General features: G+C 50.6%; 11 protein-coding genes, 4 long non-coding RNA genes and 3 other non-coding genes across 52 annotated transcripts; 5 read left to right on the forward strand and 13 right to left on the reverse strand.

The window, feature by feature from the left end:
* Positions 1–1003: 1003 nt before the first annotated feature.
* LOC113895766 lies at positions 1004–9403 on the reverse strand. The gene is made up of 3 exons (XR_003511925.1): positions 9104–9403; positions 6011–6122; positions 1004–5484 (listed from the first exon to the last, which is right to left on the reverse strand). It is a non-coding gene; the product is annotated as an uncharacterized LOC113895766 (long non-coding RNA).
* Positions 9404–30833: 21430 nt separating this feature from the next.
* On the reverse strand, positions 30834–59734 carry SAFB2 (scaffold attachment factor B2). The gene is made up of 21 exons (XM_027547368.1): positions 59436–59734; positions 58244–58328; positions 54212–54276; positions 53920–54123; positions 51624–51686; positions 50877–50904; positions 49449–49959; positions 48972–49021; positions 48365–48465; positions 45635–45784; positions 45434–45546; positions 41810–41940; positions 40431–40522; positions 37661–37797; positions 36364–36654; positions 35311–35451; positions 34168–34210; positions 33167–33297; positions 31637–31749; positions 31449–31515; positions 30834–31219 (listed from the first exon to the last, which is right to left on the reverse strand). Exons 1-21 carry the CDS (start codon positions 59619–59621, stop codon positions 31075–31077), a joined length of 2847 nt encoding a protein of 948 aa, XP_027403169.1. The 5' UTR covers positions 59622–59734; the 3' UTR covers positions 30834–31074.
* Positions 59735–59985: 251 nt separating this feature from the next.
* On the forward strand, positions 59986–121052 carry SAFB (scaffold attachment factor B). Of its 5 annotated transcripts, none has more exons than XM_027547363.1 (37): positions 59986–60294; positions 63380–63464; positions 72758–72822; positions 72903–73103; positions 76570–76632; positions 79116–79143; positions 80095–80605; positions 81030–81079; positions 81858–81952; positions 83683–83832; positions 83955–84037; positions 84343–84482; positions 84639–84727; positions 86838–86944; positions 88633–88863; positions 89956–90093; positions 90511–90553; positions 94881–94965; positions 104688–104752; positions 104833–105039; positions 105862–105924; positions 108370–108397; positions 109348–109858; positions 110283–110332; positions 111111–111205; positions 112852–113001; positions 113081–113163; positions 113469–113608; positions 113765–113853; positions 115446–115552; positions 116558–116845; positions 117604–117741; positions 118217–118259; positions 119663–119781; positions 120064–120170; positions 120531–120582; positions 120763–121052. In XM_027547363.1, exons 1-37 carry the CDS (start codon positions 60106–60108, stop codon positions 120863–120865), a joined length of 4791 nt encoding a protein of 1596 aa, XP_027403164.1. In that variant the 5' UTR covers positions 59986–60105; the 3' UTR covers positions 120866–121052. The 5 variants fall into 5 exon arrangements, with proteins under 5 accessions (XP_027403164.1, XP_027403165.1, XP_027403166.1 ...); XM_027547364.1 differs by having other exon boundaries at positions 120070–120170; XM_027547365.1 differs by lacking the exons at positions 59986–60294; positions 63380–63464 and adding an exon at positions 66703–66871.
* Positions 65869–65941, reverse strand: TRNAK-UUU. Its single transcript has one exon. It is a non-coding gene; the product is annotated as a tRNA-Lys (tRNA).
* LOC113895774 lies at positions 84936–85738 on the reverse strand. The gene is made up of 2 exons (XR_003511927.1): positions 85572–85738; positions 84936–85138 (listed from the first exon to the last, which is right to left on the reverse strand). It is a non-coding gene; the product is annotated as an uncharacterized LOC113895774 (long non-coding RNA).
* On the reverse strand, positions 88991–91207 carry LOC113895773. Its single transcript, XR_003511926.1, has 2 exons — positions 90793–91207; positions 88991–90501 (listed from the first exon to the last, which is right to left on the reverse strand). It is a non-coding gene; the product is annotated as an uncharacterized LOC113895773 (long non-coding RNA).
* Positions 121053–123958: 2906 nt separating the features above from the next.
* On the reverse strand, positions 123959–125966 carry MICOS13 (mitochondrial contact site and cristae organizing system subunit 13). 2 transcript variants are annotated; one of them, XM_027547385.1, is made up of 4 exons: positions 125486–125966; positions 124657–124834; positions 124442–124493; positions 123959–124182 (listed from the first exon to the last, which is right to left on the reverse strand). In XM_027547385.1, exons 1-4 carry the CDS (start codon positions 125512–125514, stop codon positions 124085–124087), a joined length of 357 nt encoding a protein of 118 aa, XP_027403186.1. In that variant the 5' UTR covers positions 125515–125966; the 3' UTR covers positions 123959–124084. The 2 variants fall into 2 exon arrangements, with proteins under 2 accessions (XP_027403186.1, XP_027403185.1); XM_027547384.1 differs by lacking the exon at positions 125486–125966 and adding an exon at positions 125170–125350.
* Positions 125967–126114: 148 nt separating this feature from the next.
* On the forward strand, positions 126115–131032 carry HSD11B1L (hydroxysteroid 11-beta dehydrogenase 1 like). Of its 14 annotated transcripts, none has more exons than XM_027547369.1 (8): positions 126115–126272; positions 127917–128035; positions 128119–128249; positions 128880–128991; positions 129392–129483; positions 129619–129880; positions 129991–130156; positions 130259–131032. In XM_027547369.1, the coding sequence occupies exons 2-8, from the start codon at positions 127963–127965 to the stop codon at positions 130452–130454; spliced, it is 1032 nt and encodes a 343-aa protein (XP_027403170.1). In that variant the 5' UTR covers positions 126115–126272; positions 127917–127962; the 3' UTR covers positions 130455–131032. The 14 variants fall into 14 exon arrangements, with proteins under 14 accessions (XP_027403170.1, XP_027403176.1, XP_027403180.1 ...); XM_027547375.1 differs by having other exon boundaries at positions 130385–131032; XM_027547379.1 differs by having other exon boundaries at positions 130422–131032.
* Positions 131033–132360: 1328 nt separating this feature from the next.
* Positions 132361–136902, forward strand: RPL36 (ribosomal protein L36). 2 transcript variants are annotated; one of them, XM_027547389.1, is made up of 4 exons: positions 132361–132470; positions 132648–132742; positions 133373–133748; positions 136853–136902. In XM_027547389.1, the coding sequence occupies exons 2-4, from the start codon at positions 132650–132652 to the stop codon at positions 136885–136887; spliced, it is 504 nt and encodes a 167-aa protein (XP_027403190.1). In that variant the 5' UTR covers positions 132361–132470; positions 132648–132649; the 3' UTR covers positions 136888–136902. The 2 variants fall into 2 exon arrangements, with proteins under 2 accessions (XP_027403190.1, XP_027403191.1); XM_027547390.1 differs by lacking the exon at positions 136853–136902 and having other exon boundaries at positions 132362–132470; positions 133373–133507; positions 133581–133718.
* On the reverse strand, positions 133842–152161 carry LONP1 (lon peptidase 1, mitochondrial). Of its 2 annotated transcripts, none has more exons than XM_027547386.1 (18): positions 151706–152161; positions 147602–147690; positions 146930–147049; positions 145318–145549; positions 145060–145121; positions 144744–144873; positions 144284–144367; positions 143296–143516; positions 141661–141799; positions 140952–141130; positions 139726–139813; positions 139213–139335; positions 139017–139133; positions 136832–136972; positions 136293–136458; positions 135400–135620; positions 135155–135319; positions 133842–134177 (listed from the first exon to the last, which is right to left on the reverse strand). In XM_027547386.1, exons 1-18 carry the CDS (start codon positions 152135–152137, stop codon positions 134001–134003), a joined length of 2886 nt encoding a protein of 961 aa, XP_027403187.1. In that variant the 5' UTR covers positions 152138–152161; the 3' UTR covers positions 133842–134000. The 2 variants fall into 2 exon arrangements, with proteins under 2 accessions (XP_027403187.1, XP_027403188.1); XM_027547387.1 differs by lacking the exon at positions 133842–134177 and adding an exon at positions 134246–134378.
* Positions 152162–152659: 498 nt separating this feature from the next.
* CATSPERD (cation channel sperm associated auxiliary subunit delta) lies at positions 152660–189959 on the forward strand. 9 transcript variants are annotated; one of them, XM_027547392.1, is made up of 22 exons: positions 152660–152958; positions 155466–155520; positions 157375–157451; positions 158252–158324; positions 160036–160150; positions 163079–163146; positions 164575–164688; positions 167263–167346; positions 168425–168575; positions 169299–169394; positions 171072–171154; positions 171550–171726; positions 174066–174179; positions 175000–175089; positions 175780–175838; positions 176525–176603; positions 177075–177127; positions 180102–180176; positions 181901–182029; positions 183375–183558; positions 188175–188332; positions 189641–189959. In XM_027547392.1, the coding sequence occupies exons 1-22, from the start codon at positions 152915–152917 to the stop codon at positions 189876–189878; spliced, it is 2316 nt and encodes a 771-aa protein (XP_027403193.1). In that variant the 5' UTR covers positions 152660–152914; the 3' UTR covers positions 189879–189959. The 9 variants fall into 9 exon arrangements, with proteins under 9 accessions (XP_027403193.1, XP_027403199.1, XP_027403196.1 ...); XM_027547398.1 differs by lacking the exons at positions 188175–188332; positions 189641–189959 and adding an exon at positions 184112–184213; XM_027547395.1 differs by lacking the exons at positions 155466–155520; positions 188175–188332; positions 189641–189959 and adding an exon at positions 155308–155442 and having other exon boundaries at positions 183375–184105.
* A 1842-nt stretch (positions 189960–191801) lies between these two features.
* On the reverse strand, positions 191802–191871 carry LOC113896737. The gene has a single exon (XR_003512109.1). It is a non-coding gene; the product is annotated as a small nucleolar RNA U2-30 (small nucleolar RNA).
* A 190-nt stretch (positions 191872–192061) lies between these two features.
* Positions 192062–192141, reverse strand: LOC113896738. The gene has a single exon (XR_003512110.1). It is a non-coding gene; the product is annotated as a small nucleolar RNA U2-19 (small nucleolar RNA).
* Positions 192142–194008: 1867 nt separating this feature from the next.
* Positions 194009–196222, reverse strand: PRR22 (proline rich 22). Its single transcript, XM_027547401.1, has 3 exons — positions 195674–196222; positions 195513–195575; positions 194009–195126 (listed from the first exon to the last, which is right to left on the reverse strand). The coding sequence occupies exons 1-3, from the start codon at positions 195801–195803 to the stop codon at positions 194027–194029; spliced, it is 1293 nt and encodes a 430-aa protein (XP_027403202.1). The 5' UTR covers positions 195804–196222; the 3' UTR covers positions 194009–194026.
* A 95-nt stretch (positions 196223–196317) lies between these two features.
* On the reverse strand, positions 196318–201688 carry DUS3L (dihydrouridine synthase 3 like). 2 transcript variants are annotated; one of them, XM_027547400.1, is made up of 13 exons: positions 201136–201686; positions 200138–200426; positions 199368–199880; positions 198967–199008; positions 198673–198825; positions 198349–198465; positions 198114–198179; positions 197926–198036; positions 197581–197677; positions 197357–197432; positions 196811–196999; positions 196592–196720; positions 196318–196470 (listed from the first exon to the last, which is right to left on the reverse strand). In XM_027547400.1, the coding sequence occupies exons 1-13, from the start codon at positions 201231–201233 to the stop codon at positions 196398–196400; spliced, it is 1953 nt and encodes a 650-aa protein (XP_027403201.1). In that variant the 5' UTR covers positions 201234–201686; the 3' UTR covers positions 196318–196397. The 2 variants fall into 2 exon arrangements, 1 of the variants encoding a protein (XP_027403201.1); XR_003511928.1 differs by lacking the exon at positions 196318–196470 and having other exon boundaries at positions 196673–196720; positions 197581–197778; positions 201136–201688.
* A 174-nt stretch (positions 201689–201862) lies between these two features.
* Positions 201863–208944, reverse strand: LOC113895781. The gene is made up of 2 exons (XR_003511929.1): positions 208508–208944; positions 201863–203408 (listed from the first exon to the last, which is right to left on the reverse strand). It is a non-coding gene; the product is annotated as an uncharacterized LOC113895781 (long non-coding RNA).
* Positions 208945–210310: 1366 nt separating this feature from the next.
* On the forward strand, positions 210311–224096 carry NRTN (neurturin). Of its 5 annotated transcripts, XM_027547406.1 has the most exons (4): positions 210313–210403; positions 210745–210947; positions 220382–220600; positions 223507–224096. In XM_027547406.1, exons 3-4 carry the CDS (start codon positions 220432–220434, stop codon positions 223929–223931), a joined length of 594 nt encoding a protein of 197 aa, XP_027403207.1. In that variant the 5' UTR covers positions 210313–210403; positions 210745–210947; positions 220382–220431; the 3' UTR covers positions 223932–224096. The 5 variants fall into 5 exon arrangements, with proteins under 5 accessions (XP_027403205.1, XP_027403207.1, XP_027403206.1 ...); XM_027547404.1 differs by lacking the exon at positions 210745–210947 and having other exon boundaries at positions 210311–210403; XM_027547405.1 differs by lacking the exon at positions 210313–210403 and having other exon boundaries at positions 210412–210947.
* Positions 224097–226214: 2118 nt separating this feature from the next.
* LOC113895783 (galactoside 3(4)-L-fucosyltransferase) lies at positions 226215–232422 on the reverse strand. 2 transcript variants are annotated; one of them, XM_027547408.1, is made up of 3 exons: positions 232274–232422; positions 229012–229152; positions 226215–227645 (listed from the first exon to the last, which is right to left on the reverse strand). In XM_027547408.1, the coding sequence occupies exon 3, from the start codon at positions 227631–227633 to the stop codon at positions 226536–226538; it is 1098 nt and encodes a 365-aa protein (XP_027403209.1). In that variant the 5' UTR covers positions 227634–227645; positions 229012–229152; positions 232274–232422; the 3' UTR covers positions 226215–226535. The 2 variants fall into 2 exon arrangements, with proteins under 2 accessions (XP_027403209.1, XP_027403210.1); XM_027547409.1 differs by having other exon boundaries at positions 229012–229200.
* Positions 232423–254528: the final 22106 nt, after the last annotated feature.

The raw sequence follows: 254528 nt of genomic DNA on the forward strand, positions 1-254528 counted from the left end.
CCGCCTCCCTCAGTGTAAAAGCCCAAGTTCTCCCCTCCGCCCCGGCTTCTACTCGACCTCCCCAAAGGGCAATGAGATCCGCGGACCGCTGTGGCCTTCCGAAGTGGCCTGGCCGAGCCAGGCTTTGCAAACCAGCTCCATCTGGCTCCATGCATTCTGGGCTTCTCCCCCTTGGCCAGCCGCCTCCCAACCTCTAATAAACTCCGAGAAGTGCTGGGTAGCCGCGACAGTGAGGACACTCTTTATCTGTCCAGATCAGGCCGGCTCGGTGCAGCAGTCAATAATTAATTCTGAATTTCCCCCATTTATCAAAGTGGCAGGAGCCAGAGTGCGTGGAATCCCAATCCCCAGGCTCTGTGCCCTGCAGCCACCTGGAGCTAGACCCAGTGGTGGCAGAAACCAGGGCGGGGGACCCTTATGGAGCCTGAGAAGGGAGGGTGTCCTTGGCTCCCACTCCCTTACTCTGGGTTATTAAATGCTGCACAATCAAGCAGTGACCAGACCAGACCTCATCCCAGCCTTCTTGGTGCCCAGAGGCTAGTGGGGAAAATAACACATTGAATGAATAATAATATAAATAATTAATGCTACAAAGGAAGAGAACAGGATACTTTGTGAATGCAAAACCAAGGGGACGTGGTTGTTCAGAGCTTCCCCAAGGAAGTGATATTGAACCCGCAAAGCGGAGAGTGAAAGGTGAGAGGTGGGGAGAGGGTCTTCCAAATGCAGAAACAGCGCATGCAAAGGTCCTGTGGCCAGAAAGAGTTTCTCCCACTCAGAGGTCAGCAAGGTGGTTAAGTGGGACTGGAGCCCACAGCACAAGCGTGAGGTCAGTGCCAGGTCTGGAGCCATCACGGTGAGGCCAACAGCAGCCAGGGGCCATCAGGGGAAGAGGTGGGAAGTTTCTCAGATGTTCCAGGGGATGGCAGTGAGGCTGCTTCCACCCCAGGTGAGTCAGACAGCAGCCTGGGCAGGTGACTGTGACTTTTTGTTTTCTTTTTTCTTAGAACTGTTTTTCCATTAGAGGATCTTTCAAACCCTTTTTGGCTTGGGGATGAGTCAGGATCTCTCTGCCTACAGATAGCCCAGACCGTGCAAGCAGTCTGGCCCAGCCACCTTAAACACCTCCCTCCCTCCTTGGGCAGGTTTGGAGACTGAGGCCCACAGAGGAACAAGGATCACCTGAGGTCATTCAGAAGAGGACTGGGGGGAAGCTCAGAGGAGGGGTTTCCAGGGTCCCAGGAGCACCGCCCTGTGGCTTCTGTCTCCTCTGCTGGATCTATAACTCCAAGACGGCCAACAGCTGGGTGTCCCGGTCACCATGCTGTCCTCAGTGCCTGCAAACAGGAGGTGCTTCATCCACAATTACAGAATGGGCAGTCCCAGCAGCTTTTGGAAACACCCCAGAGGTTGCGCTCAGAGGATCGGCAGGAAAGGGTATCCTTTCTGAGAGTGGATACGAGAGACAGATACAGGAATATGGAGAGAGAAAGAGACAGAGAAACTGCCAGAGACATGGAGAGAGAGAGAGACAGCAATGGAGACAGATAGACTCGGAATGAGACAGTGGAGAAGCAGAGATCAAGAGACACAGAGAAAGAAGTGATAAATGGGAGGCAGATACGTGCAGAAGAGACTGAGTGGATGGACACACAGGTTGGGGGCAGGCAGGGAGGCAGCAGGGTCAGGACCACCACTCAGTGGTATAGGACACTTTGTGTGAATTTCAAAAAGAGTCCCCTTCCTGAGGCCCTCTGACCCCAGCTGGATGTTTTTGTGCAGTGAACAGCCTGCCCCGCCATCTAAGGCAGCCAAAGCAAGCTCTGTGTTGGTATCTCCAGCAGCCAGCACCAGACCAGGCACACAGAGCATGCTCAACATATGCCCGTTGAAGTAATGGACAAAGTTAGATAATGCCAGAATCCAGTCTGGAGTCCCAGAGAGAGAAGGGAAGGGAGGAAGGCAGAGCAAAACCGAAGTGGGAAGTCCGGGCACCTGAAGTTTCTGGCTGAGCCACAGATGCCTCCTCTGGGAACCACCTGGGTTTACCTGCCACCCAGGAAAATTCCCCTCCAACTTCTGGGAGCACAAAGTGAGTGGGCAGCCAAGGCGGGAGGTGGCCCCTCCCCAGGACGCCGCGGGCCCCAGCGAGAGATGGTAACTGCCAAGTCTCACCCGAAACTCCTCACAGCCCAGACTTGCTTCTGGGGTGGAGCCAGGAACCTGAGAGGCCCTGAGGCGGGGACCAGGCTTCCCCTATTTTCACAGCCCAGAGATGGGAGGGGGCTGGCTTGGGGTCACCCAGAATAGGAGTCAAGGGAAAAGCATTCCTGGAGATGAGTAAAGAGGGAAGAGGAAAGGACGTGCTTGGGGCTGAACTGTCAATGGAAGGTGAAGCTCAAGGCCAAGTTAGGGAGATTGAACTTGGCCGTGTGTCCAAACACTTAATCTGTTATTCTATACACACTCAATTCGGTCCCTCTGTACCTAGTCCCAGCCTGAGTGATCCTGGGTGACTTAGAGGTGACTCCTAAGACTGGGAGGACAAACAGACCTCCCTGTTCTGTGGGTCAGGAGTGAGCCAGGCGGGCTGGAGGCTTAGGACCCAGAGGCCAACTGGGAGAGGGCTGCTGAACCCAATGGAGATTGGGCGTTAGTGCCAGGACCTTGAAAATGTAGGACTACGTCAGGTGAAAAAGACCCGAAAGCACTTCCTGGGCAGAAAATACAAGTCTGGAGGTGTGTATAAATCAGACAAGTGTTCGACTTCCCTGGTGGTACAGTGGATAAGAATCCACCTGGCAATGCAGGCGATATGGGTTCGATCCCTGGGCCAGGAAGATTCCACATGCTGCAGAGCAACTGTGCTCCACAGCGAGAGAAGCCACTGCAGTAAGAAGCCTGTGAACCGCAACAAAGAGTGGTGTCCATTCACCACAACTGGAGAAAGCCTGAGCACAGCCATTAAGACCCAGTGCAACCAAAAACAAAAAATAATCATCAGAAAAGTGCTGGGAACAATCCAGAGTGTACAATAATGCTGCTGTACGCAAAAGGGTCAGGTTGGACCAGAGAGAAAGATCAGACCTCAGACGGATCAGAAACGGCTGCATGATGAAGGGGGCATGAGAGCTGGGACTTTGAAGGATGAAGAGGAGTTTGCAAATAGAAACAGTAAGGCATGCAAACTGAGCAGAGAGGCTGTGGCCCGAATTCAAAGAACACGATGATGGCATAGCAGGAGAAATGACTTGAGGAGTAAGATCAGTAGATGTCAGATTTCTCCAGATCCAAGCAGACTGCCACTCAAGGCCAAGAAACCCAAGGAGAATTCCCCCTGGCTCCTCCAAGCTGTATTAGGCCTGCTCCAACCACTGTTATCTCTCCTCCGTGGGTCACAGGTACTGTCCACTTTGGTCTATGGCAGCACTTGGTGGGGATGCTTTCCACAAGTGGTGCTGGGGTCTCAGGCCAGGCTTGGCCCTCTCTGTGCCTCAGTTTTCCCATCTGGAAAATGGGAATGTCAGAAGCCACTTTTGCTGTTTGTGTTCATCTCAGCACTGGGAGGGCTCCAACAAACACTGGGAAGGGAGTAAAGAGATAACAGGAAGAAAGAGAGAGAGAGAACAATGGAAGGGAAAAAGACTTGCACCCCCCCTCCAGGCCAATACCAGAGACAGGTCCAACATTATTATTTTAGAACGCGGTGGAGCTGTCGAGGATTAAGAAATGAGTGGTGATTTGCATGTGATTTGCATGCAATTTGCATACTGTTTGTGAAATGTCAAAAAAGGCCTGAAAATGCTTTCTCCCACCCCCACCTCAGCCAAGAAGCAGGAAACTCTCCCCCTTCTTCTATCAGGGACCTGTGCATGGGCTGGGGACCCTTCAGTTCAAGGATGGCCAGGGCAGCAGACCCGAGGAGAATGGGGTGACCTTGGATGCTCCATCTGTAAAATGGGTCATAATCCTCACCACCACTGACAATCCTTTCAGTTGGCAGACTAGAGTAAGTGGAGGCCAGGCACAGACCTTGGGACATAGTGAGAACCAAAGAATGGAGCTGGGATGACTATTAGAAGCCCCACTTTCCTGCTGGGTCCTGGGGGTGGGGGTGGGGGATGGGGAGTGGGCATGTCCCTCACGTTTGCGTGACCCACTGAGGCTGAAAGCAGGCAGGAGCAGGGGCCTGAACTGCCTGGCCCCAGCAGGAGGAATGCCAGTCCCGGAGAGGCTTGTCTGAGGGGAGCCTAGTGGAGCCCCGCAGGCCTGGTGCTGTCCCCAACCAGTGGAAGACAAAGTCCGATCTGAGCGCTACTCTCCCCTTGGCCATGATTTATTATCCATCTGTCCCTACTCTCGGCCCTGCAGCCAACAAAACTCTTAATTAAAACATTATTTCTTCCCAGACTCCTGAGCCTCTGCCCTGTGATGCCAGCATCCAGGGCGTGAATGCAGCCCCCTAGGGTGCATGTGAATGGGCTACCCCAGGCGGTGGGTGGACTGCATAGAGGACCCGATGCCCTGTGGCCAAAGATCAGAAATACAATTGAGTTGCCGAGTTCTACTTGAAGGGCCTTTTTTCTGTCCCCACACTGCAGCTTGCGGGATCTTAATTCCCCAACCAGGGATTGAACCCTGGCTGGAAGCACAGCAGAAGCAGAGTCCTAACCACTGGACCACAGGGAGTTCCCTACCCAGAGGGTCTTGTACCCAGAATTCCTACAACGCACTGCCTGGAATAGTCCGGATCACCCCCCATGATTATCATCAATGTCTCAGCACTCTGCCAGGCACAGACCCCCACCCCCAACCCCCACCCATTCAACCGGAAGACCCTGTGCTGCAAGTGAAGGACGCCGACAGGGGAAGGGCCTGGGTACAACATGCAGAGAGGTTTGGGGGAGGGGCACAGTGCGACACTGGAGTGCTGAGAGAGGGCTGGGGTACTCCACCTTCAGTCATTTGAGATTTCGTGAGTAACCAGCCACACCCACCAGCTGAGGCTGTTCACAGTAGAGGGGGATTGTGGGGGCCCCAAAGAAGACAAGGTGCTCACTGTCTGGGAAGAAGGAAATCCTTCCTGGAGGAGGCTGCAATCCCCGGTGGACTGGAGCTGAAGACAGGGGTGTGAAAAGTGCTTCCAGCAAGGGGCACAGCTTGGGCAGAGGCATGCCTGAGAGAATGTCCAAGGCAGGAGCTGGTGATGCCCACAAGCTCCCCTCCTCTCCGCTCTACGCTTTTCCATGTGTGACATCCTCCGGCTGCCTCCCAAGATGACACTGTGGATCCCCCTGGGCACTTGAAGCTCCAAGGTGGGAGCCATGGCCTCAGGATCACACAGCATAACTGGAAGGCTGGCTGCCCTGGAGCAGCAATGTCCTCAGTCGGTGTCAAGGACTAGGGCTCCGTCAGAAAGGTCCCAGGTGGTGGGCAGCAGCTGGGCAGGCCAGTGTTTCAGCATCTATCCTGGGAGCCCAGAACCTTGGAACAGCAGGAGGGAGGGAATAAGAGAATTTCAATCCAGGCCCCAATAAAAGGATGAAAGACCAGCTCTCTGACCAGTCTTCCTTCTTACCTTTCCCCTAATACCTGCCACCAGCTCCTCCCCTTCCATCACCCTGGTAGCCAGGGTAGCTTGGCACTTGGAGCCACCTGGTGGCAGTCACAGGAATTGCAGGCAAAGAGTGCAACTACACCAAACATGCCAACCAAAGCCCACTCTTTCAATGGTAGGAGAAGGAGTAACAGAACCCAGAGCACGTGAGCAATTTGCCCAAGGACACACAGCAAGTCAGGGCAGCATTACTCAGGGCCACGTGTTAGTTCAAAGGGAAGTGAGAATGAGGCCAGTGACCCTACCCCAGGGTCTAGAAGTGTAGGAATATGGAGAGGGGTGATGGTCATCAGAGAGAAGAGTTCCTTTTCGTCTCTGGGCCTCAGTTTACCTATCTATGGTCTCCATTATCTCCAGGGTCCCTTCCATGTCCCAAGTACTAGAGAGGCTTACCCTGAGTGAGGTCAAGGCTCCCAGGAGATTCCCCTCCCCATCCCAGCCTGCTCCTTCAGCCAGCACCCTTGATCCCCTCGGCCATGGCTCCACATCCTCCAACCCAGGTTACCTGCAGGAGGGATACAGAAGGACATAGGTTACAGGCCAATGTAGCCCTCACCTTGGCACTTAAGGCCTCCTGGTTTGCTTGGTATCCAGCCAGTGCATCTTTCTGCATCTGCCATGACGTGCTTCCACCCTAGAGATCCTCTCTCTTGCTTCCAGGAGCCACTAGGACTCCAGGAAGATGTTCTGAGCATCCTATTCCTCACCTCCAGAAATCATACAGTCAATAAACATTTGTTGAGCACCTACTGTGTGCCAGGCACTGAACTGGGGAGACAGCAGTGAATAGGATGGATAACAATGCCCTCACAGAGTTTACAGTCTAGTGGGGGAGATGGGGTGAAAAGAATTAGTAAAATATTAGCAAAAATAATCAGTGAAATATAGACAAGTTAGTTCCAGGGAGAAAGATAAAGCAGGTGTTGGTGGGATGCAGTTTTAAACAGGTGGTCAGGGAAAATTACACTGAGGATAAGTGTACAGGATAAGATTACACTGAGGATATTCTACACTGAACCAAGCCCTGAAGGAGCTGAGGGAGGGAAGCGGAAAGCATTCCAGGTAGAGGGAACGGCAGTGCAAAGGTCCTGAGGTAGGACCACACCTAGAGAGTTGGAGGAGCAGCAAGTTGACTGTCTTAGTTCAGCTGCCACCATCATTCTCCATCACCAGACCTCCCCCCTCCACCAGTCTATCCTTCCTGCAGAGGGCGCCTGTGAGCACCTGAGTCAGGCCACACCCCTCCTCTGCCCATAGCCCTCCAGGGCTCCCATCTCCCTGGGGGGGTCAAAGCCCAAGTCCTCCCCATGGCCCACAAGGTCCTGCATGACCTGCCCCAGCCCCTCCTTGCCCTCCCCTCCTCCCTCTCTTCCCCTCGCTCACTTTGCCCCAGACACAGGGGCCTCCTCAATGTTCCTCCAACATACTAGGTCTTGCCCTAGGGCATTTGCATATGTGGTGCCCTCTGCCTCCTGCTTACTCTTGTTCTCTGTTTAATCACCTCCTTCACATGGTACTCTGAAATGTCACCTTCTCTGAGACACCTCCCCTGGCCACTGTTGATAAGGCAGCAGCACCTCCATCACTCTTGACCTTCCTGCAACTTTCCACAGCACTTATTACAGCCTGATGTTTTAATCACATATTTATTTGGTTCCTTGTCTGTCTCTCCCACTAGACTGACTGTGCTCCATGAGGGCAAGCCTAGTCTGGGTCCCTGCTGAATGCCAGTGCCCAGCACATGACCTGGCATACAGTAGGCAATTAATGAATGCTTATTGTATATTGAACATTGATTGTGCGGGCATTTGTGCATCATTCAGCTGCTAGGCTTTGTCTGGCCACTGCCAGGAACATCCTCTCCCAGCGCACCTCCATCTCCTCCTACCCCGAGACCCTCCCTCGAGAGGTCCTGGAGAGGCAAGCCCTCCTACGGCATCTTGAGCCTTCAGGACTGTCATCTGAGACTACTGCTCTCAAAATATATCCCCCAGGGACTTTCCTGATGGTCCAGTGGCTAAGACTCTGAGCTCCCAATGCAGGGGACCTAGGTTCGATCCCTGGTCAGGGAACTTGATTCCACATGCTGCAACTAAGAGTCTGCATGCTGCAACTGAAAGATCACGCATGTCACAGTGAAAATCAAAGATCTCAAGTGCTGCAACCAAGACCCAGTGCGGTCAAATAAATATTTTAAAAAAGCCACCCTGGGCTTGGTGGATCAAGCCTCTAGGGGCCCAGCAAGCATCACCCCCATAAACTCCAAGATAACACAGAAAGTTCCAGTTCCTCCCCCATCCAGCATGTCTATCCTGGGCTCTGGGGCCAGCCCCTGCCCATCTCCTCCATCTCATTGTCCATCTAGCCAAGCATCAGCCTTCACCATTTCCCAAAGCTGCCCCAGGGCTCTGCGTGTGCTGTTCCCATGGCCCTTCTGCCCAACCCCCACCCTCCTTGAATTGGGAGACCCACTCGTGTCAGGTCACCTTGGCCAGGGGACCTCTCTGGATATCCCCAGATGGCCAGATCACAGCATGGGCAGCAAGGGCAGCAGGAGTTTGTGGGGAAGACAGGAGTAGTGGGGGAAATGGATGAACAGAGAAGGAAGAGAGACATACATACATACATAGAGAAAAACAGCAGAGACAGAAATGAATAGAGACACAGAGAAACAGAGACAGGAAGAAGGAAAGGAAATGAAATTTAACAGGGACAGCATCCCCCAGAGAGAGACTGACGGAAAACAGAAAGATCAAGAGAAATGCAGGGGAGGCTTCAGAGAGGCAGAGTGATAAAAGAAAGCCCGCAGGGGGATCGAGCAGCCCTCCTGACCTTTCTTGGCACCTGGCTCCCTCCATCTTTCCTTCCCAGCGGGTTCCCACAATAGCCAGTGCTTGGAGGGGAGAATGGGGGCGGCAAACACAGGGGTGAGAAGGGCCCCTAGTCACCCTCCCCAGCAACCACCATCCCACTCCTCCCTATCCCAGCCAAGCTCTCTCCTCGCCTCCCCCCAGCTTGACCCACTTCCCAACTTCCCACCGCACTGGCGATGCCAGCCAGGCCCTGGGGTGCCCTGCTATCTTCCTCTAGCACCCCCAGCCAGGCCCCCAGCCAGGCCCAGCAGTGCCCCCTCAGGTCCCATCCATCCTGACCCACCTCCCACCCAACCCGGGATGCCAGCCAGGCTCTCAGTTCCTTGCCATCTCCCCCATAGGCCTGAGTCACCCGTCGCCTGGGCCCCAGCCAGGCCCCCTGTTCCCTCCCCAGCCCTGACCCACCACCTCCCATCTTCCACCCCAACCAGGCCCACCAGTGCCCCCCAGGCCCCATCAATCCTGACCCACCTCCCAACCCATCACTCCAGTTCCCCGTCGTCTCCCCGGAGCCCTGACTCACCCCTCACCCGGAACTCCTGCCAGGGCCACCTGACCCCCGCCCCCAGGCCCCCGCCCCAGTTCCCAGGTCGCCGCCCCAGCCCCCGGCCACCTGGGGTCGCTGACGAGCAGCAGCACCGAGCCGTCCTGTAGGCGCACGTCGCGCACCGTCTGGTGGTCGTCCAGCCGCCGCGCGTTGTAGTAGAAGGTGCGCTTCCAGGAGCTCACTCCCTGGCCCACGAGCTGGGCGCGCAGGTCGCTGAGCGTGTCCCGCGGCCGCACAGTGAGCGGCAGCAGCAGCGCCTCGTCCGCCAGGTGCACCTTGATGTGGTAGCGCTTCCAGCGAGACAGGCCCCGCCGCAGCCCCTCCATGGCCCGCACCGGGCGCTCGGACCCGGCTCAGGGCCCCGCGCGCGCGCGCGCCCGCCCTCCGCACCCACCCGACCGGCCAGGCCGCCCGCCCCCGCCGCGGCCACGCCCCGCCCCGCCCTCCTGGGCACGCCCGGCGCGCAGGCTGGAGGCTCCGCGAGGGCGGGGAGCGGCGGGAGACTCGCCGGCCCCGAACCCTCACCCGCAGACCCTCACCCTCACCCTCGGTTTACGCCGAGATGTATTAAGTGCCTACTGCGCGCCAGGCAGATGGAGGCGCCCAGGGAACCAGGGAATGAAATGTACAGAAAACAGCCGCATCATAAAGATCACTGTGTAAATGCACACTGCATCCGATCGTGGGAAGTGCCAGGCAGGGACCAGAGCTCCAGACTGGCCGGCTATTTCAGAGATCAAGGTCAAGGGAGGCCCCTCTGTGGAGGTGGCATTTGAATGGAGATCTGACGGAGGAGTGAGCCAGCCACGCAAAAGGTCACAATCAAGAGTGCTTACTGCATGCTGAGCTGGGGAACAGCCCGTGCAAAAGCCCTGGGGCAAGACCCTGCCTAGTGTCTTGGAGGAACAATGAGGAGGCCAGTGGGGCTGGAGCAGAGTGAGCTAAGGGGGCGGGGGGACGGTGGGGGCGGAATGCAGCAGGTCGTGCAGGGCCTTGAGGGTCCACAAGGAGGACTTGGGCTTTTACCCCAAGGGAGATGGGAGCCCTGGAGGGAAGTGACTGAGGTTTGTATTTATATCTGACTCTCATTTAGTCCTTATTTCCTTGATGATACATTCAACCAGTATTTATTCTGTGTCCAGGCTGGGTGAGTGATGCTGTGCACCAGAGAAATCTCAATTTAGGGCTATGCCTTAAAGGGTCACCCAACTGAAGGTCAGAGACACAGAGCTGGACACACAGATTCCCAGTGCTATGCGGTCAGGGTTTGAGTGGTAGAAGAGACCCCAAGCTGGAAAAGGCCAGTAGGGATAGATGGCTTTCCAAATGGGTGGGCATGGAGCACTAGGGCTTTGGCATATGAGTAGGAGTTCAACACTCCTGACAAGGAGTTACCTGTCCATGATCAACAACTATTTAGTTGTGTGCCTAGTGGGGAGAAGCAAGAGTCAAGGCTTGTGGCCAGTGACGGTCAGGGGAGGCTTGTAAGCAGGAAATCACCTACTCCCAGTTCCATACAGTTCCCCCACCCTGGCAACCCCTTTCTCAGGCTCCACCAGCCTCTCCAGTCTTATCCAAGTGCCGTCTTCCTGAAAGCCTTCCTTGATTGCTGCTTGCCCCCATCCATCGCCATACCTGCCAGGACAGGACTGACCAGTTCTGGGTGTCCAGAATGTTGACTTGACCTCAGAGAGGCTGTCTGTACTTAGAAGCCAGTTACTGTGGAGCCCCTTGGGGGCTCCTCTTTCAGCAGTGACCAAAAGCCGGGGAGGGAGGCTGAAATTAGAACAGGGCAGTGGACAGATGGAGAGTTCTGAGCCCGACCCTGACCCTTGTATGTTTCTTAGGAAGGAACTTAACCTGTCTGGGCCTCAATGTTGCCATCTGTCCAATGGGATTGTTACAAGGAATGAATTACTGCACGTAAGCACTTTGAAATGTTCCTGAAACATAGTCACTGGCTAATTGGCTATGCGGAAAGAATCGTCAAGTGCAATTAAACTCCTCAAGGAAAAGCAAATAAAAACAAAAATAGCAAACAGGAAAGAGAGAGGGAAAAAAAAAAAAAAACCCTGCTCAGTGACAGATGGCCTTCTAAATACTTGATTTTAAAAAAGAAAAGAAAGCTTCCCTTAATTCTCACATGGCACTATTATCTCCCATTATACAGATCAGTAAAGTGAGGCTTGGGCTTCCCAGGTGAAGGTAGTGGTAAAGAACCCGTCTGCTAATGCAGGAGATGTGGGAGACACGAGTTCAATCCCTGAGTCGGAAAGATCCCCTGAAGAAGGAAATTGCTACTCACTCCAGTGTTCTTGCCTGGAAAACCCCATGGACAGAGGAGCCTGAGCTCTACAGTCCATGGGGTTGTAAAAAGTCAGACATGACTCAGTGACTGAACAACAACAGCAACAAAGTGAGACTCAGAGAGGGTAATTTCCTTGAGGATACACAGAGGAAAATGGCAGAGCCAGGATTTGAACCCTAGCCACCTGGCTTCAGCCATCCTGCTATTGTCCGCTTTCTATGCAGCTTCTTAGACAACCATCAGATTTCAGATGGCGATTTTAAAGGTGGCTAAGAGCAAATTTAATTGGATGGGGCAAGCAGCAGTGGCCACAGGACAGGTCAATCCTCATCCCAATTCCCAAGAAGGGCAGTACTAAAGAATGTGCTAACCATTGGACAATTGCACTCATCTCCCACGCTAGGAAGGACATGCTTAAAATCTTGCATGCTAGGCTTCAGCATTATGTGAACCAAGAACTTCCAGATGTCCAAGCTGGGTTTAGAAAAAGAAGAGGAACCAGAGATAAAATTGCCAGCAATAGAGAAAGCTAGGAAATTCCAGGAAAACATCTACCTCTGTTTCATGCACCATGCTAAAGCCTTTGACTGTGTGTGTTAACAAACTGTGGAAAGCTCTTAAAGAGATGGGACTACCAGAGCATCTTACCTGTCTCCTGAGAAACCTGTATGGGGGTAAGAAGCAACAGTCAGAACCCTGTATGGAACAACTGATTGGTTCAAGATTGATAAAGGAGTACGACAGGGCTGTCTGCTGTCACCCTGTTTGTTTAACCTATACGCTGAGCACATCATGAAAAATGCTGGGCTGGATGAGTTATAAGCTGGAATCGAGATAAGTGGGAGAAACATCAACAACCTCAGATATGCGAATGATACCACTCTAATGGCAGAAGGTGAAGAGGAACTAAAGAGCCTCTTGATGAGGGTGAAGGAGGAGCGTGAAAGAACTGGCTTAAAACTAAATATTAAAAAAAGTAAGATCATGGCATCCAGCCCTGTTACTTCGTGGCAAACAGAAGGGGAAAAGGTGGAAGTAGTGACAGATTAAATAAGTTAAATAAGCAGGGTGACAATATACAGCCTTGACCTAATCCTTTTCCTATTTGGAACCAGTCTGTTGTTCCATGTCCAGTTCTAACTGTTGCTTCCTGACCTGCATATAGGTTTCTCAAGAGGCAGGTCAGGTGGTCTTGTATTCCCATCTCTTTCAGAAATTAAAAGATGCTTACTCCTTGGAAGGAAAGTTATGACCAACCTAGATAGCATATTCAAAAGCAGAGACATTACTTTGCCAACAAAGGTCTGTCTAGTCAAGGCTATGGTTTTTCCTGTGGTCATGTATGGATGTGAGAGTTGGACTGTGAAGAAGGCTGAGTGCCGAAGAATCGATGCCTTTGAACTGTGGTGTTGGAGAAGACTCTTGAGAGTCCCTTGGACTGCAAGGAGATCCAACCAGTCCATTCTGAAGGAGATCAGCCCTGGGATTTCTTTGGAAGGAATGATGCTAAAGCTGAAACTCCAGTACTTTGGCCACCTCATGCAAAGAGTTGACTCGTTGGAAAAGACTCTGATGCTGGGAGGGATTGGGGGCAGGAGGAGAAGGGGACCACAGAGAATGAGATGGCTGGATGGCATCACTGACTCCATGGACGTGAGTCTGAGTGAACTCTGGGAGTTGGTGATGGACAGGGAGGCCTGGTGTGCTGCGATTCATGGGGTTGAAAAGAGTCGGACATGACTGAACGACTGAACTGAACTGAACTGAGTGACAGATTTCCTCTTCTTGGGCTCTAAAATCACTGTGGATGGTGACCACAGCCATGAAATCAGAAGACGATTGCTTCGCGGCAGGAAATCTATGACAGACCTAGACAGTGTGTTGAAAAGCAGCAGTGTGTTGTGTCAGCATCTGCTGACAAAGGTGCGTATAATCAAGGCTATGGTTTTCCCAGTGGTCATGTATGGTTGTGAGAGCTGGACCGTAAAGAAGGCAGAATGCCAAGGAATTGATGCTTTTGAACTGTGGTGCTGCAGAAGACTCCTGAAAGTCCCTTGGACAGGAAGGAGATCAAATCAGTCAATCTTAAGGGAAATCAACCCTGAATACTCAGGGCTGGAAGGGCTGAAGCTGAAGCTCCGGTATTTCGGTCATCTGATGTGAACAGCCGACTCATTGGGAAAGTCCCTAATGCTAGGAGAGATTGAGGGCAAGAGGAGAAGAGGGTGTTAGAGGATGAGATGGGAAGATGGCATCACTGGGAGACAGGGAAAGTCGGGGAAGCCTAGCATGCTGCGGTCCATGGGGTCGCAAAGAGTTGTACACAACTGGGCAACTGAACAACAACAAGAAGAGGAAATTTAATTCCAGATGGATCATCCCCCACCCAGCAAAAAATGAGAGAGAGAGACAAAGAAACTATTAAACTATTAGAAGAAAACATGGAAGGTTAATAATAATCGTAGTGTGTTGAAGCACGACATTACACCTTTAATGATTTAAAAGATTAGTAACTGACTACATACAAATATAGAATTCCTATACACACACACAAATACTAGAAGGGTCAATAGATTAAGTCAGAGAAACTTTTCCAAGACATGATAGACAACAGAACGATTTCCTTAATATGTAAAGAGCTTTCAGAAGTCAATGAGGACCAAAAATCCAATAAAAGAGGTAAATGATATGAACAGTTTCTGAAAAGGGAATACAAATGTCTTCTAAGCATATAAAAGGGAGTTCATTCTCACTTGTCATAAGCTAAATATAAAATAAAACTACCACAAAATACTTTAAAAAAAAATCTATCAGGTTGCTAATGATGAAAAAGTTTGATAATTCACCATGTTGCTGGGGTTTGGGGAAAAGAGCAGTCTCATGCACTGGGGGTGCATGTTCTAATCTCTCTCATTATATGTGTGAAATGTTCTAATCTCTCTGATAATAGCTATTAAAATGAGAAACTGCTGTATCCCTTCTGGGAATCTATCCAGGTGCCCAAGGACAGATTATAGCACAGCACACAGGCTGAGCAATTTACATGTAATCCACAAAGAATCCTGAGGCTGGTCTCACTGAGCAAAGGAGGGAAACTGAGGCCCAGAGGAGGGAGAGAATGAGGGTCCAGAATGCTGGTCGCACTGTCTCAGGCAGGGGTGGGGTGGGGTTCACTTCACCTGTGGTGCTGGCCACCACAGCCCCAGCCACCTTCCTTGTCAGGCCAGCCTCCAAGTTTCAGGCAACACACCTGTCGGTGTGCAGAACAGGTCAGAGCAGAACCAGAGACGCTCAGCTTCAACATATGGAGGCCGAGCCGGCCAGGCCGAGCCCTGCAAGTGCTGGGTGCCAGTTCCAATTAATTCTGACTTTCTCATTAAGCCGTTAGGAAAAGCCAGGTGGCCTCAGGCGGTAGGCCCTCGGCCTCGGCCGCTGGATTAGAGGGATCATGGTTTCTGCCTCGAGACACTGTATTATCTGTCACGGGCAATTATGGGAGACCCGGGCAGGCAGTGCCAAGCCTGGTGAATCCCTGAGTTCTAGAACCTGGGCAGATCTGAATTGTGGAATCTCTGAAATCGTGGACACCCAGAATCTAAGAGTGCCCGGCATTCTAGATCTTCAGAATAATCTCCCCTCTTCCTGAACGTTCTAGAATCCTAGTGGGAATTCTCTGGTGGTCCAGTGGTTAGAATTCCACATTTTTTTTCACTCCCAGAGCCTGGGTTCAATCCCTGGTCAGGGAACTAAGATCTCCCAAGCTGCACCATGTGGACAAAAAAATAGAATCCTAGAGCCAGGATCCTGAGTGGCAATCAACACATCACTCTGGCTGTCTTGGCAGGGAGAGGAATACGTGGGCAGTCAGAGGCAGAAGGCCTGAGTATAGGTGGAGGCCTGCACCCCACCAGTTCTGCAGGCAGATAGGGAGGGAGAATGCTGTGCTAGCTTGCCCCAGCCTGTGACATAGTCACTGAACTTGGCATGGCCAACTTATGGAATCACAAATCCTTGGCCTCTAGTGACACAGATTTCTTGGTGAAACTTTTCCCCTGGGTCAGAGGGTCTCTCAAACTGGAAGCCCAGGGGCTGAATCTGTTTTTTCTGCTGTTTCTGTTGTTGTTTGGTTATTTTGGCCCACATAATGTTTACAAGAACTGGTGAATTAATTTTTTCCATATAAGAGCTTCAGTGCATACAGCGGAATACTACTCAGCCATAAAAGGAATGAAATTATGCCATTTTGCAGCAACAATGGATGGACCTAGAGATGATTATATACTAAGTGGTGATGTAAGTCAAAGACAAATACCACATGGTTTCACTTATATGTGGAATCTAAACTATGCCACAAGTGAACCTATCTATAAAATAGAAAGAGACTCACAGACATAGAGCACAGATCTATGGCTGCCAAGGGGGAGAGGGGATACAGGAGGGATGGAATGGGAGTTTGGGATTCAGTTCAGTTCAGTCGCTCAGTCGTGTCCAACTCTTTGCGACCCCATGAATCGCAGCACGCCAGGCCTCCCTGTCCATCACCAACTCCCGGAGTTCACCCAGACTCACGTCCATGGAGTCAGTGATGCCATCCAGCCATCTCATCCTCTGTCTTCCCCTTCTCCTCCTGCCCCCAATTCCTCCCAGCATCAGAGTCTTTTCCAATGAGTCAACTCTTCACATGAGGTAGCCAAAGTACTGGAGTTTTAGCTTTAACATCATTCCTCCCAAAGAAATTCCAGGGCTGATCTCCTTTAGAATGGACTGGTTGGATCTCCTTGCAGTCCAAGGGACTCTCAAGAGTCTTCTCCAATACCACAGTTCAAAAGCATCGATTCTTCGGCGCTCAGCCTTCTTCACAGTCCAACTCTCACATCCATACATGACCACAGGAAAAACCATAGCCTGGACTAGACGGACCTTTGTTGGCAAAGTAATGTCTCTGCTTTTGAATATGCTATCTAGGTTGGTCATAACTTTCCTTCCAAGGAGTAAGCATCTTTTAATTTCATGGCTGCAATCACCATCTGCAGTGATTTTGGAGCCCAGAAAAATAAAGTCTGACACTGTTTCCACTGTTTCCCCATCTATTTCCCCTGTTTCCCCATCTATTTCCCATGAAGTGATGGGACCGGATGCCATGATCTTCGTTTTCTGAATGTTGAGCTTTAAGCCAACTTTTTCACTCTCCACTTTCACTTTCATCAAGAGGCTTTTTAATTCCTCTTCACTTTCTGCTATAAGGGTGGTGTCATCTGCATATCTGAGGTTATTGATCAGATGCAAGTTATTATAGAGAATGGATAAATGACAAGGCTCTACTGAACAGCACAGGGAACCATATTCAACTATGCATGAACATGCTCAGTTGCGAAGTCATGTCTGACTCTTTGGGACTCCATGGACTGTAGCCTCCCAGGCGCCTCTGTCCATGGGATTTTCCAGGCAAGAATACTGGAGTGGGTTGCCATTTCCTCCTCTAGGAGATCTTCCCACTCCAGGAAACAAATCCATGTGTCCTGCATCTCCTCTCATTGGGCAGGCAGATTCTTTACCTCTGAGTCACCTGGGAAGCCCATATTCAACTATATCCTGCGATAAACCATAATGGAAAAGAATATTAAAAAGAAACATGTATAACTGAGTCACTTCGCTGTACTGCAGAAATTAACACAACATTATAAATCAACTATACTTTGATTAAAAATGAAAAAAAAAAAAAAAGACACTCTAAGGACTTCCCAGGTGGTCCAGTGGCTGAGACTCCTTTCTCCCAATGCCAAGGGCTGGGGTTTGATCCCTGGTCAGGGAACTAGATCCCACATGCTACAACAGAAGATTCCACATGATGCAACAAAGATTGAAGATCCCAAAGATCTTCATGTGCTGCAGTAAGAGCCAACGCAGCTTTATTTGAGTCTTTAAGATGACCCTCAGATCCCTAGTGGTGAGTGGAGAATTCTCAGAGGATCCCACTGACCCACAGGTTAATGGATGTGCTTGTAGTTATAAGGATCAAAGAGATGGTTTCTGAAACTTACTGAGTCCTTAGGCTGTGTGCCAGGCAGGGTTCAAAGAGCCTTACAAACCGTAACTCACTTAATCACTGAACAACAAATCTATGAGGCTGCTATCATATCAGACCCATTATACAGATGAGGAGACCGGGTCCACAGCATGAAAAGCAGCACCAAGTAAGTGCTTGGGTTTAGCAGAACCTAAAATTTGCTCAGTCCCCTCTGTGGACACCCATTCTTGTCTCTCCAGAGAGCATTGCCTCTGGCATTCCAGGAAATTTTCCTGAATGTTTTGGTTCTCCAGTTTCTTGGGTGACTCCATGCAGAACTGCTGGGAAAGGTGAGGGGAGAGGAGAGTGTGGCAAGTTTCTGGGTTCCTGGAAATATCAGACACACAGAGACACCGCCCCCCAGCCTCTGACACATACACATACACACACACACCACATACCTTGAGACAAAATGAGACCGAGACTGGCTGGATACACACTCCCAAGATAAAACCAGACACACCCATTTCAAAACACTTGTGCACACACACACACCCAGACCAATGAAAACACACCCCGGGACAAGCAGTGCTATGCACAGGAGATATGCTCAGGGCCTTGGCACAGGGGTGGCAAGGTTACAGGGATTCTGGACATCCTTGATTCCTGCGAAACTCTGCTGCAGCCTTCATCTCCATCTCCATCTCCCTGCTGGGGTCGGGCCTCCCGCTAACGTGCCAGTGGACCAGTAGGGGAACCGCAGGCGGAGAGAAAAGGACTGGGGCTTGCCAAGAGGCCAGGTAGGGACAACCGTGGGGCAGAGTGTGGCTCTCTGGCACCATCCAGTGGCTATGTGGTGGGGGCGCAGGGGTCGCAGCAGCCCCTGAGGTTCAATATCTTTGCGTCTCCGAGTCCCTCTGCGTCTGCTTTTGTCTCTGTCTGGATCTGTGTCTCTCTCTGCATCTCAGTCTCTCTGTCTTCTCTATGCGTTGCTGTCTCTTTTTCCTTCTGAGTCTGTCTGTCTCTGTTTCTCTGAAGCTCTGTTCCTTCTTCATCTCTCCATCTTTTTTTCTCTCTCCCATTCTTCCCGCTCCCCCCTCCCCCAACTGCTCTTCCATGAATTAGCCGCCTCTCTCATTAGCCTGCAGCTGTGACTCAGTCCAGGTTGGGCATGAACTACCAACCTTATCAGCTCTGCTAGCCAGCGTGCTCCTACCACCTACGTTCAGGTCTTTGGAGTGGGGGTGGGGGACCTCATGCCTGGAGTCTGCAGGAGGCTCCCCCTGCTGTTACCTTTGTCCAGATAACTTGGCCATGAGCCTACCTTGGCTTGTCCCTTCCCCAGGACTGGCTGCTGCCAGTTCCCTAGAGACAGAAAGTGCTGGTTGCCTTTCTGGGATAACAGACACCTTTATCCCTACTAGGAGCCTGAGGATCCCTTCAACTGCTAAAGCCTGCCATCCCCACCCCCAGTGCCCTCAAATTGCCTGTGTCTGCTGGCCTGATCCCTGACCCCACTGGGACCTCACAGGTCACTCTGAACCCAACTCACACACATTCCTGCTTGCTAGGTTCCTCCCAGATTGCCACACCCATTCCTTCCCAGGGGCTCCTGCACATTCTGTTCCCTCTCCTGGGATATCCTTCCAGTCAGCTCCTTCAGGAAGCCAGGCTCACTCCACCTCCTGCTTAAAACACTCCCCATGGGCTCCACAGAGCAAATCTGTCTCGGTCATGGTCACTGCTGTGTCCCTAGCACAGAGCCTGGCACACAGGAAATGCCCTGGAAGCTGCTGCTAAACAGAAGAGCTCTCTCCGGCTTCCCTGGTGGCTCGGTGGTAAAGAATCTGCCTACCAATGCCAGGAGACCTAGGTTCCATCCCTGTGTCCAGAAGATCCCCTGGAGAAGGAAATAGCAACCCACTCCAATATTTTTGCCTAGGAAATCCCATGGACAGAGGAGCCTGGCAGGCTACAGTCCTTGGAGTTGCAGAGAGTCAGACACGACTGAGCAACTATGTCAAGCCCAGGTCACATCTTGTCTTGCTGAGGGTGTGGGCCTTGACCTAACAGACTACATTTCACCCTATGTCCTGTTTTCCCAGGGACAGGGGGCGAGGAGACTTTTTCTGGGCTGCCTGTGAAATTTGCCCTGCTGGGTCTCATTTCAGCCAAGTCTGTAAATATTCGGTCTGCCGGGGCCGGCAGGGGAAGCTTCAGTGTGTTTTACGAGCCTCCCCATGGGGCCCAGCGCGAAGTTTCTGTGGCTGGCTATGTGGGGCGCCCGGCAGTTTCACGGCTGGCTGGCACGAGGTGGGTCTGACTGTGAGATTGGAGGCAGCCGTGAGGCATCATCAGCGGCTCCTGGCACTTAACCCCTCAGCGTGCAGCTTTCAGATACCCGAACAGGGCCCCTTCTTTGAAAAACTGCAAACACAGGGTTATAGATCACAGCTGTGGTGGGCGTGGGGGCAGATCGAACCCCCTCCCCAAGACTGCAAGGAGGCGGAAGGCCCCAGTTTAGACCTGTCTCTTCTAGAAGAATTGACTGCAACCACAATCACTGGCTAAGCACCCACAGATGCTGGGTCCTGTGCAAAGCCCTTTATTTTTGACTCTTTAAAAAAATACTTTTATTTTAGAGACTTCCCTCGTGGTTCAGTCACTAAGACTCCATGCTGCCAATGCAGGGGGCCCGGGTTCAACCCCCTGGTCAGGGAACCAGATCCCGCATGCCGCAGCTAAGAGTTTGCATATACCAAGACCTGGTACAACCTAATAAAAGAAAATAATAATAATTTTATTTATTTTTGACTGCTGGGCCTTTGTTGGTTGACGCACAGGCTTTCCGCTAGTTGCGGCGAGCGGGGGCTACTCCTTACTTGTGACGCACGGGCTTCTCGTTGCGGGGGCTTCTCTTGTTGTGGAGCACAGACTCTAGAGTGCTGGCTTCTGTAGTTTCTTCTCCTGGGCTCTAGAGCACGGGCTCAACAGTTGTAGCGCGAGGGCTTAGTTGCTCCGCAGCATGTGGGATCTTCCCAGGTCAAGGATCAAACCCATGTCTCCTGCACTGGCAGGCAGATTCTGTACCACTGAGCCACCAGGGAAGCCTGTAAAGCACTTTAAATGCATCAGCTCCTTGCATCCTCAGAAATCCCCCAGCCCGTTTTACAAAGAGAAGACTCAGGGACTTCCCTGGAGATCCAGTAGTTAAGACTCTGTGCTCCCAAAGCAGGGGGCACATGTTCGATCTCTGGTTGGGGAGGATCTTATATGCTGCGGGGCATGGCCAAAAAAAAAGACAGCAAGAAAAAACTCAGGCGTTCAAGGTAACTGGTTCCAGGTCATCCAGGTGGTAAAGGGTAGAGCTGGGATAACATTCTCCAGCCTGGCTTGGTCTCACATAAGTCACCCAGCCCTCACGGGGGCCTCCCTGACAGGACCATGGTGAGGAGCCCCTGGAAGCCACTTCTCAACAGTCAGCTTCCCAGGGGTCAATGGGTCAGTTGGGGCTGGGAACCTGCATTTTAAAGAAGCCCCTCCCTGGGAATTCCCTGGAGGTCCAGTGGTTAGAACTCAGCGCTTTTTCTGCCATGGCCCAGGTTCTCCCTGGTCAGGGAACTAAGATCCCACAAGCCACCGTGGTGGTGTGACTAAAAAATAAATAAGCCCATCCCTCCACCGCCAGGTAACTCTTACTAGAGGTGTTCCTTGGACCTTCCTCAGGAATAGCAGCAGCCTTACTACTGCACGTGTCCGAACATGCCAGGTTCCCTCCCAATCTCAGTGGAGATGGTCTGCCACCTGGTGTTGACTGAAGACACTACAAGGCTTGGTGTCCCCGTCAGACACTCTAAGCTAGCATTCTGCCGGGCCCCAGAAGACCCAAAAGGCCAGACCAGGAATGAAAACATGAAGACAGAGGATTTTAAGGATTTTTTTTAATGTAGACCATTTTTGGAGAAGGCAATGGCAACCCACTCCAGTACTCTTGCCTGGGAAATCCCATGGACGGAGGAGCCTGGTAGGCTACAGTCCATGGGGTCGCGAAGAGTCAGACATGACTGAGCGACTTCACTTTCACTTTTCACTTTCATTCACTGGAGAAGGAAATGGCAACCCACTCTGGTGTTCTTGCCTGGAGAATCCCAGGGATGGGGGAGCCTGCTGGGCTGCCATCTATGGGGTCGCACACAGTTGGACACGACTGACGTGACTTAGCAGCAGCAGCAGACCATTTTTTAAGTCTTTATTGAATTTGTTACAATATTGCTTTGTTTTATGTTTTGGTTTCTTGCCTGTGAGGCATGTGGGATCTCAGCTCCCTAACCAGGGATCGCACCCACACCCCCTGCATTGGAAGGCAGAGTCTTAACCACTGGACTACCAGGGAAGTCCATAAGATACAGGATTATTGTGTCCTTTCTCTCTTTCTCCTCTGCATAGATTCGATAAGAATTTACTCTGTGTCTACCATGCTGGCTCCTTGGAAGAAAAGTTATGACAAACCTAGACAACGTATTAAAAAAGAGAGACATCACTGTGATGACAAAGATCTATATAGTCAAAGCTATGGTTTTCCCAGTAGTCACGTATGGATGTGAGAGTTCGACCATGAAGAAGGCTAAGGACCGAAGAATGAATACTTTCAAACTATGATGCTGGAGAAGACTCGGGAGTCCCTTAGACAGTAAGGAGATCAAACTAGCCAATCCTAAAGAAAATCAACCCTGATTATTCATTGGAAGGACTGATGCTGAAGCTGAAGCGCCAATACTTTGACCACCTGACGTGAAGAGCTGACTCATTTGAAAGGACCCTGAAGCTGGGGAAGATTGAAGGCAGGAGGAAAGGGGGACGACAGAGAATGAGTTGGTTGGATGGCATAATTGACTCAATGAACATGAGTTTGAGCAAACTCTGGGAGACAGTGATGGACAGGGAAGCCTGGTATGCTGCAGTCCATGGGGTCACAGAGAGTCGGACACGACTTAGAACAACAACCGCGTTCTGGGTGTATTAGTTAGACATGGATGTGTTACCCATGTCTTTATTTTCTTGTTTCTGATGCTTTGACATCTGGGGCTTCAGCCCCTCCCAGGACCAGCTAATTCCCAGAGACAGCAAACAAGTTGCCCTAGGGTGCCTTTCACATGCAAACCAGTCGACTCAGAGCTCACATCCCAATTGGCTCCTCTCACACTCGGTGTCACTATCCCCCTGCCCTAATCACCCCAGGGTCAGTGCCAGGCAGCTTTTTCTCGCGTCTGTCATGTCCCTTTGTGACCCTAGGCCACAGCCTACCAGACTCTTCTCTTCATGGGGTTCTCCAGGTAAGAATACTGGAGTGGGTTTCCTCTGTCAAGGGATCTTCCCGAAACAGGAATCAAACCTGGGTCTCCCACATCACTGGCAGATTCTTCACCATCTGAGTCATCAGGCCACAAGCCTGAGGCCACAGGTAGCCACTGTCTCACTTCCTTGGTCAGTACTCACGCCTGTGAACCTCCGCCCCCAACACAGATTCCCATCCCAGTGGGAAAGGCAAAATAACGCCCCCTCCCCCTACCCAAAGAAGTCCACATCAGAGATCCCTTCCTGACTGTGATCATGTACCAGGAAGGGAGGGAGACCCTACCAGGGCCCGAGAGTGGGCTCTTGTCTAACATTCAGAAGTGAATTGTCTGAGGAGACACACGGGCTGACAAAGCAAGAGACTTTGTTGGGAAGGGGGCGCCGGGTGGGGGTAGAAAATAGCAAATAAAGGAACCCAGGAGAACTGCTCTGCTACGTGGCTCGAAGGCTCAGGGTTTATGGTAATGAGGTTGGTTTCTGAGTTGCCTCTGGCCAGTCATCTTGTTTGGCCCACATTTAGTCTGAGTCACCAGGCTTAGGGCTTCTTTGGTAGCTTGGTGGTAAAGAATCCACCTGCCAATTCAGGAGATGAAAGAGACTTGGGTTCGATTCCCTAAATTGGGAAGATCCCCTGGAGGACGAATTGGCATCTCACACCAGTATTCTTGCCTGGAAAATTCTCTTAACAGAGGGGCCTGGTGGGCTACAGTCCAGGGGGTCACAAAGAGTTGGACACAACTGAGTGACTGAGCACACACACATGCACACACATACACACACCCCTGGTTCTTCCAGGTGGTGTGTGCATCTCTTGTTCAAGATGGATTCAAGCATGAAGGATTCTGGGAGGTTGGTAGGACATATTATGGGCTGGTATCTCCTCCCTCCTTTTGGCCCCTCTCAAATTCTTCTGGTTAGTTTTCAGAGGCAGCACCACTTTGCTTTTCAGGACCTACTGTTGCGAGGCAATTCAGGCAAGCAGGCCTGGCCAAGGCTCATGATTTCAGAAATTGTCCCCTAATAGTCAGAGGGAGATGTGACTGTGGAAAAAGGATGAAAAATATGCTGCATTCCTGGCTCTGAAGCTGGAGGAAGGGGCCAGGATGCAAGGAGTGTGGGTGGCTTGGAGAAGCTGGAAAAGGCAGGGAATCAGATCGCTCTCCTAGTGCCTTGGAAAGAAACAGCTCTGCAGGCACCTTGAATTGGAGGACTTCAGGCCTCCAGACTTTGAGGTGAGAGGTTTATGTCAATTTGTTATGACAGCCAGAGGAAACACACACCTAATTCTCTTGCAGGTATTGTGTGAAACTCTCAAATCATAAAATCAGTGCAATACTAGGAATTCCCTGGTAATGAGTGTTTAGAACTCAGCACACTCATTGCTGAGGCCCCAGGTTTGATCCCTGATCAGGGAACTAAGATTCCCACAAACTGCATGCCAAGCACCGCCCCCCCCCCCCGCCCCCCTTAAAAAAAAAAAATCAGCGCTACTCTGGGGAGAGGAGATGCTGAGAAACTGGCATCTTGCTGAGCCAATGAGGCCTCTGGCTCATAAGGTTGGACCTGACATAGTCACCCACCAGAATCTGCCCAGCGACCTGGGGTGGAGGCATCATGCCCATTTGAGAAATGACAACTCTGAGAGCTCCAGAGAGGGTAAGTCACTTTTCCAAGGACACACAGTTGACAAAAGAAGGAGAGTCTGAGATGTGAACCCACTGGCCTCACCATCCTGTGATCTTGTGACTAACGAGGGAGGGATGGGCTAACCTCTGGAGGGTTGGGGAGGGGCAGCACTGGGAGGTCTCAGTGGAGACCCTGCCCCTCGATCTGCAAACCAGTGAAAAAGCACCATATCCCCAGGAACCGACAACTCTATGCCTGTGTTTTTAAAAACTCAAAAGTCCTTTTTAGAGCACTGCATGTGAAAATATTTAACGAAGAGGAATGCGTGCAATTTGAGACTGGCAATCATTGTGCAGGCTGGGGAATTCCTGCAAAGTGAGAAAATTTAACCTAGGAGCTGTTTTGAAATGTAATGAAATCTTTATGAATACAGAATTTAGCGGTTGATGGAGTTGACACATTTTTGTAAATGTGGAGACATGTGATAAGGTATTCATTCTGATTTTGCAGTTTTCTCTTTGCATTTTCGGAGCTGATCATTTCTGCCCTCTTTCTCTCTGGGCCTCAGAAAACATTTTATGGGTCTCCCGGAGAACATGAGTACCTTAGGCCCTATTCCTGTAGGCCTCCCAGTGCCTGTTAACATTTATTGAACACTTAACATTTTCTAGGAGCTTTTTACATCTATTAACTAATTTAATCTTGGCAAAGACCCTCTATGACAAATACTGTCCTATTCTCAGTTAACAAAGCCAAAACAGAGAGGAACTAGTAACTCCTATGGGCAGACAGGTAGGTTGGATTCCAAGTCTGTCTCCCAAGCCTACTGCCGTGGTTCTCATTCCTATGACACCCAACCGCCCCTACCCTGACCTTTAAAACATTTTTAAAAAATCGTGGCAAAATATATGTAACACAAAAATTTGCCTTCGTATGGACAGGTGCACAGTGTTATATTTAAAGTGGATAACCAACAAAGACCTACTGTATAGCACAGGGAACTCTGCTCAATGTTATATGGCAGCCTGAATATGAGGGGAGTTTGGGGGAGAATGGAGGAGGGCATGGCAACCCACTCCAGTATTCTTGCCTGGAAAATCCCATGGACAGAGGAGCCTGGTGGGCAACGGTCCATAGAATCACAGAGTCAGACACAATTGAAGTGACTTAGCACGCATGCATGGTTACCATTAAATACATATGGCTGCGTCCTTTTGCTGTTCACCTGAAACTATCAAAAACACTGTTACTCAGCTATACCCCAGTAAAAAATAGACAGTTTAATTAAAAACTCTTGCCATCCTATACATGTACCTGTGTTCATAGCAACACTATTTACAGTATCTATGACACAGAATCAATCTAAAAGTCCATCGACAGGAATGGATAAAGATGTGGTACATATATACAATGGAATATTACTCAGCCGTAAAAAGAATGAAATAATGCCATTTGCAGCAATATAGGTTGATTATTATGGAGAAGGCAATGGCACCCCACTCCAGTACTCTTGCTTGGAAAATCCCATGGGCGGAGGAGCCTGGTGGGCTGCAGTCCATTAAGTCGCTAAGAGTCGGACACGACTGAGCAACTTCACTTTCACTTTTCACTTTCATGCATTGGAGAAGGAAATGGCAACCCACTCCGGTGTTCTTGCCTGGAGAATCCCAGGAACTGGGGACCCTGGAGGGCTGCCATCTATGGGGTTGCACAGAGTCGGACACGACTGAAGCGACTTAGCAGCAGCAGAAGAAGAAATTATTATACTAAGTCAGACAAAAAATGAAAATATCATATCACTTATATATGGAATCTAAAATATGACATGAATGTATCTATATAACAGAAATAGATTCACAGAAGTAGAGAGCAGACTTATGGTTGCCAAGGGGGAGGGGGATGAGGGAGGGAAGGACTGGGAATCTGGCATTAGCAAACTAGCATATATATATATATAAGATGGATAAACTACAAGGTCCTACTCTATAGCACAGGGAACTACACTCAATATCCTGTGATAAACCACAATGGAAAAGAATATAACTGAGCGACTAAACAACAAGCAACAACAACATTCCACTGTATGGCTGGACCACCATTTGCTTATCCACACTACTAACACACTCATTGGTGGTGGGGGTCAGTCACTTCAGTTGTGTCCAACTCTTTGCTACCCACTGGACTGTAGCCTGCCAGGCTCCTCTGTCCACGGAATTCTCCAGGCAAGAATACTGGAGTGGGTTCCCATTTCCTTCTCCAGGGGATCTTCCCCACCCAGGGATCGAATTCCCATCTTCTGTGGCTCCTGCATTGGCAGGCAGATACTTTACCACTAAAGATAAAGATACTTTACCACTAAGCCACCAAGGAAGGCCTAACACACCCAACAGAATGGCTATTATTTAAAACAAGAAACGCACTCAGAAAACAAGTGGTGAAGATGGGAGACACACTCGGAACTCCCGTGCAGGGCTGGTGGGAATGTTAAGATGGGGCAGCCGCGATGGAAAACAACCTGGCAGTTCCTCAAAAGTTAAATGTCTAAAATTACCATAGGAGCCAGGAATTTCACTCCCAGGTATACATTCAGGAGAGTAGAAAACAGGTGTGCAGAGACATCCAGGCACACTCATCTTCACAGCAGCACGACTGACAGCAGCCAAAAGGTGGACACAGCCTAAGTGTCCCAGGTTCTATTTTTTTTTTTGCCACACTGCATATCATGCTGGATCTTAGTTCCCCACCCAGGGTTAGAATGTGCAGCCCCTCCATTTGAAGCATGGGATCTTAACCACTGGACTGCCAGGGAAGTCCCTGCAGGTTCTTTTTATAACAAGTCTTTTCTTCCACCTCCCTTTTGTCTCCAGAAATAAAAATCAGAGCTAATATGACTTGTGCGCTCCATCGCTTCAGTGGTGTCTGACTCTTTGCAACCCCATGGACTGTAGCCTGCCAGGCTCCTCTGTCCAAGGGATTTTCCAGGCAAGAATACCATGGGTTGCCATTTCCTTCTCCAGGGGCTCTTCCTGACCAAGGAATCGAACCCGTGTGTCTTGCGTCTGTCCCCTGCATTGGCAGGCAGGTTCTTTACCACTAGTGCCCCCTGGGAAGCCCATTATGACTTAACCACATACAGTTAAAAAAACAACAACAAAACAGCAGCCCAACCATATGATGCTCTATCAGATATAAACAGAAGAAATAAAAAGAAAATAATGTCTGATAAATACTAATTCAGCCTGTGAATGCTGGGTACCAGTCCTGGTTACACTGAGCACAGGATGAAGTGCTCAGACACGTGGGCCTATTGAGACAGCTCATCTGAGGCAGAAGCAGCAGGGGGGGTGTTTAGACCCTGCAGGTCTGTTCACAGAAACGGTGAACAACTCTTTGTAAGGTTCTGGACTAAATGACAAGCCATTTTCCTCAATTTTCCCAGAAGTTGTGCTTCTGAAAAATCTGTGTATCTTTGAAAACTGTGACCTCTTTTCCCTGCCAAATTCACATGTTGATGTCCTGGCCCCTAGGACCTCAGGAAGTGACTGTACTTGAAGACAAGACCTGCACAGAGGTTGCTGTTGTTCAGTTGCTCAGTAGTGTCTGACCCCACGCACTGCAGCATGCCAGACTTTCTTGTCCTTCACTATCTCCTGGAGTTTGCTCAAATTCATGTCCACAGAGGTAATCAAGTTAAAATGAGGTCATTTGGGTGGGTGCTAATCCAACATGACTGTGACCTTATAAAAAGGGGAATTTGGACACATAAGCACGCATACAACACACACACACACACACACACACACACACACACACACAGCGAGAAGGCTGCGTGAAGGAGGCAGAGAGACATTTACAAGTCAAGAGATGCCAAAGATTACAGACTTCCCTGGTGGTCCAGTGGTTAAGACTTTGCCTCCCAATGCAGAGGGTGTGGGTTCCATCCCTGGTTGGGGAGCTAAGATCCCACATACCTCTTTGGACAAAAAAATAAAACATAAAAAAAAGTATTGTTTTTTTTTTTTCCTCCCTGGCTGCTTGAAGATCAGCTGCCATTGTGAATGACATAGTAACTATCTGGACCAGGAAGTTCATGACCAACCAATTACTTCGGCAGAAACAAATGGTCATAGATGTTCTTCACCCTGGAAAGGCAACAGTACTTGAAACAGAAATTTGGGGAAAACTGGCCAAAATGTGCCAGACCACACCAGATGTCATCTTTGTATTTGGATTGTGAATCCATTTTGGTGGTGGCAAGACAACTGGCTTTGGAATGATTTATGATTCCTTGGATTACACGAAGAGTGAGCCCAAACACAGGCTGACAAAATATGGCCTAAATGAGAAGAAAAAGACCTCAAGAAAACAGCCAAAGGAACTCAAGAACAGAATGAAGAAAGTCAGGGGGACTACAAAGGCTGATGTTGGTGCTGGCAAAAAAAAGGAGTTAAGATTCTGCAGTGGCTGTATCTGTGGTGACTGTGCAGATGTTTCTTGAGAGAATAAACTAAGACCTTTTACAAAAAAAAAACACAAAACAGTAATCAATTCAATAAAGACTTAAAAAAAAAGATGCCAAAGATTGCCAGCAACCGTCAAAGTCTGATGACCACCAGAGTCAGGGGGATTCCCAGCTGGCACTAACGGTAAAGAACCTGTCTGCCAATTCAGAAAACATGAGACACAGGTTTGATCCTTCGGTCAGGAAGATCCCCTAGAGAAGGGAATGGTTACACATTCCAGTACTGCCTGGAGAATTCCAAGGACAGAGGAGGCTGGTGGGCTACAGTCGATGGGGACACTGTATTGCCAAGACTCACACGTGACTGAGTGACTAAAGCTTTCACTTTCACTGGACTGGATTGGAGTCTGGGAAAGGGCCTGTAACAGAACCCCCTCAACAGCCTTAGAAGAAACCAGCTGCGCTGACACCTTGACTTTGGACTCCTGACCTCTACAACTGGAAGAGAATAAATGATTACATTACCTATCCTGTAGGGTATCCAAGTACCATGGAGCCTGGTGTTAGGCCTGGGTAATGAGGAAGGGGCCTGTCTTTCCTCACAGGCTGTGGGGTGATACAGGCCCACACTCTCCACACTTCCTGGGGCCCCCTCAGGAGCACCAGTTCTGAACTTTAGGACTTGCTCCTACCTTGTAACAAGATCTGTGAACAGGTGACACCTCCAGGTCCCAATCCCAATCTGGCTTCTCCCAGCCAACTCTGAACCCCCTGGACCCTGGTTTCCAGACTAGTTTGGGGGGTGCAATGAGGCTGTCCGTGCAGGAGGAAATATGCCACACTGGGCCCCAGTGCATGGAGATGGCATCCTGTCAACTTGTCATTGGAAAACGACTCTAAAAGCCCCCGTGGTGAGGGAGGTGTTTATTTGGGCAATTCAGACAGACAGGGACCACCAGATGCAGGCTTCAAGGCAAGCTGGGTCGGGTTTTCAGATTGCTCTTTTAAACCCTTGCTTCACCAACCCAGCAGGAACACAGGGGACTCCAGGAGAATTGGCAATTGTTCTGGGGCCAGTGGGTGGCTGTCCTAGTTACAGAGAAAGGGGAGGGGAAGGAGGGAATCATGTTCCCAGCAGGCTGCACACAGGTTAACTCATCACTCGCCAGTCCAGACCACACAGGTCCAGGGCTGGGACTCAGGGAGGCAGCTCTCCCTCTCGCCCCCAAGCCCTGCACAGGCCCCCCAGGGTCAGCCTTATGGCCACCAGGTCATCTCATCCCTGAGAAGGGCAGGGCCAGCGATCCTTCCAGAGACACGCCTCACTGTGGTGTCACACCGCAGGGGCCTAGATGGAGCTGGGAGAAGCTCGTGAACAACCCCTTTGGCGTCAGGGGTTTTCAATGAAGGTTGCTGCTGTGAGTGTGCTATGTCATGTCCAATTCTTTGAGACCCCATGGACTGTAGCCCGCCAGACTCCTCTGTCCATGGGATTTCCCACGCAAGAATACTGTAGTGGGTTGCCATTTCCTTCTCCAGGGGATCTTCCCAACCCAGGGATCGAACCTGTGTCTCCTGAATTCCAGGCAGATTCTTTATCACTGCGTTGCCAGGGAAGCCCTTAATTAAGATCACTGCTATTTATAATCACAAATGAGATTTCACCTATGAACTTGCATTTCCAGGAAAACGGGTGGATCCAGTACCGCTGAGCTTGTGCCAAGCAAGGGTTGCCCAACCCCGCCGCTCAGCCAGACCCACAAATCGCACAGAACTGTCAGGTAAAGTGACTGGTCCCAGGGGTCCCGGATGAACACTCCCTCCCCATTGGTGAAGAATTCCTAATTCCTTCCCAGCTCTGCCACCTAAGGGCTCTAGGACTCTCGTGAGCAGTCTGACCCCTGCACCCATTTCCTTCTCTGTAAGATGGGGACAGGAGCTGTGAGAATTCAGGAATGTGAGCCGGCCTCTGCTTTCCGAACAGTGATGCCGCTGAGGGCTGACCCTGTTCTCTGCTCTGTAATCACCGATACATATACACGGGTGAGAACCATAAACTTTTATTAATGGAAAATGGAATGCCTCATTAACAGAAACCTTGTCTTAAAAATGGCAGAACACATTTATTAAAAAAAAAAGTGAATTCACATTGGATTGAGCTACAACACGGTGGCAGGATTTGCTTTTGCTTCTTAAAAGATTCCACAAGTTCAAGGTAACTCCGCTAAGAGTTCAACAGTACGTCTGTCCGCCTACCAGGACGCGTGGATGGGTGGGGTCTAGTAGCTGCGGGTGAAGTGGGGGTACTGGTGGGGGTGGGGGTCTCTGTCGCCCCGGTCCTGGCCAGCCAGTCCGTCGCTGTCGAGGCCTCCGGCAGGCACCACATCACCTTGGGTGTGCCCGCCGTGTGCAAAGCCGCCTCGCCTAGGAACAAAGGCACGCGTGTGTTCTCACCGTGTCACCTCGCAACAGCAGGCTCAGAGCCCCCTGGCTTTTTCCAGAGGAGAAAATTCATAACCACAGGTTGCCTTCTGGGGAGGGCTGCTATGGGAGTGTTTTCAAAACACTCAACCAGAAAGCTGATCAAGGATGCAGAAAGTGAGAGGAACTGAGGAGCGAGAAGAAATCAGCTTTATGGGCAGATAAAACTTACCCCGATATTCCGCCCCGATCTGCCATGTGCCCGGGGCCCGAGGGTCCAGACAGGCCCCTCTCACCACCTGGAAGAGAAGGAAGAGTCTGCTAACACTCCCTTCTCAGAAACCCTAGGAAAGCTGGCGGAACCCTGGCCGCCCCTGCCCAGAAGCCCTACCAGACCTGCAGGCGGGGGTCAGCCAATACCTTGCCACCGAGAGTGCTCCCGGCCTGCTGTGTCCGTGTCCACTGTGCCCGGCCAGGTGCGCTCCTGATGTTCCTCCAGCCTCTGGCTGTGCTCCGACCAGTCACGGCCACCTCTTTGCCAAAACAAAAGGCAGACACACAAAGGTCCCACTATGCTTCCAGGGAGAGGTTGTGGCTGTGGCTGGGCGATTGTGCCCTCCTGTCAAGAGTTTCTGAGAGAAGTGGGCAAAGAACAGGAAGCGACACTTCCCCAGAGAAACACATGTGGCCAGTAAGCACATGAGTAGGTCTTCAGCACAGCTAATGTCACAACCACCTCACCCGTCAGGATGGCTACTATCAAAAAGACAGACGACGGTGTCAAGTGCAGGTGAGGACGTGCAGACACAGGGATCCTCACACCGGGCTGCTGGCAATGTGAAACAGTACAGCCCCATTGGAAAATAGCACAGTGGTCCCTTGAAACGTTAAATGTAGAACGGCCATGTGACCCAGCGATTCCACTCCAAGGTGTATGAGACCGGTAAACCTGCATTTACACAAAAACTTGTACACCAACCACCCCAAAGTGGAGACCACCAAAGTGTCCATCAACTAACTCATGAACAGATACAAAAAATGTGGTCCCTCCATAAACTGTGAGATTCATCAGCCTGGAAAAGGAGAAAAGCCCTGACATTCTCTCCAACACGGATGCACCTTGAGGACATGATGCTCACTGAGAGAAGCAGACACAGACAGACAGTGTGTGATTCTACTGATGGGAAACATCTAGAACAGACCAATCCAGAGAGAGAGAAAGTGGGTTAGTGGTTGCCAGGGAGATGGGGAGGGTCTGCTGATGGGGGCTTCTTTGGGGGGTGATGTAAATGCTCTGAAATGGGTCGTAGGGATGGACGCATGGCTCCATGGATCAACTGAAAGCCATCCAACTGCGCTGTCGACAACGAACTGCACAGTGCACCTTCAAACAGCTGTTTCAGACAGAAACCCTGGGAACTGACGATCCAAACCCAGTCCCCATGTGCAGGTGCAGCCACCTGGCCCCAGGCTGTGTGATGGCCGCCCAGTCCCACGGTGACGCGGCTCCACACAGCCTGCTGCCAGAGCACGAACTCACCCCTTTACACTGAAGACTGTGGCTGAACAGCCTAAGAGAACTCGGTGTTAAGCAGGTCACTATCTATCCAACTGGCACCCTAGTCTCTGATCAACATCCGAAACACCCCTAGAGATGTGGCAGAGACTTCTGGTGATTGTGACACCAGCCTGACAAGACACCTAGACAACTCTGGAGCACAGGGCCGAGTGAAGCTTCTCTACTGTTGACAGGGGACAAGCCTTAGACAGCCTCAGGGCTACCTGCTTCAGCAGCCAGGGCCTGCGATAGGGACCTTCACACCTAGGGCTGACACTGTTCCGGGTGACCTGGCGGGCACATACACCTGGATCCCTTGCACAGAAGCCAAGCTGGGACCAAGTGAGGGCAGTGATGCCCCCAGGGAGGCTTGGCATGGCCTGCCCGCTAACCTGGGTGGAGGTGGCGGCCCCCGGCCCTCGCTCATCCTCTTGTCGGAGCCGTAGCCGCCCCAGCCGTCTCGGGAGTCGCGGGCGTGGCGCTCTGGTGGTCCTCCATGGCTGTGGCGCTCGTCTGAGTAGTGCTGGAAGGCCAAGAGGGACAGGGCGACTCCAGCCTCACGGTTCCTGGATAGGCCTGTGGCAGGCCCACCCTCTGGGTCTGGTCAACCTGCAGACCCTGCCACCCAAGAGGACATGCCCAGGCCCTTTGTGACACTTCTTGATCCCTTCCTCACTTGAGAACCCTGAGGACCCCTAACGCTCTATCACTGATGCACATGAAGGACCAGCAGAGGGCCCCTGACCCTGTGAGCATGGAGAGTCCCAGGCTCTGGGTCCACCAAGGCATCACTCAGACCTGTCTTCCCTGAAGACGACAAACACCTGCACCTTGCTGGTGACAGGAAGCTCCCCCTACACCACTAGGGCAGGCCAGCGCCCTCAGACCCCTAGCTCAGTACTGTGGAGGCCTGGAAGCCAGCAATGCTGCTGGGAGTGGTTCAATGCCCCTGGCCAACCAAGTCAGTGCTCTGGAAGCAAGAGATCTTGGGAGCAAGAGACGCTATGTATTCTTTCACCACCCCCTCTGCCCCCTGACCCCATTTAAACAGCCACAACTCTGACACTGCCACCACCTTTCTCATGGGGGTGGCATCAGCTCTCCTCTGAGCTGACACCCTAGGGTACCTGCAGGCCCTCAGACAGAGGCACCCACCCCAGTACCTGACAGGGATGCCCTAAAACACAGGCTTAATGACCCCGGCAGGCTGCTAAGCCCCTGTTTGGGACATCCCATGTGTCTAGACTGGAAGGCATTCTACACAAGCAGACAATCAATCCTCTTTATTCACTTCCCATTGAATAAGATGAACAACCCTATGTATTTAATGTCCATGTCTGCCCACTGCACAGAAGCAGCCATGCTCCCAGCCTGAGGTCTGGCTTTTACTCACCTGCCCATCTCGCTCTCCCATCACTGATCTTGAACCTTCCCTCCTGCAAAACACAAGTATCTCATTCCAGTGGCAGCTGACAGTTCTCTCTGATACCGCTGCAGACCACACGGAAGAGTCCAACAACTGGGGTACTTATCCTCTTTCACCACATGAGAACAGTTAATTGACTGACAGGCCTGAAAAAAGAGCTGGCTGGCAGCTCCCTGGGGGTAGGAGTGAAGTCGGAGCCTAAGAAAGTGGGGAGGAAGGTTTTACTGAACTAAAGTCCCTCACAGGGGTCTCAAAAGTAGAGATCCAACCCACGAAGCCAATGCCAAATTAATCTGTGGCCTGGTGACAAACTGGGTAATAAGAAAGCCTTGGTGGTCTTAACCTCTGGTATGATCTGACCCATGTGACTAACACATCGGAAACCAAGTCCGGCCATGATTAAATAAATGAGTGGTGTCTCAGCCTGTCTTCACCCCCATCTCCCTTCGCTCATGGAGGAGCTAATGAGCAGTGAAATGGCTCAAGGATATGCAGCCTGGGCAAGCGCAATGAGAAACTTAAAGAAAGAATGCTTAAACTGGAAAACCAAGGGCTGCCTTTCTAATAAATGAGATAGTCTTCATTAAAGAGGCACTGGCAAAAAAAATTACACCCCCAGACCCTTAAAACACAAAGCAGGCCTGAGAGGGCCACTGCCACACCCTGCAGTCAGCCCCCTTGGTGCCCGCTGGCTCGGGCCCCATGTAGGTCAGTGACCCCTGCAGATGGCTCCAGTGGGTCACGGCCTTTCTCTAAACCACTTCCTCATCCTTAAGAACAAGGAGGCTGGGCCATGCCCTCCCCTCCTCAAAGACCTGTGCTCCAGTGCAACTCCTGCTGGGGGAGGGACAAGAAGGAAGAGTGGCCACGGAGACCCCAGGGAGCTTTGCAACCCAGAGCCTGGGACCCGCCCATTGTAAGAGGACAGTGCACGAAACATACACCATGAGGCCTTCCCCAGAGTCAAAGAGAAAATGCCCTAAGGGACCACTGATTCCCACATCCCGATCAAGGGTCTGTCTCTAAATCCCACGTGTGGCGGTCACTAGGAACCTCCAGTATGAGAAGAGATGGAGACCCACCCCTGCTGGAGAGGGGTGGGGCACTGACCTGTCAGCTACATGCTCCTGGTACCGGCCCCGGTCACGGTAGTCGAAGTGGTGGAAACGGTGATCAGGCCGAGGGAAGTCCGGGCGGTACCTGTCCTCCATGGCCATGCGCTTTCCTTCTGGCCAATAGGCGTCATCTCGCCTGTTTTTCATTTTTAAAAAGATGCAAATTTCACTTATGAGAGAATGAGCAGAAAAAAAAAGAGGGTGGAGGTGGAAGGCTCTCTCCAGACACAGTATCGTTTAAAATGTCCTGCAGGGCTAATCTCTAAACATTCAGTCATTATCGCTTTGACTTGATATATTAAAAACCCCAAACTACCAAAAGGCACCCTGGCATTCTCATTTGACAGTCCTGAAAGAAGAACCACTGTGAACTAATTGTATCACAAGGATGTTAATACCTTGATCCCAAGGTATTGAGCTCCCACAAGAGCTCAAATGCAAGTGAAATGAAATATTTGATTCTCCAGAAACAACATTCTGAGTTACCACATTTCCAACTCGTTGTCTATGGTAACCCGAACTTCCCTCCGCGCTTTTCAGAAGCAAAGGGAATTAGATCGGGTGACAGCGAACTACACACAATTTGGGATGGTCTCCAATTATCTTCTTCCTGATTTTTACTAAAAAATTAGGCTCAAAGGTGGTGGGGTGATGGGAGACCGTCAGTTAAGCAGCTCAGAGAAGGCGGAGAGAGAGAAACCTCCTTTCTTAGAGGAAGGCAACCTACTTTTCCACAGCACCGACTCTGTGCCTCCCACTCCAGGAGGACATGTGAGCCCGAAGGAGATGGCAGGGAACACAGCCTAACACTTGCCTGCCTGTCTCCTCCCCACTAGACAGTGTCAAGCTCCCCCAGGAACCACAGCGCCAACGAAAGGACTGCCAAGGCAAGAGCATCACCAAGCCTCCAGCAAGTGGCAGCTCTGGAGATACTCTACTAGCTGCGGAGGCGGCAGCTACGAGCTCTGCCCAGGTGTCCATCTTCAGCATTCCCGACTCCCCACACCAAGGTGGCCGCAGCCACTCCCCACTCTGACTGCGGCCTTACCGCCCAATGTCGTAGGGCCTCCTAACCACCGACCGCCGCTCCTGCTCATAGCGTAGCTGCTCCTGCTGGTGCCGCAGCTCCTCACGCTCCCGCTGGATACGTTCCTGCTCACGCCGGCGCTCCCGCTCCACGCGCTCCCGCTCCCGCTCCAGCCGTTCGCGCTCCAGGCGCTCCCGCTCGAGGCGCTGCCACTGGCGGTCAAGCTGCTCGCGTTCCCGCTCCAGCCGCGCCTTCTCCTTGCCCTCGTGGAAGGCCTCCAGGCGCTGCTCCCGCTCCCGCTGCTCACGCTCTCTGCAGACACAGGAAGGCCACCCTGACTTTCCCACATGGTGGCGCCCAGTCCACATGGTGGCACTGAGGTCCTCGGAGGGAGCCTGGACACATCAAGCTCCTGGATGTGACCTGGCTACCCCCTCACAGGCTCCAACCTGCCCCTTGAACGGCTCTGATTGTCCAGAAACCCCAAACTCCATCCTTTCCCCTTCTCCAACTAGCAAAACCAGGGTGAGCTGGGAGGGAGGGATGATGGCGAGTGGACACAGAGCCTCAGGTCCAGACCAGTAGGACCTGCTCAAAGAGCACCAGAATGAAACCACAGGTAAACAAGGGCAGAAAAGTAAAAAAAAGCAAAGGATAACCACTACCCTGAAGTTCCTGAGCAGATAAAACCCTGGAGACACGGATGACAGCCACTCTCCCTGAGACGCAACTCATGCTCCTTTTTGTCACCCCTTCCCTCTCCGAGGGTGTACGTTTAACATATGGCATTTTGAAAGGGACCTAAGACGGTGTGGGGACAGGAGAAAGCCAGGCACCAGTGAAAGAATCACAGGTCTTGCCCCTTGGCCACCACACATAGGAGCTGGTGAGGGAGCTGGATATGCCCCCCTGCTCTCCTCACTCGCTCCCAGGGCGCCAGGGAAGGCTCTACACCAAGGGCAAGCCAGCTGGAAGTGAAACATCTTCAAATGGGTCAAGAAACTCTGACTTTCTAAAGCCCACATGCAGAAGCTAAAGTCACACTATTTTAGAAAAGCAAACTGGAGAAGCTGGTGATCTTCGACCCCAGAGACCCTCCTCTGTCAAAGCCACAGGTGGCCTGGGTATGCGTGCTACCTGGGCCAGGGCACAACTTCAGCCAGAGGAGATGCTGCTGAGCAGAAACAGCCTTGGATGACTATGCTGGGACGACTACGTCACGGGATGGGCGGGTGCAGCACGGACAGCAGGAGGCCAGCAAGCCCAGGCGGCTGGCTCGGGAGGAAGGGCAATCCCCCCGAGAAGAGACCCCACTCACCGCCGCCTCTCTGTCTCTCGGATCTCCCGCTCCCGCTGCCTCTGGCGCTCTCGCTCCCTCTGTTCTTTGATTTTATCAAACGACAGGATGTCTCTCTTCTCTTTGCTTTCCGACTTGCGATCCTGACTCTTTGAGCTCTGTTGACCAAAACTGGCTTATGAATGTCAGGGAACTGATGATGACAAATATACGAGGCAAGTGAAATTAGCATGTCTGGACTAGACTAAGAACCTTGGGTCCCCTGGGGTTTACAGGGAGGCCCCAGCACGGGTTGCCTCACACTGCCTGAGTTTGGGTGCTACAGCCTTGCTTTCAAATCTTGCAAAGGGCATTAATGAAAGAGAAGGAGTAGGGTAAAACCTCAGCAAGCAGTTTCTCTGGAATCGCAGAGCCAAGCTCTCTGCATTATCTGCAACAAAACCAGGCTCCCCAAAGGCATAGGGCAGGCGCACAAGCCAGGGCAGCAATCACTCTGCTCGGTGGGGTCACCCTTCGACTGCTGGTTCAGGGCTCAGGCAGGAGGCCTCCATACAGAGCAAGCCAAAGGCCCACAAGTGTAAACCAGCACAGTAAAGCAGAGTACTGTGGGCACTTCTGTGCTCTTCCATTTCTGGGAGAAGGCAGGAAACACTGACAAATGACTTCCATTCTGAGGCTCTCCAAGGCTTGGGCTCCCACACTGGCCACAAGCCAGCCTCTCCTGGAGGGTTTCGTGTAACTCAGAACCCAGGGCCTCCTGTGGACCCACTGCCTCACAATTCCCAGGGAAGGAGCCTGGGACACATTTTTTAAAAAGGTCCTCAGCAGTCTTAACTGGCTCACAGAGGGGCAAAATATCAATGAAAAACAAAGCAATCCAAAAGAAAGTCAAAGGTCATAACCAAACATTTTACTGAAGAGGGAAAAAAAAGGAGGGGACAGAGACCTGTCCACGCTCATTACAAGGACAGGTTCACAACCCCAAACACAGCAATGATCTGCAAGGAGGGCAGAACTGGGAGTCTGAGCACACACTGCAGGCTGGAGGAGGGAAGGACAGACGGCCTGCATCCTGAGGTACAGACGTCATCTGCTGGGGAGGGTGGCATGGCAGTGGCGGGGGGAGAGGTCTGTGTCTCACATTGGGTTCCCGGGTCCACAGCCTGCCCTAGTCACTTCTTAGTGGCCTGGCACATGCCAGTGTCCTCCATAACCTTTCTGAAGGGCACTCAATGAGCATCTACCACAACAAACAATGTGTCTGCAGCTCTGGACCTGCCCTGACAAATAGTATACCCACAAATGCTGCATCCAGAGGGGACGTGGAGACAGCCAGTGTCCGCCAGCAGAGGACTTGGTCAAAATGACCGCGGTACATCCACAGCTCAGTAAGAAAGCTTTATGCGGAAAAGGACACCCCTGCACACACACCTGGATGGATTTCAGGGATACTATGCTGAGGGCAAAGACCAATCTCAAGGTCATGGTTGTATGATTTCATTCACACACATTCTCAGGACACCATGCTGGTGACAAAAAACCGCTTACAGGCTTCCAGCATTGGGGATGGACTGGTGGAGTGGGGCAACGTTACAGGGGTGTCCAGGAGGACATCTTTGTGCTGAGGGACCAGGTATGCGTGTGGACTGAAGTGGCAGGACTCAGGTCTACACTGGTGACAAAGTATCCTGGTGCTGCCCCACCTCCACACAGTTAACTGGGACAGAACCACCGGGCAGGTTCTTGGGACCTCTGTACTATCTCTGACAACTTCCTAACAATCTATAATCACTTCGAAACTTGAACTTTAAAGCCGACCTTTTTGTCCCATACATACAGCTCCACAAGACAGCACCGATGTGCACAGCTCCAAGTCCCAGGAGCCCAGGCCCCATGGTGTTGTGCGTGTAGATATGTGAGTGGCGGGTGCACTGGCCGCTGAGAGGGGCCCATGCAGAGTGGAGGCTTCCGCTTTGCTTACCTCATCTCTTTCTGTACTAGTTGTATTTCTCATCAAGTTTACATTTTTGTTTAACATCAGAGTTATCTGGCTGGTGAGATTATTGGCCTTCCTTGATTTTTCTCTGTATTTTATGGTTCTCCTCAGGGGAACACAGCATTGGGAACTGCCGCTTTATGGACCCCAAGTGCTCATTTCAAAATTAAGTCTCAACATCATAAAGTGCTCTTGGGTGAACACTGCTAGCTCTATACTCACTAAAAGGGAACTGCTCTCCTCGCTCATGTTTTAGTTAGAACCTTCAGCTGGGAAGCAAAGGGTTCAGTTTGCCAGAGTAGAAAAAGTAAAACAAGAAGCAATAAGCTTGTCCTGTGGTGCAGGACACATAGGCAACGGAGCTCACTCTGATCGTGGAAGAGAGGCAGGTGGGCTCAACTTGTCTTTTTGGTTAATCTAATAAAAAACTAGGAAAAACAGCTACAGAAAATGAGCAGAACCTGCCTTCCAGCCTGACAAGCCCTAGGCCTTGCCCATTCTATCCAGTTCATAAATCAACTCTCCTGGAAGATTAGGTATAGAGTAATAGGATTGGCAAAGGGTCAACACGTTTATGGGCTACAAACACAGTTAAGGATTGTTTCAGACTAAGTTTCAGAACTTAATCCGTGTCTGTGCACAGTCTAGTTATTAATAGCAACATGTCTCCTAAGTATTTCAAAGAACCTTAACATTTCAAGGGTGAAACAACGCTGTTCTCCTAACACAAATCAATGTGGTTGTTAAACCGTCACTGGAACCGGCTGGACTCGAGAGGGCAAGGGCAATACTCACTCTCTCCTTTGACCTGCTTGTGGTTTTCACGCTGATGACAGGCTCCCCTTTGGATTTATCCATCACAACAGTTCGTTCCATTCCTCTGCTTCCTTCAGGAAAAACACACCGTCTATGAACGCATGTCGACACCCTCCCTCCCCGACCACAGGTGGGCCCCAGGCTGACTGGGGGCTCTGGACACACCTTCCACAGACTGCTGCTAAGCTCTGGAGCCTTGGTGCCCCCACTCGCCTCTCCGATGTGATAAAAAGCGCTGCTGACATGGCAACATTAGGTGTGAGGTGGCTAGTGTCCCCCGACTGGCCTTTACTCATCTGGGGTGATCTGTTCGATTCTTACGGCATAAATGAGGATCAAAGTGCATTCTGCAATATGGGTGCAAACATTTGCCACCTGTGGGCTTCCTTCACCCCCACACTAAACCCCAGCAGCTTCAAGGTGAACCCACTTAGACGTGTGTTCCGCCCACACATCTTGGGAAGCTCTGCACAACCCAGGGCCCCATATTCCAAGTCAGACGCTGCCTGCGGGCTCATGCGCCCTGCCAGATGGGTGAGCTCCCTTTATTCATCTCCCACAATGAAGGCTTCCAAACTGATTTTCCCTCAACGACACAATTAGCAGGCTCTAACCACCCCAACAATGACTGATTTAGGGATTTACAATACTTGAGGAACATCTTAAAAAACATGCCTGTCTTGAAACTGCTGGCAAAGTATCCCAAACACTTGAGATGTAACTTGTAATGTGCTGTACCAAATTCCTAGGCTCCAGCTGGCTGGGTTTTGTTTATTTGGGGCGGGGGGGGGGAGGGTGCACACGTTGGTTTTATTTTTTCAACAAAGTGCTCTGTGGACTCATGCAAACCCAAAGGTCAGAGCACAATCAACTTTAATAAAATGACAACTGAGGTGAAGTGCCCCAAGTGTGGCTGCTGCAATGGTGCAATGGATGTACATCCTCTGAGGTTTCCGTTTCCTGGTTTTTTTCTTCTTTTTTTTTTTAAACTATATCTAGTGTTAACATAAATGCAGGAAAAACTTGATGACAGAAGAGCAGAATCTCACGGAATCAGTCACAGGAACCCAGGACACCTGGCTCTTGCAAATCCCACACTTTATTCTGCCAGAGACTCAGGGAAAGCAAATACCCAGGTCACTGAGCCACCAACAAACACAGACCCTGACCAGGAAAGCTCCGGATCTCTGATCTGCAAACTCCCTTCAGCCACTTCATCACCGAGGCTCTGGTGCTCTCACCGCTTCCTGTACACAGCTCAGCTCAGCAAAGGGCACCTGCTGGGCCCTCGCTCCACACGCCTACTCGCCGCCCTTGCCATCTCTTCCCGTCCTGTCAACACATAACAGACTCATCACCTGATTTCGTGACTCTGGACCGATTTTCAGGTCCTGATTTCAGCTCGTTTTCATCTTTCTCTTCCTTTTTAATGTCTTCAGGCTCTTTTTCCTCCTTTTTCTCCATCTTCTCTTCCTTCTTAATGATGGTTCTGTGTACAAAGAAACAAAGTTACCATACCTGAGCTCCTGAGAGTCCCTCAGGGGCAGGTCATACTTCCACACACAGCAAATCTGCCCGCTGGCAGTCAAAGGGATAGAATTATTTGAAAACCATGGGAAAGATAATACCCTCTTCAGATACAGCCCCTTCCCACTGAAATTCCCTGCTACACCTAGAAACCTGCTGCATGACACTGAAGGCTCACAGGGTGTTTTTCCCAAAGGCTAAACGCACCAGTACATCAACAGACCCACAAGCAGACACAAGAAACATTCCAACTGTATTAAAAAGCCTGTTAAAGACTAATTTCAAATGCTTCCTTTTGTTTTTGTGGAATATTATTTTTATCTTTTGTAGGAAAAAAACACTTTTCCCAGTAAGTAGAGTGTAAAACCGAATGGAGGTTCAGCACAAGGATGGGTGGTGCCTGCCGCATGGAGCAGTGGTTCCCACCCAGACCACCTGCATACCACACTCTGGGGGAGGGACAATGCCATGTGATGTGCCAGCAAACATGAAAACCATTAGTGCTATTTCAGCTGAAGGCAATTTCCCGCTAAGAAGTCAAACACATCACGGCTGCCATTCAAACATGTCTCCCATATCCTCTACTGGTGTTCGTCTCAGTCCATGCTTACTGAGTGCCCGCTGCATGCTAGGGTCCAGGCTGGGAAAACCAGGCCCCATGAGACCTGCTAACAGGCACCCCCTGCCCTCTCTTCCCACCAACCAGGCAGAGTATGGGAGGCCCAAGGAGTCCTCTCCCGGGTGCCCCGCAGCGCACCCTTCCCTCCTCCTAAACTTCACACATGAAGCTGTCATCTTTAATTGGAACCATTCACTCTAAATGCTTGTAATGTACAACACAAAACACTATAGATACAGCTCAAGTCTGCACCCTGAGACAGCCACCACGGATGCCTTTATTGTCAATCATGTGGCTCCGCCTCTGCTGGCTTTACATGCATGTCCCTATAACCATGACGCCCTCCAGCGATGCTCTAGGTTTCTTAAGACTGACACAGCAGAATGGTCCTTGTGCTGCTCTATCACACCTTCCAACCCACGCTCTGCCCGTCAAGCTGTGTAGACACACTGCACAGATGTGGGTCTTTTCACCTGCTGCACCCCAGTCCTCTGTTATTCACCTGGTTCTCCTCTGACAGACCAGAGATTGCTTCCTGGTCACTATGTGACTGCAAGAGAAGTCCCCAGGAAGCGCCTTTGACATGCTTCTTCCACTCTTGGTGTGGGAACCCTCTCCCTCCCAGCAGACCTAAGAAACATCTTGAAAGGAGATGGCTCCTACTTCTTCCAAACTCACATGCCACCTCCTAGACACAAAGGGACTTCTCAGTATCACAAAGTTAAGGGATTTCTTTTCTTCTATTTTTTTTTGGTTGCGCTGTGTGTCTTGTGGGATCTTAGTTCCCCGGCCAGGGACTAAACCTGGGCCATTGGCAGTAAAACCACAAGAGTCCTACCCACTGGACCAAGGAATTTCCTAAAAAGCAATTTCTAAAACACTAGATGCATATATACACCAAAAGTGTCAGCCCTGGGTAGTGGGGTTATACTTGACATCTGAGTGCACTTTCGAAATGGCAATTTCATAAAAACTCATCCAAGACCAGCCCCCTCTTCAGGAAAAGCTTCTCTATGTCCCTTAGGCTGATTACCAAACCTAGAAATTTTCAAAACGAGAGGTCAACAAGGGTGTCCACTGAAGAAAGAGTAAGATTAAAATCAAATTATAAAATGCTCCTACATCACCTATGAGAGAGCAGTTTGGTTTCAAACAACTTAAGTTTGTCACCCAGTTAAGTGCCCCTATATAGGGGGAAGAGCCCCTGCTTGCCACAGGCCCATTCCACTCCTTTCCCAGCTGCGCCTCCTTCCACGCAGAGCACAGGGCTCACAGCATCATTCCACTGGTTGTGGAATCCACCTGACAAGGGCTCACTAAGGGGGCTTGCACTCCCTTCCTTGCCCCCGTGGCTTCCCGTGTTCTACCAGAATTGGTTTTCAGCACCACTGACGGGATGTGTCTCTTAGGAGAAGTTGCCGATAAAATTACCATCTCACCTCTAATACAAAAAGGCTCACCTGACATGCATTTCTCCAGGGTTTATGAATTCCAATTTGGCTATTTCATTTCCAATGAAGATCAACAAGAACATCTTTAAAAACTAAGTTTAACTTATGAATATAATTTTGCCCCTAAGCATGTTTACTTAACCATAAATTTTCTTACATGAAAAAAAAAAGGAGAAGAAAAGAATTACAGAAGACTAACATTCTCAGCAAAGGATTCAACTTTTAGAGTGTAAGTGGACCTAGAAATGAACATAAATTGTGCTGCCAATACAAACTCATGGCAGATACTCTACCTTCTGAGAAAGGCACCCTGTCAGGCACATCAACAGTCTACCTCCTCAAAAGACATAAACCTACTGTTTTGATAAAAGTATCAACAGGGAATGCCTGCTTTGAAAGATCTGTCCTTGTTTTCATCTTGATTAAAGATGCAGATCACCTCCTTTATAAAAATAGTACCTCAGACCTGCAGTTCCCAAACTATAGTTCAAGGCACACCAGGATGGGTCAACTCACAAGTGCCCTGGGATATTTTAAATTTTGAAGACAAATATTCGCTTTATGTCAGATGCTAGGTGAACTAGGAGCTTTTGGTTACTCATCTCAATATGAAATCAGGCTATACTCCTTTGGGTAACACTGGCTTTGGAAAGCTGGGCTTCTGCAGTTACTGTGATAAAATATAAGAACTGCACAAAAATCAATGTGGATCAGGAAAGATTTCAAGGTTTGCAAGGCCGTGCAACAGCTCAGAATGTCAAGAATGAAGTAAAAATATAGCTGACTCTTAAACAATGTGGGGTTTGGGGTGCTGATCCATCACATAGTCAAGAGTCAACTTTTAACTTCATAATCAGCCCTTCCTATCCACATGGTTCCACATTTGCAGTTTCAATCAACTCCGGCTCCCCAGTGCTGTCGTTATTTACTCCTGAAAAGGCTCCCCGTGTAAGTGGACCCACTCAGTTCAAATCTGCCTTGCCAAAAGGTCTTTCAGTCTGTTATTTGTTTCAACAGATAAATAACTTGTTTGAACATAAATCTCTATGCTGTGCTCAATCGTGTCTGACTCTTTGCGACCTCATGAACTGCATGCAGCCTGCCAGCCTCCTGCGTCCATGGGAATTTCCAAGCAAGAATACTGGAGTGGTTTGTTACTTCGTGGTTTGCTACTTCCTCCTCCAGAGGATCTTCCTGACCCAGGGATCAAACCCTCATCTCCTGCATTGGCAGGCGGATTCTTTATCACAGCAAATCACTGGCTCAGTGATTTGAACATGAATATTAAGATGCAAGAACCACCTGAGATTTAAATGAGGAGCTGATGACCCTGTGGCTGCCACTTGGCATCCTCCCAAAAGAAAGGTTTTTAAAAAGCACCTTACTTTTCAACTTTGATCTCCACTGAATGATGTCTGTCAACACTAGACAATTTTTCCTTCTTCACTTCGCACTCTTTTCTGTCAGACAGCTTTTTCCCAGAAGGTTCGTTTTTGGCCTAAAACACAACATAGACAGAAATGGCTCAGGGACCAGGTCTTCTGGCCTGTGAATCCTGCAAGTTCCAGAGGCAAGGACGGCCTTACCTTCTCAACAGAGATCATCCTTCCATGAAGCTCAGTTCTGTGGAGATGGCTGATACACTTTGTGGCCTCGTCAGATGTTGACATGGTGACAAACCCATAGCACCGAGCCCCAGGACTGCGGGCATTGGTCACCACTTTGGCTCCAACAACCTTCATGAGAAAGGGTACTCTAATTTTCTCATAAAAATAACCACACTATGTGTCAAAAATTACCTGCAATTAATTGATCATCAGAATTATTTCTACTTGTTTGCACTTTTCTGAAATTGTTGTTCCTTGCAAGGATTTATTAAAGTACTTCTAATTAATCCTGACCTGTCAAAATACAATTGCTTTTGATACAAAATCAACTCTCACAGTGACAATATAAATAAGAAAAGCTAAAGACAGACGTCAGTAACCACAACTTCAGTAACCTTGAGACAAATGAAACTAGAAATACAACAAGATGCAGCAAAAGAAGTTCTAAGGGGAAAGTTCATTGCAATGAATGCCCACATCAAGACACAAGAAAAAACTCTAATAATGAAAGGAATCAGAATGCAAACTAGTCACATATACCAGATACAGCTAATTAGCCATATATCATCAAAAACACATAATGCAAAGTCAAGCAGATAAAACAAGTATAAGCCACCCCCCCACCAAAAAAAAAAACAGGGCACAAAGCAAGACGACAGACTTAAAGCCCACTATACCAATGCTCCTGTCAAATGTAAATATTCCCAAAGGACATTCGAAATGAGGGTTGGGACACACAGAGAGCCTGAGACACGTGAGCCTGGGCTTTGGCTCTGACCTTCTCTGACTCAGCTGGTCAATGAGAACAAGTTCGCTCCTCTCTGGACCTCCTGTATCCAGCTGTAAGACGGTGAGGGGACCCATGCTTCCTAGGGTCCCAGCAGACCCTGACATTCATGGTTTTCCACATAGGGATAGAGAACCACTGCCCAGCCTGCAAAGGGAAGCCCCGATATATCCAAAGCACCCCATATAGGGCCAAAAGGGAAAGAGCCTTTGCTGAGAGGGACACAGATGTCAGTTCTCACATCAGAGATGAAGTTCTGCCTTCTCCCCTCTCCTCAAAGTGAGGGGTTGGGTCATTTGAGCATTCCATCCAACTAATTAGCCATGCCAAGGCATCACTTCTGACGGCAGGTAAGCCCAAGTGAAAAAAGACAGCACAGAAAGCGCCCAGTTCCCTGTCGGCGCCCCTTCCCCGATTCCACCCCCAGCCATCAAGCTTCTTGAAGATCAAGCCTCTGTCTGCACACCCAGTTCCAGGGCCCAGTTCCACTGCAGGGCCTTCCTGAGTCCTGCTGCCCTGGTCCAACGGCCAGGCACATTCAACACTCAGGTCTTGGCCTAAACATCACATCCTCAGTGATAATCACTGAGTCCACCTTCCAAGTCTAAATTAGGTCCTTCTACCATACAATGATGGCAGACAGTAATCTTCAATATACTTAAAAATGCATACATATGACATGTTGCAGTAAGTTATTTTCCAGCAGATGTTAAGACCTAGAACAATGCCTTGTTATCTGTTTCAGCTTTACAATCAGTGAAAGTCGTTCAGTCATGTCTCTTTGAGACCCCATGCAATTTTCCAGGACAGAATACTGGAGTGGGTAGCCTTTCCCTTCTCCAGGGCATCTTCCCAGCACAGGGATTGAACCCAGGTCTCCCTCATTGCAGACGGATTCTTTACCAGCTAAGCCACAAAGGAAGCCCAAGAACACTGGAATGGGTAGCCTATCCTTTCTCCAGCGGATCTTCCCAACCCAGGAATCAAATCGAGAGTCTCCTGTATTGCAGGTGGATTCTTTACCAACTGAATCCTCAAGAGAAGCCCAGTGCCTGACTGTAAGTAAGTGAATAAATAGGTTTTGGCATAGTAGCATTCTACGTCCTTCCAAATGCTTCTTCAGGGTCTTGTCCGCTTCAGTCCCTAATTTCTCATCAAGGAACAAAGCCCTGAGCAAAGGAATGATGACCGGGCAGCCAAGATGGCACAGCGACCTGGAAGCCCTGCCACTTCCTGCTGCTGAGTGGTACTCTGCTGACTTCTCCCACCCACCACGGACCCCCAGGAGACCAGGAGACTGCTTCATTAGCTAATTCCATGACAACAGAATCATTCTTGAATGTTTCTCAGAAGTTTTTGAATTGTAATATTTTCCTCCTGCCACCGTGACCAGGAGTTGATTTATTTTTAAGCCACCATCCTGTTCAAATTCTCCAACTATGTACTTAAGATGCTAGAAGATATATGGAGACCAACTCTTCACTTACTGTTAAGGGGAAGAAACTCAGCATGCCAGCTGCCAGTGTTTTTTTCTAGTTGCTCCACAGCACGTGGAATCTTCCCAGATCAGGGATCGAACCTGTGTCCCCTGCATTGGCAGGAAGATTCCTAACCACTAGACCACCAGGGAAGTCCCAGTTTCCAGTTTGGTGTTGGCTAAAAGACAGTTTGTTCAAGAGAAGCTGGAAAGCACAGCAGGGACACGGAGACTGTAGTTTTACACACCTTCTCTGAGCAGCACCTACAAGCTGTCTGCTCCGCCTGTCATCCACTCTCAACCAGGAGACAAGGTTTACTACCCACAACTGGTTAGGTTCCACTCACCTCCAAGTTTTTGTTCTTGTCTATTTCTTTTCCCCCAACTGGAAATGAGAACCTATATGCCAAGCCCAGGTGGGTGGCAGCACATTAGGGGAGCGTACCTTTCCATATTTGCTGAAGAGGTTCTTCAGATCTGTTGCCCGAGTTGTGGAAGACAGTCCACTGACCCACAGATTCCTTCCAGAGCTATTGCTGATTCGACCTGCAGGAGGGAGATGATTATGCTTGGCCTCCTGAGACTGCAGCCCTCTCTTAAACCCTAACGCAATCCAACCTTGATTCCTCTGACTCAAGAATTTAATTACTGCCAACACATGGGACAGAAAATGAAAAATCTAGATCACAAAACTGAATTTTCTTACTCGAGGATTAATCACACCTATGTCAGTTACAAACTGAAATGGCATTCAATGATCAGCTCATGACCAAGATAACAGTTTCTAAAATTCTATCATTTTACAGGTAGAAAAATACCTGTCCTATAAAAGGACTTTCACCATTCCATAAATGAGTCTCAACAAAAACATACATTCAGAAGCTCACCAACATTTAAAAATTAGTCTCTCAAGATACAATTAGCTAGCTGATTAATTTCCGTAATCCATAAAAAAACCAAGTACTGGATCCAAATTGTGGATTCCTGCAGACCCCTCCCTCCCAAAATAAGAGATCCGAAGGTGACTCCCTGACATGTAAGTTGAATCATACCTTTTTCATCTTTAACGATTGGCTTTATATCTTTTTCTTCCTTAAAAGAGCTAGAGATAAAAGTTAGTATTACTCGTACAGAAAAAATAAAAGAGAACTAAATCAAAAGTATGGTATGTGCTAAGACTGAATACCTACCAGAAAATTAGTCAGAAATAAAATTTTAACAGGAACCTTTGCAAGCTTATATTGGAAATCTCACCTCCCCCCAATACAATGTCAGATTCTTAAAAATCAATTCTATTTAGCTGACGATAACACTTAACAATTTAAGAGCACAACCATAGCAGGTTGAGGAAAACAAAAGGAACTGAAATCACCCATTAAAAATACACAAAGAGAAATCAAACATTCTTTAGAGGTAAACTACAATTGCATCAGTCTGGCTGGCCAATTGCAGAAAAACAGCTCATGTGTGTCATTAAACGACCAATGAAAAGGAGATAGCGTCTGGTCTAAAACTGAGAAAAAACAAACCTCATTTTCTGATCAGCGCCCTCACTGGCTGAGGACTCTTTAGGAGCCGGAGGGACTTCATTACAAGCTTCAAAAGCAAACTTCTTCACGTCTTCTTTGCTATCCCCGGGGTCCGGGCTTGAGGCTTCCGGGGGCGCTTCCGCGGCCTCCTCGCTACAGGCTTCCGTGTGCTCTGAGGCTTTACTACTCTGCTCAATTGGCTTCTCTAGCCCTACAGGCTCACAGTCCGTCCTCTCGTCATCGCCTGTCTGCTCCACGGGCTCCCTTTTCACTACCGCTAACAGGGTGTCTGCCTTGCTCGACTGAGCGTGTGCTGTTGACTCGTTGGCCAAATCTAAATCACCCTCCTCCGGATGGGCGCTGTCAAAAAGGTCCTCTTCCTCCGCAAGTTTTCTGTCTGGCCCCACGCTACTTGTTTCCTGTGCAAATGGCTGCTCCAGCTCGGAACCTTCTTCTTTTACTGGCTCAGATTTACAAGTTTCCCCCAAAATGTCGAGTATTTTCTCATTTTCTACGGATTTAACAGGAATAGAATGGCACAAGGTTTAATTACCAGGGAAATAAAGCAATCACAAATGCGGAACTGGCACGGCGGCCACACTAACACGAAGAGAACTGCTAGCTACACAGAGATTGGAAAACCCGCGGGTACACACACTCAACACTGGTTACACTACCTGTACTCCGACTATAGAGTAAGCCTCTATGCTACATGGAAGAGAAAAGGCCCCCACAGATTTAAACACCTACAACAGTGTGACAGCTTCTCGACAGTCTCGTTCATGTTTTTGTTCAAGTATGGGTCTTCTCCTTATTTTTCCAGTGTCCAAGGTGCTGAATTGAACGCGATCACCATTCAAGGACAGCTCGACCTTCAAATTTCTTTGAATTTCTTTTAACAGAACAGTCCAATAGGAAAACCAGAAATTTCCGCCGGAGGAGACAAATGCAGTCCAGAAGGGGACCAACACGTTGGGAATTTTCGTGGAGAAACTCTGGTTCCTCTTCTGGAATTCAGTCACTTCTCAGGCAATCAGTGCCCTGACCATCGCTTTGTCCTACCTTCACTGCATTAATCTAAACGACTGCAGGAAATAATACAAGATCTGCTTCATGTGTAGAAACACATGGAAGAATCACCGGGGAAGGTGGGGCAGGGGAAGTACTTAAATGCCACTCTACATGGTTAGAGAGATGAAAGTCATCACTACATCTCACTTAACATATCTGACCTCCAGAAACCAGAACAGCACTTCCATAGATCTGGTGATACGAATGGGTTTCCAATCTCTGATCCTTGTACGATCTGGATTGTCCACCATTAAAATAATTCATAAGACCATAAAAAAGCTTAATATATATAAACAGCTTTAAAAGAAAAGTGGGAAGACTTTCAAACCATAACTGTTGTGTTTCTCTTATCAGTACCTGGCTCCAACAGAGGTTCTTCAATATCCTATTGAGAAAAAGAAAAGACAAAACTCACAGAGCACTTTAATGTTAGCCCGTCCAATCCCCCCTTGTAGTTAGGCCTCTGCAATTGGCAACAACTTCCCAGTCCAGGCAGAGATCACACAGATGACTGCTTTAGACATCACACCAGATCTGAGAAAAATCTCTCTCCCAACATGGAACTTTATGTGTAACTGGAACGTGTCAACAAAACCATTTCTCCACCCTGCTGGACAGCTCTCCCTAACTCCACCCTGGACTGAAGACACTAGCTCCGGCGCTTTGGGAGTCCAGCCCACCTATTTCTGCAGCCCTCCACCTCGCTTCCACCTTGTTTTGTCCATCCTTGCAACAGGCCCCAAAGTCTTCTTTACCCTTTCAACTGGCTAATTTGAATGGCTCGCCAGACCTCAACTCTGACAGAGAAACTCCTCTGGGAAGCCCTCTAGTGTTTGTGTAACCCAATCACTTGCACTTCTTCCTTCTGGTTACATTCTCGTTGGTCATTAACACCACGCCCACTAGGCTGCAAACCCTGACCCTGACAATTTAGCTCACCTGCTTATGCTAAGCATCCCTCAGGACCAAAGTACAATGGGTTGTTTACACACACACACACACACACACAGACACACACACACACACACACTCATTCTTTTTCACTGTGGAAAATTCACCACTCATGTCAGGTTTCTAGCCATGCAGAACCAGAGAGTAACCTACCGGAGGCACTTTGAAGTCCAATGATGAAGCATCCAAAGTGTTCTCGAAGCCTTCGCCATCAACCTGAAAGAAAAAACGCCAAGACCTCTTTGCAGAGACAGAATTATGAGTGCCAAGGCCCACACCTCACCACTCTCCAGGCCACCTACAGATCTGTTTTCTTCACGATGCCAAACGCCATCTGCAAACCCACTGTTGGATCCCAGTGGCTGCCCCTTAGCCATAGGGGATATGTCCCCAAAGTCCAGTGGCTATCTAAAACTTCAGACAGCATCAGGCCTTAAACACCATGTTTTTCCATACCAACAGACAGGGAGTACACACACCATGGATACATTGGACAAAAGCATGATTTCTGTCCCGGTGAGGATGGCGCAAGGTTTCATCATGCTACTCCAAATGGCGTGTAATTCAGAACTAAGAATTGTTTATTTCATCTAATATTTTTAGACCCCAGTTGACCACAGGTAACTGAAACCTCAGAAAGCAAAACCGTGGGTAAAGGGGGGGACGATGTTACTCTGTTGATCACCTGCCTCCCTGTTTCTAGGCCCGCTCCAGGATTAGGCAGCCCCAGCATCTCTGACAGCACTCTGGCAGCACCAACTGAACGAATGAGCAGATTCATTCTCCAGGCAGTTTCCCCACACTGGTGGTCAGTATACACTACCCAGCCTCAGATTTCTAAAGCTGACTCAAAGGGAAAGTGAACTCCACATTCCTGATTTTACTTGGTAGCAATTATTTTAAAATAACAATAACCTGGCACTTTCGCCTAGTGTACTTTAAAACAAATATTTAACTTGTTTTCTTTTTATCATCTACTACACTAAACAAAGGGTTTCCCTGGTAGTTCAACTGGTATAGAATCCTCCTGCAACGCAGGAGACCCTGGTTCAATTCCTGGGTCAGGAAGATACCGTGGAGAAGAGACAGGCTACCCACTCCAGTATTCTTAGGCTTCTCTGGTGGCTTAGATGATAAAGAATCCACCTGCAATGTGGGAGACCTGGGTTCAATCCCTGGGTTGGGAAGATCCCCTGGAAGAGGGCATGGCAACCTACTCTAGTATTCTTGTCTAGAGAATCCCCATGGACAGGGGAGCCTGGCGGGCTACAGTCCATGGGGTCACAAAGATACGACTGGGTGACTAAGCACAGCACAGCATGCTAAAGGAAAACTAGTATCTTAAAGGTTATTAAATCTGAAAGCTTTCTAACTTTTTAAGTGAAATACAAAAATATCCCTCCCTAAAGATTTTTTCTTAGGTTTGAAACTTTTTTGGGGGCAGGGTGGGAAAGGCAGGTCATGCAGCATGCGGGATCTTAGTTCCCCAATCACATACTGAACCCATGCCCCCTGCTCTAGGAGTACAGGGTCCTAACCAATGGACCGCCAGGAAAACCCCAGGTTTGAAACTTATGACCAGGATGTTTCCATTAACCAAGAAGTCAAGTCTATGCTATGGAAATAATTAACACACAATAGGATCACACAGAGAGAATAAACCAAAGCTCCATGCTAGCCTATGTAAAGCTGTGGCAATGTGTGGAATCTGTGACTTTTGACCTTAAAGGTTTAAAGCTCAGTCCTTTAAGGGTACTTCTTTTCCAGTTTAAAGCTAGAATGCCTTAAATAAAACCAAACTAAGACAGCTGGGCATGCCAAAGTGGTGAGGTTAAACTGGCAACCAGTTCCAGGAGGACCACCACGAAATTTTATGCCAAAAACACAAAGTGAAAAGCTGGCACTATGATGTTGCTTAAGAGAATTGAAGTCTTCCCTCATACACAGGAAGTTTAACAGTGGATCCCTTTAACTGGAGGGATTCTTCTAGGCGACAAAGACTTTTCTTCACTGTAGTTCACATCCTTTAATTAACAACTGTCAACTCATACATGGAATACATATTTAAACTATCAACAGGATTATCTGCATGGTGAGATTATGAACTGTTTCTGTTTTCTTATCTTTCTATAGTTTTTTTAAACTTCTTTTCTTTTCAAAGAAAATACTTTTAACAACAGTGTCAGACTTTTGACTTATGCTAAGAATGTATCCCCTACCCAATTACAGAAATATTCTCCAGCATTACAGAGAAGTTATCCATTAGTTAACATCTGATCTGTGTTGAGTTTAAATGGATGCAATTTAACGCCAAGATTTAGACACCAAATGGTGATTTAGCTGCGTGTTATTTAACCAACCATCAGCGTGTTCCGTCTTGGCTGAAGCGCACACAAACAGTGAGGAGCCCCAGGGCTGTAGCGTGCTGCACCGCAACTGCGTTACCTACAGCGTGTCCTGTGAACTGAGCCGGGAGCTCCCTCAGCTGCGTGGCCACGTAGTCTTTGCTCTCACAAAGGGATTCCAGGATGCTGTCAGTGCCATCCTCCCCGAAGTCTGGAGCAGCGCTGTTCTCAACTTCGGTTTCTTCTAACACATTAACGTCCATCATGTCAATACTCTGCAAACCCTCCAAACTTGCTTCCATATCCTCCTGTAACGAGGGACGACGAAAGGCATCAACTACCAGGTGGATCGGGACGCAGAGCTCCTGCCGCCCCCTCTGTTGTCATGGCATCTACCTGCCCATCTCTGGAATCTTCTTCTAGGCCATTGTCTTCAGCGCCTTCCTCTTCTGCCTTTTGTTCTAATAACAGAAAAATTGTTCAGTCAGAGAGCACTTGGGTTCTGGCCTTGTAATTAGCTTCTGCAGGACGACGCAGCTCAGTCTTGGTGAGAACATGATACAAGGAAGCTGAATGTGACTGTTCGTCTATCACGTACAGTTTTGTCTCAACTGGAACGTAAGATCTAGAATTTCTGTAATACCATCAAAGTATTTTGATTCTGAACAAAATAGCCAAAGCTTCAAAAGGTTTCCAAACCACTTCACACTAACACAAACATCCTCAAACAAAAATGAGCAAAGGATAAAAACAGGCATTTCCCAATGATTAAATTAAAAAAGTCATGTCCATACAGCACCCAAAGAACTACACCCTAAGAGTGTGTGCTGGACAACAGACCTGTGAGTTCCCCTTTGCTCCACCCCATTGCATCAAGCCTCTGGCTTTCTGACATTCTTCAGCCCAGAAGCTTTTTTCCACTCAAGGCAAAAAGGCAAAGGCTACCATAAAGTCTATTTTCACCCTGGGCTCTGCGAATGCAAAAGGACTATTGAGAGCGATGCCAGGTATTCCCAATGGGGCTGGAAGGAAAAGAAAGTGGAAACTCTTAGAAGGAAAGTAAAATCTTTGGGCTCCCTGTTATCAACAGCTTTAAAAATGTACATACCTATATTCTAGAATTCCCCTTAGGACGTGCAAAACAAAGGTGACCTGTTCTAAAGGGCGTATACAGACTAATATCCCCAAGAATCGCAAACCATGGCACGTATGTTTACATGTGGGAGGCCAGTATGGGGGGGTCAGTGGGGATGTGGGCTGCAACAGGGTGATGCCTGGAGACATTTTTAGTGTTACGACGGGCAGTGCTACAGGCATGTAGTGGGCAGCGGCAAAGGATGCTGCCCAGCACACAGTAACACGAAGGACAGCACCCTACCACAAAGTTCAACTATCAACATTGCTGAGTCTGCAAAATGCTGTGGCATGCCAGTTTTGCAACTTAAGAAGCCTCAGTCTTTATTTTATATATGTTTAGTTGATTTACAATGTTGTGCTAATTTCTGCTGTAAAATAATTCAGTTATACACACACATATATATATTCTTTTTCACATCCTTTCCATTATGGCTTATTACAGGATACTGAATACAGCTGCCTGTACTACGCAGTACGACCTTGTTGATCCAACCTATACATGGTAGTTTGCATCCGCTGATCCCAAACCACCACTCCATCGCTCTCCCTACACACCCCACCCTCCACAACCATAACTCTATGTTTGTTGAGTCTGAAGAAACCTCAATCATTTATTAAAGATGCCAACTGCAATATCCTAAGTATTTCATTTCCCATTATTATCAATGATTACTCAAGAAATGTGGTTTTATTACACACTGCGCTCTTCACATTATTTAATACCCCTCACAATGCCAGCAGGTTTATTATCTGCATTTGACAGGAGAATTTGGTTCTGCTCCAAAGCTGGGACTCAAAAACTGAGCTGTCCCACCTCCCATTATATCTGAACTGGGCATATCCTTTTGAAACACACTATTTAAAATGCTTGATAACCGCACCCAATTTCTCAAGCCTCAAACAGTAGCTTGAAGTGCCCATGAAGAAGGTAAACAGGAGAGAGGCAGACCAAAAAAACCTCACCAGAAAGCACCCTAAGTGGGAGCGACAAAGATAAACGCTGGGCACACAGGCTGCACCCCAATCCCAAGGGATGGGTCTTGACTAAAAACTGAAGGGTGGGGGAACAGAACAGGGGAATGGCACAGACTATCCAATTTTAATCCCAAATGTAACCTAATTTAGAATGATCTTTTCAAAACACACCCAGTTTTCAGCAATTCTGCCCATTTAGATGAGTTGGGGAAAAGGACTCAAGTTCTGACTTGCAATGAAACTTTCAAAGTTCAGCTTCCTTTCACTTTTGAAAGGCAGTGGTTACTCACGAATTCCCAGAATCAGTCCAACTTTGTGGCGGACTTTGGAAATCCATTGGCTGATGCCTAGTAACCTTGAGGACCTAATTTTCAACCAGGACACCATGAGGACCTAGCACTTCGTATAACTAACCACATGCCCAGACCCCTCTGGAAAACACACTAGCTCTACAACCTGGAGGAGCTGTTCTCTGCCCCAGGATCTTGGGCTTTGGGGACTTCTGTGAAAAAGAAAGGTACCAGTGCCTTTCTAACCCCAACCTGTACTGGTACACTCACTTTACACCAAAAGTAATTATTATCAAGGCTTCCCTGACACAATGCTAACTCCAAGTAGCTTTGAGCTGACCTATGCTTTAACCCATTCAGACATGTATTGGAAGCAGTCAACTAAGTTTTTCTAACGATTCAAAGATTCCTTATAGGAGCCAAAATCATTCTGATGAATAAGCCTAACCTCACAGTTTAAAATGAGCATCTACACACAAAAAAGTTTAAACTTTCAGCTATTCAAAACCAAATTTTCAGATATGGGTAACTTAACAGAAAAGTACAAACAGGCTATCTGTATGTTTCCTGCTGTAGACCCATCCCTCATGATTGGTTTGTTTCAACGGTCCATGTCTTCTGCTGAAATACAGGCAGTTTCACGAGCACTGAAAAGATACCAGTGTTTTAAATGTAAACCCCTTTAAATGTAACCTAACTCAAAAATTTAACCTTTCAAAATATGTGCATAAGATTTAAACAGTTCACTGAGTTGTGGAAAAGTCATCCTGTTAGAAAAAGCTGTGAAAAATATAAATAGAAGTTGCAGAAAAGACAAAGTCTTTTCTTTCTACTTTCTGAGCAGCTGTATCCCACTGCCTGAAATTAGCACTTTTTTAGGTGAATGGGACATGGACAGCTGTAAAAACTTTCGTGCAGCACCCTTCAAGACAACGAGCCCATCGTATGGGAGTTGCAAATTATACCATCCTTATCACAGTAAACTCTGAAAATGAGAACCACTGTTAGTGAGGTTCCCAAGCTTTTGCTGTCAACCATAAAAAGGAAAGGAGCACTGATACATGTTATACCATGGATAAACCTTAAAAACACGATGCTCCGTGAAGGATGCCAGACATGAAAGGTCACATGCTGTATGATTCTACTTACATGAAATGTTTAGAATGCGCAAATCCTTAGAGACAAAACCTCAATTAGATACTGCTGGGGGCAGGGGGATGTGGGAGCTGACTGCTAATGGGGGATAGGTGATTCTTCTTGAGATGATGAAAATGTTCGAGAACTAAGAGTAGTGATGACCTCATAATCTTGTGAGTATACTAAAAAGCACAGCATTATACACTTTAAATGTGAATTTTACATGAATTATATTTAGATTTGAAAACAAAATATCACACTAGTAAAACATGCAAATGTTCCAACAACCTATTTTGGACCCTAAAGAAGTTGGGTTCTATTGGGTCTCTGCCTGCTGTCATTTTCCTTGGTTTAAGTCCTATTTTTTGAACCAGGAAGACAAGTAGGTGCATCTGGTTGCTCAGGTCAGCCGGGGCAGCTTTTAAGACTGTGCCTTACGCTAGTTCTTTTTTAATCCTAGAAACGAAAGCTGTAATGTTTTTAATTGTTGTTCAGTCATGAAGACAAGTTCGATTCTTGAGATCCCATGGAATGCAGCCTGCCAGGCTCCTCTGTCCATGGGATTTTCCAGGCAAGAATACTGGAGTGGGTTGACATTTCCCTCTGCCAAAGGATCTTCCTGAGTCAGGGGTCGAACCCACATCTCCTGCCTGGGCAGGCAGGTTCTTTACCGATGAGCCACGGGTCTTTTACTTGGCACCTACAAATCCTCCGCAGCACACTGACATTTACACGTTAGCTGGTGGAAAAGCAACCTGTTAGATGGAGGACAGTGAGGGCCAAAGGAGCTCTCCTGACTTGAAGGGCTAGAAGAAGGCTAAAAAAACAGTTCTCTATATAAGCTCTCTTGCTGTAGCTACCCCAAGCAGCAGAAAGTTAAAGTGGATACCTTTCACGAATCTCTTTGTCTTCTTGCTTGTGGCTTCCAAGGCAATGCCAATTTCATCAGGATCCTGCCCTTCTTCCTTAACCGCCTGTTGGGAAGAGACAAAGTTGACAACACTGTTAAGAGCTGTGGGGCACACACTGCTCTTCCTCTGTAACAATTTCCCAGCAACAAAGGCAACACTTCCCTGCAAAGAGCAACTCTGTTTCTGCCACCTGGGCTGTCAGGTCCCCAGGCAGTAGGTGAACCCAGTACCACTTGGTTCTCTCTGGGCCCTTCACCCAAAAGAGCCTGGGGCTCACAGTCAGGGTTGATGAAGTTCCAAAATGGTCCCTAACCTCCACACTGTCTCAACTTTAAGTCAACAATGTAACAAACAGGTTACACTTGGTCTGGCAGTGGGCAAAGGGCTGAGCACTGCTCAAAAAGGCCACCTTTGACCCAGGGCAGGGAAGAACAAAGAACATCCTGGGTAGTGGGGGAAGTTGGTGGTTCACGGCAACAGTGTCTTCTTACCCGTGCTTCGGGACTCCCCGGTGAATTCACCAGGTTCCTACCCTCAACAGCCTGATTCCATGAGAGATGACCACCCGCCATACTCAATTCTGTGTTTAATGCTGAGAAATGGGACAATGAACACAGGATGGTGCGATACAGGAAGTCATGGACTTGGAGCAAGTCTTCACTTGGGGGGGGAGGGGGCAACGAGACATCTCAAGACAGACCCCAAAATGACAACAAAGCGCCAGCCAGATGGAGACCTGGGAGAGAAGCCGCCAGGTGCAGGGCACGGTGAACGCAAACGTCCTGGGGCAAAAACTGGCACATCTCCCCTTCCCGGGCAATGTCAAAGGTTCTTCAATCATCCGTTCCGTAGGGGAGAAAACTGAGGCGCTGGTAGGGAACAGCACCTGTCCAAGGTCACACAACCCTGGGAAAAACCCAGGGGCTACCCTAAGACTAAGACGGGCTTTCCCAACACTGAGATGACTGAATGGAAGGAGGCGACAAGGCACAGAGAGGGGCGGTGTCGGGCCAAGGTCACACAGCCGACCCGAGGTTCCTGACAGTTCGGACCGGAGTTCGCAACGAGATGCAGGCCGGGGGCGCCTCGCAGTAGGGAGTCGCAGTGACAGGCCCGCGCGGGGGCGTTACTCGGTCTCTGGAGGCACCCCAGGGCCCCGGGCCGCCTCACCTTCTTGAGCCGCTCCATCAGGACGCTCTTGTTGCCGCCCGTGTCCAGGTTCCGCTTCTTCAGCTCCGCCCGCAGGTCGATCACCCGCAGGTCGCTGAGTCGCCGCGTCCCGACCTCTGAGACGCCCGAGACGACAGCGGCCGTGCCAGAACCCGAGTCGCTGGACCCTGCTAGAGTCTCCGCCATCCCGGGTATGCTGTCCGCGCCAACTACTTCCCACACCGCCGGCGGCTGTAGCGGCTCTGAGCACAAAATGGCGCCGCCAGAGAGGAAAACGCACTGGCTTCCTCCCGCCCCCTTTTCCGGCCGCGCACGCGCGCCGCCCGAATAGGCGTTCTTGGCCGCAGTCGGACGCTCGCGCATCGACCAACCGCAGGCCCTCGGCAACAGTGCGCAGGCGCTGTAATTGCTGTATGTCAGCGTCTTGGCAGTTCGCGGCGGGAGGCCGGCGAGACGTAAGGCGCCTTGTACCTCACTCACAGGGCTCTCACTGCGCATGAGCAGAAGCGGCCCCGGGCGTTGAACCCGCGCCGGGTACGCCTGCGCAGAAGAGAGGAGCGCCGTAGCGGTCGGAACGGTTCTCTTACTGGCGGCGCAAGTTCGTCCTGGGAGCTGCGGTTAACCCGGCCCAGTTCTGTGTGAAGTGGTAGGCAGAGCCAGGGCCCCTAGAATGGCGGAGTCTCTGTCCGGATTAGGCGATTCTGGTGCGGCGGGCGCAGCGGCTCTGAGCTCCGCCTCGTCGGAGACCGGGACGCGGCGCCTCACTGACCTTAGGGTGATCGATTTGCGGGCGGAGCTGAAGAAACGGAACCTGGATTCGAGCGGCAACAAGAGCGCTTTGATGGAACGGCTTAGAAAGGTAGAGCTGGGACCCTGGGGTGTGTGGGAGGTGGGCCGGGGAACCCCGGCGGCCGCGACGAGGGGCCTCCTGGCCTCGAGGTCCCGCCCCCCACCCCCGCCCCGGTCCCGTTCGCGGCCTGCCGGGGGCCTGGCGCTCCGGGCCTCTTCACGCTTCTCTCAGGCCCGAGCGGGATCGCCGAGCCCCGGCGGGCCCAAGTTCAAAGCCCAGCGCTGCATCGGAGCGAGAACAAGAAAATCTCGACGCGAACGGGGGAAGTTCGAGGTAGCGGGTGACATCGACCGAGGGCTTGTGTTATCCGCATCAGCCCCTGCTTTTTAGGGCTTCCTTCGGCTGCTTTCATCCCGATCTCTGAAAGTGGACTCGGAACCTGAAATCCTCGCTCCGCCCGGGGAGTCAGGGGATTCGGCCAAGGTCCCTCGGCCGGGGAGGGGAGGTCGAGATTTGAACCCAGGCCGGGCGATTTTCTGAGCGTGTGCTGGTTGCGGGGACCTCCTCTGGGGCGAGAGATGCTGCTTGATCCGTTAGGGCCTAGAAGTCTAGAATAGGGGGGTACTTTACGAAGTAACCTTATTAAGAGGGTATTGGGAGCGGGGTTGAGGGAGAATGGCTCGGCGACTCAGCCTGGCAGGAAAAGTGCTGCTTGTAATAAAGACCAGAAATGAAACCTACGGTTAGACTTGAAGAAAACCTAAGGGCTCTGCCAGTCTCTTGACCCGATCTTGAGCGTGAACGACATTTATTTTAACCCTCTCTAGAGGGTCTGTTTCTCTTTGTGTCCAAAAGAGAAAAATATTAATTCTTAATCGTTAGAGTTAAGGAAGATGGCCCAAAATGTGCTTGGCATGCTACCTATAGCATATAAACATTCAAAGTGCAATTGCTGTCACAATTAACTTTTCTCTCTGTATACACTGTGTGGTATTTGCAGTCTGGGTGTTACTGATCCCTGCCTTGCGGGGTTCTTAGGGATGCGTTGGAAAAGCAGAGAGTTAGTTGTGCTTTTCTGCACTCCCTGTTCTATGTGATTCTGGTGGCTTCTTTCTTTCACTGACTCTTGTCTTGGGACTTCTCTGTGATCTCTAACTATGCCTTGTCACCTATTCCCCCCCGCCCCCACTCCCCCAAGCAGTGCAGTTTGTGACTCATTCTACCCTCTCCTGCCTCCCAAACAACAGAGGATCGGGTTTTTGTTTGTTAGTTGCTGTTTAGAGGAAGTGGGGATTATTTCCTGTTACCCAGATAAGGAAACTCAGGCTGGAGAGTGGTGAGTTATTTGCCCTAAGTCAGCAGTGCCTTTGTAACTCGAGTGTGTGTGTCTTTCGCTATGGACGCTAACTCCCTCTAAGCAAACAGGGCAGGCAGTTCACCCATAGAAGTGTTACCGGAAGAAGATGCAAGGAGGGGAGAGTTGGCACCCAGGGACCTGTGATCCATGGTATTACTAGCCATAGGGCCTCCTGTCAGTAAAGGAAAATTGGTGGGGGGGTGGGGGTGGGAGTGGGAGGCTTTAGCCATTGTTCCCCCAGATAGTCCACAAGCCTTGGATGCTGATAGGGTGGCATTGAACCTTCCTGTCAGGCTGTTGGTTGAAGCTGGTATGATCTTCCACCAGCATCTCTGAGGGGAAAAACCCGTTCCTTATTCCTCTCCTCTTCAGTTTCTTAGGGATGTGCTCAAAAATGCACAAACACCACTGGCGTATATACCCATCTGCCATCTTACGCGAGCAAGTCTGGAAGTACTGGCGCTCTTCTCTTCTACTTCTGTCACCTGTTGTTTTGTCCCTTCTTTGGTTTGTGTATTTATTTATTCTTTTAGGAAGAACAAAAGAGGGAAAGGTGGAGGTAACAACACACAAAGAGTAGTTTGGCCAGGCCTGCAAGGATGACTCATAGCCTGTAGTCCCCCAGGGACCACCCTGTAAACACTGCACCTGGACGAGATGACCTGAGGGGTGGACTGGGCCGCCTGTCTGGGGTAGTTGTTGCATTCTCCTGCTGGTGGTCCAGAATCTTTTGTTTCTATAAAGAGGGTAGGGACTTTCTGTTTGAACCCTTCTTCAGGCCAGGACATAACTCCAAATCTTCTTTCTGGCTGTAACTTCAGAGAGAAGGGAGAGGTTTTTTTTTTTTTTCTTAGTACAGTTTAGGTGTGGAGCCCCCAAGCCTCATTCTGAACTTTACCAAGCTAGAATACTCCTGAGAATCTTTGAGACTTCTGAAACTACAAATAGAGCTCCATTTGAAATGGATTTAAACAGAATGTGGGCTCCCAGGACTATGCAGTAGAGAAAGGGTTTTCAAAAATCTGATTTTGAAGCCTGGTGTCTGGGGATATCAGCATTGACAGGGTTGGTCGGTGTTCCTTTGATTGATTGTTTTGTGGCATTTTTTTTTTTCTCCCTCCTCTGAGTGCCTCCTTGGTGGCCTACACAGTGCTGAACATAAGTGGGAGCTAGTCAAGTGAAGGACAGGCTCTTGGGATGAGAAGCGGGACTTGCCAAGAGATCCTTATAATTTTCTGTTCAATGAAGCAGGTTCCCTGGTGGTTGACAGCAAGACCTCAGGAATCCGACAGAGAGATGAGCGAGGGATGTTGTAGTCCGTGTCCCATCCCGTGCCATGTCCCATATTCTGTCCAGATGGTGCTAGTGCGGGTGTTGAAAAGGGATCAGGGAGAGAGATGAACAGTACAGTGTTGAATAATGTCATAGGTAGTTTGGCCCAGGAATAGGGTCAATCAGATTGTGGTGATAATTCTAAAAATAAGCTGACTGTTCGATGAGTGCTTGCTTTTCATGGCTAATAGGAATTCTCCTGACAGCTTTCCAGGGTAAGAACTTTAATTAGTCCCTCATGCCAGAGTGAAAAAACAAACTCGGAACAATTAAATAAGCCTGCCTGAGACCAGGCAGCCAAGGTACGGTAGAATCAGTCTACCTCTGGGGCCCTTGCTGCAACAGAAAGAAGGACGAATGAATGAGTAGGGAGAGGCCCTTTCCAGATCAGTCCCTGAAGCTTCTGTGGAAGTCAAGTCTGTGTGCTGCCTTTTTGGGTGAACTTTTCTTTTCCCTTCCCTTTAGGCAATTGAAGATGAGGGAGGTAATCCTGATGAAATTGAAATTACCTCTGAAGGAAATAAGAAGACATCAAAGAGATCCAGCAAAGGTATGGAGGGTGATGCTAGGAACTTCTTTCAATCTGGCTTCCTCTGCTAATGTGCCTGTGGACTGCCCTGTGTATCTTTGATGTACCTTGAATGAAGGTGTGCATTTTCTTTCAAGATCTCTCCAGTGTATTTTTGTTTCCATGGGATTTGGGAAGTCTCAGCATGGAAGAGGTACTGACACCTTTACTTATTTTTTTCTGTAGGTTTCTCGGCAGCTGTTGCTTATCCAGAGTCTTAACCTTCTTGAGATAGAGAGGGTTTAGGATTACTTGAGTCTCAGACCTATTGCTCTGACTTGTGGAAAATAACTTGCCTTTTAAATACCGCCTGGCCAAAACAGAGTTGTCACTTTTACAGATGCTGCTTTCGAAACTGCCTACCGCATAAAAGCCAGATTCCACATGGCATTAATGACCCTCACCATTGCCCCAGATGGTCCCTTCCCGCTTCCGCCCCTACCACCTTTCCTCTATTACATCCACCTGCAATCAGGTCCCAGACGTGTGGTTTACTCCACCCACTCCTCTTCCCCATCTGTCTGCATTTGAGTCCTAGTTCATCAAGAGGCAACTTCTGATCTCACCAGTAGCAAGTCTTCTCTCCTTAGGTCCTCTGTACTGCCCTGGCCTGAGTTTCAGGTTGTTGAGGACAGAAGCTGTGTCTTCCTTGTTTTCCTACTTAGTATTTGCTCATGAATTACTTCCTAATTGAATTCAATGACATCCAACTACTGTTTTAGGAAAGAATCAGCTAAAACTGGGCATTTGGGCTATCCTGAAAGTTCTCTAGGTAATTGGAGGTTTTGTTGCTCAGGCCCCAAAACAAAATGAAATTCTTTCACCTGGCCAGTGGTGAAGACCTGGGTGTGAAATGTCTAAGAGGCAGGCACCAGTGTCGACCAGGTTGTGTGGTGTATTAGCTCTGGGAGAAGAGCAGTCAGTGACCTCACTTTGAAATGAAGTCACTGTGTGGTCCACAGTTAATCATGCATTTTTCAATTTGCCCAAGTCAATGTTTTTTCCAAAGCAGAGTACTTAAAAAATCAACAGAGAGCACAATATTATAATTATCCTTCAATTAAAAATAAATAAATTAAGGGAAAAAAATTCAACAGATAGACTATTATGGGGCAGGGGAGAAATAGAGCCTGTGGAGCTCCTTTTTTGCTTTCTTTTTCTCTAACAAAAAAAGAAATCCTTGTGTTAAAAGTTTTTAGGAACACAGATAAGCATTAAATAAAGGAGGCAATCCATTATTAAGATTATGGCATATTTTCCCAGACTTCTGTGTGTCTAAAGTCACCTAAAAACAAAATACAGAAGGATTTTCACACACCTGTGTACCTTTGTCTTTCCTTAAAAAACTGTTCCTACTCCCCACAGTATTCTTTACTTTTTTTACTTAGCCTGTAAATGGCATTTTCAATAGTGCTGAAAATAAAAACCTCATTTATTTAACAGTGAATAATCATTCTTCGTATGACTGTACCACAGTTGAGCTCCTCAGTCTTATTATTAGACTATTTGTTCCAGTTTTCAGCATGGCCGTGAACCAGAATTACCTCTGCTGAAGGAATATGTTTTTGTTAACTAGAGAAGTAGAATTCTTGGGTCAAAAAATATGTGCATTTTATTTTAAAAATAGTTCTTAACAAATAGTTCTCCAACAGGCTATACTGGTTAATAACTAGCAACATCAGGGAATGGCAGAGGGTGCCTGTTTCTCTAAATTCTCACTTAATGCTGAATATTATGTCTTTTTAATGTTGCCTCATATATAGAAGAAAAATATCTCATTGTATGAATTTCTCCACAGCTAAAGTTTTTATTTATATTTCTTCACAGGTTAAACAGTTTCTGATAATCGACTGCCTTTATTTTCTGAATTGCTTTTTCATGCCTGTTGCCTATTTTTCTGCTGGGTTGTTAGTCTTACTGACTTTTGATAGTGCTTTCTCTCTATAAAATGTTACAATTGTTTTTTCCCAGTTTGTTATTTGACTTAACTACTTTGTGGTGTTTTGGTCTTTAGAATTTTAATCTTTAATACAGGCAATGCAGTCAACCTATATGGTTTCTAAATTTTATGAAGGTCGCTCAGTCATGTCTGACTCTTTGCGACTCCATACAGTCCATGGAATTCTCTAGGCCAGGATACTGGAGTGGGTAGCCTTTCCCTTCTCCAGGGCATCTTCCCAACCCAGGGATCAAACCCAGGTCTCCCTCATTGCAGGTGATTCTTTACCAGCTGAGCCACAAGGGAAACCCAAGAATACTGGAATGGGTAGCCTATCCCTTCTCCAGTGGATCTTCCCAACCCAGAAATTGAACTGGGGTCTCCTGCATTGCAGGTGGATTCTTTACCAATTGAGCTATTGGGGAAGCCCCACAATAGAGGACAGCGTGCCTGAACAGGGACTTGAACCCTGGACCCTCAGATTAAAAGTCTGATACTCTACCTACTGAGCTATCCAGGCTCCTATTTTAGGAGCTGTCCAGGCACCTAGATTTTTTCTTGTATATTGAAAGACTGTCCTTTGCTTTAAAATTGCTTTTTAAAAAGTTTGCATTATGGAGTAGTATTTACCGTTTTATTTTGAGTTCATTCGGAATTTATTTTTGCATGTGATGTGAAGTAAGTAGGGATCAAAACATGGATTTTTAAAAGTATATATATTATTTATTTATTTGGCTGTACCGGTCTTAGTTGTAGCATGTTGGATCTAGTTATCTGACCAACAATTGAACCTGCATTGGGAGCGTGGCGTGTTAGCCCCTGGACCACCAGAGAAGTTCCAATATGGGATTTCTATTAAATTTCTTGTGCCCTTGCCCAATCAGTCATACTTCCTACCTGTCCCTCGGGAAAAAAAAATGATTACTTTGACCATAGATGATTAGTTTTGCCTGTTTTAAAACTTCATCTAGAACCATTCAATATGAAGTTGGGCAGGTGCATGCCACTTGTGGGAATCTTAGTTTCCTGACCAAGGATTGAACCCAAGCCCTCAGTAGTGAGAACATGTAATTCTAATCACAGGACTGCCAGAGAATTTTCAGTACAAACTCTTTTGTGTCTGGTGTCTTAGCTTGGAGTAATTATATTTTGTAGTTAAGATTTTAGCTGAAAATAGAGGTGTTTTTTTTTTCCTGCCCTGTTTGAACAAATTCAAAATTGTTTGAAATCTGGTTGTTTTAATCAGAATCCTGGAAAGCATGAAAAGTGGAAGTGTTAGTTGATCGGTGCAACCCCATGGACTGTGGCTGGCCAGGCTTCTCTGTCCATGGGATTTCCCAGGCAAGAATACTGGAGTGGGTAGCCATTCTCTTCTCCAGGGGATCTTCCCCACCCAGGGATCAAACGCCAGTCTCCTGCACTATCAGGCAGACTAGAAAGCATACCTCAGGTAATTTCAGCATTCCTCCAAAGTAGTTTTACACCAGTACTTTGTTTAGTTCTTTTAGAGCTTTTAAAATAATTAGCAACAAAGTAATTTAACTAGAAGAGCAAAGTCAACATGTTTGCTTTTTAAACTATTGCCTGATTGTGTGTTGCAAGCTTGCATGCCAAGTCATTTCACTTGTGTTCGACTCTTTGTGATCCTGTGGACTGCAGCCTGCCAAGCTCCTCTGTCCATGGGATTCTGCAGGCGGGATTACTGAAGTGGGTTGCCATGCCCTCCTCCAAGGTGTCTTCCTGACTCAGGGATCAAACCCACATCTCTTACATCTCTTGCATTGCAGGTGGACTCTTTACCTCTAAGCCACTGGGTTATTGGGTTGTTTTGTTTCTTTTGACATGATATCCCTTCTTTCTTTTTTAAAAATGACTATCAAATACATTTTAATAATTGGCAAAATTTTGAATAGATTCTTTATAAGAAAATATAAATAAATGGCCAATGACCACATCAAAAATTGCTTATCATTAGCTAACAAAGAAATGAAAATTAAAGTGATTTGAAATACTAGAAAACAACTGTTTAAAAGATATAGAAAAACAAACTTCCATACCTACTTCCCCCTACTGCTGTAGAATATGTAAAATGATACAGCTATTTTGGGAGAAAAATTGGCACATCCAAAATTAAAAATTCATCTAAAATGTTAATACAACCCAAATTATTCAGCTCCTGTATCATTAGCTAAAATAAATGAAGTGTAGATCCACAAAATAATTTGAACATGAATGTACAGTATATCTTTTTTTAGGAGACATAATTTCATGCTTAGAAATGATGTAAGAATAATACAAGAAATTCTCATAAATCCTCACCCAGATTCCCCAGATGTTGTCATTTTTACATTTGTTTTAACCTTTTCTTTCTCAACGGAGAGAGGGAGGACAGAAGAGCGAGATGGAGGGAGGAAGAAAAGGATAAAACAAGTGTAATATATATATTTTTCCTTTTCTGCTGAACTACTTGAGAATAAGTTACAAGTACATGTGCCCCTTTGTCCCTACATTCTATAGTATTTTCTAAAAACAAGAAAATTGCATAACTATATATGTAGTTATCAAAATCAAGAAATTAATATTGATAAAATACTGTTTTCTAGTCTTATTTAGATTTGGTCATTTAGGGTCTTGCATTGTCTTCAGTTATCTTGTCCTCTTGATCTCCTTTAATCTGCAGCACTTCCCAAGACTTTCTTTGTGTTTGTAACAGTACTATTTTTTTTTAAGTACAGACCACCTATTTTGAAACCTGTTTTTCAATTTGGGTTTTATTGGGAGGTTTTGTTGGCGGGGGGGGGGGGGGGGGGTTTCCTCTCATGATTAGGTTCAAATTATATTCTTTTGTCAGAAATACCACCGGAAGTGTGGTTTTTCTGTTTCCCTCCTAGGGGCACATCCTGACAATTTGCACAAGTGACTTAAGGGTATTTGTTGGGTTTCTCCACAGAAAAGTTTGTAATTGTGTCTGCGGGGACAGTACCATATTCTGTGCAGTGCAACCAAATTTTTTTTTTTAAAAGAAACTGTAAAGAAAAATAAATTTAGCTACTTGAAAGTTTTAAAGTTTTAAGTCTTTCCTAATAAAACATACCATAAATAGATACAATTGGGAGAAAATACTGCAATGCACTAATACCTAGAAAGCATGAAATATTCCTACAAATTAATAAAGAAAATAGACAGTCCAGTAGAGAAAGGACAGAGATGATGAATAGGCAGGTCACAGATGAAAGGAAAACAAACAAGGCCTATGTTCAAAAAAAATTTCCTTAAAGGAAAGCAAATAAAAAGAGATAATAATTTTTGCCTATTACACTGGTAAAAATTTACATAATTCTCAATATCCCACATTGACCAGGGGGTGAGGAAATGGGAAGTCATTGGAAATGGTAAATTAACAAAGCTGCTTTCGGGACAGGGGTGACTAAACTAAGGAACTCCATAGCATGAAATAAATGATGGGGCTGAATCAATGTATAAGGGCAAGACTTTTCCAAGGCCTTTATTGAGTAACAGACTGTATACACAATATGATTCCATACATAACAAGTTCATTTCCTTTTGAATGTTATGTGTGTAAATCTGAAAGAAAATGGTTTCAAGGACCACCAAACTGCTATCAATGGTTACCTCTTAGAAGTGCAACGGAGAGAAGGGAGAATAACTTTGTCATGTATTTATTTAGGAGGGTAGATCTTTTATTAGTAAACTAAAATTTACCATGAAGTGGTATGAATCTTTTAATGAGTTCAGTTGAGTTCAATCGCTCAGTCGTGTCCGACTCTTTGCGACCCCATGGACTGCAGCATGCCAGGCCTCCCTGTCCATCACCAACTCCCGGAGTTTACTCAAACTCATGTCCATTGAGTTGGTGATGCCATCCAACTGTGTCATCCTCTGTTGACCCCTTCTCCTACCTTCAGTTTTTCCCAGCATCAGGGTCTTTTCAAATGAGTCAGCTCTTTGCATCAGGTGGCCAAAGTATTGGAGTTTCAGCTTCAACATCAGTCCTGAACATTCACACATTGAACATTCAGGACTGATCTTCAGAATGGACTGGTTGGATCTCCTTGCAGTCCAAGGGACTCTCAAGAGTCTTCTCCAACACCACAGTTCAAATGCATTGATTCTTCAGCGCTCAGCTTTCTTGATCTGCCAACTCTCACATCCATACATGACTACTGGAAAAACCATAGCCTTGACTAGATGGACCTTTGTTGGCAAAGTAATGTCTCTGCTTTTTAATATGCTGTCTTCGTTAGTCATAACTTTTCTTCCAAGGAGTAAGCGTCTTTTTATTTCATGGCTGCAGTCAACATCTGCAGTGATTTTGGAGCCCCAAAAAATAAAGTCTGCCACTGTTTCCCCTGTTTCACCATCTGTTTGCCATGAAGTGATGGGACCGGATGCCATGATCTTAGATTTCTAAATGTTAAGTTGGCTTTAAGCCAACTTTTTCACTCTTCTCTTTCACTTTGATCAAGAGGCTCTTTAGTTCTTCTTCACTTTCTGCCATAAGGACGGTGTCATCTTCATATCTGAGGTTATTGGTATTTCTCCCAGCAATCTTGATTCCAGCTTGTGCTTCCTCCAGCCCAGAGTTTCTCATTATGTACTCTGCATATAAGTTAAATAAGCAGGGTGACAATATACAGCCTTGATGTACTCCTTTTCCTATTTAGAACCAGTGTGTTGTTCCATGTCCAGTTCTAACTGTTGCTTCCTGACCTGCATACAGATTTCTCAAGAAGTAGGTCAGGTGGTCTGGTATTCCCCATCTCTTGAAGAATTTTTCACAGTTTATTGTGATCCACACAGTCAAAGGCTTTGGCATAATCAATAAAGCAGAAATAGATGTTTTCCTGGAATTCTCCTGCTTTTTCTATGATCCAGCAGATGTTGGCAATTTGATCTCTGGTTCCTCTGCCTTTTCTAAAACTTGAACATCTGGAAGTTCACAGTTAACGTATTATTGAAGCCAGGCTTGGAGAATTTTGAGCATTACTTTGCTAGCATGTGAAGTGAGTGCAATTGTATGGTAGTTTGGGCCTTCTTTGGCGTTGCCTTTCTTTGGAATTGGAATGAAAACTGACCTTTTCCAGTCCTGTGGCCACTGCTGAGTTGTGTGTATGAATGTATTTGTGTAATCAAACAAATTTTGAAAAATATTCACCTGCTCACATCCAGCCAGTCACACAGGGTACTGGGGGTTAATCCCAGCAGAAGAGAAGGTTGTGGATGAGAGAAGGTTATGGAGACAAAAACCATGCAGTCCTTTGGTTTGGAGATTGCGAATGTGGGAGGCGTTTTTACTCTTTGGAGGAAGAATTTGAGGGGTGCCTTTTCTCTTAGTAGTACCAAAAACAGTTGCTTTAGTTTTTGCCACAGTGGTATTTCTCATTCACATTAATTTTGGATTCATTGAGACACATTGTTTTTCATCTTTGGAAAGCAGGGTATCTTTGCCAAATAGTGGTTGTTGGTTAGCATCCTGATGGGGGTGTGCTTTCCATAGTGAAGACTGGATGTTCTTAGGACTGCACATCCTCTTGACATTGCTTGTTAGGGCATTTCTTACCTGGGAGAATTCTCCCCTGGGAGGGCTTCAGGCTGCATTGTACCTGTGTGTACTAGTTGAAGTGAGATCTGGATCTGCCTGATGAAAACCTGCTGCCTTTCTTGTGAAAGGGAGAAAGACAGTAGAAAGGGTGGCAAGTTTCTGGTAGTCTACTTAGATTTTTCCTACTAACTCAATGGAATTGGGCAAAAGCCAATGTGCATATTCTAGAATGGTACGAGTCTGTGGAAATGTTGCTGGTGTATCTTCCTAGCATATTTATAAAGACCACTGGGTTGAGTTCCAGATATTTTTGAAAGTTTAAGGTGCATTTTGCCATAGGAATGTTATACAGTGGTACTGAGATTCCCAGACAGCCACCGAGACTATTTACACATAATGTATTGTATACTAGTATTAGTGTCACAATTCCTTGTGTTCCTAAATAAAATATGTCTGAAAACATGAGTGAAATATAGAATATGGAAAAATCAAGTACATACAGTGTAAGAAAATTCTCAAGTGTAAATTTTGGTATAAATGATTTAGGGTTGAGCTTTTTCTCTCCCTCTATCCCCCCCGCCACATTTTACACATTCTATGTACACTTAAGATTAATCATTAAATATAGGTGGATTAATGTCTAGTAGTTTTATATTACTTGAAAAATACTTAGTGACCTTAAAAAATTTATCTTCACTTTGCGGGGAAATGATGATATCTCCATATAATGCTATGAAAGAATATAGAAACATGTTCACAAAATACTAAGTGCAAAGATTATAAAATGGCAGTACCATTTTCAAAACCAGCGTATGTGTATGTACGTAGCACAGTATGGGAAGATATCCATCCCCCACTGTATGACAGCTCCACTGCTCACTCTAGATGGTAAAATGCTGAAAGGCTTCTACTTCCTTTTTGCTTTTCTGTGTTTTCCTTTTATGTGATTGTCTCTGGGAAAACACATTTCACATTCCTTAACCAAAAAGCAGCACTTTGTGGTTTTGTTTTTTTCTTTGTTTTGATTTTTGTGTGTTTTTTGTTTGTTTTGGTTTTGTTTGTTTTTTGCCATGCAGCTTGTGGGATCTTAATTCCCTGACCAGGTTTTCAACCTGAGCCATAGGCAGTGAAAGCACAGAATGCTAACCACTGGAGTGCTGGGGAATTCCCCACAGCAGCACATTTGTATGAGATACTCTTCTCCCCATAACCAAAGCCACTTAACAAGAAGGGCAGGCCTGGAAAAGGTCTGGTTGCCTTCACCTTATTAAGAAGCCATTTCCATCTCCTCAAACTTCCAGTTGATAAGAACAGAACCACTTCTAATAGCTCCAGTGCCACTCTAATATTTGGCCACCTGATGAGCTGAGCCAACTCATTGGAAATGACTGATTTGGGAAAGATTGAGGTCAAGAGGAAAAGAGGGTGGCAGAGGATGAGATGGTTAGATAGCATCACTGACTCAGTGGATGTGAGTTTGAACAGACTCCAGGAGATAGTGAAGGACAGGGGAGACTGGCATGCTGTAGTCCACGGGGTGCTAAAGAGTCAGACACGACTTAGCAACTAAGCAACAACTTCTACTAGGGGGTAGATTGGCCCTACCATTCCTGGATTACTGTGTTTCTAAATGGAGAAGAGCCATTTAGAAGGCCATGGAGAAGGGTGTTTTAGGTTGTCATCTTTCTTCAGTGCTTAAAGCATATAAAAATGAAAGTTGTCACTTCTGGAAAATGCATATCATTGATCTCATGCCATAAATTATTCCTTCAGGCCGCAAACCAGAAGAAGAAGGTTTGGAAGATAACGGGATAGAGGAAAATTCTGGGGATGGACAGGTATGTGAACTTCGTCAGTGATCAGCTCCGTGCATGGACCAGTGACTATCATCCGATGCTTGTATTTTTCTTTGTCACAGGAGGATGTTGAGACCAGTTTGGAGAACTTACAGGTCATCGACATGATGGATATAAATGTGTTGGATGAAGCAGAGATTGATAATGGGAGCATTGCAGACTATGTGGAAGATGACGATAACCTCCAGGAGTCCCTGTCTGACAGTAGAGAGCTAGTAGAGGGGGACATGCAAGAGCTTCCGGAGCAACTTCAAGAACACGCTGTAGGTACCTTGGCAGGGTCTCCAGGATGTATCCTAGGTGTGATAATTCCTCAAATAGCCTAAGAGATGATAAGCTTTATATTTGGAATTATGTTCTTTTAATGCCATTTCAGTACATTTGACTTATCCATTCACATGTAAAAAATTAGATGAGTTTGAAAAGCACACTTTGCTTCATTGAAAAATGGTGTCTTGTGAGGAGTAATTGTATCTGCTCTCCATCTGAATAGTGTAGCATTAAGCTACATATACAATTCATACACCACATTAAGTCAGACCTGTTAATTTAGTGGATTATGTTATTTCTGTGAGGATGAATATTTCTCAGGTAGACAGAAAAGACAATTGAAAATAGAAACTAGGAGACTTCTTTGTAGGAATTTCTAGGGGTCGGTCCTAGGCGGCACCTCATTTTCATAGCTGCCTCAGTTCTTTTATGGAATGTTTCATGAGTGCTATGGGAGAAATGAGACCATGTGCTCCGCCAGTCCATCCATCCACGTATCGGATTCCTTGAAATGTGTTTGCATTTCTTTTGGAACTGATCTCAGTACCCTTCACAGTAGCAGGTTGTCATCTTTGAATGGCTGTGGCAGGGGTGCGGTGGTGTAGGTTATTTGGACACAGATAGGGAGGGTATGCAGTTGTTTATCTTTTGATGAGTCTCATTCACTAGCTTCCTAAGAAGGAACACCAAAAACATGAAACTGTGAAACCCTTCCTAGTGACTGCTTATTTAAGGCTGTTTTATTCCCTGTGATTAGAAAACAATATATTCAGTAACAAAAGCCTGAAAACTCCTAAATGTCTGTCAGTAAAGGTTAAATTTTAGAAAAGGCAGAGGAACGAGAGATCAAATTCCCAACATCCACTGGATCATCAAAAAAGCAAGAGAGTTCCAGAAAAACATCTATTTCTGCTTTATTGATTATGCCAAAGCCTTTGACTGTGGGGATCACAATAAACTGTGAAAAATTCTTCAAGAGATGGGAATACCAGACCACCTGACCTGCCTCTTGAGAAACCTATATGCAGGTCAGGAAGCAACAGTTAGAACTGGACATGGAACAACAGACTGGTTGCAAATAGGAAAAGGAGTACGTCAAGGCTGTATATTGTCACCCTGCTTATTTAACTTATATGCAGAGTACATCATGAGAAACGCTGGGCTGGAAGAGGCACAAGCTGGAATCAAGATTGCTGGGAGAAATATCAATAACCTCAGATATGCAGATGACACCACCCTTATGGCAGAAAGTGAAGAGGAACTCAAAAACCTCTTGATGAAAATGAAAGTGGAGAGTGAAAAAGTTGGCTTAAAGCTCAACATTCAGAAAATGAAGATCATGGCATCTGGTCCCATCACTTCATGGGAAATAGATGGGGAAACAGTGGAAACAGTGTCAGACTTTATTTTTTGGGCTCCAAAATCACTGCAGATGGTGATTGCAGCCATGAAATTAAAAGCCGCTTACTCCTTGGAGGGAAGATGACCAACCTAGATAGCATATTAAAAAGCATAGACATTACTTTGCCAACAAAGGTCCGTCTAGTCAAGGCTATGGTTTTTCCTGTGGTCATGTAGGGATGTGAGAGTTGGACTGTGAAGAAGGCTGAGTGCTGAAGAATTGATGCTTTTGAACTGTGGTGTTGGAGAAGACTCTTGAGAGTCCCTTGGACTGCAAGGAGATCCAACCAGTCCATTCTGAAGGAGATCAGCCCTGGGATTTCTTTGGAAGGACTGATGCTAAAGCTGAAACTCCAGTACTTTGGCCACCTCATGTGAAGAGTTGACTTGTTGGAAAAGACCCTGATGCTGGGAGGAATTGGGGGCAGGAGGAGAAGGGGACGACAGAGGATGAGATGGCTGGATGGCATCACTGACTCGATGGACATGAGTCTGAGTGAACTCTGGGAGTTGGTGATGGACAGGGAGGCCTGGCGTGCTGCAGTTCATGGGGTCGCAAAGAGTTGGACACGACTGAGCGACTGAACTGAACTGAAAGGTTAAATAACTATGGTTTAGTGGACCCAGTTGTTTAAGCGGTAACAGCATTGACTAGAGGTTGGTCACTTAACTTGCTATGTGACCTTGGATAATTCACTTAACCTCTCTGAGCCTCATTTGCAAAAATAGGTTTGAGGAAGTCTAATTAGATGAATGTTTATTGCTAACTTAAAGCAGAAGTCATCAAGCTGGCCAAAGAGTTATTGGAACACAGCCACACTTATTTGTGACAGTTGTCTATGGCTGACTTCTGACAACAGTAGCAGAGTAGAGTAGTTATGACAGAGACTGTCTGGCTTACAAAACCTAAAATATTTACTATCTGGCCCTTGACCTCGGTTTAGAGCAGTGTCTAGTGTATAGCAAACACAGTAGGGTTTTTGCTACTATTTCTAAGATATTTATTATGACTTCCAGTAATACAGTGACTACTCCTGTATACCATATCAGTGAACTAAGCTTCTTTGTGTGAACTAAAATGATAATCTCTAAGATGGATGCAAAAGTAAGGCAGGAACCAGAATAATGTGCTATCAATCAGGTAGACAGAAGAAGGGGAGATGGTCTTTGACACGAGTGTGTGTCCATGCCCTTAGGAGCATGCATAGAATGTCCTGAGATGATTGTGTCAGGGGAAGGAAGGAGTGGTGCAAAATCTTAGTCATGTAAAGGTAATAACAGTACATGCTCATAAAATATTTGAAAAATATCCTCCCCCCCCCCCCAAAATAAACTAACATTCTGGACTTAATAGTAAACAGTCTAATTTATTGAGTCACACAACAATGATTTTATGAACCCCCTTTCTGTGTTGAGGAATCCCTCACCTCACTGGACAGAGCCCAGTTCATACCAGTGATTCTTCCCCTGCAGGTGGGGCAGTGATGGGTCACCTGGGCTTTGCCAGTCCTGTGCTCCTGTCCCCTACATTCAGTTTGAAAGTTGATGATGCTAGGAGGCAGTGGTCCCAGAGATGCCATTCCCATGCAGGCCATAGCCGCCCCAGGGGCAGCAGTCCCAGCAGTGGAGGCATTCTGGCTTTGGGAAGTCATGTTGGCCATGAAGTCCAAGAACACCCTCTGCAATGTGATTCTAGACATTGTTCCTGGAAGAGCAGCCCCAACCCTGGTGTTCTGTTCTACTGGGAGAACGTATGTACTACCCAGCTGTACTTTTTTCCTTGACTTAGACTTTTGTTTTTCTTTGTTTGACTTGTGTCTTGAGAACCCCCACTGATACCATTTAAGTGGGTCTCCTAGACTGTCTGCAGGTATATGTTTATGTACAACATTTCTCTCAGTTGAGGTGGAATCACAATGTAATGCTGTTTTGATTCGTGCTCTGTGTTTAGAATGTCACTTTAAGTGACTTTTCACGGCTGTAACTGTTCATTGTATATATGTAGTTACGTTACCATATTATTGATGTCCTGAGTTTTGTTCTCCATTTGTTTTACAGGTAGAGGACAAAGAAAGTATAAACAATTTAGACACTTTATCACCTGACTTCACTGTATTACAGGTAAATTGTATGTCTCAATGGTTTTAGAATCAAAGGTTAGACTACAGTTTTTGGAGACTACTTGTGATATCTTATGGCAATCCCAACTAAAAGTCACTAGAAGGTCTGTTTCCTTTTTTGGCCTCTGAAGAGGGGGCTTTGCTTTCAACTTTCCCCGAATAAAATGTGTTAGTGAAAGGGGCTTGTCGTCTCGGCTCCCACCAGCACTGTGGACCCATGCAGCTAAGACCCAGGCCATTTGGGAGACTCTTGTTAATATGATGGCTAGGAGGACAGCCTGTGGGATCTGTCCTGGAGGGCCTCCTCTGCAGCAGAAATACTCTTAGGTGAGAAATGAGACTGCAGGGTGGGGCACCCCCTCCCCAGGAGAGATGAATGGGGCACAGATGAGGGTGCAGGAGGGTGAGGAAGGCCTGACACTGACATCGCAGCTGGGAAAGGTGGATTCTCAGGGTGTCTGGTTCTCCATTTGGGAACTTCTCAGAAAGTACACAGATTTCTCTTGATGACTATGGCGTCTTGGCTGTTTGACTGCCACCTATGTAAAAGTTAAATGTTAGATGAGAACAAATGAGATGTGCACTGACTTTCAGGTGTAGTTTGCATAAATGTGGATCTTGAGTTTCCTTTTACTTTTTCTGTCAGCCTTTGTAGGTATAAATTGTTGGAATAAACCTGAGTATCTGATTTCCAGGAGAAGGTTTTGTGAGGAAATGAAAATACAGTCAGCTTATTCCAGTCCTTGTTTTTTGTTTAAATAATGTCACCTGTGCTGATTAATTGGAAACTACCTTTCAGACAAGATATTTATTCACTTCTTCCAGGCGGGGGCCAGGTGTGTTATTAGTGAGCCAGAAGTCAGACTCAAGGAGGGTGCAAATGCCAAGAAATCTTGGTAAAACCCAGTTGATGTCTCTCCAGAGTTGATGTCTCCTCAGGTGACACAACCTGTTCCTGACATAGGAAGGAAAGGAGGAGTGGTGCTTGTCATTTTCTTGAGTGTCTCCTCAGTTCAGAGACTCCTGTGTATATTGTCTGGTCAGGACAGTACACACAGCCCCTCTCAGAGACAATGGGAATGTATACATTTCCGTCTAGGGAAAGTTAAGAGAATCATTCTGCCTAAAATGGTTGTTTCCTTCAGTGTAGAATCTTTAATTCCCAGCATGAAATGAAAAAAAAAATTTGATTACAAATGAAACTATTAGGAAAATGACCCGTTTCCTAGGGCTCTCAAGACTGGCAGGTCAGTGCCCAACGGACTGTGCAAACCATTCATGTGCATGTAGCTTGTGTTGTCTCAGGCATGAGGAGAAAGCTTGGTTGCCATCCTCCCTGTGTAAACAGAGCGGTGGGTAGATGCAGACTGATAGACTCAGTTCTCACACTCATTGCTCAGATCTTGGCTCTGCTGTGTGTCCTTGAGCGAATTTGTCAACCACAGTGTGCCTGTCTCCTAATCTGGGAAAAGAAGGATGGTACTAATAGAACCATCCTGCTAGGGCTGTGTGATGATTGGTTAATGTATGTGTATGTAAGGTGGAATTTCTGCCTGGAACCTAGACAGTGCTTAGCAATATGTGCTAGAGTTCCAGAATATTGTCACTTATGCAGAGGGTATGTAGGTTCCAGGAACCACATTCCACACTGAGAGAAAATCCCTTCCTGTAGTTGGGCAGCCTCTCTGTGAGGAAGTGGTCCATGCACTAAATGCTTAGGCATGTGTAGGACTTGGCCTGCTTTGGAAAGAGGTTCAGATGAGCCTGTTTAGCAGGGAGGTGGAATAGGGGTAGTAAAATCAAACTCTGTTGTTGGTGAGGAGTAGCAATGGTGTGACTTCACAGGGGTTCCTGGGGGTTGTTGAGGAATTCGAGCTGGTCTGGTGGGTGGGTGGTTGGAAGAGATAAGGAGGCATGTGTGATACTGTAGGGCTCTGATTGACCAAGTGGGCAGGGACAGTAAGACCACTGGGCAAAGTAAGAACAGGGGTCAAGCCACCCATGCCTTCTTTCCCTCCATCTTTTGAGTTTTTGGAAACAAATGCTATGTTGATTATGTGAAAAACAATTTCCTAATATATGTTAGGCATTCTTTTAGAAACTCAATGTAGAAAAATGAAAGCACTGATCTCCAGGCATATGACAGTTTAGAAGGACAGATAAGCATGTGACGGGTTCATCACCATTAAACATGATACTGTTGCCAGGCACTGGGAACTGCAGAAGCAGACGAGAGTAATGATGGACAGCAATCCCCCTGAGATCAGCCTGGGACATGGGGCCTGGAGCTAAGGTGGATGAAGTGGGGTGGCAGCTCTCCTGCAGGCTTTTGCCTGGTAAAAGCAGGTTCCTCCACCTGTTGCATTTGTGAGGCTCCTTGTTTGTGTTTTTAAAAATTCCCTTCTTAGTTACTACACTTTAGGGTGTGAATAAACTCTAGGTTTCATCCATCTGGCACAATTTTATTTATGTTTTTTGTTTCAGGAAATCGAAGAGCCATCCACGGAGCCAGGTACTGTTAAATGAAAAACTTAGCATCTTGGGGTTTGGAGTCATTCTAATTTTCCACCTTCTCTAATTTGGAATCTTTAATTTTACAAAGTTACCTTACTGTAGTATACAATGTTTTAAAGGTTTACGATCCAGAACATACCAGGATCATAGAGATTGGAAACCCAGCCGTATCACCAGATCTGCGAAAGTGGCTGATTTCTCATTTGTAAAGTATATTGGGTGAGATGAGATTATCTCATGCCTTTTTAAAGGAACACAGCACTTAAACAGATATAGAGAGTTTGGATGCCTCTCAAAAGCCAATACCTCTGTACCCCACAAAGCAGATCTTGTGATACTGGGCAGTGTGTTAATTTTGTGGTTTTTAATTCAGGCAGTGCAGGCAGTGGTATGGAGATACCTTTTAAAACATTAAGACATAACTGGATTCCAGAAGAAGAAAAGGTTTCTTCATGAGAATTCCAAACAAACACTATTCACTTTCTGGACTACAAATATCTCAGAGCACCGATGGAAGAGATTCTGGTTTTCATGTCGGACTGTTCTGTTAAAAGAAATTCAAAGAAATTTGGAAATTGAGCTCTGTTCAGTGAATGGTGATACACTGAGTTAAGCAACTTGGACTTTGGAAGCTAAATTTGGAAGAGTCATATATACACGCCGACAGAATGAAGACTGTCAAGAATCAGCCAGAAGGTGTTGGGGGTTAAATAAGTCTCTGGGATGCATTCATTTCTCTTCCATGTAGCATAGAGGCTTACTCTATAGTCGGTCGGAGTGCAGGTAGTGTAACCAGTGTTGAGTGTGTGTACCCGCGGGTTTTCCAATCTCTGTGTAGCTAGCAGTTCTCTTCGTGTTAGTGTGGCCGCCGTGCCAGTTCCGCATTTGTGATTGCTTTATTTCCCTGGTAATTAAACCTTGTGCCATTCTATTCCTGTTAAATCCGTAGAAAATGAGAAAATACTCGACATTTTGGGGGAAACTTGTAAATCTGAGCCAGTAAAAGAAGAAGGTTCCGAGCTGGAGCAGCCATTTGCACAGGAAACAAGTAGCGTGGGGCCAGACAGAAAACTTGCGGAGGAAGAGGACCTTTTTGACAGCGCCCATCCGGAGGAGGGTGATTTAGATTTGGCCAACGAGTCAACAGCACACGCTCAGTCGAGCAAGGCAGACACCCTGTTAGCGGTAGTGAAAAGGGAGCCCGTGGAGCAGACAGGCGATGACGAGAGGACGGACTGTGAGCCTGTAGGGCTAGAGAAGCCAATTGAGCAGAGTAGTAAAGCCTCAGAGCACACGGAAGCCTGTAGCGAGGAGGCCGCGGAAGCGCCCCCGGAAGCCTCAAGCCCGGACCCCGGGGATAGCAAAGAAGACGTGAAGAAGTTTGCTTTTGAAGCTTGTAATGAAGTCCCTCCGGCTCCTAAAGAGTCCTCAGCCAGTGAGGGCGCTGATCAGAAAATGAGGTTTGTTTTTTCTCAGTTTTAGACCAGACGCTATCTCCTTTTCATTGGTCGTTTAATGACACACATGAGCTGTTTTTCTGCAATTGGCCAGCCAGACTGATGCAATTGTAGTTTACCTCTAAAGAATGTTTGATTTCTCTTTGTGTATTTTAAGCTGATTACATAATCTTTTTTTCTTTTCTCAACCTATCATGGTTGTTTTCTCTAATTCTTCCTAATTATCTTTAGCCCAGCAGAATTAATTAACTCCTGTGGGTCTGAAATCTTATGGTTAGGTCAGATTTCCCATACACGTTTGTAGGGGTATCATTTTTTTCAGAACTAAATTTCGGGTAGGTATGCAACCTCAGCACATATTTTATAATTTTGAGTTAGTTTCCTCTCTGCTTCTTCCTTCTGGAGTGACATTGTCTTTTGTCTCTAGTTCTGTCGAAGATGACTCGGATACAAAAAAGCTTTCCAAAGAGGAGAAGGGTAAGTCAGCAGGGTGGCACCCCCGGGAGCGATGGTTCTAGTCGGCTCTAGCCGTCACACACCCATTTACACCTCACAGGCCTGTGAGCCTGTCTCAAAGCCTTTCTCCACTCTGGCCACCTGCTTCCTCACTGTGCGGGTTCTGGGTTGCAGGGCGGAATTGTCACTTCGATTTGATTTGGACACTTGATTTTGCCAGAGTCCTTTGAGCTCCTCCATCCTGACTTTCTCTCTGATTTGTGAACTTCTTGGACACAGTGACACATGCAGATGGAGAAAATGCTTTGAGTTTTCAGATACTGGGGTTTGGTGGGTCCCTGGTGTGGCAGATTTATCGACACCAGAGCCCTTTATTAATTTGCTGATTGAGAAGTAGTTTTGCTGGCTGCCCCAGACTCATCCTTAATCGGTGTTCAAAGAAGGCCAGAAGCTGGGGAGAGGATGTATCTCAGGCTCCACAGTGACAGCTCCTGTCTTACATTCCAAAGTCACCTCACTGGGATGGGTGGTGCCATCTGGTAGCTGATGGCTACCCCAGCCACGGGCCCAGTGGGCCCTGACCAGTCATTAAGGGACATTGCCACTGGTTCTATCCACCCTGTGTGCAGCCCTAGAACTCATGTCAGGACGGCAGGCTGGCCTCCAGCCCCAGCCTTCTCTGTACTGCTGGCCTCTAGAGCAAGCAGGGAGAGTGTCTGGTTGGGAATGATTCTAAGATACATAAGACTCAGGATTTTGTCTGTATCTTGTTTTTGACCGGAACTTTCTTTTAAAATAGGTCGTAGCAGTTGTGGAAGGTATTTCTGGGTTAGTGGACTTTCTTCTACCACCAGAGCTGCAGATTTGAAGAATCTTTTCAGCAAATATGGGAAGGTAAGACCAGGGGAGGAGACTTGTGAGCTCATGCAGTATGGCCTCTATGTGGCAAATCATTGTCCCTGGCAGTGAGAGCTTGGAACACCTTGCAGTTCTTTGAACTCGCAGGTGTGTAGGCCTGTGCTGGGTACTCCCCCACTCAAAGAGATGTGAGGCCAGCGGGAGTTCCCAGAGCCCACATCCACTTTGTGTTTCTCGTGCTTCCCTGGCCTCCAAGCCACCAAGTCATTTGATAGTTTCCTGAGTCTGTTTCTCTGGCTTCCAGCCTTAAACCTAGGGAGGGAAGACTGTGGCATGGGGAGTTCTGAGCAAAGGTACAGTCTGCCTTCTTCTGAGATGGTGGTGATTACAGAACACCATGAAGCTGTAGAGAAATTTTACGAACAAGGCCTGTGGACCTGACCCCTATGGGCAGCCTTAGGCCCCAGCTCTGCCACACCAGGACAAGTTGCTGGTCCCATGGGAGCCTTGTTTCCATACGTGGGGCTCACAGAGTTGCAGGAGCCCTGTCTTTGCTCCCTGTTTTCACCCCGTCCTGACTACCTCTGCCTGTGTCTATTCTGCCACACCTGCTTGTTTCCCTCTGTCCCTTGGCATGAAAAGGTGGGCATGATGCCCAGGTGGACAGCCCCCCCGCCCCAACACACACACACACACACACACACACACACATTGAGTGCTGCCTTTCCTTACTCCTTTTTCCACCTCCTCCTTCCAGTGCTTCTTGGACTCTTCTCCAGATAAGCTGCCGCACCCTTACCTCAATCAGTTTTTGACAAGTCAGACTTAGCACAGGCCTTGGGCCTTCATTTCCAGGATTAAAAAATGATAATGGAGAAAACCAACATCGTTTACCTTGGCTGTTTATGTTGAGGAACTAACAAGGAAAACTAAACTTGACTTGACTTAAAATTAAACTTGCTTCTCATAGACACTCATGAAACCCTGGCCTGTGTAACTCCGTAGGGCCCATGTCTTGATTCTGCAGTGGCCATTGGAGCAGACATCTGCTCCCTGCAGGGAAGTTTCTGTCTGGAACCTGCAGTGTCTTGGGTATACTGCAGGCTTATTGCAGCTTGAATAGGGCACCAGGCCCCTTGGAAGCCTTCCTTTGGGGCTAAGACTCCATGTGGCAAAATGAAGACAAATACCAGCCACTGCTCCTGGCTTCAGTGGCACCTCTTCTGAGCTGTGGGCCTTCTGCCATTAAAGGGTGTCCCTAGCATCAGCTTGCTGCTGTGGTTGGGCTAGTTAACTAGCATCTAGCGTGTACATCTAGCATCTAGGATGTATCTGTAGCACCTTAAACATCTCCTTAAATTTTGTTTTGTGAGTAGGGTGGGCTCTGCATTCCAGAGTGCTCTTTGTAAACCTGTCCTGTGTCCCTCTCCTTCTGTAGGTGTGTCTTCCTACTTCACTGTCCGTCTGACTGACTGCATATTCAGAAACATTCCTTTCAAGGTTTACATTATTAACGGAATTCTGACAGGACACTGCCTTCAGCTTCACTCCTCTCTCCACCTTGCTGTCATCCTAGTCCTCTGAGAAACAGTCAGGATGGAGTAGGAGCAGTCAGGCCACAGCATTACCGTCCCCAGCCTTTATGTACCACTTGTTGTCAACCTGTTCTCAGTGTCTCTGAAGAGTGGGGTGAACTAGCATGAACCACAATTGGGGTCTGTGTGGGGTCTTCATGTCTGAGCTATACTTGTGTGTTTTCCTTCAAGGTGGTGGGCGCCAAAGTTGTGACCAATGCCCGGAGTCCTGGAGCACGCTGCTACGGCTTCGTTACCATGTCCACAGTGGAAGAGGCCACAAAATGCATCAACCACCTGCACAAAACAGAGCTCCATGGGAAGATGATCTCAGTGGAAAAAGTAAGGGGCCATTTTCTTCCCGGGATAAAAAGTAAGGGGCCATTTTCTTCCTGGGATGTGACCATGTTACAAAATCAGTTAATACTCCCAACTGATTTTTTTCACCTGATTCTCTTTCCCAGGTGATAAATGAACCTGCTGGGAAGAAAACTTCTGAGAGAAGAGAAGGGGAGAGGAAAAAAGAGAAGTCTAGCAGTGCTGACAGGTATGAGTCTTCTCGAGGGGATTATGGCCAAGATGACCTTTCTCTTGATGTCTTGTTCCTCACTTTTCCATGGGTGGGAAAGGCTGTGAGGCTTTTACCCCCTTGCCTTCTGTGCACTTGTTGGAGGATTTTCCCGCCAGTCCTCAGAGGTGTCTCGAGTTCCTCTCCTAGGCTGCATGTTCTCCGTCCTGTGGTTGCCTCCAAGGCAGCCCCATCCTCACTCGGTGCTCATTGCAGGAGTCTTGGCTGGGTTGTTCCCTCAGTGTTTCATCTCACACATATCTGTATCTGCATGCCATTTACAGATCTGCCAACCTCAAGAGGGAAGAGAAAGCTGACAGAAAAGATGACGCTAAAAAGGGTGAAGACGGGAGTGGAGAGAAGAGTGAAGACCAGGATGATCAGAAACCTGGCTCTTCAGAGCGCTCTCGAGCCACAAAGTCAGGTAGCTGACCAGTGGGTGTGAGAGACTGCACCCTGGCTTCTGTTCCTGGCTGGTGTGGTTAATGGGCAACACAAACTACATTTGTTTTCCTTGAAGTTGAGTACTTTTCTCTCAATACGAGGTGTCCCGTCTTACCTGACTCCTTTCTTCCTATAGGAAGCCGAGGAACTGAGCGGACAGTGGTGATGGATAAATCTAAAGGTGTGCCTGTTATCAGTGTCAAAACCTTGGGATCCAAAGAGCGAGTGAGTATTCTTTTCCTGCCTGGGTTATTTATTTCCTTTGACAGTTCTCTGTGTGTTTTAGGGGATTCTTGAGTGTAATTTGAGAAAAGCTTGTCAGTCTTCTGAAAATGGAGGGTTTTTTTGAACTTTAAAATTGAGAAGGTTTAAAGGCTTTCCTTTATAGTTTTGGTAAGAATTACTGCCCTTTAAAAAAAAAAAAAAAAAAAACTATTTTGAAATTCATTTTATGGATGTGATTGGCTTTATTTGCCTGCATCTGGGCACAGCAGTCCACGATCATTGCCGGTCTCAGGTTTCAGCAGCTCTCCATCGTGCATTCGTAACCCACACTTGCCAGAGCCGGCCCTCCGGCTGCCTCTGCGCCCAATCTCCATCTTACTCATTCCGTGCATTGTCTCCGTGTAGACGCTGCTGCATAGAGCCACAGAATCCACAGAGTCCCCATCTCAGGTTCTTACCATTTCACTCTGCCTGCTGTTTTAGGGTCACGGGCAGCTCTGGATGTTCATAATTCAACTCTTGACAGCCTTACAACTAGGATGGATGTGGGCCCAGGTCCCCCAGACTACCCACATTTCCAGAGCCACTCAGGGTCCACTGGGCTCAGCACATAGTTGTAGTTACGCCTAAGGTTGGCTGCGGTGATGCAGGGAGGTCACACAGCCAGGTAGGTGGGGAAAGCCTCAAAGTCTGGAGGGCACTCTGATGGCTCCCTGTGGTCTCCTTCCCAAGATGGCTCCCCAAGCAGGGACAGTGCAGCAGCACAAGGGTCATGCTTCTGCCCAGGGAGCCCCATTACAGCCTCAGTTCCCAGGCTTTTTACTGAGGCTGGTCACATACGTACCTTCTCCTGACTCCCAGAAGGAAAGCAGTTGTTCAGCATAAACCATCGTTTGCATGGTGAGGGCACAGTGAGCCATCTTTGCCAGTTAACTGTTGGCTGCTGCTGCTGCTAAGTCGCTTCAGTCGTGTCTGACTCTGTGCGACCCCATAGACGGCAGCCCACCAGGCTCCCCGGTCCCTGGGATTCTCCAGGCAAGAAACTGGAGTGGGTTGCCATTTCCTTCTCCAGTGCATGCAAGTGAAAAGTGAAAGTGATGTTGCTCAGTTGTGTCCGACTCTTAGCAACCCCCTGGACTGCAGCCCACCAGGCTCCTCCATCCATGGGATTTTCCAGGCAAGAGTACTGGATGGGGTGCCATTGCCTTCAGGTACTCTAAATACCAAGGTTCCCACCACTAGCCTCAGGCCTGCCATGTTAACCTGTGCTGGCCAGATGACCAGCCATTTAATTTAAGCTCATGAATGTTGTGGACCAGTTACAAGCTGAGAGTTCTGTTACGGCATTTCATTATTGCACTGTGTTTCTACCACTGTTTTACTGTGTCAGAGTGTTTCCCCTTTGTTGTTCTTTAGTTTCTAAGTCATGTCTGGCTGTTTGGGATACCATGGGTTGTAGCCCACCAGGCTCCTCTGTCCTTGGGATTCTCCAGGCAGGAGTACTGGAGTGGGTTGCCATTTCCTTTCCAGGGGATCTTCCCGACCCAGGGATGGAATCTGCATCCACTGCATTGGCAGGCAGTTTACCACTGAGACACCTGGGAAGCTGGATTTCCACCCAGGTCTCCTGAATTGCAGGCAAATTCTTTAACTACTTTATAGTAAATGATGTAAAATGGCAAAATAGAAATGGACATTCAGGGGCTAAGAAGAACCTCAAAAATGAAGGCACTCAGCAATCCTTAGACATGACAGTAGCGGCCTCCTCAGTTGGGTATCACTGCGTGTTTAATATTGAAGAATGTGTTTTGAATGGAAAAGAGAAAGTGAAAGGAAGTTTGCTTGTTTCTAATATATGGATTGTTTCTGAGAAAATCCTGTTTTGCGTGTTGACTACTGAAAGTACTCGATGGGTCCCACTTTAGAATTAAATGGTAATGAGTCTGTGACTCTGGATTTTAGTGAGCCAAGGTGACGTTCTCTGGAGAGAAACAGTGTTAACCTGATTGTTTCATTCACTCTTCAGCTTCATTTTTGATCTTGTATGCTTAGGCCAGGACACATTTGATTTCTTCCTACCTTAACTATTCAATGCTTCTTGGTAAACCAGGTATCCAAGAGTCAGGATCGAAAATCGGGCAGCATAGAAAAGCAGTCTGTTGGTTCCTTTGATAAAGTCAAAGAATCCAAGAAGTCCAGAGAATCAGAGTCATGCAGGTGAGTCAGGATCTAGGAATGATGGCTGGTTTGGGTGTTGCCCTAGACTGGTGATAACTCTATCCTGGGAGGATTTTTTTCATGTCCCGGAGGGCGGAATGTTGCTTTAAACCTTTGCTCCTTGGCTTTATCTTCACAGATGTCCTGTGTACAGGCTTTCTTCTTGTGACTTTTTTTCAAACTATCTTCTCAGGTAGATATTCTCAAGATTCTGGGAGGTAGCAATGACAAGGAGATGGAATGCCTCCCTGGAGCTAGTTAACACAACATACCAAGTTTGCTGCAGAACCCGTCAATAGGGAAAAAACAGTGGCACAGACCCCGTCAGAAAACTGAGAGGTCCCACCCTTCAATAAGCCCAATACAATATCCTCATAATTTTAAAAAACTAAACACATCGTATCAATTATATTGAGCAACAGTTAATGTTTTTTGTAAAAAAAAAAATTAAAACCATTAGTAAAAATTCTAGTAGAAGAGTGAGAAAGGGGGCATGATACAGAATTTTCTCCTGAACAAGCAAAGGCAACAAGCAAAGAAAAAATGCTGTTTTGGTAAAGAAACTGACAAATAGTTCACTAGAAATGATGTAATTGGCAAATAGATCATGTGCATGTGGGGACTTAACATGATAAAAGTGACATTTCCCATAGTGAGACAAGGACAGTCTCTCCCCAAAATGGCTTCAGGTCATGTGGCTGGCTTACATCACTGACACAGTGTCAACATAAACTGCTGGCTGCACATAAAATTAAAAATTAAAGCTATCCTCATGATGCAAAAGTAAGTGAATTTATGAACTTGAGCTTTTGAAAGGACTGACAATTTATAATGGTGAAGTAGACTAAATTTAAATTTCACTTCAGTGCACTGAGAGACCAAAGAGAAGGTCCAGAGATGTGTGACAGATGGGAGTAAAGATGATTTGAAATAAATAAGCAAAAATTATTCTGATAGCAAGAATGACAGAAGGGGCTTTTCAGCCTTACCAGGGATCAGGAACATGCAGATGAAAAGTGCGGTGAGACTGGTTTTCCATCTGTGGGTTGGATGGGAATTACAGTAGGGGAGATGGTGCTTGTGGTGGTGGGAGAGGCGTGTTCAGGGGCAAGTCAGCCTGGAGAGTGTTCCAGACCCAGTAACACCACAGCCCCCTACCTGAACCTGTGTGGATGATAATGGGGGCGGGGCAGCCATGTCCCTGAGGCTGGGAACAGCCAGAAGGCTGACATCTGCAAGTGGTCATGTGGACCCCCACCTCCCCACTCAACGGGCTCCTTCCCAAAAGCATAGTGCACCTGAACAAATGGTGATGTATGGGGTTCAGGCCATGGTACCTGAAGCAAGGCAGCCACATAATAAAGAGAAGATTAGACATTCCTGCTGGTACAATTCTGTGTCTATAAACACAAAGATGAACAGATGACCTGGCAGCTGTGCAGAGTCAGGAGGAGACTGTGATAGGCACCATCAGTGTCACCTGCAAAAGGCCTGTCAAGTGTCCCTCGCTTGAAGCGGGGTCCTGCACAGCCTGCCTCCACCAGCGGTTGGCCCTTACTTGTTACCAAGTGTACCTTCAGGGCTAGGCTGCCCCCCCCCGCCCCCCAACCGCGTCCTGATCCCACTCCAGGGCTTGCCCGCACTGCTGCAGCTCATGAGCCCTTGCAGCCTGTACTCTTCGCCTGCAGGGTGCGAGAGCTCGGTGATCGAGAGCAGTACGCACAGGCAGAGCTGGAGCGGCAGGAGCACGAGGAGCTCCTATTCGCCCGTGAGAGGCTGGCCTTCCAGAGACGCCTCCTGGAGAGGGAGCGCATGGAGCGGGAGCGGCTGGAGCGCAAGCGCATGCGCGTGGAGCTCCTGCGGCGGCGCCAGCAAGACCTACACTATGAGCAGGAGCGGAGGCCCTATGACGACGGGCGGTAAGCCACACCGCACCTCGCTGCCGCCTCTTTGGTGTCCCGTGGAATTTAGAACTGTGCCTTGCTCTCCAGAGCCTTGTTAACACGGGCTTTTTATTTAAAAAGAAGCACGAGTATTTGCTACAGCTCAACTTGATACTCTGTACTTTATTTGGAAACCTGAGATGGTTTGATGTTGATGGAGAAACAGTGAAAGTTGTGCTTATTAAATCATTAGGTTGGAGTCCCAGTACAGGCTGTCCCCCCAGCCCCCCGAGGAAGTTCAGACCCCCACAGCAGCACATAACACAGGGTGCTGGTCAGGTGATCAGGGACCAAAATGTACCTCCTGGGAACCTTCCATGCTTTGAAATCATTGTAGTGATTTGTGTTGGTTCATTCTATTAATGAGGTTTATTTTAATTTCTCAGACATACTGTTGTGACATACAAATACTAAAATAGAAAGGCCTGTTTCAGACCTTGCTGTGAGGAGTCTGGGGCAATAATCCTAGGGCTGATCCTATGAGAGCTTTTCCACATGGTGACTTGGGGGAGGCTGCATGGTGTGCGTTTGTTCATTTTAATCTGTCCCTGTGTAATATAACATTGAGACTTCTGTAAAGGGTTTTTAAGATGTCTTAGGATTTTTGTGCATTTTACAAAATATTGATGGGAGAGTTCGTGAAGATCATAGAATGTTTTTGAACAGTTATATCTCAAGTGCTACTAGTCCTCTGCACTGGGTGTTTCCTGGGTCAAGTCTGCATGGGGCAACTGTCCTAGTAGACTGGCTGACCCTTGTGGCTGTGAGCGGTTCTCAGAGGGGATCTGACACCCACTTCTCTGATCCCCTTCTGTAAGGAGACCTAACTTCTCTGTGGGGGACTTGGGCATGTGGGTAAGGGAATTGAGCCCTTCAGTCACATCCCTTATCACCCTTCCAGGCACTCGCAACTCAAGTGGCAGAGAATGGCCTCTATGGACACAGTTAGTTCTCGTTTTGTGAAGTGATGGGGCAATTGGACAGTTGAGGGTTTAGTTTACCAGCTCCCACAGAGGTCGTCCATTAGGAGGGGGAAATGTACATCCTCCTTTCTTGCTTCTCCTCTAGGCGAGATGATGTTTACTGGCCAGAAGCTAAGCGGACAGCCCTGGATGAGCGCTACCATTCTGACTTCGACCACCAGGACTGCTTCCACAACTTTGATCACAGGGACCAGAGCTGCTACCCTGATCACTTAGTTGACAGGTCAGCCACTGACCCTGCCCACCTGATGCATGTCTTTGTCCTCGTTCATTCTCTCTCTCTTTTAACCTGGACCATTTTCAAAGTCTTTATTGAATTTTTACAATATTTACCTTTTGGGTTTTTGGGGTGGGTGTTAGCTTCCCAACCAAGGAACCCCCAACCCTTCATTAGAAGGTTAAGCCTTGACTACCCGACTACAGAGACATTCCAGTCCTGGCTCATTCTTTTTTTGGTCCAAGCTCAATCTTAATGACGAAAAGCTCCAGCGGCCCTTCTGGGTTCTAGGTTTCTAAGTTGCAAGCCCACTCGAACCAGCAGTTTGTGAATTACCTGGGTTCAACTCGGGAAATGTCTATCATTCGGGAATCTGACTCCTTGTCTTTCTCCTTATGCTTCCATTTGAATTCCCTTTTTCAGGAGAGAAGGTTCAAGGTCAATCATGGAAGAAAGAGAAGAACAGGTAAGTTAGGGGCTGTGATTGTAGCCAGTACAGTCAATTCTTCAATTCTGTGTATGCCTCTATCTGTCATACGGCCCTGGGAGCAGCGCTCTGAGGCCCCCGGCTGGAGAGAGGCGCCGGCCACAGCGAGGGGCGGTGTCAGTCCTGCGTCTCACAGCCCGGCCCCGCAGTCCCTGGCAGTTAGGGCCGGGGAAGTTCCTCAGCCTCTGGCGCCACCCCGGGCCCCCGGGCCGCCTCACCTTACAGCCATTCTATCAGGACACTCCTGTTGCCGCCCGTGTCCAGGTTCCGCTTCAGCTCCGCCCGCAGGTCGCCAAGCCGTCGCGTCCCGATTTCCGAGACGAAAGCGGCCATTCCAAAGTCGGCGGCCCCTTCGAGAGTACTATCCTAGGTGTCTTGTCTCCACCAACTACTCCCCACCGCCAGCAGCTGTAGCGGCTCTAGCACAAAATGGCGCCGCCTGAGAGGAAAAGGCACTCCATTCCTCCCGCCCCCCTTTTTCCGGCCGCGCCTGCGCGACGGGCCTGATCAAGCTGAACAGCTCTGGCCCCAGGCCACAGCCGGCAGGCGGTGTGACCGCGGTACGCATGCGCCTCGGCCGTTCTCGGCGGGAGGCCGGCGAGAAGTAGTGCGCCGGCGTGCGTCCCTCCCAGGGCTGCCACCGCGCATGGGCAGACGCGGCCGGGAGCGTCGAACCCGCGCCGGATACGCCTGCGCAGAAGCGAGTCGCACAGGGGCGGCCGGAGCGGTTCTCTCGCAGGCGGCGCCATTTTGTGCTGAAAGCCGAGGTAAACCCGGCCGGGTTCTCTGTGAAGTAGTCGGTGGAGCCAGGGTCCCTGGAATGGCGGAGTCTCTGTCCGGCTTAGGCGATTCTGGTGCGGCGGGCGCAGCGGCTCTGAGCTCCGCCTCGTCGGAGACCGGGACGCGGCGCCTCACCGACCTTAGGGTGATCGATCTGCGGGCGGAGCTGAAAAAACGGAACCTGGATTCGAGCGGCAACAAGAGCGCTTTGATGGAACGGCTTAGAAAGGTAGAGCTGGGACCCTGGGGTGTGTGGGAGGTGGCCCGGAGAACCCCGGCGGCAGCTTCGGGGGGCCTCCTGGCCTCGGGGTCCGTTTGCGGCCTGCCCCGGGCCTGTCCCCGCTTCTCTGAGGCCCGAGCGAGATCGCCGACCCCGGCGGGCCCAAGTTCAAAGCCCAGCGCTGCATCGGAGCGAGAACAAGAAAATCTCGACGCGAACGGGGGAAGTTCGAGGTGGCGGGTGACATGGGCCGAGGGCTTGTGTTATCCGCATCAGCCCCTGCTTTTTAGGGTTTCCTTTGGCTGCTTTTATCCCAGTGTCTAAAAGTGGACGCGGAACCTGAAATCCTCGCTCCGCCCGGGTAGTCAGGGGACTCGGCCAAGGTCACTTGGCCGGGGAGGGGAGGTCGAGATTTGAACCCAGGCCGGGCGATTTTCTGAGCGTGTGCTGGTTGCGGGGCCTCCTCTGGAGCTAGAGATGCTGCCTAATCCATTAGGGCCTAGAAGCCGAGAATAGGGGGGTACTTTACGAAGTAACCGTATTAAAAGGGTATTTTATTGGGAGCGGGGTTGGGGGGAATGGCTTAAGGATTTGCCAGCACGGGCTCGGGGGCTCCGCCTGGCAGGGAAAGTGCTGTTTGTAATAAAGACTAGAAATGAAACCTACAGTTAGACTTCTAGTTAGTCCTTAGAACCTAAGGACTCTGCCTGTCTCCGTGACTCGATCTTGAGCGTGGAAGACATTTTAACTCTCTCTAGGCCTGTTTCTCCTTGTGTCCAAAAGAAAGAATTCTTTCGCGTTCGGCTTAAGTAAGATGGCATGAAATGGGCTTGGCGCGCTGCCTGATACATGTGAACGCTTGAGGGGCAATCGCTGCCACAATTGACTGTTCTCTCTGTATCACTGTTTGGTGGGGGTGGTTTAGTCGGTAAATCGTGTCCGACTCTTGCGATCCCATGGACTGTGCCCGCCAAGCTCTTATGTCCATGGGATTCTCCAGGCAAGAATATTGGAGTGGGTTGCCATTTCCTTCTCCAGGGGATCTTCCCTACCCAGGAATGGAACCTGGGACTCCTGCATTGCAGGCACATGATTTAACAACTGAGCTATGAGGAAAGCCCTAAACTCTTATAACAACCGGAGGTACCACTGTTTGGTATTTGCAAACTGGGGATTCTGACGCCTTCTTGCCAGGTGGGATTCTGAGGGATGCGTTTGAAAAGTAGGGAGTTAAGAATTTGTGCTCTTCCGCTTGCCTTGTGCTGTCTGATTCTGGTGAATTCTTTGTTTCACCGTCTCTCAACTCTTGTTCCAGGACTTCTCCTCTGTGATCTCTAAGCCTTGTCACCTATCCTCCCCCCACCTTACTTCCCCAAGCAGTACAGTTTGTGACTCATTGCACCCTCTCTTGCCTCACAAACAGAGGATCCGGGTTTTATTTATTAATTTCTGTTTAGAGGAAGTGAGGGTAATTTTCTATTATCCGGTTGAGGAAGTTCAGGCTTGAGAGTGATGAGTTATTATTGCCCCGAGTCAGTGGGGCATTTGTAACTCTAGTGTATATTTCTTTAACTATGGATACTGACTCCCGTCTAAGACGACAGTGCAGGCAGTTCACCACTGAAGTGTTTACCTGGAGAGTATGCAAGGAGGGGATGGTTGGCACCCAGGGACCTGTGATCCGTGTTACTGGCTTCAGGGCCTCCTGTCAACAAAGCCAAATTGGAGGGCTTTAGCCATTATTCCCCCAGATAATCCACAGGCCTTTGATGTTGATAGAGCATTGAACCTCCCTGTCAGGTTGGTGGTTGACGCTCGTATGATCTCCACTAGGATCTCTGAGAGGAGAAATCCATCCCTTCTTGCTCTTCTATTAGGGATGTGCTCAAAATACACAAACACCATCAGTGTATACACCCATCTGCCACTCTGCCCGAGCAAGTCTGGAAGTAACTGGAATTCTTCTATTCTACTTCTGTCACAGAGTGTTTTGTCTCTTTTCTGTTTTATTTATTTTTGTAGAAAAGCAAAACAGGGAAAGGTGGAGACAACAGTCTAATTTGGCAAGGCCTATAACGATGACTCATAGCCTGCGGTCCCCCCCTGGGGACGACCCTGTAAACACTACACCTAGAGACCATCTGAGAGGCAGACTGGTCCACTTTCTGTCCGAGGTAGTTGTTTTCTGCTGCTGGTGGTCCGGAATCTTTTGTCTCCAGGCAGAGGGTAAGGCACTTTCTGTTTGAGCCCTTCTTCATGCCAGGGCATAACTCCAAATCTTTCTTCTGGCTCTGGCTTCAGAGAAGAGGTTTTCTTTGTTCCTGGTACAGGTTAGTTGTGGAGCCCCCAAGCTTCATTCTGAACTTAGACTTTACCAAGCTAGAATATTCCTGAGAATCTTTGAGACTTCTGAAACTACTTACAAACAAAACAGCATTTGAAACTGATTTAAAAATAGAACATGGGTTCCCAAGACTATTCAGAAAAGGTTTCCAAAAGTTAAAATCTGAGGCCTGGTGTCTGGGGATATCAGCATTGACAGGCTCAGTACATCTTCTTTTGTTTGTTTGTTTTGTGGGGGTTGGGGGTTTTTTGTTTCTTTTCCTCCTGAGTGCCTCCTTAGTGGCCTTCACGGTGCTGAGCGAGCCTGGGAGCTGCTTAACTGAGCAACACAGTCTTGGGATGGGAGGCGGCACTCACTCAAAAATCCTTAGGGTTCTGTGTCCAATGAAGCAGGTCCCCTAGTGGTTGAGAGAAAGACCTTAGGAGTCAGATTTGTGAGGGATGAGGTAGTGCAATGTCCCATCCATTGCACATCCCATATTCTGTCCAGATGGTGCTAATTCAGGCGTGGAATTGAGAGGGGATCAGGGAGGGTCTAATAACACATTGCTGAGTGACGTCATAGGTAATTAGTGAGTTTGCTTCTCCCTTTCTGAGTTCTTTTGGACCCAGGATTAGGATTTGTCAGATTGTGGTGATAATATTAAAAATAAGTCAGATGTCTGATAAGTGCTTGCTTTATGTGACTAACAAGAATTTTCATGACAGCTTTCCAGGGTAAGAACTTTAATTAGTCCCTCATGCCAGAGTGAAAAACAAACTCGGAACAATTAAGTAAGCCTGCCTGAGACCAGGCAGCCAAAGTACGGTAGAATCGGTCTACCTCTGGGGCCCTTGCTGCAGCAGAAAGATGGAATGAATAGGTGGGGAGAGACCCTTTCCAGATCAGCCCCTGAAGCTTCTGTGGAAGTCAAGTCTGTGTGCTGCCTTTTTGGGTGAACTTTTCTTTTCCCTTCCCTTTAGGCAATTGAAGATGAGGGAGGTAATCCTGATGAAATTGAAATTACCTCTGAAGGAAATAAGAAGACATCAAAGAGATCCAGCAAAGGTATGGAGGGTGATGCTAGGAACTTCTTTCAATCTGGCTTCCTCTGCTAATGTGCCTGTGGACTGCCCTGTGTATCTTTGATGTACCTTGAATGAAGGTGTTTCCATGGGATTTGGGAAGTCTCAGCATGGAAGAAGTACTGACACCTTTACTTATTTTCTTCTGTAGGTTTCTCGGCAGCTGTTGCTTATCCAGAGTCTTAACCTTCTTGAGGTAGAGAGTGTTTAGGATTACTTGAGTCTCAGACCTATTGCTCTGACTTGTGGAAAATAACTTGCCTTTTAAATACCGCCTGGCCAAAACAGAGTTGTCACTTTTACAGATGCTGCTTTCGAAACTGCCTACCGCATAAAAGCCAGATTCCACATGGTATTAATGACCCTCACCATTGCCCCAGATGGTCCCTTCCCGCTTCCGCCCCTACCACCTTTCCTCTATTACATCCACCTGCAATCAGGTCCCAGACGTGTGGTTTACTCCACCCACTCCTCTTCCCCATCTGTCTGCATTTGAGTCCTAGTTCATCAAGAGGCAACTTCTGATCTCACCAGTAGCAAGTCTTCTCTCCTTAGGTCCTCTGTACTGCCCTGGCCTGAGTTTCAATGCTGACATCATCCTGCCTTGTGTCCTTATTAGGTTGTTGAGGACAGGGTTTGCTTCTTCTTTGTCTTCTTTCCTGCTAGTATTTACTCAATAAATTGAATTCCTAATTGAATTCAGTGACATTCAACTATGGTTTAAGAAAGAATCAGCTAAAACCGGCCAGTTGGGCCATCCTGAAAGTTCTCTGGGTAATTGAAAGTTTTATTGCTCAGGCCCCGAAATGAAATATTTTTACCTGGCCAGTGGTGAAGACCTGGGTGTGAAATGTCTGAGAGGCAGGCACCAATATGGACCACGCTTTGGTATATTAGTTCTGGGAGAATAGCAGTCAGTGTCATCACTTGGATGACGTCACTTGTGTGACCCACGGTTTGTTGTACATTTTGACTTTGTCTAAGTCGATGTTTTTGCCAGGGCAGAGTACTGAAAAATCAGAGAAAAACGTTTATTGGGGCAGAGGATATAGCCTGTGGAGTTTGTTTTTGTTTTTAAGAAAAAGAAATCCTTATGTTAGGGTTTTTAGGAACATAAATGTGCGTTAAATAAAGGAGACGATCCATTATTAAAAGTAGGCATGTTTTCCCAGACTTTTCTGTGTGTCTACCGTTACCTAAAAACAAATGCAGAAAGATGTAACCAGAAACCCAGTGTGGTTTTATCTTTCCATTAAAAAAAAAATCCATACTACACACAACATCCTTTAATTTACTTTTTTCAATAATGCAGAAAATAAAAAGACCTCATTCTTTTAATGGCTTAAGTATTCGTCCTTTGTATTACAGTTGAGCTCCTCAGTTTTATCACTAGACTATTTGTTCCGGTTTTCAGCATGTCCATGTGCCAGTTACCTCTGCTGAAGCAATATGTTTTTGTTAACTGAGAGAAGTAGAATTCTGGTGTCAAAAGATATGTACATTTATTTTTAAAATAGTTATTAGCAAGTGGCTTTCCAAAAGGCTCTACTGGTTAATAACTAGCAACATGGGCAGGTACCTGTTACTTTAAATTCTTGCTTAATGCTAAATATTATTTTCCTTGTATCTGTCTGAATTTCTCCACAGGTAAAGTGTCCATTTACATTTCTTCACAGATTAGAAAATTTCTGATAATTGGCCATCTGTATTTTCTCAATTGTCTCTTCATGCCCTTTGCTCATTTTGATGCTTGTCTCACTTTTGAGAGTGCTCTCTCTGTAAAATGTTGATTGTTTTTTCCCCAGGCTTTCATTTGACTTAACTAGTTTGTTTTGACTTAACTAATTTGTGATGTTTTTGTCTTTCAAGTTTTAATCTTTAATACAGGCAATGCCATTAACCTGTTTTATTTGGGTTTAGATTTTATGTTGTATTTTAAAAAGCAGTTCTCTGCTTTAAAATTACTTTTTTAAGAAATCTGCACTGCAGAGTAGTATTTAATAGTTTTATTTTGAGTTCATTTGGAATTTATTTTTGTATATGATGTGACGTTAAATAGTGATTAGAATAATGGGATTTTTAAAATATTTATTACTTATTTATTTGGATGTACCAGGTCTTTATTGCAGCATGTGGGATCTAGTTCCCTGAACAGGGATCGAACCTGGGTCCCCTACATTGAGAGTGTGGAGTCTTAGCCACTGGACCACCAGGGAAGTCCCAGTGTGATACATTTCTGCTAAATTCCTAGTGCTCTTGCCCAGTCATAATCCCTGCTTGTCCCTCAGGCGGGGAGCGGGGGGAGAATAGTTACTTTGACCGTAGATGATTAGTTTTGCCTGTTCTGAAACTTCACGGGAAGTAGAACCATTCAAAGCAAAAAAACTGGGCGTGAGTTTCTGCACTGTGTGGCTTCTGGAATCTTAGTTCTCTGACCAGGGATTGAGCCTAGGCCCTAGCTTACAGAGTCCTAACCACTGGACTGCCAGGAATTCCCAATACAAACTCTTTTCTGTCTGGTTTCTTAGATGCTTGCAGTCATTCTATTCTGAAGTTTTACAGTACTTTTTCATATTCAATAGGACTACTTTATAAGTTCTCTTGAATTATTTTACAACTGCCTTATTAAATTTTATTAAGATTTTTACTGAAAATAAGAGTTTTTTCTTCTGTTCAGTTTGAACAAACTCAAAATACTTTGAAATCTTATGGTTTTAATCAGAATCCTAGAAAGCTTCCAAACTAGTTTTACACCAAAACTTTGTTTAATAGATCACTTAAAGTAATTTAACTAGAAAAGCAAAGCAATGGCACCCCACTCCAGTACTCTTGCCTGGAAAATCCCATGGACAGAGGAGCCTGGTAGGCTGCAGTCCATGGGGTTGCTAAGAGTCGGACATGACTGAGTGACTTCACTTTCACTTTTCACTTTCCTGCATTGGAGAAGGAAATGGCAGCCCACTCCAGTGTTCTTGCCTGGAGAATCCCAGGGAAAGGGGAGCCTGGTGGGCTGCCGTCTCTGGGGTCGCACAGAGTCGGACACGACTGAAGCGACTTAGCAGTAGCAGCAGCATGTTTTTAAGCAATCAAATACTTTTTAATAATTGGCAAAATTTTGACTAGATGCTTCACAAGAGAATATAAGTAAATGGCCAGTGACCACATCAAAAATTGTTACGTTTAGCTATCAAGGAAATGAAAATTAAAATGATGAGAAATACTAGAAAACAACTATTAAAATGGCAAAGACATAGAAAAACAAACTTCCCATACACTGCTGTGGAGTATATAAAATGATACAATTATTTTGGGAGAAAAATTGGCACATAAAAGTTTTTAAAAATTCAACTGAAATATTAATACATCCCAAATTATTCCGTTCCTGTGTCTTTAGCCAAGATAAATGAAAGCATGGATCCATAAAAACTTTGAATATGAATGTACAGTGTATCTTTTTTTGGGAGACATAATTTCATGCCTAGAAAAGATACAAGAAAAATACAAGACATTTTCATATATTCTCACTCAGATTCCCGAAATGCTATCATTTTAATACATTTGTTTTATCCTTTTCTTTCTTGAGAGAGGGAGGGGAGGGGAGGAGGGAGAAAGAAAAGGATAAAACAAATGTAATACATATATATTTTTCCCTTTTCCCCTGAACTGTTTCAGAATAAGTTGCAAGTATGTGCCTCTTTGCTCCTACATACTACAGTATTTTCTAAAAGCAAGGATATTACATAACTATGTACGTAGTTACCAAAATCAGGAAATTAGTATTGGAATAATGCTGTTATCTAAGCTTAGACCTTATTTAATCATTTATTCCAGTAATGTTTCATAACTCAGAAGAAAGAAATTCTAGGGTCTTTTGCCTTCAGTTGTCATGGCACATCTTTTTGCTCTCCTTTAATTTACAACAGTTCCCAAGCCTTTGTTTGTATTTGTGACATTAGCATTTTCTGAAGAGCACGGGCCACTTATTTTGAAGCCTGTTTTTCAGTTTGGGTTTATTGGGGGGTATTTCTGGTGTTGTTTTTCCTCCCCTCATGATTAGGTTCAAATCACACACACTTGTCAGAAATACCACTGGAAGTGTTATTTTTCCTCTGTTGTTATGTGTCCTCCTTAGAGGCACATCCTGACAATTTGGGCAGGTAACTCGAGGTGGTGTTGGTTGGATGTTTCTCCACAGGAGAGTTTGAAATTGTATCTATGGGGAGGATACTCAGAGACTTAAAAATACCACCTTTCACCCTGCACTAGTGTCAGCATTCCACTGAGTTGTCCAGTGGTGATTTTCTAACTTCATCATTCCATCTCTAGTGCTGGATTTCTGCCATAAGAGGTAGTAACTTGCACTTCTCCCCCACTTATCAGTGTGAATTTAGAGATTCCTATTCAGTAGGTGATAAGCCTTTGTGATTATTATTTATTTTGATGTTCAAATTCTGGCTGTGAGACTCCTGCAAGCTGGCCCCAGTATCTTCTTAACATGTTCACATCACTCTTTGAACGCTTTGTGGCACAAAAGGGTGCTCAGTGTCTTGTTTGCTTTCCCTGCCCTGCACTGGGAATCAACCATCTCTTCCAGGTGCCCTTCTTCGTTTTTGCAGAGTGCTAGTGCACTCTTTGCTGCACTCTTTCACTCTTTGCTGAAGTGAAAGTTGCTCAGTCGTGTTCAGCTCTTTGCAGTCCCATGGACTGTAGCCTGCCAGGCTCCTCCGTCCATGGAATTCTCCAGGCCAGAATACTTGGTCTGGGTGGCTGTTCCCTTCTCCAGGGATCTTCCCAACCCAGGGATGGAACCCAAGTCTTCTGTGTTGCAGGCGGATTCTTTACCATCTGAGCCACCAGGGAATTCCACAGAAGAGAGTGGGTTGCCATGCCCTCCTCCAGGGGATCTTCCCAACCCTGGGCTTGAACCCAGGTCTCCCACATTGCAGGCAGATTCTTTACCGACTGAGCCACCAGGGAACCCCAAGACTACTGGATTGGGTAACGTATCCCTTCTCCAGGGGATCTTCCCAACCCAGGAAATGAACTGGGGTCTCCTGAATTGCAGGCGAATTCTTTACCATGGAAGTCCTACTCTTTGCTGCTCCTACTGCTAAGTCGCTTCAGTTGTGTCCGATGCTGTTCGACCCCATAGACGGGAGCCCACCAGGCTCCCCCGTCCCTGGGATTCTCCAGGCAAGAACACTGGAGTGGGTTGCCATGTCCTTCTCCAATGCGTGAAAGTGAAGTTGCTCAGTCGTGTCCGACTCCTAGCAACCCCCTGGACTGCAGCCCACCAGGCCCCTCCGTCCATGGGATTTTCCAGGCAAGAGTACTGGAGTGGGGTGCTGTTGCATTGACTTTGCTGCAGGTGTCAAATTCTTGGCCACTGCTGGGTCTCTAAGGTCCTTTAGTCTTCATGTACCTCATGAAATTAAATACTAGTGAAGCAATCCAAAATGAGCCAATGACAGCTTAAGAAATGTTGGGGGGTGGGAATGGCTAATATGAACAGTGCACTTGCAAAACTTGCTAACTGGTTTTAATTGTCTGCTTTGTTTTTGATGTGGCAATGAAACATCATTTTCAAGTCAAAGACTTAAGGTATTGCCAGAGGACATTAAAAATAGATACTGTATTTTCAAGTAATAGGTAAAGCTACAAGGAAATATTTAAGTAGTGTAACATAACTAATTTTGAGAAAGTTTTCCTAGATATGATGACTTGATAGCATAAGGTTCTCAATTCCCCTCAAAGTAACCTAAAAGACCTTTGAGATTTGTCTGTTCTAATATTCATCAAAAAGAAAATACAGAAGTATAACTCAAATTGAAAAACTATTGCATTCTTGCTCTCATTTTAATGGTAGAATATTAAGATTTTCTTAATGAAAGATACCATAAATAGATATAATTGGGAGAAAATGTTACAGCATATAAACATCCAGAAAGCATTCAATATTCCTACAAATTAATAAGAAAATAGCCAATTGAGTTCAGAAAAGAGACCTCCTGGGTGGCTCAGACGGTAATGAATCTGCCTGCAATGCAGGAGACCTGGGTTCAATCCCTGGGTCAGGAAGATCCTTGGAGAAGGAAATGGCAACCCACTCCAGTATTCTTTGCTGGGAAATCCCATGGACAGAGGAGCCTGGCAGTCTACAGTCCGCGAGGTCACAACAGTCAGACACAACTAAGCAACTAACACTTCCCCTTCATTTTCATGAATAGACAGGTCACAGATAAAAGAAAAAACAAACAAGGCCTATATACAAAAAAGAAAAATTCTTGAAGGAAAGCAAATAAAAATAATAATGACTATCATTTTTGCCAATTACACTGGTAAATAGGTACATAATTCTCAATATTCCACATTGACAAGGGTGTGAGGAAGTGAGTAGTTACTGGAGATGGTAAATTAATAAAGCTGCTTTCTGGACAGGGGTGACCAAACTGTGAAACTAACCATGGAGGTGAGTCAACGTATAGGGCAAGACAATTTTCCAAGGCCTTTATTAACAGAAGCAAGTTACAGAATATGTATATATACACAGTGTGATTCCTTTACATAACAAGTTCATTTCCATTTGAATGGTATTTGTGTAAATCCACAAGATGTTTTCAAGGGCCACCAAGCTGACAACAATGGTTACCTCTTAGAAGTGCAACGGGGAGAAAGGAAAAGAACTTTTTACATGAAATACATGAAAAAGAACTTTTTCATGTATTTATGAGGTTGGATCTTTTACTGCTGCTGCTGCTAAGTCACTTCAATCGTGTCTGACTCTGCAACCCCCTAGACTGAAGCTTTCCAGGCTCCTCCGTCCATGGAATTTTCCAGGCAAGAGGACTGGAGTGGTGTGCCATTGCCTTCTCTGGATCTTTTACTAGTAAAGTGAAATTTACTATGAAGTGGTGAGAATCTTTTAATGAGTATACTTGTGTGAATGTATTTGTGTAATCAGATTTTTTAAAATACCTGCCCACATGCAGCCAGCCACACTGGGGCCTGGGGGAGTTCCCAGCAGGAGTCTGCAGAGAGGTCTAACAGTTGAATTGGACATTCTCCCTGAAGTAGAAGCTTAATGGGGGAAAGTTACAGAGACAAGAACTGTGAGGCTGCATGGGCCTGTGGTTTGGAGATTGCGAATGTGGGAGGCGTTTTTACTCTTTGGAGGAAGAATTTGAGGGGTGCCTTTTCTCTTAGTAGTACCAAAAACAGTTGCTTTAGTTTTTGCCACAGTGGTAATTCTCATTCACATTAATTTTGGATTCATTGAGACACATTGTTTTTCATCTTTGGAAAGCAGGGTATCTTTGCCAAATAGTGGTTGTTGGTTAGCATCCCGATGGGGGTGTGCTTTCCATAGTGAAGACTGGATGTTCTTAGGACTGCACATCCTCTTGACATTGCTTGTTAGGGCATTTCTTACCTGGGAGAATTCTCCCCTGGGAGGGCTTCAGGCTGCATTGTACCTGTGTGTACTAGTTGAAGTGAGATCTGGATCTGCCTGATGAAAACCTGCTGCCTTTCTTGTGAAAGGGAGAAAGACAGTAGAAAGGGTGGCAAGTTTCTGGTAGTCTACTTAGATTTTTCCTACTAACTCAATGGAATTGGGCAAAAGCCAATGTGCATATTCTAGAATGGTACAAGTCTGTGGAAGTGTTGCTGGTATATCTTCCTAGCATATTTATAAAGACCACTAGGTTGAGTTCCAGACATTTCTGAAGCTTGAGGCATGTTTTGCCATAGGATACTGAGGTTCCCAGCCAACTACCAAGGCTATTTGCAATTAAAATATTTCTGGGGGGGGGGGGGGGAAATTCAGAAAACATGAGTGAAGTTAGAATATGGAAAAATCAAGTAACACATGGTATAAGAAAATTCTAAAGTCTGAATTATGGTACAAATGATTGTTGTTAATCGTTAAGTCATCCTGACTCTTTGCAACCCCATAGAATGCACCAAGTCAGGCTTCCTTGTCCTTCACTATCTCCCAGAGTTTGCTGAAGTCCATGTCCAGTGAGTCAGTGATGCTGTCTAACGATCTCATGCTCTGCCACCCTCTTCTCCTTTTACCCTCAATCTTTACCAGCTTTTCCAATGAGTTGGCTCTTCACATCAGGTAGCCAAGGTATTGGAGCTTTAGCATCAGTCCTTCCAGTGATTATTCAGGCTTGATTCCCTTTAGGATTGACTGGTTTGATCTCCTTGCAGTCCAAGGACATCTCAAGAGTCTTCTTCAGCACCACAGTTCAAAAGCATCATTTTTTCGGCCCTCAGTCTGCTTTATGGTGCAACTCTCAGTTCTGTACATGACTACTGGAAAAACCATAGCTTTTACTAATTGGACCTTCGTGTGCAAAGTGATGTCTTACTAGATAAACACTTAGTACCTAAGAAATTCATCTTTAATTTGGAGAAAAATGGTGCTTCCCAGGTGGCTCAGTGGTAAAGAATCCACTTGCCAATAGACACAGACATAGAGGGTAAAGGAGAAGAGGAAAACAGTGAGATGAAGGGAGAGAGTAGCATGGAAGCATATACACTAATGTATGTAAATAGATTGCCACTGCGAATTTGCTGTATGACTCAAGGAACTCAAACTGAGGCTCTGTAATAACCTAGACGGGAGGGGACATATGTACACCTGTGGTTAATTCATGTTAATGTATGATAGAAATCAAACCAAAATTGTAAAGCAATCATCAGTCAATTAAAAATAAATATTAAAAAAAAAAAAGAATCCACCTGCCAGTGCAGGAAATGCGGGTTCAATCTCAGTTGGGAAGATCCCCTGAAGTAGGAAATGGCAACCCACTCAAGTATCCTTCCCTGAAGATCACATGGATAGAGAGGCTTGGTGGCCTCAGTCCATAGTGTCGCACACGACTGTGCACATACTCACACAAACCGTATAATGCTATGAAAGAATATAGAAAGCTATTCACAAGGTAGTAAGTGAAAGGATTGTAAAATGGCAGCACAATTTTTAAAAGGAGAGTATTTGTATGTTCGTAGCACAGTATGGAAGGATATCCCTGGCCCACTGTATGATAGCTCCAGGACTAACTTTTAGATGGTAAAATTCTGAAAGGCATTTACTTTCTTTTTGCTTTTCTGTGTTTTCCTTTTATGTGGTTGTCTCTGGGTAAAGATGTTCCACATTCCTTAACCAAAAAGCAGCAAATATGATCTTTTTTGATTGTTTTGGTTTGTATGGCTTTTTGTTAGTTTGGGTTTTGTTTGGTTTTTGTAATGCCAGGCTTGTGGGATCTTAGTTCACCTACCAAGTTTTGAACCTGAAACATCTGTAGTAAAACACAGATGCTAACGACTGGAGTTGCAGGGAATTCCCCACAGCAGCACATTTGTATGTGATACTCTTCTCCCCATAACCAAAGCCACTTAACATGACGGGCAGGCCTGGAAAAGGTGTGGCTGCTTCCACCTTATTAAGAATCCATTTCTAGTGCCTCGTACTTGCACAGCTAGTTAATAAAAACAGAACCACTTCTACTAGGGGTCATAGGTAACTCCCTTATCCAGATTGGATATAACTATTCCTGGATTACTGTGTTCTTAAACGGAGAAGTCCCACAGGTGTTTTAGGTTGTCTTTCTGTAGTGCTTAGGGTGTATAAAAGTGAAAGTTGTCACTTCTGAAAAATACATATCTTTGATCTCACACTATAAATTATTCCTCCAGGACGCAAACCAGAAGAAGAGGGTGTGGAAGATAATGGGCTAGAGGAAAATTCTGGGGATGGACAGGTATGTGAACCTCGTCAGTGATCAGCTCCGTACATGGACCAGGGCTTGTCATCTGATGCTTGTATTTTTCTTTGTCACAGGAGGATGTTGAGACCAGTTTGGAGAACTTACAGGACATCGACATGATGGATATCAGTGTGTTGGATGAAGCAGAGATTGATAACGGGAGTGTTGCAGACTGTGTGGAAGATGATGATGCTGAAAACCTCCAGGAGTCCCTGTCTGACAGTAGAGAGCTTGTGGAGGGGGAGATGAAAGAGCTTCCAGAGCAGCTTCAAGAACATGCTGTAGGTACCTCAGCAGGGTCTCTAGGATGTACCCTAAATGTAAAAATTCCTCAAACAGCATAACAGATAGTAACTAAATTTGGAATTATGTTCTTTTAATGCCATTTCAGTACAATGTTTGGCTGATCCATTCACATCACAGATGAGTCTGAAAAGGCACACTTTGCTTCATTGAAAAATGGTGTCTTGTGAGGAATAATTGTATCTGCTCTCCATTTGAATAGTGCGGCATTAAGCATCTTGAGGACACTATTCTAGCCTTCTTGTTATAGGAGATTACTCTGTGATGTAATAGCTGTGATGTCTGAAATACCAAAACAGGTGGAAAGTTGGTCTTTTGCTGTCATTGGATTGGTACCCCGCCTAGTCAGTCTTCGAATACTGTGGCCTTGTTTTTAAAGCCTTAGCTTTAATTGTGTTAGGATGAAATCCAGGGCACAATACAATTATGGTGAGTATTAGTTACTGAATTCTGTCTGCCAGACATTAGGCATTAGTTCCTTTCATCCTGTTAACCACAGATATATAGATGCTATTATGCCCATTTTTCAGTTGGGAAAATAGGAGGGTAAAAAGGTACAGGGTAAATATCTCCAGGCAGTAGCTCATGAGAATAAGAATGAAAGCCAAGGTAATTCCAGATTCTATGCACTTAACTCATACCCTGCGTTTTCTCGTGCCATTAATTCAGTGGATTGTTATTTCCAAAAGGATGAATGTTTCTCAGACAGAAAAGGCGATTAAAAAATAGAAGCCGTGAGACATCTTTGAAGGCATTTCTGTTATTGGTATTGGAAATTTTATTCTCCGTTTATTTTACAGGTAGAGGATAAAGAAAGTATAAACAATTTAGATACTTCATCATCTGACTTCACTATATTACAGGTAAATTGTTGTATGGCTCAATATTTTTAAAATGAAAGGTTAGACTACAGTTTCTGGAATCCACTTCTGATACAGTCCCCACTAAAAGTCACTGCAAGGTCTGTTTCCTTTTTTGGCCTCCTAGAGGGAGTTTTGCTTTCAACTTTCCTGAATAGAATGTGCCTGTTGAGAATTGCTCATTGTTTCGGCTCGGGACTTTTGGGGGGCTCTTGTTAGTTTGATCAGTAACAGGTCAAACCATGGGGGTCTGTCCCGGAGGACCTCCTCTGCAGCAGAAGTACTCCTAGGTGAGACATGAGACTGCAAGGGCAGCGCCCCCTCCCCAGGACAGAAGAATGGGGCTCGGACAACAGTGCAGGAGGGTGCGGTGGAGTGGCCAGAGCACTGACGTCATAGCTGGGAAAGATGGGTTCTGATTTTCCCTTTGGGAAGTTTGTCCTCAAAAAGTACAGAGTTCTTTTGATGATTGTAGCATATTGGCTATTACACACAGGTTAAACTACCACCTGTGTTAAAAGTTAAATAACAAATAAGATGTGGGTAAACTTCTAAGTATAGTTGGCACTAATATGGATCTTAAGTTTCCTTGTACTTTTTCTGTCAGCCGATGTTGGTTTAAACGGTTGAAATAAACCTGAGTATCTGATTTTCAGAACGTTTTTGAGGAAATGAAAAAAAGGCTTATGCCAGTCCTTGTTTTTTTACTGTTTTAATAATGTAACTTATGCTGATTAATTGGAAACCACCTTTCAGAAACCACCTTCATTTCTCTCTGCCAGACAGGCCGGGTGTGTTACTAGTGAGCCACAAGCCAGCCTCCAGGAGGGTACAGATCGCAAGAAAACTTGGTGAAACTTGGTTCACCATTCAGATTGATGTCTCTCCAGCTGCAGAGACAAAGCCTGTTCCTGACTCAGAAAGGAAAGGAGGAGCAGGCTTATTTTCTTGAGTGTCTCCTCAGGTTTAACAGTTCTGTGTACATTATCTGGTCAGGACAGTACATACAAGCCCCTTTCAGAGACAAATAGGAATGTATATGTTTTTGTCTAGGGAAAGTTAAGAGAGAATCGTTCTGCCTAAAATGATTGTTTCCTTCCGTGTAGAATCTTTAATTCCCAGCATGAAATGGAGAAAAAAACAAACTTGATTACCAGTAAATGAAATTGTTATAAAAGTGACCCGTTTTCTAGGGCTCCCCAGGATGGCAGGTCACTGCCCAGTGGACTGTGCCAGCCATTCATGTGCATGTAACTTACACGCTAAGCACCTGTGGTGTCTCATGCACGAGGAGAGAGGTTGGTTGCAATCCTCCCTGTGTATAAACAGAACGATGCGTGGGCCTGACTGATAAATGGACTCAAGTCACACAGCCATGGCTCAGATCTTAGCTCTGCTGTATGTCCTCGAGCAAGTTTGTGAACCACAGTGTGCCTGACTCCTGATCTTTGAAAAGAAGGATGATACTAATAGAACCAACTTGCTAGGGCTGTGTGATGATTGGTTAATATATGTTTATGTAAAGTGCTTAAATTTCTGCCTGGAACCTAGATTGCTTATCAGAATTGGCTGGAATTCTAGAATGTTGTCCCTTGAACAGAGAGAACACAGGGGCCAGTGACCACACGTTGCAAGTCCCTTCCTTTAGTTGGGCGGGCTCTCTGTGAGCACATAGTCCCTGCAGTAAATGTGTAGGACTTGGCCTGATGTGGGGTGAGGTACAGATGAGCCCGTTGCGGAGGAGGTAGGAATGGGGGTAGTAAAATCAAGCGCTGATGTTGGTGAGGAGTAACAGTGGTATGACTTGACAACAGCTTCCTGGGAAGGGCTTGAAAGTTGTTGAAGAATTAGATCTGGCTTGCTGGATTGTTGATTGGAAGAGATAAGGAAGAAGGTACACGGGATACTGTAGGGACTCGATTGACCAGGTAGGTGGGCATGTGTGTGTTGTGAGTCCACCGTGCGCATGTAGAACATGGGTCAAGCCACCCATGCCTTCTTCCCTTTGATCTTTGGAATTTTTGGAAACTAATAGTGCATTAGTGAGAAATGATTATCTGGTATAATGTGTCTGGTATTCTGCTAGACAATAAAAGTATAAAACTAAAAGCACAGCTATCCAGGCATTTAAGACAGTTGAAAAAGACAGCCATGTGATGGGTTCCTCACCATTAAAAGTGATAATGTTGCCAGGCGCTGGGAAATGCAGCAAAGCACAGGACTACATTAAACACGGAAACAGTTCCCTGGGTCCGAGGTGGATGAAGTGCGGTACCAACGCCCCTGCAGGCTCTTGCCTGAAACAAGCAGGTTTCTTCGCCTGTTGCATTTGTGAGGTTCCTTGTCTGTGTTTTTAAAAATTCCCTTCTTAGTTGTTATACTTTGGGGTATAAATAAATTCTGAGTTTCATCCATCTGGCACAATTTTATTTATGTTTTTTGTTGCAGGAAATTGAAGAACCGTCCTTGGAGCCAGGTACTGTTAAATGAAAAACTTAGCAATGGGGTTTGGAATCATTCTAGTTTTCCGCCTTCTCTGTTTGAATTCTTTAATATTAAAGTTATCTTACTATAGTATACATTGTTTTAAAGGTTTACGATCCAAAATATACCAGGATCATAGAGATTGGAAACCCAGCCATATCACCAGATCTGTGAAAGTGGCTGATTTCTCATTTTGTAAAACGTATTGGTGAGATGAGACTATCTCATGCCTTTTTAAATGAACACGGCACTGACACAGATACAGAGAGAGTTTGGATGCCTCTCAAAAGATAATACCTCTGTACCCCACAAAACAGATCTTGTGATATTGGGCAGTGTGTTAATTTTGTGGTCTTTTAATTCAGGCAGTGCAGGCAGTGGTAGGGAGATAACATTTTAAAGCATTGAGACATAACTGGATTCCAGAAGAAGGAAAAGTTTCTTCATAAGAATTCCAAACAAATACTATTCACTTTCTGGACTACAAATATCTCAGAGCACCGATGGAAGAGATTCTGGTTTTCATGTCGGACTGTTCTGTTAAAAGAAATTCAAAGAAATTTGGAAATTGAGCTCTGTTCAGTGAATGGTGATACACTGAGTTAAGCAACTTGGACTTTGGAAGCTAAATTTGGAAGAGTCATATATACACGCCGACAGAATGAAGACTGTCAAGAATCAGCCAGAAGGTGTTGGGGGTTAAATAAGTCTCTGGGATGCATTCATTTCTCTTCCATGTAGCATAGAGGCTTACTCTATAGTCGGTCGGAGTGCAGGTAGTGTAACCAGTGTTGAGTGTGTGTACCCGCGGGTTTTCCAATCTCTGTGTAGCTAGCAGTTCTCTTCGTGTTAGTGTGGCCGCCGTGCCAGTTCCGCATTTGTGATTGCTTTATTTCCCTGGTAATTAAACCTTGTGCCATTCTATTCCTGTTAAATCCGTAGAAAATGAGAAAATACTCGACATTTTGGGGGAAACTTGTAAATCTGAGCCAGTAAAAGAAGAAGGTTCCGAGCTGGAGCAGCCATTTGCACAGGAAACAAGTAGCGTGGGGCCAGACAGAAAACTTGCGGAGGAAGAGGACCTTTTTGACAGCGCCCATCCGGAGGAGGGTGATTTAGATTTGGCCAACGAGTCAACAGCACACGCTCAGTCGAGCAAGGCAGACACCCTGTTAGCGGTAGTGAAAAGGGAGCCCGTGGAGCAGACAGGCGATGACGAGAGGACGGACTGTGAGCCTGTAGGGCTAGAGAAGCCAATTGAGCAGAGTAGTAAAGCCTCAGAGCACACGGAAGCCTGTAGCGAGGAGGCCGCGGAAGCGCCCCCGGAAGCCTCAAGCCCGGACCCCGGGGATAGCAAAGAAGACGTGAAGAAGTTTGCTTTTGAAGCTTGTAATGAAGTCCCTCCGGCTCCTAAAGAGTCCTCAGCCAGTGAGGGCGCTGATCAGAAAATGAGGTTTGTTTTTTCTCAGTTTTAGACCAGACGCTATCTCCTTTTCATTGGTCGTTTAATGACACACATGAGCTGTTTTTCTGCAATTGGCCAGCCAGACTGATGCAATTGTAGTTTACCTCTAAAGAATGTTTGATTTCTCTTTGTGTATTTTAAGCTGATTACATAATCTTTTTTTCTTTTCTCAACCTATCATGGTTGTTTTCTCTAATTCTTCCTAATTATCTTTAGCCCAGCAGAATTAATTAACTCCTGTGGGTCTGAAATCTTATGGTTAGGTCAGATTTCCCATACACGTTTGTAGGGGTATCATTTTTTTCAGAACTAAATTTCGGGTAGGTATGCAACCTCAGCACATATTTTATAATTTTGAGTTAGTTTCCTCTCTGCTTCTTCCTTCTGGAGTGACATTGTCTTTTGTCTCTAGTTCTATCGAAGATGACTCGGATACAAAAAAGCTTTCCAAAGAGGAGAAGGGTAAGTCAGCAGGGTGGCACCCCCGGGAGCGATGGTTCTAGTCGGCTCTAGCCGTCACACACCCATTTACACCTCACAGGCCTGTGAGCCTGTCTCAAAGCCTTTCTCCACTCTGGCCACCTGCTTCCTCACTGTGCGGGTTCTGGGTTGCAGGGCGGAATTGTCACTTCGATTTGATTTGGACACTTGATTTTGCCAGAGTCCTTTGAGCTCCTCCATCCTGACTTTCTCTCTGATTTGTGAACTTCTTGGACACAGTGACACATGCAGATGGAGAAAATGCTTTGAGTTTTCAGATACTGGGGTTTGGTGGGTCCCTGGTGTGGCAGATTTATCGACACCAGAGCCCTTTATTAATTTGCTGATTGAGAAGTAGTTTTGCTGGCTGCCCCAGACTCATCCTTAATCGGTGTTCAAAGAAGGCCAGAAGCTGGGGAGAGGATGTATCTCAGGCTCCACAGTGACAGCTCCTGTCTTACATTCCAAAGTCACCTCACTGGGATGGGTGGTGCCATCTGGTAGCTGATGGCTACCCCAGCCATGGGCCCAGTGGGCCCTGACCAGTCATTAAGGGACATTGCCACTGGTTCTATCCACCCTGTGTGCAGCCCTAGAACTCATGTCAGGACAGCAGGCTGGCCTCCAGCCCCAGCCTTCTCTGTACTGCTGGCCTCTAGAGCAAGCAGGGAGAGTGTCTGGTTGGGAATGATTCTAAGATACTTAAGACTCAGGATTTTGTCTGTATCTTGTTTTTGACCGGAACTTTCTTTTAAAATAGGTCGTAGCAGTTGTGGAAGGAATTTCTGGGTTAGTGGACTTTCTTCTACCACCAGAGCTACAGATTTGAAGAATCTTTTCAGCAAGTACGGGAAGGTAAGAGCCGACAAAGCTGCTTGTGAGCTCATGTGACATGGCCTCTACGTGTAGATCATTGTCTCCTGCAATGAGGACTTTGACACCGTGTGGTTCTTTGAACTCACAGGTTTGAAGGCCTGTGGCCGGTCCACCCTCACTGAAAGAGATGTGAGGCCAGCGGGAGTTTCCAGAGCCCACATCCACTTTGTATATCTTGTGCTTCCTTGGCTCCAATCCACCGTATCATTTAATAACTTAATGCGTCCATATCTGGCCTTAAACCTATTGGGGGATTGCTGTTAGGTGGGGAGGACAGGGCAGCCCATTGTTGTGAGTCATAGTGTTTAGAGAAGCGGTAGATATGTGTTGTGAACAAAAGATCTTTCAACTAGACCCCTGTGAGCAGCTGTAGGCCTCAGCTGTGCAGCACAGAGTGGTGTGCCTGGGGCATGTTGCCAGTCCCCTGTGAGTCTTGTCTCTACACTTGGGGCTCTCAGAGCTGTGGCAGCTCCGCCTCTGCTCCCTGTTTTCCCCGATAGGCAGAGTAACTGTAGCCACCTCTGCCACACCTGCCTGTCTCCCTCTCTCCCTCCTCCGCCCAGAAAAGGTGGACATGATGCCCAGGTGGGGCCCCCACACATACACATTGAGTGCTGCCTCTTCTTCCTTTCTCCCCCAGCCCCTTCCAGTGCTTCCTGGACTCACCTCCAGATAAGCTGCCATGCCCACACCTCCTTGTCGTCAGTCTGCTTTGCCAAGTAAGATTTAGCACAGGCCCTCATTCACAGTTAGGATTCAGAAATGATAACGGAGAAAACCAACATCTTTGATCTTGGCTGTTGATGTTCAGGAACTAACAAGGAAAACAAAGCTTGACATGTTCCTCACAGTAACTCAAAACTTCCTGGATATCTGCATTACGGAGTGGGACCCTTCTCTTGATTCTCCAGTGGCCCTCAGAGCAGATGTCTGCTCTGCAGGGAAGTGTCCATCTGGAGCCTACAGTGTCTTGGGTACACTGCAGGCTTAATGTGGATTGAATAGGGGCAGACTCCTGGGAATCCGTACTTCGGGGCTCAGATTTCATGTGGCACAATAAAGATGAATACCAGTGATGGCCCCTGACACACTGGGACTTCTCCTGAGCCATGGGCCTTCTCTCGTAAATGGGCGTACCCAGCCTTAGTTTGCTGCTGCTGTTGGGTCAATTAACTACCATCTAGCACGTGAGGATGTATCTGTAGCACCTGAAACATACCCGTGAATTTTGTTTTGTGAGTAATAGGGTGGGCTCTGCGTTCCAGAGTGCTCTTTGTAAACCCGTCCTATGTCCCTCTCCTTCTATAGGTATGTCTTCTTACTGGCTGGCTGCATATTTAGAAACATTTCCCTTCAAGGTTTGCATAGTATTAATGGAATTCTGGCAGGACGCTGCCTTCAGCTTCACTCTCCTCTCTCCACCTCACTGTCATCCTGGTCCCCTAGAGAAACAGCCATGATGGAGTAGGAGCAGCCAGATTGGATGTGGATTGCCCTCCACATCCTTTACCTGCCACTTGTTGTCCACCTGTTCTTGGCATCTCTTGAAAGTTGGCATGAACCACAATGTAGGGGTCTATGTGGGGGCTTCGTGTCTGAGATGTACATATGTGTTTTCCTTCAAGGTGGTGGGCGCCAAAGTTGTGACCAATGCCCGGAGTCCCGGAGCACGCTGTTACGGCTTCGTTACCATGTCCACGGCAGAAGAGGCCACAAAATGCATCAACCACCTGCACAAAACAGAGCTCCATGGGAAGATGATCTCAGTGGAAAAAGTAAGGGGCCATTTTCCTCCTGGGATCTAGCCACGTTAGGAAATAAGGTAATACTTCTACCTGATTCTCTTTTTTTTAGGCGAAAAATGAACCTGCTGGGAAGAAAAGCTCTGAGAGAAGAGAAGGGGAGGGGAAAAAAGAAAAATCCAGCAATACTGACAGGTATGAGTCTTCTCGAGGGGATTATGGCCAAGATGACCTTTCTCTTGATGTCTTGTTCCTCACTTTTCCATGGGTGGGAAAGGCTGTGAGGCTTTTACCCCCTTGCCTTCTGTGCACTTGTTGGAGGATTTTCCCGCCAGTCCTCAGAGGTGTCTCGAGTTCCTCTCCTAGGCTGCATGTTCTCCGTCCTGTGGTTGCCTCCAAGGCAGCCCCATCCTCACTCGGTGCTCATTGCAGGAGTCTTGGCTGGGTTGTTCCCTCAGTGTTTCATCTCACACATATCTGTATCTGCATGCCATTTACAGATCTGCCAACCTCAAGAGGGAAGAGAAAGCTGACAGAAAAGATGACGCTAAAAAGGGTGAAGACGGGAGTGGAGAGAAGAGTGAAGACCAGGATGATCAGAAACCTGGCTCTTCAGAGCGCTCTCGAGCCACAAAGTCAGGTAGCTGACCAGTGGGTGTGAGAGACTGCACCCTGGCTTCTGTTCCTGGCTGGTGTGGTTAATGGGCAACACAAACTACATTTGTTTCCCTTGAAGTTGAGTACTTTTCTCTCAATACGAGGTGTCCCGTCTTACCTGACTCCTTTCTTCCTATAGGAAGCCGAGGAACTGAGCGGACAGTGGTGATGGATAAATCTAAAGGTGTGCCTGTTATCAGTGTCAAAACCTTGGGATCCAAAGAGCGAGTGAGTATTCTTTTCCTGCCTGGGTTATTTATTTCCTTTGACAGTTCTCTGTGTGTTTTAGGGGATTCTTGAGTGTAATTTGAGAAAAGCTTGTCAGTCTTCTGAAAATGGAGGGTTTTTTTGAACTTTAAAATTGAGAAGGTTTAAAGGCTTTCCTTTATAGTTTTGGTAAGAATTACTGCCCTTTAAGAAAAAAAAAAACTATTTTGAAATTCATTTTATGGATGTGATTGGCTTTATTTGCCTGCATCTGGGCACAGCAGTCCACGATCATTGCCGGTCTCAGGTTTCAGCAGCTCTCCATCGTGCATTCGTAACCCACACTTGCAGAGCCGGCCCTCCGGCTGCCTCTGCGCCCAATCTCCATCTTACTCATTCCGTGCATTGTCTCCATGTAGACGCTGCTGCATAGAGCCACAGAATCCACAGAGTCCCCATCTCAGGTTCTTACCATTTCACTCTGCCTGCTGTTTTAGGGTCACGGGCAGCTCTGGATGTTCATAATTCAACTCTTGACAGCCTTACAACTAGGATGGATGTGGGCCCAGGTCCCCCAGACTACCCACATTTCCAGAGCCACTCAGGGTCCACTGGGCTCAGCACATAGTTGTAGTTACGCCTAAGGTTGGCTGCGATGATGCAGGGAGGTCACACAGCCAGGCAGGTGGGGAAAGCCCCAGAGTCTGGAGGGCACTCTGATGGCTCCCTGTGGTCTCCTTCCCAAGATGGCTCCCCAAGCAGGGACAGTGCAGCAGCACAAGGGTCATGCTTCTGCCCAGGGAGCCCCGTTACAGCCTCAGTTCCCAGGCTTTTTACTGAGGCTGGTCACATACGTACCTTCTCCTGACTCCCAGAAGGAAAGCAGTTGTTCAGCATAAACCATCGTTTGCATGGTCAGGGCACAGTGATCCATCTTTGCCAGTTAACTGTTGGCGAGGGTACTCTGAATTCCAAAGTTCCCACCACTAGCCTCAGGCCTGCCATGTTAACCTGTGCTGGCCAGATGACCAGCCATTTAATTTAAGCTCATGAATGTTGTGGACCAATTACAAGCTGCGAGTTCTGTGTATGGCATTTCATATCTGCACTGTGTTCAAATATTTTAGTGTATCAGATCATTTCTCCCTTCTTTCTAACAAAAGATGTCAAATGGAAAAATCGAAGTGTGGATTCAAGGGCTAAGATGAATAGATATCAAAAATTAATGCCCTCGGCGCAAATAAGGAATCCTCAGACATGGCAGAAGTGGCCTTGATTAGGCACCACTGGGTGTTTAATATTAAAGAATGTGTTTTGGATGCACTTGACAAAATGAAAAAAAGTTTGTGTTTTTTTTTTTATCTTAAATGAAGTTTCTGAGAAAATCCTCTTTTCAATGTTGACTACTGAAATTAGGCAATGGATTCCAGTTTAGCTTGGTAGTGAGTCTATGACTGGATTTTGGTGAGCCAAGATCAGATTTCTCCAGAGAGAATACAGTGTTACTTGATTATTTCATTTGCTGTTCAGCTTCATTTCTGATCTTGGATGCTTAGACCTGGACACAGTTGATTCTTCCTGCTTTAACTTGTCAATGCTTCTTGGTGAACCAGGTATCTAAGAGCCAGGATCGCAAATCGGCCAGCAGAGAGAAGCGGTCTGTTGTTTCCTTTGATGAAGTCAAAGAGTCGAGGAAGTCGAGAGACTCGGAGTCTCGCAGGTGAGTTGGGATCCAGGGATGTTGACTGATTTGGGCGACACACATATCAGCCAGAAGTACAGTTTTGGTGAAGTAACTGGCAAATAGATGAATGAAACCGACCCTCATGCATGTTTACTTTAACATGATAAAAATATTTATCATGACATTTTCCAGTATTGAGAGAAGGACAGGCTCTCTCCTCAGTGGCTTCAGGTCACTGGTCTGTGCCTTCGGAGCATCATTTGGGTCTCTGGCTCACATTACTGACGCCCACGTCAACATAAACTGCTGGCTGCACAGAAACATAAAAGTTAAATTCATCTGTGTGATGCAAAAGTAGATCTATTTGAGTTGACCTTTTGAAATGACTAAAAATTTATAAAGGAGTTGACTAAATTAAAATTTCCCTTCTGAGCACTGAAAGACCAAAGATATGTGACAGATAGGAATAAAGGTGATTTGACATAAATAAACAAAAATTAGCCTGATAGCCAGGTTGACAGAAGTGGCTCAGCAGGGTCATAAAACATCATTGAGTCTTACCAAGGATCAGGACCATGCAGATGAATGCACTGGAAGAGGTGATCCCGGCCTTTCCACTTCATGGGCTCCTTCCCAAAAGCCTGGTGTTATTCTATTTTGGATGGGGATGCGCAGGGTCCAAGACATGGTCCCTGAAGCAAGGAAATCACAGAAATATTTGTCCTTGACACAAACAGAAAACAAGACTAGATAAGGCATTTCTGCTGGTACTATTCCCTGTCAGTAAACAGAGCAGAGAATGGACAGGAGATTGGAGGGAAGTAGATGGTGGGCATCATCAGTATCTCTGCAAAAGTTGGGCTGTCAGTGTCTCAGCCTAGTGCCGGGAGGGAGGGTGGGTCCTGTACAACCTTCTGACTCCACCATCCTCTGGCACTTGCTTGTTACTAAGTTTATCTGCAGTTCAAGGGCACCCCCAATCCCACCAGGGGGCACTGCTGCAGCTCAGGGATCCCTGCAGCCTCTACTCTTTGCTTGCAGGTTGCGTGAGCATAGCGAGCGTGAGCAGTCCATGCAGGCAGAGCTGGAGCGGCAGGAACGTAAGAAGCTGCTCATTGCCCGCGAGAGGCTGGCCTTCCACAGACACCGCCTAGAGAGGGAGCGCATGGAGCGGGAGCGGCTGGAGCGGGAGCGCCGGCGGGTGGAGCATGAGCGCCGTCGTGAGCAGGAGCGCATCCACCACGAGCGTGAGGAGCTGCGGCGCCAGCAGGAGCTGCGTTATGAGCAGGAGCGGCGGCCCGCCGTCCGCAGGCCCTATGACTATGGGCGGTAAGCCATGCCACAGCACACTGCCACCCCTAAGGTGGCCCGTGGCGTTTAGAACTCTGCCATGTTCCCCAGAACCCTGTTAATGAGTGATTTTTGTTTAAAAAGAAGCACAAGGAAAAAAAAAAGCATATGAGTATTTGCTATAGTTTAACTTGATATTCTGTACTTTATATGGAAACCTGAGGTGGTTTGAGATTGTTTGAGAAACAGTGGGTGAAAGTGGTTCTTATTAAATCATTAGGTTTGAGTACCAGCACAGATAGACACACACACACACTTTCCAGGCTTTGAAATCATTGCAGTGATATAAATGGTTTTGAACCGCTACACTGCAAGTGCTCCTAATAGTCCTCTGCACTGAGTGTCTCCTGAGTCAAATCTGCACGGGGCAGGACAATTAGTGCACTAACTGTCCTAATAGACTTGCCAACCCTTGTGACCATGAGCGGTTCCCAGAAGGGATCTGACATCCACTTCACTGATCCCCTCCTGTAAGGAGACCTGAGCTTTCTCTTTGGGGGATTCAGGTATGTTGGATAAGAGAATGGAGCTTTTCAGTCACATTCCACATCACCCCTCCAGGCACTGTCCCCTCTAGTAGCAGAGAATAGACTCGATGGATAAAGTTAGTTCTCATTCTTGGAAGTGATGGGGCAGTTGGACTGTTGAGGGTTTAGTTTACCAGCTTCCACAGAGGTCATCCATTAAGGAGGAGAAATGTATGCCCACCTTTCTTGCTTCCCGCCCCCCTACCCCAGGCGAGATGATGTTTACTGGCCGGAAGCTAAGCGGGCAGCCCTGGATGAGCGCTACCACTCTGACTTCAATCGTCAGGACCGCTTCCACGACTTTGACCACAGGGACCGGGGCCGCTACCCTGACCACTCCGTTGACAGGTCAGCCACTCACCCTGGCCACCTGGCCACTTAATTCATGGGGTTTTGTTGTTTGTTTTTTGCCCTGGTTCATTCTGTTCTGTGTGTGGACCATTTTTAAAGTCTTGAATTTGTTAAAATGGTGTATCTGTTTTATGTTTTGGTTTTATTGCTCCATGGCATGTGGGATCTTAGCTCCTCAACCAAAGATGGAACCCCCATCCTCTTGATTGAAAGCCCAAGTCTTAACCACTGGACCACAGGGACATTCCCTGTCCTGTTTTTGTTTTTTTGGTCCATTCATAATGAAGAGCTCAAGTGGCACTTCTAAGTCTCAAGCCCAGTTGAACCAGCAGTGTGTGTGTGTGTGTGTGTGTGTGTGTGTGTGTGTGTGTGTGTGTGAATTACCTGAGTTCAACTTGGGAAATGTTTTCCATTTGGGGATCTGTCCAACCTATATTCCGCCTCATGATTTCATTTGAATTGCCTTTTTCAGGAGAGAAGGTTCAAGGTCAATCATGGGAGAAAGAGAAGGACAGGTAAGGCAGAAGCTGTGATTTTAGCCTATTTTCCCTGTACAGTTGATTCTCCCTTTTTTGACATGCCTGCTTCCTCCTCCACCCAAGTTAGAGTGATGAGGAGTAAGGGAGTGTGGCATCTGCAGCCTGTGGAACAACAGCGTGAAGGAATAGCTTGTACTTTGTGCTGGCCCAGAATTCAAGCAGGTATTCTGAAGCCTCGTATAGCCTTGACCCTGAGGTTCTATACATCTTTGTGACTACATGGGTACTAAAGTGCTGGAGAGCTTTGCGTGAGCCTGCCAGGGTCTGTTGGAACATTGGTGTGACCCACGGTGCTAGCCAGATGTGACGCCTCATGTGGGCTCCAGGTGCACCTGGAGTGTCAGTGGTTGCCCACTCATTTTTTCTTTAGCAGCGTTAACGCATTAGAAAACAAGTGCGGTTTTTTCCTTTTTTTTTTTTTCCTCTTATATTTAGCTTGAGAAACTTTCTCCAAAGAGCCTTGACTTTTTAGTGGGTTCCTTGGAGAATGGAAAAGATGAGGGAAGGTATGGTCAAGGCGTTACTAGGCAGACAGAGTCGCCACCCTGGGGGTTGGTGCTGTCTGACCACAGCATCTTGCTTTACTGTCCACCTCCCTCCGAGCCTGAGAATGTGGCTGGGAGTGGCCAAGCTCCTGAGGCCTTTCCTGCCGCCTCAGGAGCAGTTCATGACCCTCTCCCGATTCCTGTTTCTCTCCTCCCAGAGGTACATCTCACACACAGCTGAATGTGCCCCTGGTGTCCTGGGTTTCCTGTGATGGACACGTTGAGCAGCAGCATGGTAGTTACATGTCCCTCTCTGGGATCCAGAGCAGGGTCACGTCCTGGTGCTCCCACTCCTCCTGAACCTGTTTCTCCAGCTGTGTAAGGGAGCAGGGGGTGTTAAATAAGATGACTTGCGTGTGTCTATCCAGTCCTGCCATGCTGCTCTTGAACATGGATGGCTTCTGTCATCTGATTAGACAGTGCCCTCCTGAAATCAAAAGGCTGTTTATCCCTGGTGACTCCATGATTATGTTCTGCATGCAGGCACCTGGCACATCGTGATCATTTCCTGCTGTGGGTCAGCCACTTGACCCCTCCACCCTTTGGTCCATGGGTGCCTGAATCTCTGCCTGCTGGTTAGGGAGCATCTAATTCAGTCTTGGGCTCCACGAGCACTTCTGCCCAGGATGTGAGCAGATTTCCAGGGTGCAGCTGTGTCATGCCAGCTGAAGGCCTCTAGACCCCAGAAGGTGTATACAGTGCCTGTTCGCACTGTCTCAGACCCACAGGGGCTTCTGTCTGAGTTACCGTCCTTGTTATTATTAACTTGTTGCCCAGAGGCCGTGGGATCCAGGGTTGTACTAAAATCTTTCCTCTTGGCCCATTCACATCCAGCATTACCCTGAACGCCACGGAGGACCAGAGCGGCATGGTCGCGACTCCCGTGATGGCTGGGGCGGCTACGGCTCCGACAAGAGGATGAGTGAAGGCCGGGGGCTCCCTCCTCCACCCAGGTTTGTGACCCATGTCCCATGGTCCCCACCAGGGCCTCACATTCAGCTGGCCTAATTGATGTGTCCAGCTGAGGACTCCTGGTCTTGGAGATAAGCTGAGTGTAGGCTCTGCAGCCCAGGCTGTTTCCAGTCTCTGGAGAGCCTTGGACCAAGTGCCAGTTCCATTCCCTGCAGCCCTCCATTGCTCAGAGGGCTGGGATCACAAAATGCCAAACTTAGTGTTGTTGCTGACCTGGAAGGCCAAGGTGGGGGCAATCCAAATCAGAGGTGTCTTTCTCCAAGGGGCAGACGAGAGTGGGGGGACCACGGCCGCAGAATAGAGGAGGACCGTGCGTGGCAGGGCGCTGCTGACGGAGGCCTGATGGACAGGGACCACAGGAGGTGGCAAGGTGAGGGCCGGTTCTCAGCAGTTGCAGCGTCTGTGCAGAAGCACCAGGCAGCTAGAGGCACCCCTGCTCCTGAGGGTGGGAGCAGCACTGTTTTTCCCACCTCTTTCTGCACTGGGTGGGTGGGTGGGCGGGCCTGGGGGCTCCTGAGTGGGTGGGAGGGGTGCTGTGGGTGCCGTAGCGCCTCTCTCTCTGCCTCGACTTAGCGAGGACCGTGGGTATGTGTGACCCATGTGCTCACTTATGCACCAGGAACCTGGGTCTTAAGACAGGGACTGGAGCCCTGAGTCTGAGCCCTGTGTCCTCTGATCTCTCTGTCCTGTGCCCCAGGGCACTGTGTGAAGAGTGTTTCTTGTTTTGTAGGTGGTGAGAGGAGTATGTCTGGTCACATGATGAACCGGGGAGGCATGTCCGGGTAAGGATTGTCATCATTGGTCTCGTTTTTGCCTGTAGGCTCTGGCGGGTGTCACTGCTGCTCAAAGGGTATACCTTTGACCCTTGGTGGTGCCACCCTGGAGGGAAGAAAGCCCCAAAGAGACTGGGCACAGGGCAGAGCCCACTGAGGGGAAACAAACACAATCTGCCTTTGTTCCAGGCGCGGCAGCTTTGCCCCTGGGGGGGCCTCTCGGGGCCACGTGATCCCGCGAGGTGGCTTTGGGAGCAGACCCACCGACGCCCACTTCACTCGCCGCTATTAAGTGCTTGGGCTCCTGTGTTACACGTCACGTGGCAACAAGAATATGTTCTGTTAAGAGTTCCCTTAAACTGTGTACAATAATTTTTTTTTAATCTCCTGCCATATTGTAGCTCAATACAATGTGAAATTGTTTGTTTTTTTTTTTTTGGTTTTTTGTAATAAATGTGTTTCTGTTCCAGTACCCTTTATTTAAAGCATTGTGTGTTTTTCTTTTACCTCAAGTAAAATGAAATTGCACTCATCGATGTTAAGCCACAGCTCTTCTTTCAGGGAAAGTGGCTGGAAGGGGGCAGCTTTCAGGGACTGTTGGATTTTCCAGAAGCACTTTGCCAGCAGCACACCCAACATGAGCCCAGGCCCAGAGTTCAGAGGACTGTCTGGGCTGTGCATCTCAGCCATCTGTCTCTCCTTGGGGGCCTAGTGTTTATCCCATTGCCCACATTCTGCCTCCATATATGAGATGCTTGCCCCATGTGGGTTTTGTGTGGTAAAAATACACATGAAATTTACTATTTTAACTACTTAAGGATATAATTCAGTGGCATTGTGTATATTCTCTGTGTCATACATCTGTTCCCACTGTCTATCTCTAGAACTTCCTCTTCCCAAACTACAACTCTGTCCCCATCAAGCACTTACTCCCCAGCACCCTGGCTCCCACCACCTACTTTTTGTCTCTGAAATCTGACTCCTCTAGTGAGATTGTGTCCTACTGTGAACGACAGATGACCATATGTTCTGTGACAGGAGCAGAAGGGTTCTTGGACACCAGGTGATAAAAGTAGGCCTGGGCGGGCTGGGCAGGGCCCAAGTGGAAGGGGAGTTGTCAGGATGGAGGAGTGGGGAGGGGGTCTCACTCCACGCAAGGTACAGGTATGTTCAGGGATCAGGGGCTGCCTGGACTCCAGGGGTGGCCAGGTTTACTGCAGAACGCAGTGTGTAATGGGGCAGTGCCACCTCCCTAGGTCAACTATGTGCCTTGTCTCCAGGGGCCCTGGGTCTGTGTGGATGGGGCTGGGGCCACCCCACTCCACTTTCCTAGGGGAATAGTGGTCAGAGCCCTGCTTCTTGGTTCTATCTCTCACACTCAGGTAGAGTCTGGCCTGGCCCTCTCTGGAGGCTGAGATGTACCAACAACCAAAGCTGACTAGGCCCATCCCCCCAGGCCCACAGTCAAGGGAAGACAGACACGGGACAGGCCTTTTCACCTGTTGGCTGAATACACCTCCACCAGGCCAGGCACATCCCTGTCATAATTCTTCCATATTGACTGGGCAAGAGGGACCTGGCAGACAGGACTCAGTTAAGCTTCACACGAGAGCACCTGGAGTCACCCAGGTGGGTCCTCTTATTGGAAGTGTCCTTACAAGGGAAATGGAGGCAGAGGGACAAGCTGGAGACATGACAGAGGAAGACAACCCTGCTGGCTGTGAGGGTGGGTAAGGGGCAATGGCCTCTAGAAGTTGGTAAAGACAGAAAACAGACCCCACGCCCCACAGTCTGCCAAAGGAAGGATTATATACTTGGCTTCCAGCCTGCTAAGACCCACGCTGGACTTCCAGCCACATAGGGCAGTTGTGTCCCCTGAAGACAGCTGGCAACACCAGAAGACATTGGTGGGTAAGGCGCCACTGGTATTTTGGGGGTTGGAGGCAGGGACACTGCTGGACACCATGCCTAGGGTGACCCCAACACAGACTCATCCTTCCTGGATGTCGGTGATGCCGAGTTGAGGAAATGTGCCCCGAGGTGATGGACACTGTGACAGGGCACTGAGGAGCACTGGAAGAAGGGGGCAGGGGAGGCTTCCTGGAGAAGGCGTCTAAGCCAGGGGAGAAGGCCTAGTGAGGGGCCGCACAACAGGGGAAAGGCAGCTGTGTTCTGGGAACTGAGGGCTTCCGGTGTGTCCCAGAAGGACAGAGGGGAGGTGGGGCCCCTCTGAGGAGTCTTAAGGGGTGGGGGAGCCACAGGTGTGTGAGCAAGGTCCATAATGTCATCAGACATGGTCTATGGGGAGCAGATGGAGGGAGTGGCCCCACAGTTGGGGCCAGCAGGGAGCTGGTCACTGGCAACAAATACAAGTCGAAGGAGAGGAATCTGGGTCTGACAACGACGGCACAGAGAGGTTAAGAGCAGCACCAGTCTCCAGGTTGTCAGATAATGACCAGGTGGCACAGGTCATCCCTTTCCCAAGTACACAAGTCCTCCCCACCCATTACTGGCTGAGTGCACGGACAGACGTGCAGTTTCCTCCGCTCAGGTAAGCCTAGGAGACACCCTGGCCTCTGAGCTCTGCCTCCCGCATCTGTAACACTGCTCTGCCATCCTGGCTTACAGTCCTGAGTGAGCTCCGTCCCCTAGAGTGACATGAACCCAAGAACTCTTGGGGACAGACAATCCTGTGCCAGCTCAGGGCACCAGTCGTTACCCAGGCCTGCTCCCTGCTGCCAGGGTAGCTTCACAGGCCGGCAGCTGGCTCCCACCCACATCCACCTCCTACCCTGTCAGGGGCAGAGGTCTTCTGCTGCCATCATGGTGGGATGCCTTCTGTGGCTGGGTGCTGGGGACCTCACAGGGAGCATCTCAAGGGTTCACCCTCCCCAGAACTCCGGCTGGATGGGGAGACATGTGGGTCACCAGGCAGCTGACCCAGAGTAGGCATGGGATGTCAGAGGCGGCTTCCCAGGGGCGCAGAATGTGCTCTCCAGCAATCCTCAGATTGTGGGGAAAGGGGGGAATGGGAGTGGACACAGGGTGAAGGGCAGGGACTTGACTAGACATGCAGATCAGGGAGCTGAGCAGGGAGGAGAACCAGTAGCTGTGGAGACTGCCGGCCGTGTGGATCAGCCCTTGCCCCCAGACTGCCCCACCCTGTGCTCAGCCCTCCAGAAACCAAGGAGACCCCAGACCCAGATGGGCCCTCAGCATGTTCTGAACCCTGAGCCCAAGGGCTATTGTCTGTTCCCACTCCCCATACCAGGTCGAGGGTCCACTGGTGGGCAGGGTCCAGATACAAAGGAGTGGACCTTGGCCTTCGATCAAGGTCAGGCCCCCAGGAGCCAGAAGCCCATTTCCCAGGGGTCCAGCACATGGATTGAGAAACACTTCCAAGTCCTTTATTGGGCCAGCAAGGCCAGGAGCTGACCAGTTGGGTCCCAGTCTGGTGTTCGTGGCGCCCCTGTTCCTGTTCCCACCTGGGGCAGACAGCTTCTCTGACAGGCTACTTGGTTTGCTCCTTCAGGTATTCCCAGCCCTGCTTGGAGTACTCCCAGGCCTTGGAGGGGGCCACGGACAGGGCTGACATCATGGTGATGATGCCTGTGAGGAGGAAGGGCCAGGCACTTTGAGCAGAGACTTTTAGAGGTACCACTACCAGCTGTCAGTTCCACACAGGGAAACAGATGGAGGTCACACTTGCTCCCCACTCCCTGGAATCTCCACCCCCTTGTCTCTTTTAGCTCTTGGGGAGGGGGGTTGTACAAAGAGCAGGAAAGCTAGTGATGAAAAGGAATGGCCAGGAAGGGATATGGGAGGTATCTGGGGCCCCTCCCCTGCCTGCAGATGGACCAGGGCCTACCTGAATTCCAAGAGTCGCGGATGTGAAAGTTAAACTTTGGAGGGGCTGGGAGCTGGGGAGAGAAGGGGAGAAGGGGCTGGTGAAAGAAGACCTGGCAGGCCCAGCCTCCCTCACAGGCCAGGAGAGCAGCATCCAGTGCCGAGGATGTCAAGCAGGGCTGAAGGACCCGAGATTACATCCCTCCCAGGCACAGCCTCAATACCAGCTCAGGGTACCTGTGGTAACTTCAGGCCTGTCTGCTCACACACATACTGGCTGAACTGGTACACGGCATTGGGGACCACCTCCTCGGCTTTCTGAAGGACCGCCTGACTCTTGTCACTGGACCCCAGCAGCTCTTGGTCGTACACGAGGTAGACAGCACCCCCAGCCACACTGCCCTTGATGAGGAACCTGCAGGCAGAGAAAGGAACCACAGTAGCTCAACAAACACTGCTGGCCACCTCCCAGGTCTAGGCCCGCAAAGGTGAGGGTGGGATTAGACTACTAGGGGAAGGGTGCCCACAGTCCAAAGAGGGACACACCTGAAGCCAGACAGCTAATGGGGGAAGCGCGGGGCATCTTGGGAGCCCAGAGGCGGGACTGACACACAGCACTTAATTTAGAGCGTGCAGGAATATTCAGCGCCATTTAACTGGTACACTGAAGCATGGAGAGGGACGGGGTCACTTGAGATCCTGCAGAGGCCAGGGAAAAGTTAAGGCTTAAGACGTCTGACCACCTTCTACCTTCCAGTTCCCGTGGAATGCTCCGAGAGGAACCCGCGGGAGGTTTCTAAGTGTCCATTTAACCTCTCAACAAATGCGTGCGGCACTCCCATATTATAGAGCCGGCAACTGAGACTCCGAGGACTCTAGCATACAGAGTGCGAAGGCAAGGACTCGCTAGGAAGCAGGAAGTGGAGAAGCTCCACCCTGTCTGAACAGACATGGGAGACCTGACACAACGGGCAGCAAAGAGGCGATCGGGAGCAAACCAGATGTCGGGTGCCCGCAGAAGGGAACATCTTCGGGGGCTTGAGGCCCGCCCGGTGACCCCACGAACCTCATCAGCGACCAAACTCGGGGTACCATGATCGCTCGGCTCCGCGCGCAAGGACACTCGGTTCGCCCGCCGCTTCCGGTTGCGGCACCGCAGGGGCCTTTGGGACGCGTAGTCTCTTGTCAGCCGCAAAGGTTTCTGGGAGTCGGAGTCTCGGCTCCGAGAAACCAAAGATGGGCTGCGGTCCGACTGCAAAAAACGTCTCCGCGAAGATTAGTCCGCAAGGGCCGGCCACCGCAAGGCTGTCTGGGAAAAGTAGTCGGCACTTCCCGTGAGGCGCGTCTAGCTGCCAAGCCTCCTGGGAAATGCAGTCGGGCGCAGCACGGCCCTGGTGACGTGAGGGAAATAGAAGTCAGGTGTCTTGAGTGAGGCCTGAGAGAGAGCCACAACCCAGGAGATCCACCCGCGCGAGGGACTAAGGGTTCAGGCCTAGGAAGAGAGTGTCTGCCGCCCGGTTGTCACGGCAACACGAGGGCGGAATTGTCTGATAGGCGGGGCTTTGGTCACGTGATCCGGTCGGGGTTGGGGCTTCCTTAAGGGGTGGGGTCAGGGAAAGAGCTAGGCCGGAGGCTGTTGCCTGGCAACGCCTGGAGCTGAGTTCCCCCCAGCAACACACAGTCTAGCCCCTCCCCCCGAGGAGGGCGGTTCGGAGTCACGTGACTCAGACCCTACGCAGGGGGGCGCGGTCCGAGCCCCGGGGACACGGACGTAAAGTGAGGGTGGAGGGGCGCGCGCGTGGCTCCTAAGCCCGGCCCCCGGCCCCTCTGGACGTTGGGAGAAACAAACCTGAGTGAGTGAATGCGCGGTTGGGAACGTGCAAGTGGGTCGCACGCCCCCTTTGTCTAGAGGAGAAACTGAGGCCCAGCGATGTCAGGAAGCCAGTGGGTTCTGCGAGGATCTGGGTTCTCCCTTTTCTCCCCCATCACATCCTAGCTATTTCATCCACCCATTCATCCATTCACCCCCGCCCCCCCGCCCACCCAGCTTGCCAGATAACCCCTGCGGGGCTGCTGTGATCAGGGCCTGGTTAAGGAGAGGGTTGAGCTGAGGGGCTTCAAGGCTTTCCCTGGAAGTGGGGAGAGGTGGGAGAGCATTCTTTGCTGAGGGGATGCTGGCATAACTGGGTTAAGGCGAGGAGTTCACTTCTCTGAGAATTGATAGATTTATGGATGGGACGTGGGGGAGATGAGCATGGACAGGGAGGCAGGGGCCAGACCTGCTGGGTCTCAATTCGGGGAAGTGGTGAACCCTGGAAGGGTTTGAAGCAGCAAGAGACATGCCAAATTTTTTTGGACAGAGATCCCTATGCCCTGTAATCTTTGCCCCATGCAATTCAGAGGATAGAAACCCCAAGATGGAATGGCCCTGTGCCCTTTTCAGGGGAAACCCATGACCACCTGCACTTTAATTAGCTGGCTTTTCTCTCTTATGCCTTCTACCTGAGATACAAGTAAATCGACTCCCACAGATGAAGTCACATCTTAACCCTGATGACATGGACACCTCCATCTCCAAGCCAGTCCTGAGTGTCCACTTCCTTCTGGGTGTCTCCAGATAGAGCTGTCTTTCTGGGCTCCCCAACTTCTCACCTCCCAACATTCCTCATATCACTCTGGATCAGTCTATCTATTGAGCACCTGCTACAAGTCTGGCGGTTTGGGGCACTGAAGATCAAAAGTGAGCAAAACAGGGACTTCCCTAGTGGTCTAGGGTTTAAGACTCTGCGCTTCCACTGCAGGGGGCTTGGATTCTATCCCTGGTTGGGGAGCTAAAATCCCACATGCGGCATGACACGTGGCCAAAACATTAAAAAAAAAAAAGTGAGCAAAACAGAAACAGGTTTCCTTTTCCTTTCTGCCCTCATGGAAGTGAGTCTAAGGGGAAAGAGGGAGCTGAACAGGTAATAAATCATCATTTCAGGGGATGACAAGTGCTGAGAAGGAGATGAATGTTGTACAGGTAAGGAACAGAGGAGGATCAGGAAGAGAGGTGCTGTAGAGAAGGAGGCCAGGCAAGCACCCTCTGAGGAGGTGGTGGTTGCCGCGAGACTTGAAACAGAGAGCCACTGGGTTGTACTTGGGAAGAGCATCCTCGCAGAGGGAACAGCCGGTGCAGAGGCCCTGAGGCAGGATGGTGACTGGCTGGTTCATGTGATCAGTGACGAGGCTAGTATGGCCAAGCAGAGTGAATGAGAGGGGCTGATCCAAGCAGGGTCTTTTTGGTCACCCACCTTTTGTCCTAAGTGAAACAGGCAGGGTTTTCAGCTGGTAAGAAGATTGCTGCAGTGGCTCAGGTGAGCTGGATGATGACCTGGACCAGGTTGTGGCTATGGGGACAGAAAAAAAGGGGCCAGGGCTGGGGGCATCATCACTTGCTTTTCGAACAAAGACACCATTGGGGAAATGGGTGTGACTGAGGTTTAACTCTGGGCCAGGCCTGTGTGGGCTGCCCTCTCTCCCACTGCAGACCCAGGGAGGGCCATGAAGGTGCTGCTCCTTACCGGGCTGGGAGCCCTGTTCTTTGCCTATTACTGGGATGACAACTTTGACCCAGGTAAGTGCCCGGGTGTGGGGAAGGGAGGGATGGTCTGGCTATCCTGTCCATCCCCCAAGCTGACCAGCCCTGCTCACCGCCAGCCAGCCTCCACGGAGCCCGTGTGCTACTGACCGGAGTCAGTGCCGGCATAGGGGAAGAGCTGGCGTATCACTACGCGCGCCTGGGCTCCCACCTCGTGCTCACTGCCCACACCGAAGCTCTGCTGCAGCAGGTGAGACACTCCATCTCAAGTAGGGGTGGGGAGTGGAGAACAGGGATTGAGTTTGAACCCCTGCAATCATCCGGGCTTCCTGTGTGACCTTGGGCAAGTCACCTAATGTCTCTGAGCCTTAGTTTCCTTATTTGCAACTCAGACAAGAAAAGTACCTTCTCCTGAGTTCTGGTGTGGGACTGAAGCAGTAAGATAGTTGTAAAGCGAGGAGTTTTTCTCACTGAAGGAGGGTAATGATAGTGAACAAAGGCTGTGCTGACAGCTCAGGTTCTCAAGGACAAAAGTGAGGTGGGTAGACATTTCTTAGCAACAGCCCAGTATTGCTTCAAGGAAATATACATCTCCTGGGGACAAACCTTCCAAAACTTCAAGAGGCCAGCAATCTCAAGATTTATTTTAAATCTCCTGAGTTTTAAATTTTGATGGTTGAACAATCAAAAATGTCCCCCATTCTGGCCCATGAGCTGCCAGATTGCTATCCCAGTGTTAAAGCTTTGGGGATGATGTTAAATGGAACCCGAGGCTCACTGAAGGGGAGGGGAGGCTTCAGGCTGGGGCCCTCATGGAGCCGACAGGTGGAGGGGGACCAGCTGGGGTGGAGGGGCCCACGGGCAGCTCTGGCCCCCCTAGGTGGTAGGGAACTGCCGGAAGCTGGGCGCTCCCAAGGTCTTCTACATCGCTGCGGACATGGCCTCCCCTGAGGTGCCCGAGCGCGTGGTGCAGTTTGCGCTGGACAAGCTGGGTGAGGGGCGGGGCCTGGAGTCTGGGACCTTGGTCTAGGCTTTAGGGTCAAGACCCAAATTGGGGCGGGGGTGTGGTAGTAACAGCCGCCTGAGGGTGGAGATTTATGGCTTCGGGGGCGTGGCTAGGGGTGGAGCCTCATGGCATCCAGTGGGTGGAACCCATCCAGCGGGTGGAACTCTGGACCCGGCCCATTGAATGAGGGTTGAGGCCCGGTTAAGGAGTAGAACGGGTTCTCTTTGATCTTAGTTGTGGCACTACCTGGGTTAGAACTCACAGAGTCCATGCTCTAGCCGGAGTTTCGCTAGTTCAGGGGTCAGGGCTCGGGGCGATGTCTCATAGGGCCGGGGGGTACGGAGCCTCAAGGACTAGCTCCAGGCTGACGGGCCTCTCCGGGCCAGGGGGGCTGGACTACCTGGTGCTGAACCACCTCGGCGCCGCCCCAGCAGGCACGAGGGTCCGCAGCTCCCAGTCGACACGTTGGCTCATGCAGGTACTCCGCCCCTCCGCGGTCCCTGCTGCGCCCCCTCGTGGCCCTGGCCCCGCCCTCCCTCCAGACTCCACCGTCTCCCCGTTCCCATCAGGCCCTGCCCCTCGGGGCTCCAGACCCCGCCTCTCCTGGTTCTAGGCTCCGCCCTCTTGGCCTTGGCTCAGTTCCCCGGCCAATGCTCCCACACTCTCATCGGAGCGCAGTCCCAGTCCTCAAGCTCCGCCCCTACCTACCAAGGCCTTCACCCCTTCCCCGTCTGGGCTTGGATTCCTCCTCCGCCCGGTGACTCGCAGTCGCCACCTCCAGATGAACTTCCTAAGTTACGTGCAATTGACTTCTTCGGCGCTGCCAAGCCTGACTGACAGCAAGGGCTCCCTGGTGGTGGTGTCCTCATTGCTCGGTGCGTGTACGTGGGGCGGGGCGTGGGGAAGCCACAAGGGCTGATGCAGGAGAGCCTGGAGCGGGCAGGAAGGCTTCAGCCGCTCAGCCACTGCCCTCCCTCGCCCCCAGGCCGGGTGCCCACTTCCTTCTCCAGCCCCTACTCTGCAGCCAAGTTCGCGCTGGACAGCTTCTTCAGTTCTCTCCGGAGGGAGCTGGACGTGCAGGAAGTGAACGTGGCCATTACCATGTGCGTTCTGGGTCTCCGAGATCGTGCCTCAGCCGCCGAAGGAGTCAGGTGAGGTCCAGGACGCAAGGCGGGGCCAGGCTGGCTTGGGAAGGGCTGTGGCCGGGCTGCTCAGCCCCAGCCGCAGTCCCCATCATACCCTCCCGTCCCCAGGGGCATCACGAGGGTCAGGGCCGCTCCAGGGCCCAAGGCAGCCCTGGCCGTAATCCGCGGAGGCGCCACGCGTGCCTCTGGGGTCTTCTACCCGTGGCGCTTCCACCTGCTCTGCCTGCTCCGCAGTTGGATGCCACACTCAAGGGCCTGGTTCGTCCGCCAGGAGCTCAATATAACGACGCCCGCTGCTGCCTGAGCCTCTGGGCTTGAAGCCCCTTCATCTTCCCAGAAGACCTTCCAGCCAACCCTCCTGGAGCTGGGACACACACTGAAGACACTTCTGAGCAGGTGGTCAAGGGCCAAGAGAAAGTCATCAAGACACAAAAAAGTAAACCCGAGAAAAACTACCAGCACTTGAAAACAAGCAGAACTCGGAGTGTACCAGGCATCTTGTCACGAAGTCGGAAGTCAATTACCTCAGTCCTCTTAGCTGTTACTGATGATAGAAGAGTTGCTTCCATTTTGCAGATGGACAAACTGAGGCTCAGAGAGGTGATGTGACTTGTCTCAGAGCCCCGGCCCCATCAAACAGCTCATACCACCACTGAGCCACCCTTGGAGGGCGCTCTATCTGTGACCTGAATCCACTGCCTCCCACTTGGTTCTTTCCACTCAGTCAGCCTCAGAGCATCCTCCAACCCTTTCCCCAGGCAAGGGAGCCCCTGAAGCTTTCGAGTTGCTCTTGGGGTCTGAGGAGAGGGAGAAGTAAAGGAACATGTTCTAGGCTAGGTCCATCCTCCCATTTGATAATAAAAATCCTTCTTCCCTTGCACATCCGCTGTTCAGATTCCTCCAGTTTGTTTGTGGCATGAGGTGGAGAGGGATGTCTATGATATATTTATGTCAGAATGCTCAACTTCATTTCACAGATGGAGAAATGGAGGCTTCAAGACAGGTGGACCTCATCCAGGAAGTCAGGGGTGGAAGGGAAGGGAACCGCTTGTGGGCCAAAGGCATTATTTGCAGCACTAAGCACGTGATTTATGCCCCAGTAATGATCACCTGCATCAAGCGCTATGCACTTGACATTTGTGACCTCATGGCATTTTCGCAACCAGAGGTCAGTGCTATCATTATTATCATTTTATGGATGAGGAAACAGGGGAAGTTGGTGGTAGAAGCTGAGATTCCTACAACAGACTATCCCTCTTTAAGGCCATGTGTGCATCTGCACACCACTGATATTTACATTAATGCATTTAAAATGGAGACTTTCCTTAGAATGGTATACCAGCACTGCTTGCATAAAGAAAAAGTAACTGTAAAGATTAAAACTGTAGCATGAAAACAGTGTTATAAAATGCAAGCTACTGTTGGTTCTCCAAGGCGCCAAGATCAGCGGATGTTTGAAGGGGTAACCCCCAAACAGATCAGCCCCAAACTGATATTGACTCTTGGTGATAAACAGGATTGAAAGATAAAAACGAGGGGGAAAAAAGGTTTTGTTCCCACCATGCCTCCTATCTCTGCCCCTAAAATTACACCAGGTGGCGCCAGTGGCAAAGAACCCACCTGCCAATGGAGGAGACCTGAGACGAGGGTTCGATCCCTGGGAAGATCCCCTGGAGGAGGAAATGGCAACCCACTCCAGTATTCTTGCCTAGAGAATTCCATGGACAGAGGAGCCTGGCGGGCTACAGTCCTTAGGGTCCTACAGAATCGAACACGACTGAAGCGACCTAAGCACACACGCACATATCAAGTGCCTCCGGGGACTATATCACAACACTTTCCTTAGCGCTAGTCCAGAACTTGGCTTCATGTATCGTAAAACCAATTCCTCCGTTAGTGGAAGATTTATTTTGTGCCAGGTGTCATTATATCTTACTCAGTTCGGAATAGGTACTATTTTTGTCATCCTTCTATAAATGGAGAAATTCTGGTAGTGGGAGGTGGAGTCCCTGGCGCTGGGCCAGCCGGGTGGCTGAAGAGGTAGGATTCCAACTCTCAACCCACCTGCAGAGGGAAGCACCGTGGCCATAGTCACGCCCACCCCCAGTCCGACTAAAGATTAAGGCTCGCTGGGTAAATGAGCTTGCTCTGGGTGTCTGTTCGCGCATGCTCAGAGAGCCCGCAGGGACTCCTCCAAGCCGCCAGGGGGCGGCCGAGCCATTCTTGCCTCTCTGGCCCGCTCCGCCCGCGAGCTGGTAGATATCCCAGAGTTCCACTCGTCTGAAGTCCTTCCGCCGCGGCAGCCATTGTGGAACAACAGGTTAGTGAACTCTCTCGCGAGTAGCATCCGTTGCCATCCGGACCCTGGGGGTCCCAGGCAACTCAAGGGATGGCTGAGTGCAGCGAGCGAGCCCGTGGGAGCCGAAGCGCGGTGTTCCAGGCGGTGGGGACCCAGCCGGAGCTCACCCACATCCCTTCTCCCCTCTTCTGTCCGCAGCCATGGCTCTGCGCTACCCCATGGCCGTGGGCCTCAACAAGGGTCACAAGGTGACCAAGAACGTGGGCAAGCCGAGGCACAGCCGCCGCCGCGGGGTGAGTACCAGGGCGCGCGGTTAGTGGGTAGGAAGCCTCCCGGACGGAGGGCAGGGCCTGGGCAGAAGCTCCCGGAGCTCCGTCGGGGTATCGAGGACCGGGGGAACCCTGGTGTTTTAAGCAGGGGAAAAAAGAATGTGCGGCTGGCCGGAGGAGAGAGTGGAAATGCTGGTTACTCTCCTGTGTGTTCCCCTTTGCTGCGGATGCCCACCGAGGCCACGTAGCAGGACCCTCCCTCGCGCCGTGGATTCGGAAGCTGGGGCGGGAGCGACTTGGGGGCGGGTTTTGACACATGAGCAGGAGTTTGCCGAGTAGGAAGGTGCCTGGATCCGGGTTGAAACGTGGAGGGAAAGTGGATTCCTTGGTTTTCATGTTGAGGAATCGTGGCCTCGAAGGGAGAGTGTGTGTGTGTGTGTGTGTTTCTTGGTTAAGTGGGCCCAACTCCACCGTGCCCAGCCTGTGTGCAGGGCGAGTGTTCAGGGTGCCAGGACAGGCCGTGCAAAGGGCCGGGCGTGACGCGCCGCCTTGATACCAATGAGACTGGGGAGGTGGGAGGAGTTGGGGGGGATCTGGCCTTCCGTCGTCGGCAGGTCCCTGAAGCCCTGGCCCTGACGCCCCTGTTTCGCGCAGCGTCTCACCAAACACACCAAATTCGTGCGGGACATGATCCGGGAGGTGTGTGGCTTCGCCCCTTACGAGCGACGAGCCATGGAGCTGCTCAAGGTCTCCAAGGACAAGCGGGCCCTCAAGTTCATCAAGAAAAGGGTAGGTGGGATTCCCGTGCGGGGGCCCGGTCTGGGACTCGGGGCGCAGGCTCACGGCCCTCCTTGCCCGGCAGGTGGGGACACATATCCGCGCGAAGAGGAAGAGAGAGGAGCTGAGCAACGTCTTGGCCGCCATGAGGAAAGCGGCAGCCAAGAAGGACTGAGCCCTTCTCCTCTGTTCACAATCACAATAAATCTTGCCCAAAACTCGGCGTTTCTCTGCTGCCATTGGAAATTGAAGGGTAGTTCACGTTGAGAATTGGGGGGAGGGTCCCACCCCCTGGAGCATCCAGGTGAGGTGGTGGTGGGCAACAAAAGAGGCCACAGACAAGCAGTACTGGAAACGGTTTTTAATCATAATTAAATACACTGATTGAGTCATAGTAGGATCGAGCTTCCAGTCTTCCCCCAAGCTTCCTGGGGCTCAGCTGCCCAGAGCCCCTCCCGGGGTGCAGTTCCGGCTGGGGCAGGCCCAGCAGTACCAAGGGCTGCTGTCACCGCTCCACCGCCAGGGCCTCGGCCCTTTCCTCCGGAAAGGCGATGTCAAAGATTTCGCGGTAGTGCTCCACGAAGTGCACCTCCAGGCCCTCGGTGATGAAGGCAGCCAGGTCATAGAAGTCCTTCTTGTTCTCAGCTGGCAGGACGATGCAGGTCACCCCAGCACGTTTGGCCTGGGAGGGAGGGGTTGGTCAGTGTGGAGGAGAGAGAGGGCTGGGCAGGGAGCCAGACTCCCGGTGCCCGCCCTGCCTTGCATAGGTGAGGAAACAGGCCCTAGGTACCATCGCCAGCCTCCACTCTGGCAGCCTGGGGAGCAGGGCTCAGACTTCTGCTCAGGTGCTCGCAGCCCAGATGCTCCCATACCACAGGTGGGCCTGGAAATACATGCAGTGTGATGTACGTGGTTTCTTAGGTCAATCACCGCACCCACTGCTTTACATTTTGAGGTTTGGCACCTAAAAGTGCATAAGAGCTGAAAGTTCCCACACTACGACCTGCTCCTCAGCCTGACTGCTCCTTGGGGGATGGGGGTTCCCATATGCTGCTTTAAGGATTAGTGGCCCGCGGAAGCTCCCACTCTACAGGTGAGGAAAGCAAGGCCCACACAGCCTGCCTGGGGTGTCTCCCTCGTCAGAGCCTCTGGGGACCAGTCTCTTTGAGATACCAGGGTGGAGCATATGAGGGCCAGAACCAGGGTGCCACAGTGAGGGGTGTGGGTGCTCAGAGACAGTAGGGCGCTGTTAGGAACCCCTCAGTCCAACCTACACACCTGGGGAGACTCCAGGCTCTGGGCTCTTGTCCATCTGCACTGCCTGAGCCCAGGCCCCTGCCACTGTCTCTTGCAGCCGCATTCTCACTGCTCAGCCACTGGGCAGAGATGGAGACCCCAGTCTCAACCTCAAGGAAGGAGCTAAGATGGGCTGGATCAGCCACTGGGGGGCAAGGGGTGGGGAGTCAGGTTGTCAGCTCAATAGAGGCTCCAGGCCAGGCAACCCTGGGTCCAACCTCAAGCCCAAAGAGCCTTACTTTTCCCATCTAAACTCAGCCTGTCACACTGCCTTTTCCCCTGGAGGTGGGCTCAGCCCTGAGTGATGGCTGTGATGGCCATATGTTATCCGGGTCTCTCTTGCTGAGCCGGTGCAACACTCACCGCGATGGTCTTCTCCTTGATGCCGCCCACAGGCAACACTTTGCCTGTGAGGGAGACCTCGCCCGTCATGGCCAGGTTCTGCCGCACTGGCCGGTCCAAAGCCAGGGAGAGCAGGGCCGTGACGATGGTGCAGCCGGCACTCGGGCCGTCCTTGGGGGTGGCACCCTGCGGGGAGACAGGCAGGTGGGCAGGCAGCCTGGCAGATGTGTGTGTGACCCAGGGCGGGGGATCAGGGTGGGCCTCACCTCAGGCACGTGCAAGTGGATGTGCGAGGTCACCAGGAACTTGTTGGCGGAGTCGTGCTGCATCAGGAAGGCCCTGGCGAAAGTGTAGGCTATGCGGGCGCTCTCCTTCATCACCTCCCCCAGCTGGCCGGTCACCTCCAGGCTCCCATCCTTGTCCCCCTTGTCACTGTCTCTGTCCCTCGGCCGTCTCAGGGACGTCTCAACAAACAGCGTGGAGCCTCCTGGGGACCCAAGGGCAGAGCCATGAACCGGGGCAGCCCCAGACTCCAGGACAGCTGCCCCCACCACCTGCTCAGCCATTCCCAGTAAAGTTCCTTAACCAGCTCATCCCGGCCTAGAACCTCCTCACCCCTCTATGTTCACACTGTCCCTGCAGCCACCTCCTCGGGGCAGCAGGTGGAGCTGCAGGAATGGACCCAGTTAAACGAAAACCTGAAGACCTCTGTGCTGGGCTTCCCAGAGTACTTGCCTGCAGCGCAGAGCCTTCAGGCTCAGGAGCACGGTTCTCTCACTATAGCCCAAATCAGCAGACTCCATGCCCTCAGTCTACTTCCTCTGACACACACCCCCTGCCTGCCTGCAGACATGCATCTCAGCTACATAAGCCCCTGAGCTGCTCTCCCACCACCTTGCAGCTCCCAGACCTCAGGGCCAGTGGGCTCAGCGAGGTCACTTGGACAGGGTTCCCTGAACCCTCTACCCAGAGCTGCCTCTCCTGCAGTGAGGAGCTCTCCTTCAGGCAAACCTGAAAAACAGAAACTCAAAGCTCCTGGCACTGCTGCCGCCTCAAAGTTCCTGAACCAGCCCTGCGCACTCATAGCAGCAGGGAAGGGTGTTCAGAGCACCCCACGGTGGACGTGCCCACCTCTCCTGGGGGTGCAGAGGCCACTCACCCATGGCCGTCCAGGCCAGGCCCATGACCACGCCAGGCGGCGTCACGTCATACATGCGCTCCACTGTGAACACCGGCTTCCCCACGAAGTCCTGCAGGTTCTCGGGCGTCACCTCCACGAACTCAGCCTCACCGCTGACAATCTTGTAGGCAGACTTCCGTAACACCTGCGTGGGCACAGTGGGCTGGGGGGTGGCCAGGCCACAGGACCCTGCCGTCCCCAACCTGACCCCAGCTCATCTCCACTCGCCTTTTTACAGTTTGTAAAGCACACATGACCTAAAACTATCTGAACCATTTGTAAGCAGACAGCTCGGTGGCAAAAGTGCACGGGGGCTCTTGTCCAACCACCCTTCCAGAACCCTCTGATCATTAAGCACTCACTCCCCGTTCCCCACCCCCAGCCCTGACCCTACCATCTGCTTCCTGTCTGTGGCTGTGACTCCTCTGGGCACCCACTGTGGCATGTGTCCTGTCTGGCTGGGCCCACTTTAGCCATCACGGCCCCAGGCTCCATCCGCCGCTGGGCAGGCAGCTCACCTTCTCCACCTGCTTCTGCAGGTTGCGGACACCGCTCTCCCGGCAGTACTGCTTGATGAGGAGGGTCAGCACGTCGGACGACAGCTTGGCCTTGCTCTCGTCCAGGCCACAGAGGGCACGGGCCTGAGGAACCAGGTACCGCTACAGGGACGAGGAGAGCTGCCGTCAAGGGCCCAAGAGCCTCTCTGGGACCCCCCGCCCAGCCTTCCAAGACCCCTGGCTGTGTAGATGCGGTCACCGAGGTATACCCTGGGCCTGCCCTGAGGAGCCCCTGTCCACTGGGAGTCATCCAGCAATGACAGGGTGTCAGGGAGGCTGCTCCACGAGGCCATGCCTAAGCCAAGACCCAAAGGGTGAGGAATCCGCGAGGCCAGGACGTGAGGTGCAGGCAGCAATCCCTGCAGGTGCCAGGATCCTGAACAGAGGGCTTGGGACCTGCAGACACTAGCCTGCCACCTCCGCATGCTCCCAAGGCTCCAGCCTCTGCTCCTGCTGCATCCTCTGTCCAGATCTGACTCCTGCCCTCCCTCCAGGTGTCATCGTAGGTGCCTCTTCCTCCAGGAAGGCCTCCTTGATCCCCTAGACTTGCTCCTCATACAGAGACTGGTTAGTAGATGCTGCCCAGTACAGGCAGGGATGGGGAGCAGGTCACAGGCTCCAAGGTCACTCCTGCCACACAGCAGTGGCCGGACAGTCAGTCCTGAGCACTGACCACAGGCCTGATGCATCCCATAGTCCTCATCTTCCTCCTCCAGGGCCCTGAAGGAAGCCCTCCACCCACTCCACCAAGCCTGCCCCTCCTCTGTCCCGTCAAGTCTCCAGGCTGGGGGGGAGTCCAGCACCCCTGCCACCACCTCAGCCAAGAGCTCTTTTTCTCGCCGCCCATTCCACCAGGGGACACAGAGACTGGGAGCCAGCTCCGGTCACACCTGCAGAAGGCTCAAGGGGACGAGTACACTCAAGTCCATTCTAGAAAGAGAACACTCCGTGAGGAATACAGTCCTCTGGAAAGGAAGCCCGGCTTTCCTGACTGCAGGCTAGCGAAGCCGCCACACCCCGGGCACCAGAAGGGGAAGGACCCCCACCCAGGAGAAGCTTCCTACACAGGTGCAGGCAGAGGCCCGAACCTCAGGTGAGCCTGGGACCAGGAAAAGGCCAGGCAGGCGGTCACAGAACTGGGAACCACAGCCTCCCTGTAAAGCCCACAACTGCGAGTGACTGGGCCTGGACACCAGCCACATGTGTGACATTAAAGGCGGGGGCCTCCTATCAGAGCGGAACTCAGGACCCCAAGATGGGGTGGGGCCCTGAGGCCACAGGTAGGGCTGTGCTGTGTTCAGCACTGTGCTTGCAGAGGTGTCTCCTGTTCTTGTTCTACGGCCTGCGATGTTGGGACATGAGAATTCCCACACAAGCACTTCCAAGACCCGTGGGGCTTCCCAAGTGACAGGGACAAGAAGAGCAGCCCTTCTTATTCAGGAAAAGCCCCTTCCAGAACACTAAGAATAACAAGGTGATTATTAGCATAGCTGGCTAGGGGCCAGAAGAACCAACGGAGAGACTGGAGGGACAATTTCTGCCCCCAGGGAGGGGAGGGTGCTGGGGTGCTAATCACACACAACCAAGGATCCGATCAATAACCCAAGAAATGGGCCCTTCCCCACACCTTGCCCCAGTGTCTCTTTTTTGGCTGTTCCCTGGTTGAATCCTTTATAATAAACTGGTAACAGTGAATAAACCCATCTCCTGAATTCTGTAGGCTGTTCCAGCAAATTATCAAACCGAGGAGCAGATGGTGGGAACCCCTGACTGACACCTGGTCAGCCTGAGGTAGGAGAGGCCAGGGACTTGGGCCTGCATCCAGGCCGGGGGCTGTGCTCTGCTCTGAGTGCTGACCCTGGGTCTCATGCTATTCCTGGATGCCGAGTCAAGACCACATTGACTCACGCCCCTCAGCGGGAACCGGCAGGTGCAGGCACCCCCACCCCAGCACCTCAGTGTCAGAGGTGTGACTGGCAGGAACGGTTCACACCAGCCTCATCTGCTTCTCGTCATCCCGCCCCATCCCATCTGTCCCTCTGGCACGAGAGCCCCTGAGCAGTACCCTGAGCTCTAGCTAAGGGCCTGGCCCCAAGGGAGCACCTGGCTATTTCCTGAGCCTAGGGCCAGGCTGTGGGTGTCTCACCTCAGCAATGGCGAGCTTCTCCTGGGCCACGTAGCCTGACACGTTGATCATCTCCATGCGGTCCCGCAGTGGCTCGGGGATGGTCTCGGTGATGTTGGCCGTGCAGATGAACAGCACCTGGGGGTGGGGCCGTGAGGTGTTGGGGGACAGGGTGCCCATCCCTCCCCGCTGGCCCAGCCCCGGGCAGGACACGCACCTTGGACAAGTCCACGGGCACGTCCAGGTAGTGGTCCAGGAAGTTTGCATTCTGCTCAGGGTCCAGCAGCTCAAGCAGTGCAGATGAGGGGTCGCCCTGGTAGCCCCGGCCGATCTTGTCCACCTGAAGCGGCAGAAGTGGGCGGGGGTATTGGCCCCTGTCCTGCCTGAGCGCCTGCTCACCAGACACCCCAATGGGAGACAGACCCAGGGGTCAGAGCTGGGGAAGGCCGGAGCAGAAGGAAGAGCAGGGGGGCTGGCATGACCGTGAGGCTGTGGCAGGGACAGCGCCCTCCAGGGCAGGGCAGGGGCAGTGTCAGGAGACAGCCTGGGAGCAGCAAGGCCACCCCATGACTGGCGCCATGGAAACCGCAGAGGCCATGATTTCACCTTGAACACAGATTCCGTCTGCTCAGGGCCACCTGGAGCTGGGGGCCAGGAAGGCCCAGGGCCCACGTCCAGCCTCGGGAAGGGGTGTGCGCCCAGCCAGGCCCGCCCACCCAGCCCCACGCACCTCGTCTATCAGGACCAGGGGGTTCTCCGTCTTCGTCTTCTTCAGACACTGGATGATCTTGCCCGGCATGGCGCCCACGTATGTCCGCCTGGGGAAGAGGGCAAGGCGGGGTGGTGGGTGCCCCAGCATCTGGGCTAGCCACACCAGCGCCTGAGGCCCAGCTCCCTGGAGCTCCAGGACGCCCATGTGAGACACATGGGCCCCCTCGAGAGCTGCCCAGAGAGGAGACACGCAGCACAGGGGGCCCAGCAGAAGATAAATGCTTCTGTGCTGTGCAGGTGGGCAGAGCACTAGATCACCCCTCCCCCAGCTCAGGCAGGAAGCACAGGGAACAGGTTCACAGCCAAGTCTCACTCATCCCTCTAGATAGCAAAACCCAGCCTGCATGGCCTGACTCAGCAGAAGGACAGAGTGGGGAGCAGCTGGGGCCTGTGGCAGCAACGTCTCCAATGCCTGGGTCCCCGGGGTCCCCAGGCCCAGGGCCCAGCCGGCACATGCTTTCAGGAGGACTACTGCCAGGAAGACCTGCGGGTCCCAATGTCCAGTACTGTCCGTGTTTTTAGAAAAACCAGAAAAGTAATTTAGACACAGATTTAACCCTTCTTTGAACACCACCAGATAAAGGTATGCTCCAAGTCAGCTTGGAGCAGACACTCGTATCTGTTGTGCTTGTGTCTCACTGAGCCCGGCTTTTCAGAGACCCACCCTCTGCAGAGGCCAACAGGGCGCGAAGCCCTGGAACACAACACCCTGAACGTCCCACTGAAGGGTGCCATGCACGGACCAGGTGGCTGTTAAGAGCCCGCACACAGGGAACACCAGCCCCCGCTCTGCGCCTGACAAGGGAGCAAAGAACCAAGACAGGCCCTGAGTCTTCACCTGGGAGACCTCCCACTCTAGTGCCCAGCCCTGGCCACGACACAGCTCCCGAACTTCAGCCAGTGCTGTGGGGAGCTGAGCTGGTGGGATGCGAGCTGGAGCCATGCAGCTGTCTACTGACAGCCTGGCCGAGAGGCTTTCCCAGTGACTGAGAAGCCGAGATTTTGAGCTAATGTTTGAGCACCTCGATCAAGCCGGGCCTGAAATCAGTCAACACCTTTTCAATTACCTACTCCTGTGTGCAGTTTGCTGCTTGTCCCCATCATGATATCAGAGCAGGAACAGACCCAGGAAAAGGCAGGCTGACAGGAGAGGTGAGCTCTGAGGGGTGTGGGGGGCAGACCTACCTGTGCCCCTTGATCTCAGCCACATCTGTCATGCCTCCAACACTGAAGCGGAAGTACTCCCGGTTCAGGGCACGGGCGATGGAGCGGGCGATGCTGGTCTTGCCCACGCCCGGGGGGCCATAGAAGCAGAGGATCTTGCCTTGGGTGGAGCCCCGGAGCTGGCTGACGGCAATGAACTCCTGTGTGCAGAGGCAACTGTATGAGACAGTGCCGGACTTTCTGAAGGGCAAGGGGCCCCACCTGGCCTGAGGCTCCCCATGGCTAGGCACCTGGGGCTGCGGGAAGGGACAGCGCCTGGCCTGGAGGAGCCAAGCTGGCCAGACTGTGATTTGTCACAGGGATGGACAACGTGTGGCACCAACAGGACAAGCAGGCACCAGGGGATGTGGGGACTGACTGAGGGGTGACCCCAATGCCAGGCCCACCAGCCCTCAGCCAGATGCCTCTGCCCCATTTCCTCCGCTCAGGAGCACGATTTTTATCCCCCCTGGTGGATGTGGGCCCCCAGCGGCCCCTGGCACCTCTAAGCCACTCCAGCACTGGTGCCTCAGGCCCCTGCTGACGCCACTCCAGCCCTGCCACGGCCAAGCCCCTCCCAGAGCCTAGACTCACAGGGGACTCCTCAGGGTCTCCCCAGCTGCACGGGGAGTCCTGGGTCCCAGCAGGAGGCCCCGACGAGGGCATGGGCGGGGCGGGGGCGGGGCCTCACCAGGATGCGCTTCTTGACGTCCTCCATGCCGTAGTGGTCCTCCTCCAGCACCGCCTGGGCCCGCGCCAGATCTAGGTTCTCGTCGCTGTGCTTGCCCCACGGGATGGACGTCAGCCAGTCCAGGTAGTTGCGGGTGACACTACCACGGGACAGGTGAGAGCCGGTGAGCGGGTCCTGCGCGCCGCCTGCCTCCCCAGCTGCACACCCAGGCACTGGGACCCAGGCACCCAACACTGGAACTGCACAGCCTGCGCTGGACAGGCCGCCCGCCTCACCTACGGCTCCAGGCAGGCACCGTGTGTGTCATACCGGGAAGGTCTGTACTAACCCTGCCTCAGCAGGTGATAAAGTACTTCTTAATTAAAGCATGTAACGTACTTTTTTGTTTTTTTAGACAGAATGCAATTGCATACTTAAACTACAGTACAGGGTAAACATAACTTTTACATTCAACAGGGAAACCGACAAAATTCACGTGACTCACTTTCCTGCCGTGAACCAAGCCTGCGCTGTCCTGAGGTCTGCCTGTGTGGGTGCAGCTCCTGGCCCAGAGGCTCAGTGAGCATGGGGATGGCTCAGAGTCCCACAGCTCAGGAGGGGCCAGCGATGAGAACAACCTGACCCAGCCCAAGTGGGGAAATTGAGGCCTGGAGCTGTGACCCGGGGACAGAGGAACCCCTCTCAAGGGGCCTGAGGAGGAGCAGGCAGGAAGGGCAATCAGAGGAGGACCCGGACAACAGAAGCAGAGGTGGGAGTGACGCTCTGAAGGAGGATGGGCTGGGAGCGAGGAATGTTTCTGAGAAGCTGGAAGAGGCTAGAAACAATTCCCCCGAGGCCTCCAGAAGGAACCCATCCTTCTCATCACACCAGAAATGAGGGTCTCTGCCTCCAGACCCGAAGAGAAGTCGATGCTGTCTGGGGCACTACGTGTGTGGTCCACCCTGATGTGAATGTGGGGAATGCACTGCTGCCCCAGGGAGAGAAGCTGGGAGTCTCTCTGGTGTACAGGCCTGCGGCATCTGGGGAAACCAGGGAGTCCCAGGGTCCCTGAGCAAGAGAGCAGACCCCACCAGACACCCTGATCAGACAGGGGCCAAACACAGCAGCCCGGGAAGCCCGCCCCTTTGAGAAGCTGTCCCACACAGCTGTCCCGGAGCAGCGCCCAGGCAGAGTCAGAAGCATCACATGGTGCCCTGACCCCTTAGCCGCCACTCTGACCCCCAGCCAGCGTGCACAGAAGAAGGCCAGCCAGGCAAGACCAGGAAGACACTCGTTTTCTGACTCTCAAAGCTGCCAGAGGAGACCAGGGAACAGAAGGTCAGGGGAGGGGCTGGCCTTGGGGCACTGGCCCTGGGGACTCCTGGTCCTGACGGGTGGCACAGGCTTGCAGCCCAACGTCCCTGGCTTCAAATCCATCCCCATTTACCAGCCCAGGGGCGGGGGCACTGATTTAACTTCTCCAAGCCGCGATTCCTTCATCTGTGAAACAAGAGTGACGAGAGACCCAGCCCCCACAGGGACCACACGAGAGCACTAAACGTGTGGTGACAAGAACATGCCCGAGGGCCCCCACCGTCCTGGCCTTCCAGGGTCAAATCCTGGCCCCCCACGCCAGGCCCCTCAGCACTTGCTCACTTGAACTCGGAGGAATGGTTGTCCAGCAGGCCCAGCTTGCTCAGCTCCTCGTCCACCACGTCCATGACATGCTTGGGGACCACGAGCTCCTTGAGCCGCTCACGGAACTTCTCCTCGATGGCGTCCTTGTCATCCTTCTCCAGGCCTAGCTCCTTCTTGATGATCTTCAGCTGCTCCTGCAGCAGGTACTTGCGGTGTGTCTGCTTGATCTTCTCCTCCACCTGTGGGGCCCAGGCCACTGTCAGACCAGAGGAGGGGGCCGAGGCCTGAGTGGGCCTGCCATATCCTCGGGACCCAGGAGACAAACCTGGGACACTCAGCCTCCAATGGCCCTCACCTTCAACCTGGAGTCCCCGCACATGAGTCTCGCGATAAGTGACCCCAACTTCCAGGGGAGGAAGGGATCTGCCCTTCAGTCCTGGTTACAATCAGGGAAAGCCGGACCTGATGCCAGCATGTCCCCGACACTCATCAAAGCGGTATCACCCTCTCTCTAAAAGCTGACACAGCAGGACACAGGCTCAACACTGGCGCCTGCCCCGAGTCATGCTGCCCTGCATATTGACAGCTGCCTCGTGGCTTTTCCAATGAAAGATGCAATACAACTTTTTTACCTAACATAGAATCAAGTGATATGATGGCCTATGTTGGAAATGAATCTAAAATAAGAGTATTTGCATAACTAACTCACTTTGGTGTATAGCAGTGACTAATATGTCACTGTAAGTCAACTATACTCTAGTAAAACTTTTTTAAAAAAACTAAACAATAAAAGTGACCTAAATCTGGAAAAGGTTAAATGGACAGTCCGAGCAGCCAAGGTAGGCCTCCACCAACCGAGTATGGGGAAAGTCCCTTCAACCTTTCCTAGGCTGCCTCCCAATTTCTAGGTTTCCCCCAGAGCTCCCTGGACAGTCAGGGGAGCTCTCACTGTGCACAGCTCCTGGCCCCAGTGTGATGGTGCCATGAGTTTGCAACCTCTGCTCACCTCGCGGCCCAGGCGCTGCTGCAGCTTGCTCAGTTCAAACTCCTTCTTGAGAAGGGACAGGGCCTTATACAGCCGCTTTGGAATCTGCCGAGAAAGGGAAGATCATGTGTGCAGGCTGAGGGTTGGGGGGCAGGGGAAGCAGGGCACAGGAAGTATGAGCTCTGGCAAGTGGACAGGCCACGCCTCCCCAAATCCGAGAGGCCTGCCCCCTCGGTCCCAGGGCTCCAGCCAGGCCCGCAGGGACCAGGACGTTGGCAGGGGCACTGCTTCTAATGTTGAGTCTGGGGACAACCCAAACACGCCACCGACTGAATGATGGGCACTGCCCAGGAGCACACCGCGCAGTACTACCAAGAACCAGGGGTCGGAGGCAGACGGAAGGAGGCAGGCTAACGTGAAACCGCCCCACAGCAAGGCCCAAGAGCAGCAGCCAGTGGGGGAGGCCCCCGGCCGCACTCACGTTGGTCTCCTCCAGGACTTCCTGCAGCTCGTGGGACTCGGCCCCCGTCAGCGCTGCGCCCATGTCGCTCAGGTAGATGGGGTTGTCCACCACCCTGTGGCCGGCCTGCATCATCTGCAGCACTGACTCCCTGCAAGGGACCCAGGCGCTGCACCAGGGCACCGGACCGCCACTGCGGCCACACCTCCTGACGCGCTCTCCCATCTGCCGACAACTGAAGCATGAAGCCGCTCCCCCGACCCGGGCTACGTCAGGAGCCCCCGAGCAGGACACGCCTGGGCCAGCCCCGGCTTCCGGGAGAGTGCATGAGACCAACCTGTAGAGTGGGTTCAAGGCGATGATGTCCCTGATGGTCTTCACGATCTCCGCAGTCAGCGCCTAGTGAGCAGGAAAGCCCCAAGCGTGGGTCACCGGACCAGAGGGGGCTGCAGCCCCCGGCCCCTCCCCTCTGCCCTGGACCCAGATCCTCCACAGCAGCTGAAGCCCTGGCCCACTTCCCACCTGCCAGCCGCTGGCTCCTCCCAGGACTTCTGGGGGAACACAGCCCTCTGCCCCCCAACACCCCTGCACTCACCTTCACCTCCTCCGTGACCTGGAAGTCCTCGTGGGCCACATTCTCCACCTCCACCATGAGCACCTCGCCGGCGGGGCTGGGACCAGGCCCCACCACCACCTCCAGCGGCCGCTTGGTGGCCCCGTCCTCTTCTGCCTCTTTCTTGCCCCGCTTGGGCTTCTTGCGCAGCTTCTGCTTGTTCTCACCCTCGGGCTCCTCAGGCTCCACCTCCAGCTGTCGGTTGATGTGAACCCTGAAGACAGGAGGAGGGGGTAAAGCCACCACCAAGGTGGGGTGGGGGGATTCTGCCTGCACGCTCCTCTGCAGTGTCCATGACTGAAGGGCCCACTGGGCCCAGACCCCTGCAGCCACCACGCCTGAGGCTCGCTGCCATCTCAGAACCCAAGAACCTCCACCCTGGGACTCCAGCCGACCCATCCATTTCAACACCTACGGCCCCCCGGGAAAAAGGAAGCCAGTGGCAGCCCACCTCCAGGGTTCATCCAGGACTCTGCCTGCCCCTCCCTTAGCCTCCAGCGCACCCCTCAGTGGCTCTTGCACACCATTCAGGTTCAAGGGCGCCTCCACCAAGAGGCTCTCCCTGACCTCTCAATGTGAAGTCCAGCCCCACCTGCACAATCACCCAGCACCGCCCTCCATCTTTGTTTCTCCCACAAAGCACCTGCCACCATCAGAATTCAGCTTGTGACCTGTTCTCCCCACTCGGGGTGAGCTCCCCAAGGTGGGTCCCTCACCTGCTGCTCCACCCCGATAGCCCAGCAGACAACAGGCCGGGCGTCACTGCTGCGCTGGCTCCTTTCTACCTGCAGGCTAACTGACAACAGCACCCTCTTAAAGAGCAGGCCTGAGAGGTACCAGGGGTGCGGACTCAGCGCCCAGCAGACACCCAGGGTGCGCAGAGAAAAGGCAGTGGGGATTCGGTGAGCCCTGGGGCGGCCTGGCCTCAAAGGCCAGCAGCACTCATTCTACAAGGCACCCTGCAGGTGAGCAGGGCATTGAGGAGCTGCCGTGTCTTTATTAATTCTGGTTGCACCTTATTCTGTTTCTCCTGAGCCATGACTCCTCCCAGGAGACAAAGGTGCAGGCTCTTTCCTAAAACAGACTCTAACAGACTCCTAACACGAAGACGGGCATGGGAATCAGCGCAGCCACCTGGACGGTCCACAGATGCGCTGCCGGCCCAGATTGTTTCCCAGATGCGCTCTGCAGGGTGACAGAGAACAGGGCTCCATGGGACTTCCCTGGTGTCCAGTGGCTAAGACTCCTCACTCCCGATGCAAGGGGCCTGGGTTCGATTCCTGATCAGGTAACTGGATCCCGAATGCCATGCGGCACAGTCAAGAAAAACCCTAACCAACCAACCAACCAAAAAACCCCGCAACCTGCCAAGTTGAATGGAGCTGCAGACGTGGGCAGGGATGGCGGGCCAACACCCAGACGTGGGAGACACGGCAACATGCCAGCTTCCGTTTTGTGGTGCTTTGTGGACTAATAAGCATGAGAGATGGCTTCTCCTTGACCACCCAAAGTACTGCTTTAAGAGAAGGGCCCTGAGATTGGGGATGGGGACCCACCCCCAGCTGTGGCCACTCCTCCCGTCCCGCCCCCGCACCTCCGGTGTCCCATGACGATCATGCGCAGCTTGTCCCCCAGGTCCTGCATTTCGTGGATCTGCACGAACGTCCCCGTGTGGTAGATCTCATCCAGGTTCTCGACCACGTCAGACTCATTGCTGAGGGAGAGGGACACGGGGCACATGGGCACAGGTGCTCTGGCTCTCTCAGGAGCAGAGAAACACCCATCCTGGCCTTGACCACCTGGCTCCCACTGGCACTCTGGGATGCAGGGTTACTGCACACAGGCAGACAGGGCCATATGGACCTGGCCTTTGGTTCCATACTGCCTCTTTTGGAGCCGGCCTAGAACATGCCTTCTGACTCTGAAGTGGAACTAAATCCTACCCAGAAGTGAGGTGGACGAGTCCTGAGCCCCCATACCTGCCCACCTAGCTCTGCTCTGAAGTGGCCTTGCTCTGGTCTGACACGGGGGATCATTGAGGTTAATTTCCCCCCACCTGAACTACACACAAGGCCCAGGGCTCAGGGCGGAATCTTAGCCCCATCTAAAAAAGGATGCTCAGCTCTTGGTCTTGTCCCCTGTAGCTTTTGCTAGGTTTGTTTCAGGTCAAGGGCCAGAGATCTAGGCTACTCTACCGATCGGGCTCTGTGGGGAGCTACACTCCAGGGTGGTCTCAACAAAAGGGTGAGGGGGAAATTACACTTACTTGTCATCTTTCTTTAGAAAGACGCCAGCATACGGCTGGGCAAGGCGGACTTTCCTTCTTAGCAGCTCAACCAGCTTCTTATTTTTAACCTAGTATGACAACAACCCCAAAGTGAAACACAGGGTAGGTTTTTCTGGCTGATGTTTTGACAGCAACTCTAGCATTCTCAGTGCTACACTCCAGAGATGCACTAGTCTGATCCAGGACTAAACTACACGGTTCAAGAACTCCTGAACCAAAAAGAAAAGAGACGACGGGTGTGGAGAATGGAGTGGGGCAGTGCTGGCGAGCCGCACTCCTTAGTTTTTTTCCCTCTTGCTAAAAGGAAAACTCAAAGGAGATGAATAGCCAAAGGCAAGAAATTGATTTCACATCCCCTTCCCAGAGCTGGTTCTGCGGGGAAATGCGTTGGCTTGAAAGTCTAAACCTTCTGCTCTTGTCAGGAGGACAACAGTAAATGTGCATAACTCAACTGTGACACACTCCACAGGCTAATAATTTTCATGGACAGTTATCCCAATCCCATCTATATCCCATATATTGATCATCCGACCCCGCCCCCCTCAATCACAGCACATTCTCATGTTGTTTTATTGGCAGATAGAGGGCTCATGTTTCCCAGGAAACAGCTGCTGGGGAGGAGCACAGATGTCCTTAGGGCTCAGACGATTCCCTTCAAGCCCCTGTTCATTCCCAGGCCAGACCTGAACTCAACTTAATGGCCCTCAAACTTTGGCACAAATCAGAACCACCGGGAGGACTTTTTTTTTTAAAGAACAGACGGCTGGGCCCCAATCTCTGAAGTATCTGATCTGCTGGGGGCTGGAATGGGCCTGGGATTCTGCATTTCAAGCGAGCTCCCAGGGGATGCTGCTGTTTTCAGGGACCAGACTTTAAGAAGCAGTGCTAGCTCACTCCATGACCACATGTTATGGGGATTCCTAACACTCTAAAGGCATTCTTTCCAGGATAAAGGCCCATGACATCCATCAGGAGGATACCTGACCCACCCAAACTTAAGAGTCACTGGCCTACACTCAGAGGCTACTGATAAGGAGATGCTACTGGGGCAAGTTAGCCACAGACAGGGTCAACTTCAACATCAAGATAATCCCAACTTTGCTAACAAGTTCAGATTTACTTATTAAATACTCTGGAAGCTCCCAATTTCTCCTCTGTTAACAGCTGACTGCTGCATCTTTATTTTGACCACACTGCACAGGATTATCGGAGAAGGCAATGGCAACCCACTCCAGTACTCTTGCCTGGGAAATCCCATGGATGGAGGAGCCTGGTAGGCTACAGTCCATGGAGTCTTGAAGAGTCGGACACAACTGAGCGACTTCACTTTCAAGCACTGGAGAAGGAAATGGCAACCCACTCCAGTGTTCTTGCCTGGAGAATCCCAGGGACGGGAGCCTGGTGGGCTGCCGTCTATGGGGTCGCACAGAGTCGGACACAACTGAAGCGACTTAGGAGCAGCAGCACAGGATTATAGCTTCCTGACCAGGGATCAAACCTGTGCCCCCTGCGTTGGAAGCTCCTAGTCTTAACCACTGGACCACCAAGGAAGTCCCCTGACCCTTGCATCTTAACACCTGGCCCCTCCCTTTGGCAGGACTCCTTTTCCTTATTTGCAAGGTAACAGCAATAGAACTGGAGGAGAAAATGGCAACCCACTCTCAGTATTCTTGCCTGGAAAATCCCCTGGACAGAGAAGCCCAGCGGAGTACAGTCCATGGGGCAGCAGAGGGTGTGACACAACTGAGTGACTGAGTACAGCAATAGAAATACTCCATGTGTGTTCCACAAGCCAGCCTCATACCATCTGCATCAACTCCTATAACCCTCTTGGCTAGCCCTAGGTGGGCAGACAGGGTCTCTTGAAAGAATCTTATCCCTGGCATCTCGTTTCATCCAGGTTCAATGCACGATGCTGGATGCTTGGGGCTGGTGCACTGGGACGACCCAGAGGGATGGTATGGGGAGGGAGGAGGGAGGAGGGTTCAGGATGGGGAACAAAAAAAATAAAAAAAATTAAAAAAAGAAGAAGAATCTTATCCCTGCTTGGGCACTGGGGACAGGAGGCAGGTGCCACTTTGCAAGGCTGAGGGGACCATACCTGCCAAACAGTCCTGGCCCCAGAGGCCTGGAGGGTAGAGGACAGCTGGCAGTGGGAGACAAGGATGAAAAAAAGACCCACAAGGGTCATCTCTGAGGTGTCAGAGCACACCATAGAGGAAACAGCAGCCACTTCTTATGAAGGTGTATGAAGCACCATGTATGGTTCTAAGTCCCCTACATGTGACCTTATCTACCTCCCATCACAGCTCTAAGAAATGAGGGATTGCCCATTTCACGGATGAGGCAATGGAGGCCCAGAGAACATCTTGCCCAAGGCTATCAAGCTGGGGGCAGAGGGACCAGGATATGAAGCCCCAAGGTCTGGCCTTAGGGCCTGCCAGTAATCACTATTTAACATCAGAGAACGTCCTTGGAAGGGCAGCTCAGACGCATGCAATCAGCAGTTCCAGGGTGGGGATGTCTTTCTGTCCCCTGCTTGCTGACTGAATGCTGTCCCTCTGCTTTCCAAGGGATCCCTGAAATTTATGCAGCAAAGATGGGAGTGTGAGGGGAGGAGGGTGAATGCAGACACGGCTGACTCATTGTATGACCTTGCTTAGACAGTTAACAGATAACCTCCTCCACAGATTCGTTTCCACATCATTAAAGAAAAGATGGGGGCGGGTGGGGAAGAAAGCAGGCCTTCAGGTTCTTCCTACTCTAAAAACTCAAGGTCTGGACTTCCCAGAAGGTCCAGTGGTTAAATATCCACCTGCCGATGCAGAAGACACAGGTTCTATCCCTGGTCTGGGAAGATCCCACATGCTGTGGGGCAACTAAGCCCGAGAGCAACTACTGAGCCCACACTCTAGAGCCCGTGCTGTGCAACGAGAGAAGCCACTGCAGTGAGAAGCCCTCAAAAGGCAACAAAGCGTAGCCCCTACTTGACGCAACTAGAGAAAACCCAAGTGCAGCAACGAAGACCAAGCACAGCCAAAAAATAAACAAAAAAAAGCTCAAGTTCCTTGCACTCTTGCTTTCTATTACATCACCCCGGTCCACTTGCCCCACCCCCTAAGCCATGGCTCTTACTGTCTCTTCCACCAGAATGTAAGTCTCTGAGGCAGAGGGCTGTGTCTAACTTGTTCTGCTGAATCCTCAGCCTGCTGCATGGTAACAAGTCAAGAACACTCTGCCTGACTGCATTGCTCAGGCATGTCCAATTCTTTGCGACCCTATGAACTATATATATAGCCCAACAGGCTCCTCTGTTCATGGGATTCTCCAGGCAAGAATACTGGAGTGGATCCTCCAAGGGGATCTTCCCTACCCAGAGATTCAACTCACGTCTCCTGCAGTGTAGGTGAATTCTTTACCGCTTCGAGGCACCCTGGAAGCCCAAAGAACACTCTACTGAATGAATAAATCCCTGACAACATCCTCCTGCCACCTTCCTCCTAAAATTCCTCTACAATCTCTCGCTCAATCATTCTCTGTACTACTAATGACCTCCCGATACAGAATTAACTTACTACTCTTATTTATGCTTCTCTAATCCCCGCTGGAACCTAAGCTCCAAAAGCATGAATGTGTGCCCGTTTTGCTCACTGCTGTATCCCTTAGACTTACAACCGCACCTGGCCCATGACCTCAATGAACATATAATGAAGGTATGAGGAAGGCGGATAGCCCTGGGGGAAGAGTGTCACAAAACAGCTACGGACTACAGACCCGCAGAAAAGTAACTGAGCGGCAAGACTGTTCTGATCCTTCCCGGCACCAAATTTCTATGACTGGGAGTCTACTGGACAATCCTAAGCTCACTAGATTCAACTTTCCTGAAGGGATCTGAAAGGGGAAGGAATCTAGCTCAAGCTCATGGAGCTAGTGCTGAAAAGACTCGTACTCGAACTCCAGGCCTTGGAGAAGCTTCGCTCCTGGAAAAAGTTGCTGGGGTATGAAGGTGGTAAATGATCCCTCGGTCCAACCCGCGGCTTGCAGACATGGGGAAACGGAGGCCTTGGGCGGGGCGCTCATTACCTCAACAATCTTGATAAAGCGCGGGAACACTGGGTTTCGAGTAACGGCGATGAGCGGCAGGTGCGGGAATACGTCCGGGATCATCATCGGCGTCAGCGCCGTTATGACAGGGCCCTCCCCGCCGCCCGCGCTGCCTCCCACGCCCGAGGCCCCGTCCTCGGCGCCGCCCTCGGATGCATCCTCGCCTCCCGAGAAGGCGCCGCCGCCGCTGCGGTTGTTCGCCTCCCAAAGTCCCCGCCAGTGGCCCGCGGCCGCGGGGCTTTGGCCCCACAGCGCCCAGGGAGGCGAAGCGTCGCAGGCCCTCCGGCCTCTGGGCAACCAAGCTCTGGCCGCAGTCGGGACCCGCCCCCCGGCGGCGGCCAGTAGCGGCCGCCGAAGCGTCCAACACCTTGCAGCTCCCCACAGCCGCACACAGCCTGTGCCCCCCGCCATGGCCCGGCCATCCTGGCGGCGCGTAAGACTTGCGTCATTTCCCCGGGCCCGGCTGGGGCGCACGTGACGACCAGCGCGTGTCTGGGTGCCCGCGGGAGGGGTAGCCGGAAACAGATGGCTGCGGGGGCGGGACATGGAAGAGTGGAGGCGGGGCCTACACGCAGCGGAGCTAGAAACTTTCAAGATACCTCGTCGCATCCACCTTTTCCGATCTTCTAGCCAGCGTGTTTGAACTATGGTGTTGGAGAAGACTCTTGAGAGTCCCTTGGACTGCAAAGGAGATCAAACCAGTCAGTCCTAAAGGAAGTCAGTCCTGAATATTCACTGGAAGGACTGATGCTGAAGCTGAAGCTCCAATACTTTGACCACCTGATGCGAAGAACTGACTCATTGAAAAAGACCATGATGCTGGGAAAGACTGAAGGCAGGAGGAGAAGGGGACGACAGAAGATGAGATGGTTGGATGGCATCACTGACTCGGTGGACATGAGTTTGGGCAAGCTCCGGGAGTTGATGACGGACAGGGAAGACTGGCGTGCTGCAGTCCATGGACTGTCGCAAAGAGTCCGACGCGACTGAGCGACTGAACTGACCTGAGCCAGCGTGTTCAAGGCTCCTTCGAATCGCGGGGAGGGCTGTGGACACGCATGATGGCCCCTAGAAAGACAAAACCGTGGCTGCAAGCGCAGCTTTAGGAACGAGTGGGCAGCCCAGTCCAAACAGGTTTAGGAACTTAGGTGATATGCGCATGCTCGGACTCTGGACGCGTCACGATTGATGGATTCGGGTTTCCCGGGAGACGCTAAGTGCGAGCAGAAAAGGTAGATTGCCTATGGGCGGCCGTGTGCGCATGCCCAAGCGTTTGGTTTGGTGGGGTGGGTGGGTGGGGCTTGTTGAGAAGGTCAGCTTCGGGCTTCCTGGGGAGCAAGGTGCGCATGCCCAGACTGTGAAACTACTCCCCGCGGCAAATGAGTCTGCGTATTGGAGGCAACGGCCGGAGCGAGATGCTGGTGTTAATGTTGGTGGTGGCGACCACCTTTCGGCTCTGCCCGCTGGTGAAAGCTCGGCCGCTGTGCCGGTGGGGCTGCCCTTCCGGGCCTGGGGTACTGCCAGGGGTCGGGGAGGGGGCAGACTCATCTCTGGGCGCAAACTAGGAAAGATGCTCCGCTCCCCAACCTCATTGAGGATTCCCAGTTTACTTGATTCCCACTCTTCTCTCCCACCTCATGCCTTCCAGCCCATCACCAAGTCCTCCCATTGCCACTTAAAGACTTTAGCCTGATTCCGATGCCTTCAAGCCACCTCCGCCACCACTACCCCTGGGCTGTGCCTGGCAGCCAAAGAAGTTGTTTGTAAACGAATCTGACCTCGTAATTCCCCTTCCCTGTGGCACCCAGCATAAAAACCAATTTCCTTGCACAGCCTTCATTCCCTCGCATGGTCTGGCCCAGGGTTCCTCAACAGCGCTGCTGACATCTAAGGCCAGATCACTCTCTGGGGTGGGACCGTCCTGTACATTGTAGGATGCTGAGCAGCGTCCCTGGCCTCCATCCACTCAATGCCAGTAGTACCTTGTTCCCCAGACTTGACAGTCAATCAAACGTGTCTAGGCATCACCAAGGGTCCGCAGGGGATGTGACAACCACTGATGTCGCCCCTGCCCACCCCTGAATCACTGCTCCCAGCCACCGGTCCCTTGTGGAACAGGGGAGACTCGGGGCCTGCTTCTCCCTCTGCCTGGGACGCTTTGCTTCCAGATTTTCTCCGTGACCTCTTCATTCAGTTACCAACTTAAATAGTACACTGCTTTATTGAAAGACCCCCCCCTCTCCCCTATAGACTTCCCTGGTTGCGCAGGTGGTAAAGCATCTGCCTACAATGCCAGAGACCCGGGTTCGATCCCTGGGTCGGGAATATCCCCTGGAGAAGGAAATGGCAACCCACTCCACCACTCTTGCCTGGAAAATCCCATGGACGGAGGAACATGGTAGACTACAGTCCATGGGGTCGCAAAAAGTCAGATAGGACTGAGCGACTTCACTTCACTTCTCCCCTATAGCTGCTGCTTCCTATATATCACTAACTTCTGTTAAACTTATTTTTTCTTGTTTGTTGCTGTCACTAAGATATTAACTCCATAGGGTATTGACTGTTTCTCTTATTCACTCCTTGCCCCAAATGTTTTCATTTCAGTAAATGTTAGATTAGTAAATATCATACATGAGGTGCCACAGGCACTGGACAGATGCTAAAGCCCAGTTTCAACCCTCAGGGAACTCCTGCCAGTAATAAGCTGTACATTCAGAGAGCCCTGTTTGCCGATGAAGTAGAGAATGTGTATTTCTGGTACATACTCCCATTTGATCACTGCAACAAATTTCATAGCAGAGTGATTCCTTAACCTTACTTTATAGAAGTAAAAACATACGCCGTAAAATTAAAGACACACTTGCTTTTAATAGGGCAGTGGGGAGTAGGACTTTCAGGTAAAACTTGCTAGCTGGATGTGTCTCAAAGTCTGCAAAGATTGGTACCATCCAATCCTCCCATTTCCCCACACTGGTTCTCAAAGTGCGGTCCTGATACAGTAGCATCAGCGTTACCTGGGGATTTGTTAGAACTGCAGATCCTTGAATCTGCTGAGACTCAGCAGTGGAGCCCAGCAGTCTACAGTTTATCAGGACCTTCATGTGCTTCTAACTCACATGCAAGACTGAGAACCTGCTGTAGACGGCAGAATCTTTTTTTTATTTAATTTTTGGCTGTGCTCGATCTTCGTTGCTGCAAGTGGGTTTTCTCTAGTTACTGAGAGTGGGGCCTACTTTTCATTGATGTGCACAGACTCCAGAGCATGGACTCAGTAGCTGTGGTACATGGGCTTAGTTGCTCCCTGGCATGTGGAATCTTCCCAACCCAGTGATCAAACCCACATCCTCTGCACTGGCAGGCAGACTTCTAACCACTGGACCACCAGGGAAGTCCTAAGAACCTGCTGTAAACTGGACCAACATTCTCCCAGCCACCAACAACCTCCCATCCCCCTAGCCAAAAACCACCCCCTCAAAATCCAGGAGTAAGTATTCCTAATCTGGAGTCAGTCTGCAAATGACCCTTGATGAGCTCTGGGGAATTATGTCTCCATTCTTGCCTATACATAAGTCTCTTTCCAGGTGAGGAAGGCTCACTGTTTCATCAGATTCTCCAGGGACTCCCTTAATCCTACAAGCTTCAAGAACTGGTACTGCACCATTAACCCAGAGGAAACTTGGTAGGAGTCACGCTGAATACTGAATAAATACTGACAGGTATTTTCTTGTCTCACCTCTAGTATTCGAACGTTGAGGACGGGAAAGGTGTTTCCTGTCGAAGAGAAAACACAAGGGGTATGTGTCTGGCAACCCACTCCAGTATTCTTCCCTGGAGAATTCCATGGACAGAGGAGCTTGGCAGGCTACATTCCATGGGTTGCACACAGACACAACTAAGCAACTAACACCTTATGTGGCTCCGCGGGCTTCCCAGGTGGCTAAGTGGGTAAAGAATCCTGCAATGCAAGAGACTCGGGTTCGATCCCTGGGTGGGGAAGCTCCCCTGGAGGAGGGCATGGCAACCCACTCCTGTATTCTTGCCTGGAGGATCCCCATGGACAGAGGAGCCTGGTGGGCCGCAGTCCATGCAGTTGCAAAGAGTCTAGACATGACTGAAGCAACAGACCATGCACACACATGGCTCCATAGTTAACATTCATTCTTTACTTTTATTGCTGGATCAGAATGAGTATTTCCTAGTATTTCTTGGGTGTCAGTGTTGTGGGCGGCATAGAATATTACTTTATCTAATCCTTACTATTGCCTTTTGAAGTAGGCAGTAACCTCTCCCATGTCACTAAAAAGCTATTAAAAATTGAGATGAAGTAGACAGAACACAGTACTGAGCGACTTTCACTTTCTTTCACTTTCAGACAGAACGAGGGCTTCCTAAGTGGCGCTAGTGGTAAAGAACCTGCCTGCAAATGCAGGAGATATAAGAGTCATTGTTCAATCTCTAGGTCAGCAAGATCCCCTGGAGGAGGGCATGGCAACCCACTCCAGTATTCTTGCCTGGAGAATCCCATGGACAGAGAAGCAACGATCCACAGGGTGGCAAAGAATTAATTGGACATGGCTGAAGTGACTTAGCACAACAGTACAAGACAACAAAGCCAGAAGCTGGAGTTGGGTTTAAAAAGATCATCCGAGTTTTTATTCAGTGTTCTATCTGATTGGAGGGTTAGTTGTGTGTGGTTTATTTTTTTTTTTAAATCTATTTGACTGCACTAGATCTTACTTGCAGCATGTGGAATCTTTTTTAGTTGAGGCATGAGGGATCGAGTTCCCTTCCCAGGGACTGAATCCCAGCCCCCCTGCATTGGGAGCACAGTCTTAGCCTTAGACCACCTGACAGGAGGTTTTAAATGCAGACTAGCATAGTAGGCAAATTACTTTGTTTACACGACATAAACAAAGCAGGAAACTTCCTTTCACCCACATGTGCCAAAATGCATGAAGAAAAAAATACTCTGTCAGCTCAAATGTGTTTCCCATTGACATCATGTTATCTCAGAAGTGATGTCAGCACTTGCTAAATAACCAAGTGACTATTTATTAGCAGATTTCTAACTTTTTTTGTCCTCGAGCTTCTCAAATGATGAGTAATCTGTAAACAAATAGCATACACGAGGCGAAGTGATATGGATTATTGTCCTGTGAAACTTTTTAAAGTTCTAATGTTTTTGTAAAAGATTTCATTGTTGTTGTTGTGGGCCATTTTTAAAGTCTTTATTGAATTTGTTGTAATATTGCTTCTATCGTATGTTCTGGTGTTTTGGCCAAGAGGCATGTGGGAGCTTAGCTCCCCAACCTGGGATTGGACCTGCATCCCCTGCTTGGGAAGGCAGAGTCTTAACCACTGGACCTCCTTGGAAGTCCCTAAACTTTTTGTTTTTGACATAATTATAGATTCATAGCAAGGTACAAAACAGTGCTGAGACATCCCAGGTCCCTTTCACCCAGCTTCTCCCATTGGTGACCTCTAACAAAATCAGATGATAATATCAAATCAGGAAAATGACATAAATGCAGTCCACCTGCCCAACTCAGATTCTACCTTTACAAGTTCCACGTTGCCCATAGGGAACTGTTTTCATCAGGTGTTTATTAGGATCGATAGGGATTAAAATTTTGTGATTCTCTTTCTAGGACCGCCTGTATTTTTCATCTGGGAAAACTCACTTGATTAAGCATCCTTGTAAGAAAAACCTAGCCCTGTATCTAGGGTAAGATATCGTTCCCTTCTTTTTATCAAACCATTACATTCACCCTTGTTCTTTGATTACACAAACATTAGGAAAAAAGACAGCTCAGTCCTCTGTTGCTAGATGCTAGCCTATAGGGTGTCCACAGTTGGGGTCCAACTGGAGAGAAAGAGGTGAAAAGATAAATAATTACAGTACAGCTTGTCACAGAGGCTTGATATAGGGCAGCTGTGAAGAGTGCCATTCACAGTAGAAACAGAAACTTTAAAATACATAGGAGTGAACTCAGTAACTCCTCTCTGTTTAAAACCATAAAATTCTTCCAGAGGGGGGGCAAGGGAAAGAGATCTGGATAAGGCAACAATATACCATGTTCATGGATGGCCTTTGGCCTCTTAAAAGTTACCTGCCTAAGGGAACATACTGTTTCTTTTTTCTGTCACATTCCTGATATGAAAGCCTTTACTTTAGTGGGCTGAGCGTGAAATAAAGGACAAACCTGAAGTTCACCCTCAGCAAAACAAGCTGGGACTTAATGTACATTTTATATAATTTTATTTTTGATGCAGTCACACTTTTCAACTGTTATTTCTAGAAGTCAAATAGCCATGCTAAAGAGGTTTACTAATGCAAAAATAAACAGATGAGCAATAGCTAAATAGACAATGATGGATGATAGACAGACAGATAAAGAAATCTCTGGTTCCTTGTTAAGAAAGGAATTTTATTTGAATGGAACATTTTTTAAAATGCCTGACATTGTCTTTTTTCTTTGCTTGGGTGAATTTTTCCTAATTGAAACCTTTTCCTGTTTGTTTCAGAAGACAAATTTTTCTCACAAAGGACACCTTTGAGAGCAGTCTCATTCCATTTTCCATCCCTACGTCAATGCAGGTAGTTATGTTGTTGAACCATCTGAGAGATGCTTGAAATAGTAATACTTAGGGTTAGATATAGGGGCATCCCTGGTGACACAATGGTAAAGAATCTGCCTGCTAATGCAAGAGACACAGGTTCAATCCCTGGGTGGAAAAGATCCCCTGAAGGAGAAAATGGCACCCCACTCTAGTATTCTTGCCTGGGAAATCCCATGGACAAGAGGAGCCTGGTGGGTTTCAGTGCATGGGGTTGCCAAGAGTCCAGCACAACTGAAGTGACTGAGCAGGCACACAGGGCTAGATACAGCTGGGAAGCGCCGTGCACATACTGCTCTGTGTTTGGTAGTTTGGGGACTTAAAGGCACTGAGAGTCATTTCTAATCTGGAAGGAGTGTTGATTCTATTCTGCCCTTACTACCAGAACAAATATTCTTTTTCCCTTAAAAAAGAATCAGATGTCTTCCAAGAGCTCTTTATAATTGGTTTTGTGATACATGACATGCACTGATTTTAGGACCTCCCCAAATTACTGTCAACCAAAACAGAAACACCTGTACCCTCTCAGTAACTATCTTGAGAAATCTGATGGTTGGCACTTATACTCCAGAGGGTTCTATCATCTGTTAAAATATTAATACCAGTTTTTCTGATAGCTAAGTGAAAGTCGCTCAGTTGTGTCTGACTCTTTGTGATCCCATGGACTATACAGTCCACGGAATTCTCCAGGCCAGAATACTGGAGTGGGTAGCTGTTCCCTTCTCCAGGGGATCTTCCCAACCCAGGGATTGAACCCACGTCTCTACCAGCTGAGCCACCAGGGAAGCCCAAGATTATTGGAGTGGGTAGCCTATCCCTTTTCCAGCAGATCTTCCTGACCCAGAAATTGAACCAGGGTCTCCTGCATTGCAGGCAGATTCTTTAAGAGCTGAGCTACATGGGAAGTCTCAGTTTTTCTGATAAGTGACACATTGATCAGTTATGTTCATCATTCATTATTGATGCATTAGGCTTTATCCTCAGGAAAGGTCCTTTAAAAAATATTTATTTATGTACCATAATTTCTGTAAGCATTCATCTGTTAATGGACATCTAGGATGCTTCCATGTCCCAGCTATTGTAAAAAGAGGTAGACAACCCTAGACCCCCATTATACAAAGTGAAGTAAGTCAGAAAGAGAAAGACAAATATTGTATATTAATGCATGCTTATGGAATTTAGAAAGATAGTACTGATGAACCTATCTACAAGGCAGCAATGGAGATACAGACATAGAACAATATGTCGAGTCTTACTTGCAGCAGGTGGGATCTTTCATTGCAGCACGTGGGCTTCTCTCTAGTTGCAGCAAGCGGGTTCTCTAGTTGTGGCCCACAGGCTTAGTTGCCCCACGGCATGTGGGATCTTAGCTCCCCCAACGAGGGATCAAACCTGGGTCCGCTGCATTGGAAGGCAGATTCTTCACCATTGGACAGCAGGCAAGTCCCCTCAGAGGTTTTGATGTGGGAGGAGATGGAGTGACTTGCGTATTCCCAGGGACACCCAACACTAATGCCAACCCCCCAGTTCTCCTTTCAGCTGATCCCTAGGACGCACAGTTCCCAGCATCTAGGACCCCAAACGCTCGCTGACCTAGACGTTCCTGGGATGCCTGTTTAGAAGTACTGCTTTCTGAAATCGATTTTGAAAAGCTGCACATACTGATATCCTGGTGTATATCCTATTCTTAGGTTGGCACACCAGAAGTGACATCAGCACATTTTGCTGGTTCGGTATTGCTGTTAGTAGTGAATCAAAAAGTCTATGTTTATGATTATGAAGCCAACTTCTGGACTGCATCTACAGGTACGCGTATTTTGTAATTTTTTAATATTTATTTAGCTGCATTGGCTCTCAGTGGCCAAACTTGGGATCTTTGTGGCAGTGCACAGGCTTCTCTGTGGTTATGGTGCACAGGCTTAGTTGCTCTGCAGCAAGTGGAATCTAGTCCCCCAATCCGGGATCAAACCCACGTCCTCTGCATTGGAAGGCAGATTCTTAACCGTGGACCACCAGGGTAGTCCCTATATTTTGTATTTTTTAAAAACCTTGTTTGCGTTTGGCCAACATCAAAGAAAAGTTTCGGAAGTTACAGACAATGCTTTTACTTGGACATCGGTCCCTGGACATTACGCTGTCCTTCTTTTTTTTTTTGGCCATGCTGCACAGCTTGAGGGGTCTTAGTTCCCAGAGCAGGGATTGAACTGAGCCCCAGGCAGTGAAAGTGGCCAGTGCTAACCACTGGACTGCCAGGGAATTCCCTACGTGATCCTTTGCAATTCGGTGAGAGCTGGTCTAAGCCCCCCATCCCACAGGTTGGGGACTGTTTCCATTGGGGATTGTGGTGACAAGCCACAGAAATGTGCTATCACTGACTGGAACAGTAAGAGGATTCAGTGGGAGTTGTGATGGCAAGGAAATCAGGGAGGACCAGGGAAGGCAGACAATGGGTCCGAGATGCCGGAGTGGGGCGCATATGCAGTCCCACAGATGTCACCTTCAGGACAGGAAACAGTGGAGAAGCTCAGGCTTTAAGGACAGAGAAAGCGAGAACCCTGGTGGAGGAGGCAAGGAGACGGGGTCCAGTGAAGAAAAGGGAGATGGTACTTTCTAGAGAAGAGAAGCACAGACAGGGATGGCCCGTCCCTCGCGGGGAACGAGGACAGGGGCCCCCATTGGTGAGAGACGGGGCAGTACTCGGTTTCTCAGCCCCAGCCCTGCTGACACTGGGGATGCAGCACTCTCTGGGTGCTATGGGTGGGGGCAGCAGTTATGCCCCCAGCCACTGGATGCCAGGACCCCCCTCCAGCTGAGTCCTGACAACAAGCACGTCCCCAGACAGCACCCAGTGTCTCCTGGGGCTTGAAATTCCCTTAGTGGAGAACCACTGGGGTGGTATACCACCATCTTGCAACCTGTTATCCTTCTGCTCCACTTGTATTCCTGGTGGTGAAAGATTGTGGTCCCCACTCCCTCCAACAAGATGGAGCCCTGCAGTCCGTCACCACAGTGCCTGCGGGGGAGCTTGCTAAGCTCTGGCTGGAGAGTCAATCACAGTACCCCCCCTCCCCGCTGGAGGGAAAGAGAAGCACGGGAGAAGAGCCGCGCCTTGCCCTGGTCTCTGGCTTACGTGTCTCATCACTGTGTTCCAGGCTGTCCCTCCAGGAAGTGACTGATTGATGATGGTTAGTGATTGACGGCTGGAAGGTTTCAAGCCCGGTGGCTGAGGTGCCATGCAAACACAGCGTAAATGGCCCACAGAGAATGTATAACCCAAGTGAAGCCAGGCGGCCTGGGGGCCAGGCTTAGGCTTATCTCATCAAAGGGTCACATTCAGCACAAACACTCATCTCCCTCCGAGACATCAGCTGGCCTACTCTTTTTTAAAAAAATTTTATTTATTTGGCTGCACCGGGTCTTAGTTGCCACATGTGGGATGGAACCCGGGCCCCTGCATTGGGAGTGCGGAGTCTTAGCCACCAGGGACCACCAGGGAAGTCCTTAGGCCCGTTTTTTTTTTAATCCATTTATCTGTCAACAAATACTCAGGCTGCTTCCATGTTTTAGTTATTGTGAATAATGCTGGTTTGAACATGTATATACTGCTTTTAATTTGGGGGAAGGTATGTACCTGGAAGTGGAATTGCTGGCTCATATTTTCCCATTTTTGAGGACCCTCCACACTGGCCACACCATTTGGCATTCCCACCAGCAGTGCACAAGGGTTCCAAGTTGTTCGCATTTGTCACCAACACCTGTCTTCCGATTCTGTCATGGTAGCTGTCCTAATGGGAGTGAGGTGGGGGTCTCACTGTGGTTTTGCTTTGCATTTCCCTAAGGACTGGTGATGCTGAGCATCTTTTCATACGCTTTTGGCCACATGTGTGTTTCCTTTGGAGCTGAAGCTTCTCCTTCAGAAACAAAGGATGCCTTGCTCAGAGAAAGGTGCCCTTCCTGCTATTTTGGGGGACACTTTACCCCTCACCCCCAGATGACACTTGGCAATGTCAGGAGACATTTTTAGTTGTCTAGACTGGAGGAAAGAAACTTCCCTGGTGGTCCAGTGGTTAAGACTTCAATTCCCAATGGAGGTGATGGGGATTTGATGCCTGGTTGAGAAGCTAAGATCCCACATGCTGCATGGCCAAAAAACATAAAACAGAAGAATATTGTAACAAATTCAATCAGGACTTTAAAAAATGATGCACATCCAAAAAAAAAAAAAGATCTTAAAAAAAGACTAGAGGAGAGTGACACTGGTCAAATAAGTCACTACATAAGTGATTTAGTAAGCTAAATAAGTCAGTAGAAGTAGGCAGCTGAAGCTCCAATACTTTGGCCACCTCATGCGAAGAGTTGACTCATTGGAAAAGACCCTGATGCTGGGAAAGATTGAAGGCAAAAGGAGAAAGGGGCAGCAGAGGATGAGATGGTTAGATAGCATCACTGACTCAATGGACATGACTTTGAGGAAACTCCAGCAAACTCCAGTGGAAGACAAAGGAGCCCAGTGTGCTGCAGTCCATGGGGTCAGAAAGATTTGGACACAACTTAGCAACTGGACAACAACAACAGAAGCAGGATGCTGTGAAACATGCCGCAGTGTCCAAGAGCCCCCTAACTGAGAAGTCTGGCCACAGATGTCAGTGGGGAGGGTGGGAAGCCCCGCTCTAAGCTTCTCTCTCGGAACCTTCAGGGAACTCAGAGATCATCTCAGTTCCCTTTTACTTTCAGGCATACAACACCCTGTGTCACATGTATCTGGTGACAACTGTTGTTACAGTGGAAATTCATTCTGCATGGTGAGTACCACGTGTCATTATCTCATTTTCTACTCTGCTGTGAGCAGAGATAATTAGGAATGGAAATAAGGACAGTGTAAGCCTTGAGGGCTGGGAGTGTGATGGACTCAGGCTGTGTTATCTTACTGGGTTCAGAAGAGGACCTGAGAGATGGGAGGGGCTCATCTGGCTGACACACTGAATATATTCATCTTTTTTTTTCTTAATGTGTTATTTTGAAATAATTATAGGTGTACAGGAAGTTGAAGAAATTATACAGAGTCCCATGTATCCCTCAGCTAGTTTCCCTGAGTGGTTACATCTTACATGACCAACTACAGTGATACAAACAGGAAATTGATTTGGGTACAACTGTGTCAAGTCAGAGAACTGCTATTGCCATCAAAATACTGAACTGGGGACTTCCTGGTGGTCCAGGGGTCAAGGCTGTGTGCTTCCACTGCAGGGGGCACAGGTTCAACCCTGGCTGGGAAACTAAAGTGCCGAAAGCTGCATGGCACAGCCGAAAAGTAAAAACAGTAACAGTAATAATAAAATAAAATGTTGAACCATTCCATGGCCCCAAGGCTCTCCATACCTCCCTACCCTGCCCTAGCGCTTGGCAAACACTAATGTTCTCCATCTCTCTAATTGTATCATTTCAAGAATGTTCTATAAATGAGGTCATACAATATGAAACCTTTGGAGAATAGCTTTTCTCAGCAAAATTCTCAGGAGACTCATCCAATTTGTTGCATATATGTCACTAGTCTGTTCCTTTCCATTGCTGAGTAATTTTCCATGGCCTGGACATACCAGAATTGGGTTGTTTCCACTTTTTGGCTTTCATAAATAAAATCACTAGAAACGTTCATGTAGCTTTTTGGTGTGGACACCAAGTTTCCATTTCCCTGGGAGAAATGCACAGGAATGTGATCATTGGCATCTGTCTCCCCACTCCCTTTTAATTAAAAAAAAGAAAATCTTTTTATTTTTCTCGCTTGCAGGATCTTAGTTCCCCAACCAGGGAGCAAACCCTCACCCCCTGCAGTGGAAGAGCGATGTCTTAACCACCGGACTGCCCAGGAAGTCCCTTTTTTCCCCCGATTTTTCCTCTCCACCCACCCCCTTTTTAAATTGGGATGCAATTGACATACCACACTGTGTAAATTTAAGGTATACAATGTGTTGATTTGCTACACTTAGATATTGCGGTATGATTACCACATCATGTCATGAAATTATCATTTCTTTTTTATGGTGGGAATAACCAAGACCTGGTTTCTTAGCAACTTTGACGTTTCTAATCTAGTATTGTCTGTGATCACTATTCTCTGCATTAGACCTCCAGAACTTATCTACCTACTTAAAGAACATCTCCCCAGCTGCCACCCCATTCCACCTTTTATCTCCTTTTAAAGTAACTGTTTTATGTGTGTGTTCTTCCAGGATATAAGTAACTCGGTTTTTGCTTATTTGCGTGGAGATCAGGTGTCTCAGGCCAACATCTATTTCTCAAACTCCCGAGGATACAGATTTCAGAAGTACACACAGGAAAGACGTGTATGTTCAGTGTGGTAAGAAAATGAACAAATAGGGGCTTCCCTGGTGGCTCAGTGGTAAAGAATCCACCTGGCAATGCAGAAGGCATGGGTTTCTTGCAGTCCAAGGGACTCCCAGGAGTCTTCTCCAGCACCACAGTTCGAAAGCATCAATTCGTCGGTGCTCACCCTTCTTTACTGTCCAACTCTCACATCTATACATGACTACTGGAAAAACCATAGCTTTAACTATATGGACCTTTGTCAGCAAAGTGATGTCTCTGCTTTTTAGTATGCTGTCTAGGTTTGTCGTAGCTTTCCTTCCAAGGAGCAAGCATCTTTTAATTTCATGGTGTCTTTTCTTATCAGGGCACTAATCCCACCCTGACCTCATCTAGATTTAATCACTACCCAAAGACCCTACCTCCAAATACTATCATTTTGGAGGTTCTATGAATGTTTGTGTCCCCCCACTTCCCTCACCCCAGTTCATAGGTTGAAATCCTAATGCCTGATGTGATTCTGTATTAGAAGCCTTTGGGAGGTGCTTAGGTCATGAGAGTGGAGCCCTTACGAATGGAATTAGTGCCCTTATGAAAGAGACTCCAGAAGGGCTTCCTGTGGTCCAGTGGTTAAGGATCCACCTTCCAGTGCAGGGAATGCAGGTTCAATCCTTGGCTGGGGAACTAAGATCCACATTTCATGGGGCAACTAAGCCTGTATGCTGCAACTACTGAGCCTTTGAGCTCTACAGCCAGTGCTCTGCAACTAGAGAAAGCCTGTGTGCTGGAAGGAAGGCCCAGATCAGCCAAAATATAAAAATTTTAAAAAGAGGCCCCAGAGAGCCAGCTCACCCCGTTCCTCCATATGAGGACACACCAAGAAGTCTGCAACCGAGGAAAAGGCCCTCACTTGACCATGCTGGTCCCTTCATCTTGGACTTCAAACAACAGCCTTTCTGTTGTTATAAGCCACCCAGTCTCTGATATTTTGTTGTAGCAGCCTGGACAGACTAAGACAGGGGGTTGGGGTTTTAACCTATGAACTGGAGGACACCATTTGGTCCATAACACTGTATATAATAGAAATACTGTCCCCCCTGCCCCACATACACACCCAAACACAACCAAGTAACAGAGGCTTAAATAAGATGGGAGTCTTTCTCTCTTACCTGAAAGATGTCCAGGGAGGGGTGGGGGAGCCAGGTGGGTTGCCATGGCAACTTGTCCCACTGACCATAGGTTGGGGTCCTTGGCCTTATGCTCCAACATGCCTGCCAATGGGCACTTTGCTGCCCAGCCAAAGATCAGGAATGAGGAACCGAGGCAGGAGTGAGGGATTTAGGCAGGCATGTCAGAGTCTGGGTCACCCCACTTCCTCAAGCACCCCACATCAAGCTGTCTTCATTCAAAGTTCTGCCCTAGATGCTGAAAGGTTGTTGCTGAGCCACGAAAGATGCCGGGATTCTTGGCCTCCAGGAGAGAAGAATTCAATCCGGGGCCAGAGACAAAGCTTGATTGCTCAGAGCTTTTGTGTAATAGAGTTTTATTAAAGTATAAAAGGGATAGAGAAAGCTTCTGACACAGACATCAGAAAGAGTACCCCCTTGCTAGTGTTAGCAATGGAGTTATATACCTTTTAATTCGTTATTACAATAAATCAAAAGAATGTCTCAAGTTCGTGAAAATTTTACCAGACCCACTCCCACAATTTACATTTTAGGATAACAAGATTAGAATTTAACAATAGAAAGATTCTACCAGACCCACAGGGCTTCCCTGGTGGCTCAGAGGTTAAAGCGTCTGCCTGGAATGTGGGAGACCCAGGTTCGATCCCTGGGTTAGCAAGATCCCCTGGAGAAGGAAATGGCAACCCACTCCAGTACTCTTACCTGGAGAATCCCATGGAGGGAGGAGCCTGGTAGGCTACAGTCCATGGGGTCGCAAAGAGTCGGACATGACTGAGCGACTTCACTTTACCAGACCCACTCCCATGATATACATTCTAAGATATCAGGATTAGTCAGAAGGTTTTCAGGAAGGAGAAACTGTCCTCCAGCCAGATACATTACTGTTGTATAATCCCTAGTACAGAGTTTAAACTGAATTGTGTAATTGACTAAGACTAGCTCAGACTAGCAATCTGCCTGCAAGGCTCGGGAAACCTGGGTTTGATCCCTGGGTCTGGAAGATCCCCTGGAGAAGGAAATGGCAACCTACTCCAGTACTCTTGCCTGGAAAATTCCGTGGATGGAGCAGGCTGGTAGGCTACAGTCCATGGGATCGCAAAGAGTCGGACACAACTGAGCAGCTTCACTGGTGGTGGACTGAAGGAATGTAGATGGACAAACAGTTTGTCCTTTTCTCCTCCTTGAGAATTCCAGACCCCTTTCTCCTCCTTGAGGACCTTGGACTTCTTATCAATCTGCCTAGGAATTGACTTTCTCAATGCTACAGAGGGGAAACAGATCATAATTTAAAAAATCATAATAAAAAAGACTTTCCTTCCTTTTAGCTTACTAGCTAATCTAGAGTTAAGTTATAAAGGAAGCACACTGATGATCTTATTTACATGCAGTATTCCGTTTGTCTCACAGGCAGAGCTAGTCGGGACCTTCGGGGGGATCTTCTCCTTTCACTCCCTGTCACAGGTCGGGCTGCTTCTTGTTGACGAACAGATGGTAAGTACCATTTGGACTGGGAAGAACCACTTTGGTGACCTTTACCCCAAAATAGGTTTTTGTCAAAACTCATACACTTAGATTATCATATCTGAAATCCATCTAGCTTTTGATTCACCTGTCCATCCATGTATCCATCCACCCACTCATCCACCCATCTACACATCCATCCACCTTTCTACCCATTCTCCCATTTACCTATTAATCCATCCCCCTACCCATCCACCTATCTACCTACCTACTCTTCCATCCATTCATTCTTCCATTTTTCTATTTATCCATCCACCTACCTCCCCACCTACTCACCCAACAAAACACTTATCTGTCCTTCCATCCATCCATTAACCTGCTTATCCATCCATCCATCCACTCTCCCATTCATCCATCCACTCATCCATCCATCAGTCTACTTACTCATCCATCTACCCTTCTACCCACCCACACCACCACCCACCTTCATTACCTCATTCAGCCATGCACTCAGCAATACTTCAGTAGGAATATAAGATACGGTGCATGTGTCACTGGTGGCACCCGAGGCCATTACATGCCTCGTGTCACCCCTTTTTTAATGATTATTTTCACGTGGGTTGAGAAAATCGGGACATGGAAACCATGACCTCACTGGTATCATTTAGGATAAGACTAAGAAGAGGAATCAGTTCATGCAAAGTACAGTTGAAGAAAAACTATTAAGTCAGGCAAAGATTAAAGTACAGTTGGTACCCCTGCTGCAAAATCCCTGAACAAAGTGTGTGGCTTTGAAATCTGGGGGAGGCCCAGGGATCAGGAAGCTCCCAGAGGCTGGGCTGCACCTGGTAGCTAAAAGGCCCTCCCTCTAATCACACGGTGGGGCCACCCCCCCATCCAGAGTCCCCTCAAGCACCTGCACACACTGCCAGGGTCCCGTCATGAATAACAGACACTCCCAGAGTCTGGAAATCCTAAGAATATAATGGTGGCCGAGGAATCAGGCTCTGGATACAACCTGTGGGTGCAGGGTGTTAACCACTGGACCACCAGGGGAGTCCCCTTGGTGATTTCTTTTCTCACTCAAGATTGAGTATTTTTCTTTCAGGCCATGTTCAGCTACTCTGACCATCCCTTGAACCGCAGCTTTGGGCTGCCCTTTGACTATGACAGGGCCCTTGACATCCTCATCGCCCCGGGCCAGAAAGGCATCCTTATCTTTTGGTCTGAGAAGAACCTGCTGGTTTCCCGAAACTCAGGTGAGCAAGGCCCAGGGTTGGGGCATAGCCAGTGCAAGTGGCTGTTTTCCCCTCTCCCTTGACTTTAGTGGACCATGACAAGCTGATTCTTACCTTGCCATCTTCATTGCAACCCCCGACCCCCACTTTACGCCACCTGGGACATTTAGGCCCTGTAGGCAGGTTCTGAAAGTCACCAGACCCCAAGGGCAGAGGGGCCACATCCAAGAACTGAGATCTTATTTTGAAGCCTATGACACATGAGTCCCAGGAGAGAAGCAAAAGGCAGCCCCCTAGAAGAAGGTGCTGTCAAGGACCTCTGGGCACAACTGTGGCTGCCAGAGCACCTTCAATCACAGCATGCTCCCAAGTACCGGTTAGGCCACCTGAATATGGCTGTTTCCTTCCCATGCAAGAAAAGGGCTTAGGGCTGGCCTGGCCATGCAGGGGGCACCCACTCCAGAAAGAAAGTTCTGCCTGATTACATGTTACCTGTACAGTAAGAGGCATCCTAAAGTTCATCTGGTATCCAGTCCATCCCTAAGAGTTCTCACATCAAGATTTAGGTGGGATGGGGAGGTCACGTTTTCTTAAACCTAATGTCTTCCATGAGATATTTTACAGCATTGCATCTCGTAGCTGCATTTTCCTTTGAGTCAAGAATCAAGGGGCTGTGTGGGTGGCAGGGGACCCTCTTGCCAACAAATGCACAGGTCTCTCTGGATTTACCCCGTTGTCTACTAGGTCAGCTGGTCGAATCTGTCCAGGTACGAGAAGGACAACGCATCTTGTATAATTCCATTGTCAAAGCCAACATCACCATCCACAGCGTTGCTGCCAGTATGTGCCTGACCCCCGGGTAACTTTCTAGAAGCGCTTCAGACCTGACTTATTCACTCTTGACACACACCGCCCCACCCCCACCGCCAGATCCCACCTGGCCAAAACAAACAGAACATGATTGTTACATGTTCTAGAACAACTCGGGGCAGAAACGTCTGTGCCCTTTCGCAATGAAATGCAATGTCAGTTGGATGTCGTTTGCTGGGGCTGCTCTAACAAACCTCCACAAAGTGGGTGAATTACTATGATTATTTTGGCCACTTCTCAGGGCATGTGGGATCTTAGTTCTGAGACCAAGGATTGAACCCGAGCTCCCTTCAGTGGGAGCACAGAATCTTAACTGCCGTACCATCAGGAAGTCCAAAACCGGGTGAATCAGAACAGCAGACAGGTACTGTTCCCCAGGGCTGCAGGTTCTTAGTTCGCGATCAGTGTGTTGGCAGGGCCGGGTTCTTTGGAGGCCTCTCTTCTTGGCTTGCAGGAGGCTATTTTCCCCCTCTGTCTCCTACCATCTCCTGTGTGGTGTCTATGTCCAAATTTCCCTTTTCTTAATATATTTATTTATTTGTGGCTCTGCTGGGTCCTCTTTGCCGTGCAGGCTTTTCTCTAGTTGCGGCAACTGGGGCTACTCTGTAGTCGTGGGGCTCAGGCGTCTCATCGCAGCGGCTTCTCTTGTGGAGCGCGGGTTCTGGATGCGTGGGCTCAGTAGTTGTGGTGCATGGGCTTAGTTGCTCATGGCATGTGGGATCTTCCAGGCCAGGGATTGAACCCATGTCCGCTGCATTGGCAGGTGAATTCTTAACCACTGGACAAGCAGGAAACACCCTTGTCTTTTTTAAACCAAATAAAAATACACATTGGATCTTGCTACCCCTTCTCATGGAAACTTTTAATGGGACTTTCCTTGTTGTTCAGTGGTTAAGACTGTGCTCCCAACGCAGGGTGGGCATGGGTTTGATCCTTGGCTGGGGAGCTAAGATCCTGCATGTCACACAGTGCAACAACAACAACAAAAGCCTTTTAAGAATATCTTGTGTTCATCAGAACTCTATATCTGCCAAAGATCAGAAACAACCTGTGCTCATCAGTGGAGCATTGGTTACACAAAGTTATGATTCATCTAAGTAACAGAATGCCAAAGGGTCAACTACACTCATGTGTATGGAAGGAAATAAACATACATTTCCATGCTACTTCAATTAAGAATAAGTACACAGAGTAAAAAATACTCAACTTGTGCTATTAAAAAAAAGAAAAAAAATACAAAGCAGCTTAAAGGGTCCCAGAATATGATACCCAAGTATATAAAGCTACTGAAAAGCATGTTTACTAAAATGCTAACAGTGGTACCTATGTCAGGGCTCAGCATACTGTGGCCCATGACCCACCATGGGTTTTAAATAAAGTTTTATTGGCACATAGTCCTGCCTATCCATTTACAAAGTGTCCATAAGCTGCTTTCCCGGGGCCAAATGCTTGTAACAGACATCACATGACCAGCAAAGCAGAGCATTCTTACCACCTGGTCCTTTACAGAAGAAACTTGCTGACCCCTGGTCCGTATGATGGGACTTGGGGTAACTTTTTAAACTTTAATATTTAATATGTTTATACTTCTGTCCATGGAAACAACCCCTGTTTCAATTTTTGTTCTGTTTTGTTGGCTTTCCCTAGATGAAAATGAACTGGCAGTTTTGACTGAAGAGAATAATTTATATTATGGCAGCCTGGGAATCCAGTCAAGTTCTCTGATCAAAGTGGGTAAAATCCCGATGTTACTCAGTTGTTAAGGACTAACAGTCTTGTTCTCAAACATCTGATCCTTTTTATAAAGAAATTGCTCTAGTTATTAAAATAGCAGTTAGTCATTTAATAGCAATAATGATAATATAACATGAATTTTAATTAATTTGACACCTGAAAAGTAGGTGTCTCAACAAAGGGTATCTAAGACTTAGCTTGGCCTTTTTGGTTCTTGTTCAGTCGCTCAGTCGTGTCTGACTCTTTGTGACCCCATGGACTGTGGCAGAGACCATGGGGTTTCTTAGAGTTTTGTTTTTGGCCTACCTTCTGTAAATATGAATCATAAGGAAAGTTAAATCCTCAAAAAAATATGAGAATGAGCTGATCTCATAAGTCACTCTTCTCTTAGTTTGCAGACCAAAACATCTGGTCCCAAGAGGCAGTCCTGATGTTCACTGACGTGGGGATGCTGGAAATACTGACCCCGCTTCGTGACGTGCTCTTTCCAGCTTTCGATTTCCAGAAGTGCCGCCTGAATATCCAAGCCCTTCTCATGGATCCCCAACTCCAAGCTGGCGTCTGCAAAGTATGTGGTCGTGATTTGGGGTAGGGAGAAGGTCAGTTTCCAGAAAGATATTAGACCGTCCATTTCCAAAGGGCCTTTGGACCACAGCAATCAGTGGAATGAGAAAAAAGAAGTGCCATTTAAAAAAATTTATTTGTTTTTGGCTGTGCTGGGTCTTCCTAACTGCTCGGGCTTTTCTCTAGTTACGGCGAGCGAGGATGTCACTCCAGTTGCAGTGCTCAGGCTTACTGTTACAGAGCACAGGCTCTAGAGTACTCGGGCTTCAGTGGCTGTAGCACGTGGGCTCAGCAGTTGCCGCTTCTGGGCTTTAGAGCACAGGCTCAATAATTGTGGTACACGGGCTTAGTTGCTCAGCGGCAGGTGGGATCTTCCTGGATCAGGGATCACACCCATGTTTCCTGCATTGGCAGGTAGATTCTTTACCACTGCAGCCACCAGGGAAGCCCAGTCAAGCACATTTTGTCCAAAATATCCTTTTATGATGGTGCTACTGGGGCTACTCTCCAGTTGCTCTCTTCTCACTGCAGTTGCCTGTCTTGCTGAGCACGGGCTGTGCAGCATGGGCTTCGGTAACTGTGCCGCACAGTCTTAGTTGCTCCGTCAGCAGCTGGGATCTTCCTGAACCAGGGATAGAACACATGTTCCCTGCAGTTGGCAGGTGGATTCTTTACCACTGGACCACCAGGGAAGTCGGTGACTCACTTTTAAAGAACAGGGTCTGGATGGTGAGACAGCCACTCAGCGTTGGAGGAACCTCCACCTTCACACCACCACCCTCACCAGGAGACCAGGATGCACATGGGCAGCGATGAGCCCTGTTGCCAGGAAAGAACACTTCAGTTAACTGTGTCGTCCCTTATCAACCCCAGGTCTGGAACCAGAAGCAACTTGTTGGTTCTCTTCCTAGGACACCAGGCAGCCTACACACGATCTCAAAAACCACGTTAAAAAAAGACAAGATACAATTTCTCCACTTGTCCTCCACACCTTCTCCTGAGTCAGCAAATAGCACAGGGAAAGGGTCTCCTCATAAAATTATTCTGGTGAATATATGAAAACAAAATGATAGAATATTGCCCTGCGCTGATGCTCAGTGTTGGAAAAGAGAGATAGTCGGCCATTAGGTGCCACCTACAGAAGATGGATCACCCACTTGCTCTCCCATCTCAATTCTGCCCTAATCTGATGGATCCAGCTGCCAATCTGCCAGAAAAGGCAGAGCATGGAGGAACGGGTGTTGAACCTCACCAGGGAAAATCCAGACGATGGGAAATCTACAGGTTCAATGGCATAGAGGGACTTTCATGGTGGTCCTGTGGCTAAGACCCCACCCTCCCAATGCAGGGGCTCTGGGTTCAATCCCTGGTCAGGGAACTAGATCCCACATGCTACAACTAAAGATCCCCTGTGCAGCAAGTTAGATCGAAGATCACATGTGCCACAACTAAGACCCGGCGCTGCTAGATACATTTGTTTTTCTTTTTTTAAAGATGCCTAGGAAAGAAATGAAAAAGAAAGGAAGGGAGGGAAAACTGTAGGTTGAAGAGACTGAAAAAGACAGTGTTTACAAACAGAAAAACTAAGTTACGTCATCTGGGAATGCATTGTGCTATGCTGTGGTGTCCGACTCTTTGTGACCGCCTAAAGTGTAGCCCACCAGGCTCTTCTGGCCATGGGATTCTCCAGGCAAGAACACTGGAGCTGGTTGCCATTCCCTACTTACTCCATGGGATCTTCCCAACCTGGGATCGAACCTGAGTCTCATGTCTCCTGCATTAGCAGGTGGCTTCTTTACCACTGAGCACCTAGGGAAGCCCTAGGGATGTGCACTCGGCAATCATTCTAGGAAATGGGGAGGGAGGTGGGAAGGAGGTTCAGGATGGAGGGGACACATGTATACCTCTGTATACACATGTATACCTATCGGCATCAGTATGCCGATACATACTGATGTATGGCAAAAACCATCACAATATTGTAAAGTAATTAACCTCCAGTTAAAATAAATAAAGACATAAAAATCATTCTAGGAAGAAACGCAAGTAAGTGATTACTGCAGAAGTCAGGCGGGAAGCGGGGCAGGCTACTTCTGGAGAGAAAAAGGGCTGTGACTAGGGAGACCTCCAGGGTCTTCCAGGGGTGCAGGGTCCAGTGGGGAGTGGCTTGAGTGCCAGCCCAGGCTGCCGCACCTACCAGACTGAAAGGGTCCATCCCTAGGGACCCCCCACCTGCCACTGGCCACTTGCTCTGTATTTTGGGGAACAGAGGCTTGATTTAATTGATCCAAAGATTGATGGATTATTTTTTTTTCTTTTTAAACATAATTTATTTCTAACTAGGTGGAGCTTCTGCAAGGGGAATTTGAAAACAAAATGTACACCATTGACATGAACAGCCAGTTGGAGTTGACGGCCCTAATGATACCCCGGCCAGGCATGTTACCTGTCCCACTAGTAAGGACACTTTATCTGTTTGACAAGTGTCTCAACATCTGCCATCCTTGGCCTCATGTCTCGTGCCCACAGTTCCCAGGCTCTGGAAATTCCCTAGCATCCTCCCAGAGAGACACTGGCTCACGAAGCCCCCAGAGACTTCTCCTCTTCCTCCAGACACCAGCATCCACGTGTCGCCGTGGCTGTCCCTCTGCCCACCCTGCCTCCTTTCTCTGTACCTCTATGCTGGTCCTCCAACCCCCTTCGGAGCTGCCCCGGACCCTTTCCAAAAACGCCTTTTCTTCCCAGCTCAGCCAGCGTTGGCTTTCCCGCTTGCAGGGCATGCCTGAGAAAAAGTGGGCATCCCTGGACCTGAAACCCAGGTGTCCAAACCTGGACCCTTGGGTGCAAGCAATCAAGCTGAAAACAGGGGAATGGTCCAATGTTAAGATTCCAGGGGATGTCCAGTCAGCTGGGACCAGGGCCCGAGAGAGGAGCCGGCCTGGCCGCCGGATCTTGCCCTGCGCTCTCACCCGTACCCCTCAAGCCCCCTCCCTGCACAGGACGAGCCTCTCCGCGCACGAGGGACCAGTCTGGGTCTTGTGGCACTTCAGCCTCAGGCTGTCCTCACAGAGGGCCTCAGAGCCACAGTTAGGGGGTATGTATGACAAGGAGGGCATATTTGGGGATGGAACCTGCAGTAGTATTTGCGGAGCAAGCTGGGTCTTCAGTCCGAAGGGGCACTGGGATCACTGGTTGTTGCGCCCCCAAGCTGTGCCCTTCCACTCCTGCCAGCACCCGTACAGCGCATGCGCCTCCCTTCCCGTTTCCGCACCCCCAGGTATCGGTGAGCAACCCCCACTCCCTGGGGCTGCAAGCGGTCATCTGTGAGGACGGCTACACCTACGATGGCAACACCAAGCACAGACTGGTGAGCTCGTTGTCCCGCACCCACCCCGCGTACCCCTCCCCCCACTCCCACCAAACCCTCAGGCTGAGGGGCTCGGCCTTGACCTGCAGATGTCAAGGGTCACCTGATGATGTCCCTCAAGGTCTGACCTCCATCCGTCATCCCTCCCTTACAAACATTCAGATAAGGTGCTGCAGGGTATGAAGAAGCCCCTGCCTCTTCCCCACCTAGGCAGGTGACAGTCCCCCAGAAGAGGGATGGGAGGAGGCATCAGGAGGCAAAACAGGCCGCAGGGAGGGGCTTGACTTAAATATGGGTCTGGGTGATCTTCAGGCCACAGCCAGGGTCACACCAGGAAGTCTGGACTTGACCCCAGACCACAACAAACTCTTTGCACCAGACCTTGTCACATCATAGTTAAACAGGAGGGGAAACTGATTCATACGCCACGGTGGGTCCCCAGGACAGAGGCAGCGAGGGAATGAAGGAGCTTGGGAAGAGGGTCCATTTCCATGAGCTTCTAGAAGGAAATGAGAACCAGAGATGGGCTGGGTGGCTCCCAGGCTCCTCCTCCCAACTCCCCTACACCCATCCATCCCCACCACCCACCCACACCTGGTCCTGCCCTCCTCCTGAACCCCATTCCAGGACTACCCTGGGGCTGTCCCACAGTGGTAGCTGCATTTTGCATTTTCTCTCTTGGTTCCACAGAACATTTCCCTGAAGCAACAGCACCACTGGGGCAGGGCTGACCCCAACTTCACCTCCAGGTATGTCACCACCTGGATGGTAGTGGCAGGTGGCCCCAGGGTCTCTGTAGGGTTCCCTTAGCAGGAGCTGGGGAAAACAGAACCAAGATCCAGGCTCCCCTAATCCAAGGGCAGTAAAGCAAGAATGACTGAAAACTCTTTAGAGAAAGACAAATAGCATATGATGTGACTGACTCGTGGAGTCTGAAATATGACGCAGATGAACCTATCTAAAAAACAGGAACAGACTCACAGACACGGAGGACAGACTTGCTGCTGAGTGGGGGAGGGTGGTCGGGAAGGAGGGATGGATCAGGAGTTTGGGGTTTAAAAAAAAGTTTGGATACAGCTGTTAAAAGAATGATGTTAAAACATTATATGCAGCAAGGTGATAATACAATTGGGGCTCAGGTGTTCTTTTCAATAAGCTATTGTATATCAATTAAAAAAACTGACTCAAGAAGAGGTAGAAACTAGAGGGAGGGTGGTGCCACCATGTCTGAGCCCATGGTTCTTGGTCAATATTCTGGACTGAATGGAGAAAAGATGAGTGAATGAATGGAGCAATGAATGAATGGATGGATGGGTGGGGGGGGGGTGGATGGATAGACAAATGGGTGGACAGATGGATAGATGGATGAATAGAAAAATGAATGGATGGATCAGTGATGCTTTTTACAGTTACACACACTCCCATTGCCTTGTAGCATAAAGAGACCCACAATATCTACCATCACTCTGGACATCGCCAACAAAGAAATTTCATGTGTGGACCTTAAGCCACTGGTATGACCCAAACTTCTGCCATCTCATATTCTTTGTCTTTCGTGTTCAGACTAACGGCAGCAGGCCTTCACTAGCTTTCCCCAAGGGGCTGGCTGAGCTCACACTCAGGATCTGGAAATGGATGCTGTCCTGTCCCGGATGCCAAGGTGGCTGCCCCTCCCCTTCATCTTCCCCAGGGCTGTGCCTTAGGACTCACCATCCTCAGAGCAGGTGTACCAGCTGGGAGTTATCAAATGGGGGATCTTCATGGCACCCCATACCTGGTGCAGGTTTTTAGGGAATGACTCCATGAGTCCCAGGCACCTGGTCACCGCATCTCCATCCAGGCTCAGGGTCTCCAGTCCCTGTTGGGTTGAGTGTGACCCCTCGTGGGCTTTCACCGGGGCCAGGCGATGGGCGTCCTCACTGACTTGGGTCAGCATCCCCATTTACCCCCTTCCTCTCCCCTGCCCCGTGTCTCCCCACCTGCAGACAGCGCTCATCTCAGTGGGGTGCGACCTGGAGAAGAAGATCGTCATTCAGAAGTGAGTGTGTCAGGAGGGTGGAAGTGAGGGGTGGGGAGAGGAAAGTGGGGCTTGGGGACGGTATGAGACAGTCACCATTGCTTCACAGTTGCTAAAGGTGGGTGACACTGCTGTCTACTTTTGTATATGTTTAACATTTCCACGAGGAACAGCTCAATAAGGAATCATAATAGATTAACTTTGAGTTTCCTGCAGGTGGCTGCCCCTCCCCGCCATGGACTTGGGTGATATTCAGCTGTTCTTTCTGTTCCTTCAGCCTCTGCTCATTCTCTTTCTCCCTTTTAATCCCTGAGTTCTTCATTTTGATTACAATTGCTGAGTTTTTGTGTTTAATAACCTGCTGAACATTTGGGGGAACTTTGCCTCTAGTTACCGCAGGGAATGCAGCCAAGGAAAGTATTAATGCTTGTATGTATTTCAGAAAGTTCACATGTGAAATGAAATTGTTTTAACTGTAAATATTTGAGTTTATGTAAGGATGTGCACACTGTGCTAAAAGGCAGTATGTCTCAGTTTGTGTGTAATATTAACATGCAACTTTGGGGTTAAAGTTTTTTCTTAAAAAATTAGTGGTTTACATTTAAAAAAAAAAAGAACAATCACCAGCATGAAATTGCCACAAAAAAAAAAAAGAAGAAAAGGGAGCTTCTGTGGTGGCTAAGTGGTAAAGAACCCTCCTGCCAGTGCAGGAAACACAGGTTCGATCCCTGATCCAGGAACATCCCACATGCCAAGGAGCAACTAACCCCGTGCACCTCAGCTACTGAGCCTGTGATCTAGAGCCCGGGAGCCACAGCTACTGAAGCCTGCAAGTTCTAGAAGCCCCACTCCGCAACGAGAGAGGCCACTGTGATGACAAGCCCATGCATTGTAACTAGAGGGTAGTCCCTGCTCACCACAACTAGAGAAAGTCCACTTGCAGCTAGGAATAGGAAAATCCAGTGCAGCCACAAATAAATAATTAATTAAAATCAGTGGCTTACATTTTAAAAAAGAAAAATCACCAGCATGAAATTTTAAAAAGAAAGAAAGAACCCTGAAGATTGGTCAGATCACCATAGTTTTCCCTTCAGGCGGTGGTGTGCTGGTCAATGGGCAACAGCGAGTTCTGGGTAGGTGGGAAGCCTGCTTTGGTAGCTTTTGCCATTCTTACAGTATAAATGCTCCCACTGAGCCCACTGATCGCTACCGACATGTCTCTACTGCCCCACAAAATTCTGAGGATTTTATGGCTAGCAAGAGCCAGCCTCAGCACTTCACCGAAGAAGGGCACTAATAAACTCAAGGGATGATTTTACCACATTTTTCCCCCAAAATGGAAACACTTTATTGAATCAGTCAATGATGTATTTAGAATATATTGCAGGAAAGCATTTTAAAACAATCTTTTCAAAGCTTCTGCCCTAAAGAGGGTCAGAACATAATTTGCCACATGTGTAATGAACAAAAGACTTGTATCCAGGATTTATAAAGAATTTCTATGAATCAAAAAAAGAAATGACAAACGAAGAGAAAAATATGGGCAAAAGGCTTGAGCAGGCACTCCCAAATAGAGGGTGGGGGGAAAGGCTGATCAATACATAAAAAGTGCAAGAAAGGTTGTCCACCTCAGTAAGAAAATGAAAACAAAAATGATACACATTATAGAGGGTTATTCACCAGCATAGCGACAAAGCCTGGATGGTAGCAGTAGAACTTGAGGGTGGGAACCCCCTGGCAGCTTCGGGAACTTCCAGACATAGCTGGTGGTGTTTTTTCAGCTGCTTTAGAATGTATATCTTTCCACCAGCAATTCCACTCATGCACATTTGCACTGACCCAGGTTCCAGAATGTTCTCAGCAGCATTATTCTTAATAGCTCCAAGCTGGAAGCAAGCCAACTCAAATGGCCATTAACAGGAGGATGGATAAATCAAGTGCAAAAGTTTTGATCCAACAGAATGTCACAGCAGTGAAAAGGCATGAGACAGGGTTACCTGTATGGATCATACAAACATGGGCATGGAATCAGAAGGCGATGGCACCCCACTCCAGTACTCTCACCTGGAAAATCCCACGGATGGAGGAACCTGGTGGGCTGCAGCCCATGGCGTCGCGAAGAGTCGGACACGACTGAGTGACTTCCCTTTCACTTTTCACTTTCATGCATTGAAGAAGGAAATGGCAACCCACTCCAGCATTCTTGCCTGGAGAATCCCAGGGACGGGGGAGCCTGGTGGGCTGCCGTCTATGGGGTCACACAGAGTCGGACACGACTGAAGAGACTTAGCAAAAGACAGAAAAGAACACATAGCATGATTCTATTCTTTAAAAAAGCAAAATCCAGAATCAGGGGAATTCCCTGGTGGTCCTGTGGTTAGGACTCTGCACCACTGTGGAGAACAAGGCTTCGATCCCTGGTTGGGGAACTAAGATCCCACAAGGCGCGCAACATGGAAAAAAGAAAAAAAAAAATCTGGCAAAAATAAACTACAGTCGACCCCTGTATCTGTGGGTCCCTCATCCGCAGATTTAACCAACCGTGGATGGATTGTGTTTACCTTCTAGGTTAACTGAATCTTCGGCTGTGGAACTGGCAGATGTAAAACTCTCACATACAGAGGCCCCCACTATGGGACTTGAGCACCCTGGGATTTTGTTATTTGTGGCAGATCCTAGAACCAATCCCCCTGCTGATACCATATTGCTTAAGGATATATGCACAGATGGTAATGGTACAAAGATAAAAAGGGAAAGCATCATCTCAAAAGTCAGGAAACCCAGCTCCCAGATTTCCAAGTATAACATCGTTCTCCAACCCAAGGAATTAGGGCTCCTTGGCGAAATGGCTGAGCCTAGGCCAGGCAGGGAAGATGCTAGATGAGCCTGGAGCATCTTAGAGAGCCCCATCCAACCAATGGGGGCGATCAAAGGGAACGATTTATTGGTCTTGCACGGGGTCAGGCGGCATCTCACCATCTTCTGTTGCCCACAGTGAACTTTCAGCATGTTACCACGGAGTCCTCGACCCTGTGGCCCTTCAGGACAACTACAGCTACATCATTGAGAGGTGAGCCCCGCCCCCCAACACACAGTCACACGCGTGCGCTCACACCCATGACCATTTGGTGTGCATGTGCCAAAGGCCAATTAATTTTTTTTAATTAAATTTTTGGCCATTTGGAGCAGCATGCAGGATCTTAGTTCCCCGATCAAGGATCAAATCCGTGCCCCTGCAGTGGAAGCTCAGAGTCTTTATCTCTGGACCACCAGGGAAGTCCTAAAAATCATTCTTAAATCATAATGGAAAAGAAAAAAAAAATTTAAAGAAAAGAGAAAAAGAATGATTTAAAATTGATACCATGCCAATTGTTATCTGGCCAGCAAGGAATCCGAGGGGGTGAGGAGACAGGCAGGGGATGGGGCCAGGCCTGCGGGAGAACCAGTGTGATGTGTCAGAGTCCCTGGCCCAGGTCTGCCCAGGCTCTGCTGCCTGCTGAGCCAGCCTCAGACCCCTCCCCAGCCTGCCACCAGCTCGTGGAGCCCAGCCACTTGCTTGCCCCAACTAGTGGAGTTGATCAGACAGTTAGCCAAGGCGGGGAATGGGGGTGGCTGGCCATGGTGAACCCTCTATGCAGGGTGACACAGAGAGCCGATTCCACACTGGTGCACACTGCCCATCCCCCTGGCATAGGAGGATACTGGTGTGTCTTATATGACCTGGCTCTCCCCACTGCAATACAAGCCAAGAGTCCATCCCCCATCCAAAGTCTCAAAGCTGAAGTCAAAACTGGTGCTGCCAGGGCTTCCCTTGTTGCTCAGTGTTAAAGAAACTGCTTGCTAACGTAGGAGACACAGATTCGATCCCTGATCCGGGAAGATCCCACATGCCTCGGAGCAACTAAGCCCATGCACCACAGCTGCTGAGCCTGTGCTCTGGAGTCCAGGAACCACAACTACTGAGCCCACGTGCCATAAGTCCTGAAGCCCGTGTGCTAGAGCCTGTGCTTCACAATAAGAGAATTCTCACCGCAGTGAGAAGCCCGTGCACCGCAACTAGAGAGTAGCCCCCGCTCGCTGCATCTAGAGGAGCCCAAGCAGCAACAAAGACCCAGCACAGTCAATAATAATAATCAAACCTCCCCCTCCCCACACACAAAAAAGCTATTAACAAACTGATGTTCCTGGGCTTACTGACCAATGAGGCTGCAGCCAGACCTCCTGGGTGCACGAGAGTGTATGAATCAAGGTCTCCAGAGAGAGAGAAGCCACAGGATGTGTGTGTGAGATAGACACACAGAGCAAGATAGAGACACACACAGAGTGACTGCCAGAGATTCACTTTAAGGACTTGGTTCCCTGACTGTGGAGGTTCGGGGGAGGCTGAGGGGCTGGCAGCTCTGGCACAAGTTGCTGTTCTAGTTCAAGGCCATCCACAGGCAGACTTCCTCCTCACTGGGGGAGGCCCTTCTTTGTTCCACTCAGGCCCTCCGGCTGTACCCACATTAGGGCAAGCACTGCTTTCTCAGCCCCAGAGAACAAGCTCACAGAAACATCCCGAAATGCATCTGCCCACAATCAAGTGCCACAGCAAAGCTCAGAGGACCTAGAAGGTCAACCACCACCCACGGGGGCATCCCAGGGGTCATGTTGACAATGGCTGTGAGTCCCCTGCTCAGACACCCCTCCACGGCCGTGGCCCACCCCATCTGCAGAGAGGAAGCAGGGCGGTGGGTGGCTGGACATCTGGGCGCCTGGGGGAGCTCACCCATGTCTCTGTCCTGTTTCCCACAGGGAAGCCTATGACCCCAACTTCCAGGGGCAGCAGGCCAAGAAAGACCTGGAGGTGCATTACCCCTATGAGAAGCTGGGCTGCCCCCTCCTCGCCTACTATGACATCCCGTGGAAGCCAGTGGTGGAGCTGTGAGACACCCCCCCAGACCCCTCCAATCCCCCACCATCCTCCCCACCCCTCTGCCCAGGCTGCATCCTCACCCTTTTTACCTCCGCAGCTCCCAGCTTGGATACCTTTCCCCTTCCCTGTCTTAACTCGGTGGCTTTAACAAAACACACCAGGGACTGGACTGGCTTGTGGGCGTGGTAGTGGGGGCACACACGGGCACTGACTTTCTCACAGTCCTAGAGGCTGGAAGTCCAAGATCAAGGTGTCTTGCGGTGTCTCAACCTCTTCCCATGGCACCAGGGCCTACCCTTAGGACTTTGCTCCATCTCGATCGCCTCATTAAAGCTTCCAATTCCAAATATAGTCACATTTTGGGGGGTTAGGACTTCACATAGGAATTTGGGGGGGCACCTTTTAGGTGCACTCACTCTGGCCCCTTCCATGGATTCTGTCTTCTTTGATCTGATCCTACCCCCAACCTGCCCCCACTGAGGATCATTGAACTAAACTGTTGACAACTGAATGATGGAAGTTGGTGATGGACAGGGAGGCCTGGCATGCTGCGGTTCATGGGGTCTCAGAGTCGGACACGACTGAGCGACTGAACTGAACTGAATGATGGTGGGACCCTCAAACACGTGGAAACATTTAGGTTCATTAGAGCATCTCCGGAGGGACTTCTTTGGTGGTCCAGGGGTTAAGACTCCATACTTCCAGCACTTCCACTGCACAGGCTTGGGTTTGATCCCTGGGTCCGGAAGATCTCCTGGAGGAGGGCATGGCAACCCACTCCAGGATTCTTGCCTGGAGAATTCCATGGATAGAGGAGCCTGGCGGGCTACAGTACATAGGTTCGCAAAAAGTTGGACATGATTGAGGCGATTAACACTCAACTTTCCCATCAGAGGAGGGTGTAAGCCCCAGCCTGGCAGGAGACAAATGTGCATTCAAAAATAAGAATTGGGGGCGGGGGGGCATGGGGCTTGGCTGCACAGCTTGCAGGATCTTAGTTCCCCAACCAGGACTCAAACCTGGGTCCCCAGCAGTAGAAGCTCAGAGCCCTGACCACTGGACCATCAGGGAATTCTCTCAAAATTAAGGATTTAGAACAACTCTAATTCATCACCCTAGAATATCTGCAGGTGCCAGAATTAAATCGACACCCGCTCTCCCACCTTACCCCCACCCGGTCAGTGCCCGCTGTCCCTACCTGCCACTGGGAATCAGGGTTGAATGTCCCAGAGGCGTCAGCTTTGGGGTGGTGGTGGGAGAAGGCGTCCGCCCCCAGACGAGATGGTTTCACCAGCCCAGCATAGCTGGGCCCCCTGGCCTCCCACAGCCTCGCCTGTACGTGCCTTGTCCCAGGTGGCGCGAAGGCAAGTTTCAGGAGGTGGTGGAGGCCGAGTATGTCCTGCTGGAGATGAACGGGCTGTTCACCTACACGTACTCCCTGACGGCCAGCACGGCAGGCTGCAGTGCCCAGCCACAGAACTGGACCACCATCACCAAGATGGCTGGCGACACAGCGCCCTTCTCCTGGGACCGTGAGGTAAGGCCTGCGCTCTTGAATAGTCCCAGGGCACGCCTGGGAAGGCGACTTCCGGTCCTGCGCAGTGTGTGCTGGGAGCCGGCTCGACCTGTTCAGGCTGCTGCTAACCGAACACCAGAGACCCCAGGGGCTTTTAAGAGCAGCATGGGTTTCTCACGGATCTTGGAGGTTGAAGTTCAACATCAAGGCGCCAGCAGATTTGGGGTCTGGTTCATGGGTGACGCCTCCTGTGTCCTCACAGAGCAGAAGGGGTGGGGAAGCTCTTCCAGATGCGTTTGCGCCCAGGTACGTGTTCAGTCCTGTCCAACTCTGCAACCACGTGGACTGTGGCCACGCTGCCGCCCGCCTCCCGCCCCGCCCCACCCCCACCCCCCACCCCCAGGGCTCCTATGGGCCTGGGATTCTCCGGGAAAGAATACTGGAGTGGGTTGCCATTTCCTGCTCCAGGCCCAGGTCCCTTTATAAGGACACAGAACAACTGACTGGTTCAAAATTGGGAAAGGAGTACGACAAGGCTGTATATTGTCACCCCACCTATTTAACTTAAATGCAGAGTACATCATATGAAATGTCAGGCTGGATGAATCACAAACTGGAACCAAAATTGCTGGGAAAATATCAACAACGTCAGATAGGCAGATGATACCACTCTGATGGCAGAAAGTGAAGAGAAACTAAAGAGCCTCTTGATGAGGGTGAAAGAGGAGAGTGAAAAAGCTGGCTTGAAACTCAGCATTCAAAACACTAAGATCATGGCATCTGGTCCCATCACTTCATGGCAAATAGAAGGGGAAGAAGTGAAAGCAGTGACAGATCTTATTTTCTTGGGCTCCAAAATCACTAAGACAGTGATTACAGTGGTGAAATTAAAAAGACACTTGCTCACTGGAAGTAAAGCTGTGACAAACTTAGTGTATTAAAAAGCAGAGACATAACTTTGCCGACAAAGGTCAGTATAGTCAAAGCTATGGTCTTTCCAGTAGTCATGTACAAATGTGACATTTGGACCATATGGAAGGCTGAGGGCCAAAGAATTAGTGCTTTCGAACTGTGGTGTTGAAGAAGACTTTTGAGAGTCCCTTGGACAGCAAGGAGATCAAACCAGTCAATCCCAAAGGAAATGAACCCTGAATATTCATTGGAAGGACTGTTGCTGAAGCTCCAATCCTTTGGCCACCTGATGCGAAGAGCCAACTCATTGGAAAAGACCCTGATGCTGGGAAAGATTGAAGGCAAAAGGAGAAGGAGGTGACAGAGGCTGAGATGGTTAGACAGCATCACCACTCAATGGACATGCATTTGAGCAAAGTCCGGAAGATAATGAAGGACAGAGGAACCTGGCTTGCTGCAGTCCATGGGGTTCCAAAGAATGGGACACGACTTAGTGACTGAACGACAAAATCTCCTTCAGGAGTACTCCACCACTATGACCTGCTGCCTCCCAAAGGCCCCGCCTCCTAATTCATCACCTTTGGGAGTACAGTTCAGCAGATGACCTCTAGTTGGTTGACACAACATTTAGTCCCTGAATAGCTGGGGTGTTGGATGCTGGTAATGTAAGATGCACAAACCCTTTGGGAACCTCTACCAAGGGAATGACCAGACGATCAGAGATGTCAGGACCAAGGCGTTCATGGAGCACACTGCTGATGACGTACAAAACTCTGAAACCATCCAAATGCCCATTATGTAAGGGGCTGATTATATTTACGGTTCTGCTCAGCGATTGTTTCTATTACGCGCGTTGGTACACGACTGACAAAGAGGGCTCTGGTGATAATGAAAGGAACACGTCGATTTGGTCCTGGTGCGGAAGGGGAGCTTGTGCGCAGTAGTTTCCAGCGCCATCCGCCTCTCAACACCAAGGGCGCGAACACAGTGCAATGCTGCCACGTCACCAGCAGGGCGCGCGCGCTACCCGCATCCGAAGCCGGTTCCCGCACCGACCCCGGGCTCCTTAAATTTTTATTTGTTTTCAGAGCCAGCAGCCTCACCCTTCCTCACTCCCCATTCCGTCCAGTGAGTTTGAGAATTTATTTGGTTGGTGACATTGGGTGTTTTTTTTTTAATCTTTCGCATAACCTATAATGAATTTTTTTTTTAATGTAAAAAGTACAACTCACAACTTGGGCGTTTTGTGCCTTCCAGATGTTACCCAAGCACCACCTCTCTGACCATTTCTTTAAAAAGTACAAGCCACACACATGTAACTTTATTGTTTTCTGACTGTGCTGGTGTTTACATTTTTTATTAGCCGTCTCATTCAAAGTGGCACACATTCCTTTAAGAGACTGTCCAGTTGCTTTTTTCCCATCAGCCCTGGTGGGCGATTTTGTAGAACCCCGAGGGTTTTTCTATCAAGATACAGCGGCAATGCCTGCATTTCCAGCATGATCATTAGATGGGCAGTTATGTAGCTACTTAGCCAAACCATGGGGTGCAGCTAGCTATAAAAAATAATAATAATAATGAGTCTTTAGGCTAAGCAGCTGTCCTCCTTATTAAATTTCACATAGGTTTTATGTGATCCAGCTTTTTTTTTTCCCTTTTACTCTCAAAAGATTTTTTAAATTTTTTCTTAATTGTTAGGCACTTCCCTGGTGGTCCAGTGGTTAAGATTACAAGCTCCCAATGCAGGGGGCTGGGGTTCAATCCCTGGTCATGTCACCAGATCCTTCGTACCTTAGTGGAGTGGGTTGCCATGCCATCCTGCAGGGAATCTTCCCCACCCAGGGATCAACCCGTGTTTCTAGGGTCTCCTGCATTGGCAGCTGGGTTCTTTACCACTAGCGCCACCTGGGAAGCCCCAACTAACAGCTGCTGCTGCTAAGTCGCTTCAGTCGTGTCCGACTCTGTGCAACCCCACAGACGGCAGCCCGCCAGGCTCCCCATCCCTGGGATTCTCCAGGCAGGAACACCAGAGTGGGTTGCCATTTCCTTCTCCAATGCATGAAAGTGAAAAGTGAAAGTGAAGTCACTCAGTCGTGTCCAACTCTTAGCGACCCCATGGACTGCAGCCCACCAGGCTCCTCCATCCATGGGATTTTCCAGGCAAGAGTACTGGAGTGGGGTGCCATCGCCTTCTCTGCCAACTAACAGCAGGCACAGCCAAATAAATTTTTAAAATAATTTAAAAATTTTGTTTTAACTGTGGTCAAACATACATGGACAGAGGAGCCAGGTGGGCTGCAGTCCATGGGGTTGCAAAGAGTCGGATACGACTGAGCGACTAACACTTACTTATACATAACATAAAATTGACCATTTTAAATATTTTTAAGTGCACAGCTCAGTGGCATTAAGCGCATTCACATTGTCCTGCAACCATCCCCACCATCATCTCCAGAACTTTCTCTTCTTCCCAAACTGAAACTCTGTCCCTATGAAACACTGACTCCTGTCCCCTCCCCCTGGCACCTGACCCTCACTATCTACCTCCTGTCTCTAAGGATCTGACTCCTCTAGGGGGTCTCACATGGGTGGGATCAGATGGTATTTGACCTTGTGTGTCTGGCTTATTTCACTGAGCATCACGTCCTCACAGTTCATCCATGTTGTAGAGGGTGTCAGAAACTCCTACAATACTCTATTAGTGTGTATGAGCCGCACTTTGTTTATCCATCATCTGTCCATGGACATTTGGTTTGCTTCCACCTTTTGGCTATTGTGAATGGTGCTGCTGTGAACTCAGGAGTGCAAGTATCTCTTTGAGACCTTGCTTTAGTTCTCTGGTGTCAATTCTTAAAAAAGAAACAATCCCTTTATAGGGGCCTTACCCTCAGGACCTCATCAAATCTCTTTCCAATGCCCCACCTCCAAATACTATCCCACTAGGGGATGGTGCATCAACATGAATAGGGTTGGGGATTCACACATTCAGTGCATGGGCTTCTCATCACAGTGGCGTCTTTTGTTACAGAACATGGGTTCTAGGGCACATGGACTTCAGTGGTTGCCACGTGCGGGTTTAGTTGCTCTGCCCGTGCGTCCCACGGCTACTAAACCTGTGCTCTAAAGCCCAGGAGCTGCAACTACTGAGCCCACGAGCTAGACCTACTGAAGCCTGTGTGCTCTAGAGCCCAAGTTTCACAACAAGAGAGGCCACTACAATGAGAAGCCCTTGTACCGCAATTAAAGAGTAGCCCCTGCTCTCCTAAACTAGAGAAAAGCCCAAGGGGCAATGAAGACCCAGCATAGCCAAAAATTAATAGATAAATTAATTTTTTAAAAGACCTCATCTCCAAATAAGGACACTGCCCAAGGCCCTGAGGGTTAGAACTTCCCCATATGATTTGGGGAGGAATTCAACCCAGCTCATAACAAACACCAAGAGCACATGTATCAGACTCACCCCCAGACTCAGAGCTGCAGGGGACCCTGGGGAGAGGAGTTACTATGCCTGCAGCCCACCTCAAGCTTGGGCAGACCAGGAAGGAGGAGGGCTGGAAGACGGATCCACACTCACAAATTGGCTGGCCTGCCCAGCGGGCACCTGGCCCTAGATTCACAGCCACAGATGCTGGCAGATGGCAGTGTGCCATGGGGTGTGTCAGAGGGCTTCCACAGTCCTCCCCAACCCCCGGGGCCAGCGAGCACACCTTTTTCCTCCTCCCCAGAATTACATAAGCTGCCATGACCCCAACTACCATGAACCCTTGAGATGGCCTGACGTCCCATATCAGATCTTGGGAGGCCAAACAGAGAACAAGGTTGTTTTCGACCAAAGAAATGGCATCTACATCTTCTTCATTTCTATCGTGGATCCATCCTACAGGTGAGTGGATGAGGGGAGTCACTGTGCACCGGGGGCCTCTGGGGAGACAGCTGGCGCTTCCAGGGCAGGTCCCACACGTGTGTGGGGCCCACTTTCTGCCACCCTTAGGCAGGTCCTGGATAAACCTGAATCCCCCAACAGCTCAGACCATCCCCGGGAAGAGTGATACTTTAAGTCGTGGATGGCATTTGTTCACTGGCTAAGTAAATCTTTATTCAGAGACCACGGCAGGCCCTAAGGGGAATAACAATGCCCAGAAGCACCCCTATCCCTACCCTGTGGAATCAGAGTCACCCCCATGGCTATGTCTCACTGGTGGGCACAGACAGGCTCCCAAGCACTAACCCTCAGATATTCAGGGAGTCTGCAAGCCGGCGGACTTCCCACTGGTAACTTGAAATCAGCACTGGCCAGAGTATTAATGCCATGGAAACTGACCCAGGTTATGGGCCTGGCCTCCCAGGCACCCCACCTCTACCCTAAGAGCTGAGTAGTAGTAATATTCACCACTGTGCTGGATCAAATCGTGAGCATCTCCCACTGGGAGGGGGAACGTGGGCGGCATTCTTTCCCCCATCACATTTCCCCTCCAGATGGACACAAAAGCCACCCTCAAAAGCTTGGGGGGACCCTGCCTTCCCTAGGGGCCCCAGACCAGACCACCTCTGGGACGTCAGGGGTGGAAGGCTGGGGAAACCCTGGGGGCACCCAGTGGGGGGAAGGGGCCTGCCTGGGAGCCTCAGCCCCTCCCCTCCCCCCACCTGCCTCCTGCAGTTTCCCTGGCTACTCGCCCCCTGGGTCCCCTTTCCTGGGTGCCCTTCCCTCCATCCTGCTACCCCCACTTCAGGGATGCTGTGGCCCCCGTCACACCCCCTCTGTGTGATGAACAGTTTCTTGGCCTCTTCTGCCCCACCCCCAAGATAGCCTGGGCATGGAGGGGAGACCCCTTGTCCCAAGAGCAGGGGACCACAGGGGCCCTGGGGAAAAATGTGACCTCTGCAAAATACAAAGAGGATGACAGATCAGAGGAGAGAGAAGTGGGTATGAATGGAACTCAGTGTCCCGAGTAACCATTCCAGGCCCAGCTGTCATTCCTGTGGGTTTTAAAATCTTTGCTGGGGAATTCCCTGGCAGTCCAGTGGTTAGGGTTCCTTGCTTTCACGGCGGAGGGCCCGGGTTCAATCCCTGGTTGGAGAATTAAGATCCCACGAGCTGAGCAGAGCTGCCAAAACAAAAAAGCTTGCTGGGGTGAAGGGCGGGGCCCCTGAAGGCGGTGCCCCACAGACTCCACCCACCCACCCCTCGCAGCTACTGTCGCCTGGAGACCACCTTCAGCGTCTACGTCTACGGGGCCTTCCCACTGTCCATCTTCCCGCCGGAGATCACCATTGTCCTGCTCACGGCGGCCACCTTGCTGTCCATTTGGCTGGCTTACATGATCCCCCAGCTGCTGCACACCGAGCAGGGCCTCGAGGGGAACGGCTTCTGGGTCAGACTGTACCAAAGATGCAGGAAGTCTTGTGCATGTCTCTGGGGCAGGTGCTGAGCACCTGTGGAGGGTGGGAATGCCAGGGAGAGGGCAGAGTTGTTGTAAAGGGTTTATGAAAATAGCTAGTGGCAGCATGTATCACTCGCGTTTTGTGGTTTTTCTACACCCATCAGCCTCCCTGGACATCCTGGCATCAGAGTCCCTCTTAACTATAGCACCTACATGTGTAAGGATATAAGGATAAGGGGGACAGCCCAAGTCCTAGTGAACAGGAGCTTGGTGGGGACTTCCTGCTGGTCCAGTGGTTGGGACTTCACGCTGCAGGGGTTTGATCCCTGGTTTGGGAACTAAGATCCCACAAGCCATTCAGCATGGCCAAAAAAAAAAAAAAAACTAGTGAACAGGAGCTTGGAGCAATGAGCTCACCCAGGCATGTGGTGTGCTCATCTGCCAGCCCCTGAGATATATCAGACACATGATAAGTTCTGTTAGAGAAGGATGAGACCTGAGAGTCCATCTCTGTTGATAAACCCTGACGTATATACAAATGAACACACGTAGACTTGTGGGATGTCCATGAATAAGATTTGGAAGCATAGTACATACTTTATATGTACATGGGTTAGGCATACATACAGGTACAGATGGTGTGCATATATATATGCAGAGAAATGTACACACATGTACATAGCATGGGTAAGGCATACACATCAGAGAAGGCAATGGCACCCACTCCAGTACTCTTGCCTGGAAAATCCCATGGACCGAGGAGCCTGGTAGGCTGCAGTCCATGGGGTCACAAAGAGTCAGACACGACTGAGCGACTTCACTTTCAGTTTTCACTTCTATGCATTGGAGAAGGAAATGGCAACCCACTCCAGTATTTTTGCCTGGAGAATCCCAGGGATGGGGAGCCTGGTTGGCTGCCGTCTATGGGGTTGCACAGAGTTGGACACAACTGAACGACTTAGCAGTAGCAGCAGCAGCAAGGCATTCACATACATGTGTGTAGATAATGTGCATGTGTGTGCATGCATATTGTATATGTGTGGATATTGTGTGGATAGTGCACACGTGTGTGATGTATATCTGCAATATACATACATGTGTGTACATGTATGATACACATTCATGTAAACACATGCGTATATATGTGGGTGATGTGTCACACAAGTGTATGTATAATACAATTACACATGTGTACATGTATGGATAAATACATGTGAACATAGATGTAAATAACACACCTATCTACAAGTACACACATACAAGCATATAAATGTGCACACGTGGATACATATATGGGCATGTATACATGTACATATGCACTGTACACATAGATGTATATGTATGTTGGATCAGTCTGTCCCTCCGTTCAGTGGGCTTCCCTCTCCCACACATCCTTCAAATTCCAGATGGTGCAGGACACCGTCTCATTCTACTGAGAATTTTCTCTGTAACTTTTTTGATCACTCTTAGGTTAAAAGAACACATCCCATGGTCATTTACTTGCTTTCTGTTTGTTTTGGGCCATGGCTGGAGGCCTGTGGGATCTTATTAACAGTTCCCTGTGGTGTGTGCTGTGCTTAGTTGATCAGTCATGTGTGACTCTCTGCCACCTCATAGACTATAGCCCGCCAGGCTCCTCTGTCCTGGATTCTCTAGGCAAGAATACTGGAGTGGGTTGCCATGCCCTCCTCCAGGGGATCTTCTCAACCCAGGGGTCGACCCCAGGTCTCCCACATTGCAGGCAGATTCTTTACTGTCTGAACCACCAGGGAAGCCCATGAATACTGGAGTGGGTAGCCTATTCTTTCTCCAGGTCATTTTCCTGACCCAGGAATCGAACCGGGATCTCCTGCATTGCAGGTGGATTCTTTACCAGCTGCCCTACCAGGGAAGCCCTAATAGTCACCTGACCAGGGATCAAACCCATGCCCCCTGCAGTGGAAGCTTGAAGTCTTTTTTTTTTTTTTTTTCTGAGCTCAGATCAAGTGTAGAAACCTTCATAGTTATATAAAGTTCTGCAGTAAAATCTTCATCATTGGTCAGAACTGATCAGCCTTTCATACAAGCACACCCACAACCAACTCTCACTTACCCACCAATAAGCCCCTTAATTATCCAGTCACCTACACACACACACACACACACACACACACACACACACACACACACACACACACACACACACACACACACCCCCCTTCATACCCCTTATTTTAAATTATTCTTTTGCTTCTCAGAACTACAGAGATCATGCATCAGATACACTGGGTGGTCTTCTGATGCTCAGATTTGGCTACTTTCATCACTGATCCACTTCAGTAAGAGCAGATCTCAGAGAAGAAGCTTGGAGTCTTAACCACTCCCAGGGAAGCACCCCCTCCATGCCATGGTCATTTAAATTGCCTAATACGGGGACTTCCCTTGCAGTCCAGTGGTTAGGACTCGGTATTTTCACTGACATGGGCCCAGGTTCAAGCTAGTCATTTTGTCCCACCATCAGGGGCTGAGTTGCTCTGTCCCATCCACCCTCCAGGCCTGATGGGGGGGGTCATGAGATGGGATGCCATGCTTCACGATCCTCAGTCCACATTAATCTTACAGAAAACCAAGCTCCTCCCCTCGCATCCACCTTGTTTGCCAGGGGCTCCCCATCACTGGGGGCACTTCATGTGCATCTCAAAAACACCCGTTAACACGGCTGCAGGGAGGAGGGCTCCAAGGGAGGTGAGGGAAGTGAGCTCCTGGCTTCTCTCGGCCCATGTCCCATTCAGAGGAGAGTCAGTAAGTGCAGGTGCAGACTTAGGGCTGCCCCCGCCTCCCTGAGCCTTGAAACAGGCTTCAGGGAGACGAGCCCTGTAGGCTTGAGATGTGGTGCCAGCACATGGCATCCCCCACCCCGACATCTCCTGGATCCCAGTCAAGCCCCCCAGCTTCCCAGCAGAGTCCAAGAGTGAAAGCCCTTGAGACGCAGCCCTGAACCTGGACCCTTACTCCTGCAGGGGAGGGAAGCAGGCAGGGCTGGCCCACTCCAGAGGTGTGCTCCATCTCTCCTTGTTTGTTTTCTTGCTAAGTCGTGTCTGACTCTTTTGGAACCCCGTGGACTGTAGCCCGCCACCCTCCTCTGTCCATGGGATTCTCCAGACAAGAACACAGGAGTGGGTTGCCATTTCCGTCTCTAGGGGATCTTGCCGACCCAGGGTCAAATACTTGTTTTCTGCATTGACAGGTAGATTCTTTACCACTGAGCCACTAGGGAAGCCCCCAACTCTCCTTACCTCCTTGCACGTCACCCCCTTCAGGGTCACCTTGAGTATTTCAGGGGAGGGTATGGACAGCAGCTGCTCCAGACTCTCCAGTGGGAAGGGCTGAAGAGAGCCTGGCCTGGGACCCACAGGGGTGGGAGCCATGTAGATGCAGCGGGAGGAGCCCAGGCAGGAGGGAACAGGTGTGAGAACTGAAATCCCAGGCTCCCCGTGCCTACCACGCGCAGCTGGGTCCAATGAGGGGACGCAGCCCCCTGCCCATCTTGGAACAGGCACGCCCACCCAGGCCTCGGGCCTCACCTGGGCTGCAGGTGCACTCTGCACGCCCCATCACATGCGGGCCTGTTCTCAGCCACCCGTGTACCAGGCGGGCACCATCTCCTGCATCCCTGCCCAGCCCCCACCCTCAGGCCTCAGGTGCCGCTCCTCCAACCAGCACCTACCTCCACACCCCAGCTGTCTGCATGAACATGGGTGGGGGCCTGCCCCTTCACCATTGGCGACACCTGCCCTGCCAGGTAGGTAGAGGCTGAGCCCAGCCCGCAGGCCTCTCTAAGGCCTTCCCCCCTCCTACCCATAGTGTGCTTCAGAGGGATGGTCCGGGATATGCAGGCCACTCCCTAACTCCCGCATATGCTGTGTCTCCAGGCCAGTCCCTGCTCATCTCTGGGCAGCCCTGACTTTCCCAAACACAGAAGTGAAATTCTTGCAGTTCCCACCTCTCCAAAGTGCCGGCTGACGTGGATTCTCTATGGCTAGATTTAGAATCCCAAATCTGAATCTAGGGTTCCCCCACTCTGCTCTGTAAGTCCAGCACCCTCGGGGTTCTGCAGGGCCTCACCCCGTGGCCTGGGGCCCACTGTACAACAGGGAGGATGTGGGGATGGCCCTGATGCCACTGGGCGGACACAGCACTGAGAGGTCAAATCCGCTTTAATGGGGGGTGGCTCCCAGGTCCTGCCGGGGCCCTGAGGAGGCAGCAGTCGTGGGACCCGTGGCCTGCTTGCCCTTGCTGCCCTGCCGCCCCTTCTTGGTGGTGGAACTGCCCGCTTTCCTCTTGCCAGGGGGCTCGGCCCTGGGGGCAGAGGCTGTGGTGTTGGCGGCAGGGGGCCCCGGACGGGGCAGCGGCTCCTCGTCCAGTGCCTTAAAGTTGAAGAAGTAGTCCACGTTGGAGACAGTGTCCAGGATCTCGGGCACACTGTAGTCGAAGGACAGCAGCTCGTCTGGCAGGTGCAGCGAGCGGATGTCACCAGAGGAGTCGTCACCGCCGCCCCCGCTGTCGGGCAGGGCTGGCCCAGGCCCCAGGGGCTTGCGTGGGGCCCCTTCGGGCTCGGCACTGCCCGGCAGGCAGTCGAAGAGCTTCATTGCATCCTCCAGCAGCACCTTCTCGGGCAGCGTGAAGGCCCGGGCCACCTCCAGGGTCCTGGCCTCGCCCGCCCCCAGTGGGGCCACCTCGGCATCGGCTGCCTTGGGTTCAGTGGAGACCGGTGGGTACAGCGGGCTGGGGGGCGGCTCCTTGACTGGGAAGGTCAAGGGCTCCCCGGGCCCATGCAGTTGGCTCAGGCGGCCCTTGAGGTGGCTATAGGTGCCTGGGGGCAGTGCGGTCTCGGCAGGCAGCGTGATGAGCAGCGGGGGCAGCTTGCTCTCCTTGGGGGGTGGTGGTGGTGCCAGGCCCTCCTTGATCAAGGGCCGGGGCAGCTCCACGAAGGCGGGTGGCCCCCCATCCCCCATGAAGCCCACGGTCTCGGGCCCCGGCCCCTCAGGCGGGAAGTACGGCAGGAGGTACTGGGGGCCCCCAGGGGGCGGTGGCTGGTAGTGGGGGTATGGTGGGGGCGGTGGGGGTGGCACCGGGGCCTTGAGGTAGTGCTGGGGCTCCAGGAGGTAAGTGCCTGGCGAGGTGGGGGCCCCAGCTGGCCCCCCATCGCCCACGGCCACCAGCTTGTACAGGGATGACTGGCCGAAGTCGGTGGCAGCCCACTCGATTCGGTAGATGCGGGGGTCAAAGAAGCACCCGCAGGGCGCCATCTGGAAACCTGTGGCCAGGAGGGTGGCCCTCAGAGGGATGGTCCTGGGACCTGCCTGGGGGGCACATCAGGGGGACACAGGACACGGACCAACCCTGGGGTCCATTTGGGGGATGAGGACATAGGCTTTGCCTCTGGGGGTTTATCTACCAGTCTGGGGACCCAGGATGTGCTTTGGGGGCTCATCAGGGGGGATGGGGGACTGGAGACACAGACCTGGCTTTGGGGACTGACTGAGGGACAGGAGTCATAGGCCTGCCTTACTGTCAAGGCCCCCTCGAGGGGATGAGGGACACTGGCCTTGCTTTGGAGTGGGAAGCCATCTAGGGTTAGGGGTGGGGACGGGATGGCCCCGCCCACTCCCCAGTCCTCAAGGGTTGGCGGGAGGCCAGTACCTGCTGGAGGGGTTGGGAACACCTCCTTCTCCGGGGTTGGGGGGTGGTACAGGTTGGAGGAACCTGTGGACAAAAGCAGGCAGGCAGGTGGGGTCCTGAGGTTGGCGGACAGAGCCCCAGTCCCTGCCCCCATGGCCACGCCCTCCGCCACCGACTCATACCCACAGCGGACAGAGGCTCTGTGCAGGCGGGAGTGGGCTGGCTGTCCAGCCCATCAGTGGCATCCAGGCCCTGGGGACTGAAGCCTTCTTGGGGAGCTGTGGGTGCGTAGAAGGGTTTGGGGTGCTGCATAGGGAGGCGGGGGCCTGACCCAGGTGGGCCAGGAGGGCAGCAGGTGGGGAGCACAGGTGGCCCACCCAGAGAACAGGCTCAGAGTCCTGTGGAGTTCTGTTTGTCCGGTTACTCCGGGCAGCGGGTTCCAGGCTGTGGCCCGCCCACCAGTCGAGGTTCCGGGTAATGGCGGAGTGGGGAGTGGGCAGGGGTGGACCAGGAAACCAAGGGAGCCAGAGACGGGCATCACAGAGGGTATGGTGGACCTTGGGTGAGGTCTGCTGCCTTCCACCTCTGCCAGCATGGCTTGCCCGTCAGCTCTGAGGCCCCTTCCTCCAGGCAGCCCACCCTGATCCACACTCAGGTAGGATGAGGCCCCATCTCATGGGCTCTGATGCCTTCTTTGTTGTCAAGGCCTTTTGGGAACCAGCAGTGGCCAGCACAGGGCTGGTGAATGAGTGAAGGGGTGAGGCGGGGCTGGGGGTGGGGATGGCAGAGGGCCAAGGGCAGCATTAGGGTCACAGAAAGGCCTGAGTTTTAGAAGAATAAAATTTATTGTCTTCTCATGCTTTAGGGGGCTCTCTGGGTACTCAGATGCCCCTCCGGCCCCTGTGGCTACTTGTAGGCATTGGCCTTGTGCTTGGGCAGGAAGACGAAGTTGGGCGGGACAGGTCCCAGCAGCATCTCACTGTGGGAGGGAGGCAGGCAGCCGGGGTCAGGCCTGGTGCGGGGCAGCCCCCAGTCCAGCTCACCCCAGACCCACCAGGTCGTCTATCCCCCTGTCCCCCAGGGCCTCAGTTCCTGGGCACCTGATGCGAATCCAGTCGGCTGCCTTCTGGCTGGCCATGAGCGTTTCCAGGTAGTCGCGGCCCAGGTAGTAGGGCGGCCGCTCGTTGATCCGCTGCGGGAGCCGCTCCAGCAGGCCCACGGGCACGTACCTGTGGGTGAGGGTGGCGGGAATGAGGTTGGGCTGGGGCTCCCCACACACTGTGCCTGGCCCACCCCACCGCCCCGCCGCCCCATCCCACCTGCACAGGAAGGAGAGCCACTCAAGGAGGAAGCGGCGCGTCTTCTCGACGCCCTGTGTGTCCGAGCCCCAGTGCTCCAGGCCGTAATGCGTGAAGTCCCGCAGGATGTCCAGGCGCTCGGATGACGAGATGTCCCAGTGCCTCTGCTCCTTGATCTCCGTGAACAGCCACGGCTTGAGCAGGGCGCCACTGGAGGTGGGCGGCAGGCAGCAGTCAGTGGGCCGCTGGGGAAACCCCGGCCCCCAACACCACGGTCCCCGGCCTCCCAGCCACACTCACACAACGCTCAAAGCCAAAAAATTTGGGACTTTGCTTGTGGTCCAGTGGCTAAGACTCCATGCTCCCAATGCAGGGGATCTGGGTTTCATCCCTAGTCAGGGAACTACACCCAACATGCTCCAACTAAAAATCCCACATCCTATAATAAAGATCAAAGGTCCCACATGCTGCAATTAAGACCCGACACAGCCAAATTAAAAAAAAAAAAAGCCTGAGAGTTCCACGCTATGACACTAAGGCCACAGCTGCAGCCCGAGGCACACGCACCGCGCGATCATGACCCCCGCGACACCAGTCTGCAGGGCCCGGTTGGCATCTTCGTAGGACAAGACGTCTCCATTCCCTGAGGGACAGAGGCCGGGGTCTCAGGGAGCCACGTCGGGCAGGGGTCCCAGGGCATGAGGAGTTCTCGCCAGCCGGGAGCCCCCCATCGGGGCAGGGAGGGGCCCAGGTGAGGGGTGGGCCTGGGTGTGTGACCTGTGGGGACCCACCGAAAAGGGGCATGGGGCGGGCTGCTGCCACGCACTGCTCGATGTACTGCCAGTCGGCCAGCTTGGTGTAGCGCTGCTCCCGCGAGCGGCCATGGAGCTGGAGGAGAGGCGGCCGTGTGGGGAGGGAAGGAGGGGCCGGGGAAGCAGAGGACCATAGAGAGAGAGAGAAAGAGACCCAGAGAACCCGGGAGAGACGGACTGAGAGAGAGAGAGACAGAGAGACGGACAGACGGAGACAAGAGATGGAGGGCGAGCCAGAGACCAGGAGAGAGGAGATGGGAGGGAGGGATAGTTAGAAAGGGAAGTGCCTCGGGGCCCTGACGCCCACTGCGCCCCAAGACCCACCGTGACCAGAGCTGCCCCCCAGTCCCGCAGATCGGGCAACAGCCGGTGAGCCAGATTCACACGCTCCTGGACGCCTGTGCGGAGCTTCACGGTCAGCGGCACGTCCAGCACCTGTGGGAATGGGAGTGGTCAGCAGCAGGGCCTGGGGTCGGTTGGTGAGGGCTCTGGGTGGTCATCTTGAGCAGTACCTGGTTCATACCACGGACGATCTGCTGGAACTTGGCCAAGCGGTTCATGAGGGCACAGCCCCCGCCCTGGGAGAGACAGGTGGCTGGAGCTCAGGAAGGCCGGGCCCTGGCTGGGCCTGATGCCAGCTCCCACCCTACCACTGCCTTCCTTGTCCGGATGCAGAAAGCAAGGCACAGAGGCCCCCACAGATTCCGAGCAACTCCACCCTCACCCACTCAGCTGAATGTTGGGTACCTTCTTGAACACGAGGTCAATGGGGCAGCCGACATTGATGTCCACGAAATCCACCTCGATGGTGCGGTTCAGCAGCTCGGCACATTTGGTCATGGTGTCAGGAAAGGCACCCTCAAGCTGTGGCCGGGTGGGTGGGCAGAGAGTGAGGGGCTGTCCTGCCTGGCCCCGTGCCGAGGCTATCAGCTCCTCCAGGTGCGTCAGGCTGGCACGTGGCCAGTAGCTGAGGCAGGGGGTCTGGGAGGTGATCCAGGAGAGCCTGACCCTGCACCTGACACGTGGCAGCCAAGAGCCCCTCCTCCTTCCCTTCCTCAGGGCGCCACCAACCTGGACACCAAAGATATCCTCGCAGGGGTGGCGTTTGAGCAGGGCCCACTCAGACGTCTGGCCCTGCAGCAGGTTGGTGCACACAGCCATCTCCCCGCAGGTCACGTCCGCCCCGAAGCGCTTACAGATCCGGCGGAAGGGCAGGTTGCCACACTGGGGACAGTGGAATGCACACGTAAGGGCATGGCAGGCTAGGACCCCAGACATGGACCCAAGCCCCAGGGCAGGGGGAGCAGTGGGTACTGCTGTGATGAGCACATTGCCAGCACCTGCCCACCCCGCTGTGGGTCCTACCGTAGTAAGTGGGGCCAGGTACAGCTTGCCACTGATGTCCAGCTGAAAGGGAAAAAAAGCACACTGAATTTCCACCCACGAATCTGACTTTCAAGGCCTCTCAAGCCTCAAGCCTTCCCACAGGCTTTGTCCTGCCCCAGTAAGTCTGGTTCCTTTTCACCTCCACACCTCTGCACAGGTCACCTAATCCCTCCAAGAGGAAAGTTCTTTTCTCCATGCTTTTCTCTGCTAGAGAGCTTCTACTCAACCATCAAAGCCCCAGTCCCAATGCCCTCCCTTCTAGGAAGCCTTTTCCACTGCCCCCTTCTGTTAGAGCCCGGACTCTCTGGAGCTGGGAGTGTGTCCAGCTCTGTCTGCCCCCGACGCTGCTAGTGTCCTCAGAGGGGGCCCATGACACATACCCGCCGCTTCTCATGGGGCCTCAACCTGACTACATCCTCATCTGTCAGGGGTCCGCAGGTCCTTAAAGGGCCACTGGGAGGGCCAACGGTGTCCGGTTCCTGGGGGGCCAGCTGGATGTCACAGTTGTCCTGCCCTGGGGCACCCTCGGCCTCCCTGCCCTCGGGGACAGTGGCTTCGGGGGTGGGGCCTGGCAGCGGGCCCCTGCTCAGCTGGCGCAGAGCCTGCTCTGCACGCTTGAAGTGGATCTTCCTTTTTCGCAGCTGCTGCTGCAGGGCCTTGTCCAGGCCGTTGCGGACAGGCGGGGCCTGGACCAACCCCTCCCTCACCAGATTCTGGCCCTCAGGCCCCAGATGCGCCCCGGCAAAGCGGCAGGTCACACCATAGGGGCACCTGCCGAAGGTTTCGAAGAGCACACAGCTGGGGCCAAGGTCAGCAGGCTTGGTCTCGAGGTAGTGGCCCACATCATGCAGGAAGCGGCAGCGGTCGCCATAGAAACACCTAGCAGCTGATTCCTGCAAGGAAACAGAGAGGCAATGAGGGAGGACAGAGAGACCTTGATGAAGGCAGTCGGGCAGCCTAGGTCTGAAACTCAGATCCCTCCCCTCCTGGCTGTGTGTCCTCAGACAAGGCAGAAACCTCACCAAGCCTCAGTTTCTTCACCTGGAAGATGGGAACAATAACGATACATCATAACGTCATGAAGACTGAACAGGGGGCAGACAGGCTCACACTCAAGGCATCTGGGACGTTCGGTAACAGTGACGCACACCTGGACCAGAGAGGGGCAGAGCTTGTTCTTATCATAGTGGGTGGGCTTCACGTGAGGCCGGCACTTGTTCTGGCCCCGGGCCCTCTTCTGAGCCTGAAGCTGCTCCCCAGGTTCAGCTGCCTCCTCTGCCTGGCCGTCCTCTGTCTGCCCGTCCTCCAGTCGGATCCGCTTGGCCTCAGGCTCAGCCAGGTCATTGCCAGCAGGGTCTACAGCCTCGGATTCCTGGCTGGGCTTCTCCTGCCCTTTGGCTTCCAAGAATTCGTGGAACTGCTCCTTGGTGGTGAGGTATCTGCCAGCAGAGAGGCAGAAGAAAGGAGGGCTTGTAAAAGAAGTATCCTGCCTTGAGCTCAGATTCATGAACGCTAGAGAAAGGGGCTGAGAACACTTGCCCCTGTTTACATGCCTCTGTTGATGGGGTACTCCCTACTTAGAACTAGCCAGCTGCCAGCCGAGGAACACTTCAAGGCCGCAGGGAGGATCTGTTTTGTTCCTGAGTCCCCAGTGCCCAGACTGGAGAACTGAATTAAGTACAAATATCAGATGTGAACATCCCTGGCGACCTTAGGCTACAAGAAACTACAAGTCCCAGCGTGCTCTGCAACGGGTCCGCTGCCACCACATTTCCCAGCATGCCTTTCAGCCACCCCACCCCCCGACCCCAAGACCCAGCATGCCCCGCGGCACTAGCTTCAGACACAAGTCCCTACCTGTAAGTGCGGCGGCTGGCCAACAGTGCTCTTGCGCCATTCCCGCCATACGCTAGGCCTACAGTCCCCAGCATGCACTGCGGCCTCCGCCCCAGACCCCGCCCACCCCAGCATGCACCGTGGTCTCCCTTCGTGCATGTGACAGTTCCCAACGTGCGTGATCTCAGGTGCTCGCTGACCCTGCGAGCGGACGGAAGGCCGAAACACAAGAGCCGGCGAACTTCCAATGCTGGGCCGCTGCCCCAGCTCCCGGCAAGCACTGCTCGGGCCGCGCCTGACCCAGCGACTCACTGAAGTTTGATGGGCGCCACTCCCCGTTCCGGCTCGACGGTTCCTAGGTCACCACCACCATCACTCTCTGCTGAAACTACTGCCGCTCCCTCCGCCATCGGCCCCCCTCACGCCCGCTTTGGAGTGCCGCGGAAAGGCCTTCCGGGTCGCGTGTGTGTCTTCCCCGGTCTTGCTGGTGAAGTGCGCATGCCCAGGTCGCTCCAAGTGACGCAATTGTACGCTCATCGACGTAATGGGGCGGAACCTAGGAGGGGCTGGGGCCTCGGGTCCCTTTTCTACCTCTGATCCCTTTGCGGGAAACGGAAATGTTCAGTGAGTCTCTTGGGGCTCTCAAACTGGCTTCCCGCGGGCCACAGTCGGCTTACAGAACTATTTTGTTTTCCTGATGGAATTTTAAAACACTACTACTTTTATTTGGGGTGTTCTTTAAACGAGTAACTCGTTGAATGCCTATGTGTTACATGCTATCCTAGACGCCAGCGAAGTGAAGTGAAGTCGCTCAGTCGTGTCCGACTCTGCGACCCCATGGACTGTAGTCTACCAGGCTCCTCTGTCCATGGGATTTTCCAGGCAAAAGTACTGGAGTGGATTGCCATTTCTTTTTCCAGGGGATCTTCCCAACCCAGGGATTGAACCCGGGTCTCCCGCATTGTAGACAGACGCTTTACCATCTGAGCCACCAAGGAAGTCAGCAAAACAGCAATGAATAAAACAGACCAAAAAATCCTTATGCTTAGGAGCTTAGATAGAAGTGGTGAAGACAGTCAACATAATACATAAGTAAGGTATACTGTATATTGGACGGTAATGAAGCAGGGAAGAGGAAGTGGAAAAACCATTTCTGGTGGTTGCGGTTCTTAATAGAATGGTCAGGGAAAGCTTTTTCACTGAGGGGACATTTTAATGGTTTTGCAAGAGATGAGTGAGAGAGACAGGAATATCAGAAGGAAAAGTGCTCCAGGTTGAGGGAACAGCTAGTACAAAAGCCCTGAGGCAAGACCCTGCCTGGTGTGTTAGACATACAGTGAGCCCTCTGTGGTTGGAGCTGCGTGAGCAAGGGAGAGAGAGGGAGGAGGTGAGAACAGGGAGGTGAAGGTCATGCAGGGCCCTCTAGGCTTTGGGGAGGGCTTGGGGATTTTATCCCAGGGAAGTGGAGAACAAACAGCCCAAGGAGAGCAGAATCTAGTCCCCATTTTCCACAGTCCCCACCATTGCCTGTTGCACTCTCCTAAAGCTCCCTGTTCCTGGAAGAGCCTTGGTGCAGCACAGGCACCTCTGGGCTGTGGACTCAGCCTGCCAGTTTGGAATCCCAGCACTTCTGCTGACCAACTGAGAACATTGTCCTTAACTTTGTGCCTCAGTCTCCTCATCAGAAAAATGGGGCTGATAAAAAGAGCAGTTTTAGAAATTATAGACTCAATAAATAACAGTCAGTAAACATTAAAGAGTACTATTGTTGCTACTGTGTGCTACTTCAGTTGTGTCCAATGCTTTGCGACCCTATGGACAGTAGCCTGCCAGGCTCCTCTGTCCATGGGATTCTCCAGGCAAGAATACTGGAGTGGGTTGCCATGTCCTCCTCCAGGGGATCTTCCTGACTCAGTGATCCAACGTTGCTATTTCTTTATCACTATTATTTGCCTCGAATTATGTGAACACAGTGCAGGATGTCAATAACCAATTTCTTGGCCACCCGTGCATTTTACCGCTAACCTTGACAAAGCTTTCCTGGAACAAGGAAATGAGACAGAGACTGAATTCCTTGAGTGACAGAGGGACAAACTGAGGCCAGAGGAGGGAAAGGATTTGCCTGAGGCCGCAACAGGCTTAACTCCAGCTTTTCTAAGACCTGGGGGAAAATGGAATGGGGGTCAGGGAGCAGCTTGTCTTCCATCTCTGGCCTCTGCCGCCCTCTATAGGACAAACTGGAAATAAAACTTGGAATCAGGGACTCTGGAAGAAACCACAGCAGTCCTTGGGAGACTCTGTCCCACTTACCCACCTCCAGGGACAGGAACTCACTTCTTCTTGAGGTGCCCGCCCCATTGCCCTCTGAGGTTCTACCATCGTTTCCCGGGACATCGTCCCACAGGCGTCCAGATCTCTCTGGGGAAACAGTTGTTCAGGTGGAGAACTGAGGCCCACAGGGGGTGACCTCAGGAATGGGACTCCCCTCTCTGGGCCTCAGGCTTCAAGAAGACCCTTCTTAGGGCTTCCTGGATTTGCCCTGTGACAACGAGCCTTCTCTGTGTAAGGCGATCCAGAAAGCCTTCCTGTAGGGAGAGAAAGGGAGATTGTGGACTGGCAATTAATAACAATGTGCTGTGCTCTGCGTAGTCACTCAGTTATGTCCAACTCTTTGCGACTGCGTGAACTGTAGCCTGCCAGGCACCCCCGTTCATGGGGATTCTCCAGGCAAGAATACTGGACTGGGTTGCCATTTCCTTCTCTAGGGGATCTTTCTGACCCAGGGATCAAACCTGGGTCTCCCGCATTGCAGGTGAATTCTTTACTGTCTGATCCACTAGGGAAGCCCAAGAATACTGGGGTGGGTAGCCTATCCCTATTTTCCTGACCCAGGAATTGAACCAGGGTCTCCTGCATCGCAGGCGGATTCTTTACCAGCTGAGCTGCCAGGGAATCCGTAATAACCATGATATGGGTATTAATATAAGTGACACATTATTAATTGCTTGTTATTATTTTGTTATAATATTGCATTATTTTAATGGCATAGTACTAATCATTTACCAGTAGCTGCACAATTATTGAGCACTTACTGTATATTGGGCTCTGTTCTAAGCTCTTTTCATGTATTAGCTCCTTTATTCCTGTCTCTGACCTTGTGTGGAGGAAACAGACATTCATCCCAACTCTACCTGAATCAATGGCTTGCAGAGGTCCCAGGTCTGGGGACTGCCCCATTGCCTAGCCAGAGACCTTGGGCATCAGCCTCTCCTCCCACCACAGCCTGTCAGTCCCCATGTCCAATCTGCTTTCTCTCCAGAGTCTCTTTCTAGCCTGTCCCCTTTCCCGGCAACTCCCCTTCCAGGCCTCAATCTCCCAACCTACCCCCAATAGCCCAGCCTCCCACACCTCTTTCTAAAACCCAGATCTGACCATGACCCTCCCCTGCTCCCAATCCTGCCTTGGCTCCCTACTTCCCTAGTCCTAGACTATAGCCCCAAGGTTTCTGCATAGTCCAGCCCCTGCTGCCTTCCCCAGCTTCATGCCTCTTCACCTCCTCACTCCCTGAACTCAAGTACCAAGTTAATGCCAGAATTCCCGTGAGCTGGTCTTACCTCCCAGGCTTCAGATATGCGGTTCCCTCTCCCAGTAACAGTTTCGCACACCCAGTCACCTTGGGTACCCCACTCACTCTTCTGTTCTCAGCATCATCTTCTCTAGAAAAGGGAGGCATTGAGGATCTTCCCCTCATTAAACTAAGTCCAGAACTGGTGGGTATCGGGTCGGCTTCGGCTCCTCTGTGTCTTCAGCATGCATGTACCAGGCCTGGCACACAGTAGGGGTTCCCTGAACACTTGCTGAGTGATTGTATCTTGTCATAGCTAGGGAAACTGAGGCACTGGGGGCATACCTCCTCTGGCCCGGTGGGGTGTCCCACCCTCACTGAGGCTGTGGCAAGGAGCTGAGGACTTCCCAGGTGCCAGCCTGGAGAGTGTGGGGACACCAAGAAAGATGTTCCTGCAACACTGAACTGGGCCTGAGTCATACAAATGCCTGACCTTGGTTGATCTGAGGAAGCAGGAGGGAGGCAGGTTGCCCTGGGGCCCCCGAGCAGGTAGGGAGACTGAGGCACTCAGGAGGGGGTGGAGTTGGGCCTGGGAAGGTGCCGCTGGCACTCTGCCCAGGCACTGGGGCTCCCCCTGCCTCCGTCCCTTCCTTTTATTCTTCCTGTTTCTGGCTTAGCATTTTTTGCTTCTCTTTCTGTATTTCCTTCTCTCAGTGTGTCTATCTCATACCTTTCTCTGCCTCGCTCTTTTCCCCACATATTGGCTCTCCATCTCTCTCCCTCTCTTCATCTTTCGCTGCATCTGTCTCCATCTCTCTGCTGTTGTTGCCAGCCCCCATGGTTGCCCTGCCTCCACTCTGTCTCTCTCTCCCTCCACTGTCTCCCCTGCCCTCTCTCTGTCCCTCTTGGCTGGTCGGATGAGGGAGGAAGCGCAGGGCAGGTGTGGCCCGGGCTCTTTGCCCGCTGCCGCCGGGCCGCTCCGGATTTGCGGCTTTCGCCTCCTTTATCTGGGGCTGCAGCTGCCCCTTATCTTCTGGCTTCAGGACACGAGACCAGGATTAGGGCAGCCTGGGCCAAGGACGCAAGGAGGCAGGGCCAGACTGGCGGGTGGTGAGGGCCAGGGTGCTGGGAGGTGTGTGCTGTGGGGTGCCTGTGAGCCTTAGCATCTGGGGCTGCCGTGCACATCTGAGTGTGTGTGTGTGCATTAGTGAGGGTGTACACACATCTGCAGAGCATGACTGACTTTGGGGGGGTGTCTGTGTTTTGACGTGCATATTTATGAATCTGTGAGCGTGTGTATCTATTGTACGTGTGTGTGTGTGTGGATACACACTCAATGTCCACACATTTGTGGCTTTTGTGTGTGTGTGGGTTGTCTGTGATCTGCCATAAGGTTCTCAGCCCTGGCTCCACCTCTTAGGTGTCCCCCAACCCCAGGCCCAGGCCCCTTTGCCTCCCCAGCCCTCTGCCCCGCCCCCCAGCCTGATGGCTTTCCTGCATTGCCGACCTGGGACCCCCAGGGACAGGGCCTTCGACCTGTGACCTGGGGCTGCAAATGGCCCTGCAGGGACAGCTGGCGGCCCTGCTTTTTCCATCATCCTCTCCTGGAATCAGCCTGCTCCTTCCTGCCGCCCGCAGGCCTCATGGGTCCCCATCCTGGCCAGTCCGGCTGGCTCCTTCCCTGGTCCCTGGGGCCCTTGCTCTGACCCTCGGCCAGGAGTGGGTGTCCAGCTGTGTTCTCGGTAGGAGCCGAGGCCTCTCTCTGCCCTCAGCATTGTCCAGCTCAGGGTGAGGATAACTTTGATGAATCCAGAGCCCCAGAGCCTGGTTTCAGGGAGCTTCTTGGCTGGGCATCAGCAACCCTGTGCTGAAGAAACACGGGAACCATTTCACAAATGGGAAAACTGAGGCACAGCGAGCTCAGCCACCAGCATATTGGGGGGGATGGAGTAACACTCAGTGTGTGAGGATGCTCTGACTGGAGGGGTGGCTGGAGGGACAGAGAACACAGAAGGCGCCAGGCCACCTCACCCTCCATGGGCTGGTCCCTGGAGGGGTCCCCGAAATGCAGCCATGGGGCTGCAGGGCCTGGACCAGCTCCTGGAGTTAAGATGGAAACTTCTCTACCAGCCAAGTCTCTGCGTCTTGGCCAATGGCCACCAGCCTCCCTAACCCTCTGCCTCAGCCTCTATCCAGGAACAGAACACTCCCTTGGGAAGCAGTGACCATCGGGCGGGGGTGGGGGGTGCAGAGGGCCCTCTGACCAGAAGGGACAGGGTTGGAGGAGCAGTGGGGGACAGTGGTTACATGTTTGGTAGTCATCCAGCCCCAGAGTTGAGCTGCTGTCTTACTGTGTGACCTGGGGCTGATGTCTTGACCTCTCTGATTCTCAGGTTTCACAACTGCCCCATGGGCTTACAGCACGCTGGGGAAGGGAAGGCCTCACCTGGAGCTACCTGGCGGAGATGTGCTGTGGAGGAGTCAGTAAAGGAGCAGAACTAATTTCCCAGTAAGCATGGGAGAGGAGGTGGCGATGGGCAGGTGTCTGGGCCTGGCTGCCCCTGCCTCAGCCTTGACCTTGGTGCCAGCCAGCTCAAATCAGTCACAGAGGTCACATGCCTTTGAGTGCCCCCTGCTCTTCACTGAGCTTCACCACCCTCCCAATCCGTGCACTGAAAGACCACAGTCCCTAGCCACGGGCTGACTTTTAGCGTGGGAGGTTCAAGGCTGGGTTCCACCCATCCCGCCCCACAGTAGCCCAGTCTGGAACAAGCAAGGTTTAAAAATAAAGCATTGTAAATATCCATGTTTCCTGCAAATAGAACCAACCCCTGAATCCCCTTGGCCTCACAGGCAGCCCGGCTCAGACAGCTCCCTTGACGGAGGTGGGGGGGCATGTCATGTGTGCACCAGTTCCCACTGCTGTGTGAGTCAGCCAGTGTGACAGGGTGTCTGTCACCACCTGTCCAGGGGGTGACAAAGCCTGTGGTTGGCGACAGAAAGTGGCCAGTGTGCTGGGTTGTATGAGGTGACATGCACTGATGTCAGAGGGGGTCACATCTGTGTCTGGTGTGATCACGTGGGGCCGGCCTTGAGGTGGGTCGGGGCTCTGGGTGCCTGAGTGTGACAGGGACTGCCTCCTCCGTGTGTGTTTGGGTCAATGTGTATGTCCCTGAGTGTGCAGGGGTCTCCTTCTAAGTGGGGAGCGTGACCGAGTCTCCCCACGGTGGTGGAAGGTGGGCATGAGTCCTACACCCTGGGGGCCCCGCCCCTCGACTCCGCCCCTGTCCCCCTGCCCACCCCAGAGGAAGAACCTGGTCTTTCAAGTCGCTGTTACCAGGGCAACCATTTTACGAGCGTCCACATGGTGGGCACATGTGTATGTCCTGCACCCCATGTGTCTGTACGCCCCTGCCCCCATGGCTCCCAGCCTAGGCCGGGAGGGAGGGGGTCCAGGCGGTGTGCCGTGAGCGGAGGCGGCCAAGGGGCCGCTGGTAACAGCTTAATGATGGCTGGCGGGGTGGGGGTGGGCTCCTGGTCTGGATACGGGTATGCAGATGGGCTGTGCTTCCCGGACCGGCACGGTGTGTGCGTGTGCGCCTGAGTACGCATGACAACAGAGTCTCCTCGACTCCTGTGCGTTCATGGCTGTGGAGTGGGCACACGATGCTCGGCCTTGCGTGTGACTGTCAGAGGGTTAGGGCGTGTGTGTATGTGTAACAATCCACCAAGTGGACACGTGTGTGCAGGAGCAATCCTACTCCGTGCCGTGGAGATCCGCTGGGGTTGCTCTGAGGGCCAGTGGGCTGCTAAGCACGTGAATAGCACGTGTGTCTGTGTCTCTACAGGGAACTCTGTGTGTGTGTGTGTGTGTGTGTGTGTGTGTGTGTGTGTGTGTGTGTAGGGATGGCGCTGTTCTAGAAGGGTGTGCGGGTATGCGTGAGAACAAGCATGGCGCTGGGTGTAACTCTGCCTGGAATAAGGTTTGGTGGTCAGTGCCTCACCCTTCCCTCCCGGCCAGGGTGTGTGTGTGTGTCGCTGAGAGTGAGTCCTTAACGACACCAGTAGTGGCAGACGCGTGGACATTGCTCAGCAAGTGGCATGGTTACTCATACTTACCAATTCAATCCTTACTGCAACTCTTGCAGGATCTACTGCTAACATCCCGTGTTACAGACGGGGAAACCGAGGCACGGAGAGGCAAGCACAGATCCCTGTTCTTTGCATCCTGGACTGGAATCGGGCAGCTGCGGGGCTCCGGCTCTGACGCACACTCACCCTTTTTCCTTCCACGACAAATTCAGAATCCAGGCTGCACCCAGCTCGCGCGTCCAGTGCGCCCCACACCCCCATGGCTGGGGTGCCTGTGTGGTGGGGGTGGGGGTGGGGGCCTCAAGACCTAATAGCCATACAAACCCCAGGCAGCTGGAATCAGGGGAATGCAGACGGCCTGAGTCAGAGTGAGGAGGCACCAAGAAATCAGGCCGCGGGAGGCCGCGGGAGTGAGAACCAGAACCCGGCTCCAGGAACGCAGGCGGCGGCGGGGACCCAGAGGGCAGGAGCCGAGCGCTGGGGCAGGGGGCGGGACTCTGGGGCGGGTGTTTCACCGTAACTAGGCCGGGGTGGGGCGGGGCCATGGCGGATCAGCCTCCGCCCACCCTCCCAGCCCCGCCCCCTGAGCCCTTTGGAGCCGCTAGGGGGCGCATTGGGAACGCGGAGCCGTCGGGGAGGGTGCCGGGTGGGTTTGGCTCGTTGGGCCGCGCTGGGCCTTGGTGCCCAGGGGAGCGCCGCAGGGAGCCAGGGGTGGGAAGATATCCCCCCGCGGGATCTGGCTCGGAGGCCAGACTAAGGAGAACTGCCACTTGATGAGAGGCTCTGTGGACAGCGGGTACCGTCCGACGTCGGTCTTAGGGTCTCATTTGCTATCTTCGGGGGAAACTAGGTCCCAGAGGGGACCTTTAGCTTTCTGGAATGAGGACCTGGGAAGGGGCTGGGGGGCCCGTAATACCCAGTGAGATGAAGAGGGAAATTGTGGGCCATGATTACCGTGTCGGGGGAGTGCTGTGGCTCTTAATTCCACGGAGGCGGATCTTAGGGGGGTCTGGAGAAGTCTCGGATTTATAGATGCGCCGTCGGGGTTCTTGAAGTGGGAGTGGGATATAGCTAACCTGGAGGGACGCTGTCCCGGGGGAAATCCCCCGAGGGGCTCCCTTGGCGAGAAGACTTCTTGGGGCCCTGCGTTCCTGAAGGGGACCGAGCAGGACGTGGGGGGGGGGGGTGTCTGGCAGTAAGACCGGTTCTCTGTGGAGTGGGGAACGCTGAAGGTCGAGGGACTGGCATGGGGGGCACTGTGGCTCTTATCTCAGCAAGAGGCCCTTGGAGAGGGGCTTTACAAAGGTGCGCCGCCCGAGCCTCTGGGGCCAGCGGATATCGCCGTCCAGGGGGCTGCTGTTGTCCTTGCACCCTTGCCACCTGCGTTGTTCAGGTCCCCCTCTGGCTGGGCGGAACTGGGCGGGGGCGTCTCCCAGTCCCGGGAAATCCGAGCCACCGCCCCTGGCCCCGCCCCCGGCCCCGCCCCCCGGCCCCGAGCCGGCCGAGCCGTCCGCGGCGGGAGCGGCGGAGGCGGCGGGAGAGCGCGCCGTGGAGCCGCTCGGAGCGTCTGGGCCCCTCGCGCCGCCGCCTCGGACCCCAGCGCCGCGCACTGAGGCCGCCCGCGCCGTCCGTGCGCCCCTGCGCCCCGCGCCCTCCGAGCCGCAGGCCGTCCAGGGCACCCCCTCAGCCCCAGCCTCCGCCGGGCCGGGATGGCCGCAGCCCGCGGCTGAGCGAGCCCGGGGGGGCCCCATGGGCCGGCCCGCGCCGCGACCCCCCCGCGGCCGCCCCCTCCGGCCCGGGCCCCCCCGGGCGCCGCGGGCCCAGGCGGCCCGGATGGCGGTCGCGGCGGCCGGGGCAGGGGCTGGGGCCGGCGCGGGCGGCAGGCGCGGCCGCCACTGACGGCTATTAGGGCGCCCAGAGCAGGTAAGCAAGGGAAGAAGGGGGGCCCGCAGAGGACTGGCGCGGGGGAAGGACTGGCCCCCATGGACGGAGGTTGCGGGGGCGTCCAGGGACTCCCGGTAGACCAGTAGCTTCCCGCTTTGAGCCAAGAACAAGCGTGTGTATGAGGGTGGGGTCAAGAGGCGACAGGTCCGCGCGTGGTAGGGGGTCGGGAGGGCGATGTAAGTGCCTCTCTAAGCTAGCGTATGGCCAGGGGAGGGGGTGGTCCCTGTCCGACGGGGCGGGCGCGCTTCTGCCTCCTCGGACCCCCTTGTATGCTTCTGGAGAGGGGGTGGAAACAGGAGCAGCCGGACACCCTTCCCCAGCCTTTAGGTGGGCGAGACCCAGACACCCCTTCGGCCTTGTGGTCTACAAGGGGCCGCGGGGGACAACCGGATCCCACGGACCCTGAGTGGGGGGCTGCCATCGCGGCCCAGCTGCACGCAGAAGTAAACATCTGTCAGTGGCGCGTTCCAGCCGCGTTCCCTGCGCGCCGCCGCCGCTGCCGCCGGGGACACGGTGTCCTCCGGTAAGGGCCCAGCTCTCTAGGCTCCTGGAGCCTTATGCAGCCGCAAGAGGGCGCGAAACCATTTTGGGGGGGGGGGGTGTCCCTTAAGGGCAAAGACCAAATTTGAAGAAAGAGCGGTCTTCCTTCCTCTTTTTACTAAAGACATCTCATATTCAGGATGGTCCCAAAATTCTCCCAGAAAGTGTGGTTTGTCAGTTCACAGTCTTTAAGTGGAGGAGGCTGCAGACAGTGGGCAGATATGGGCTGGGACCAGAGACAGAAGTGGCTTCTCTCCTGGGGTGGGTGTCACCACAGTCCCCTCCCCAGGAAGCACCAGCATACATATATCATGGTGCCACTGGCCTGGCTCAGTGGGTCTGTGGTTACCTGCAAGGCTGAGGCCAGCAGCCCAGATCTGGGGAGTAGAACTAGGGCCTATGTGGGGGGCATAAAACGCCAGACCCCTGATTTTCCTCACTTGTGCATGTCCACCCTGTCCAACATCCTTTTCTGTCTGTTGCATGACATTCTTTGTCTGTCTTTAAAAAAGCCCCAGGCTGAGGAAGCCCTAAAAGGGCATGACTGGTCTAGGCGGATGTCAGTTGGGGGACACTTTCAGTTTTGCCAGCTTTTCCCCGCCCCCAGCCCCTTGCTTTGGGCCCTTTGGACACCTCTCCCCACACCCTTCATTCTAGGACTGCTGAGGTTTGAGGTTCCATAGCCACTCCCAGGCCTTACAGCCCACTCCCAGAGAGCTGCAAAGAGCTAGTTCCAAAGGTGCAGGGAAGAAACCAAATCATGCCTCCCTACAGCTGGGCGCAGTGTCTGAGGTTCTGCCATCACTGCTTGTCTCTCAGGTGATAGGCCTCAGTTTTCAGGGGGTGAGAAATGGATACAGCTTTCAAGAGTCTGGGACAAGAGAGGGAACCAAACAGTTTGCAGCCAGGCAAAGAACACAACCAAGATATCACTTCCACCAACGTGTACTGCCATGGTGTAGCTGACTCTGTTTGGGGTCAGGCTCCTGGGCTTTGTCCTTCCAGGAAGACAAACTTGAATCCAAGGTGGAGGCCAAAGTGGGGAGCAAAGGCACTACCTCCGGGTAGGAGGGTCAGGGGAGACTTCCTAGAGGAGAGCCATTGGGGTTGGGGCTGTGCAGGATGAGTAGGAGTTTTCTAAGTGGGACAGGTAAAAGCATCCAGCTAGTAGAAACTGCATATGCAAAGATCTGGAGGCAGGAAAGTACATGGGTGGTTTTGGAAAATCCAGGGGGCCTGAGTGTGGGAGGGAGAGATCATTCTGAAAGGTTGACAGAGAACTGGGCTGGGGCCTTCAAGGACAGATTCCTGGAGATGGGAGCTGGAGACACAGAGAGAGGAACAGGTCCTTTAATGCATCTGGCATCATCGGGTGCAGCCATCTTTGCTGAGAGGTTCTGGGATTCTTCTGCAGATGCAGCTTTCCTGGTTCCCCAAGGTGGGATAGGGGAGTCAAGGCCCATGAAGGGAGACAGGATCTTCCCTCTGCCCAGTGAATCAACTGAGCAGGCACAGTGGGAGGCTGGTTCTCCCCATTTCACATCTGAGAAAACTGAGGCTGGGCAAGCTGGAGGGATCTTTCCTTATGTGCCATGTAATTAATTCCTAAGCCCTAAGCTACCGTGTGCCAAGCTGTGCACCAGGACGAAGCAGAAAATAAGACAGGCCCGGTGCCTGCTGCACTCATGAGGGGGAGGGTGGGGGGCAGGCCTGAGGCTCTCAAAACAGCCAGCCAGCCTCCTGGACTTTCAGGGTGTGTAACGGCCACCAAGGAAGCCTGAGTAGGACCTGGGACACTTTGGCATCGGTGTTCAGGAGCAGAAAGATCTTAACTAACAATCCCAGAGGACTCAGGCTTTGTCTGGCCTTGGAAGAAATCCAGCAGGTGGCCCTCACTTCCCAGTGGGGGAAAGAAAGCCCAGAGCAAGGGCCCCACCATCCGTGCCTAAAGAGCTCAGTATGTCAGGACCCCAAGGCAGAATTTGAACTTGGGGACATGGAAAAGGTGACTCGGGTCCCCTGCTTCCCAGGACACCTGTGTTAGAGTTTGAGACATGTCAGAGGTCTGTGCCTTGGTTTCCCTTTCTGTCACAAGGCCAGGTTTGTATGGCGTCCTCCTAGAGGACCCATGTCCCTCGCGCCACCCACTGGGCCCCATGCCAGCTGCTCAGCCGTGCCAGGCCTCATTAGGTTGATCCTGTTATTCTCCCCTGGGGAGGTCCCCCCCCAACGCCCGCCCCAGATGCCTGTAAGGCCTGTCCCAGGCCAGCTTGGCTAAGCCAGACCAGCCTGGTATGGTCGAGGTGGGAATTTTATGGGCCAGCCGCAGAGGACCAGGCCAGAAACAGTGGGTCGGAAAAGCAGGCAGCCCCACCACATACACGCTCCCCGGCCCAGCCTCCCCAAGAACACGCCTGAACAGTGGCCAGTATAGGAAGTGGGCACTGGGCACTGGTGGGGAATAGGAGCCCCCCCATCTCTCCTCATCTCCCTGTGCTGTTCCCTGGCTAAGTTTGCTCTGGTCACCCCGGTCCCTTTGAAAAGCTATCATCCTGTGTCTGAGCCTTTGCTCATGCACTTCTCTCTGCCTAGAACACTGTTCTAGATCTTCATGTGGGCTCAGCGCAAATCCTGCCTCCTCTGAGAAGCCCTCCTTGACCACTCAGCCTAAAAGCAACCCTGGTCACTATTGCTTCACCTTGTTTTATTTGGGGGCTGGTGTTGCACTGACAACCTCTAAATTACCCTTTCTTTTTTATTGGGCTTTAATTTTATTTTTTCTTTTATTTTTAACTGGAGTATAATTGCTTTAAGATGTTGTGTTAGTTTCTACTGCTTTCTTCTTTCTCTCTCCCTTTTTTCCTCCCTCCCTCCCTCCTTTCTCTCTTACTTTTGTAGCCACACAGCTTGTGAGATCTTGGTTCCCCAACCAGGGATCAAACCTGGGGCCCCAGCAGTGAAAGTGCAAAGTCCTAACCACTGGACTGCCAGGGAATTCCCTAAAATCTTTCTCTCTTTTTTATTATCCATCTCCCTTAATGGATGGTCTGAACTTGGCCAAGGCGGAGTCCCAGTTGGCCTTGGCCATCCTGTGTTCCCTGGCCGGCCCAGCACCTAGTAGGCACTCCATATGTGTTGAGTGAATGAGTTGGGGGCAGAACAGTGGGTCTTCTGTTTACTTGCTAGTGCTGCTCTGCTCTGTGTCTTTGAGAAAATACTCTCCTTCCCTGGACCTCAGTCCCTCCTAAACAGGAAGACCTTGCTTCTCTCCGTCCACCCCCCAGCATTACCCTTGTTATGGGGGGTTGTGGAGACATTGAGAGAACAAGTTTAGAGTCAGATCCCGGTTCAACTGCAGCTCAGCCACTTAATTTCTGTGTGATCTTGAGCAAGTCACTTTACCTCTCCAAGCCTCAGTTTCCATGTGGTCAACGGCGCTAATAATAAGAACATCTTTTCCAGGGACTGTGCGGGGGGGGGGGGGGGGGGGGAATAAACTTGTGGAAAGCACTCAGCAGAGGTCTCGGCACTAAATAAACGGAACGGCCAGCACCGCCAGGTGTTAATGTTATTATTCCTGTTCTGGTTGTACGAGGAAGGCCATGTGGCACAGTGTTCATGAATGTGGAACAGAGGGCACTGAGGCTGGAGCTTTGAAGGATGAGTAGGAGTTTGCCTAGCCACCTGAGTTCAAATTCTAGCTTGGCCATTCATGCTCTGTTTGACCCTGAGGAAGACACTTCAGTCTTTTGGACCTCAGTTTTTCTGTCTACACAATGGGGATAAAATGGTCCACACCTTTCTACGAAGGCACTAAAAGATGTAAAGCACTTAGAACAGCAGCAATGGTGTTGTTCACTAGGGTTAGTATTAGCTATTTTTCTTTAATACTATTATCACAAAGCAACCAACACAGAAGTCCTCCCCAGAAGTCGACTCCTCAGCCTCACTTTGGCGAAGACAGACCCAGAGCCCCTTAGGATAAGCTCAGGACCCGAGACTTGATTCTCAGAGTAGCAGGGAGCCAGCGATGGTTCTAGCAATCGGCCAGCAGGCAGCTTCTGGGTTGGAGGAAAAAGAGGAGAGGCTGGGCTCCCACCTCTAGCCAGGCCTGGGAGGTTCTGCAGGGGGCGTCTGTGCCTGCACCCTCCCACGAGGCCGCCCCACAGGCTGGCCCCTGGCCCCCGCAGACGCGACATCGGAACCAGCTGTGCTAGCCAGATGTTCCTGGTTTATCTGCAGATGTGCGACGCTGGCTTCCGCCTGCCCCGGCCTCCCCATCCCCACCACAGGGTGGGGCTGGGCCCTGGGGCCCTCTGAGGGAGGGGGCACATTTTTGTGGGCTGTGGAATTTGTTTCTCGTTTTGCAGAACCATTGAATCTTGTCTGGAGAGAAGATCAAGTCCCACCCATTTCCCCATCATGAAATGGGGCCTCAGTTTCCCCATCAGTGGATCCCTAGGGAACCCCCAGGGGTCATCTGGGGTAAACAAAATGAGCAAGGCTGCCTGGGGAATGGGCCCAGCTGCCAGCCCCAGAGCTGGAAGACTGATGGAGGAAGCAGAGAAGGGCGTGCAAGCACAGGCGTCTGACACCCGGGCCCCACTGCTGCCATAGGCCAGGCCTGCAGGGCTTCACTGAACAAAAATGGCCCTCCAGATGAGGATGTGTCCTGGGAAGCCCATTGTACAGATGGGAAACGGGCTCAGAGAAGGGGAGGAGCTTGCCATGTGGTCCAGCCAGGAAGAGGCAGAACATGGATGTGAGTTCAGCTGTCTGGACCCCAGGTGCCGCAGCATCCAGAAATACCCTTCTCCAGGGGCAGCTACTCCCACTACTGCCCACGTGGCTTCCCAGCCTGGCTTGTTCTGCCCGTGGGTGGCAATGACAGCCCCACATGCAACCCGGTCATTCCTATAGTGTGGGGTGGACCCCCTCGGACCCTTTCTGAAGTTGGGGAAACAGAGATACAGGAAGACCAGAGACAGATCTGGGGGTGAGGTGCAGGGGGAGAACAGTGCTAGTGGAGGGAGGCACCACACGGGCAAAAGCCTGGTGACTGTGGATGGAATTCTCAATGTCCATCTTTGCCTTGAGGGGACTCAGCCCAGACTGCCCCCCCAGAAGCTCCTCCTATCCAGCAAAGACAGATATGGACCCACATACTATGCTGGCAGAGCTGGGCAAGGGGGAGGGACCTGCAGCTGTGGGGGGACGGTCAAGATAGGGAGCAGGCATGGCTTTCGGGAGGAGGGGCTATAGGAGCTGGGACTTTGAAGGAAGAGTAGGAGTTTGCCTGATGGAGACAGGCATGCCTCCCCCAGACTAGAGCGATGAGTGTGTGGACGGAGGGTTCCCCTCTCCTCCAACCTCTCCTTGGGAACAAGCATGAATCAGGTTCCTCCCTGAGGCCAGCGGCTCCACAGGCTAAAGGCTGGTGACCCTGGGAACAGGTATGCCTGGTGGGTGTTCCCTGGGAAGCTCTGTGGAAAGGTGGAAACTTGGAACATTGCCGGGACATCAAGATAACGAGCAGTGTTTCCTGGCACCATCAAAGAAGCTGCCAGGAACACCCTCACACCCTCACCCTAATTGTCTGCTCCTTGGATAACTGGAAAGATCCAGCTGGCTGTGTGTCTACAGGCTGTTCATCACCCCTCTCTGAGCCTCAGTTTCCCCTCCCTCCCAGCCCTGGGGACTCTGTGGCCTCCAGCTAGAAGTTGAGGTCATTCAAGGACCCTCTTGCTGCAGTTCAGGCTGACCTGACCCCCATGAAGGGAGATGCCCCCTTCCTTAGGCAATGAGAATTCTCCAGGGTCTGGACATTGTTGGCTTGAGAGGGGACCCCTGACCAGGTCCTGTCTGGCAGATGGGTGGCACTTGAAAGGCCAGCAGGTGTGGGCAGAGCAGGCCTTTTCCTCTGGGTCATTCTGCCTCCCACATTCCCCTCTCCCCCCTCACAACCTGCTGTGCCTCCACTGCCCCATGTCGCCTGGAATCTTGGCAGCCAAGGGCCCCAGCACTGGCAGGATGTGTGTGTCTGCATGCCTGCTTGCACGAGCGTGGCTGGAATATAGGATGCAGGTGATAACAGGCACGCCTGTGCACGCACAAGTTCAAGTGCACAAGGGGTGGCTTGGAGGCAGCACGTGTGTGGCGTGCCCATTCTCTGTGTCAGCGTGCAAGAGACAATATGTGTCTGAGTGTGAAGGTGCTTGATTTGTGTGGGAGTGTGAGTCTCAAGGGTGTGCGAGAGCTCCCATGGGCATGAGAGAGTGTAAGGGGTGTGATCAGGGGATCTCCCAAGGGCAAATCAGGATGTGTGTGCACATGTGTGGTAGTGAGTGGTAGTGCTTGAATGCTATGTTTGTGAGTAAAATGCCCACATGTGAGAGTATGAAACACACTAGCAGGTGAATGCAGTGATGTTCAGGTGTGAGGGTGTGATAACGTTCGAGTGCATGGTCATGTTCTAGGTGGGAGAACACCGGAGTGTGTGATTGTGTTCAAGCATGTGAGTGGAATTCTGTTTGAGGGTGTGTGAGACCACTGAGTGTGTAAGCAGGACAGCATCTGAGCATATCAGAATGTGTGAGCTGGGCAGTGTCTGAAAGTGTGCATGCAACAATGATTGGGCACACATGAGAGAGAGAGAGAGTGTGTGTGTGTGTGCACACGCACGCGCGCGCGCGTGCACATGTGCTGAGCGAGTCAGAGTGTGTGTGAGTCTGGGAAGGCTGGGTGTGAACATGAGCCTCCAAGTGTGCTGTGTGAGTGCCCACCTTCCCCATGACACAAGCACACAGCTCATGCACACCTGGTCTCCCCCTCCATGCCCTCCGCCACACCCGCTCCCCATCAGGTCCACGCCAGAGACAAACCAGTTGGGTGACCCCCATACAGAAAGGCCCATTGTTGCAGACGCTTATCAGCTGTGCCTGCCAGGTCCCCTCCACCAGCGGTCCCCTGCTTTCCCATCCCCCTCAAAGCTCCAGGAGGTCTGCAGCTCCAAGGCCACCATGGGCTCCTGTGGCTGGGCCATCTCGGGACTGGAGACCCATCTATCCTTTCAGCCCCCTGTTTTACACTAGTGCTGTACAGGGACCTTGTTCCAATCTAACAGGGAAACTGAGGCACGCCACTCCAAGACTTGGGTGTGACGACCAGAGGTCTTGCACCTGGGGGGGTTTCCATGTCTCCCCCTGCCAGGGTGGGTGAGGCCACCAGAGTTCTCATCTTAGCTCTGTGACCCTGGCAGGTCACTTTGCCACTTGGGGCCTCAGTTTTTCCATCTGTAAAATGGGAATAAGGACTCTTGTGAAGTTAAAATGACTTAATAACATGCATTAAGTTTGTACAATGGGATCTGGCATCAAGTAGGGGCTCATTAAGAGTAAAGGCGGTGGGTTTGGGCACTTGACAAATGGCCAAGACTGACCTGTTTGCTGCACAACCTTGAGAATGAAGTCTTCTCCTCCCAACCCACAGGGCTGCATGACCTGCACAACCTGTCCTCGTCACCTCCCTGCCTTCACCTCCTCTTGCTCACTTTGCTCCAGCGACATGGGGCTGCCTTGGTGATTCCTTCAACCAGCCAAGCATGGCCCTGCCCTAGGGCCTTTGCACATGTCCTCAGAACTCCAGGCTGGCCCAGGGTTTGTTTACATGGCCCCAGGTTGGGGCCCTCATTATCCATCACCCTACTGACAGTAATAATATTATCACCACAGTAATAATAACAGCAGTATCTTCCACTTAACCACTTCCCTAGGAGTCCAGTGGTTAAGACTCTGCGCTCCCAATGCAGGGGGCACCTGTTCCATCACCTGGCTGGAGAAGATCCTGCATGCCTCGTGGCCAAAAAAAAAAAAAAAAAAAAATCCAATACCACCAACAGTGGCAGGTCCTCAGAATGACTCCAGAGCATTTGCTCCACCCACGTGGTGTGCATTGTGTCAAAGAATCAGGGTGTGAGTCTCTAGATCCTTTCCTAGCTGTGCCCTTGACCAAGCCACTCTGTTTCCCGCCTCAATTTCTCCAGTTATAAAATGGAGGTTACAATGCCTCCTTCCTGGGCTCAGCACCGCTTATGGTACACAACAGGGGGTTAATAAGCGTTCTACGTTACTTACTGTCTGGTGTAGGTCCTGTGCGGGTGCATCCTTGGGGCGAGGGGAGAGGTGGTTCCAAACTTACTGCTCTTAGCCACGCCCCGTCCCCCTCCGCCGACACAGGCATATCGCACGCAAATGAGATGCAAATAGCACGCAATTAACTGCTCTGGGCAGCGCGCAGGTCAGCCCGTGCGGCCTGAGGCGCGCGCGCGGGGACGCCCAGCACCCCGCGGCCGAGCCGGGGCGCTGACCGTCGTCCAGCCCGGCTTTCATCGCTCCGTGTAAATGTTTACATCGGGCCGGCCGCCAGGCCCCGCGCCGGGCGGCCGGCGGAGTAATGTAAACGCGGGCTGGAGGCCGCTCAGTGGCGGGGAGCTTCACAGACAGGGTGGGGGTGTGGGGGTACGCAGGAGTTATTAAACATCTACTGTGAGCATGACGCGACTAGGCAACCACAACACTGAGTAATCGGTGCCCCAGTAGGGGAAGCTTAGACATTATGGGGACCCAGAGAGTGCCCTTGCACGGGCCTGGGGCTGAGGAGGAGGCGCAATCAGGGAAAGCTTCCTGGGGCAGGTACCGTCTAAGCTAAGACTGAAAGTGGAAGGAGTGGGCGGCAGTGGAGGAGAGAATGTTCTGGACGGAAGGACTCACTTGTACAAAGGCCTGGAGGTGGGTTGAGGGCAGCTTTGGTCCATTGCTGCCCACTTCTGGGCATCTATTTGTCTGGTGGGGGCGGGGGGGCAGGGAACCTAGGCCCAGAGCAGGGTGGAAAGTCACTTCCAGGGACATTAATATGGCTCAACCCCAGGGCTCCAGCCTCCCAGACTACCTATTCTAAGCACCACCTCTCCTCACCACCCTTGTCCCACAGTGCCCCCTGCTGGGGATGTCTTCACCTTCCAGTCTTCCCCAGACTCCCTGGATTCCAGCCACTGCAGCCTCCTGGCTGGATTGGCCACTCCAGGTCACGCCTCAGGACCTTTGCACCCGCTGTTGCCCCTGCCTGAGATGCCATTCTCTTCTGCCTGGCTAGCTCCTACCTTTGTTCAAGTTTCAACTTTCTTCAATCCTCAGGAAAGCACTCTGGGACGCCCACATGGGGGCGGTTCCCAGGTTACCCCTGGCACGGTGCCCACCTCCTCCTTGGCAGCATTTCCCACAACCTTGTTCAGTGGTTCCTAGATGAATCACTTCTATATTATTATTGGTCATTAAGCAGGAGTGGTTCAAATCCAGGGGCCCCACTGTATCCCCACTAGCTGGTCCAGCACCCTGTGCCCATTCGTTTGTTGCCTGACAGACAGACAACGGAGGCCGTGTGGCTGACCATCCCGTGGACGCAGGCTGAGGATGCAGCGCTGGAAGGCGGCGGCCCTGGCCTCGGTGCTCTGCAGCTCCGTGCTCTCCATCTGGATGTGTCGGGAGGGCCTGCTCCTCGGCCACCGCCTCGGACCTGCGCTGGCCCCGTTGCGCCGGCCACCTCGCACCCTGGATGCCCGAATCGCCCGTCTGGCCCAGTGTAAGCCCTCCCCCGCCCCCTGTCTTGAGTCAGATACCCCCAACGTCGCAGCGACCATAATGGTGGAATGTTGTACGCAGTGGAGCGGGCCACAAAGGCTTATTTTAGATGGGGTGGAGGGAGGGTGCAAATCCCCTCAACGGCCTGGCAGGGGTGTCAGAGGGGATGGATGCTGGGAACTGGGGTCCCTCGGCTCAGCTGTCACAAGGAATTAGGCTCTAGCCCTGAGGGGCCCGGGGGCCAGATGGAGATTAGACCTGGGCATTCGGCCCGGGTGGCCCCTGCAGCGCAGCGGGGGGTGGAGGAAGAGGGAGGCTGGACCAGAGGCCCTAGTGACCTGCTCGGGGGTGACAGGGGAGGCAGAGAGAGACCGAGAAATAGGACGAGTCCTAGAAATGGGGAGAAAGACAGACATAGAGGAACAGAAGATGAGCAAGAAGATGTGGGAAAAGGCCAGGAGGTAGAAAAGTGGAAATGTCAGCCCTGGGGGTTGTGGCTGCATGGTCCAGCTCCCCACTAGCCCCTGATGCCTGCCCCCTGCAGGTTCTGTGGGGCCAGAGCAGTGCGTGGGCCCTGACTTCGTGGGTGCACGGGTGTGTCCACACGTGCATCCCCACGGGTGGATGGGGATTAGGTGTAGGCGGGGGAGTGTGCGTGGGCCCCTGTGGGTAGGGGGTGCATGCACGCCTGCGTGCAAGTCCACACGCGCCCTGCCGGCCCACACAATCCTTCTTTCTTGTCTTCACAATGGACAAGGGTGGCCTCCGGCGCAAGCTCCACTTCCGCCCCCGCCGCTCCCCCGCTTCAGGCTGCTAAGTCCTTCCCAGGACACTGGGTCCCAGAGACCCGGGCTCCCCAAAGCTAGTGCTCCAGGCCCTGGGGCAAAGGCCCAGTGGAATTTCAGGCATCGGGGAGGATCTCGGCCCACCGTCGGGTCCTGGCTGCCCTGCATCCTGTCCCTGGATCTAGCCCTACTGGAGGAAAGACAAAGATTTCCATACCCCAGAGTCCGTGTTCTAGATTCTGGGATTAATGTACTGATGGAGGAATCTCAGGCTTGGGCCAGGGAGATGTGGGCATCATCTCCTTGTATTCCAGATCCTGTGCACGTGGCCAGGCCTGCTGGAAGAACAGATATACTAGAAGATTATTGTTTATCTGAAATTCACACTGAACCGGGGATCTGTATCTTAACCTGGCAATCCTATGAATTAACTCTAGACACACATCTTTGGGGTGGGCACACTGGTGGAATTTTAGGCATCGTTAGTGAGCTAGGCTCACTCTGATCCCAGAGCAAGCAGTGTTTGTCACCCTACTCCCACCCATCTCCCAGAAGATGCTGTTGGGTGGCCCCTGATTTCCACCCTCCCAGCCCCAGCCAACGTAGGGACTCTGCAAGTCTCACTGAGCAAACAATGAAAGTAGGGTACAGCAGGGTACAGCGGGTGCAACGAAAGTAGGGCTGTCATCTGCCTGAAACTACAAGGCTCAGAGTGGGCAGAGCAAGGCTCAGAGCTGGGGCTTGTCTGCTCTTGAGACCCCCTGTGGGAACAGACAGCTCCCAGGCTGACAGACAGCCCTTCCCGCTTGGGCCTCCCAGGAAGCTATTTCTTTTGACAGCCAGGTGCGCCAGCCTTGGGGGCAGGTGGGAGCTTAAACTCGGGATTTCCTCTCTCAACCACAAGAGTGACTGCCACCTGCTCAGGGGCTGGAAGCCCCCCATCTGCAGACCCAATGTCAGTTCAGTGCTGCCTGCCATTCCGATGTCTACACTTCTCTCTTGGGGCTGAAGAGCACTGGGGCAGGACCAGCAGCTTGGGAAATAAATTTAGGCCATGGAGTCCTGGGAATCTATGGCTCAGGGCACCTCCAGGCAGTTGGTGGGAGAAGAGGGTTGGACTTGCACCAAACTTGGGCACGGGATGGAGGTGGGAAGATTGTTTGGTTTTCTCTCCGTCACCTGCCAGTGGTGTGGTCTTAGGCACCTCTTTTCCCCTCTGGATGCGTTTCCTCACCTGTAACATGGGGGGAGCCCCTGATGGTAGCTGTCACCCCATGTGGTGGGGCCAACACACAGGTCTCAGTGTCTGCGGCTCCTCTGTGCATTTTGAGAAGCTCACACACCCTGATTTGGTGTTGTGAAAGGGGAAACTTGAGTACTGCTACACGGTGGAGCAGGAGGGATGGGGGCAGGGAGAGGCGTTGTGAACAGGCCAGAGGTTCAGGGAAGATGCGGAGGTCTGGGTGGGGATCCCAGAGAGGGAGTGAGAGACCCATGACAACTCAACCAGAGTGGGCGGTTGGGGTGTGGGAAGCAGGCCCCCAATACTGCTCAGAGAGGATGTGCCAGTTTCCTGGGGCAACCAGCATGGGGTGGGGACAGCTGGGGCCCAGGAGGGACAGGGATTTGGTTCACTACACTGCTTGCTGAGCGCCACCCCTCCTTTTTTTTTTTCTCCAGTGAGGTGAGAGCAGCTCAGTGAAAAAGGGAAGAATTTCCAGTGCTGCCCTGCATAGGGATGGGGTCCACAGAGAGTGGTGGAGGGGTGTGCCCACAGGGAGACAGACACCGGGTCGGCTCAGCTCAAGTTGGGGCAGACTGGTATGTGGTACAGGAAATGGTTCTGGGCAGTCCATCTTAGGTGTAGGCTCCAGAGAAGAGTGCTGGTAGCCTTGGGGACCCAGCCTGTGGGCCTGGATATGCAACCCTCCCGTTACACACACGCCACCCAGAAAGGGTGCATGAGCGGGAATCAGGGAGCAAGATAAGATGTGGTCGGGAGAGGGTGCACTAGGCCTTGAGTCACCCCAAGGTCCCTTTTCGCAGAGGAACAGCGTAGATATGGCGCTCCTTCCCATGCATCCACCCACTGACCCCTCGGCCCTTCTCCATCCCCTCGCAGACCGTGCACTGCTGCAGGGCGCCCCGGACGCGGTGGAGCTTCGAGAACTGACGCCATGGGCCGGGCGGTCCCCTGGTCCGCGCCGTCGGCCGGGGCCCCGGCGGCGGCGCGCGCGTGCGCGGTCGGGGACACGGCCATGCGGGCTGCGCGAGCTCGAGGTGCGCGTGAGCGAGCTGGGCCTGGGCTACGCGTCGGAAGAGACAGTGCTGTTCCGCTACTGCGCAGGCGCGTGCGAGGCGGCCGCGCGCGTCTACGACCTGGGGCTGCGACGCCTGCGCCAGCGGCGGCGAGTGCGGCGAGAGCGGGTGCGCGCTCAGCCCTGCTGCCGCCCGACGGCCTACGAGGACGAAGTGTCCTTTCTGGACACGCACAGTCGCTACCACACGGTCCACGAGCTGTCGGCGCGCGAGTGCGCCTGCGTGTGACCCTACCTCAGCCGGCCCGGAGAGACGGAGGCCACGGCCCCCGCCCCGACGGCACCCACGGTCCCGCCTGGCAAGCCCCGCGACAGACTGCCCACCAGCAGAAGATGCCGTCCAGGGCTCAGGACTCTCGCGTTAACTGTACCAAAATAAAGTGTGGAAAATCCAGCCAGGGTTGTGATTCCGTGCTGAAGGCCTACGGGGAGGAGACGCCATCTCCACTGGGAAGAGGGGGACAGGTACCGTCGGCACTATAGTGGGAGGATCCCGTTTGCTTTGGGCTCGGGGGAAAGAAAGACGGTTTTGTTCAGGCGTGCAGGAAGCAAAGGGGCTGAATGGGGGGATGCCCACAGGGACCTTCCTTCGCTTCTCTCTACAGGCTCTCTTGCCCCTTCCAGGTGTGTCCTAGCCTACTCCCTGACAAGGTGTCCTTCTGGGTAGGAAAGATTGAGCCACAGTGCAGATGGAAAAACTGAGGTCCAAGTGGTGCAAATCTCCCTCACCCAACAGACGTCTTCGGGCCTGGTCAGCTCCCACCAGGGTGAACTCGGAGCCACTATCTCCTTTCACTAGCTAAAAATATCCACGTTGCCCATCTCCCTGCGGGGATAGGTCTGGGGCGGGCGCCAATCCCATCTAACCCAAAACCGGCGCCTGCTGGGGCACAGCTGGGTCCCCAGGGACCTAGGTCCTGGGGCCGTAAAGGCTCTGGCCAGAGCTCGAGGGAAAATTTTCCAGGAGCCCCCGTGGAGGATGGAAAAAGCGTGATGCGGTGTTTAGATTTGCCCACGGTGTCACCTTGATGCTTGGCACGCCCAGAATGGGCACAGGGTGTTGGGTTCCTAGCAGGCAGAGAGGGGTCTGCTCGTCAATGGTCTGAGGAGGGTGGGTAAGACAGTGGCCACTGCAAGCACAGGACTGGCTCACGGGGGACCAGATGGATGGACTCCTACCCTTCTTCCCCTCAGACTGGGTGGCAGGGGAATGTCTCCAAGGCACAGTTGCCCCTTTGCCCAGTTTGTGTAAGGGCACAGTCCCTTCTCTTCCATCCTCCCACACTAGTCTGGGATTCTCAAAAGAAGAGCCCCACCCTCTCCTTTACTGTTGTGTCTCCTAGACTGGCCTCCTCTCTGCTGCGCTAAGGACCACCTTCTAGAACCTACTAAACATGGTGTCCTTCGCAGACCCAATCCCCATCCTGATGCTGGGAGACTCAGCTCAGATGCTCCACCCAGGGAGACTCACCTGGCTGGGCAGGAACATCCCCAGCTCCCTGCTTTCCAGTCTTCTTTTTTGCCATTGCGGCAGCTGGACCCACTGGAGTCAGCTAATAGGCAGGACTTCCAAGGAGACCCAAGAGCAGCACTTGGAGGCCAGGCCCCAGACTGTGGGTGGTCAGCTTGGAAGGCAGTTTCAGAGCACGCTGGCTGGCTGGGGTCCCCATCCACCCCCGCAGTCTTTTGACTCTGAGGTTTGGGGTGGTGGATTCCTACACCATTCGGGCTGACTCAGCCCGGCGGCCGTGGCAGAGAGGCCAGAGTTCCCAGAAGCCGAAGAAGCTGAGCCTCAGTTTCCCCATCCTAGAAGGCCCTGAGCCTCAGAGAGGGAAATTGCTCAGCCCAGGACACACAGCAGGAAAATCAACTTTGGTGCTTGGGCCTGTGGTCCCTGAAATGGCTTGGGGGGTGTGTGTTTGTGTGTGTGTGGCCTCCTGGGACCACAGCCTCCCTGTCTCCCACCTGGATCCAACCACAAGGCGCTGGCCCAGCCCACCAGAGAATTGGAACATAAGAGCTGCCTTCGCAGAACCCAGGGCTGGGGGTTCTCAGCAGTGCATGCCATACACACACACACACACTCACAGGACACAGAGACTGCCACTCACATGGGGCTTAGAACCATGCGCAAACCTCCTTTGGGGGCATGCCCTGCCCCTCCCATATCCCTGCAGTGGGTATAGAAGATTCACTTGTCTCAACCTTGCCCTACGTGACCTCCCAGATAGGCCCACCCCCACTCTCACCTGCTCCAGGCCTCAGTCTTCCCACCCTGCTTGAGGGTTTTTCCTACCTCTGAACACTTGGGGCCGGTCCGTTCTCCCAAGTTCAGGGCCGTTCTGGACGCCATAGACTTTTGGGCAGGATGTCTGGCTCCCCATCCACTGGATGCTATCAGCCCACCCGATTTGTGACAAGCACAGATGTCGCCAGACCCTGTGAGTAACCCCTGGGAGCAGAATTGCCCTGGGGGGAGAGTGCTGGTGTGGAATAAGGGAGGACAAGCCAGTTTTCCTCAGAGCATTCCCATCTGGAAAATGGTGTGAGTATTGCCTACCTTAGTACCCCAGAGACAGTTCATCAACAGCAGCAGTAAACACAAACCAGTCCACCAGAGCCATCACCAGTGGTCAGGACGCCAAGGCAAGTTCCCCAGGGGCAGCCATAGCCCCTGGCAACTCACCCCTGTCCCCACCAGGTAAAGTTCCTAGCAAGAGAGCTCCCAGGGAGGAAAGACCCCTGGCAGCAGAGGTGCCCAGTAGGTGAAGCCCCAGGTAAGGGAGAGCTCCAGCCCCAGATACTCAGCAGTGCAGGTGCCAGGCTGGCCGGCTCACTGGAACCAAGACGCGATACTGGGCACCGTCTGGTACCTGGGTTCCTGCTGCAGCTTCCAGCAGGCCTTACAGAACATCAGGGCCCAGGAGAAGGACCGAGGCCGCAGTGTCTCCCGCCAGCGGAAGTAGTTCAGGTAGCTGGCGTAGTCCTTGTCCAGTGCTAGCAAGTACTGTGCCAGGTCCTTGGGGCTCTGGAAGTCTTCGACGTGGATGAAGGCTTTGGGTGGCAGGAACTGTTCATAGTTGACCCGGCTGGGTCCCAGGACCACTGGCACGGCCCATGCCTGCAGGGCGTTCTTCCACAGCTTCTCTGTGATGTAGTCGGGGTGCAGGGAGTTCTCAAAAGCCAGGTAGAACTTGTACTGGGACAGCTGCTTGGCCATGAGCGCGTGGGGCAGTGGCGTGTGGAAGCGTCCGTACACGTCCACTTGGAGGTGTGGCTTCAGCAGCTTGTAGTATTGCACCCTGATAGAGTCTGTATTCCAGTTGGACACCACCCAGGCCACCAACTTGGTCTTGGCCGAGATGTTGAGCAGCGTCTCCACGGGCTGGCCGGGCCACGGCTCGAGCCAGCCGTAGGGCATGAAGATATCTGAGTCCTGGCGGTAGGACATGGTGAGGTTGAAGTAACCATCTAGGTCCTTCAGTTTCAAGCAGTTGCTGGGTGATTCCATGCTGAACCAAACCCAGCGCTGGCCAGGGGGCCGCGGGGAAGGCGGGAGCTGCATCTGGGGCCGGTGGCTGACCTCCCGGTGGTGCACGAGGACTGCGTCCGCTTGAGGGTACTCGCTTCGGTTGACGGTCAGCTGGCAGTCAGCTGTGCCAGGCCACAACTCCGAGCAGCGGGACAGAGCCACTGGCTGGTTGAATGGCCATGTCCACAGCAGGACACGCAGAGGCAGGTGGGCGGAGGACCCCTCAGTGGCCTGGGAAGGGGCCCCCAGTTCAGAGACCCACATGGGCTTGGGCTTGGGCTTCTCTTGAGACATACGCAGATAAGAGAAGAAGCACAGAGCCAGAAGCAGCTGCAGCAACAGCCCGGGAAGACAGTGGTGCCAGGAACACTTCACCTTGGCGCAACCAGGTGGATACATGGTTTGGAGCAGCTGGGAGGAGGGGAGAGTGAATATGGCATCTTTGACAAGAAGGATAACACATGCCTAGGGACTTCCACCTCATGTGAAGAGTTGACTCATTGTAAAAGACCCTGATGCTGGGAGGGATTGGGGGCAGGAGGAGAAGGGGACGGCAGAGGATGAGATGGCTGGATGGCATCACTGACTCGATGGATGTGAGTCTGGTTGAACTCCGGGAGTTGGTGATGGACAGGGAGGCCTGGCGTGCTGGGATTCATGGGGTCGCAAAGAGTCCGACACGACTGAGCAACTGAACTAACTAAGGGACTTCCCTGGTGGTCCAGTGGCTAAGATGCTGAGGTCCCAATGCAGGGGTCTGGGGTTTGATCCCTGATCAGGGAACTAGATCCCGCATGCCACAACTAAAGATCCTTGCATGCCGCGATAAAGACTGACGATGCCTTGTGTCACAACTAAGACCTGCTACAGCCAAATAAATAAATATTGAAAAAAAAAAACCAATAACACACATGCCTAGCGGGCAGATGTGGGTTATTTCTATTTTGCGGATGAGAAAACTGAGGCTAGGGGACTCAGTGAGAAAACAGCAGAGCCGGCCCCGGAGTCCACGCTCTCCCACCCACCAGGTCACGCAACCTCTTGACCGAGAATAGGTTCTAATGGTTCTCAGGTCCCACCTTGACCTTGACTTTGCCCTTGCCCTTGCCCTTTCTTAGCTTCCCCAGAGTCTTCCCCAGCCTAGGGAGAAGACAGGGCTGGTTACTGAGTGCTCCCCAGGGCCCTGGAGTTGAGGCTTGGAGCCAAGACTCCGGCTGGGAGGAGTACAATGGAATTATGTTAGAGGGCTCACCAGGCAGTATACGAGTTGGGGGAAAGGACACTCCTGGTGGACAGAACAGCCAATGCTGAGGCCCGGAGGTGACAGAGAACCTGAACAGTTTGCGGGGAGAGGACAGGAAGAGCTCAGGGAATAAGCACTCAAGACACCTCCCACCCCTGGTCATGCACTAGGGGATTCTGGGTGTCTCTTGGTCCACTCCCTGGTCCTTTCTGTTCCTGCATGCGGTCACAAAGCCCTCCCAGACTCCAGATCCCAACCGCGGGAACGGAAATCTAGGACTTTAGCCCTGTGCCCCTCCACTTCCTGCAGCCATGGAGCTGCCCTTTTTACAGATGAGAAAACAGAGGTTCTGAGCAATAGGTATGTCTTTTGCCCCAAAACACAAAGCTGGAGCACTTATGATCCAGAATCCGAACTCTCCTCTTTTAATGTAATTGCAAACTCCTCTCCCATGTTCAGATTGGCTAGTTGTCTGTGACTGTAGTTTCAGTCTGTCTGCCCCCTGATCCCCTCTCTCAGTGCCTACCGTCTTACCTGGGTTTCTCTTACTTTGGATGTGGGGTCTCTCTTCAAGGCTGCTCCAGCAAAGCGCAGCCACCGCTCCTTACCTCGGGCGCAGGGTAGCTCCTCTCGGCACCTGCGCTTGTGCGCCTTTGTAGCCACCGGGCTCAAATTCTGAAAGAGATGGGAACACCAGACCACCTGACCTGCCTCTTGAGAAACCTGTATGCAGGTCAGGAAACAACAGTTAGAACTGGACATGAAACAACATACTGGTTCCAAATAGGAAAAAAAGTACGTCAAGGCTGTATATTGTCACCCTGCTTATTTAACTTCTATGCAGAGTACATCATGAGAAACGCTGGGCTGGAGGAAGCACAAGCTGTAATCAAGATTGCTGGGAGAAATATCAATAATCTCAGATATGCAGATGACACCACCCTTATGGCAAAAAATGAAGAACTAAAGAGCCTCTTGATGAAAGTGAAAGAGGAGAGTGAAAAAGTTGGCTTAAAGCTCAACATTCAGAAAACGAAGATCATGGCATCCGGTCCCATCACTTCATGGCAGATAGATGGGGAAACAGTGGAAACAGTGTCAGACTTTATTTTTCTGGGCTCCAAAATCACTGCAGGTGGTGATTGCAGCCATGAAATTAAAAGACGCTTACTCCTTGGAAGGAAAGTTATGACCAACCTAGACAGCATATTAAAAAGCAGAGACATTACTTTGCCAACAAAGGTCCGTCTAGTCAAGGCTATGGTTTTTTCAGTGGTCATGTATGGATGTGAGAGTTGGACTATAAAGAAAGCTGAGCACCAAAGAATGGATGCTTTTGAACTGTGGTGTTGGAGAAGACTCCTGAGAGTCCCTTGGACTGCAAGGAGATCCACCCAGTCCATCCTAAAGGAGATCAGTCCTGGGTGTTCTTTGGAAGGACTGATGTTGAAGCTGAAACTCCAGTACTTTGGCCACCTGATGCGGAGAGCTGACTCATTGGAAAAGACTCTGATGCTGGGAAAGATTGAGGGCAGGAGGAGAAGGGGACGACAGAGAATGAGATGGTTGGATGGCATCATCAACTCGATGGACATGGGTTTGGGTGGACTCCGGGAGTTGGTGATGGACAGGGAGACCTGGTGTGCTGTGGTTTGTGGGGTCGCAAAGAGTTGGACACGACTGATCGACTGAACTGAACTGAACTGAACTCCTGTGTTGCACATGGAGCTCCAGTCTACAGCCTGAGGCTGTCTACAAGTTCTGCTATCATGGAAATATTATTTGTCTGCCCCATAGGGTGCACCCCTCTGGCTCTCAAGCCCTTGAAATACAGCAGTTGTGTTGGACGAACTGTTAGCATTAAGCTAAATTAAATTAAGAAAAGCTTCTCTATTCTGTACATTGAAGACAATTTCAAGATAAAAAGTAAAAACACTGGCGGGTCCAGTGGTTTAAGACTCCACACTTCCACTGTAGGGGGCATGGGTTCAAACCCTGGTCAGAGAACTAGATCCCACATGCCCAAGATGAGGCCAAAAACAAACAAACAAACAAACCCAAACGTCCACCCGCACCCCCGCCCCGCAACAAAACCCCACCAAAATCAGCGTCTGATAGCCAATTCAACAACTGGAAATCCTGACAGAATATTTGGGACACCTTGGAGGGGCAAATCTGCTCCCACAGGACATTTTTACAAAGTCTAATTAAAGATCAAGGATCTACAGTGAAAACCAAGTGTCCGGATTGGGTGTGCTATTGGTGTAAGATACACCCAGTTTCTAAAACTTGGGCTTCCCCAGTGTCTCAGCGGTAAAGAATCTGCCTACAGGGCAGGAGACACGGGTTTGATCCCTGGGTCAGGAAGATCCCCTGAAGGAGGAAATGGCAATGCATTCCAGTATTTTTGCCAGAAAAATCCCACAGCCTGGTGGGCTACAGTCCATAGGGTTGCAAAAAGTTGGACACAACTGAGTGACTGAGCACGCATTCCAAGACTTGGGATGCAAATGAGATTAAAATTATTATCTCAATACTTCTGTTGATTTCACATTGGGATAATACTAGTTTGGAACTTCCCTGGTGGTCCAGTGGTTAGTACTCTGCACTCTCACTGCCGAGGGTGAGGGTTCGATCCCTGGTCGGGGAACTAAGACACCACATGCTGTGCAGGGCAGCCAAAAAAATTAAAGAAGACTCTGATAGCTGGTGGGTTACTTCTGTTGGGCACAGCTGGCATAAGCCTCCAAGTGTGGGATGGAGGAGCTGGCAGGTGGCCTCGGGTGATGAAAAGGGAGTGGGATTTAGAATTACATGTTCATGCCAGAATTTCTGGAAAGAGACCCAAAAGACAAAACCTTTGAGGAGGTTCAGGAGGCTGAACTCTGACCACAACCTACTTTATGCCGCTGGGGTTTGGGGCCACGCACAGAAGGTTAGTGTGTGGAAATGCACTTAAAATGAATATTTTTTTTTTTGTCCTGGGTTTATAGCAACTCCTCCTAGGAGGCACTGAGGCCCTTGGCAGGGAGGAGGATCCTGGATCCGGGGATGGGGGTTGGGGAGGTCAGGGCTGAGATTCCACCCAAGTGGAACCTGAGATATTTTTTTCCCAGAAAGGAATTGAAAAATGCCATGATGCCAGGACACCATAAAGATCAGATAAACAGAACAAAATCCACCCCCTTCTCCCCACACCTCAGGTCCTCTCCCCACGGAATGGGGTGGGAAAGAGGAAGGGCTCTGGGGTGCTAATGGGGGCCAAGAAGCAGTGGGGGTTCTAAGCCAGAGCTTTGCCAGAGACAGATCGACAGAAATGGAGAGAAACGCAGCTCCTCCTGGTTTGGCAAATCAATCAGAACTGCCCACACCTGCCCCACCTCTGGTGCACCTGGTACCCAGAAAGGCCCCTGGGAGGGACTTCCCTGGTGGTCCAGTGCCAAGGACAGGAATCTCCCTGCCAGTGCAAGGGGCACAGGTTCAATCAAGATCCCACGTGAGGCAACTAAGCTGGGGTACCACAACTACAGAGCCCGAGCTCTAGAGCCCTCGAGCGGCGACTGCTGAAGCCGTGTGCCTATAGCCCATGTTCTACAAAAAACACCACAGTGAGAAGCCCGCACACGACATCTAGAGAGAAGACCCTGCTCGCCGCAACTAGAGAAAGCCCATGCACAGCACCGAAGACCCAGCACAGCCAAAACACCAAAAATGTCTGGGAGTACAGCCTGCAAGCCCTTCCCAGGGGGCATCACTGCCTCCAGGGAGAGGGGACGTGTTCCCCAGGAGGCCTTACCTGGAGGGGCAGTGTGCAGGGCAGACAGCAGCCGACCAGGAGGCTTCGGGCGGAGGACCAGTTGGTCACGCTGGGAGGGGATAAGGCGACTCCAGGAAGAAGGAAGTGGACAAATCAGTCCAGCTCCACCACACCTGCAGTCAGATGATATAGGGTATGCTGTCACGCAAGCCAGGCCAATGTTTAATAGCAAAGGTGGGACTTGGCTAATCTCTCCCACATGGCCTGATGAGGGAGGGGTGGAGGGAACTGGGGACTAGTCACTGCCCTGACCTCCTGTGTGGCCTCCAGGCTTTCATGGCGTTGGGCATAGAGTTGACCCATCCATAAAGGGAAAGGGCTGACCCAAATCACTGGCTCTCAAAGTGGTTTCCGTGGCAGGGGAGGGGGCACCAGGGGTTCCTTGGAGTGGGGGAGGGGCAGGTGAGGAGAATTTCAAGCCTCCTACCCTCCCTTCCCACAGATCCCACCTCTTCATTCCATCTCAGCCAGGAAATGTTTCTTGAGCACCTGCTGTGTCAGGCCCCAAGAATATGGCAGGAAGCAAGTGGGTGAAAGAGATAACCAGTAAGAAAACTTGTAAAAAAAAAAATTACAGATTGCAAGGACTTTCTTGGTGGTTCAGTACTTAAGAATCCACCTTGCAATGCAGGGGACGTAGGTTCAAGCCCTGGTTGGGGAACTAAGATCCCACATGCTGTGGAGCAAATAAGCCCTTGTGCCAGACTACTGAGCCTGTGAGCCACAACTAGAGAGTCAAGGAATCACAGCAAAAGGACCTGCATGATGCAACAGAGCTCCTGTGTGCCCCAACTAAGACCCAACACAGCCGAATAAATAAATACTCTTCTAAAAATGTCTATTGGATCAATACTAAAATTAAATACATTGCAAAAAAGAGGTTGCAGCCTGGTCTGGACTTCTCCTGGATGTGTGAGCTGGGGGTTAAAGCTCCATTAGAATTCTCTAACTAGGGCTTCCCTGGTGGCTCAGTGGTAAAGAATCTGCCTACCACTGTAGGAGACATGATCCATTCCTGGTACAGGAAGATCCCACATGCAATGGAGCAAGTAAGTCTGTGTGTCACAACTCCTGAGCCTGTGCTCTAGAGCCTGGGAGCCACAACTACTGAAGCCCATGCACCCTAGAGCCCATGCTTCACAACAGAAGCCGCTGTGATGAGAAGCCAGTATACCGCAACTAGAGAGTAGCCGCCGCTTGCCACAACTAGGGAAAAGCTTGCACAGCAAGGAAGACCCAGCACAGCCAAAAACAAATAAATAAAAACAATTTTTTTAAAAGAATTTTCTAACTAAAAAGCAGTATGAGAGAGCTTTCCAGGCAGAAGGGACAGCCTGTGCAAAGGCCCTGAGACAGCAAGGAGTGACAGCATTGGAGGGGATCCAGGAAGCCTGGGTGTTCAGGAGCAGGAAGTGAGGTCAGCCACCTTGAGCTGCATCTGGCTGTGGTCAGAAATGGACATTTAACACAGGGCGACAGTGGGGCCATGAGGAGCTTCCAGTGGAGCTGTCGCCGCCACAGACTCCTGTTTGAGGTGCTCTTTCAGGCTGTCGTGTTGGGGACAGACGATTGGGAGGGGAGGGAAGCAGGGCAGAGGCAGGGAGGCTGGGAGGAGGAGGCTGCAGCGGGCGGGTAAAAGCACGAGGGGCGGCTCCCACGTACCACAACTCCTCTGTTCACAGATGAGAAATCATGTCCATGAGGCTGCTTCATGCTGCCTGGACACCCACCATCTGAGTATCCAGTTAGTTCCAGGCTGACGGAGGCTCCAGGAGGCTGGGTATCCACCAGGGCAGGGCATTTGTAATAGGGAAGCGTAAGTCTTTGTTTATTTTTTTTGGCTGCACCATGGGCTTTGTTGGATCTTGGTTCCTACACTACAGATCAAACCTGCATCCCCTGCAGTGGAAATGTGACGTCTTAACCACTGGACCATAAAGGAAGTCCTGGGAAGAACAAATCTGACTCTGTATTAAGGCATAACCCTCCTAGACTTCAGACAATATTACAAAGCTACAGTAATGAAGATAGCATGGTTCTGGCACAGAAATAGACACATGGATCAACGGAACAGAATAGTGAGCCCAGAAATAGGCCCACACAACTATGGTCCATCAATCTTCAACAAAAAGGCAAAAATGTACAATGGGAAAAGACAGTCTCTTCAGTAAGTGGTGCTGGGAAAGTTGGACAGCCACACGTAAATCAATGAAGTTAGAACATTCCCTAACACCATATACAAAAATAAACTAAAAATGGCTTAAAGACCTAAATATAAGACGTAACATCATAAAACTCCTAGAAGAGAGCATAGACAAAACATTCTCTGACATAAGTTGTACCAGTGTTTTCTTAGGTCAGGCTCCCAAGGCAATAGAAATAAAAAACAAAAATAAACAAATGGGACCTAATCAAATGTACAAGCTTTTGCACAGCAAAGGAAACCATAAACAAAATGAAAAGACAACTTACAGAATGGGAGAAAATATTTGCAAATGATGCAACTGACATGGACCTAATCTCCAAAATATACAAAAAGCTCATACAGCTCAACAACAAAAATACAACCCAATCAAAAAATGGGCAGAAGATCTAACTAAACATTTCTCCAAAGAAGAAATACAGATGGTCAGTAGGCACATGAAAAGATGCTCAACATCGCCAGTCATTAGAGAAATGCAAATCAAAATTACCATGAGGTGCCACCTCACACTGGTCAGAATGTTACCAAAAATGGAAGTCTGTGTGCCCGACGTACAGTGAGGTCCATCAATTCTAAAACATTGGAGTCTGGAACAGAGAAAGGTTTATTACAGGGCCATGGAAGGAGACGGACATGCCCTAAGAACCCCCAAAGTTACTGAAAGCTTTCAGCTGCTGCTGCTGCTGCTAAGTCGCTTCAGTCGTGTCCGACTCTGTGTGACCCCATAGATGGCAGCCCACCAGGCTCCCCCGTCCCTGGGATTCTCCAGGCAAGAACACTGGAATGGGTTGCCATTTCCTTCTCCAATGCATGAAAGTGAAAGTGAAGTTTCAAAAGTGAAAGTGAAGTTGCTCAGTCGTGTCGGACTCTCAGCGACCCCATGGACTGCAGCCCACCAGGTTCCTCCGTCCATGGGACTGTCCAGGCAAGAGTACTGGAGCGGGGTGCCAAAGCCCCTTTAAAGCAAAATGTGAGGGAGGGGTGTGGTGAGTTATTGCAAACTTCTTGGTGTCAGATTCTTTGTTCTTGAAGTCAGGTCATGGTCAGGTAATGATGTTCCTGTAAATCTCTACCAAAATGTCATTTTGGTATGAATGATGCGAATGTCATTCTCCGTCCTAACAAAAAAGGGCCAGGTCCCAAGACAACTGACACCTTCCAAGGTCCCCATCCGGGCTTAGAGGAGGCGAGGCAGAGCTCAGCTGGCAGCTCCCTCAGGGCCAAGTCCCCAGACCCTGCACAGCTATCATCGCTGAGGGAGCCAGGCGCCCAACTCAGCTGGCCCTCAGGCTCCTCAGGTCGCCAGACAGGGAGAGCAGGTCCCCCAAACTGTGACCCAGGCAGACGGTCACTGCTATTAGCTTGAAGGGACAGGGATGGAGGAGAGGTTCACTGCTGCCTCAAGGCCTGTGGGTGGGCCTTGCTGAGGGCTCCGGAGCCCTGCAGGACACAGGCCCCAGGCTGATCCCTGGGACCCCCCAGCTTACCTGCTGGCCCAAGGCCGGGTGAGCAGGAGGGCCTCGAGGAGAAGGCTGGGATCTGCCTCTTACCTCATTCTCCTCCTCAGAACCACCACTCCACGCTGTCTGAATCCGTTCACTGTCAATTCTTGATGGTTGGTTGCTTATGAGGCATCAGCCAGTGGCTGAGCAGCATCCGTTGTCTGGTACAGGGTACAGAGAAATCACGCACAGAAATGACTGTTTGCATCCAGTACTGGATGTGCTCAGTGGCTCTGTTACAATTCCCCCCCTTTCCTTTGATACTCCTCAGTCTTGAGGATAACACGGGAGTATGTTTAAACTCGGCAGAGGAACTTGGTTTTAGAGGGACTCAGTTTCAACCTCCAATTTCATTTCATCCTTCCCCATGTCTTTCAGGGAATGGGATGATGAGCGCTCTAGCTACCTCCTGCCAAAATGGGGCACAGTCCCACCTTGATTTGGGGAATGGCTACCAAGTTGAAAATACCCCTGAGTTCCAAGTCCTGGATCTGACTCTTGTGTAGAAAGATCTTGTATAAATTCAGGAGAATAAGCCTGAAAACCAGTCTGAACGTGGCAGCCTGGGGGAGGCTTGTTGTGAAGTAGCCCAAGTCGTAGAAGTATAGTTTGCCAAATTGCTCGAAGTCATGAGTAACTTGAAAGGAAGGGCTTCCTTATATCTCCAGATATCTCCAGACATAGGGAAGAGAAAAACAGAGATAAAAAATCAGTAATATTCCAGACAGAATCCATAAACATTATAACCATATATAACAGTTTAATCAGTAACCAATCCTTTTGTTACCCTTATCAAAACGATAAGGTGCCAGAACACGGACAAGAACAACACGTCAGAAAGGCCCTGTAAAAAGTGGTATTTGGTAATGGAGGGCTGTCCCTTTTTGCTATAAGAGTCATAGCTTGTCCCTGAGTTGCTTACTCTTTTCCCCTTGATCTTCCTGCTGCCAAGGGATTGTCTCAATAGAGCTGTGTTATTTCAGGGGGCAAAGTAAGCAATACTGAATTCAGGCTTTCATTATGCTTTTATGAAAACCAAATTTTCCCAAAGCCAGTACTTCATGTCTACAGTAGTAACATTTACCCATACAGTAAATCCTCAAAAGCTTATCACGCCTTTGACAATACTTCCCATGTAATTCAACATACCAAATAAAACTCATTAAGTACTCCTCCTTGAGATGTCTTATGGGTCCCCTGCTGCTGCTGCTGCTAAGTTGCTTCAGTCGTGTCTGACTCTGTGCGATCCCATAGATGGCAGCCCACCAGGCTCTCCTGTCCCTGGGATTCTCCAGGCAAGAACACTGGAGTGGATTGCCATTTCCTTCTCCAATGCATGAAAGTAAGTGAAAGTGAAGTCACTCAGTCGTGTCCGACTCTTAGCGACCCCATGGACTACAGCCTACCCGGCTGCTCCGTCCATGAGATTTTCCAGGCAAGAGTACTAGAGTGGGTTGCCATTGCCTTCTCCAACGGCCCCCCTAATGAACCTCAAAGTTACCTAGAGGTCAAAAGAAATTTAATTAAAATTTGATATTTTGGAAGTTTGTCAAAAAGTTTCAAAACACTTGGTCAAATAAGATCATTGGTCACTGTAAGACAATACAAATATAAAGATTACATAAATTATGGCACAAAGTCTGGTACTCAATAAATACTTAATAAATGCATGCATGCATGCTAAGTCACTTCAGTCATGTCTGAGTCTTTGTGACCCTATGGACTGTAGCCTGCCAGCTTCCTCTGTCCGTGGGATTCTCCCGGCAAGAATAATATAATCTCAGTTGACCATGCATAAAACTCCTTTTTAACTCAAAACATATATCCTACTTTCCTACTTAATACTGAAATTTTTTCCTTTAATTAATGTTAGTAGCTTCAATTGTATATTTATATTAGAATCCTCAACTCTTAAACACCTTAATTTTTAGTGAGAACCAACAGGTAATTGTAAACTGTCACACCAGCATTTTCTGACTGGAAACTTATGCTATAGTTTTCCTCTCCTAAGAAGGCAAAGGTTGGTAAACTTAGATTCGCCCAGCAACCAATGACCCAGATAGTCAATGAATTCTTGCCATTTAACTTAGTTCAGTTTCAAGTCACCAAAATCCGGAGAGGCTATTTTAGACAGACTTATCATTTCATCATATCAAGTTATTGATATTTTCTTTGCTGACTAATTTGTAACAGACATAAGGTCTTATTTGATCTCTAACAAACCAAGGTACAACGAAGTGTCATACATAACAAAGCAACAAGCTTAAGCTAACTTCAGCACCAGATATCAATTCAGTACTGAGTATTTCTCAGATCACGAGTACTTGAAATACATTTTGGCCAATTCTCTAAATATTATGAAGTATTTAATTTGTAAGCACTTACTTTTGGGAAAAGCTGTATATTGTCACCCTGCTTACTTAATATATATGCAGAGTACATCATGCATAATGTCAAGCAGGATGAGTCACAAGCTAGCCAGAATTGAATCACAAGATTGCCGGGAGAAATATCAACAACCTCAATATGCAGATGACCACTCTAATGGCAGAAAGCGAAGAGGAACCCTTCCTGCTGCTGCTGTTAAGCCGCTTCAGTCATGTCTGACTCTGTGCGACCCCATGGACTACAGCCTACCATGTTCCTCCATCCATGGGATTTTCCAGGCAAGAGTACTGGAGTAGGGTGCCATTGCCTTCTCTGAGAGGAACCCTTAGTTCCTCATTAAGCCTCTTGATGAGGGTGAAAGAGGAGAGTGAAAAAGCTGGCTTAAACTCAACATTGAGTAAACTAAGATTATGGCATCTGGTTCCATCAGTTCAGTTTAATTCAGTTCAGTCGCTCAGTTGTGTTCGACTCTTTGCGACCCCATGAATCACAGCACACCAGGCCTCCCTGTCCATCACCAATTCCCGGAGTTCACTCAGACTCATGTCCATCGAGTCGGTGATGCCATCCAGCCATCTCATCCTCTGTCGTCCCCTTCTCCTCCTGCCCCCAATCCCTCCCAGCATCAGAGTCTTTTCCAATGAGTCAACTCTTCACATGAGGTGGCCAAAGTACTGGAGTTTCAGCTTCAGCATCATTCCCTCCAAAGAAATCCCAGGGCTGATGTTCAGAATGGACTGGTTGGATCTCCTTGCAGTCCAAAGGACTCTCAAGAGTCTTCTCCAACACCACAGTTCAAAAGCATCCATTCTTTGGCGCTCAGCTTTCTTCACAGTCCAACTCTCACATCCATACATGACCACTGGAAAAATCATAGCCTTGACTAGACGGACCTTTGTTGGCAAAGTAATGTCTCTGCTTTTGAATATGCTATCTAGGTTGGTCATAACTTTCCTTCCAAGGAGTAAGCCTCTTTTAATTTCATGGCTTCAGTCACCATCTGCAGTGATTTTGGAGCCCAGAAAAATAAAGTCTGACACTGTTTCCACTGTTTCCCCATCTATTTCCCATAAAGTGATGGGACCAGATGCCATGATCTTCGTTTTCTGAATGTTGAGCCTTAAGCCAACTTTTTCACTCTCCTCTTTCACCTTCACCAAGAGGCTTTTTAGTTCCTCTTCACTTTCTGCCATAAGGGTAGTGTCATCTGCATATCTGAGGTTACTGATATTTCTCCTGGCAATCTTGAGTCCAGCTTGTGCTTCTTCCAGCCTAGTGTTTCTCATATAAGTTAAATAGGCAGGGTGACAATACTTGACATACTCCTTTTCCTTGACATACAGCCTTGACATACTCCTTTTCCTCTTTGGAACCAGTCTGTTGTTCTGTGTCCAGTTCTAACTGTTGTTTCCTGACCTGCATATAGGTTTCTCAAGAGGCGGTTCAGGTGGCCTGGTATTCCCATCTCTTTCAGAATTTTCCACAGTTTATTGTGATCCACACAGTTAAAGACTTTGGCATAGTCAATAAAGCAGAAATAGATGTTTTCCTGGAACTCTCTTGCTTTCCCCGTGATCCAGTGGATGTTGGCAATTTGATCTCTGGTTCCTCTGCCTTTCCTAAAACCAGCTTGCACATCTGGAAGTTCATGGTTCACGTATTGCTGAAGCCTGGCTTGGAGAATTTTGAGCATTACTTTACTCAAGTGTGAGATGAGTGCAATTGTGCGGTAGTTTGAGCATTCTTTGGCATTGCCTTTCTTTGGGATTGGAATGAAAACTGACCTTTTCCAGTCCTGTGGCCACTGCTGAGTTTTCCAGATTTGCTGGCATATTGAGTGCAGCACTTTCACAGCATCATCTTTCAGGATTTGAAATAGCTCAACTGGAATTCCTTCACTTCATGGCAAATAGATGGGGAAAAAGTGAAAGCAGTGACAGATTTTATTTTCTTGGGCTCCAAAACGGTGTCCAAGAAAGTAACTGTAGCCATGAAATTAAAAGACGCCTACTCCTTGGAAGGAAAGCTATGACAAACATAAACAGCGTATTAAAAAGCAGAGAAATTACTTTGCTGACAAAGGTCCATATAGTCAAAGATACAGTTTTACTAGTAGTCGTGTGGGGATGTGAGAGTTGGACCATAAAGAAGGCTGAGTGCCAAAGAATTGATGCTTTCAAATTGTGGTGCTGGAGAAGACTCTTGAGAGTCCCTTCGATAGCAAAGAGATCAAACCAGTCAATCCTAAAGGAAATCAACCCCGAATATCCATTGTAAGGACTGATACTGAAGCTTCAATACTTTGGCCACCTGATGTGAAGAGCTAACTCACTGGAAAAGACCCTGATGCTGAGAAAGATTGAGGGCAGGAGGAGAAGAGGATGGCAGAGGATGAGATGGTTGGATGGCATCACCAACTGAATGGGCATGAATTCGAGCAAACTCCGGAAGATACTGAAGGACAGAGAAGCCTGGCGTGCTGTAGTTCATGAGGTTGCAAGGAGTTGGACACAACAGCCACTGAACAGCAACTTTTGAGTCAAATAGAGCTCATTTAGAAGTTAACTCAGAAGTATTATAACCAAAAATGGTCTAGTTTTGAAGAATGCATCTCAAGGGGCTGCATTTGGGAAACAAATTTGAGTTTCCCATAGCCGGCACACTTACACTCAAAACAAATACGAACACACACAAAGAACAAAATCTAATTCCTGCATGAAAAAACAAGGGTGAAGTTCCATAGTTTCTTCAGGTTTTTTAAACAAAGAGTCCTCTTTTTAATCACAAACAACATACAAATGGAAAGATAGTGAATTGTGACCACAAGTGTCATGGCAATTCACCTGGCAAACACAAAATGAAAAATACCAGTTGGAATAAGTCAAATTTACTTAGTTAATGGCATGCTTTTTCCTAGAAATATTTTTATTTTCTCAGGGTCAGAATTCTGGGGAAAAAAAAAAAAAAAGGATTTCATCAAGCCAGCTTTCTCTAAGTGCATATGCAAAACGAACCAGTTTTGGAATTTCAAAAGTTTCATCTCAATCAATTTTTCCCCCCTCCAGAGTCTAAAGAATATAGTGGCTATGCAATGTTAAAAAATCTTCTTTCTTATACCTTAGCAGGACTATAAGATGGAATAAAGCTCTGATTATCACAGCAGGTGTTGTCAAATAACAAACAATCCAATGCAAAATGGTCTCTCAGGATCATAGTTCCCTGCTGCTGCTGCTAAGTTGCTTCAGTCGTGGCCGAATCAGTGCGACCCCAGAGACGGCAGCCCACCAGGCACCCCCGTCCCTGGGATTCTCCAGGCAAGAACACTGGAGTAGGTTGCCATTTCCTTCTCCAATGCATGAAAGTGAAAAGTGAGAGTGAAGTCATTCAGTCGTGCCTGACTCTTAGCGACCCTTTGGACTGCAGCCTTCCAGGCTCCTCCGTCCATGGGATTTTCCAGGCAAGAGCACTGGAGTGGGTTGCCATTGCCTTCTCTACAGTTCCCTAGCGCGAAAAAAAAAAAAAAAGGAAGAAGATTCTCACTCATTGCAAAAGGAAAATCCCAACCAATGTTCCACCATGGCAAAACCCAATTCAATAGGAAGCCGAACCTGGTGTCATCACATGCTCGCTCCATTATTCAAAGATGTCTCAACCAACCAGAGCAGGCACTGAATCTCACACATACAACATACAAATAGCAGATGTGGCCCCACGAACAAAAGTACAAACTGGGGACCTCACTGGTGGTCCAGCGGCTAAGACTCCACGCTCCCAGTGCAGGAGGCCTGGGTTCGATCCCTGGTCAGGGAACTGGATCCCACATGCCGCAGCTAAGAATTTACCTGCTGCAACGGAGTTCGCATGCTGCAACTAAGACCCAGCGCAGCCAAATAAATAAATCTATGTATTTTTTTAAAAGTACAAACCGGAGTGGCTCATCCCAAAATGATACACACAAAAACATAAACAGCAAATAAGCTACAGTCACACAGACAGAAAATCAGAGGCGGTGTAGTCTAAAATTCCACTTCCACTCTCAGACAGAGGTCTCCAAACAGAGTGGCCCAGCTCTCAAAAGAGAATGGACCCTGAGTGGCTCAGTTCCTGCAGGGGCAGCAACGCAGATGCAGTGGACAGAATTCCCAGCCTGCACAAGCTGGGGCGAGTTACCCCAGGTGACACCAAATGTGAACCATGGCTCTAGACGTTTCTCTGCTCCAGACAGCCTCGTGCCTCAGGGCGGCCGGTGTCTGTCAGGGAGAGTGCTTCTCAGTTCCCTGGAACAAAATGAACTCCAGCAGCTGCTGGGAATTTGGGAAGAGCCTGGCCCTGGCCGGGGTTGACCCGCCATGGGCACGACCTCCTGGCTGGCTCACCATGAATTGTTACTGAAAATGGCAAGTCCGTGTGCCCAACACATTGTGAGGCCCATCAATACTAAAACATTGGAGTTTGGAACAGAGAAAGGTTTATTACAGGGTCATGCAAGGAGATAGCCATGCCCTAAGAACACCCAAAGTCACCGAAGTCTTCCAGCAAAGCCCCTTTAAAGCAAAATGTGAGGGAGGGGCGTGGTGAGTTGTTGCAAACTTCTTGGTATCAGAGCCTTTGCTGTTGAGGTCAGGTCATGGTCAGGCAACCATGTTCCTGTAAGTCTCTACCAAACGAATGTTATTCTCTGTCCTGACAAGAAAGGGCCAGGTTCCGAGGCAAAACTGTCACTCTCCAAGGTCCGCATCCTGGCTAAGAGGAGGCAGAGCTCACCTGGCAGCTCCCTCAGGGCCAAGTCCCCAGACCCTGCCCAGCTGTCATTGCTGAGGGAGCCAGGCGCCCAACCCAAATGGCCCTCAGGCTCCTTAGGCCGCCCAAAGTGGAGAGACCAGGTCCCATGGACGGCGACCCAGGCAGATGGTCGCAGAGACAGGGATGGATGGGGGAAAGGTTCACTGCTGCCTCAAAGCCTGGGCCCAGCCAGTGGGGGCGGCCTTGCTGAGGGCTCCAGGGCCCTGCAGGACACAGGCCCCCAGCCTGTTCTCGGGACCCCCCAGCTCACCTGCTGGCCCCAGACCGGGTGAGCTAGAGGGCCTTGGGGAGAAGGCCAGGGTCCACCTCTTACCTCACGCTCCTCAGAACCACCACTCCTCTGTTGTCTGCATCTTCTCCCTAACTATGGTTTCCTGATGGTTGTTTGCACTAAGGCGCCGACCAGCTTCTGACCAGGACGCACTGCCTGCTAACAGGGTAGGGAGTAGTAACTACACAGCGATGGCTCCCAGCTATCGGTCGTACTCACAGCGCTCGGTTACGAGAACGGCCACAGTCAAAAAGTCTACAAATAACAAATGCTGGAGAGGGTGTGGAGAAAAGGGCACACATCCACACTGTTGGTGGGAATGTAAGTTGATGCCACTGTGGAATGTAAGCCACTGTGGAAAACAGTATGGAGGTTCCTCAAGAAAAAAAAAAAAATAGAATTACCATACGATCTAGCAATCTTGCTCCTGGGCATACATCTGGACACCACTCCCAGAAGATACAGGCACCTCTATGTCCATAGCAGCGCTATTCACAATAGCCAAGACGTGGGAACCATCTAAATGTCCATCAGCAGGTGAATGGATGAAGAAAGCTCAGTCGTGTCCGACTCTTTGCGACCCCATGGACTGTAGCCTATCAGGCTCCTCCGTCCATGGGATTTTCCAGGCAAGAGTGCTGGAGTGGATTGCCATTTCCTTCTCCAGGGGATCTTCCCGACCCAGGAATCGAACCCGGGTCTCCCACATTGCAGGCAGATGCTTTACTGTCTGAGCCACCAGGAAGATCCAATGGAATACTACTCAGCCATAAAGAGTGTGACGACGCAGCGACGTGGATGCAACTAGCGATGACCATACTACACGGTATACTTATATGTGGAATCTAAAATATGATGCAGACGAACCTGTCTATGAACTAGAAATAGAATCCAAGACAGGACAGACTGGTGGTTGCTAAGGGGAAGGGGGTGGGGGAGGAATGGACTGAGAGGTTGGGGTTAGCAGGTGTAAGCCTTTATATATAGCATGGGAAAATAATAAGGTCCTACCACAGAGCACAGGGAACTACTTTCAATATTCTATGATAAGCCATAATGGAAAAGAATTGTGTCTCCTTGCCTGGCCCTGCAATAAACCTTTCTCTGCTCCGGTCTCCATTTCGGTATTGTTTGGCCTCACTGTGCGTCGGGTGCATGGACTTGCGTTGTAAGAGGAGCTTTATTCCAAGCTGCTCATGGCTCACTCCTGACAGGCAGAATTATCTGGTGACTTATTAAAATATAACTCAAGGAGGTCACTGTGTCCTCAGCCCAAGGCCAAACCTCGATGGGCAAGTCTTCAGCCTCCCCACAGCCACCCTGCCTATATGCACACTGAGACCTAGACAGGAGTCACTCAGAATCTCAAGAGCACAGAGGGGTCTCCAGCTACAAAAGCTGCTCTGCCAGGAACACTCTTTGCCCCTCGCTCCCCTGTTAATCCCTAGTTATCCCATAGAGCTCAGTGCAGACACCTCCTCCAGGGAGCCTCCCCAGATTCCTCCCCCATCCCCTCAGCTGGATCAGGTCCCTTCTCTGGCCCCCACAGCTGTCTGCTTGTCCCCCTCAGTTTTGGCCACTCGGTGTCATTTCCTCTGCTGGGCTGACAGCCCCGTGAGGACAGAAAAGCTGGGGAGAGCATGAGAGTGAGGACGAGAGAGGAAGAAATTGGGCTTTAAATTTCTTAAGGATTTAAAACTCCAAAGCAGAAACTTCCCTGGGGGTCCAATGACTAAGAATCCATACTCCCAATGCAGGGGGCCTGGGTTTGATCCCTGGTCAGGGAACTAGATCCCACATGCCGCAACTAAGACTTCGCATACTGCAGCTAAGACCCGGCACAGCCAAATTAATAAATAAATGAAAATAAAGATTAAAAAAAAAGAAGAAAACCCCCACAAACCTCAAAGCAGGTCTCTTATGGAGGGCTGAGGAGAGGGCAGAGCCATTTCCACATTTTGTCATCAAGTTCTGCTGGCTGTGTCTGCAAGTGTGTTGGGTGGGGACCCTGGTCCTGCCTTTTACCCCTGAGGGGCCTGAGGAGGGGGCTGCCTCTCTGGGAGCCTCCGCTTCCCCTCTCTATAACACAGGGCCTGTGCTAGCACTGCAAATGCTCCCTTACTATCTCTAGACGGAATGCGCTCCCCGTCAAGAGGTGGATCCAAGCAGGAAGGTTCTGGTGGGAAAGAGTTGCTGTTCAACACCGCTTTGAGATCCCGCCAGAAGAGCTGAGGAGGGCTTTATCTGCCCCTGGGCCAGGCTGGGAAGGTTCCAGGAGGCCTCTCTGTGACAGATGCTGATGGGCTGGGCCTGCAACCAGAGGGAGCCTGGGTGCTCCTCTCCCACCTGCTTCCAGACTCTGTGCTTCACACCCAGTTGTCACTGTGCAGCAAATCCATGGGTGGTGGAGGTGCTGCTATCCCAGTGGGTCCCCACACACATCTGGACTCAGGACTCTGAGACCCCCTACATCCCGGGGAGTTGTAGCCATCTGTCACCAGGTCATGGGTGGGGTGGGGACTGGGGCAGATCAAGCCAGGGTGGAGGCACGGGTAGCAATTTTTCTGTACCCAGCCTGCCTGAGCCTCCCAGAGGCCCATTGCAGCCTGAACGCGGTCCCACAGGGCAGCAGGAAGCTGGAAGACAGGGCCGGCTTCCAGGGATGGTGCTCCTGGGATAAGTAACAACAATCTTCCCAGGTGACTCAGTGGTAAAGAATCCACCTGCCAAACAGGAGAGGCAGGTTCGATCCCTGGTTGGGGAAGATCCTCTGGGTAGGAAATGGCAACTCACTCCAGTGGAGCCTGGTGGGCTGCAGTCCACGGGGGTGCAAAGAATCAGGCACAATTGAGCACACAGGCACGCAAACTGCAGCCAGGCAGAGCCCTGACCCTGGTAGAGCCCCAGTCCCAGTGGAGCCCTGATCCTGAGCTGCAGAGAAGGGAACGTTGGAGACTGGGGTTCGTGGGAGGCGTGTAGGGTTCCTGATCGCCGACCCTCTGCCCACCCACACCCTCCAGCAAGTCCTGACACTTTGAAGGGCCTGAAGACGAAACCTGTGTGTGTAACTGGAACACAGGTTACCTCTTGCGCATCCAATCCCCCACTGGACCCGCCTAGCGAGTTCCTGCACCGCCCAGATGTCACCCCCTTCCCAGTTTGGCCAAGGGACACACCTGACCCCATCCTCACCTGTTGATCCCCTCCCTCCGCATTCCCGACATCCTCCTTCTCAGAGGCCTCCTTTCATGGTCTCTCCCATCATTTAGTTTTATAACCTTAAATCCGCCTAGTCTGCCTACAATTTCAGATTTTATTGCCATTTTTGCCTGCTTGGCACAGCTGGGAAGTGGAGCGTGGGGTGGGGTGGAGGGGGTTGCAACAGATTTGAACTGAGGTCTCTTTGCCTCCGGATGTGTAGCTGGACCAATCACCAGGCCCTGGGGTTCAGAATTTAGGGGGCAGAGAGGAACCTCCTGCCCAAAGCCAGAGAGAACCAACGGAGTATTTCCTGACCCTCTCTGGGGGTGGCTTGCATGGCTGATGCCAGCCAGGTAGGGCCTCTATGGAAAGGGGTTGGTCCCAGGCCAAGTGTGGGGGACCTTCAGGCTTGAATGAGCTGGAGCCAGCCACCGTGTGGAGTGAGTTAGGGCTGTCTGTGCCCCCAGCCCTGCTCTTTGCCTGCATCAGACCCGCAGCGCCTTGGGTGAGTGATAGAGCTGGTAGATCACTGGAAAGTGCAGATCCCTGAGGCATTGGGCTGTAAGCCAAAGGGCGGCTGCCAGCTCAGGAGGAGGGCACACCCCCCAAGTCTGGGATGGGTGAGAAATGAGCCACATGTGTGATGTGAGGGGCACAGGAAGGTGACGGGGTGCGAGGATGGTGCTTGGGTGTGAGGAGTGCTGGTGTCTCCTGATGTTGACCCACATGGCCGGCGCTCAAGGTGGGTTCCCATTCTCCTCTGAGCCTCAGAGAAACTTCCAGAAAGAGGGAGAGAGAAGGAGCAACAATGAGGTGTTCAGCTGTCAGTTTAGTTGGAGGCGGTGACCACTCTATACTCCTCAGCCCTGGGGGGCCAGTCCTGCCCCAGCCTGCAAGGAAACCCTGGCCTGGCCCTCCAAGGGCCCCGTCTGCCTCCCAAGACCCTGGCCTACAGCCAGCCCATGGGGAGGGCCCCAGGTGTGTGGTGTGGGTGGCAGGTGAGTGATGGGCCTGGCAAGTCTGGCTCAGGCCTGCGGTCACTGGCGGGCTTGGCAGAGGCCCTCTAGGCCTCTCTCCTGCCATCCACCAGTGCCCCCCCTCTCCCATCCTGGGTCCTGGCCCAAGTCAAAGGCATCACAAAGATCCCCGCTGTGCAGACAGGGACACCACCGAGGCTCAGAGAGGGCCTGGAATTCTCCTCCGCCCCCAACTCCATCTCCCTTGTTATTGTCCAGACAGAAGCATTTTCCCCCAGCACCAGGAAGTTCTGGAATGTTCAGGAAGTCCTCATTTAATGTCAGAATCCACCTGCAGCCCCTAAGTGGTGCATCTAGGTTGGTACCTGTCTATCTGACTAGAGTTCTTGAACCTAAGAGCTTCGGAGCTTATCTGGCCGGCAGCTGTGTGGCCTTGGGTGAGTGGCATAGCCTCTCTGGGCTTCAGTTGTGCCATCTGCAAAACGGAGCCCATGCTGGGACCCTCTTCAGGCGGTTGTCCTCCCACACCTCTGCAGGGTGGGATTGTGTGCAGGGGCTGGAAATCCGCAGGCCTCAGTCTCCCCTCCGATGGTATGTTAACCTGTGAGGCCTCTCCTTGCCTGGTGTTACGGTGTTGGGGCTGCCACCTGGAGAGGGAGTGGGGGAACTCAGGTGACAGAAACCTGTCATCCCTGTGCTGCCCACTCCTGGCCTCTCTTCACCCAGGGCCCCGTGGCACGTTTGGGTCTGCCTGCCCTTGGCACCCCAGCCCTGCCGGCTTCATGGGGCTTAAATTTCAGCCCACAGTGGGTGAGGAAGGGGATTGCCGGACACGCTTCATTTTCCAATTTCTGGAAATAAAAGCTGTGGGGCCACCTATTGTTGAGTGGAAAAAAGCTGGTTGCAAAACCAGGTAAGAAAAAAAACACAACACAATAGCATGTAGGTGCGTTGCTGCTGCGAGAGACAGAACATTCCAGGGACTCTGCGGGGCCCCAGGGAACAAAGGGCCCTTTCTCTCCCCTTGGAAAGGTCTGGTGGAGCATGTGTGGCAGTTTCAGGGTCGGAAAAGCCAGGGAAGGTATTTTGCAAGAAAGAAAATGGTTCGGAGATGATCTGTCAGGACAAGGAGACAGAAGAGCGTAGATTTTGTTGTTTTGTTTTCAGAGGATGTTGTCCAATTTTCTAAGACACCTGTCCTTCCACTGGCAAAACACGGAGCCAAGAATGCTGGCAAGCTGGGCTCCGGGCCCAGCCCTGCAGGGAGCGTATGGAGATGCCACGTGGGGAAGAAGTGCTCAGAATTGCCCCCTACCCTGCCAACTCCACCCCCATCATCACTGGCAATCTCCAGGGAGCAGCAATTTCCCCCCCACGCAGGCTCTCCAAATGTTCCGGAAGTCCTCATTTAGGGTTAGAATCCACCTGCAGCCACTTGGGTCTCCAGCCCAGCTGCAGCCGCTGGCCCAGTCCCTTGGCCTGAAGGGTGACAATTCTGGAGATGTACCTCAGAACGAGGGGAGAGCCAGGCAGGAGGGTTTCAGGCCACCTCGGGCTCATCATCTGCCCAAGATCCTCCCATGGCCCCTACAATCCCAAAGGCTGAGCACACAGGTTCTGTGGCATTGCCCCAGCGGTTGAGCCCCAGGACCTTTGCATGTGCTGTTCCTGCTGCCTGGAACTCCCTCCACCCTGACAGCCCTCTGGTTCCCTCAGATATCTCCCTCTCAAATCACTTCCTGCTTTATTCTCTGTACAAATGACTACCATTTCACTGGACCATGTATTAGACTTACTGGCATGATTAACTGTCTCATGCCTCTCTCTATCATCAAAATGTCATCTCCGTGAGGGGTCTTGGCCTTCTTTGTGCCCTGCTGTGCTCCGAGCAGCCTGAACAGTGCCTGACACACGGGACGGCCTTGATAAACACGCCTCGAATGAATGAATGAACAAATGAATGAACAGTATCAAGCGTGGTTGAAAAGTCTCCTGTTTCCCGGCTTGTCATCACTTTTCCCCAAGACTGGGAGCTCCATGGGGCAGGGTCTGGGGCTCCAGCAGGACTTGGCACTCAGTAAACAGGTGCGGAATAAATTAAGGCGTCTGAGAGTCCACACAGACAGAAGCTTGGAGTGTTACTCGGGGAACTGTAAACGGAGACTCCGGGGGACGCCAGAGCCTGGGGCAGGAGTGACTATCACCCACCCTTTTCCCTGCCCCCACCTCCAACAGTGCCGGGCCTCGGGCTGTCTCCAAGGTGCCTACAGGTGAGGTGGTCCTGACCCGGGGCGGGTGACCCCCACTCGGATGGAGCCGGATGGCAGGCACAGGCAGGCAGGCAGGCGAGGAATGCTCTGGCCGGCAGGAATGAATAAACAGGCTCCTTGGATGTCAGAGGTTGGGGGGTGGGGGCCGCCTTGAACCTCATGCTTGGCCGAGGATGTTTGGACAAGGCAGGCAGCCAGGAGGTGTCATCAGGGCTAAAATTAGCCTCTGATTCCCGCTCAACCCCTCCCTCCTGGGCCAGGAGACTGGGACAGGCCATCGCTTCGGTGAGCGCTAACTTTGTGCCAGGCCAAGCTCCTCCAAGCCACAAATGCATTTAATCCTTGCAATGACCCGACCCTCAGTACTATTATTAGCAGTGTTATCATTCATCCCCATTTTACAGGTGAGGAGACTGAGGCACTGACAGAACCCTGGGTGTTCTTACCACTCGTGAGGGATGGGGCTAGGGTTTGAACCTGGCTTTCGGGTTGACATAGTCACCATTGGGGCCTTGCTGAAGGCTGTGGGAGACAACAGAGCCCCTACGCAGTGAAGACTTGGGGGCAGTGGGCTGACCGCCCGTCCTTTCCTCTCCCCCAGGGATAATTTCAGCATCAAAATTCAAATACGTTCACTGCGGTTGGCTGCTAGATGAGGCCTCAGCTGCCCCCATCCACACCTGGGCCCCGATCCCAGGCCCCAGGTCCAGTGCCTGAGAGGGAGACCCACCTCACAGGGAGGCCCCCAGGGTCCCGTGGGGCCGCGTCCCTCTGATTGGTCAGTGTGGATCTGCATCTGAATATCTGCTCACAATGCAGGGAGGCCCACCGTGGCCCATTGTCCACCCAGGCAAGATTAGGGGCAGGCCGCTGGAGAGTCAGGCTGAGTCTGAACTTCAGGTGAAAACCGTAACTATGTCCCACGTAGGACATGGCTCATTGCTTAAAGGAAGTTCAAACTTCACTGGCCGTCTGTATTTTTATTTGCTTAATCTGACAATTTGATGTGTACCCCCCTACCCTCCAGTGCAGGCAGCGAGGAAGAGGGTAGGTAAGCCACGGGAGGCGCTGGATGGGTGAGGCAACTCTGGTCCAGTGCCCCGCTGGGACTGGAGTTGGGGGGAGGACTGGTCCAGGAGGAGGTGGGGGAGGGGGGGCGGGGCCTCTCTCCAGGTCACGCCTGCTGGGCCCATTATTCACGATTCATTTTTAATGCAGAGAGTGGGCAGGGAACACCTGGACCTGATGCTCCTACAGCGCTAGAGGGTGAGTAGGGACTGGCCTGGGGCAGGGAGTGTCCAATTTGGGGCAGGGGCAGGAAGCCAACTCCCACTGCAAAGGGCCATTTCCTTTGAGTTGAGACTGGTGACCAGAAGCTGCAATTCTGGATGCTTTTACGTTATTCCACCAACCCCCGGGCAGATCCTCCTGCACCCCCAAATCCCAGATCCAGGAGCTGGGGGCGGCGGGGCGGGGGCCTGCTCTTGCCCTCCAGGTTTTCTCCTGACCTCTGGCTCCCAGGTACCTGCTGTGCCCAGTGTGGTGCCTACAGAGGTCACTGAATCCTCACAGCCAAAGGGAGGCCACTGAGCCGCCACTGAGGCCCAAAGAAAGGGCTGATTGGCTACCAGTGGGCAGAGCGGGGACTGGAACCAGGATCTTGTTCCTGCCACAGCCAGTGCTCTTGACCACTCCCACTTTCTCTCTTGGTCACACCTCTTTCCCTCATGCCTCTGAGCCATCTTCCATGCTGTTCATCTGGGCTGGGTCGCTCTCTCCCCTTCTGGAAAGCTCCTACACATGCTTCAGCACCCTATGATCCCTGGACAACTCACGCCCGGTCAGGTGCCTGCCCCCCAACCCTTTGTATGCTGCAGCCACATTACAGACCTGGTTAGCCCAGGCTGTAACTGCTCATGTGTTTCTCTCACTCATTGGACTGTGAGCCCTGCGAAGATAACCTGGGTCTGTCTTGTTCATCACTGCGTCCCTTAGTGGCCAACACAGGGCCCGGGACACTGCAGGTGGAAATACTCGGGAGTCTATCACAAGGCCTTGGCTCTACCCCATCTGCTGGGCAAACAACTATCCTTCTCTGAGCCTTGGTTTCCCCATTTGCAAAATGGGGTACTAGCACCTCCGTCCTAGCCTGAATCATACAAGAGACGTAAGGAACCATTCTTGGCTCCCAACAGGAGACTCCACAAAGCTTTATCTCATATTTAAGCAAATTGAAACCACAACAAGTTGCAACTATACACCCACTGAAATGCCCCGGATCCAGAACACAGGCAACATCAAAGGCCACTGAGGATGTGGGGCAACAGAACTCAGGTTCATTGCTGCTGGGGATGCAAACGGGCCAGCCACTCTGGGAGGCAGCTCGTTCTCACAAAACGAAACACACTCTGACCAGGGCCCAGCATTCACACTCCGCGGAATTCGCCTCGAGGTGTTGGAAACTGATGTCCACACAAAAACCTGCACGTGAATGCTTATGGAAGCTTTGTTCATAATTGCCAAAGCTTGGAAGCAACTCAGACATCCTTCAGCAGGTAAAAAGAAACAAAAGTGTGAAACATTCAAACAATGGAATGTGATTCAGTGCTAAAAAGAAATGAGTTACCCGGCCATGATGAGACGCGGAGGGGCTTAAATGCACGTGGCTAAGTGAAAGTTCAGTGTTCTTGCCTGGAGAATCCCAGGGACGGGGGAGCCTGGTGGGCTGCCGTCTATGGGGTCACACAGAGTCGGACACAACTGAATCGACTTAGCAGCAGCAGCAGCAGCAACTGAAAGTAGCTGATCTGAAAAAGGTTACAGACTGTGATCCCAACTATAGAACACTCTGGAAAAGGTGAAGGTGGAAATGGTAGGCCTTCCCAGATAGTGATAAAGAACCCACCTGCCAATGCTAAGAGATACAGGTTCAATCCCTGGGTTGGGACGATCCCCTGGAGGAGGGCATGGCAACCCACGCCAGTATTCTTGCCTGGAGAATCCCATGGGCAGAGGAACCTGGCGGGCTACAGTCCATGGGGTCGCAAAGAGTCAGACACGACTGAAGGGAGCCAGGGGTGGAGCCCCAGTGGAAGGCTGAATAGCTGGAGTGCAGAGGATTTTCAGGGCTGTGAAATCACTCTTCATGATACTATGGGGTTGGCCAAAAAGTTTGCTTAGGTTTTTCTGTAAGATGTAATAGAAAAACCCAAATAAACTTTTTTGCCAACCCAAAACAATGGTGAATGCTTATCATTTTACATTTGTCCAGACCCATAGAATGCACAACACCAACAGTGAACCCTCGTCCAATGCGCACTGTTGTACTATTTACAATAGTACACTTCTGTGCTGTTTATAATAGCCAAAACACAGAAGCAACCTTAATGTTCGTTGAAAGATGATGGATAAAGAAGACCTAGGATATACACATGCAGTGGAATACTACTCAGCCACAAAAAGAATGAAATCATACCATTTGCAGCAACATGGATTGACCCAGAGATTCTCATACGAAGTGAAGTAAGTCAGACAGAGACAAGTATCATGATACCACTTGTACATGGGTTCTAAAAAATGATATAAGTATCAGTTCAGTTCAGTTCAGTTGCTCAGTCGTGTCCGACCCTTTGCGACCCCATGAATCGCAGCACGCCAGGCCTCCCTGTCCATCACCAACTCCCGGAGTTCACCCAAACTCATGTCCATCGAGTCAGTGATGCCATCCAGCCATCTCATCCTCTGTCGTCCCCTTCTCCTCCTGCCCCCAATCCCTCCCAGCATCAGAGTCTTTTCCAATGAGTCAACTCTGCATGAGCCGGCCAAAGTACTGGAGTTTCAGCTTTAGCATCATTCCTTCCAAAGAAATCCCAGGGCTGATCTCCTTCAGAATGGACTGGTTGGATCTCCTTGCAGTCCAGAGGACTCTCAAGAGTCTTCTCCAACACCACAGTTCAAAACCATCAATTCTTCAGTGCTCAGCCTTCATCACAGTCCAACTCTCACATCCATACATGACCACTGGAAAAATCATAGCCTTGACTAGACAGACCTTTGTTGGCAAAGTAATGTCTCTGCTTTTGAATATGTTATCTAGGTTGGTCATAACTTTCCTTCCAAGGACTAAGCATCTTTTAATTTCATGGCTGCAATCACCATCTGCAGTGATTTTGGAGCCCCCAAAAATAAACTCTGAAACTGTTTCCACTGTTTCCCCATCTATTTCCCATGACGTGGTGGGACCGGATGCCATGATCTTCGTTTTCTGAATGTTGAGCTTTAAGCCAACTTTTTCACCCTCCTCTTTCACTTTCAACAAGAGGCTTTTTAGTTCCTCTTCACTTTCTGCCATAAGGGTGGTGTCATCTGCATATCTGAGGTTATTGATATTTCTCCTGGCAATCTTGATTCCAGCTTGTGCTTCTTCCAGCTCAGCGTTTCTCATGATGTATTCTGCATAGAAGTTAAATAAGCAGGGTGACAATATACAGCCTTGACGTACTCTTTTTCCTATTTGAAACCAGTCTATTGTTCCATGTCCAGTTCTAACTGTTGCTTCCTGACCGGCATAGAGGTTTCTCAAGAGGCAGGTCAGGTGGTCTGGTATGCCCCTCTCTTTC

Source organism: Bos indicus x Bos taurus, chromosome 7, assembly GCF_003369695.1.
Source record: "Bos indicus x Bos taurus breed Angus x Brahman F1 hybrid chromosome 7, Bos_hybrid_MaternalHap_v2.0, whole genome shotgun sequence".
NCBI lineage: Eukaryota > Metazoa > Chordata > Mammalia > Artiodactyla > Bovidae > Bos > Bos indicus x Bos taurus.

What these genes read in the sequence shown, in the direction of transcription:
- HSD11B1L (XM_027547369.1), top strand. Translation starts at nt 127,963, where the DNA reads ATGAAGGTGCTGCTCCTTACCGGGCTGGGAGCCCTGTTCTTTGCCTAT. An exon ending in CGACACGTTGGCTCATGCAG is followed by an intron (nt 129,484 to 129,618) that starts GTACTCCGCCCC and finishes TCCTGGTTCTAG; the next exon opens with GCTCCGCCCTCTTGGCCTTG. An exon ending in GGTGGTGTCCTCATTGCTCG is followed by an intron (nt 129,881 to 129,990) that starts GTGCGTGTACGT and finishes CCTCGCCCCCAG; the next exon opens with GCCGGGTGCCCACTTCCTTC.
- MICOS13 (XM_027547384.1), bottom strand. Translation starts at nt 125,261, where the DNA reads ATGGGAGTGCCGCACGCATTTGTTGAGAGGTTAAATGGACACTTAGAA. An exon ending in CATTCCACGGGAACTGGAAG is followed by an intron (nt 124,835 to 125,169) that starts GTAGAAGGTGGT and finishes CTCTGCCTGCAG; the next exon opens with GTTCCTCATCAAGGGCAGTG. An exon ending in CAGGCCTGAAGTTACCACAG is followed by an intron (nt 124,494 to 124,656) that starts GTACCCTGAGCT and finishes TTCTCTCCCCAG; the next exon opens with CTCCCAGCCCCTCCAAAGTT.
- SAFB (XM_027547363.1), top strand. Translation starts at nt 60,106, where the DNA reads ATGGCGGAGTCTCTGTCCGGATTAGGCGATTCTGGTGCGGCGGGCGCA. An exon ending in TGATGGAACGGCTTAGAAAG is followed by an intron (nt 60,295 to 63,379) that starts GTAGAGCTGGGA and finishes CCTTCCCTTTAG; the next exon opens with GCAATTGAAGATGAGGGAGG. An exon ending in CCTGATCACTTAGTTGACAG is followed by an intron (nt 90,094 to 90,510) that starts GTCAGCCACTGA and finishes TCCCTTTTTCAG; the next exon opens with GAGAGAAGGTTCAAGGTCAA.
- DUS3L (XM_027547400.1), bottom strand. Translation starts at nt 201,233, where the DNA reads ATGGCGGAGGGAGCGGCAGTAGTTTCAGCAGAGAGTGATGGTGGTGGT. An exon ending in GTGGCGCCCATCAAACTTCA is followed by an intron (nt 200,427 to 201,135) that starts GTGAGTCGCTGG and finishes CTCTGCTGGCAG; the next exon opens with ATACCTCACCACCAAGGAGC. An exon ending in ACCTGGCCCCACTTACTACG is followed by an intron (nt 198,826 to 198,966) that starts GTAGGACCCACA and finishes CACTGTCCCCAG; the next exon opens with TGTGGCAACCTGCCCTTCCG.
- PRR22 (XM_027547401.1), bottom strand. Translation starts at nt 195,803, where the DNA reads ATGCAGCACCCCAAACCCTTCTACGCACCCACAGCTCCCCAAGAAGGC. An exon ending in AGAGCCTCTGTCCGCTGTGG is followed by an intron (nt 195,576 to 195,673) that starts GTATGAGTCGGT and finishes TTTTGTCCACAG; the next exon opens with GTTCCTCCAACCTGTACCAC. An exon ending in GTTCCCAACCCCTCCAGCAG is followed by an intron (nt 195,127 to 195,512) that starts GTACTGGCCTCC and finishes TCCTGGCCACAG; the next exon opens with GTTTCCAGATGGCGCCCTGC.
- CATSPERD (XM_027547391.1), top strand. Translation starts at nt 152,915, where the DNA reads ATGGATTCGGGTTTCCCGGGAGACGCTAAGTGCGAGCAGAAAAG. An exon ending in GACCCCAACTTCACCTCCAG is followed by an intron (nt 175,839 to 176,524) that starts GTATGTCACCAC and finishes ATTGCCTTGTAG; the next exon opens with CATAAAGAGACCCACAATAT. An exon ending in TACAGCTACATCATTGAGAG is followed by an intron (nt 180,177 to 181,900) that starts GTGAGCCCCGCC and finishes TGTTTCCCACAG; the next exon opens with GGAAGCCTATGACCCCAACT.
- NRTN (XM_027547404.1), top strand. Translation starts at nt 220,432, where the DNA reads ATGCAGCGCTGGAAGGCGGCGGCCCTGGCCTCGGTGCTCTGCAGCTCC. An exon ending in AATCGCCCGTCTGGCCCAGT is followed by an intron (nt 220,601 to 223,506) that starts GTAAGCCCTCCC and finishes ATCCCCTCGCAG; the next exon opens with ACCGTGCACTGCTGCAGGGC.
- LOC113895783 (XM_027547408.1), bottom strand. Translation starts at nt 227,633, where the DNA reads ATGTATCCACCTGGTTGCGCCAAGGTGAAGTGTTCCTGGCACCACTGT.
- SAFB2 (XM_027547368.1), bottom strand. Translation starts at nt 59,621, where the DNA reads ATGGCGGAGACTCTAGCAGGGTCCAGCGACTCGGGTTCTGGCACGGCC. An exon ending in TGATGGAGCGGCTCAAGAAG is followed by an intron (nt 58,329 to 59,435) that starts GTGAGGCGGCCC and finishes TCTTCCCAACAG; the next exon opens with GCGGTTAAGGAAGAAGGGCA. An exon ending in GTGGAGATCAAAGTTGAAAA is followed by an intron (nt 41,941 to 45,433) that starts GTAAGGTGCTTT and finishes CTTTGTACACAG; the next exon opens with AACCATCATTAAGAAGGAAG.
- RPL36 (XM_027547389.1), top strand. Translation starts at nt 132,650, where the DNA reads ATGGCTCTGCGCTACCCCATGGCCGTGGGCCTCAACAAGGGTCACAAG. An exon ending in GGCACAGCCGCCGCCGCGGG is followed by an intron (nt 132,743 to 133,372) that starts GTGAGTACCAGG and finishes TGTTTCGCGCAG; the next exon opens with CGTCTCACCAAACACACCAA. An exon ending in CTGCCATTGGAAATTGAAGG is followed by an intron (nt 133,749 to 136,852) that starts GTAGTTCACGTT and finishes CTGCTTCTGCAG; the next exon opens with GTTGCGGACACCGCTCTCCC.
- LONP1 (XM_027547386.1), bottom strand. Translation starts at nt 152,137, where the DNA reads ATGGCGGGGGGCACAGGCTGTGTGCGGCTGTGGGGAGCTGCAAGGTGT. An exon ending in AAGTCCTGGAGGAGACCAAC is followed by an intron (nt 144,368 to 144,743) that starts GTGAGTGCGGCC and finishes CTTTCTCGGCAG; the next exon opens with ATTCCAAAGCGGCTGTATAA. An exon ending in CCTGGCCTGGACGGCCATGG is followed by an intron (nt 135,621 to 136,292) that starts GTGAGTGGCCTC and finishes TTGGGTCCCCAG; the next exon opens with GAGGCTCCACGCTGTTTGTT.